At 42.7% G+C, this 288,358-nt stretch overlaps 1 protein-coding gene across 1 annotated transcript; it reads left to right on the top strand.

Annotated features, from left to right (window-relative positions):
* Positions 1–113,385: 113,385 nt before the first annotated feature.
* LOC126268334 (glycine, alanine and asparagine-rich protein-like) lies at positions 113,386–230,444 on the top strand. Its single transcript, XM_049973905.1, has 4 exons — positions 113,386–113,568; positions 121,531–122,044; positions 230,033–230,184; positions 230,352–230,444. The coding sequence occupies exons 1-4, from the start codon at positions 113,386–113,388 to the stop codon at positions 230,442–230,444; spliced, it is 942 nt and encodes a 313-aa protein (XP_049829862.1).
* Positions 230,445–288,358: the final 57,914 nt, after the last annotated feature.

The raw sequence follows: 288,358 nt of genomic DNA, 5'->3' as shown, positions 1-288,358 counted from the left end.
ATGGCAAGCAGTTGTAGTGAAAGGAAGAAGTGCTTAACTGTCTTGATATTAAGTATGCCGTCGTCAGTGCATCATGCACTACTAGCCAGCACCATAGGACCATAGGCGTCGATAGGTCGATAACTCACCCCAGAGATGGCGTATAGCCCAGTGATTACCGCACCAAGAAATCGCTGCAGTGGCGCCGCCAGAGAAGTTACATGCCCCGGCGCCAAGGCAGAGCGGACAGTTCCAAGTCAGCTCCACTACCGAGAAGACCGCCTTCTACTTGTGTACCTTGCACCGCGTCGTCTGCTTCTAGCGAGTCCATACCAGCCCGTCTTCAGTTAAAATTCTAATAGGACAAGAACTATTTACTATGCAGCCTTAGATTCGCAAGACGGTTCTCTGATGCGTGTTACCCAGTTACAGAGTGAGTATATTGACACGTAATCAGCATGGCTTCAGAAAACATCGCTCTTGTGCAACGCAGCTAGCTCTTTATTCGCACGAAGTAATGGCCGCTATCGACAGGGGATCTCAAGTTGATTCCGTATTTCTAGATTTCCGGAAAGCTTTTGACACCGTTCCTCACAAGCGACTTCTAATCAAGCTGCGGAGCTATGGGGTATCGTCTCAGTTGTGCGACTGGATTCGTGATTTCCTGTCAGGAAGGTCACAGTTCGTAGTAATAGACGGCAAATCATCGAGTAAAACTGAAGTGATATCAGGTGTTCCCCAAGGAAGCGTCCTGGGACCTCTACTGTTCCTGATCTATATAAATGACCTGGGTGACAATCTGAGCAGTTCTCTTAGGTTGTTCGCAGATGATGCTGTAATTTACCGTCTAGTAAGGTCATCCGAAGACCAGTATCAGCTGCAAAGCGATTTAGAAAAGATTGCTGTATGGTGTGTCAGGTGGCAGTTGACGCTAAATAACGAAAAGTGTGAGATGATCCACATGAGTTCCAAAAGAAATCCGTTGGAATTCGATTACTCGATAAATAGTACAATTCTCAAGGCTGTCAATTCAACTAAGTACCTGGGTGTTAAAATTACAAACAACTTCAGTTGGAAGGACCACATAGATAATATTGTCGGGAAGGCGAGCCAAAGGTTGCGTTTCATTGGCAGGACACTTAGAAGATGCAACAAGTCCACTAAAGAGACAGCTTACACTACACTCGTTCGTCCTCTGTTAGAATATTGCTGCGCGGTGTGGGATCCTTACCAGGTGGGATTGACGGAGGACATCGAGAGGGTGCAAAGAAGGGCAGCTCGTTTTGTATTATCGCGTTATAGGGGAGAGAGTGTGGCAGATATGATACACGAGTTGGGATGGAAGTCATTACAGCATAGACGTTTTTCGTCGCGGCGAGACCTTTTTACGAAATTTCAGTCACCAACTTTCTCTTCCGAATGCGAAAATATTTTGTTGAGCCCAACCTACATAGGTAGGAATGATCATCAAAATAAAATAAGAGAAATCAGAGCTCGAACAGAAAGGTTTAGGTGTTCGTTTTTCCCGCTCGCTGTTCGGGAGTGGAATAGTAGAGAGATAGTATGATTGTGGTTCGATGAACCCTCTGCCAAGCACTTAAATGTGAATTGCAGAGTAGTCATGTAGATGTATATCCAGCAGTTGCTGCAAGCCGTGACGCAGCAAACACAATAGCAACAGCAGACTCTACTAGCAGCACAGCAGCCTCAGCTGCAGCCTCCATTAGCCATTCGACCATTCCGCAGTTTGAACTAACATCATGAGGAATGGTCGGAATACTTAGCTTAACTGCTGAATCATATTGAGGCACACCACTTGCAAATACGAAGTGAAAGTATTTTTTCTTTCCGTAGGTAGTATTGATGAAGGATCTCGAAAAAAGTTAAGAGAACGTTCCGCATTATCACGAAATAGGAGCGAGAGTTTCTCTAATATTATTCGCGTGTTGAAATGGTAATCATTAAAACACGGACGTTTTTCATTGCGACGATATCTTTAATCATCTGAACCGAAAGTATTTTTTTGACTCTCATCTGCATACGGAGAGATGACCACCGTATTAAAATCGTCCATCTGAGCGAATCTGGAATGTGATGCAGCTAAGGAACGTAGTAAGAAGCTGATATTTGCGTTTCCTCTGTGGTGCTAGTTATTTCTCACACTAAAAAACAGTATTTTTAATCCATCCTGTGTCACATGCTCCCTCGTGATGTAGACAGTGCAACAGGGTTCCGCAACATTTTCACTAGGTTATAGGGTGGGGAAGGGGGGGGGGGGGGGAGAATGATGGTCATATTTAGGGAATGATGTTGAATGGTGCATGGTCACAAGCGCTGTCCATACTGTCCACTTACAACAGATGGTGCGCTGTGTGAGGAATCACTTAAAGTGCTGATTGTGGTCGTAAGAAATGACACAGCTTTCCGATCTATACCAAGGCTTTCCGATCTATAGTGCTTCGCCTTATAGCAGAAATGTTGTCTTTGTTGCTGTCCGCTCTTTTGGAATCAAATCTTTCGCAGAAGCGATTAATTCAACGACACACATGCGTTGGATGCTATGGATACGTCTGTTACTGTGTATGTGCGAGATCAGTCATTGTAGCGGTACTAGTGTTGGTGGAAGACTTAGATTTGCTGCGAGGCGTGGTTTCTCGGAAAGGGAAACGTCCTGTAAGGAATTTAAATCTATGACTCTAGTCTCCAAATGTGAAAGTATTTTATTGACAGCCACCCATATAGGGAGAGATAACCAACGTAATAAAATCAGAGGTAGCACAGAATGGTTTAAGAATGCTTTTTACCAGTGAGCCCATTCATTCTGTTAGGTCACGGTTCTCCCTCATAGAAAATATCATAATATTGTGTGGTCGGTTTCCATTTACGTGTCAGGGTCAAAACTGTATTTCTTTGTGAGTACTGTTTGCTATGTAATTTGACATATGTGTCTGTTGAGTATGAGAGAACTGTTGCAAAGTAATCACCTGCTGTATGGATGTGTAATCCACAGAGCTTATTTCATGTTATTATTTGCAGTGGCGGCGTCACCTCAACCACCAGTTTCTCAATGTCAAATCCTTGCACAGGAGCCACTGTCATTCCTGATGAAGGATGATGGCGACGAAATATACTTTTTTCTACAATAAAAAAGGTATTTTTATCTCCCTCTCTCTCCCCCCACCCTCCTCTTCCCCTTCACCCCGTCTTCCTCACAGCCCCCTCTTCCTCCCTCTCCTAATACCCCCTCTCCTGCCCCACCCCTCCCCTCCCCCCACCCACCTCACCCTGTCCCCTCTTCTCCCTCCACCCCCATCTCCTCTCCTTCCCACCCTCTCCTCCCCTCTCCTCCGCTCTCCTCGCCCCCCCCCCCCCACACAACCTCCCACCCCCCACCCCCGTCCCCTCCTTGTTTAGGATGATGTGCATGTTCAGTCTCTACTTATACATCAGTTATACAAGTAATCCTAAGCAATCTTAACATGCTAATAATCCTAGTTAATCCTGACATGCAAATATATCTAATAAACCTGAACATGTAGATGCACTATTTCGGATGCAAAGAATTTTGTTCGAGATTTCAGGTACACATAAGTCTTGGTCGACAACAGTGTATCACATTTAGTCCACACACATAGATTCTTACACTGATTAATTTGCGAAGCTGAGTACAGTCCCTCAATCTTCCATACCATCATACCTATAATTATCCATTTTCTTCTTCCTTTGCTTCTGGAATATCTGTCTCAATTATTATTCAATGCATCGCTCCCTCTTTGGTCGTCCATTGCTGTATGGAACCTCCCTTCTCCTACATTATATTAACAGATAAAACGAATTAAGAACAGTATAACTTATAAGTTATCAAATGCTGTCGCTGGCTATGGGATAGCTGCTGATTGGTCATCATTTGGAAGCTCTTCATACAGTCATTCTTGGCCATGTTATCCTTCAATCAACTAACAACCTCGCTTGCCATTCCAACATGTTTCTGTATACTTCTAGAAAATAAAAAAGAAACATTGTTCATTTGAAACATACAGTACTCTCAGACGTTCTCTGACATCAAACCAGTATAACGCAAATACGACCTTCGCATCACTAATTGGCTGTACTACAGTTCTCTATAATGGATCTATAGGCATGCTATGAATATGGGGACGCTTGTTACCCTAAGTAAACAAACCAGTCACTTGCAGTAGCCTAATTTAATGACCCTTATGTAAACAAACTGTTCAGTTGGGTGCATAATGTGTTTATTTAGGTCATAATTAATGGGCAATATCTGTCCTGCTAATTACCAAAATTTGTCTATTGGGAAGCGTCCTGGGACCTCTACTGTTCCTGATCTATATACATGACCTGGGTGACAATCTGAGTAGTTCTCTTAGACTGTTCGCAGATGATGCTGTAATTTACCGTCTAGTAAGGTCATCCGAAGACCAGTATCAGTTGCAAAGCGATTTAGAAAAGATTGCTGTATGGAGTGTCAGGTGGCAGTTGACGCTAAATAACGAAAAGTGTGAGATGATCCACATGAGTTCCAAAAGAAATCAGTTGGAATTCGATTACTCGATAAATAGTACAATTCTCAAGGCTGTAAATTCAACTAAGTACCTGGGTGTTAAAATTACGAACAACTTCAGTTGGAAGGACCACATAGATAATATTGTCGGGAAGGCGAGCCAAAGGTTGCGTTTCATTGGCAGGACACTTAGAAGATGCAACAAGTCCACTAAAGAGACAGCTTACACTACACTCGTTCGTCCTCTGTTAGAATATTGCTGCGCGGTGTGGGATCCTTACCAGGTGGGATTGACGGAGGACATCGAAAGGGTGCAAAAAAGGGCAGCTCGTTTTGTATTATCGCGTTATAGGGGAGAGAGTGTGGCAGATATGATACATGAGTTGGGATGGAAGTCATTACAGCATAGACGTTTTTCGTCGCGGCGAGACCTTTTTACGAAATTTCAGTCACCAACTTTCTCTTCCGAATGCGAAAATATTTTGTTGAGCCCAACCTACATAGGTAGGAATGATCATCAAAATAAAATAAGAGAAATCAGAGCTCGAACAGAAAGGATTAGGTGTTCGTTTTTCCCGCTCGCTATTCGGGAGTGGAATTGTAGAGAGATAGTATGATTGTGGTTCGATGAACCCTCTGCCAAGCACTTAAATGTGAATTGCAGAGTAGTCATGTAGATGTAGATGTAGACTGGAAAAATGGCCACATAGTGGTTTCATATTTACACAGGTGTTCAATGCTTTTAGCTTAATGTGATAACTATCATTTCAATGATGGTAATGTGTGACCTAAAAAAATGATGCCCCCATTGTGCTGCTATTGGCCATTCCCCCTGCTCCTTAGCATCCAGTTCGACACTGGACTCGCATTCGGGAGGACGACGGTTCAATTCCGCGTCGGCCATCCTGATTTAGATTTTCCGCGATTTCCCTAAATCACTCCAGGCAAATGCCGGGATGGTTCCTCTGAAAGGGCACGGCCGACTACCTTCCCCATCCTTCCCTAATCCGATGAGACCGATTACCTCGCTGTCTGGTCTCCTTCCCCAAAACCAACCCAACTCAACCCTTAGCATCCAAGAGACTGTTAGAGCATCCAGCAGTATTGGCCTAATTTTTATGAATATTCGGCATCCACGCTATTTTCTGCAACATATGATGCTATTTACAGTTTCTCGGCTACTTTTTAGCAATTTTTAAGAAAATTCTCATTTCATTACTATTTTAATGATTTCCCCCATTTTTAAGAATATACAAATAAATATGGGTTTCGCTGCTATTTTCCCCCACTTTTTAGGAAAATGTCCGCAGCTCGTGGTCTTGCAGTAGCGTTTTCATTTTTCGCGCACGGGGTTCCTGGTTCGATTCCCGGCGGGGTCAGGGATTTCCCCTGCCTCGAGATGACTGGGTGTTGTTGTGTCGTCTTCAGCATCACCATTCATCCCCATTATGGCCGGAGTAAGGCAATGGCAAACCACCTCCGCTAGGACCTTGCCTAGTACAGCGGTGCGGGTCTCTCGCATCGTCCCCTACGCTCCTCGGAGTATGGGACCTCCTCATCATTTTGGAAGATACACTAAATACTCGTTTCAGGACTAATGTTACCGTTTTTTAAGGCTATGCACACAAATATGGGCTTCACTGCTGTTTTATAGATTTTTTGGTAAACACACACAAAAATTCGTAGCTGTAGGTGTTTAATAGTTTTTTACCAGTATTTCACAAATGGTTACTTTTTTCAGAGAGACAAAGGTAAAAATCTCACTCAAACAATTGCCACATCGCGGTAATCTAACAAGTTACATGGATATTCAAGAAGGTGCTTAACAGGCCTAATTTTCACTTAAACAAACTTATACCCCGCACTTTTTGTGTATGACGTAACGATCATGCTCTCTAATCGTGTATGATTGTACTGGGCTTGTAAAAAAAAAATAACGTCTGGAATGCTTCTACAGAGAAATGTATACACTGAGGTGACAAAAATCATTGGATAGCGATATACACATATAAAGATGATGGTAACATTGCATACACAAACTATAAAAGGGCAATGCATTGGCAAAGCTGTCGTTTGTACGCAGGAGGTTCATAACAAAAGGCTTCCGACGTGATTACGGCCGCAGAGCGGCAGTTAACCCATGTCGGAAGTCGTTAGGGAATTCAGTATTCAGAGATCCACGTGTCAAGAGTGTGCCGAGAATACCAGATTACAGGCATTATCTCTCACCACGGAAAACGCCCTCACTTAACGACCGAGAGCAGCGGCACTTGCGTTGAGTTTTCAGTGTTAACAGACAAGCAACATTGAGTGAAACAACCACAGAAATTGATATAGAACATGTAACGAACATACCCGTTAAGACACTGCTCGAAAATTGCTGTCAATCGGCTGTGGTAGCAAACGACTGAAGTGAATGCCTTTGCAGCGCGACATCGCCTGCAGCGCCTCTCCAGGGCTTGTGACCATATTGGTTGGACCCCAGACTACTGGAAAACTGTCTGAGTCACTTGAGTCCTAATTTCAGTTTGTAAGAACTCATGGTAGGGTGGTAGTGTGGTGCAGACCCCACAAAGCTATGGAAACTGAGTGTCAACAAGGCATTGTGCAAGCCGATGGCGGCTCCATAACGGTGTGGGCTGTTTACATGAAACGGCCTGGGTTCTCTCGTGCAACTTAACGGATCATTGAATGGAAATGGTTGTGTCTGGCCACTTGGAGACCATTTGCAGCCATTCGTGGACGTCGTGCACTTAAACAACGATGGAATTTTCATATTTTACAATGCGCCATGTCACCGCACCGCAACTGAACGCAATTGGTTTGGCCACGCAGGTCACCTGATATGAATCCCGTCGAATATTTATGGGACATAATCGAGAGATCAGTCCACGCACAAAATCCTGCACTGGCAATACTTTCGCAGTTATGGATGGCTACAGCATCTATATTTAAGCAAGTACCGGCAGTGCAGCGGTCATACTGAAGAACACACAATCTTCAGCACGCCGCACCGTAGCACCGCACCTCTCGACCCAGTGCGTATGCATGCAACCTGAACAATGGCTGGTGGCAGGAGTAATACTCTTACCCACCCTCCGCACGCCGCTGCTATAACGACAGAGATGCTTAATGTGACCTGTTGTGACTGGTCGCATGCCGATGCCGTCCCGCTCTGTCACTGAATACGCCTCTGTGCGACTCTATGAAAGCCTTCCACACTCATCAGGGTTAAGAAAATTACTTTAACCACGTCCTTTCGTCCTACGTGTTAGAGGAGACAGTATGCCTGAATATGCGGTATGCAGTCTATATTCTATGTGTATGAGCAAGATGTATGAGACACCCTCAGACTTCAAGAAGAACATAATAATTCCAATCCCGAAGAAAGCAGGTGTTAACATGTGTGAAAATTACCGAAGTATCAGTTTAACAAGTCTAGGTTGCAAAATACTAACACAAATTCTTTACAGAAGAATGGAAAAACTGGTAGAAGCCGACCTTGGCGAAGATCAGTTTGTATTCCGTAGAAATGTTGGAACACTCGAGGCAATACTGACCCTACGACTTATCTTAGAAGATAGGAGGTTAAGGAAAGGCAAACCTACGTTTCTAGCATTTGTAGACTTAGTGGAAGCTTTTGACAATGTTGACTGGAATACTCTCTTTCAAATTCTGAAGGTGGCAGGGGTAAAATACAGGGAGCGAAAGGCTATTTACAATTTGTACAGAAACCAGATGGCAGTTATTAGAGTCGAGGGGCATGAAAGGGAAGCAGTGGTTGGGAAAGGAGTGAGACAGGGTTGTAGCCTATCCCCGATGTTATTCAATCTGTATACTGAGCAAGCAGCAAAGCAAACAAAAGAAAAATTTGGAGCGGGAATTAAAATTCATAGAGAAGAAATAAAAACTTTCAGGTTTGCCGACGACATTGTAATTCTGTCAAAGACATTTTGACAACAAAATTCCATCGTTGTCTAAGTGAATGACGTTCACGAATGGCTGCAAATGGTCTCCAAGTGGCCAGACACAACCATTTCCATTCAATGATCCGTTAAGTTGCACGAGAGAACCCAGGCCGTTTCATGTAAACAGCCCACACCGTTATGGAGCCGCCATCGGCTTGCACAATGCCTTGTTGACACTCAGTTTCCATAGCTTTGTGGGGTCTGCACCACACTACCACCCTACCATGAGTTCTTACCAACTGAAATTAGGACTCACGTGACTCAGCCACAGTTTTCCAGTAGTCTGGGGTCCAACAAATATGGTCACAAGCCCTGGAGAGGTGCTGCAGGCGATGTCGCGCTGCAAAGGCATTCACTTCATTCGTTTGCTGCCACAGCCCATTGACAGCAATTTTCGAGCAGTGTCCTAACGGATACGTTCGTTACATGTTCCATATCAATTTCTGTGGTTATTTCACTCAATGTTGCTTGTCTGTTAACACTGGAAGAGAAGTTGAACGGAATGGACAGTGTCTTGAAAGTAGGATATAAGATGAACATCAACAAAAGAAAAACGAGGATAATGGAATGTAGTCGAATTAAATCACGTGATGCTGAGGGTATTAGATTAGGAAAAAGAGACACTAAAACTAGTAAATGAGCTTTGCTATTTGGGGAGAAAAATAACTGATGGTGTTCGAAGTAGAAAATGGTTCAAATGGCTCTGAGCACTATGGGACTTAACATCTGAGGTCATCAGTCCCCTAGAACTTAGAACTACTTAATCCTAACTAACCTAAGGACATAACACACATCCATGCCCGAGGCAGGATCGAGCCTGCGACCGTAGCAGTCGCGCGGTTCCGCATTGAAGCGCCTAGAACCGCTCGGCCACAACGGCCGGCATTCGAAGTAGAGAGGATATAAAATGTAGACTGGCTATGAAAAGGAAAGCGTTTCAGAAGAAGAGAAATTTGTTAACATCGAGTATAGATTTAAGTGTTAGGAAGTCATTCCTGACAGTATTTGTATGGAGTGTAGCCATATATAGAAGTGAAACATGGACAATAAACAGTTAAGACAAGAAGAGAATAGAAGCTTTCGAAGAATGCTGAAGATCAGATGGGTTGATCACGTAACTAATGATGAGGTACTGAAAGAATTGGGGAGAAGAGGAATTTGTGGCACAACTTGATTGTTGGTAGGACACATTCTGAGGCATCAAGAGTCACCAATTTAATCCAGGAGAATAAAAATTATAGTGAGAGAGACGAAGAGATGAATACACTAAGCAGATTCAAAAGAATATAGGTTCCAGTAGTTATTCGGATATGAAGAGGATTGCTCAGGATAGAGTAGCATAGAGAGCTGCATTAAACCAGTCTCTGGACTGAAGACCATAACAACAACATTCTGTAGATTATCTGATCCCAAGTATGCACACACTAACTAGTGGATATTAATACAAGATACAACTATAGATAAAATCGCACGCCATGTTGTAAACGAAAAACAAAAGTCGTGGCAGACTGTAATGTAGCGTAGTTCATCAGTAGCATTTCGACAAGGCTTAAAGTGTTTTGTATTCTAAATAAGGAAAGGTATAAGATAGATTATATAATGGTAAGACAGAGATTTAGGAACCAGGTTTTAAGTTGTAAGACATTTCCAGGGGCAGATGTGGACTCTGCCCACAATCTGTTGGTTATGACCTGTAGATTAAAACTGAAGAAACTGCAAAAAGGTGGGAATTTAAGGAGATGGGACATGGATAAACCAAAAGAACCAGAGGTTGTACGGAGTTTCATGGAGAGCATTAGGGAACAATTGAAAGGGATGGGGGAAAGAAATACAATAGAAGAAGAATGGGTAGCTTTGAGGGATGCAATAGTAAAGGCATCAGAGGATCAAATAGGTAAAAAGACGAGGGCAAGTAGAAACCCTTGGGTAACAGAAGAAATATTGAATTTAATTGATGAAAGGAGAAAATATAAAAATGCAGTAAATGAAGCAGGCAAAAAGGAATACAGACGTCTCAAAAATGAGATCGACAGGAAGTGCAAAATGGCTAAGCAGGCATGGCTAGAGGACAAATGTAAGGATGTAGAGGCTTATCTCACTCGGGGTAAGATAGATACAGCCTACAGGAAAGTTAAAGAGACCTTTTGAGACCGGAGAACCACTTGCATGAGTATGAAGAGCTTTGATGGAAACCCAGTTCTAAGCAAAGAAGGGAAAGCAGAAAGGTGGAAGGAGTATATAGAGGGTCTATACAAGGGCGATGTACTTGAGGACAATATTATGGAGATGGAAGAGGATTTAGATGAAGATGAAATGGGAGATACGATACTGCATGTAGAGTTTGACAAGGCACTGAAGGCCCCGAGTCGAAACAGAAGTAGAGAGGACATAAAATGTAGACTGGCAATGGCAAGGAAAGCGTTTCTGAATAAGAGGAATTTGTTAACATCGATTATAGATTTAAATGTCAGGAAGTCGTTTCTGGAAGTATTTGTATGGAGTGTAGCAATCTATGGAAGTGAAACATGGACGATAAATAGGTTGTACAAGAAGAGAATAGAAGCTTTTGAAATGTGGTGCTACACAAGAATGCTGAAGATTAGATGGCACATAACTAATGAGAAGGTATTGAACAGAATTGGGGAGAAGAGGAGCTTGTGGCACAACTTGACTAGAAGAAGGGATCGGTTGGTAGGACATCGAGGGATCACCAATTTAGTATTGGAGGGCAGCGTGGAGGGTAAAAATCGTAGAGGGAGACCAAGAGATGAATACACTAAGGAGATTCAGAAGGATGTAGGCTGCAGTAGGTACTGGGAGATGAAGAAGCTTGCATAGGATGGAATAGCATGGAGAGCTGCATCAAACCAGTCTCAGGACTGAAGACCACAACAACAGCAACAACATTCTAAATACACAGAAACAAAGGCGATATGATGTAGTTACAGCACGTGGAAGGGCAGGGTGGAGACTGTTATATTCCCACAACACTTGCAAGAGACATTAAACCCATATTAAAAAAACGATTTCCCTATACCACACTTGTTCATCCTTTCTCCCGACTAATTCTGTGCAGTATAGAAGACTGGCGGATGACAGCAAAGAGATTTTGCAGATAAAGGTGCATCATTTTGCGAAATGGACCAGAGGGTGTTTCCCCACATAGACCTTCACACCATTCAGCGATCGATTTGCTTGATTTCACTGATTTGTTTTAGCGAATAAAAAAAAGTACGAAGTTCGCGTCATATTCGTTAATGAAGTTAGAAACGTGCGATTAAAAATGGCTCTAAGGATTATGGGACTTAATATCTGAGGTCATCAGTCCCCTACACTTAGAACTACTTAAACCTAACTAACCTAAGGACATCACACACATACATGCCCGAGGCAGGATTCGAATCTGCGACCATAGCAGCAGCGCGGTTCCGGACTGGAATGTCTAGAAACGCTCAACCATAGCGCCGGCGAACGTGCGATTAGATGAAACTTCAACATGCGCACGAAATCGACGTATTCACCCTTAATGATATCCTGTCAAAAGTACCTGAACACCTATTAATGGATGTTAATATGGGGTACAACTTATACATTCCTAGCTAACGTCACCTCAGTTTTGAAATGTAAATTATCAGCAACATTACGTGAAATCGAATTTTCCAATAATTGCTATATTATTATTCGCATAGCTGTGTCATGTACCCGACAGATGCTTGCGCGTAGACGTAATTTGTAGTACATTGTCGAAATCATGTCGCCACAGTCGCTCAGTTTTCTTTACCAGTCTCTTGTCAGCAGTTTGAATGCATGAGATGTTAACCTGATTGTGCGATAGTTTTCACACCTGTCTGCTCTGGCTACCTTCGAAACTGTGTGGATGATACTGTTCCGAAAGTCTGGTGGTATACCGCCAGGTTCTACGCAACAACTTGTATAGTCGTTTGGTTGCTTCTTCCCCTAACGATTTTAGAAATTCCGATCGAATTTTATCGATCCTATTTATTTTTTTTTGCATCTCAAATCTTCCAGAGCTTTTTAAATTCTGACTCTAATACTGGTGTCCTATATCTTCCTTATCGACTTCAGTTTCTTCTTGTATCACTTTATCAGGCAAGTGCTTCCCCTCCTAGAGTCCTTCAGTGCACACTTTTCATCTATTCGCACAACAGTGGTTTTTCCATTGCACTCTTAACGTTACCACCCTTGCTTTTAATTTAATCAAAGGCTGTTTTGTCCTTCCGATGGTCATTTCTTTTTAGATTTCTTCACATTTTTCGTGCACCCATATGGCCTTGGGTGACCTGCACTTCCTATTTGCTTCATTTCTAAGGTATTTATACAGTCGTATTCGTGTCTTCCCTTAAACATTTTTGTACTTCCTCATTCAGTTATTCAGTCAACTGATGGGAGTCACTTTGCAAGATGTATGTGGGAGGGAGTAATATGTTTGATCACAACACTTACATGAATCCGTAAAGAGATCATTTCTCAGCCTCTCTTTTGCCAGATTATCGTTTACCCCTCACATTCTCATCATTCGCGAATCTTCCAGCCTTTCTACACTCCTGGAAATTGAAATAAGAACACCGTGAATTCATTGTCCCAGGAAGGGGAAACTTTATTGACACATTCCTGGGGTCAGATACATCGCATGATCACACTGACAGAACCACAGGCACATAGACACAGGCAACAGAGCATGCACAATGTCGGCACTAGTACAGTGTACATCCACCTTTCGCAGCAATGCAGGCTGCTATTCTCCCATGGAGACGATCGTAGAGATGCTGGATGTAGTCCTGTGGAACGGCTTGCCATGCCATTTCCACCTGCCGCCTCAGTTGGACCAGCGTTCGTGCTGGACATGCAGACCGCGTGAGACGACGCTTCATCCAGTCCCAAACATGCTCAAAGGGGGACAGATCCGGAGATCTTGCTGGCCAGGGTAGTTGACTTACACCTTCTAGAGCACGTTGGGTGGCACGGGATACATGCGGACGTGCATTGTCCTGTTGGAACAGCAAGTTCCCTTGCCGGTCTAGGAATGGTAGAACGATGGGTTCGATGACGGTTTGGATGTACCGTGCACTATTCAGTGTCCCCTCGACGATTACCAGAGGTGTACGGCCAGTGTAGGAGATCGCTCCCCACACCATGATGCCGGGTGTTGGCCCTGTGTGCCTCGGTCGTATGCAGTCCTGATTGTGGCGCTCACCTGCACGGCGCCAAACACGCATACGACCATCATTGGCACCAAGGCAGAAGCGACTCTCATCGCTGAAGACGACACGTCTCCATTCGTCCCTCCATTCACGCCTGTCGCGACACCACTGGAGGCGGGCTGCACGATGTTGGGGCGTGAGCGGAAGACGGCCTAACGGTGTGCGGGACCGTAGCCCAGCTTCATGGAGACGGTTGCGAATGGTCCTCGCCGATACCGCAGGAGCAACAGTGTCCCTAATTTGCTGGGAAGTGGCGGTGCGGTCCCCTACGGCACTGCGTAGGATCCTACGGTCTTGGCGTGCATCCTTGCGTCGCTGCGGTCCGGTCCCAGGTCGACGGGCACGTGCACCTTCCGCCGACCACTGGCGACAACATCGATGTACTGTGGAGACCTCACGCCCCACGTGTTGAGCAATTCGGCGGTACGTCCACCCGGCCTCCCGCATGCCCACTATACGCCCTCGCTCAAAGTCCGTCAACTGCACATACGGTTCACGTCCACGCTGTCGCGGCATGCTACCAGTGTTACAGACTGCGATGGAGCTCCGTATGCCACGGCAAACTGGCTGACACTGACGGCGGCGGTGCACAAATGCTGCGCAGCTAGCGCCATTCGACGGCCAACACCGCTGTTCCTGGTGTGTCCGCTGTGCCGTGCGTGTGATCATTGCTTGTACAGCCCTCTCGCAGTGTCCAGAGCAAGTATGTTGGGTCTGACACACCGGTGTCAATGTGTTCTTTTTTCCATTTCCAGGAGTGTATATTCAGCTCCAACTTCCACCAATTCTCAATCGTCTGCAAATTGCTATAGCCTACTGGCATTGCAACATGCTGTAGACAATATCCTACCTCTAAATACACATTCCACAGAACCACGCTGTGGATATGTCATAAGAATATTATCGATGTTTTCATTCCTATTCAACTCACACATGCAATCATCGAGTAAAAATGATTTTCTCTCTGCCTCTGTAAGTACCCTTTTCTCCTCTATAACTGTTACATTAGGTAAAGTTTTTTTTTAAAGGTAAGAATATAGGGGAATTGTTCTCCAGTGCAATGACCAAGTAAGCATTACTGTTGCGTATTTAGTATACGAGGACTGCACTGAAACATCCGATATAATGGTGTCATAGTTGAAAGGGTAGCGTTTTGCGAGAGATGTATAGTCTTCTTTCAAATGGAGTATGCTGACGTAATGCAATTCTAACAGTGCTACACAGTCTCCAACACAGACTGTCCATTGAATCACTTACACTGGTACAGTTGCATCACCCGACCACACACAGATCGGAGCTACTGTAAGAGAAGGGGAAGATTCAGGGTTTGATCACAGTAATGTTCATTCCTCCCCCCCCCCCCTCTACCCCGCCCCCCGCCACGTGATATTCGAGAGTGGGTTGACGATGATATCGTATTTCCGCTAGAGAAGTGGACAGTGTGCATGCGTGTAGAGGAACTTATTTTTTCTTTCGAAACAAACACACCAGTACTTACATGTCAGTCCGAGTTGTAATGTTAGTTAGGTGACACGCAAATCGGATTTGCGGTAGCTCGCCTGCCACACGTTAAGTCGGCCTGTCAGTTGTCAGTTTTGGCTTATTTCCCTTAAGATTCTCGCAAATGAGTAATGGGTATGAGCCCGACATATGCATTCTATTTCAGCTCGCTTTTGATGCCTATTCCTAGGCATTTTACAGTAGTTAATACTTCCAATGACAGTGTACGGGATTTCTAGTCCTATTAATGTGCAATAGATTTAGTTACGTTCAGGTCAACTGCCAGTCCCATCACAGGTCTTCCCGCCTTCTTGCAGACAACTCCTATTTCTAAAACAAATACGCCGCATTCCAATGTACAGTGCGGGATGGAGGGTACACCGCACCAATACATCGATTACCATCCCATCCCAATATCACGCATTTATCGAGTAAAGAAATCTTTATCTTTATTCCCCCAAACATACCCTAATCCACCCTTACGTTTCCAGGAAAAACACGTCGTCTATCCCACATTTTTTTCGTTAAATATTCTGAGTATGCCAGCCTATACAATCCTAGCAGCATCCAGCATGATGATTTTGCTTCACAGATCAGCTACGTAATACTAACAGATGTGAACTGATGTGACTGGTAGAGAGTGACTATGTAGTAATGAGCTGTCGAATCGATGTTGCTGTTCAGTAGTGTGTATAATTTAGCTTCAAACGGGTATATTCATGTTAATGTCGGGATAGATGTTGACAATGATATCAAATTTGTAATGTAAACTGAGGATATATGGTGACGTACGAAGTTTGGGGGGTGGGGGTGGCGGGAGGAGGCTCGTTCAAATAGAGGGGGCAAGTTAGGCAAGTTGTGCGGCAAGCTGATATATAACGAAGGGCAGTTGACGGCTAACTATGGCACTTTCTGTCTCGGTGTTCCTGTCTTCGACAGCTGCAGTGTAAGGGCATCAATACCCATTGCAATTGGTGTTGCTACATTAAAGTTAATAGCTGGATAGTCATTGCAGAGCGTATTTCTAAAGCAATCAAGTGTCTTGAACATACATGGTCTGCAGGAAGTGATATGTGCTGCAGTGGAGCGAGAGTAGATCTGTGGTATATGGTCTTGCTTAAGACAGTGAGAGCATTGAAATGGAGATGTGCTCTTTGTGATTTCGGTCACTCAGTCATTCTATGATAAACGAAAGTTCAAAGCAAGATGGTATATCTACTCCAACAAGTTTTGGATGCAATAAACGTGGAATTCAAGGTACAAAAAAAGTCAATTATTTGTGAAATAAAGTTACATAGTTTCCAGATGTCTGTCAGTTCTATTTAATTACAGTAAACCTGTGTGTCTGCGTGTGTTTGGACTCCCCCTCACCATTAACCAATGTTCCATAAAACTACAGACTTCCACACCATGTACATTCAGGTACATTCCATACTGATAGTCGAAATTTCATTTTATTATGGCAAAAAATCAGTCACTCAATCACTTCCACAGTCTTCTATGGCATATAGACTCCATCCTGTTTTCGAAATGTAATTTGCTTTTGAAGACATAGCATAGTTTCTGAATGTCTGTCAGGGATATTTTAGTACAGTGATTCTGTGTGTGGTACTCCCTTCCACCATCAACAAGTATTCCATAAAAACTACAGTCTTCCATGCCATATATGCGCGTATAGACTCGCTCCTAATTTCGAAATGAAATCTACATGCGAAGAATATACCTACACATCAAGCGGAGCAATAAAATCAGATGTGTGTAACATCGTTTCCAAATGTCTGTCAGGGCTGTTTACGTGCAGTAATACTGTGTAGTGTATTCCCTGCCATCATTAGCAAATGTTCCATTAAGAACACAGGCTTCTGTGTCAACCAGTTCTGTTTTAAATGGATTTCACATATTATCGCCGCCTTCATACCAATTTATCGTAATATGTCTCCTGCTCCTGACTGTGGGAAATGGTACAATGTCTACAGAGTGCATAGACACCCCCCGATTAAAGTACTGTTGTATGACATCATCCTTCAGTCCAACGTATAGCGCAAACATTAAGACACCAACCAACTTTCACCTCCAATTCCAGTTACAACTGTTGCTTAATGGTTTTTACTAAAGCAATAAGGCATATGGTTCTTTTCCCTACAATACACCCTAGTATAGAATCTAGTCGCTAATAACTTAGAGGGTGTACATATCGCGAAGCACCTGTTACCGAATCATACGGAACTGTGTAGGACACATCTTAACAAAAGTGCTCCGCTGGGGGACGAAATGAGGTTTTTTAAATCCCATGGAAGACAACACACTTTCACAGAATGGTGGGATTTTCTGTCTCTTCTATAATTCGATATCAAAAGTCACTATTGTTCAACCCAGATCACGAGGAGGAGTTAAGATCACAGCGTAATCATAGCTATGGTATTAAGAGTAGACTTAAGTGTCATTGATCTAGGTAAAATCATTAAATGAAGAAATTTTAATGATAATGCTTTTTTCTTTCACAATGTCTATTAAAGATGTGTAACACACACAACGAATAACAATATCTTTTACAACATCGTTGTCTTCTTTAAAAGGCTCTTACGTACAGCACACGAAGAAAGGGTAGGTCAACATTTAACATAAGAAGCAATAAGGCTGCAGGGAAAGGAAAGTACTCCCATTTCTTCTTGGAAGCAGATTTTACCCGGGCGAGCGTTGTCAGAAGCTTTCAGTGTCACAAGGGCGTTCTGACGCTGCCTTCAGAAGATTTGATGGAGTTTTAATACTAGCTGCATCCTTTATAGTAATTCTTGCCCCTGTATTCTGACATATTATCCACAAACCCTTTACCCTTCGGAAGAAGCACAAACAAGCACTTGGCAAAGCACGCAGCATGTTCAATTCATGGGTCGTCCATTTCATCCCAATATTTAAACACTTCACCACAATGGGAACACACAGTTTAATATTCATCACTGGTATAAAAGAACCCTACTTCACTTTGTCAGGAAGCTGGGCACTGAAGAGAAAGGCCCTGAAATTTTAAGCTATGCAGTAAGTCTGAATCTGCAAACCCCAGAATGCAACTGGAAACACAATATGACATTTAATGTTTAACAGAACAGTTCTCTCTCTCTCTCTTACCACACACACACACACACACACACACACACACACACACACACACACACACACACACACACACGAACATTGACCAATAAGTTTGATTCATTAAAAAACTGAGCGAGAATTGAATAAGTGTTTGCAAGCATCCAGCAGTGCACATGAGGATGTCCCCTCAAACATATAATCATTGACTTCCAACATGGAATAATAAGTGAACCATCAGAATCAGCAGGTAAGTTATGCATACTATTTCGGACCTTGCCGTTGGTGGGGTGGCTTGCATGCCTCAGCGATACAGGTAGCCGTACCGTAGGTGCAACCACAACGGAGGGGTATCTGTTGAGAGGCCAGAAAAACGTGTGGTTCCTGAAGAGGGGCAGCAGCCTTTTCAGTAGTTGCAGGGGCAACAGTCTGGATGATTGACTGACCTGGCCTTGTAACGATAACCAAAACGGCCTTGCTGTGCTGGTACTGCGAACGGCTGAAAGCAAGGGGAAAAACTACGGCCGTAATTTTTCCCGAGGGCATGCAGCTTTACTGTATGATTAAATGATGATGGCGTCCTCTTGGGTAAAATATTCCGGAGGTAAAATAGACCCCCATTCGGATCTCCGGGCAGGGACTACTCAAGAGGATGTCGTTATGAGGAGAAAGAAAACTAGCGTTCTACGGATCGGAGCATGGAATGTCAGATCCCTTAATCGGGCAGGTAGGTTACAAAATTTAAAAAGGGAAATGGATAGGTTAAAGTTAGATACAGTGGGAATTAGTGAAGTTCGGTGGCAGGAGGAACAAGACTTCTGATCAGGTGACTACAGGGTTATAAACACAAAATCAAATAGGGGTAATGCAGGAGTAGGTTTAATAATGAATAGGAAAAAAAAGGAATGCGGGTAAGCTACTACAAACAGCATAGTGAACGCATTATTCTGGCCAAGATAGACACGAAGCCCACACCTACTACAGTTGTACAAGTTTATATGCCAACTAGCTCTGCAGATGACGAAGAAATTGAAGACATGTATGATGAAATAAAAGAAATTATTCAGATAGTGAAGGGAGATGAAAATTTAATAGTCATGGATGACTGGAATTCGGTGGTAGGAAAAGGGAGAGAAGGAAACGTAGTAGGTTAATATGGACTGGGGCAAAGAAATGAAAGAGGAAGCTGCCTGGTAGAATTTTGCACAGGGCAAGGTAACACTTGGTTCAAGAATCATAAAATAAGGCTGTATACATGGAAGAAGCCTGGAGACACTAAAAGGTATCAGATAGATTATATAATGGTACGACAGAGATTTAGGAACCAGGTTTTAAATTGTAAGACATTTCCAGGGGCAGATGTGGACTCTGACCACAATCTATTGGTTATGACCTGTAGATTAAAACTGAAGAAACTGCAAAAAGGTGGGAATTTAAGGAGATGGGACATGGATAAACTAAAAGAACCAGAGGTTGTACAGAGTTTCAGGGAGAGCATTAGGGAGCAATTGACAGGAATGGGGGAAAGAAATACAGTAGAAGAAGAATGGGTAGCTTTGAGGGATGAAGTAGTGAAGGCAGCAGAGGATCAAATAGGTAAAAAGACGAGAGGCAAGTAGAAACCCTTGGGTAACAGAAGAAATATTGAATTTAATTGATGAAAGGAGAAAATATAAAAATGCAGTAAATGAAGCAGGAAAAAAGGAATACAGACGTCTCAAAAATGAGATCGACAGGAAGTGCAAAATGGCTAAGCAGGGATGGTTAGAGGACAAATGTAAAGATGTAGAGGCTTATCTCACTCGGGGTAAGGTAGATACTGCCTACAGGAAAATTAAAGAGACCTTTGGAGAAAAGAGGACCACTTGTATGAATATTAAGAGCTCAGATGGAAACCCAGTTCTAAGCAAAGAAGGGAAAGCAAAAAGCTGGAAGGAGTATATAGAGGGTCTATACAAGGGCGATGTACTTGAGGACAATATGGAAATGGAAGAGGATTTAGATGAAGATGAAATGTGAGATATGACACTGCGTGAAGAGTTTGACAGAGCACTGAAAGACCTGAATCGAAACAAGGCCCCCGGAGTAGACAACATTCCATTAGAACTACTGACAGCCTTGGGAGAGCCAGTCCTGACAAAACTCTACCATCTGGTGAGCAAGATGTATGAGACAGGCGAAATACCCTCAGACTTCAAGAAGAATATAATAATTCCAATACCAAAGAAAGCAGGTGTTGACAGATGTGAAAATTACCGAACTATCAGTTTAATAAGTCACAGCTGCAAAATACTAACACGAATTCTTTACAGACGAATGGAAAAATTGATAGAAGCCGACCTCGGGGAAGATCAGTTTGGATTCCGTAGAAATGTTGGAACACGTGAGGCAATACTGACGACTTATCTTAGAAGCTAGATTAAGGAAGGGGAAACCTACGTTTCTAGCGTTTGTAGACTTAGAGGAAGCTTTTGACAATGTTGACTGGAATACTCTCTTTCAAATTCTGAAGGTGGTAGGGGTAAAATACAGGGAGCGAAAGGCTATTTACAATTTGTACAGAAACCAGATGGCCGTTATAAGAGTCGAGGGACATGAAAGGTAAGCAGTGGTTGGGAAGGGAGTGAGACAGGGTTGTAGTCTCTCCCCGATGTTATTCAATCTGTATATTGAGCAAGCAATAAAGGAAACAAAAGAAAAATTTGGAGTAGGTATTAAAATCCATGGAGGAGAAATAAAAACTTTGAGGTTCGCCGATGACATCGTAATTCTGTCAGAGACAGCAAAGGACTTGGAAGAGCAGTTGAACGGAATGGATAGTGTCTTGAAAAGAGGATATAAGATGAACATCAACAAAAGCAAAACGAGGATAATGGAATGTAGTCGAATTAAGTCGGGTGATGCTGAGGGAATTAGATTAGGAAATGAGACACTTTAAGTAGTAAAGGAGTTTTGCTATTTAAGAAGTAAAATAACTGACGATGGTCGCAGTAGAGAGGATATAAAATGTAGACTGGCTATGGCAAGGAAAGCGTTTCTGAAGAAGAGAAATTTGTTAACATCGAATATAGATTTATGCATCAGGAATTCGTTTCTTAAAGTATTTGTATGGAGTGTAGCCATGTATGGAAGTGAAACTTCGACGATAACTAGTTTGGACAAGAAGAGAATAGAAGCTTTCGAAATGTGGTGCTACAGAAGAATGGTGAAGATTAAATGGGCAGATCACATATCTAGTGAGGAAGTATTGAATAGGATTGGGGAGAAGAGATGTTTGTGCCACAACTTGACCACAAGAAGGGATCGGTTGGTAGGACATGTTCTGAGGCATCAAAGGGATCACCAATTTAGTATTGGAGCGCAGCGTAGAGGGTAAAAATCATAGAGGGAGACTAAGAGATGACTAGACTAAGCAGATTCAGAAGGATGTGGGTTGCAGTGGGTTCTGGGAGATGAAGAAGCTTGCACAGGATAGAGTAGCATGGAGAGCTGTATCAAACCAGTCTCAGGACTGAAGACCACAACAACAACAACATTTCATCTAATATCTCAGTAGGGTGACATATCATTTTGTAGCACATTTAGTATGCAGCAATCCCCACCACAGCAGTTGCTGGCTGACCTTTCTACATCTGAAACCTGATTTCGTGCTCTAACAGCTTATGTCACAGCCAGTGCCAGTGCCATATATGGAACACCAGTAGCCTCGATCAACATCGTGTCGACAGAAGCATCCCACTATTGCGTGCCCATTTCTGCGTCGTCGCACTTCCAAGTGTTGATGACCAGGTACACTGAACAGTCTCCAGGAAGCTTAATGAGTTTCACACACTGTCCTCTGGCAAGAGATCGATAGAAGTCACTGTTCGGGCTCCAGACTTATTCCTGGCCCCACTTAAACACCGCCCTTACTCGATGTCAGCGCTGAGTCTTCCTTCTTTCTTTTAGTGTTCAACCCTGAGTTTGGTTTGCAGCAGAGCGCCATACCTGTCTTCTGTCTGCCTTCCTCTTCATTTCGACGTATGTGTTACATCCAACATCATTCATGATCTGATGCATATATGATATCCTTGGTCGCCCTCGCCGATTCCTTCCCTCAATAGCTTCTTCTGCTATTGTTCCAATGACGTTGTTGTGTCGTAGGATGTGCCGTACAAGTTTATCTCTTCTTGTTTGGGTGTGCCTCCACAGAGATTTGGTTTCCTGTACTCTTCTAAACACCTCTTCATTTGCTACTTTGTCTCTCCAGCTGATCTTCATCGTCCTTCTATAGCACCATATCTCCAGGGCCTCTAGCCGTCTTCTCTCTTCTCTTCCTATTGTCCAAGTTTCACATCCGTATAGGGCCATACTCCAAACGAAACCTTTCATGATACGTTTCCTTATTTTCAGACTGATGTTACTGCTAGTGAGTAAGTTCCTTCTTCGATTAAATGCAGTTTTGGTCTTTTGTATTCTGGTCGCAATTTCTTTCCTGCTTCTACCATCCCTTGTGAGTTTGCTTCCCAGGTAAGTAAATTACTCTATCACTTCCAGCTTCTCTCTTCCAATTCTCATTCTCAGAGGTTCATATTCTCTTCCTGTACTGCATACCATCACTTCAGTCTTTTTCTTGTTTATTCTCATTCCATACAGACTGTATAGAATTTTTTTCCATTGTTCTGAGGACTCCCTCTAGATCCTCTTTTGTCTCTGTGGCTATAGGAATATCGTCTGCATAACGTAGCATGTCTATCTTCTGCCCATTAATTTTGATCCCCAATTTCTCGAACTTGGTCTATAGCTTCCTGGATGTAAGCATTGAATATAAGAGGAGAGAGAGCACATCCTTGCCTTACCCCTTTTCTAATATTTGCTTCTTGTTACTGGTGACAGTTCCTAATCACTGCCACCTCATTCTTATAGAAACTGAGTATCACATGGGTGTCTTTGTACTTTATTCCTCTTTTCCTCAGCACTCTGAACATCTCTTGCCAGATACCGTTATTAAATACCTTTTTCATGTCTACAAAAACAATATAAATGGGTTTCTCTTTCCTTAATTGCATTTCGATAACGAGTCTCAGTGCCAGAATCGTCTCTCTTGTTCCCAATCCCCTTCTGAAACCAAGCTGATCTTCACTTAGCATATCCTCCACCTTCTCTTCAGTTCTCTTCAGAACTATTTTCGTGAGGAGTTTTGATGCATGGGATATTAAGCTTAGAGTTTCGTATTGTTCACATTTTGCGGCTGCTGCCTTCTTTGGTATAGGAACAATGATAAATTTCTGGAAGTCTGTCGGTATTTCTCCTGTGTTGTAGATGAACGTAATAAGTTTAAGCAGCATCATTTCATGCTGTCAACAGCACTCTTTATTAGTTCTGCAGGGATGTCATCAATACCCGTTGCATTGTTGTCCCGTAGTTCTATTAGAGCTCTGTCAAATTCTTCTTGCAGAATGTCACCTCTCATGTCATCTTCGTCTACTTGCTCTTCTCTTCGTATTACTTCCTCCGAAAGAGCTGTTCCGGCATATAACTCCTCTATGTATTCTTTCCATCTCTTCACCATGTTTCACCAAGCAGCATTTTCCACTCTTTGCTCAAATGTGTTTGAAATCTTATGGGACTTAACTGCTAAGGTCATCAGTCCCTAAGCTTACACACTCCCTAACCTAAATTATCCTAAGAACAAACACACACACACCCAGGCCCGAGGGAGGACTTGAACCTCCGCCGGGACCAGCCGCACAGTCCATGACTGCAGCGCCTAAGACCGCTGGGCTAATCCCGCGCGGTTTCCCCTCTATATTTTTATTGTGCCTGAGAGTGTTAAAAATTGATTTGGTGTTCTGTAGGCTAAATCAGTTCTTCCGTTTTGCATATTTTCTTCCACTTCCTTGCACATTTCTTCAAGAAAATTTTCTTTTTCTTTCCTAGCTTCTCTATTAACTAAATTCCTTAGTCTTCGGTATTTAGCTTTTCCTTGTTCATCAGTTGCACTTTTGTATAATTTCCTGTTTTCTATAAGCTCAATACTATCTGCTGTCATCCATTTCCTCTTGTTTTTGGATTCAGTTCTTCCAACTATCTTTTCTGCTGTTTTGTATATACCAGATTTAATTTGATCCCAGTTTTCATTTATTCCTCCATGTTGAAAACTTTTAGCTAGGTTGTCTGTTTCATGAGCTTAGCGCTTTGCCAGTCTCTCAGTTTTTCTAGTTCCCATTTACGTTTTACTGGCTTCTTCTTGGAACGTTTGAATCTCAGTGAACTTTTCATCAGGACCAGGTTATAATCACTGCCTATGTCTGCAGATGGATAGCCCCTGCAATCTTTTATCTTGTTCCTAAAACGTGCTTTCACTAGAATATAATCAATCTGTTGTCTCCTCCGGTCTCCAGGGGCCTTCCATGTGTATCTTCTTCGTTCGTGCCGTTGTAAAAGTGTGTTTGCAACGCCTAATTGGTGCCTTGAACAGAACTCGATTAGTCGATCTTCTCTTTCACTTCTTCTTCCAAGTCCATATTTGCTAACAATTCCTTTCTCCGGTTCTTCACCCACAATCGCGTTCCATTCCCCCATGGCAATCAGGTTTTCATCTCCCTTAACATTTCTCATTGCATTACTTATTTCTTCGTATATTTTGTCAATGACTGCATCTTCTTCTTTAGATGTTGACATTTATATTTATATTATCACAGTGTCCTTTGATTTAGTTTCAAGTTTGACTAGTATTATTCGAGAGCTATATTGCACATATCCCTTGACACGAGAGCCATAGTTTTTCCTCAAAATTATTCCAATTCCTCCCATTCCTGGTCTATCTTGGTCAGTTCCGATGTGAATGACTCATTCCTGTGTCTATCTTGGTCAGTTCCGATGTGAATGACTTGTATTGTCCAGACCAGAAATCACCTGGTTGGAGCCATCTCATCTCCAACTTGCCTAGGATTTCCATTTCCAGTCGTTCCATTTCAAGTTTAAAATTTTCTACCTTGTTACACTGAAGCGTTGTTCTCACATTCCAAGTGGCAATGTTATTGGGATTCTTTTCCTTCAGTTGTCTGTATCTTTTGCAGTCCCCACCACGAGATCCGACTGGGGGACAATTTTATCTGCGGAAAATTTTACAGAAGATACTGACATGGTTTACTGCTGATGCTTGGGATAACCGTAGTTTTTTAATATGGTGGTTTCCCGTTGCCTTCCACATCCTATGCCGTTGACCATCAGCTGGTTCTTTCCAAATGATTTCTCATTTCCAGGGCAAGAGGTGCCCGGTCCAGCAAATGCTGGGGTCATGACTTTTCCCGTCCATTCCTCGGTCCCTGTCTACGTTAGCCATCTGATGAAGAGCCGTTGTCCACACTCTACCGTGTGGAGGTGCAGATCAGGAGTTTCCCTTCATCGGGTCTAGGACCTTAACGGCATTTCCTAGTCCCCTCCAGTACTTTAGAGAGTAGCTGCATTTAAACGGAGGCCCAGCCGAGTACATCATTACTGACACAGCAGAGCCACGCAAGGAACCTGTTGTGTGTCGGTTGTCGCCCAAGATCTACTGCTGGAGCCATGAGGCCACTAACACCGCCGCCAGGCCATGATCCATGCTTGACTGTTCAGCCCGGTCACCGAAGACTCCACCAGCCGCCTGACCCCGTTCTCCAGCAGTCGACTTCGACTGTGGGCAGTGCTACTGCCACACCGCTGGGACGCTGAGCTGAAACAGTGCCTAGTACCGTGTATGTGCCGCCGCCATCGAGACAGCGCAACGAGCCGGCGTACCATTGTGTAAGCAACTTGCGCCCCTGCCCCTCTGGCTGTTCCCATACCTGGCTGTAGAACATCAGTATATTACATAAATATGGAAAAGCACTCGGAAGGCTATACAGGTTGGATGGATAATTTAATGACTTGTTTGTGCTCCTCCTCGTGTCTGCCTGCAAGCAGTTACACGGTGGAGTCAAACTGAATAAATTAATAAAGAAGTTATTATCTCCTCACCAGCACCTCCTTTTGCTGTACACCTGCAACTCATCTTTAGCAGAGGACCATGCCCACAACCCAGCCAACATCTCTCTACCTGTAACAATGCTAAGTGAGAATACTTATATCTAATGCCTTGCAACTGAAAACTTAATTCAGTGAGTGGCCTCCGATCCATCAGAATATTCACGGGCTGTGATTAGACTCAAAAAAAAAAAATGGTTCAGATGGCTCTGAGCACTACGGGACTCAACTTCTGAGGTCATTAGTCCCCTAGAACTTAGAACTAGTTAAACCTAACTAACCTAAGGACATCACACACATCCATGCCCGAGGCAGGATTCGAATCGGCGACCGTAGCGGTCTCGCTGTTCCAGACTGCAGCGCCTAGAACCGCACGGCCACTTCGGCCGGCTAGACTCAACACGTTGAAGCTATATGGCGGCGTTGCAACATGGCACTATATCCTATTCAAGTAACAGAGAAGTGCAAATAACTCACAGGAATGAAGCCAGGTGATGTCGTCGACAACTGTCGGTATTTCGGCAGGAGATCACCCTGTCAATTTCAAATCAACCCTGGAGGAGGAAAGCACTGTGCTAGGAAATTTAAAACTTTGGTTTGCAGAGCAGTTCCGGAAAATTAACACCACACACACACACACACACACACACACACACACACACACACACACACACACACCGTAAACACTAGCGCCACCAGATAACAGTAACGAAACAGACAGCAGGACATGAGTGAAGAAATAGACCACATCAAAACTAACTAGAATAAGAATTATACAAATGTATCCCCTATAATCGACGTATGAAATTCACCGCGTTCTTAATGTGATGCTCACACCGACCAACTAGTGGGCTTAACAGACTAGCAAGGTATTTTGCTACACAAAATGACAGAGCACCAGTGGTAAAAATGGAAAAAAGAGGAACCCCTTCTATGTTGATTTTCTGAACGCTATATAACTTAGGGGGAATTAAGATTCTTGATAGTAAAATTAAAAAGGGAAATGGATAGGTTAAAGTTAGATATAGTGGGAATTAGTGAAGTTCGATGGCAGGAGGAACAAGACTTCTGGTCAGGTGAATACAGGGTTATAAATACAAAATCAAATAGGGGTAATGCAGGAGTAGGTTTAATAATGAATAAAAAAAATAGGAGTACGGGTAAGCTACTACAAACAGCATAGTGAACGCATTATTGTGGCCAAGATAGACACAAAGCCCATGCCTACTACAGTAGTACAAGTTTATATGCCAACTAGCTCTGCACATGATGAAAAACTTGATGAAATGTATGATGAGATAAAAGAAATTATTCAGGTAGTGAAGGGAGACGAAAATTTAATAGTAATGGGTGACTGGAATTCGAGTGTAGGAAAAGGGAGAGAAGGAAACATAGTAGGTGAATATGGGTTGGGGGTAAGAAATGAAAGAGGAAGCCGCCTAGTAGAATTTTGCACTGAGCACAACTTAATCATAGCTAACACTTGGTTTAAGAATCATGAAAGAAGGTTGTATACGTGGAAGAACCCTGGAGATACTAAAAGGTATCAAATAGATTATATAATGGTAAGACAGAGATTTAGGAACCAGGTTTTAAGTTGTAAGACATTTCCAGGGGCAGATGTGGACTCGGACCACAATCTATTGGTTATGACCTGGAGATTAAAACTGAAGAAACTGCAAAAATGTGAGAAATTAAGGAGATGGGACCTGGATAAACTGAAAGAACCAGAGGTTGTACAGAGTTTCAGGGAGAGCATAAGGGGACAATTGACAGGAATAGGGGAAAGAAATACAGTAGAAGAAGAATGGGTAGCTCTGAGGGATGAAGTAGTGAAGGCAGCAGAGGATCAAGTAGGTAAAAAGACGAGGGCTGCTAGAAATACTTGGGTAACAGAAGAAATATTGAATTTAATAGATGAAAGGAGAAAATATAAAAATGCAGTAAATGAAGCAGGAAAAAAGGAATACAGACGTCTCAAAAATGAGATCGACAGGAAGTGCAAAATGGCTAAGCAGGGATGGCTAGAAGACAAATGTAAGGATGTAGAGGCTTATCTCACTAGGGGTAAGGTAGATACTGCCTACAGGAAAATTAAAGAGACCTTTGGAGATAAGAGAACCACTTTCATGAATATCAAGAGCTCAGATGGAAACTCATTTCTAAGCAAAGAAGGGAAAGCAGAAAGTTGGAAGGAGTATATAGAGGGTCTGTAAATGGGCGATGTACTTGAGGACAATATTATGTAAATGGAAGAGGATGTAGATGAAGACGAAATGGAAGGTAAGATACTGCGTGAAGAGTTTGACAGAGCACTGAAAGACCTGAGTCGAAACAAGGCCCCCGGAGTAGACAACATTCCATTGGAACTACTGACGGCCTTGGGAGAGCCAGTCATGACAAAACTCTACCAGCTGGTGAGCAAGATGTATGAGACAGGTGAAATACCCTCAGACTTCAAGAAGAATATAATAATTCCAATCCCAAAGAAAGCAGGTGCTGACAGCTGTGAAAATTACCGAACTATCAGTTTAATAAGTCACAGCTGCAAAATACTAACGCGAATTCTTTAAGGACGAATGGAAAAACTGGTAGATGCGGACCTCGGGGAGGATCAGTTTGGATTCCGTAGAGATGTTGGAACACGCGAGGCAATACTGACCTTACGACTTATCTTAGAAGAAAGATTAAGAAAAGGCAAACCTACGTTTCTAGCAATTGTAGACTTAGAGAAAGCTTTTGACAATGTTGACTGGAATACTCTCTTTCAAATTCTGAAGGTGGCAGGGGTAAAATACAGGGAGCGAAAGGCTATTTACAATTTGTACAGAAACCAGATGGCAGTTATTAGAGTCGAGGGGCATGAAAGGGAAGCAGTGGTTGGGAAAGGAATGAGACAGGGTTGTAGCCTCTCCCCGATGTTATTCAATCTGTATATTGAGCAAGCAGTAAAGGAAACAAAAGAAAAATTTGGAGTAGGTATTAAAATTCACAGAGAAGAAGTAAAAACTTTGAGGTTCGCCGATGACATTGTAATTCTGTCAGAGACGGCAAAGGACTTGGAAGAGCAGTTGAACGGAATGGACAGTGTCTTGAAAAGAGGATATAAGATGAACATCAACAAAAGCAAAACGAGGATAATGGAATGTAGTCAAATTAAATCGGGTGATGCTGAGGGAATTAGAATAGGAAATGAGACACTTAAAGTAGTAAAGGAGTTTTGCTATTTAGGAAGTAAAATAACTGATGATGGTCGAAGTAGAGAGGATATAAAATGTAGACTGGCAATGGCAAGGAAAGCGTTTCTGAAGAAGAGAAATTTGTTAACATCGAATATAGATTTATGTATCAGGAAGTCGTTTCTGAAAGTATTTGTTTGGAGTGTAGCCATGTATGGAAGTGAAACATAGACGATAACTAGTTTGGACAAGAAGAGAATAGAAGCTTTCGAAATGTGGTGCTACAGAAGAATGCTGAAGATTAGATGGGTAGATCACTTAACTAATGAGGAGGTATTGAATCGGATTGCGGAGAAGAGAAGTTTGTGGCACAACTTGACTAGAAGAAGGGATCGGTTGGTAGGACATGTTCTGAGGCATCAAGGGATCACAAATTTAGCATTGGAGGGCAGCGTGGAGGGTAAAAATCATAGACGGAGACCAAGAGTTGAATACACTAAGCAGATTCAGAAGGATGTAGGTTGCAGTAGGTACTGGGAGATGAAGCAGCTTGCACAGGATAGAGTAGCATGGAGAGCTGCATCAAACCAGTCTCAGGACTGAAGACAACAACAACAACAACAGTCTCCTGTGACAAGGTGACATGTGTTACTAGTGGGGTAATGGGGTTGTGGCCCCAAATTTGATATCAAATTGAAGAGCAAAATAGTTAAACTAATCAATTAATTACCCCCACCCCACTCTCACCCCCAGATGACGTCATTGGTTTTCCCCAGTGGGCACATGGGTCCTCATCCCCTCTACCTCCCCTATCTCTCCTCTCCCCACACATCCTCCTTCTCTACCTTCCCCATCTGCCCCATTTGCGAGAATTTCGAATTTTGGCAGAAATTTCGAATTTTGGCAGAAATTTCGAATTTTGGCAGAAATTTCGAATTTTGGCGGGAAATTAAAAACTGGTAGGATTTCAAAAATGGGTACAGTGCTTCACTATTCTAATTGCACATCAAGATTGTCCTGAAAAAAAAAACAGCATTTGTAAACAACAGGTGGTAATGCAAGACATATACTGGGAGTTGACAAAAATAATCGTGATAACACAACTACCCCAAAAACTACCTCAAAAGACCGCAGTAGGAGAGAGGGATTGCAGCCGCATGTGTGTTCTCCTCAATGTGCGGCCACGAACTAATCAGCTTAGAACCAATCTCACCACATCCTTACAACTCCTCATCCCTCCCTCCCTACACCACAGGTATTTTATTCTGTTACTTATGGTCCACAAAGAGATCCATCTGTGATGACAATTATCTCTGTCTACAGCCTGCGGAAATCAGTCACAGGTGCGCAAAAGACTCAATAACAGGACGCTTTCTGCAAGCTGTTAAACATATATCCTGGAAACACTGGACCCCCTCCCCCCTCCTGTAACAACAACGAAATTCTGGCGAACTCTCCAGAACGCTTTTTCAAACGTCCACTGATTGGGAAACAGGCAGCTGCCTCCACCAACTGCCGTAACGGAGAGCACGGTCTTCGGCCTGCCGCCGCACAGCCTGCCCCAGCAAGCAGAGCCTTTGACCAGTATTGTTTTCAAGAGAACAGGCGCAGTCCCTTTTCTTTTGGTTTTATGGGCAAAACCAGTATACCTTGAGAGCATTCCTCGTGTTCAAATTATAAAGTGCCGTGCACTATGGCATTACTGTCATTTCAGGCGATTGAAGTATCAGTACAGAGTGTCATCTACACAGTCATTCTCCTACGTTCAACTCCAAGATACAGTCCGCATCTCTCTCTCAGTTTGCATCTCTCATACCTCTCCCCCCTCCCCCTTGTATCTGATTATTCTGTGACATCCAATGACGTTAAAAGAAAACTACAATGCTACCGTCAGTTACAGATAACAAAACTGCAGAGGTCAGAGTTCTACAGCGATACTTGTGACACATGCATTAACTTATCTCACATCTCCTATACATGTCCACCCTGCGTAAAATCGAAAAAACGTCCACTATTTTGCTGCAAAAACTACCTTAAATAAATTTGTATAGATTGTTTTCATTTAACTGAAAAGAAGAAATACCATAATCATTGTTGTCTGCTGACGTGCGCCGCGGGAAACCTGAGAAGTTCAGTGTTGCCATCATTTGGACGCCCGGTTAATTAAGCTTTTAGGGTACGGACTAAGACTGAAGCGTTCACCCTCAGTGAGATTGTAGAAAACATTTTACGGATTTTTGTTAATGTGGTGTCACCGCCAGACACCACACTTGCTAGGTGGTAGCCTTCAAATCGGCCGCGGTCCGGTGGTATACGTCGGACCCGCGTGTCGCCACTATCAGTGATTGCAGATCGAGCGCCGCCACACGGCAGGTCTAGAGAGACTTCCTAGCACTCGCCTCAGTTGTACAGCCGACTTTGCTAGCGATGGTTCACTGACAAAATACACTCTCATTTGCCGAGACGATAGTTAGCATAGCCTTCAGCTACGTTCTTTGCTACGACCTAGCAAGGCGCCATATTCAGTTACCATTGATATTGTGAATCATGTACTGTCAAGAGAGACGTTCACCGTTAATGGATTAAAGTTAAGTATTCCACCAGCTACGTCCGTTTTTCTGAAGTCTAACTTCCTGGTCCTGTTCCAGACCTCACGCCAGCCTGCGTGAGCTAAAACGCGTGCCTTTCGGCCTCCTCTAGTAACACGGTGTTGGCTCTCCTGCCAACCACAACATTGGCGACGAGAGTAAAAGTGTTCTTATCTAAATTGCCCTGATTTACTTATGTAATGGCTTCGCCACAATCTCCAGACGTACTGTCCGAATTTTATCGCTTACAGAATCAGCAGACGCAGGCCTTACTGGATGCCCTTGGACAGCTCGTCCAGGGTCAACGCGCAATGCAAAACGATGCGGCAGCAGCCGCTTCACCGCTAACGCAGCCACAACATGCTGTTGCACCCACTTTTCGACCTTTTGATGCTGCACTGGAAAGCTGGACGGAGTGGTCACGCCAATTTGGATTCCATCTCACCGCCTACAGAATTCAAGGTAACGAGCGGCAGCCTTTTCTCCTTTCTTCAGTAAGGGTGACTACGTACCGTGTGATAGTCAAATTATTTCCACGACGCGACGTAGCAACTCTGTTCTACGAAGAAATGTTGTCTGCATTAGATGCATATTTCAAAGAATCAGTCAATGTAGTTGCCAAACGGTATACCTTCTTTCGTACAAAACGTACGGCAGGTCAGACTAATCGGGAGTGGATTACAACCTTTCAAAGCCTTACTAGGGATTGTGGTTTTGAGTGTCAATGTGGACTCCCTTATTTAGATACTATGGTACGTGATGCAATTGCACATAACGTTTCTGGTGTTCGTATAAGGGAACAGATTTTGAAACTAGTAAATCCCTGCCTTCACCAAGTGATGGACATATTGAATCGGCAGGAAACACTTGACTATGCTTAGGAATCATTTGAAACTTCGCCAGCTGTGTGTCAGGTTAACCGGCCCGCTGGGCGAGCACCACGGAGCAGTAAACAGCCCTCGCGCCCGGCCGCGCCGCTGCCGCCAGGCTCTCACCCACGTGTGTCGCGCCGACAGGCAAATGCAGTGATCGAATCATGCCCGCGGTGTGCTACTAAACATTCGCGTGAGAATTGCCCATCACGCCAAGCTATTTGCTTTTATTGTAATAAAAAAGGACATGTTCAGAGTGTTTGCCAGAAAAAGCTCAGATCGGAAGCTCAAAACCGTTACAGGCCCTTTGCTTCGCGCCGGAATCGGCATCGAACCAAGGATACTCAGGCTCGCGAAACTTCGCCCAAGGAAATTCATGTAGTTCATTCCACTCCGCCCAGTGCCACTCTCTCTAACAGTGACTGTGTTCGTCCCAAAAATAGTGTGCTTCGACATCGTCGGAACTCCCGTCAAGTTGCCAGTGATTATGTACCAGTGTCAGTTCACGTTGCACGAGACAGTCGCTCTTGTAATCAGCAGGACAATAAACTTTCTGTAGACTTGAACATTAACGGCAAAGTGATACCATTCCGGCTAGATACCGGAGCTGCAGTTTCACTGATCAATCAAGACACTTACAAACTGCTGGGCACACCCCCGTTGCGTGCCGCAAATGTTAAGTTAACTAGCTATTCAGGTCAAGCGATCCCTGTCTTAGGACAGTGCAGCCTTCTTGCAACATACAAAGGGCAAACAAAACTTGTGTCATTTTACGTCCTTCGTTCTTCTTCTGCAGTGAACTTGTTTGGTTTCAATTTATTTCAGTTGTTTAACTTGTCTATAGTAAACCAGATCCTATCAGTGAACCAGACAGTGCCTTCAGACAGTGTTTCTCGTCTATGTGAAGAATTTGCAGACATTTTTGCACCAGACCTCGGTTGCGCTACGAACTACAAAGCACATTTGGAACTGAAAGTAAATGCGCAACCGAAATTTTGTAGAGCGCGCAATGTTCCCCACGCATTGCGTGATGAAGTCGCAAAAACTTTACACGATTTGGAACCACAAGGTGTAATTGAACGTGTGCAGGCTTCTCTCTGGGCATCACCCTTCCTTTGGCCAATCTCAGAACATTATTTCAGGTCTTGCGACAAAATGGTCTTCGCTTGCGGAAGGATAAATGTGTGTTTTTTGCTCGTGACTTGCCATACTTGGGACATGTACTCAATGCCCAAGGCATTCATCCCAGTCCAACGCACCTCCCTGCCATACAAGACTTGCCTTCGCCGCAGAATTTGAAGCAGCTACGATGTGTGCTGGGAAAAATTACGTATTATAACCGCTATGTTCCGCATGCCTCTTCCATTTCAGCTCCGCTTCATCGCTTACGCCGTAAGGGTGTTCCGTTCGTCTGGACGACGGAATGCGAACGTGCCTTTCGCCAGTTGAAATCGGCGTTGCTTTCCAATACTTGCCCTACGCCATTCGATCTCCAGAAGCCTCTCTTGTTGATGGTGGATGCATCGGATTTCGGAATCGGTGCTGTGCTTGCGCACAAAGATGGATCGCACGATCGCCCTATTGCCTTTGCGTCCAAATTCCTCTCGTCGGCTCAAAAAAATTATTCACAGATCGAGAAAGAAGCATTGGCTCTCGTATTTGGTGTTACAAAGTTTCATGATTTCTTGTATGGTCGTCACTTTACCATAATCACAGACCACAAACCTTTGACATCGCTTTTTCATCCGACCAAGCCTGTACCTCCACGTGCAGCGCAGAAATTCATCCGCTGGTCTATTTTCCTCTGGCAGTACCGCTACGATACCTTGTATCGGTCCACTGCTACGCACGGAAACGCCGATGCGTTGTCCCGCTTACCTGTTGCTGAGGATAGGGCATTCGATTCCTCCGAACTTGCTTGCATGTTCATTGATGCGGAAACCGATGACGTGGTCGAATCGTTTCCGATTGATTTTCGTCGTGTAGCTACAGCCACAGCTGCCGACCCTGTCCTTACCCCCGTTCTGCGTTTTGTTGCTACGCAATGGCACTTGACAAAGTCACGGATCGGGGACCCGTTGGTTCGCCGGTTTTTTGCTCACAAGGAGAGACCTTTTGTTCGACGTGGTGTTTTGCTGTTGCGTTCTGATAATGATCAGTCCAGGGTCGTGGTATCACGTTCGTTACAGTCCTCTGTCTTACTGCTTCTCCACCAAGGGCATTGGGGTATAGTGAGAACGAAACAACTTGCTCGTCAGCACTGTACTTCGTTCGGAATCGATGACGCGATTACGGATGTGTGCTCTTCTTGCATGGTGTGTGCCGAGCAACAATCAGCACCACCTCGGAAATTCTTTGCATGGCCAAAAGCCACTTCCCCTTGGCAACGCTTACACATCGATTATGCTGGTCCATTTTCGAATGCTCGATGGTTGGTTGTGGTAGATTCATTCAGTAATTTTCCTTTTGTTGTCCGGATGTCTTCCACGACGCCATCTGCCACCATCAAGCGTTATCTGCTATCTTTTGCATTGAAGGTCTTCCACAGACTATTGTTTCCGACAATGGCCCACAAATCACGTCCGCGGAATTTCAGTCATTCTGCAAGGCCAATGGTATTCAACATCGGACGTCCGCGCCGTTTTCGCCACAGTCAAAACGGTGCCGCTGTGGACTTTCAAGTCACAGATGTTGAAGTTGAAAGAGACGCATTCTCGGGAGGACGCGTTATTGCTCTTTTTGTCCTCGTATCGCTGTCAGCCCCGAGATGGTCGCTCGCCAGCTGAGTTGCTCCACGGTCGCCCTCATCGAATCTTGATGTCTTTGCTACATCCGCCGCACCAGGTTCCTGTGCAGCGGCAGACTCCTGTTTTTGCTCCAGGCGACGTTGTCTACTATCGTCACTACCAAGGTTCACGGCGTTGGCTCGAAGGGCGCATTCTTCGCTGCCCCGGCAGCGCTATGTTTCTGGTTTTGGGGGCCTCTGGTGAGGTGCGCCGGTATCTCAACCAGCTGCGCTTCTGTCGTCGCACGGGATCTGCCGCACGCCGTCTGCTTTCAGCGACGGTGCCGTCCGGTCAGCGCCCCGGGGACCCATCTACTGGCTCGCCTCAGCCCCAGGTGTTACCGACTCTGCCTTCCATTTTGCCCCATGCCGACGCGCCGCCGCCACCGCCGCCGGCTGTTCTCCCGCCGGCGACGCCCGGCGTCGCTGCAACCGCCGGGCGCCTCCCTGGGTCACGCGCCGCCGATCGCTTCCCGTGACCAGTTGTCCTCCGACATGGAACTCTTGCCCGCTCCGGACCATATGTCGTCTTCGCCCGTCGGGTGCCCCGGCCCGATGGAGGTCGACCCTTCGGCCCCTCCTGTCTGTCTACGGGCGCATACACCGCATGTTGGCGTGCACCCTGGAGCAGGTTTTCAGGCGTTTACTAGCTTCCCGCGGTCCGAATGGCAGGGTGCTGGTGGCACGGCCTCTCCTGTTGTTAGGCTCCCCACCTCGTCGCATACTTCAACATCGGTTCCTCCCCACGGCGGGCGGAAGCCTTATGCCACAACCGTATGCCGATTTGCGGGGGATGAATGTGGTGGCACCGCCAGATACCACACTTGCTAGGTGGTAGCCTTTAAATCAGCCGCGGTCCGGTAGTATACGTCGAACCCGCGTGTCGCCACTATCAGTGATTGCAGACCGAGCGCCGCCACACGGCAGGTCTAGAGAGACTTCCTAGCACTCGCCTCAGTTGTACAGCCGACTTTGCTAGCGATGGTTCACTGACAAACACGCTCTCATTTGCCGAAACGATAGTTAGCATAGCCTTCAGCTACGTTCTTTGCTACGACCTAGCAAGGCGCCATATTCAGTTACCATTGATATTGTGAATCATGTACCGTCAAGAGCGACGTTCACCATTAATGGATTAAAGTTAAGTATTCCACCAGTTACGTCCGTTTTTCTGAAGACCTCACGCCAGCCTGCGTGAGCTAAAACGCGTGCCTTTCGGCCTCCTCCAGTAACACGGTGTTGGCTCTCCTGCCAACTACAACTGTTAACACATGTCGGGCCCCTGTAGCCCAAATACTCTGTATAATTGGTACGGCTGATACGGTGGTAGCGACTCTCCTGATTAGGAGATTCTATTGCAAGGCATGCTCTCACGATTGGTTTCTATGTTTCGTAAACATCAGTGCGATAAAGCGTCGCACTGGTAAAATATGACCTACCATAGTGTACCAAGACAACAATATCCTCTTGAATTATAGCTTGTCGTTGCTGAACGTAAAATGATTGTCTTTATTTTTCCGACATGTGAGCAGACCTCCTGAAAGGTTTTATTTCCTAATGTTATTTCACATGTCGGAACCGTTTTTAATACATACGCACTTGACAATTTATTTACAGACACTGGTTTGGAACGCAAGGGATGCTCTCAAACCGTGTAATCTTGCCCATCAAACTGAAAGAAATCTCGTTATATAGATGTTTCGTTAGGCTGTATTTTTTTCCCTTCTTCTTCTACTTCGGAGTTAAATTCTCGCTTTTTCTTTAGTCCAATGAAACTACCATCTGAATGTCTGCGTCAGGTTTCTCCCTGAAATTTGGCTTAAACTGTGTCAAGTCTGGATAGCAGAAAGGGCGGGTTTACATCCAACTGGTTCTTGGTACCCAAACACCCAGAATCGGGTTAACTGACTGGCAGACCTTGAGAAACGACGCCTGAGACCTATGCTGCAGCACTGATGCAGGTCAAGAGCACACCACAGAAAAGAAAAAATATGTAGTGCTTACTGAATGTTCTGTGTAATTTCTACTAAGAAATATAGTGCATCGAAATAAAGACTGAAGAAAAAGGACAATATTGAGAGGACTTTAAGAAAATCTGCTGGTCCACATTCGATTCGTTTGTTTTGTTACTCACAACCTTTTGACAGCCATATCACCATCATGGAAATGCTGATGAATAAATATATTTAGCGTAAGTTTAGTTAAGTTAGGGTAGGAAGTGCTGTTGCATAAGATAGTATAGGGACTTGTTCATTTCGAGTTTTCTGCTATTTTTGTGTATTATTTCGTTTCTGAGGGCGAAGATTGGGTTTGGTGCTACTTACGACACCATGCACTTAGTTTATGGAGTAACAAGTGGGGATAATTGGGAGAGTACAAGCTGTGGCGGCAGTTTATCGCCGCAGAGCTCATGGCTGGCGGTTACTACAAGGCCGTGGTGAGCAGCTAGCGTGTACGTGGCGTTGGAAAAAACCGAGTGGACGCTTGGCTGGGGCGCACATGGCCGTGTTGGCGTGCTTGGAGAAATTTATATGGCAGAGAAAAAGTGATAAAAACAAAACTAAGAGCGACACGGAGGTGCGAGTTGACACTCAAGGGCAGAAAAATATGTAAAACTAAATTATCTAGATGCGCCACAAAAATAAGTAATAGTTTAAAAGTTATTGTTGTCTTAAAAATTGTAAATTTATGAAAGTTCGAAAGATAATACCTCGGCAACGCTTTGGCCGATTAATATAAACAAAGTGTTTACGTATGCGGCTACTAGAGCTGTATCGAGCAATCATAGCCGATTTAGCTACATAAGTACCATTTTTGAATGAGAGGTCTGAATATGGGATTCGGCTGAGAATAATTCTGTTTTTGATAATAAATAAATTTAAAGAGACGAAACTAGTAGCAGCATTCTAATGTTTAAAGAATTAGACGACTAATTAACGTCGTATTTTTATTTGTTTATTTACGTGTAGTGTCAAAAATCCGGGAAAAGCAATATCACGCCGCTAGAACGTTATCTGTGAAAAACGGTGGCAGATACAGAAAATTGGGCCTTTAATAGTTATTGCCAGGAAATTTTCTATATTTTTCAATGTATTATATGTATTTTTGTGTTCAGTTTTTGGAATGTTCGTAATGCTTGTTGTCAAACATTGTTTTGAGTTAGGCAGTCTTTTCAAGGCTGCATAGGGCGTCCATGCTTGAGGACTCTAGTTGGGTTTGGGCGACGCTAAGAGACGGACATGCCGCCCATCTCGGGGTAGTACTGGGTTGATAGTCACAATCGGAGACAAGTATGTATGTAGCGACGTACGAAAACGATTCAACTTGAGCGCAGTGTAGGGGATTAGGACAGCAGACAACAGTGTATTTTGAGTACTGTGAACAGACGGTCGAGTGTCGTAATCGCGACATATGCATTTTATAGTGAACTTTTGTAGCATCAGTTACTTACTAACGGTCGCCCTTACGTAATAGCCTCTCAGACTGCATTTTAAGTGTTTAGCGAATATATTGGAGAAAAATAAACTACTTGTTCAAATTATCAATCAACGGGGTTGACTCAATATTTTAAATCTCATCGCAATACCTGCCTGCATTGTTTTGTTATATTTTATTTGAGCTCAAAAAATTGAGTTTACAACAGGTGTGAGCTGATATCCTCTGACGAAAAACCTTAGCCAAACATTGAGATCAGCCACAACTCTGGGCCACTCAATTAAGCTGGGCGTACCAATATACACTCCTGGAAATGGAAAAAAGAACACATTGACACCGGTGTGTCAGAAACACTATACTTGCTCCGGACACTGCGAGAGGGCTGTACAAGCAATGATCACACGTACGGCACAGTGGACACATCAGGAACCGCGGTGTTGGCCATCGAATGGCGCTAGCTGCGCAGCATTTGTGCACCGCCGCCGTGTCAGCCAGTTTGCCGTGGCATACGGAGCTCCATCGCAGTCTTTAACAATGGTAGCATGCCGCGACAGCGTGGACGTGAACCGTATGTGCAGTTGACGGACTTTGAGCGAGGGCGTATAGTGGGCATGCGAGAGGCCGGGTGGACGTACCGCCGAATTGCTCAACACGTGGGGCGTGAGGTCTCCACAGTACATCGATGTTGTCACCAGTGGTCGGCGGAAGGTGCACGTGCCCGTCGACCTGGGACCGGACCGCAGCGACGCACGGATGCACACCAAGACCGTAGGATCCTACGCAGTGCCGTAGGGGACCGCACCGCCACTTCCCAGCAAATTAGGGACACTGTTGCTCCTGGGGTATCGGCGAGGACGATTCGCAACCGTCTCCATGAAGCTGGGCTACGGTCCCGCACACCGTAGGGCCGTCTTCCGCTCACGCCCCAACATCGTGCAGCCCGCCTCCAGTGGTGTCGCGACAGGCGTTAATGGAGGGACGAATGGAGACGTGTCGTCTTCAGCGATGAGAGTCCCTTCTGCCTTGGTGCCAATGATGGTCGTATGCGTGTTTGGCGCCGTGCAGGTGAGCGCCACAATCAGGACTGCATACGACCGAGGCATACAGGGCCAACACCCGGCATCATGGTGTGGGGAACGATCTCCTACACTGGCCGTACACCTCTGGTGATCGTCGAGGGGACACTGAATAGTGCACGGTACATCCAAACCGTCATCGAACCCATCGTTCTACCATTCCTAGACCGTCAAGGGAACTTGCTGTTCCAACAGGACAATGCACGTCCGCATGTATCCCGTGCCACCCAACGTGCTCTAGAAGGTGTAAGTGAATTACCCTGGCCAGCAAGATCTCCGGATCTGTCCCCCATTGAGCATGTTTGGGACTGGATGAAGCGTCGTCTCACGCGGTCTGCACGTCCAGCACGAACGCTGGTCCAACTGAGGCGCCAGGTGGAAATGGCATGGCAAGCCGTTCCACAGGACTACATCCAGCATGTCTACGATCGTCTCCATGGGAGAATAGCAGCCTGCATTGCTGCGAAAGGTGGATATACACTGTACTAGTGCCGACATTGTGCATGCTGTGTTGCCTGTGTCTATGTGCCTGTGGTTCTGTCAGTGTGATCATGTGATGTATCTGACCCCAGGAATGTGTCAATAAAGTTTCCCCTTCCTGGGACAATGAATTCACGGTGTTCTTATTTCAATTTCCAGGAGTGTATATAGTTTCGTGCCATAGCACGTGGGGGCTCCAGTCAGACTATTCAAACTGCAATGTGTAGTGCCGAGTACCGTCGTAGGGAATACGAAAAACATCATCCGCTAAGTCGCAATATGGACGAAACTGTATGTTGATTGAGGATTGCGACGAAAAATAAGAGGAGATTAGCTGTAAAAGTTTCTGCAGAACTGAATGTCGTACTCGTGAACCCTCTTAACACCAAAACACTACGAAAGGAGCTGCATAAGTATGCAATTGCAGGGTGAGCCGGAATTCCAAAACCAGACTCCAGTGAGGCAAATGTCCGTAACAGGAAAACATGGTACAGAAGCCATAAAACGTTGACTCCGGAGCAATGGAAGGAAATCGTTTGGCTGGATAAGTCTTGTTTCACACTTTTTCCAACTTCTGACTGAGATTACGTCTCACGAATGAAATATGGCGGGTGTTCGGTGACAATTTTGGCAGCCATCTCGTGGTATTCCATGGCTCTCAATGATACTCTGCAACGTCGCATTACTGCCACGGATTATGTGAGTATCCCGTGGTACAGAGTATGTTTCCCGATGGCAAGACCACTAGTCACACAGCTCGCGTGGTCCAGGCTTGAGCACGAGGATTAACTGTCGCATCTCCCCTGACCATCATAGTCACCAAACCTCAGTATTATTGAGTCTTTATGGTTTGCTTTGGAGAGAAGAGTACGTGTCGCTATTCAGCTCCATCATTGTTACCTGAACTTGCCACTACTTTGCAGGAAGCGTGGTAAATATTTCCTGGAAAACCGTACAGGGCCTGTATTTATTCATTCTGAGATGACTGGAAGCTGTTTGAATGTCAACTGATTGGCTAAATTGCATGAGGCGCGATAAAGTGTCCTGTTTTTGGTGTTTCCATATTTTTATACAACCGCTGTAGATAAAGAAGTTAATAAAACTCTGTGCTGGAATCTACAGTTTCATAACTTCTTATGACAGCCACTTAGGGCATAGTCATATTTATGTGACAGTTGCGTCATATCACAAAACATCCTTTTCTATAAAATATCGATTGGTTCACACCGGATAACATTCCCATGAACTTACGTCATCTCATTCTACAGGGTACTGTAGGGATCCTAGGTTTGATGGAAGGGCGTAAGGCAGAATCGAACGTCTCGTCGACGTTGAGACCCTTACTAGACTGAAGGCAAGGACTCAACATCTAAGGTCATCAGTCCCCTGGAACTTAGAACTACTTAAACCTAACTAACCTAAGGGCATAACGCGCATCCATGCCCGAGGCAGGATTCGAACCTGCGACCGTAGCGGTCGCGCGGTTCCAGACTGTAGCTCCTATAACCGCTCGGTCACAGCGTCCCGCAAAAAGAAAGACAGATTATGGTTATCGTCATACGAACGACGAGGTTAACGGGGACGGAACACAAGTTCCAGCTGGGCAACCATGGTACTAGAAAAAAACTTGCCTTATTCGGAACAACTCTCCCGATATTCGGGCCAAATGCTTTACTGAAACTATAGAAAATATATATGTGGATGGCCGGGCAGAAATTTAACTTTAGCATAATGCCAGACCACTCCACTATACCACGTCGCTCGCTGCCAACCGGAACAACGTGGATGAACGAGGTCCTTTTCAGAGGAACCAGCCATAGTAGCGAATATTGTCGTGCACTTAAGGTGTGTACTGTGAAAACAGTAAAGGGCCATTTCTGTTAGAAGTTTTTTAAAAAAAGTGGGCCTTGTTGTTTCAGGGGATAACACCGATCCAAACTAGAAAAATATCTTGTAAGCAGATGTTCTGAAATACTTCTTTAGACATGGGCCAATTTACTTTTGTCGCGGAAGATCAGTATTCAGTGATGCAGACAGTCTTGCTGTTGACGTTCATTTCTCTTTTGCTACTTGTTGTGTTCGTCTCTGTACTGACTCCTGTGAATGTGATACTCTAGCCAGACACATCATTTACAACAGTCTTTTACATCAGCGTTTCCATATGTATTGTTTAGAGGTCGTGCAGTCACCAGAACGAGACTGATTACTCCGTGGAGTATGGACCACGTAAACAGAGTTATGGAGTCTTACGGTTCCACACGGGAAATAACAGACAAGGTATCCCAGTGGTTTACTCACAGCTGTGCACCAACCCTGTTGTCTGCGCCTCGAATAACAGTGTCTAGGAAAAACTTTAACGAGCGATATATTGGTCCAGGAGGTCCAATAGCACCGCCTCCCCGTTTACATGATGTTAATATCTTAGACTTCTGGCTATGGGAATATTTAAAGGCTCTCTTATATTCCACACCCACTGAAAAAGTGCACACGATAGGCAGCCAGATGTGTTCGCACGAGTTAGAGATGTTTCGGGAAGGAGGGCTGAAAGATGTGTAAGAATGAGTGTTAACCACAATGAGAATCTCCTGTAATGGGAACAGACAGATGGCTGCCGTATTTGTTGTGGGTATATGTTCTCATACATATGCAACTACACTCCGAAAGCCAACTGTAGTGTGTGAAGGATATTTCTGGTGAGACTATTACTGCCTCCCCCCCTCCCTTTACAAGAGTTCTTTCTAGTTATGACTAGTACGATGTATGATAATATGGAATTTTTTAAACATCCCGTGTACACATTAAGTATCGTTCAGAGAACTGGAACAGTCTATTGTGCAGAATGGTCTAAACTCAACTGGTCACCATTCAGGATTTGTAAGCATCAGTGCTCAGAATATCATAGGTGACAGGAACCGTGTTTGGTGGATACACACATTATTTTGCCCATCCCTTATAGCAGGCTGTTCCAGCTCGTCGGCTCCTTCGTGAGCCGCGGAGCGCTTCCTGCTCCAGGGAGCCGTGTCGCTCGCTGTGACCATTCAAGTGGGCCGGCACGCTGGCACGTGTCACGGCTGGCTGAGGCAGGCGGCAAGGCAAGCGTTTTGATGGGCCAGCTGCGTCTTACAAGATTGACAACCTCATACTCTTAGCTGCTAAGATGTGGTGACATTCTGCAACAGGAAATACTATGTTCAGGAAATAAATAAGAAACAACTGTTTTGCAAGAAATTGCATACTAAATTTGTTGGGTCTCTGTAGCTTGACATTTTCTTTTCATTACAAGATCGGAAATATCAGGCGTCAAAGTGTTCGCAGGGTTAATGCGGAGGATGGCCTTCATTGTTGCATCCTGAAGAAACGATCGTTCCTTACTTTTTACTTTTTTCGTTGCTGAGAAAAGCTGTTCACAACAATACGTAGATCCAAACATGCACTTGATCTGAGCGGCATTGTTGTGAAGCTTTGGAAATGTTTTTTGCTGTAATGAACGATACCATCATGACAAATCCAACGTGTTGTAGTACCTCTCTTTCAACAAAGTTGAATTTTGCAAATAAATGATCTCCAATTGAAGTGACGATGACAAGTAATCAGGGGAAACTGGAAAAGGAGTGCTGAACACCTTAAGTTCCATTTCCAAACTAGTGACGAGCTGCTTTAACTTTGCTTGGTAATCGCCGAAAGTAGTACCTTCAGGTAGTTTTAAAGAAGCAAGACGATTGAGGAACGTTAAATGTCCATTACTCATCTGACTCTCAAATAAACCTAACTTTTCCATTAACGCTTTGAACTGGTCGTGCATGTCAACAATTGGCTGCCCTTTGCCCTGCAATGACAGATTTCAATTACTCAGACGCGTAGTTATGTCAGCTAGGAACGCCAGGTCTGATATCCATTTTATATCTTTCAGACAACGCATTTCTTCCCCTTTCATTTCGAGAAAATGGGATATTTCCTCACGAATGGCAAAGAAAACATCAAGAACTGTTGCCCAACTCAGCCAACGAACTGTACTGTGGTAAGTTATATCCCCGTACTCCGCTTCCATATCTTTCAAGAATCCTTTGTATTGGCGATGATGCATACCGTGACGCCGCACAAAATTCACACACTTCACGACATCTTTCATTGCACCACCTAGCTCTACTGTTTCAGCACACAGTGCCTGTTGGTGAATAAAACAACGAACAGTCAAAATGTCTTTCCCGAATTCGTCCCTGAGTTTATTTTTCAAACGAGAAGCAAAGCCTTGGTGACGCCCGATCATTTGCGGTGCACCGTCTGTCGCTACAGAATGGAGCTTATCCCACGGGAAATTCATATTGTCCACTGATTCACAAACAGCTTCAAAAATGTCACGTCCTGTTGCGGTGTAATCGAGTGGTACCACTTCCAACAGTTCTTCAGTTACTTGCAACCCCATGTCGACACCAGGCACAAGGACTGCAAGCTGAGCACAGTCCGATATGTGCTTTCGTCAAGTGCTAGCGAAAATGCAACAAAGCTCTCTGCCTTTTTCCTGAGCTACGTCTCTAAATCAGCTGCCATGTCCAGGATACGACGAGACATTGTTTGCTTCGACAGGCAAACCCCTTCAATTGCCTGCACCTCCCTTGGAAACAAACATTCTGCAACTGCTACCATGCACGCTTTTACGAGTGGTCCCACCGGAAACGGCTTGCCACTCTTCGCAATGATGTGAGCGACCCTGTAGCTTGCTCGAATTGCAGATTGAGCAGTGTTTTCTCCGCTCTCATTCACCTGAAAATTATAAACGCATTACAGAACACGAACTATGTTGCATGTTTTAATACCCTCCGTACTACGAAACCGTTTTTAAACTTACGTCTCCTGGTATATCAATCTTAAGCCTGGCTACCAGTTCTCTGCGCGCAACACCTTCTACCTGATCGTAGTGCGCTGCATGAAGACGTGTATAATGTCGACGTATATTGTACCTCTTCGCAGAATTAAATACTTTATGACATACAAGACACTGCGGACGACCATCCCTCTCAATGAATAGAAAGGTATCCTCCAATAGAGGTACAGGGCTCCCGCAGCTAGTCATAGCTGTCATTGATCACGGATTGTTGAGTCAGTTGCAGCTGAATGCGGCCAGGGGGCAGTCAGTTCGCTTTCGCCCTCCACGCGGGCTCCGAGCTGCCGCAGTCAGCGCTCCGGAGCGCTCCGGCTCCCTGGAGCTCGGTTGGAACAGCCTGCCTTACGCAGTCGTGGGCAAAACGAGCGAGACCCCTCGCCTTTTCGTTATGCTGATCCGCACAGCTTTAAAGTCTGCTACACAGCATAAAAGGCAAGGCGACGAAGTGCTACCAAACATACTAAGCAAAGGCATGAAATTGAAAACCATCCCAACTTTGTCAGACGGTTTTCAATCATATGTAAGACTATATTAATGCTGATTAATGTGTTAAACACAACACGTAAATATAAGATATAAATGAAAGAAGAAACGCTAATTAGTATGAACTATACTAATAAAAATGAATTTCAGCTTATCGAGATAACATAACTGTTTTAGTAAGACAAAGTACCCCTGATCATTACGAAATAGTAAAATATTATGGACATTCGGCCGTGAAACGGTGTGTCAACGTTCAGACCAATCATACTGGATTACCATTGCTGACCTACCATGAAAGTGAGCAAATTTAGCAATGCGTGAAGATTCATAACGAAATTCAGTTAAAATCGTGCAGTGCCACACTTAATTCAATTATTGACAGAAGCGGAAAAAGTAGGCCGTAACAAGCATGAAATTCTACAAGAGTTTCATATTGACATCCACAGGACGCAGGTTGAGAATAAAGGCACCAATAAAACGTATTGGGGGCGCGAGAATATCTTAAAATTGCTTTACTGACAGTCTATCTGCCACCATCGACATGAGAACCGAAAACAAACCTGACCTCCCTTGCAGTAGCAAACGCCTTTCACTACGCTAACAGACAACCCAGGCAAACAGCCCTCTATTATTACCCCAGACATGAATAAGATTTAGATCGTTTGATCACGGAACTTTTACGAAGCTGTATTCAAATTTTGTTCGAAGCAGTCTGCAATATCCACTTATAAACACCCTATGAACGTCGTATGTGATATACACTTCTGAAGACGCTGGCAGATACCACAGTACCACAACAAATAGTTAAGAATTTATTGTTATTGGTAGATGCATGACACATTATTTCAGTATCAATTTAATTCACCTAGGTGTTTGTCTATGGCTGAAAATAATGAACAAAAAATAAATAAACAGCAAACAACTTCGATGTTCAAATCAAATGTAACTCACTTGTCGCAATTACATAGTTTCGTTGTTACATATACATGACTACATCTACAGGATTCTTTGCACTTTAGACTTAGATGCCTGGCAGAGGGTTAATCGAACCACCATCGGACTATTTCTCTACTGCCCGATTCTTTAACATCGTGTGGGAAAAAGGACGACTTAAATCTTTCCTAACGAGCCCTGAATTACATTATCACTATGGTCACTTCATACTGTGTAAGAGTTCGTAACGATCTGGGGTATTTTGTCTTACTAAAACAGTTATGTTATCTCGATAAGCTGAAATTCCTTTTCCTTAGTACAGTTCATACTAATTAGCGTTTCTTCTTTCATTTATATCTTATGGTTACGTGTTGTGTTTAACACACTAATCAGCATTAATATAGTCTTACACATGATTGAAAACAGTCTGACAAAGTTCGTATGGTTTTCAATTTCATGCCTTTACATAGTATGTTGGTAGCACTTCGTCGCCTTGCCTTTTATGCTGTGTAGCAGGCTTTGAAGCTGTGTGGATCAGCATAACGAAAAGGCGAGGGGTCTCGCTCGTTTTGTCCACAAGTGTACATAACATTAGCTAAGATTCCTCGGGACAAGTGATTACACGTGCCTCCTTCTCAGTTCTGGTGGAAGCTTTTTTTTTTTTTTCTTTTTTCTAAAAGCGTTCGCACGGGCTGAATGTTTTATTGTATACATGCACAGTATTTTCTGCCCAATGCATTCACGCGGGACGAGACCAGGAGAGAAGAGACAGCATGCAAGTTTGGTGTATTGCAAGAGACTCCGCGAAATACATTTGATTTGCAAGCGCGGTTATTCGGTACTCGTATCGCGTATTTATGCCGGTAATATTTTTAAGACTGCATTACGCTTTGGGGCGAGGAGGCATTCACGAACGGTGTGCGACCGTATCTCGTCATAACAGGGTTGCCCCTCTCCCCATTCCTTTGGCCGCCATGTAAAAGAGCGCCGTCGGGCTTTTCATCGCTCGTTCGCCCCACAATTCGGCCGGCCAGGGGCGGCTGGGGGTGGCTCACCCCGCCCCCACCTCACGCCCTCCCTCCCCACCCCCCCCCTTTTCCCGTTTAGCTTATGGGTCGGTCGTTTAAAGGTCGTGTGGCGACCTGACATTGTCGCGGCCATTGTACCGTGTGTTGGCGAGATAAGCTTATCTCCGCACAACACGTCAGCGAACAATGGCGGCGCCCTCGTTTACAGCGTAAATCCGTCGCCCCGGAGCTCTGGACCCCCGACCCGGGGGTCGTTTCCTGCGGGGACACTCCGCCCAAGAAACACTGGCTCAAAAGAGACGAAAAAGTGGACGGCCGTGCGGCAGCCGTGCCGTATCTGACATTAGAGGGGTGTTCCACGTTTGCGAGATCGGTCACTCACATTTTTAAGCTCACTGTCATAGCGCCCTGTAAATCCTGACGTGCATTCGGATCGTGAAGAACGCTTCCGCTGTAGGCAAACGCGAAACGCTGCAGAACGCCACTGTTGCCTTGAGGGACGAGCGAGCGATGAAGACATTTGTTTTGTATTAAATGAGTCGACGCCGAAATGGCTTTATATGTTCTACAAAAGTGAAAACATTCTCGCATATTTATATAGATGATGTCTTATCGGATTAGCAGCATCTTCTTGATACAGCGCACTGACTAGTTTAACACTTTATTTTCTGAAGACATACAGAAAATCTGTTGATACACCGTGCAAAGACGACGTTATTCACGGCTGATAACTAGGTAAGATTTCGTAAGCATTACACGATGTGAGGTAGAAACATATAGCTAAAATTAATCAATTACAACGTTTTAGATTTCATTGTTTTGCATTGGAACACATTTATCTCCCTACGGCTTGAAAATTGACGCATCCAGTCAGTTATCATGATACTACAGTACAAAGAGTAAGCTGAACCACAGCGCAATGACCTTTTCATGTACACAAAGCATTACAACAGTTTCCTAGAGCGGTTTTACTGTAAAAGTCGCTATTGAAGTCAGTTGCTCTGATCGCCTTGAATTACTTCGGTCAATTTGCGAGTTGTTGGAGTGTATTTCGTACTCGAGGATGACCAGGTAGGCAGCTTGCTTCAAGTCTGAGTGTACGTTGTCTAGAAGCATTGCTTTAATCACACACAAGCGTTAGTGATATTACGTCGGAAAACTAGTGTTCTTGCCCCATCAGTATTTTTCCATATTTATTGGAGTCTGCGGGGAAGGTGGAAACATTGGGATGGGTTTCCAGCTCCCTGTGAACTTACCTGCAACAACGCAGCAGTCATCAGTACGAACTGTTCGTGGCTCCTGCGACGTTACCTAACGGTTACTGCTTATTAGTCCTGTAACGGCGTCACAAAAAAGACCCTTTGCTTGCAAAATATGAGGTCGAAGAATTTACTTTTTATGTTGCGTATATAGTTCAGAGTGTGTTGAATCCAAGTTTTCGACCTCCAAAACGCTCGGGACAACATTTTGTGGCAAAAAAGGCACTTTTTCAGGTTATTGCCTCTTATTCGGAAACGATGCAACCGGCTGAAAATGTTACCCTTAATAAAATGAAAGAGCATTAAGTTTTTCGTCGATTGATCTATTTAAATGTCAAAATCGGTGCAGCCGCTTGGCCCTAATCAGTTGTCAAAGATCGTTCATTTTCACCAATTTGGCTAAAAAGTCGGCTCCAACCCCTGTAGCTCAAAAACGCCAACTCCAAATGAAAAATGTCAAGTCATAAAAGTTGCAGAGCATGAAATTTCATGTTACATAAGCATCTAGTTTTCCAGTTTTAGACACTATTAAGCGTTCATACACTTGAAAGTCAAGTAATTCCACTTTGTTGATTTTTTGTAAGTAAAAAGGAACTTTCAGTAAATGGGAATAAAGTGTTTTGTTTTGTCACGTGCAGTCATTTCTGCAGTAAGGTCAGCCATTTCCATCTTCACTATTGATTCGGCTCAGTACATTCATCTACGAAATATTCGGATCAGCATTTATTGTCGACGCTCTTAGTGGAGTCTGATTCGCAGCTACATACATAGAAGCTTCCCTATTTGAGATGTCCTGGGCTGTACGACCTGGGAATACTAACATAACCATTGAAGGACTCATCCAGCTCATCTCCGATAACGCCAATTTTAACATCTGCATGACTGACTTTCCATTCCATGAGAGGAATCGTGGCAGGCTCTCCCTGCACAGCTCTGGAGCCTGACAAGAACGTGGCCGGGAAAGATGATGTTCAGCTTCTGAACTTTTGTCTACCCAAGTGATAATTCGCGAAAGGGAACAAAGTCTCCTACAAAACCTTGTCGTTTAAAGACACCAAGTTCTTCATCACATATTTTCGATGAAGATACAAACGCCGTCCGCGGTGGCCGAGCGGTTCTATGCGCTTTAGTCTGGAACCGCGCGACTGATACGGTCGCAGGTTCGAATCCTGCCTCGGGAATGGATGTGTGTGATGTCCTTAGGTTAGTTAGGTTTAAGTAGTTCTAAGTTCTAGGGGACTGATGACGTCAGATGTTAAGTCCCATAGGGCTGAGAGCCATACAAACGGTGCAATCGTGCAGGAGAAGTTTCTTGCAAATAAGAGTAACGAAAACCACTTAATTTTTATGTTCATGAGGAAACATGAGGATGGAGGTATTAAACTGCTACAGGCAGAAGAAGACGCATGTGCATTAATTGTGGAAACAGCTATTTCCGAAGTAGCTGAGGCTGACAGTGTGGCAATGGTAAGCGAGGACATTCGCGTGCTTGTTCTCATAACGGGTCGAGGAAACGACTGCAGCAACCTGTACTTCCATTAACCGGGAAGTGAGAAATCAGCAGCAGTATGGTACTCTAGTAATCCTTACAATTTCGATGCTGCATTTGCCTTTTTCAGCTGTGGCTTCAAAGGATGTGATACAATATCCTCTTTTTTTGGCCAAGGAAAAGGGAAATTACTAAACCTTCGGAGCAGCAGCCACACCTCAAAGTGTACGCTGATGAATTTGTTAAACCTTCAGTCTCTCAAGACATAAGAAGAGAATAGCTGACGTTAGCACTGCATGGGAATTCCTACTGCGCGACTTTAAACGAGCTCAGTTACGAGCTTTTTATAAAGTCTGTCCCGAGAAAACCTTTCAAACATGGAAGGCTACCGCTAACATCGGACGCAGCAAGTTGGTACTCATTGCGATCCTATCATCAAGTGCAGTCTTGGGTGGGGGAGAAGACTGATCCGTTCCAGAGAAACTTATCAGGCTTGCTTCCCACGCGGATGATTACAAGATGCGGCGCCACATATGCTACTGAAGATGGTTTCTTGCGCATCCAGAACAGAATGCACAGCTGTGTGTGAACTAAGCTGCTCCTCGACGTGCAATACTATTGCGGCTCATCTTGCGAGAACGCTCCAGAATTTGACCTCAACAAGGATGAGAAAGAGATAGAAGGTATTTTCCAGGACGAGGAATTTAGTGAAGGTGCCGCAGTGGATGCTGAATACCGGGACCTCCTGCAGTGTCTGAAACGAACTCGATAAAATTTGATAAAATGTTAATCTCTGATATTTAAATTTTTTGTTCTAGTGTTCTCATGCCCATTTATTTGTTCATTTGTACAAATTTTATATTACTCATACGTAAATACGTACGGGCGATTATTATGTACTTGGTTTTCATTTTAACAAACCAGGCTTACTAATTAAGAAATGGATAAAAACGAATAAAAATACACATGAATTAAAAATAATATACGTACAGAACACATATGTGCTCATTTTTCCACTGGAAATTTCATTTCAAGAAAATGGTTCAAATTGCTCTGAGCACTATGGGACTTAACATCTGAGGTCATCAGTCCCCTAGAACTTAGAACTACTTAAACCTTACTAACCTACGTAATTCACACATATCCATGCCAGAGGCAGGATTCGAACCAGTGTCCGTAGCGATCGCGCAGTTCCAGACTGAAGCGCCTAGAGCCGCTCCGCCACAGCGGCCGGCAATTTCAGTTAACTGAATAACTTTGACTTAATAGGAAAGCTACAGAAAGGAATTACTTTGGCTTTCAAGTGTATGAATGCATAAAACTGGAAAACTGGATGCTTTTGTAACATGTAATTTCAGGCTCTGCGACATTGATAAAGTCATATTTTTCATTTGGAGTAGCCGTTTATGAGCTACAGACAGGCATTGGAGCCGACTTTTTAGCCAAGTTGGTAAAAATGAGCGATCTTTGGCAGCTGATTAGGGCCAAACGGCTGCACCGATTTTGACATTTAAATAGACTGAATGGTTCAAATGGCTCTGAGTACTACGGGGCTTAACATCTAAGGTCATCAGTGTCCTAGAACTTAGAACTACTTAAACCTAACTAACCTAAGGACATTATACACATCCGTGCCCGAGGCAGGATTCGAACCTGCGACCGTAGCGGTCACGCGGTTTCAGACTGAAGCGCCTAGAACTGCTCGGTCACAGCGTCCCGCATTTAAATAGATCATTCAACGCAAAATTTAATGCTCTTTCATTTTAGTAGGGGTAAGATTTTCAGCAGGCTGCGTTGTTTCTGAGTAAAAGGCGAAAGCCTGAAAGAGGTGCCAAATTTTGTTTTTTGTTTTTTTTTTCTTTGCTACAAAATGTTGTACCGAGAGATTTAGAAGTCAAAAAATTTGGATTCAACATATTCTCAACTATATACACAAGATAAAAAATAATATCTTCTACCTCTTTTTTGTTAGCAAAACGTACCTCCTTACTGGTTTATATGCTCTTCTTAAACAGCAACCTATCCGAGGAAACCAGTTGCGTCTTTACGTATGGTTACCCCTACCTTGGGTACTTGTCCCATGCACGGCTTTATTTTTTAAAAAAAGCCCGCTGTAGTCATATGACCAATCCGCGCACGTCTGCTTTCATACCCTGCAGCTAACTCGCTGCAAATAATAACCTGTAGCTGTGATCCTGCAGCCAAATAGTCTGTGGATTGGCTAAAATTGCAGGTTGATAAAATCAACAGAAATATGAAATAAAAGATATTGAAGAATTTAATAAAAAGGGTTTTATTCAAAGGTCTGTAACTGATGCAGACGATATAGAACTATGTTGATAATGTTTATTCAAGAAAAGGCATGTCTGATGAACGGTAAGTGTCTCTACGATAGCCGGTCAGAAAATATCCTTATAAAATGCAGTAAAGTTACGTTGAGAGCATTCCGAGAATTGTAGCAAATTTACCAAACTAAATAGTCATCAAAGAGTCGCAAAGAGTCCATTTCGTGATCAAAACACACGGAAGATATTCCAGCTCAAAACAGTTCAGAGTTCAAAATTATGACTCACAAATTAACACATGCGTTACGAAGAATAGTAAATCATTCTTTGTCTATCCCCAGTTCCGTAAATCAAGCCGCAGAATTTAGTCTTACTCTGGAGCACATTCAGATCTATCAAATATAAAATTCCTTCAGGCGACGGCCGTTCACCGTCCAGAATGTCACCTCCACAGTCCAATACCACTCGTTACCACAGGTAGGGCTGTCTCTTCCCAGAACTCTCGTAAAAGTGTTCAGAGTCGCTCCCTTCAGCCCTTCATTCGAGCAGTCCCAGTCTCCACTTGACTCCAGCAGTGTTCCGCCACTGACCAACGCTGATCTTGGCTGAAGCCAAACACATCGTTCTCAGATTCTACATACGGGGATTTGATTCATCTTGACCACTTCCCGGACTAAACTAAAATATTACAACAATATTTAAATAAAAAAAGTCAAAAACGTGGCTCTGAGCACTATGGGACTTCTGAGGTCATCAGTCCCCTAGAACTTAGAACTACTTAAAGCTATCTAACCTAAGGACATCACACACATCCATGTCGCGCGGTTCCAGACTGTAGCGCCTAGAATCGCTCGGCCACCTCGACTGGCTAGAAAAGTCATAAGCATTCGATTCCACTATGTCATTTACAATAAGTATAAGTAATATACAACATAGATTCAGATGAGTGGCTTTAAGGGATGATAGGTATCGTGCAATGCTATGACCTCAGATATCGCTTGTTGAAATCGCAGGGCCGGCCGCTGTGACCGAGCGGTTATAGGCGCTTCAGTCCCGAACCGTGCTGCTGCTACGGTCGCAGGTTCGAATCATTCCTCGGGCATGGATGTGTGTGATGTCCTTAGGTTAAGTTTGCGTTGTTCTAAGGGTACTGATGACCTCAGATGTTAAGTTCCATAGTGCTTAGAGACACCTGAAACATTTTTTGAAATCAGAGGAAGCGATTGAAAGTTGTTATTCCGAAGTTCATTGTAAAAACGTTTATTCACTGTGAGATATTAGTCTCTGTAGCTTTAAAAATATTGAAATATAATTGTCATTAGATGTGCCTCATTTTTCTGAGATCGCAGATGCATTCAGATTAGCACTAGTATTTGACTGTGAGCTATTGTCGAATCTCAGAGAGCTGTAACTTAGCCATCTTTAAGATTCTCTGGTACACAGCCATTTCTTGGAGCATCTCCTGCTCAAAGGCCATGCGAGTAACACCCGTCCAAATTCCCAGGGTCGCCATTTGCCCCATTTCATGCGGCTCTGGTAGTCTTTGTACCTGGAATCGCTCGTACCGTCACCGAGTCGGAAGCCGGAACTGTTGCAGCGCTCCCTGAGATCTGTGCCCGCTAGTGTTAAGCCTCACAGTAAATTCATCTCGTTCCAGTACTGGGCAGCCGATTAACTTTCCTAAATACGCGTAACAATACACTCCCTAGCGGAAGAATTAGATAGAACTGATAAGCCTGCCGACCTAATGCGGTGTTTCATATAAATCGGTGTCCCCCATAGGCTACTTTGGATGCTTCCAAGACCGACACTAGCCTAGATGAACTGCGATAAAAAATACAGAATGCAGTGTAAAATCAATAAACCCAAGGTAAGAAAGGGTTCAAGAACTTATCTTGCCAGTAACGTGGACGTGATAGGGACCACGTGCATTGCAACTGCTGATCTTGTAAAAGCGTTTCACAGGTACTCGAGCAGAAGTCAGGGTCAAGGGTCAATTTAAGGTTTTCGTGGAAGGAAAGTACAGGAGCATATAAGAAATTTACTCTACAGCTCACTGTCACCATTCAGGGACGATATTCTTAACGTTTTTCAGGCTAACAAGAACGGATTCTAATTGAACTGAAATCAGCTGCAAGTACCAAGGTGAACGAAAGCGTATGGCAGCCAAAACATTTAGAAAACTATATCCCTACGAATATACGAAGGCGTGCTCGAAAGTTATGCCTCCGCATCTTTTCATCCTGTTCTTAATATCGGTTGCGGTATAACGTGTCACGCATATTATACGGTCAACTTTCCCGCTTCGCTGACGCAAGTTGCTCCACATTATAGCGTGTAACATGGCCGTGTTAACGTTACTACACACACCAAAAAAGGTTTTCCATCACCTCGGTTCCGAGAGTTCCTGAACCTGAATAGAAAATTGGAATAGAGATGAACTCGCAGTCACAAATGGAGTAATTCATCTCAGGGCCAGACAACCTTCTAGACGCGAAAGCTAATGGGCGTCTTATACCTCTATCCTACTGCAACAACACTGCAGAAATACCGGCATTGAAGGCATCAATTTGAACGATAAATATTTTGCCAAAATCCGGGACAGCTAAGACCGGCGGGTTGGTGATAGACGTCTCTATAGCTTCAAAAGCCGCATGTTGTTTCTCACCCCAGACAAATTTCTCTCCGTTGCAACGTAGTTTATTCAGGGAAGCGGCCATCTGGGCAAAATCAAGGACAAAACGGCTAAAATAATTCACCATCCCAATAAAACTGACTATCTCCTTCCTATTGCGAAGCTGAGCAAATTTCTTCAACACCTTCGTTCGTTCCTGGTCAACCCTAATGCCTTCCCCAAAAATTAAATGGCCCATAAAGGACATCTGTTTCCTAGCTAGTGGAATCTTGGACAGCTTAATGGTCAACCCCGCATCCCAAAACTTGGAGAGGACCTGGAGGATATGGGAAATATGATCCTCAAACGACTTACTATTAATGACATCATCAAGGTAATTAAAGTCGCCCAGGTATGATCTAACAAACGGGGCAAAACCGCCGTCCCAGTGGACAAGCCGAACGGCACCCACTTGAACTCATAAGGGTTCCAATGAGTGCAGAACGTGGTTACACGTTTAGGCTCCTAAATAAAAGGAATCCGATAATAAGCTTTGCTGAGATCAAGCACCGTGAACCACTTAGCCCCTGAAAGCCAGGTAAAGCAGTTGTGAAGATCCGGTAAGGAAACAGACTCTAAGATAACCGTTTTATTAAGGAGTCTATAATCAATCACTGGCCTGTAGTCCTGGCCCAAAGATTTATTAACAAGAAAAATCGGTGACGCGTAGGGAGATGTAGATGTCCTAATGTTACAATTTACCGAATCCCCCACACTTACGCAGTGGCAAGTGCAAAGGGCTGTCTTGTCACTAGACGGAAACCTGAAAGAGAAGATGCGGCCCGTAAAGTCGAGAACTAATCCAGTTTTCTGAATAAAATCAGTCCCAAGCACCAAACTGAGCACTAGATCTTTAATTAGTATGAGCGTAAAGGGCAATGAGAAATAACAAATGGACAAATTACCGCGCATCTCGCCGATCAGAGGCAACTCTTGCTCGTTAGCTACACGACATCTCTGAAGGCAGAGGTGCATGGAAGATAATTTATACTAATGCCCAAACTCCATATACCAATTATTATGGCGATACCAGAACCCAACAGCGTGCACAATGGGCTCTTGTCCGAGACGGGCACAGACAAAGGGGACGGCAGATCCGGAGGGAGCTTGAACACGCACGCATCATGGCACGCGCATCCGACGGAAACAATCCCTCTCCCCCCCCCCCCCCCCCCCACCCATCCCCTCCCACACTTCTTCAGCTGGCGGCATTTGTCGGGTTAGGAGCTCGTGCTATGGGACAGGACACACGTGCACCAAGTGATTACGGGTGCCGCATAGGAAACAACCTTTCCCAGAAAATGTGTTCGATGTTTGAGGAGCCCTATCACTTCTCGAAGTGGGCGGAGGAGTTTTCAAGTGCTCATAAAGCCTCCGCTCCTCATAGGAAATGACAAAGATTCAATCGAATCATCCAATTTTTGCAATTCCTGCAAGCTAGTCGGGTGGGAAGGATAGGCCAAACGTGACCTATCCTCAAGACTCATGCCCTCCAAAGTGTTTGATACAGTATTGAGTACCGAAACCGACATACGCAGAGCCAAGATGGATAGGCGCACTTGCTCGACACGCTGACTTGGCAGTTCAAATGATGCCTACACACGCCAGTAATATTTGCGTTCAAGCTCGTTCCGCATCGGCGGCGACAGCTTCCTGTCGACAGTCAGTTCCCTTATTTGTCCTACTGAGCCCTCCCACTTCAGGACTTCAAATATAAAATCACTTAGAGCGAAGGGGTAAAGTAATGCTAATGTCACATGGTGAGGTGTACCCAAAGCATCCACATGAAATTCAAATTGCACCAACAGCCAAAAAAACTGCTGGACACGGCCCAAAGTATCGAGTGAAAGCTCTGAAATAGCGTTGAGTAGGCACTTAACTGGGTTGCGTAGTCTAGCGAAATGATTAGCAGGAGGGGATACCTAAACCTTGGGCCCCAGACGTCTGATCAAAGAACTGATTCATGGGGATAGCTGCTGGTCTTGCTCCCGTTTCCTGATTTTCGAAGCTTGAGGAAGCTGCTTGGACCTAAAAATCCCTCGCTTGATCACTCAACTGCCACACCCTGGTAACTTCAGGCTGGCTAAGTTGCTAGGAGGTAATGTCCCTGAAACGATTCCTGATATGTGCTAGGTGGGCCTGAATTCTATCAATTTGCCTAACAGTAGGTTGACTGCCCTGCAGAAAGGTCAGGTTCCACTGCACCTCATCCAACTGCGCGCAAGCATTATCGAGAGAAACACGTGCCTCCCTAGTGGTGCTCACCGAAACGCAAAGCGGGGTACCCAACACAGCGCACAACCTGGCCGCCAGCTCTGGAACACTACTCTCAGTACTAAGCTCCCGAATTCTAAGTGCATACTGCAAGTGTCCCTTCTTTAGATGCCCGATTCTGAGGTAGTCCCTTGGATTTATAGCAAGCTAGCTCCCAGCGAACCACGGAATAAATTAGTGCAATGCTCGACAGCCAGTAAGAGATCCATACGCACTAAGGAAATGATCACAAGAAATGACAAATGACCAGAGAAAGGGTAGACAATTCTAATCCCCGCCCCCCTGCTAACAGAACGCAACCACCCCAATACCAGTTCAAACCTACAATTATGGATAAAGGCTTGGCTCAAATGGCTCTGAGCACTATGGGACTTAACTGCTGAGGTCATCAGTCCCCTAGAACTTAGAATTACTTAAAGCTAACTAACCTGAGGACGTCACAAACATCCATGCCCGAGGCAAGATTCGAACCTGCGACCGTAGCGGCCACGCGGTTCCAGACTGTAATGTATAAAGGGATATGAGGCAAAGTGTATTATCATGTACTATCATGTGTCATTTCCTGTTACTACTTTATTGACATAAATATCTCTGAAACAGACAGGCCTTTGGCAATCACAAGTTCAGTTACTTACAACATAGATTGAGTAAGATACCAGATCTTAATTATACAGCAATAAAAACAAGTAGGCCTTGATTAATAAGAGTTTCAGCTAATCTAAATTACGAATTAAAAGCAAACAGGAACGCCTTCAATAATAACAACTTCAGTTAAGTAGAATTACCAAACAGAAACCAGGCAGGCCTTCAATAATAACAGCTTCAATTAAGTAAAATTACTAAATATAAAACAGGCAAGCCTTCAATTATAACAGCCAAGACCTCATAATTAAAAACTTAACTGAAGTCCATGAACCGAAGCTGAAGCTTGTCGGTTCCAAAGGGAGCCCAGAATTCAGCACAGCGAAACTGGCTTCAACTCTCTCATCGGTGTTCCTCGTCTCCAAGCTGGCTGGCCAGGCTACGCACAAAGACGGCACTCGATTTCAGCCACGAATTCAAATCGGCCTACAAATATGCCCAGCAATTACTCGCTGGACTCCGTGCCCAAGACGCTTGCGCAAGTGCTCGCCTTACTCGCCGGGCGGACCTCTTATCGTCCTCTTCGCTCAGTTACCTGTCCCCAAGTCGCCACGCCACAACATGCCACGTCGCCATCAACAACCTCAAACGAAGATCTTAGTGGCCTCAATTCAGAAGGACATCACACGACAGATCGAGCTAGTGGCGCCAGGAATTCGAAAGGCGACGCCAGCAATCCCGTCACTGCTCAACGCTGGCAGTGTCGGCGTGTTGTTTTTGTTGTGCAAAGAACGGAGAATATCTTTCGTGTAACAGTAACATCGGTGGCGCGAGTGCGCGCCGTCGAGGAGGTGAAGGCAGAAAAGTAGTTGCTAAACATCTGAGGTGTGGAGCAGCCATATGTATTGGCGCGCAAGTGCCAAGGTTTTTACGTCGAAAATGTTGTAATATGTGGTCAGGCAAATCATAAGTGGGCGAGCAAGCATGTGTGCACAGTATACGGTCGCAAGAAGTTTTTGAAAATAATGAAGAATACTGTGTGGAACAAATTTATTCAAACTGTTCACTAATCAAGAGGAGTAAAGTAAGATCGCAAAGTAAGTTCCAGGCAGTATTTTTGTCGTTGTGTAATGGGCTTACCAGCGTCTTAGTAACATTTTGAAACATTGTACTATGTTTAGTCAAAGAACAAGCTAGTCGAGAGGTACTTCATTAGCCCGAGTCTTTAATCATCACCATATTTTCCGACAAAATCACAAGTGAAAGAAATAGACAAAAGAAGGCTATTCATTAGTATAGAAAAACAGTCGTTGCAAAAAATGAAAGTTTTTACTGTATCTTTTCGAAAAGCAACAGGGTAATAAGTAAAGAATAATAGTTCCAGACACCATTTTCGTAAGTTACGTAACACAGTATAGTTTCTATAAAGTGTTGCTAGCCATGGCTTATTGTAAGTGGTCATTAAAGTATCTAACTTCATTGCATTCCACATTAACGTTTATGTTCACACGTGTCTTTTACATGTATGCTAGGGAGTTCAGATTTTCCAGTTGCTGCTTTGTCTTTCTCATGCGATATTTATGTGATTTCAGAATTATTACAGTCGTTTACCAAAATTCCCTTTTGCTTGCTGGAGGTGGCAACGGTCTTATTCTGCACCTGAATTCAGTCTCACCAATTTCGGAATTCAAAACTGCTTCTAACGACAGTCAACTCTAACATATTATCAGCTTTTACATTTCGATCGTTGTTGTATGTAATAATAAACCTACGTGCGATAGCGAAAGGGTAGTAACTATCATTTTCTGTGTGTAAGCATTGATCTTCATATTAGATGCCTTGTTTCCAGTAACAGCGGTACATTAGGTACACGTGTCACAATAAAACCGTACATGTAGCGTAAAGCGTAGGTACGTCCTCAGCACAGCATTCTTCAACGGATAATCTTTACATAAATATGAACATGTGACTTATCTGCCGTAGTGCCAAAACGACTGTTAAAGCGACCCAGGAAAAAACACCATGTCGGTCCGCAAACTGTGATGCGAAGGTGGGAAGACCTTATCGTTTTCATCGCGAGCGACACACAATTTTGAGTTAAGCAGCCGCGTACAAGGTTTCGCTTCTACGTGATTTAAGTTTAAAGTTTGTTCCTGTTTCTACAGTTTGTGACTGGCTGCTATTACGCGAAGGAACTAAGATTAAGGTTTAACGTCCCGTCGATAGCGAGGTCATTAGAGACTGATGGGTAGGAACGGAAATTGATAACTTTTTTTCAAACGAAACATCCTGTCGTTTTTAGGGAAACCATGAAAATCCTAAGACTGGATGGTCAAACGGGGATCTGAACAAATCCGAATCGAAGTAAAATAAAGAGGAAACAATTATACTCTACTCTTTCGTATTTGGTGGACTCCTTTTTTCATTGCAACACAGGTCTAATGAAGCGTTTGAGTGCTTTTCCCAAAACGACGTGCACGAAAGTCATGTTTATTAGCAAAAACAAGGTACAAGATTTTCGTTTCTTTGAAAGAGATTAGTTTGCTGTTGACGATAAGTGTGTTATGGATATTAGTGGATCCACTGCGAGAACTGTTAACGATAGTGAGGAATCGATTCAGAAAAGAGTTCAAATGGCTCTGAGCACTATGGGACTTAACATCTATGGTCATCAGTCCCCTAGAACTTAGAACTACTTAAACCTAACTAACCTAAGGACATCACACAACACCCAGCCATCACGAGGCAGAGAAAATCCCTGACCCCGCCGGGAATCGAACCCGGAACCCTGGGCGTGGGAAGCGAGAACGCTACCGCACGATCACGAGACGCGGGCTCAGAAAAGAGTGCTCAGTGTAATGATAGTGACTAAGTCTCGTCGGAGGCTACGAAAGAACTAAAAAATATTAAGCTCTTGGATTCTACACAACAGAAGCCAGCATATATGTCTCTTTCTGGAGTTGCAAATTACGCCATAATTAAGAGAGCATTTGTAGATCTCAATAAAAAACAGGGCAATCTGTCACATTTCCCTCGTATTTCGTATTGGTTCTATCGTTTAAAGCTGGGGTGTACACTGCGGGTGACAAACCCCTCACTGTGATTACGTAAGGTCCACAAGCAAAATAAAAAAGTAGATAACTAGTTGACATAATTTGTTTCACAAATATTCGCTTGATTTAACAAATGTAAACTGACGGAAAAAGTCACACACCAAAAGTGATTAATTTAGAGTAACGAAATTTCGGGAATACGTTTGTCTAGGTAAAATAGGTAAGTGACTGGCATTGCAAGATCACAGGCTAATGTAAGTGCGAGATGAGCCACTGCAAATATGTAATTCGGACACATTAGTAAGCGATGTAACGGCCAGAATGTTGAATGCAAGCATGCGAGCGTGCATACATTATGTTGTTCAGGTGCCGTGTGTCAGATTGTGGGATGGAGTTCCATGCCTGTTGCCCTTGGTCGGTCAATAGAAGGACGGTTAATGCTGTTTGTGGATTACGATGGAGTTGTCGTCTGACGATATCCCATATGTGCTCAATTGGAGACAGATCTGGTGATCGAGCAGGTTAAGGCAACATGTCGACACTCTGACGGGATACAACAGCGGTATGAGGGAGAACGTTATTCTGTTGGAAAACACCCCCTGGAATGCTGTTCATGAATGGCAGCACAACAGGTCGCATCACCAGACTGACGCACGAATTTGCAACCAGGATGCGTGGGATAACCACGAGAGTGATCCTGATGACATACGAAATCGCATCCTATATCATAACTACTGATGTAGATTCAGTGTGTCTAGCACGCAGGCGGGTTGGTTGCAGGCCCTCAACTGGCCTCCTCCTAACCAACATACGGCCATCACTGGCACCGAGGCATAACTACCTGTGGTTAGAAGACACAACAGCCCGTCACCCTGCTCATCAATGAGCTGTCGCTTGACACCACCGAAGTCACAAATGATGATACACACTGCGGGCGTCTGGCTCGGAGTTGTTCTCGAAGTAACCGATTTGTAACAGATTGTTGTGTCAAAGTGGTGCCAACCGTTGCTGCAGATGCAATACGATGCGCCAGAGCCATACGCCGAACACGGTGGTCTTCCTTCCCGGTGGTGCCACATGACCGTCCGGATCCCGGTCTTTTTACTACCGTACTTTTTTGTTAACACCGCTGCCAGTAGCTACATTGATGTCAAGTCTTTCTGCGATATCGCAGAACGAGCATGCAGTTTCTCGTAGCCCTATTACACGACCTCGCTCAAATGCGGTGTGGTGTTGGTAATGGCGTCTTTCTCGCTTTAAAGGCATTCTTGACTGTCATCAGCTCACCACGTCCAATCTCAAACGTAACTAACGTTCACGGCCCTTACAGCGTGTCTCTAAAGAAAACTGGATTCGCCCCCTCATAGTGGCGCTGGCAGGACCACTCGTATGCGACTGGTGCGCAGTCTGAATAGACATTGTCTTTCAGATGTATAAAGACGGCTTTGAAGTTTCGTTTATATTGCACCACTCCTCCTCAGTTGCAAATTTTCTTCCGTCACTGTACTTTCAACAACTTATCGCAAAAGGACTAAGCTCTATGAGCGCTGCCCTCTGCATTCTGCAGGGAATAAAATATCAGGAAAAAGGATACGGTGAGGTGCGCGCCGCCATCAGGTCAAGGGAGGACCACATGCGGCCCGCAGGCCGCAGTCTGTTCATCCATGATTTAAAGCACCGGTTTGCCTTCCATAATGTAAAACTCATTTACTAGGCTGCCACAGCAAAAGACCTCAAATCTTTGAAGAATTTAATCAAGACTGAAATAAATTGTCATAGAAAGAATTACGCACTAGGATATCTAACCTGGACGAAACGGATTTACACTGTCCGGTCACATTAATACCACCATATGCCAAAAACCTGTGAGGCGCCGACAGGGATGTGGAGCCACGCCGACTCCAGTGCCGTGCTAGTTTTCACGACTGAGGGTTCGTGGGACGGACACCACGATCGAGGTTATCCCACAGACTCTCGATTGGATTGGATTTGAATATCTGAAAAATCAAATGCCACGCACAACGGAAACGTTATTTGATAAGCTTCTGAACTCATCAGAGGCCTCGTCAATTGTTTATCGTTGGAGGGCCTGGGCATTTCAGTTGAATAATATAATGATTGCTGAATGATGGTATGATTTGGTAAAATATCTATTTATTCAAACAATGTACAAAATTATAAAACAATTTGAGAATTAAAGTAGAAAAATGGCAAGAAAATGAATGGTTATTAGGGTCGCCACCAGCATGATGCTGGATAGTTACGGTTGAGATGTTGCCGAGACACATAAACGACATGAATTACGTTTTCAAGTGTGACTATAAAAGTATATAACTACATAAAAAAGCAGTACGAATCCGAACAGAGAACACAACAGATCAGTGAAAGAAGGAAGAATCAGAAAGAATCATCTCCAGACGGGTGAATTCCAACGAATGAGTTTCGATAACGAAACAAAACATGAGTGGCTACAGATCGGCCACAGAAAAGATCCCTTGTGAGGCAAGAATCAGACTGCAGAAAAACATGCATACTAGTGCTTGAAGTGCGTAGATCAAGTTATGAAAAGTAAAAATAGGAATATATCGCGAGAGTGGGGCATTGGAAATGCGGTCGTACAGTGATTGCCGTCGAGGTGGAACGAACTACAGCCGCTGCAAACTGTTATTGGGGTAAGCCGACTTGATGTGATTGCGAAACGGCGATCTCATCATCCTCCGGAGTCAAGAAAAAAGGTAGAATGCTAAGTGAAATACCAAAGTAGAAGTGCCTCTTTAAATTTTGATAGCCTCCCTTCAGACCTCGAAAAGGTGTATCTTTCTAGTCAGTCTCAGAAAGCGCTTAAGTGCTTCTCCAACGAGGGATCTGGAAAGATTAGTTCACACCAATAAGGTAAAGATCTGATCGCTAATGAGATATGTGCGTGTGTGTATGGAAACGGAGAACAAGTGTCGTCACGTTCCCACGTTCAGACTTGTTTCTAGAACGTCCTGGAAATTTTGTTGAAATTTGCACAGCGTTCCGTTCTATGGAGTTTCGGGGTTGCAGCCGGAACATGTTGACATCTTGCCACTTTCGGACACACACGTCAAAATTGCTCGACGGTTGCCAGGCGAAATGCAGTGGCAAGAATTCAGCATGACCCGGCTGCAATCCCGATGCGTCATAGAATATTTAGTACGCCGAGAAAACTTCAAGAATCACATCAAGTAAGAACCGAATCGGAAAATAAATGAAGCAAGACAATTTCGTAAGCAAATTCAATATGGAACTAGCATAAAATGAAAGGAGAAGTCCTGAAAAATTTGTCGCTTAAATCTGGTATCGCAGGACAGAGCGGATCAGGTTGTTGAAAGGGGCTGAGATCAGTTACTGTTAGTTGCACAAGAACACACAACTTTATTCCTCGAAAACACAATGCCCAGTTTTCTCTTTAAAACTACAAGGATCAATGGTTTCAAATGGCTCTGAGCACTATGGGACTCAACTTCTGAGGTCATCAGTCCCGTAGAACTTAGAACTACTTAAACCTAACTAACCTAAGGACATCACACACATCCATTCCCGAGGCAGTATTAGAACCTGCGACCGTAGCACTCGCGCGGTTCCAGACTGTAGCGCCTAGAACTGGTCGGCCACCAACAAGGATCAATTCACGGCTGAGGGCCGAAGTAACTTCTCAATAATAAGGTTTAAATAATTCCTTTTAAAACACAAGGATTAATAAAAATGGCTGAATGTCTTAATTAAGCAAAATTAAAATATCTTATCGGCTAAAGACCGGAATAATATTTCAGAACAACAAAGGAAATTCTTTAAAAGGCAGACGTTTTACCAATGTCGCCTAAAAGTCATATTAAGGAAAAATTGAATTAATTCCTCGGCTGAAAGCCCAATAATATTTCAACATAATAAAAGGCAACCTTTAAAGACAAGCATTTACACAATACTACAAAAAACACTGTTAAGAAAACTTGAAATATCTTATCGGATGAAGGCCCAAACAATTATTTGAAACAATTAAAGACAAACCTTAAGATAAGCATTTACACAGTACAGCTGAAGGCCATTTTAAGAATTCAAGATAATTAACGAGAAACCTTACAGGCAGGATTTTACACATTGCAGCTGAAAGCTACAAATTTTAAAACAAATGAGGCTGAAGGCCTAAATACAGTGCAAACACGAATTTTAAATAGAACACGACTGAAGACCTAATCTTAAAATACTTCTCATAAGGTTCGGCTGAAGGCCATATGCTGAACATAGAACAGAGGAGATTAATACACAGCTGAAGGCCTTGCACAGTACTTGCGACAAAAGAAAATCACAATCACAAACAACAAAACAGTGGTGTTCAGAAATGTTCCAAGGGTCGGCTTGGGAAGGAAATTCTAACAACAGTTTAAGTGAGACAGGCAGCCAAGCATAACACTAAATAATCGGGGAGCAGCACGATCAAGGGATGGCTGAAAAACCAACTAACAACCTAATCAATTCTCTTCCACCCAATCAACGACATGACAGCCAAAATATCAGCGATGAAGAGGATTGCAGCAGGGCTATGTCTTAAAAATTGGCGTCTAAACACAGTCAAGGCACAAAAACCACTCAAAGAAAAAGAGAGAACATCATCAAACTGTCGAACTACACGCTATGCCGGACAGCATCAACACGGTGAGGAAAGCACACTGGCCGGCCGGAGTGACCGAGCGGTTCTAGGCGCTACAGTCCGGAACCGCGCGACCGCTACGGTCGCAGGTTCGAATCCTGCCTCGGGCATGGATGCGTGTGATGTCCTTAGGTTGGTTAGGTGTAAGTAGTTCTAAGTTCTAGGGGACAGATGACCTTAGGTGTTAAGTCCCATAGTGCTCAGAGCCATTTGAACGATTTGAAAGCACACTGCCAGAAAACTAGGCCAACGACCAGGGCAGGTAATCGGAACGTTAACGGCCACAAGGCAGAAGATAACACTGGTGCACTTCACTAATAAATTATAATCATTACAAAAGTTAAACATCATACAGGAAGATGGGTGCAAAATTTTACCGACTCCAGTACATCATCACGTTGCTGCTTGCGGGAACAGCCCAGGAAGCAACAACCAGCAACCAACGAAGAGATGTCACAGCAGCTGAGATTTCATAACAGGTTCACTGATTACTCAATTCCAGTATGCATGTTCGTTGGGCGACGAACTTCGCATCTCTCGCAGCTAGTGCCACACAGCTCCGGCCACAAGTGCATGCCGCTAGCGGCCCCGTCCTGACCTCACGCCGTGCAGACTTCCTCGCTGCTCCGTCGCAGCCGACCAGCTGCCCCACACACACCGCGACACGGAAATATAATGGGCACACCAAAGAATGTACAGGAGTATTAGTATCGATAAACGCTGCTGCTGCCACTGACGGAGGCAAGTAAGCAACTCGTTCAGGTAGTAACCGAGGGAGCAATAAGACGCTACTCACTGGTTAAAAAAAAAAAGAAAAAGAAGAAGAACCGGAATTAGCGCGAGCCGACCACGGCTTAGTCGCCTCACAAAACTTGGCCTCTTCGTGGGTACAACTTCAAGATAAGTAGAGTGAGTGTTGAAACTGTTTTCTGAATAAATTTCGAAGTCGCAAAACACTTCCACGTGAGATTATTTCAAGTCAATTTCCAATCCTTACCTTTTGTCATAAGGGTCATAACATTACAGCCAGATCTAAACTCCCTCTCACATAGGCCAACCGGCTAATTCCCTGCTCTACATCTACATTTATACTCCGTAAGCCACCCAACGGTGTGTGGCGGAGGGCACTTTACGTGCCACTGTCATTACCTCCCTTTTCTGTTCGAGTCGCGTATGGTTCGCGGGAAGAACGACTGTCTGAAAGCCTCTGTGCGCGCTCGAATCTCTCTAATTTTTCATTCGTGATCTCCTCAGGAGGTATAAGTAGGGGGAAGCAATATATTCGATACCTCATCCAGAAACGCACCCTCTCGAAACCTGGCGAGCAAGCTACACCGCGATGCAGAACGCCTCTCTTGCAGAGTCAGCCACTTGAGTTTGCTAAACATCTCCGTAACGCTATCACGGTTACCAAATAACCCTGTGACGAAACGCGCCGCTCTTCTTTGGATCTTCTCTATCTCCTCCGTCAACCCGATCTGGTACGGATCCCACACTGATGAGCAATACTCAGGCGTAGGTCGAACGAGTGTTTTGTAAGCCACCTTCTTTGTTGATGGAGTACATTTTCTAAGGACTCTCCCAATGAATCTCAACCTGGTACCCGCCTTACCAACAATTAATTGTATGTGATCATTCCACTTCAAACCGTTCCGCACGCATATTCCCAGATATTTTACAGAAGTAACTGCTAAGAGTGTTTGTTTCGCTATCATATAATCATACAATAAAGGATCCTTCTTTCTATGTATTCGCAATACATTACATTTGTCTATGTTAAGGGTCAGTTGCCACTCCCTGCACCAAGTGCCTATCCGCTGCAGATCTTCCTGCATTTCGCCACAAATTTCTAATGCTTCAACTTCTCTGTATACTACAGCATCAGCCGCGAAAAGCCGCATGGAACTTTCAACGCTATCTACTAGGTCATTTATATATATTGTGAAAATATTCTCACGAATAGTGTTGCCCAGTCTCAGGCAATAGTCACACTTGAGACGCGTCAGTGTGGTGATGGTCAAATTACAGTATTAATAATAATAGTAATAATAGCAATAAAAGCAGCAAGTCAGAATGACCTGTTCCCAGATTATGTTTTGTTTCCTGTTTTCATGCATATCTCCGACAGTCAGCTGCACCGGCTGGTCTCAGATATCACGGATTAGCCGTAGCCTGACTACGACAAGCGGCGTGTTTCCTTCCTCGTGAGCGACACGGCGTAGCGGGCCGGGCCGCAGCCGCGCGCCCGTCCGTCCTTTGAAAGGAAAGCGGCGACGCAACTTTGGAGCCGCCGCGCCGCCGCGAGGAGCCCTGCTGCGCCGCCCGCCTCGGCTCGCGGCCGCTCGTTTAATCTCCAGCCAAAGTCAACAATAAGCGATATTCTCCGGCGGGCCGGCACTCAAACTTTTCACATTTTTACACTTTCGGAACGTGCCATAAACGCGAGCTTTCCAGAAACTTGCTGGAGTACTCTTTCCAAAGGGAAAAGAATGATTCATCTTTTAAATGCCAACATTCTGAGCAGCTTCTCCTTTTGAATCAGCCCGCGCAGAAAAGCGTTTTCAGGACCTGATCGTAAGTACTTAGACGTCTCGTTTGGGAATCAGCATCTCTAAAACGAAGGTACGTTAGAATTTTGTCGACACGGCGATCATTGGAGACGAAACGCAGCTTAAGGTGAGAAAGAGTAACAGGGACAAATACGGCCATGACTGTTTTGAAGGAGGCACCATCGCATTCGAGAGAACAGGTTTGGGAAATTGTACAACATTGCAGTCAAGATACCCTGACAGGTATCTGAACACCCCCCCCCCCCTCCCCCCGGTTCAAATTGTGATCCATTGTCACTACTAAAGCGTCCGCCCCCGGTAGCTGAGTGATCAGCGCGACAGACTGTCAATCCAAAGAGCCCGGGTTCGATTCCTGGCTGGGTAGGAGATTTTTCTCCGCGCAGGTACTGGGTGTTGTGTTGTCCTAATCATCATCACTTCATCCCCATCGTCGCGGAAGTGGCGTCAAATCGAAAGACTTGCACCAGGCGAGCGGCCTACCCGACGGGAGGCCCTCGTCACATGACATTATTATTATTACTAAAGCGAAGTCTTGTCTTTGTCTTTCTATACTTAGGGGGCTAGACTCAAGTGGGTATCTTGTTGCACATTCTAATGTTCCTCACAATGTATGCCTAGACAAACCTACGTGGAGAGTGCAAACATCGAGACATACACCAGGAAAAAAATATTAGTGAGTGCCTTAAAAGAGCGCACTGACCAGTTTGGAAGGCTACAGAGGATGAAGAACTGGTACTCGACGTCATGTTACCCTTCACAGTTGACGTGAGTCGCGGCAGTTAAGTGGTGAGTATTTGTCAGTTAGTTGTATGGTATCAGTATGGTGGTGTCGATCGACACAGAGACATAACACAATTGGAAAAGGAGTTATCATGTCCAGATGTGGCGTGATCACACCGTGAATGAGGTTGCTCTATGTATTGGTGTATCAGAGTCGCCGGACCAAGAAGTCTACAAGGAAAGTTGAGCTCTTGACAACCACGTAAAGCGGTGTAATCACACTGGTCGTAGAAATGATGTTAACAGAAAGTAACTGGTGTCGAGTTTTTACGCCTTGTCGATCGGTTTCAGACAAGAATAGTTGCTGTCAGTGAATGTAGACTCATCTCAACCAGTTTCCGCTTGAACAATGTGAAGGGGACTACGCGCAATAATTGTACAGCTAGGGTGCTTCGGAAAAGGGCACCGTTCACAGTGGCAAATGAAGATGCACATATTAATTGATTCAACTTGACCTTTTGGTGAAAAACTGTATTAATTAAACGAAACACTTTTTTCCCTTGTTTCGCAAACTTCATTCTTATTGGTATTGTATGCCCTAGATTTCGACCTGGAATCTCATTGACGGGAGTAGAATTGTCCTCACTGTTGAGTTCCGCTTCGAACTGAGCCCAGATGACCAGTAGAGACGTGCCTGAAGACTCCCCAGACAGTCGCTGTAAGCCAACCTGACTGTCTGCCGGCAACCATGCAGCCCGACAACCGGGACCCATTTGATCGTCATCCACGGCGCCCTTACAACACAGCAGTACGTAGACCGTATTCTATGCCCTATTATGTTGCCCTTAATGGCAAGCCATCCTGGGGTTACATTTTAGCAAGATAATGTCCGCCCGCAGAGAGCGATAATTTCTACTGCTTGTCTTCGTGCTTGTCAAACAGTACGTTGGTCAGCAAGGCCGCCCAACCTCTCCTCATCTGAGAAAGTCTAGAACATTATGGACACGGCCCTCCAACCAGTTCGGGACTTTGACGATCTGACGGTAAAGTTGGCCAGAATTTGGCACGATATAGCACAGGAGGACATTCAACAACTCTGTCAATCGTTGCCAAATAACTGCCTGCATAAACGACAGAGGTGGACCACGACGTTATTGAATTGCTCAATTTGTGAAGCTCCTTCTCTTGAATAAAACATCCAATTTTTCTGAAATTGTAATCATTTGTTTATCTATACATGTACATCAAATCTACTAGTTTCCGTCCCATTCGGATAATTCCTTCCTGGTGCGCCGATTTTTGTTTTTTGTGTTATAGTGTAACTGAACTGAGTTTGCTCATTCAATAGTAACACATTTGCTTGTTTTTTTTTTTTTTCAGTCCGAATGTTTCTCATTGATGGAGATTTGTACGCTTTGCCTTTGGGTGTAGGAATTCTTCATCTGTTACTTATCTGTGGTAGAAAGGAGATTGTGGATGATGACACATTCATCCCAGTTTCCTGCCAAAGTCCAACAGCATACAAACGATCAGTATTTCACCACATGATCCACCACCTCCTTTTTTATGCTTCTCTCGCAAGAAGACTATGACCAGGAGCTTAATAAAAACAGTAGCTACAAATAATGAATCTGAGTACAAAACATTTGACAACATTCTCAAAAAAAACTGAAGAGGTAAGCCACATCTCTACAGTACCCAATGAACAACGTAGATGATCGAAAACGAAATGGTGTAGTTTACTTTTTATAACTAAAAACTCTAATAGGATAAGCAAAATTTTAAAGGTAACTTGTTTCTCTCTGTTTTTATATATGACATAGACATTAGGAAGGTGTTTCTTTAATACAAAAGATAAATAGTCGGCCATCTGTCAAGAGTGTCAGTCCTGCTGTATTGGACAGACTGGGAGGTCAGTATGAAGTACGTTCAAAGAACCCCATTGAAGCCAGGGACAAAAGAAGCTAGATTCACCTTTTTCCAATCATTGCTTGGACCTAAATCACAAATACGTAATAGATTTAGAAGTCCTACACACAGTGGGAAAAGGTACAAAGCACACTCAATTACAACTACTGGGATTTAAAAAAAGGACATATCTGGGAGTTAACGAGCGAACTTAGTTCAGTTATCCGCCTCTTTTAATCAACGATACAACCTCTTCAAAGGAGAAGATATTTCGTGCCTTCATTCATAACTAGATAATGACGCGAATTCCAAATATTTGTTCAAATGTGCGTGAAATCGTATGGGACTCAACTACTAAGGTCATCAGTCCCTAAGCTTACACACTGATGATGATGATGAGTCCCATACTCCGTTTACCGAGCGTAGGGGAGCGACGCGGGAGACCCGCGCCGCCATACTAGGCAAGGTCCTAGTGGAGGTGGTTTGCCATTGCCTTCCTCCGACCGTAATGGGGATGATTGATGATGATGATGAAGACGACACAAACACCCAGTCATCACGAGGCAGGTGAAAAATCCCTGACCCCGCCGGGAATCGAACCCGGGACCCCGTGCTCGGGAAGCGAGAACGCTACCGCGAGACCACGAGCTGCGGACAAGCTTACACACTACTTAACCTAAATTATCCAAACAAACACCTACACACTACTTAACCTAAATTATCCAAACAAACACCCACGCCCGAGGGAAGACTCGAACCTCCGCTGGGACCAGCTGCTCCAAATGTCAGAAACGGCTCTAAGCACTATGGGACATGACATTTGAGGTCATCAGTCCCCTAGACTTAGAACTACTTAAACCTAACTAACCTAAGGACATCAAATACATCCATGCCCGAGGCAGGATTCAAATCTGTGACCGTAGCAGGCGCGTGGTTCCGGACTGAAGCGCCTAGAACCGCTCGACCACAGCGGCCGGCGAGCAAATTCCAGTTCCTGTGCACATAGTTCTACTGGAGTGTATGTTTATTCATACTTAATGTAAATTATGTCCTAATGACTGTTGCAGGATGAGATGTGTGCCAAAACTTTCAACAGTCGTAACTTTTATACACAGTCCACTCACAGTAGTGTGTTCGACGCCAACATGCAATAACCACTCGCAGACGGCAGGTAGCACCACAAGCAGTGGAAGATACATAAAGCGTGCCCAGGGGACGCAGAAAGCGGCGGAGTCGTCGTAATACAGTAACAGAGCGATTTATCTGACGTCCCAAAGGGCATGATCATTAGCTTTCGGGCCACCACTGGAAGCATTTCCGAAAAGATTAAACTTGTAAACTGTTCGTCTGCCGTCATGGTTAAAAAATATACTGTGCATGCTTAAATGGTGCTATCGAAAAAATGTCCTAAAGCAAACACCTGTAACCACCTACGGAAGGGTCCAGGCTGGTCGGAATTCCTTGGGTGATCTCGTCATTCTGGAAGGCACAATGGATCAACACAAGCATGCATCTATCCTTGGGAACTATGTCCACCCATACATGCAATCTGCCTTTCCTTAGCACGATGGCGGGGACCAGCAGGACAATTCAAAGTGTCACACAGATCGCAGTGTACGAGCGTGGTTCGGAGAACACCAGGAAGAGTTTACTTCACTTCTCTGGCCACCAAACTCCCTGGATTAAAACCGTATCGAGAATCTGTGGGACCACCTGGATCGTTCTGCTCGAATCATGGATTCTCAGCCGAGAGACTTGGCGCAGCTGCATGGCTCTACATCCCTATTGCGATTTCCAGGACCTCACTGACTCTCTCCCTGCACATCTTGTGTCAATGAGCGCTGCAAAAGGTGATTATTCAGGCTTTTGACGGGTGGTCACATTGTTGTCACCCTTTATTCCAAATATTCATGAGGAGCTTGCTGTCGACACTAACGCTTCCGATAAGAGAACAGCTGTGTTCAAAGGACTGCACGCTTATATTCCTGATCTGATGAGGACGCTGCCATCCTATCGCACCTCGAATGACCCACTAAATAATCCGTCTTAATCCCATAGAAAATGTGTGGGTCTTCCTGGAACAGCGGATGAAACCTAGCAGCTAGCATCCCTGAAACGTGGTGGCTCTATGGGTTCTAACCATCAGTGACTCCCTGCTTTGCGTCACGGCCATTATCAAAGCTAGACGGGCTGCTGCACTGTACATGTGTGATGTCTACTGGGAGTGACATTTGTTTGTCTAGTGTGCTAATGTATCACAATTAGTTTAGTGATAAATGCCATTACAGGACTCTACGTATATTTTTACTTTGAATATTCACTGTGGTGACACCTCCATGAGCTGGTACGGAGACTCTAAACGTCTTAGCATTGTTCATTGAGAAGATCTGTCCCTTGAATCCACAAAGGACCAACAGCAGATTCTATTAACCTTTTTTAAAGCACCTTAAATGGTTGTATGTCTTATCTGTTTTATTTTAAATTGACAAAATAAGCAGTTGACTTCATTGGAGACACAGTGGCACGTATCAAGGCAAAAGTAGGCGTCACTGAGTACTTGAAAATTAGTTCCACTGTGTCACAGAGCTGGTAGTGACCACTTAAATCTCTCCACAGTGGCACGGGCCAAAGTGCAGTGTTAGCGGTTGTCTCGAGAGCGGTGGCGTATGGTGACAACCTCTGCTCTGTCGACATTGTGTGTAACTTGCAGGTGTGGCTTTAAAGTCCTGTCGATGTCTCTTATTTCTTCTTTCAGTAACCTCTTTGTGTACGTGAATAATGTATGTATACATGAAGAGATACATTATTTCGTTGATAAGCTTGTGTGTGTTCTTGTGAGCTCCGGCGTGCGCCTGTGTGTGTGTGTGTGTGTGTGTGTGTGTGTGTGTGTGTGTGTGTGTGTGAGAACAGTTGCGCGCCATAGTGTGTATGTGTTGCGTGGTTATGTGTGTGGATCTGTGTTTTACATGCATTTGGATGTGTAGTAGCATTCCCCTTACATGGTAGTGTATTTGCGTGTGTCATTGAGTCTGTGGAGACAAATATGAGAATGCCCGTTTGTGTGTGAAAGAGGTAAATTGTTGCTTGATTTTTGTGGCTCTCTGGCTGATACAGAAAAGGTGACATGGTGACCAAACGTGTGTATGTAACTCCTCATAAACAAAGTTAGCAACCCACGACTGACCTAAAAAAGGTGAAAATTAAGCTAAGAAAATGCACATAGGCTAAACGATGAAACACGATCTTAAACACGAGGCTAGGTAAGAGTACCACTTGAGAAACTGGTTACTCGACAAAAACATTCCTGTAATGGACTGGTCTGCACAATGTCCTGACCTGAATGCTATAGAACACCTTTGGGATGTTTTGGAACGCCGCCTTTATGACTTCAAATGGCTCTGAGCACTATGCGACTTAACTTCTGAGGTCATCAGTCGCCTATAAATTAGAACTAATTAAACCTAACTAACCTAAGGACATCACACACATCCAGGCAGGAGACGAACCTGCGATCGCAGCGGTCGCTCGGTTCCAGACTGCAGCGCCCAGAACCGCACGCCTTTATGCCAGGCCTCACCGACCGACGTCGATACCTCTCCTCAGTGCAGCACTCCGTGAAGAATGGGCTACCATTCCCCAATAAACCTTGCAGCACTTGATTGAACATATGCCTGCGTTAGTGGAAGCTGCCATCAAGGCTAAGGGTGCACCAACACAGTGTTGAACTCCAGCATTACCGATGGAGGGCGCCACGAACTTGTAAGTCATTTTCAGCCAGGTGTCCCGATACTTTTGATCACCTAATGTAGGACATCATCGGACGGCAAGTCCACTGTCATCTACAAACAGCATTAACCCTGTTTTGTATTGACTGACCAAGTGTAACAGAAATGGACCTTCAGCCAACAAAGTGACATAAGTGACATCCGCCATCTGTACAACACAACGCATATTCGTTTCCGTGCTTGCAAGGAGCATTACACCGGTTATTAATGTATCAGCATTTCGCACTTGTATGGCTTATTTGCGTTCACATTAACCTGTGAACTTGCAATGTTACTCACGTACAATGTTACCTAGAAAATGTATTCCCTATGTTTCATTATCCTCCATTAATTATTATTTGGTTTGCGATTTTTTCCATCACTGTATTTGTGAGTGTCGTCATGCTTTTGCATTGCCCACTCATAGAAAGTTACACCTTTGTGTTCATCTGCATAGCACTGACGTACAGCACCATAATGCTCTCTTTTTTCAGTGAGGATGTATATAGTATTACTGAGGTTAGTGATTTTTTTACTGCATATCTGCAAAGAATTTCCGGGAGCCACTCTTGACCGAGTCATCGGTGCATGCAAATTGGCGGTATGATACTGTAGTCTTCGCTATGCAAAGGCCCAAAAGAAAATGGGAAGGCGGGGAACTGATATTTATCGCTTCGATAAGCTGCATTTGAGTGTTGTATCCTTACTGGAATTTTCATTAACAGGAACTACGGCTATAATACCGTCAGCAAATTATTTCTGAGCAAAAATTTATCTGCCCACATCTGATAATGGTTGCTGACTATATAATGATAAATATTACACTTCTTTATGTGCAGAGAACTGTTTTCCACCAAATGGAAGTGACCACCCATGACTGGTACAAGAGTAGCGCGTGGAGAGCTGAAGCTGTGTGCTGTCGCATCTGTTTGCTGTTCTTCGTTATTGCGATCTGCAGAAGCCTATTTGTGCACCTGTATCACTGCTATGAAAATTTTACAGCCAAGTGTGTTACTATCAGCGGAACCCGCGATGATGACCGCGTGTGCTGCCACTTAAATTAATAATATGGCTCCACGCTTTACGATGGCTGTCGTATAACCCAAAGGGTGTAAAACCTGTGCAGACCGCAGCGGACAGTCGGTTGAGTGATCTGACCGTCATCGAATGAGTGGGGTGATTTAGCTGTATGTAATTCACTTACACTCTGTGAAACAAATGAGACGACTCCGTACTCACTGACAACACTAATCGCCTGCAAGAAGGAGGCACGAGGACGGCCAGTCAATAAACAAATTCCAGGAAATGTCAGAGGTTCACTGTGGTTAAAACATAATCACCATACTTTCTGTAAAATTCAGATAACTTCTATAGAACCATACAGGTTTTAAGGTACGGATTTGGAATGAGATACTATGGGAATTTACACTATCATGTAGAAAAATATAGTTACATAATTACTTTTTTTGTTGGTATATACATGTCTGCAAACCTAGTAGGGAAGATAGGGGTACATATACGCGGATTTCTTTTCCAGATTTTTTAATTTTTTTGGCTAGATTTATCGCTTTTGACATTGTTTAGTTTTATAGTATGGTTTTTAAAGTATAACTTGATATATACACTTTTACATTGACATTATACTTAAGACTGCAAAATAACTTCATATAAGTAGAAAAAAATCTCCTAAACATGCCCCGAATATGCGACAGATTTACGCACCTAAGGCAACACGTTTACACATGTCATAGAATACGAAAATGAGTAAAAAAACAGTAATGATCAACGGCATGAGGATGCAGAAGGCAGTGGAAACCATCGCATGAAAGACACATTATGTGTGTCCTCAGGACATCTGGCCCATAGTTGATAGAAGTGTCGTGAGGATCTTACCACTGGCTAAAGGTTTCGGATTAGTTCCCCATTCAGATCTCCGTGAGGGGATTGCCGAGGGTGACGAAAAGATTGAATAACCAATGAAAGGGTAACGTTCTACGAGTTAGAGAGTGAAATTTCAGAAATTTGAACGTGGCAGGGGAGCTACGAAATCTGAAAAGGGAAATGCGGACGTTCAATATGTATACAGGATGTTACGAAAAGGTACGGCCAAACTTTCAGGAAACATTCCTCACACACAAAGAAAGAAAATATGTTATGTGGACATGTGTCCGGAAACGCTTACTTTCCATGTTAGAGCTCATTTTATTACTTCTCTTCGAATCACATTAATCATGGAATGGAAACACACAGAAACAGAACATACCAGCGTGACTTCAAACACTTTGTTACAGGAAATGTTCAAAATGTCCTCCGTTAGCGAGGATACATGCATCCACCCTCCATCGCATGGAATCCCTGATGCGCTGATGCAGCCCTGGAGAATGGAGTATTGTATTACAGCCGTCCACAATACGAGCACGAAGAGTCTCTACGTTTGGTATCGGGGTTGCGTAGACAAGAGCTTTTAAATGCCCCCATAAATGAAAGTCAAGAGGGTTGAGGTCAGGGGAGCGTGGAGGCCATGGAATTGGTCCGCCTCTACCAATCCATCGGTCACCGAATCTGTTGTTGAGAAGCGCACGAACACTTCGACTGAAATGTGCAGGAGCTCCATCGTGCATTAACCACATGTTGTGTCGTACTTGTAAAGGCACATGTTCTAGCAGCACAGGTACTGTGTCCCGTATGAAATCATGGCGGTGAATCTAGGAAGTACAGTACATACTGACGAAACTAAAATGAGGTCTAACATGGAAATTAAGCGTTTCCGGACACATGTCTACTTAACATCTTTTCTTTATTTGTGTGTGAGGAATGTTTCCTGAATGTTTGGCTCTACCTTTTTGTAACACCTGTGAGGTGAGGTGAAACGGAAAAAAGACAAAAATTCCTGGTCAGACGAGTATAGGGTAATATCAAGAGCAACAGAAACTGCTATAACGGCAGGAGGATTCGTTATGGATAGGAAAGCAGGGCAGAGAGTTACTGTGAACATTTCAGTGATAGAGTTGTTTTCATGAGAATCGACGGGAAATTATCACCGACAACAATAGTCAGTTAGGCATGGCGACGTCGCAAGCAGAGGATGAAGAGACAGAGAAAGTATGTGAGGATCTTGTATGGGCAGTTCAGTGCATAAAGGGAGATGAAAATCTAATAGTCATGGGAAATTAGAATGCAGTTGAAGAGGAGGGAGTAGAACACAGTGTTACGGGAGAATGTGGACTTGGTAGTAGGAACGAGAGAAGAGAAAGACGAAGTGAATTCTACAATAAATAACTGTCGGTAATAGAGAATACTCTGCTCAAGAATCACAAGACGAGGAGGTATACTTGGAAAAGCCCGGGAGATACGGGAAGATTTCAGTTGGATTATATCATGGCCAGAAAGAGATTCCGAAACCAGATACTGGATTGTAACGCTTACCCCGGAGCAGATACGGATTCAGATAACAATTTAGTAATGATGAAAAGTAGGCTGAAGATTAAGGGACTAGGCAGGAAGAATCAATGCACAAGGAAGCGAGATACTGAAATGCAGGAAGAATCAATGCACAAGGAAGCGGGATACTGAAATACTAAGGAATGAAGAGATACGCTTGAAGTTCTCTGACGCTACAGATACTGCGATAAGGAATAGCTCAGTAAGCAGATCACTTGAAGAGGAATGAATATTTTAAAAAGGCACGGAAAGAAAACCGCAGGTAAAGAAAGATAACTGTATATAAACCGTGGATGACAGAAGAAATACTTCAGTTGGTCGACGAAAGAAGAAAGTACTAAAATGTATAGGGAAATTCAGGAATACAGAAATAAAAGCCACTTAGGAACGAAATAGATAGGAAGTGCAGCGAAGCTAAGGCAATACGGCTGCACGAAGAAGTGAAGAAATCGAAAAAGAAACGATTGTGTCGGAAGGAGGGATTCAGCATATAGAAAAGTCAAAACAATCTTCGGTGAAATCAAAAGCAAGAACAATGGCGAAACAAGCGCTGTATCATTTGAGCGAGTGTGCTGGGACTTGCCACAGTTCACTGCTACTGCGCTACGTCATGATAACGCGCCTGTGCGTAGCATACAAAGTATTGCTTCATGATCCAAGGGTGAAGTTAAAATATTAAAGTAACCTTTCCAAACTTTCGCAACATATGCTTCAGTATATTAATGTTTAAGTTGTTAAATCTCAGAACGATCACATGAATATGTTTCCGCAAATACATCTTTTGTAATAAAAAACAAGTGGTGGTAAATACTAAAGCTAAGGAGGTCAAAAACTGTTCACGATGTGTAAGTGTACGTCAAAATCAACTGTTATTAGTTTCAACTTGACCAGAATAATATTTGGGTCAAAATGAGCATTTTTTACAAACTGAAGGTGCTGAATATTAGACGTAGAAAGATGAAAATTAGTACGAAGCTTCAGTTTGATATAAAAACATTAACTATGTGACTCCATTAAGCTACCCCTAATGGTTTTCAAGTGATTGACTAAAAACTAAATCTGAAACAAGAACGTCCTCATTTGTAATAGAATAAGTATCATTTATATTAATGATAGAAAGTTCTGATTACAGTACTTGATTACATCCATTGAATAATGAAGCCATAAGTAGCTTCAAGACTTTGATGTAAATACCAATGAATACAAGGTCTCTTAAAGATGTGGTTCAGAGGTCACGTTCTACTGTTGGTTCCATTCTAAAAATTCTAGCCGGCGAAATTTAAATGCATTCGAGCTAAACTTTTTTCTGTAATTAAAGCCAACTTAACTCCATTGACATAAAAATTAGGAAGATTGTAAATTGATTCATGACCGAATTGTTAAATAATACATGTCGGAGAAAGCGGCCATTTAGATAGCACTACCCGGGCATAGAGCAGATGACGGCAGATGTTCCGTTCGGCCGTCCGCTGAGCCCATATATAAATATGGCCTGAGAGGCAGCAGGAAGACACACTTCGCACCGAGCTGTCACTCTGTCCACTTCAGTCAAACGCGTGCTTGCGCGCTGCCTCGGATGACGTCACAGCCAAGCTGCTGCTAAACGCATGTTTTCGGTACAAATAGGAAGTGAACTGGCGAGGACTGTTTAGATTTCACGGAAGTAACTGCCTGTGTGGCGCTCGTAATGTTAATAAAACAGCATGACTAGTGGTGAGATTGTTTTCCACTTTTGTTGCGATCAATCAACTTTGATGATTAGAAGTCAGGGCGAAAGATCATTTAATTGGAACTTATCGTAGAGGTCTCCTCTGAACTGCTTGTAGTGCTGTTTATGATTGAGAAATTATTATAATGTATTATTATCAGGATATAACTATGTTTGGCGCGTGAACGTTTATTGAATATATGAATCAGTTAAAACCCAAAACTTTTATTTATAATCATAGTTCCTGATTCCGCTGAGTAAACAGAAAGTAGAAATATTTCTTTCAGTCAGCACAAGAAGAATGTGGACTTACAGACTGAAAACTATGGTCGGTATGTTCTCCATCGCTTATGGCTAACAGCAAACATAGTTTTCAGGCTCTTGTAAAAGACGGTGAGGGAACAATAAATTCTTCTTCTTCTTAAAAATTAACCCGCCGCTCCACAGAGTGTAACATCGAGAGTGCCATGGGAATTCCGCTATAAAATGCAGAGGAGAGAGTGGATAGATGGAAAGAGTACACCGAGGGCATGTATTAGAGGTTATCTGATAACGTTGTGGGAGAGGAAACAGGAGTCGTCAGGGAAGAGATAAGCGGTGCAGCATTTGAATCAGATTTTAAATGAGCTCTGGAGGACTTAAGATCAAACAAGACAGAACGGGTAGGTAACATTCCATCGGAATCTCTAAAATAATTAGGGGAAGTCGATACAAACCGGCTATTCAATTAGGCGTGCAGAATGTATGAGACTGGCGATATATCTTCATACTGTTAGATTAGATTATATTTAGTTTCATTCCAATTGATTGTAGTGAAGAGGTCCTCCAGGATGTAGAACACGTCAGAAAAATAACAATACATGACGAATATTTATAACTAAAACAAATAAGCTAATGTACCATTCCACAGGTCCCAAGTGGAATGATCGTCGTTTTTTAATGAACACTATATGAAAGAGTCATTTTACAGATACTAATGCACTGACTTAAAAATAAAAAAGTTTATTTATTTATGTATAAGGTAAAAAACGTGTAATACAACTACTATAATACTTATTTACAATGAACACATTACTGCACTGAAATGGTGCAGAAGTTAGATTATATATATCAGTTGGTTTTACTGAGAAATTCATCAATGGAGTAGGAATTGGGCACCAATAAATCCTTTAGGCTTCTCTTAAACTGAATGTCATTGACTGTTAAACTTTTTATGGATGATGGCAAGTTATAGAAAATGTGTGTTCCTGAATAATGCACACCTTTTTGTACAAGACTAAGTGACTATACATCCTTGTGAAGATTATTCTTATTTCTAGTATTGATTCCATTAATTGAGCTATAGGAAAAACATTACTCACACAATTCCGAAGATAGCAAGAGCCGATAAGTGCGAGAATTATCTCACAATCAGCTTAACATCTCATGAATTCTAGTTTCTGACAAGAGTAATATACGGAAGAATGGAAAAGAAAGTTGAGGATTTGTTAGACGACGATCAGTTTGGGTTTAGAAAAGGTAAAGGCGCCAGAGACACACTTCTGACGTTGCAGCTGATAATGGGAACAAGACTGAAGGAAAGTCAAGGCACGTTCATTGGATTTGTCGAGATGGAAAAAAAGATTAAAGAATACAAAATGGTGCATAATTTTCGAATATCTGAGAAAAATAGGGGTAAGGTATAGGGGAAGACGGGTAATATACAATTTGTATAAGAACCAAGAGGGATACGGTCGCAGGTTCGAATCCTGCCTCGGGCATGGATGTGTGTGATGTCCTTAGGTTAGTTAGGTTTAAGTGGTTCTAAGTTCTAGGGGACTGATGATCTCAGAAATTAAGTCCCATAGATTGGACTATATACAGCAAGTAATTGACGACGTTGGTTGTAATTACAACTCTGAGATTCTTGATTTCTTTTTGCCTACTTGCGTCGTTTCAAGAAGCATATACAAAGGCGGGTTTCATCCTATTCATCAGATAGCTGTAGGAAATCAGAGGAAGGAAGAAGAACTGCTGAGGCCATTCGTTGAGACATGAGTGCTTGGTAACAGACACTATGGAAGGACTAGTTTGTCAGAGGAGATTGAGAGGAAGGAGGATACAGAAGATGACAGACGACAGTAAGTGATGCGGAAATTACTCAGACCTGACTAAGACGGCGAAAGACAGAAGAGAGTGGGGAATTACCATGTGACCTGCCTTTGGACAACACACGACTAACGGTATTAAAAGTACACCTATCCACATTTGCCCTTGTTATTGCTTTTAACAATTTCTTGTCCTTATCAGTCCTGGTTTTCAAGAGTTAAGTCTTCCTGTTTGCTATTCATTCGTTAAAATAGCTTTTTACCATTTTCTATCTTTTATTATTCTGTGCCTTCATGTGTTTAGATTGCGTTTGGAACAGCTGTTTTCTTAAGATTTCCTTGACTGGCCTATCAGAATGGCAATGAAAAATAGTGCATAAACGGGCACCAAAACAGAAGTGCATAAACGTGCTCCATCGCCATATCTGAATTAGTTTCGAAGCTACGGCAGTAGCTTTCACGCTTATAAATTACGTGAATGTACCTCTTGAAATAGAACAATATCCTGTAAGCGAAAATAATATTTATCTATTATCGATTCTAAAAGTTATATTCCCCAGGAGCTTCGATATTTAAGTAACAAAGTTTACTCACCTTGCACAAAAACACAAGTATGTCACCTGCGCTAAGACTTTTCACTGAACTTGTGCCATGAAATTCGTGAGAGCTCTCGGTACATGGCAGTACTAGGTTTTCATTGTCGGTAGCGCTCTAGCGAAAATGGTTGCGGAGAGAAGTGGTCTGCGTAAACGTGCCCCATGAGTAAATGTGCCCCGGTCTCTCCTACACACTGAAATCCTCGAGCCATCGTACCGTAGCACACCACTAAACAGAGGAAGCAAAATAAAATGGCGGACGCCATTAATGAAGTGGTTCTGCATGGTTATTCGTTTTCCACATTTTAAGTGGAATAACAGTGCAGCAATACATGGTAATTTGGTGAGGTGTACACCAACATTGCCCCGTTATGTGACAGTGTGACAAAGTAGTGCACATGCTTACACTGTGGTAAAACAAGTTTGAGTGACGAAATACAAAGTGGCAGGTCATCTCTCTGTAAAGAATAGAGAATTGCAAGAGAAGTCGAGGGACTGGTGATCGAATGACGGCTCACAAAATTCGAGGCGAAAGCGGAAAAACTGAAAAACAGTCGTAGATCAATTTGCAGCATCTTGGAGGACATACTGAACACCACAGAATGTTGGGTTAGACGACTGTAAATGTATAAGCAAGGCTACGTTTACACTCGTGGAACTTAGTGTGCGATGCTGTTGAGTATGTCCTACAAGATGTTGGATACAGATCCATGACTGCTGAAACCAGTACCCAAAGCACGCAGAGCCGAAATATCGTCGGATATGTTGTGAAAGGACAATCCACATGACTTACTTAGCAATCAGTGTAGATGTGTGTCAGGCGTATGACTATGACCCTGAGACAAGGAAACAAGTAAAGCTGTGGAAACATGTGGTGGTCATCACAGTCGAAAAAGGCACAGACGAAACCATTATCTGGCAAGGTTATGCTGAGTGTTATTCTGCGACTGCCTTGGTGTTGTGCTGACAGATTATCCCTGAAACGGACAAACCGTGTAGCAGCACGGTACCAAAATCTCCTGACGAGATTATGGGAGGCTGTGAAGGAGAAACGTCATGGGAAGCTGTCTAAGTGAGCGTTTTTGCTCCACTACAATACCCAAGCTTGATGTGCACATGACACAGTCACAGATGCTACTTCTTTGGGCCTAACCCTGTGTTCTCCTGGTATGGGAACCAGCGACTTTCTCATTCTTCCTTGGATGAAGAAACCACTGCATGACAGGCATTTGTTGAATGACGAGGAGGTGAATGTTTTCTGAGCAGCCAAAATACAGAATTCAACAACTAAGGTCTCCATCAAGCCATCCATCACTGTGAAAAGTGTGTCGCACTGAAGGGTGAACATGTAAAGGAGGACTGACACTATCGCCAAATTTCGTGGTCGCAGTTAGCTGTTATCAAGGTTTTAGTGAAATCTTTACGATTACTTATGGTAAGCAGAGCGCATTTTTGTATGGTTTTTATTAAACAATTACACTAACCCCTCTCCTCACGTTCGGTCTGTGGAATCGGTTCCTCAGTATTTGATGTGGTTTACGAAATATATCCAGTGGTAACGTTAGGTGACTCACCCTGTATAATATGAATATAAGGCCATTTTTGCTGAATAAAATTTTCTAATCTTTTCAAAACTATATTGGCCAAACAGAATTATAATAGTTTCTCCATTATAATATAATTTTGTATCTTTTGAAGTAATGTTTTGGGTTAAAAAAAGCTGTATAAAACAAGCTATTGCTACATTCTTATAACTATCCTTTATGGGAGCAGATAATCGCTTTTGAGAACTTATGAATTACATTTTAATTGAAATAATGGCTTCTTTTAATATTAATAAAAATTATATAATTAAATGAATTCCGATTGATTACCAGAAATAAGAATTCAAGAGAAGAAATAAAAAAATAAACATTGTAAATTTTTACAAAATTCTATTTGCTGTGATACAATTGGTCCAAGAGGTTGTCGTAAGAGAACGTTAATGACTCAAGAAAGGTTACATTGAGATAAAATTAATGACTTACATATTTATGTAAGGAATTTAGATTAACCAAAAAGAACTTATAAACATGTGTAAAACAATGTTAAAGTCAAATATAGATGGCGTCTTTGACTTTGTTACTTTAATTAAAAATAATGAAGAATGTAAGGCTAATTCAGTTGTTTTATTTGATGATTTTAATCTTGAAAATTAAGATATGCTTAAAGAATATTTTAATAGAGAATTAGTTAGGGATAATCTACATTTTTAAAATATTTTTATATGTAAATTTATATTTAAATCATATGTACAGTGAGTGCATTGGTGGTGATTTAAAATCTGATGAGTTTGAACAAAAGTGTGGTAAATGTTAGAATGATGATAAATCTGCTTTTCTTATAATGAATGTGACAAGAAAATTTAATGAAGGATTATATCGAAACAAAATTAAACTTTTTTTAACGATATTAAACCAAAAACATAAAAATGTATAATTGTAGAAATATGAAACAAATTATAAAATATAAAATTATAAAAAAACATAAAAAGAATAAAATTATAAAAATACATAAAACATAAATAATGAATTTATAAAAGCATAAAACATAATATAAAACATTAAGAAATTATTAATTTTTTATATTTATCAATTGTTTGTTTTGTATGACTGAAGTTGTTAAAGAAACTGAATAAAATAGAAAGATAAAGGTCCAATTAAAAGAAGAAATTAAAAATAGATATAACATCCTAGTACAGAACATGAAAAATGTAAAAGAGGTCAACCTGTTATTGATGAGATAGAAAGAGTTAACACGGAAATCAAGGTCTAGGCGAAAGGTATTGAATTCAACTGAAGTAAATAGAGAGAATCACTATTCTCTTAAATATTTAATGATATTAAAACAATTAAACACTATGATAGTAGTGTTAGATATTTTACACTAAGTAAACCAGAATACAAGATGCATTCAAGAAATATTAAGAAATGTTTAAAAAAGAAGGAAGTTAAAAAATAAAGAACAAAATGTAAAGAAAATAAACACAAGTGAAAGAATGTGACATTATATTAACCATAGTGAAGATCAAGTTATTCGATTAAGGATTCTTGGCGTATAGAAATTTGTTGGCAAATTACCGGTAAAATTTGACGGAGATATATTAATAGCTGTTGAAAGGACACATGAGGGTACTGATAGTTTAATGAATCTTAACACATCACAATGGATGATATTTTTACAGTATTTGAAGTTGTATTGTTTGGTTCTAGAACTTTATATTCCGAAAAGACACTAAATCAAATCAAGTATAGGTACTAAATATAATAAGTTATTGAAAGTAATTGTTGATGCTTATTTCCTAAAATTATCAGCAGATTTAAACTCAAGTATAGATGAGACAATAGGTGGAGGATTAATTCGGAAACTCTATAGAAAGGCCAGTTGAATATGATTGGATGAGTGATGCAGAGATTTAATCTATAAGTTGGAAACAATTCATGGTGAAGAATTGGCAGGAAATAAAAAATATTATAAATATTAAATTTGAAATTACACTAATGTTAATAAATAATTTTAATGATTTTATTATTAATAATTTAAAAGAAATACCTTATTTATATAGATTTGTGACTAATATGGCAAAGGTTTAGTAAATATTTTAATTAACAAATTATCTTTCAAAATGCATCATACTGGTTGCAATTATTGCGATTCATGAACAAAATTTGAAAGATTACCTAGAGGTGCTCAAGGAATAAATAAATTATAGTAGGCTTGTAAAAAGCATGATATTATTTACAAAGCTAATAAAGAATTATAAAAAGGTATGTAGCTGGAAAAGAACACCAAAAAATACAAAAAATAATGTATTCTGAAGATTCAAATTTAGAAGAAAAATGGGCAACAACAGCAGTAAGAGGAATAATATTTGGTAAAAGGAAATTAGTAATGGGAATTATTGAAAATGGTTGGGAGCTATATGTTGTTAAACTAGATAATTTTAAATAAAATAATTTTATAAACTTCCAATCAATATTCATTTAATTAAATCTTCATAAAATTGGAGTCTATATAAAAGGATAATTTTAGTGTCAGATATTCTTTCTCACTTAGTGATAAAACTAAACTTAAGGTAATTAATATTAAACTTCAGTTAAATAGACTAGATAATTTTTCACTCACACACAAAGTAGAAAGGAAGATTAAAAAATGTTGGAAATTTAACTATAACCCTAGGTACACCTGTTGTGAAAAAAATTATTGAATGTTTAACAAAAAAGAAACATGAAAGTGAATCTTAACCAATGTTACTATCAGCAGTAGGAGAATATGGTTTTTTAGCTGGTGGAGCAGCTGCTGTTGAAAAATTGTTTCACAATACACTACAATATGATGCAGAAGAAGAACAAAAAGGCATAGACTAGCAAGAGAGAAGAAAGGACCTGGAGTAAAAGAAAAATTGGGAACAAAACATTTCCAGAACATATTTAGAAAATATAATTAACCTTTATCAAAGTTTGATATAGAATATTTTGCTCAGCAATTAAAAATTAATCTTTTAGATGCATTTTATGATTAATGAATTATCCATTAAACAAAAAGTTTTGAGTATGAGCAGTTAATTTAGATGTTTCTCAGAACAATGATATTTATTGGAGATGCTATTATAACAATAATGTTAAAAATATTGTGTTTGATTCATTAGGTGAAAATCTATACAACAATTAGTAAATTATTTTGTGCAAAATAATCTATATTATAATGTTGAGAGAATACCAAATTTTTAAGACGTTATTTGTGTTCATTTATGTATATTTATGTTAAAAGTATTGTTATATTAATATAAATTTAATAATGTAATATATATGAAGAATCATAAGAAATGAAAAATTATTTATGACAAATTGGGTGAGATTTTCACAGTTAGTAAGAGTTTTGTTAGTCTTGATGGAAGTATGCTAGATGCATAAAAAGTTGTACTAGAGGCTATGATACAGTTACAAAACAATATTTATAAAGTGAATTAAAAAATCTTATTATCAGATCTGAACACAGGTGTATTCACATGCAATTCAGTAACTATGTCACCAAAGAATGACTACAAAAACTCTTGTTAGAAGAGATGAATACACCAATATCTTCTCACATTTCAATAAAGGAAATGCAATTTATGATGATACCGCAGTGGATTACCATAAAAAGATAAATAATGTGTCAACTACCTCTAATTATGGACTAGATAGGATTAATATGATAGAGATGAAGACACGTGCTAAATAAGTCTTTTAATCTACAATTATGACAGAAATGACAAAAAATGCCGTTTTGAGTTCACATTTACCTGTAAAAACTTGTTGTTATTGGCCAGAATGTAAATAAAAATTTAAAATTATCGATTCTGGTATCTCAATAAATGTCTTTGATAATATTTACAATATAACTCCTGCCATCTGACCAGTATAAATACCAAATAGAACAAATTTTAATTATGAGGATAAAGAAATTCTATTAAAACTATTCCAGTGGGTCTAAAAATAAATGTATTTGATGGAATTTAATCTTCTGTAAACAGATGAACAAATTAGTGTCTGAAGTGTCAAAAATTTAGTGAGCTTATCACTCTCAATAGGTAACAACAAAAAGTGGAATATAGAAGAACTGAATGTCTTTGCACATTTTAAAAAAATATAAAAAATTTAATAGAATTTTGTATCCGATGGTTTACAGCCTAATATTCATGAAGAAAGTGTCAATGAATTACATTAACCGGTGAGAAAAAAAATTAAAGGAAGAAATGTTATTTCTTTTGGTATAGATGGTTTATGGCAAGCAAATTTAGTAGAGATGGATTCTTGGAAATTGAGAGCTATCTCAAAAATAAAGTGTGGATATAAATATTTATTAACTACAATTGATGTTTTTTTTCAAAATTTGTATGGTTTATTCCAGTTAGAGATAATACCAGTAAAAATATTTCAGAAGCTTTTGAAAAGAAAAATTGAAGCTAAGAGCAGGAAGAAAACGACAAACAGATAGTGGCTACGAGTTTTGTAATAAATATTTTCAAGAAGTTATTAAAAACATAAAATTAATCACTACTCAACTATTTCAGAATTAAAAGCTTCTGCTGTTGAACGATTTAATAGAACATAAACACGTAAAATGTGGAAAAAATGTTGTTCAAGATAATTATAAATGGATTGCTTTAGTTATAAAGTAATTGGTTAATACAATAATACAAAAAATTGTATAATAAAAACGATGGCAATAGAAGTGAAAGGATTATAAACTAACTGAAGTTATATGTAATAATAAATCAAAAGAGATTGTGGGCTCATATGTTACCAGGTATAGAAAATTTTAAATTAAAAAAAAAAATAACTTTGATCATAATTTTTAGTCAATCAGTTGATTTAAATATCAGTTTTATATTTCTGTTCCTTTGTCTCACCACTTTAATAATAATATCAACTTCTTCTTTTGCTCTCATATTTCCTCCTATCATTCGTTTTCCATCTGAAATCGTTGTTCATTTGTTTTTAATTAATTTTGTGTTTTAAGTTCATTTCAATTTATTTTGTTTTATCTTTCTGCTTTTTCATCCACATTAATGTGTTAATTGTATCTCTTTCTCATTTTACATAAATTACATTATACTTATAAACCCTTCTTCATGTAAATGTTCATCTGAGTTATTTTTCCATAGTTCCTTAGATATTCAGGTTATGTTTTAAATGTCTGTATGATGATTACCATTCAAAACACATTGCATATCTGGTAAATATACATTTTTCACATGGCTACACATCCATATAAATAGATTATTTGATTTTTAACTGATAGATAGGAATTTTCAAATAATTGAATACTGTAGTAGGTAAATATAATCAAAATAATATTTACAATGATTCAAATTGGAAAATGAATGAAAAATGAACCAAATAAAAAAGTTCATACAGTGATTAAAATCATATAATGAAGGAAAGGAAATAAAAATTACATTTAAACAAATAAATTGAATAAAAATAATGATCAAAGTAATTTCCATAACGTAAAAATATTATCGCATATCGCATCATTCGAACCCACTAACTCCTGCATGTTAAGTTACTACCCTATTCATTACGTATGCAACCAAACAATTTAAAGAAACTTTTTTTAATGCTACTGAGTGTCACAGAAAATTCCGAAATTTTATCGTCAGTTACTCGCAAATGAGGGCTCACCAGTGTGAATGGCTGCAGGGTGTGATACCTGGGATCTTAAGCTACATAACCATACATTTGGTTTCAAAATGTAGGTCCCACTACCTGGGTGCTATCCTTGTCATAAGCTTACCAGACAAAATATAAATCACTTGATCTGAAACTTCCTCAAAAATTAAAAAATGTTTGTAAGAGCTGTACTTTAACTTGAGATCTTTACCTTTTGTAGGCATGTGTTTTCCTGCAATTTGGTAGCTGTGCATCATCTAATCATCAATTAGAGTCTTCAGCTGGATATGGCACTAGGATACAAGCCACATTTATGGTGTCAAATCGAAAAGTTCACACCAGGCTGATAGTCACAATTTTATTTATCTGTATATGCATGAAGTGCAACTACTATCCTCTTCTTGAAGAGGCTGAAATCAGTAGGATGTATTCCAATCTCTTTTTTGTGCAGTTTTTGTCCTCTACGACTTCCTACAGCACCGTGGAATTTACCCTTTGTGCCTAACGTCCTATCCCTTTTTGCGGTTAACATTTTCCACATATACAGGGCGTAAAAAAGCTATGCATTCAAAATTTTGGAGAGTTTATTATAGACAAAAGAAAACACTTTTTATGTAACAAAAAAGTCTGAGCTGCACTTTATATGTAACAAAAAGGTCACAAAGGTGCATCGTTTTCCCTCTATAAATCTACAAGGGGGTTTAACGCTGTTCCAAAACGATGTTCATACTCGTGTGTGATGAATATTATTTCAGAGATGTTACTGAGAATTTCGTTCATTTACATTAACACGCAACTGCCATCTGCTTGGTAATGATTGTCTAATATAGTGGTCCCCAACGTTTTCTGACTTGCAAACCCCTTGTACAAAGATCTGAGTCAGGTGAATTGGTGACTTTTAAATATATGAACAGTAGATATGCATAAAATTTAATTTCAAGCAGAAGATATAATAACCTTAAATTAACATACTCCTTAATGGTTAAAACCTAAAGTTACTCTATTTTCCAGCTTAAAACTTACACAACATGTAGGCCTATTTGCAATAGTTAATACAAGCAGTTATTATAATTACTCACCACTTCCTTGGAATTCAGTGTGCAGTTTTTACCTTTTTTTCCCAGTCACAGAGCTTTGAAGCCAGGAGGCTTAATATTTAAAATTACTTTCACCACGTAGTCTGTTTCTGTATTTATTTTTTAAATAGGCATATGAAGAAAACGGCTTTGTGGATGAAAGGGGTAACAAAGCCATTATGACTTTATTTACTAACACTGGGAACTCCTAGAACTTTTCTGTAATGGAAAATCAGTGGAAATTTGAAGAAGCTTCTCTTTTTCGTTCGCCCTTAATATGAATTCTGAAGTTATTAACTCTTCAAATTGACAGCGAATCTATTTGTTATTGTTGGACATAAGAGGATAATATTCTCTGAAATTTTTTGCAAGTCCCTTCAAATGTTCTTTAACTAAGTTCTTAAAATTTTCGTCCAAAGAAAGATGATTTTCCACCAGGTAGTCACGAAGGGTAAAGACTTCTACTGAAGCACATTTCCCCAAAATAAAATTTTTTAATGAAAATTTGAGCTGTTAATTTTTGGCTGCCAAATGAGCTTACGTCTGAAGCCCGATTTCATCTTTCATGGACTTTGCTTTTTGAAAGGCATGGCTGATGACAAAAACGTAAACTTTGTTTTTAAGCTCATACAGTGTGGAAATAGTTCTACCTCGAGATAGACACCTAACTTCAGAGTGAGATAATGAACACTCATAATGCTTCCCATTTTCTCACAAAGCACTGCAAAGATGTTGGAATTTGTAGGGCGAGCCTTATTAAAATTATTTTTACTGCATCGTCAAGCACAGATATCAATCCATCGGGCCTGTGTTTAGAAACAAGAGCCTGTCTATGAATACAACAATGTATCCAACTAGTGTTTGGCGCTACGAATTTTACTTTGGCAACAAGTCCAGCATAACACTCTGTCATAGATTCCGAAACATTTCAATAAATGCCTGCACACCGAGTCCAGTCTATTCAATTTTCGTGAAAGTATTCATCAGTTAATTTAAAGACATCTCCTCCAATAGTTCTCTCTTTTAATAGATTATAGACGTCTTCTAGAGACTCCCTATTAATGTAAGGGACGAAAAGTAACAAAGTGACTAAACTGGCAACATCATTTGATTCGTCATGTTGCATCGCAAAAGGACTGGCACGAACTCTTTCCAAAATTTCTTTTTCGAGGTAATTTGATATATTTTCAATCCAGTAGTTGATTGTATTTTCGGACAGAGGTACCACATCAACTTTTTCTGGGATAGGTTCTGTACTACGTCATTTATACATTGCACACTAAATCTTCAGCTACAGAATGAGGTTTTGCAGTTTTACCATTTCTATAACTATCGCAATAAGATCTTTCAAGGGTGTTCTCATTATCATTGTTTGCAGCAGATACATTTTTCCATTCATCAGCTTTTCTTGTAAAAGGTCAGTAGATTTGTTTATGTGGGTGGATGTTTAGTTTATAAAAGGCGTTTAAGTAGAGAAGGTTTCACATTACTGGTAGCATTTCTTTACACAAGGTGCACTTTTGTCGGATTGAAACACATCAGTAGAAGCTGAATGACCTGTTGACACAACACCAACTTGCGATATAGTTAAAATCTGTTTCCATTTCAGACTGCTGCTTTTCACCCAGTTACCCATTTTACAATTCTGATTCACAACTGACAAATTACTGCATGTGCCACAACAAAAGAAGTCGGCTATTGCTGAAAAATCAAAGCCCTAACTCCCATGTAACCGTTACTCAGTGGGGCCACGGTAGTGTTGTTAGGACTGTTAAAACACAAAAAATCTGGCAGACTAAATTTACATTGCATGCATTCCTAATGTTGGAAATAATATGAAAAATTTCCGATGTTACATATATATAACAAGGGACGCAATAGAGTTAATTCGATTTTTAAACACTAATAATAATTACTATTATTACTGCTATTGTGACAACACTGCAGAAACTAAGGAAACAGTAATGTGCCTAAACTCGAAACTAACCATTATGGAAAAGAGTTTTGGCGAACCCTTGAAATATTTTGCGAAACCTCTGGGGATTCGCGAGCCATAGGTTGGGAAACGATGGTCTAATATGCTCAAAGCAATCAAGTGTTTCACTAATAACGGTTGCACCTTCAAACGAACTGGCAACCAGCTCTTCAGGATTTCTTATCTGTGTATTGTACACCAAATGCTTCCTCTCCCCCCCCTCCCCCCCAGAGAAAGAAGCCCACAGAAGATCTGCAACATCTCTAAAACAGTATTCATCATACCGCAGTTTGAACTCTATCTCACAACATCACAAGCGTCAAAGTCTTCATTGATCTGTAGCGGGGAAACAGTGCTCGACTGTGATATGTTTGACACATAAGAAAAGTTCATCTTTATATTACATCTAAACCCTATAAAATTTGGGATATGTAGTTTCTTACACCCCATATATCTGTTCACTGACTGTGTAGGGAATCACCTCTTTTCTTACCTTAGCAGTCCACTTGATTTCGGTGTCCTTCTGTAACAACGCATATCAAATGCTTCGATTCTCTTCTGTCCCAGTTCTCCCATATTTCATCATTAACATCCATACAGTGCTGTGCTCCAGACGTTATACACAGAAATTTATTCGCCAAATGGACTGCTACGTTTCATAATAGTAGACATCTTTATCAGTGTTAGCTTACTTTCCATCTCTTCCTTCATTCGTCGATCTTGCTTGATTTTGCTTTTACCTTATCAGAACTCCCCCACTTCCATTATAAAGTGCGCGAAAATTTTGATTCTGAGTTCATCTTTAATCTTATTTCAGTTACTCATTACTGTTGTCTTTCTTCGATTTTCTGTCACTACATTTTCTATGCACATTAGACTGTACTTCCGTTCACAAAGTCCTGTAACTGTGTCTCAGTTTCACTGGGGATAACGATGTCATCGTATCATTGATAATCTTTGACCCAGAATTTTGATCACGCTGCGAAACATTTATTTCATTTCTTCGTGTCTTCTTCGAGGTACAGATTGAACAGTAGAAGCGAAAGACTGCGAATGTCTTGTCCCCTCGTTAATACGAACACTTTTCTTCTGGCCTTAATGTTCCATCTTGATATGTGCATGTGTTGTACATTATCAAACTTTTCCTGTAGCATAGGACTATTTTTCAGAGAATTTCAAACACATTGCAATATATTTTATGTTGACGACCGCTTGTTCCAGGTTGAAAAATTCAATGAAGGTGTCATAATTTTTCTATGGTGATGCTACCATTATTGAGTGCAACGTTAGATGTTCTTGGGTGATGCCTTTAGGCTTCCGAAAGTCAAACTGGTCGTCATCTGTAAGATCCTCAATTTTCATTTCCATTCCTTTATTAATTATTTCTTACAGTAACTTGGACCCTTGAACTGTTACGTTGACTGTGCTATAAATCTAGCACTATCTTTTCGAGACTGAGTGTATGATATTGTTCCTAACGACCAATAGCATGTCTCCAGTCTCATAGATTCTGCACACAAACTTGAATAACTATTTGGTTTGCACCTCTCTCAGTGGATTAAAAAACTGCAGAGGAGTGTGATCTATTCCTTCTGCCTTACTGTTTGCTCTATCAAGTTTTGACTCTAATATTGGATCCTCTGTGTCTTCCCAATCGACAGCGATGTCTTTTTCTATTGCGTCACGTATAGCCAAGAGAAATGTACAAATGTCAAATGGTTCAAATGGCTCTGAGCACTATGGGACTTAACATCTGAGGTCATTAGTCCCCTAGAACTTAGAACTACTTAAACCTAACTAACCTAAGGACACACATCCATACCCGAGGCAGGATTCGAACCTGCGACAGTAGCAGTCGCGCGGTTCTAGACTGAAGCGGCTAGAACCGCTCGGCCACAACGGCCGGCTACAAATGTCAAACAGGCCTTAATTTGAGGAAGAAATTTCTGATTATGTACGTTTGGACCACAGAATTGTATGTTAGTGAAACATGGACTGTGAAAAAACCGGAACGAAAGGAAATCGCAGCGTTTGAGATGTGGCGCTACAGAAGAATGTTGAGGACTATATGGACTAGTAAGGGATTAGAGGAATGAGAATGACCGAATTGATATGACATGTGTTAAGATATCAGGGAATAACTTTCATGGTACTAGAGGGAGCTGTAAGACTGGAATATATCTGGCAAATAACTGAGGGAAAGTATTACTCTGAGGTGAAAGGGTTGTCGCAGAAGAGGAATTCGACAGGAGTCGTATTAAACCAGTCAGAAGCCTTATATATGTACCGACATCAGACAGTGCTTCTCTAACGCCTAACGTAAAGGTTCTCAGTATACTTTCCAACCCATCCGGTCTGCTCTCTCTTCAGCTTTTAACATTGGGATTTCTTTTGTACCCTTGATGTTGTCGCATTTACTTTAATTTCACCGTAAGTTATTTTGACTTTTATATATGCCGAATATGTCCTCGCGCCTAACATTTCCTTTCCGATTACTTCATGTATTTTATCTGCAGCCATTTTGGTTCTGCGTTAATCTTAATTAACGAATATCCATGTGAATTTGGTGTCCCTATGTGAGTTTGCAGCAAACTAGGGGTCGATGTCGGCAGATACAAAGGCATTAGATGCAGTGACGGAACACATCATTAGGGCAATCTCACTTGCAAATAGTCTCGTAAGTATGGAAATAGAGTCGGGCACACATGCAGTGTGAGCTTGTAATTAATGCCGTGGCGACATTTACATCTCCAGACAGGTAGCTTGGTAAAGGCTGAAGACAACTTAGCATCGAAGCTATACGCAGGAACTGGAAATGGTGCGAACTTACGGTTCCCTGATTTTCTCTTACTGTGTTCTTGGCAACTGCCAAAAACCTTACAGCGTTCCTCTCGATTACGATCAATTTAACACCACTGTCCTTCACAAAATTATGAGGTAATGTGATGAGATTTTTTTAAGCGTCCAGTAATATTGTAGAAAAGAGTCCACAGGAAAAAGTTCCCAATACTGTAGAAGGAAGGTTGGAGTTCATCGTCACATCAATGCCCAGATCATGGGATACACAGAACACTAGCTCACCTGGATAATGGTGTTTAAGAGAATCCACTAGAGAGAGAACGTGGTGCGAGGAGAGGGGATTCCAATCTGTGTCCCACCGTTCAGCTTTATGTTTCCCGTAGATACCCTAAATCATTTCAGGTGAATACCAGGCTGTTTATAGTTTCCTCCCCCGTCCATTACCAGCTGTAACTTTTCTTCGTAGATCGATGTCTACGGGACTCTGCCCTTCTCCATTCTAAAGCCCCTAGTGGACATGCCTAACACTGTCGGTGTTCCATCCACGCACACCTTGTCACTCTACCCTGAATTGAATGTACCATTTATTAACATTTTCGTGCTTTCCTCGTGATGTTGAAGTTTAAACGAACAGCTTGTGCATCTAAGGATAATGCACCAAGTTAAAAAAAATCGCTCTGGACACTTGTCGACTTAACTTCTGAGGTCATTAGTCGCCTAGAACTTAGAACTAATTAAACCTAACTAACCTAAGGACATCACACACATCCATGCCAAGGCAAGATTTGAACCTGCGACCGTAGCGGAATGCACCAAGTCTCAGTCAGGAATCCTTATGAATGAGTAGCATGACACGTTCATATTTTATGTGTATTGTTATTGCCTGAAAAATGGAAGTAGACAGAGTGGTCGTCACGCATATTTAAAATAATATATGGACATACCAAATTAAAATTAATCCAGTGGGGGAATGAAAATAAATTCGTGAAAATGGCAAAAAAACAACGAAAGTCTAAATCTCTGCAATATGGAAAGTGTGTTTTGGTTAAAATCAACTTAATGTCCGAGACAAGCTTTAATTTTTAGGAATGACTGCCTATCGAACGCGCCGGCCCCCAGCGATGTATATCGAACTTGCGACTCGATGTCGACCAAACGACTCTGGTGTCGCGAGCTATGGATACTGTTTACAGCGTTGACTAGAGCAAAGACAAAGACGAATGTTTGCTAAGTTACAATTAATTACAAATGTAAATAGTAACTTTACTTACTTTACTTCCCAGCCAGTTCTTCTTCACACACTATTCTTTATGTATTTGTTCCCAAAACTTAATAAAGTCTGTGAAGAAGAACAAGAATTTAGTAGGGGGTGATACTGTGTATCGTCGCCCACAAAGTGATAAGTTACCCAGCCAAATTACAACGAGGCTCTTCTTTACAAACTAGGAGCCTCCTTACAGAATTAGACATATACCACAAGAACCGTAAGTGGGAGATCCTCCGCCTGCCCTCTGTCAAGGAGTACTGTCCACTCAGAAGGTAAGTGACAAGAAATCAGCCTCGTCTCAGTGGTGGGAGGATCCAAACCAGATAACCGGTTTCAGCAGCTGCAGCTTCATGACCTTCACTTCCAACCACTTATATTGTCAATGGGGCATGACCCTGAGCTTTAATAGCGAGGTGAATGAGGGAGACCGGAATGTTGTGTTACACAACGTCTTTTCCATCCCACTGTGGATACTGCAATAGACAGTCGTTGCTCTGGATACCTGTACTCGCTGTTACCCAACAAAACAGCGCTCCCTTTCCTACCGTCTGAAGGTAGAGGATGGAGTCCTGGATGTTCTGGTTGCTTTCTCTTTTGGATACATACACTGAATGACGTGACTGCATTTAGCTGGAGCAAAAAAGGAATTTCGGAGCAGACAAGGAATTTCCGAGCAGACCAGGAATTTCGTAGTACGAATACGTCTCATTCACACCACGGTCCTCAAGATCTATTTTACACATTGAAGTAGTTCGGTAAATGCATCTTGTCGAGACGATCGGGCTGTTGGTACTATATTCTGCTTCGACACTGGGAAGCTATTAACTCTATTTCTCCAAATATAAATACACTCTAAGAAAAAAAATCGTACGACGCACCACCAAAGAATTATCTGAATGCGCTATGGAAATCGTTACATGTGATGTACATGTACAGGCAAACAAATGATTACAGTTTCAGAAAAAAAGGATGATTTCTTAAAGAGAAAGAGCTTCACAATTTAACAAGTCAACAACGGTCTCGTAAACCTCTGCTCCTATACGAGCAGTTATTCGGCTTAGAACTGTTTGATAGAGTTGTTGTAGGGCCTCCTGAGGAACATCGTACCAATATTCTTTAGCAGGAGCCCTTTAGTTATCATCCACAGCACCCTTACAGCATAGCGGTAAGTCGACGATATTCTACGCCCCATTTTGTTGTCATCTTGGACTTCCATTTCAGCAAGATAGCGTCCGTCCACAGAGGGCGAAAGTTTTTACTACTTCTCTTCCTGCTTACCCAAACCTGCCTTGGCCAGTAAGTTCGCCGGATCTCTCCACAATTGAGAACATTTGGGGTAGAGATTCCAACCAGGTCCGGATTTTGCATGATATCTCTCAGGAGGACAACCAACAACTCTATCAGTCAATGCCAAAACGAATAACTGCTTGCATAATGGTCAGAGGTGGACCACCGCGTTATTGACTTGCTAAATTTGTGAAGCTCTGTCTCTTGAAGAAATCATCCAATTTATCCGTTCCATTCCGATAATTCTTTCATGGTGTTTTATTTTTGGGTTTTAGAGTGCATTGAAACAGATTTAATTTTTCCTGTTGAGGGTGTATTTTGTATTGAATCAGGGACCTAGAAACTATGAGGAGGCTTCGTTCCTCCGTAGCCCTCAGTGGTTCACAACTTCACAACAGACTACACCAGCCCACCCAACCCACCGCCGCCGCACACCGGTTCAAATGGCTCAGAGCACTATGGGACTTAACATATGAGGTCATCAGTCCCCTAGAACTTAGAACTACTTAAACCTAACTAACCTATGGACATTACACACATCCATGACCGAGGTAGGATTGGAACTTGCGACCGTAGCGGTCGCGCGGTTCCAGACTGAAGCGCCTAGAACCGCTCGGCCACATTGGCCGGCGCCCCACACCGAGCCAAGGGTTATTGTGCGGTTCGGCCCCCAGTGGCCCCCCTGGGAACCTCTCATACCAGATGAGTGTAACCCCAAATGTTTGCGTGGTAGCGTAATTATGATTTACGCGTATGTGGAGACACTTTTTGAGCAGCAATCGCCGACATAGTGTAACTGAGGTGGAATAAGGGGAGCCAGCCAGCATTCGCCGAGGCAGATGGAAAACCGTCTTAAAAACCATCCACAGGCTGGACGGCGCACCGGACCACGACACTAATCCGCTGGGCGGATTTGTGCCAGGGACCGGCACGCCTTCCCGCTCGGGTTCAAATGGTTAAAATGGCTCTTAAGGACTATGGAACTTAACATCTGAGATCATCAGTCCCCTAGACTTAGAACTACTTAAACCTAAGTAACCTAAGGACATAACACACATCCATGTCCGACACAGGATTTGAACCTGCGACTGTAGCAGGCGCGCGGTTCGGGATTGAAGCGTGCAGAACCGCTCGGCCACAGCGGCCGACTCCCGCTCGGGAAGCAGAGCGTTAGACGGCGCGGCTAGCCGGTCGGGCTTCTGTTCAGGGTAATCACATGTATTTTAATAGATTTCTTGTTTATTCTTCAGTCAGTTGAAATTTTTTAAATACATAACGTCTTTTGATCTCTATGCATCATTTTAATAGCTACGTGGTCCATCAGCAACCCGTCTGTGTCAAAACCTCACACCTGAGCATTGCCAAATTATTTTTTTCTTCCAGCACCTCCTCCAGCTGTTAGCTCTCCCATAGTCTCATAAAGCTCGTGAGTCTGAATGAAAAGCTGCTTCAATGAATAAGCAGTGACTTTGGCGTTCAAGGTTTTTACGTGCTGTAAAATTGAAATTTTTGTGTCACGCTGAGAGATGCAGGACGTTTGTATCTTTCACGATTTTTAGAAAACCTGGGTAGTGTAGAGCGAACAGGTTCCATAACTGAATCGATTTCCTGCAGAATTCGAATAGAGTATGCTAATGCTAGCTTAGCGCCCGCTGCTTCGCTTGCATAGACTATATGGCCTCCAGATATGCAGATTTTTTTATTTAATAGAATTTTTACGTTGTTTACAAATTGCAACACCTTCTAAGCTTTTCACGCTAATTGGGGCCATGTAATCATGATATTTCACCGAATGTACTTCTGACCAAATAGAGATTCTGGTAGCTGGATTCCGTTCAGTCTTTTGGGGGATTGAGTTTCCAGAAACACTGAAACATGTATATTTTCATTTCTGTCTGAGAACCAAATACAAGTTTCCGTAGTTCTAGCTTCAAAATTCCATTAATAGCGATGTACTTTCAAAAAGCCTTTCACCCTCCTATTTCATCCCCTTAGGATTGGAATTTCAAAAAAATCCCTTCGCAAGGGACGCCTACAGTGTAAGATCCACACCTTCTCGAAATTTAAAGCTTCTGTCCATACGGTTTGGACTGGGAAATGATGAGTCAGTCAGTCAGGCAATCAGTCCATTGACTTTTATGAATAAGGATTTTGTCTCTTGTTTCAGTCATAGGGCGTCAGATTAAAGATGTGATTCGCACAATGTTGTACATAGAACGCATGTAAGCTGGACCTCTGTGGTTATACTACTAGCTAGCTGCTCCTCCCTTAGGCGTTTTTCCGCCGACTCCGGCCCGGTATTGGCGCTCCAACTCTGCCTGCCCCACGGACTCGTTACACGGCCAGATGCACCGCCGACTTCCAGCGGCCGGGGAGTTTGCCGGCGCTTTGAGCCGCGCTGCTGCGGCCACAACTCACGCTGTTAAAATTTTAAAACTGTGTGCCGAGTTTTGCAGGCGCTCCTTTGAACTCGGATTGCGGATAAGGCATTAGATTATCAGGCAACGCAGCCAGCTCTAATACCCACAGCCATGCTCTGCAATGGCGGGAACGCTGCTGTCGCTTCCGCTTGCCTCCTCGTGACGTACGTATTGCTTTTGTTCTACTCGGTAAACTTGACAGACGATCACGGTACATGGGCAGTTTTAGAATGACGTGCTGCTGTGGTCTCCAAAGTATAATACTATTCGCTATTGTGTGTCCAGAGTGTGGAACGTACCTACAGAGTAAAACTGAGTGTGAGCTAAAGAAGATAAGAGGCATGTGATTAAAACGGGTGCCTAGGACAAGAATTCGTGTACGTATTTTCTATACATCTTTCCCAAAAATTAACTGAGCACTTACGTATAGACCCGACTAATAGACCCGAACTTTTTGTATTAGATACCTGCAGCGAAAACATCAGTAACTGTAAGGTCATCATAGAGTTAGAGGCTAAAGTATAAAGAGAATGATAAGACGTGTAGGAAGAATATATTTATGTTGAAGTATGCCAGGAAACAGACTGAAGACCGTCTGGGTATTCAACACCAAGCCATCATCTTTGTGGACAAAGATATGGATTACCGATTCGAGTAATTAAATTCAGAAATACGACCAGATTAAAGCTAGAATTGATATCACTTTCTGCTGGACAATGCTCAAGCACGTACAGTGCAATCTGTTACCGATTTGTTTGACTGATGGGGCTGCTAAGTGCTACACCACCTACTGCACTCCCCTGACTTAAGCCCTTGTGAGTTTAAATCGATTTATAAACTGAAGGAAACACTTCACAGCATCGCTTCAGATCTGCTACAAATTTGTCGGGCAATAGACCGCGCCGCTCGAACTGTCAACACAACTGCTAAAAGTATCCTACGACTTCCACATCGCTGGCAACAGGTTATACACAATGCTGGTGACTATTCTGAGGGTCAGTAAAACTTTCAAACACATATTTATTTTATACGAACTGTAAATAAATAGTTGCCACTATTTAATTTTTTCAGGGGCACATTTGAATGGTAATGGGAATTGTCGTACTCCTGTGTCTTAACGTCTTTTTTCAATTCTTCCATAAACGTAATTTTTGATTTTGCTCTTGTTGTCTTTTCATAGTACTCGTATTCCAGAGACAGAATATTGGACTAAGCTGTCGCAAGCATTTTTGAAACTGACAAACCTGATGACAAACACTTCGTTCGTTGCGCTGAGAAAATATTTCATTAAATTCTTCAAGTTAAGAATTTGTTCTTTGCGCAATGGCTTTTTTACGCCCTAGTATTCGCCGAGTTGAAGATATAATTTCGTTTTTCTTGATTCAGGAGGGCTTTGGAAAGAATTTTGTAGGGAAGTGAAACTAATGAAAACCCATGATATTTGTTCTGGTCTATCTAACTTCCTTTTTGTGTAGTGGATATGTGATTGCCATAAAGGATTTCAGAGACTTTCACCGTTCACTAGATTTTGTCTAAAACTTCTGTCAGTTTCGTAGTAATATTCTTTCCTGCAACTTTCCATAGTCCTGCAGTGACTTGTTTCCACACCAACATCTTCATTATATTTCAGAGACTGGATTATGATGTGTAACCGCTGAATACTCACTCGATGGTTCTTAATCTGGATCGTTCTAGGTAGGTATGAAATTGAGTTTATTTTGTGGATTTACACGTTTAAATGACATAGAAATGCATTAACTAGGATATTACAGATTTTAATACTGGTGTTGCTAATTTCTCCACTCCTGTACTTGAACTGTAGTAATGATGGGAAGTATTTAGACAGTTTATTTTTTAAATGTTCTTTAGTTATTTCTTAAATTATTTCAGCTAAATTATTTTTCTGTTTACTGTAATTTTGCATCGTAGCTTCGTTTGTGGTTTTTTTATGCCTGTTGTAACAGTTTTCGTAAAATGTTCGAAATCTTGTATAATTTTTTATTTCTGTTTCCTAGTTTAAATTATTATCTATAAAATTTCTTGTTGCGTAAAATTTAGTGGTTATCGCATCCCCAGAGACACAACAGTTCCGGCCATGATCTTCATATATATAGGAAAAAGAAAATAATTTTATTTAATAACTGATATTTTATTTCGTAAACGTTGTTTCGTTATGACAGGCCATAAATTCTATTTAAAACTACTATTTCGCTCTTGTTGTGTTACGATCCTTTTTTTAGATCTCTTCCAACAATAAAGAAAACATTATTAAGTGGTCACTCAATAGGACTTGACAATTACACATTTAATTTTAATAAAACTCAGCCAACCGTTGGAAAGTTTCCTGATCTGACCTGCACTTACAACGACATTAACGGTGTAAAACAAGCATTTGATGACTAGAGAAAAACTCCAGAAAACAATTAATTTTCAGAATTATTTGTTGAAAACGTAATGTTAGTTGTGACAGCTCCAAGTATAGTGTTCTTCCCTCTTGAGATGCCATTAAGAAGTTTAAAAATCGATTAGACATTACAAATAGGAATTTCATCTAACAAACGTGTTATCATTCACACAATTCATTGTTGACATGACATTTCCTAAAAAAAAGATCTACAAATGTAAGCTAATGATATGTTAAATTTTGAGTAATTTTTTCTCATATGTTACACGTGAAAAGGACAAATTCATAGAAATAGAAAAAAAACCTCTCAGTGTTTGTGCGGCGAAAACTGTATACTAAGTGTGGGTCTCTTACTAATGTACTGGTGTTCACTATCTGTGATTAATGCACTTAGAAATTCCTGTCGCCACAGATGTAGTTAAAGTTTTCATTAAAACAGTTCTGGGTATGTAAGGACATGTTCTGCGAGCAGACACAGGGGTTTATTTCAATAAAAATAAATAGATTAATAAGATAAGTGCTCTAATAAAATATTTGAAGGTATTTGTTTTTAACTGAAAGGCTTTAAATCCTGTTTTGAAACTGTCTTTTATGTACACTCCTGGAAACTGAAATAAGAACACCGTGAATTCATTGTCCCAGGAAGGGGAAACTTTATTGACACATTCCTGGGGTCAGATACATCACATGATCACACTGACAGAACCACAGGCACATAGACACAGGCAACAGAGCATGCACAATGTCGGCACTAGTACAGTGTATATCCACCTTTCGCAGCAATGCAGGCTGCTATTCTCCCATGGAGACGATCGTAGAGATGCTGGATGTAGTCCTGTGGAACGGCTTGCCATGCCATTTCCACCTGGCGCCTCAGTTGGACCAGAGTTCGTGCTGGACGTGCAGACCGCGTGAGACGACGCTTCATCCAGTCCCAAACATGCTCAATGGGGGACAGATCCGGAGATCTTGCTGGCCAGGGTAGTTGACTTACACCTTCTAGAGCACGTTGGGTGGCACGGGATACATGCCGACGTGCATTGTCCTGTTGGAACAGCAAGTTCCCTTGCCGGTCTAGGAATGGTAGAACGATGGGTTCGATGACGGTTTGGATGTACCGTGCACTATTCAGTGTCCCCTCGACGATCACCAGAGGTGTACGGCCAGTGTAGGAGATCGCTCCCTACACCATGATGCCGGGTGTTGGCCCTGTGTGCCTCAGTCGTATGCAGTCCTGATTGTGGCGCTCACCTGCACGGCGCCAAACACGCATACGACCATCATTGGCACCAAGGCAGAAGCGACTCTCATCGCTGAAGACGACACGTCTCCATTCGTCCCTCCATTCACGCCTGTCGCGACACCACTGGAGGCGGGCTGCACGATGTTGGGGCGTGAGCGGAAGACGGCCTAACGGTGTGCGGGACCGTAGCCCAGCTTCATGGAGACGGTTGCGAATGGTCCTCGCCGATACCGCAGGAGCAACAGTGTCCCTAATTTGCTGGGAAGTGGCGGTGCGGTCCCCTACGGCACTGCGTAGGATCCTACGGTCTTGGCGTGCATCCGTGCGTCGCTGCGGTTCGGTCCCAGGTCGACGGGCACGTGCACCTTCCGCCGACCACTGGCGACAACATCGATGTACTGTGGAGACCTCACGCCCCACGTGTTGAGCAATTCGGCGGTACGTCCACCCGGCCTCCCGCATGCCCACTATACGCCCTCGCTCAAAGTCCGTCAACTGCACATACGGTTCACGTCCACGCTGTCGCGGCATGCTACCAGTGTTAAAGACTGCGATGGAGCTCCGTATGCGACGGCAAACTGGCTGACACTGACGGCGGCGGTGCACAAATGCTGCGCAGCTAGCGGCATTCGACGGCCAACACCGCGGTTCCTGGTGTGTCCGCTGTGCCGTGCGTGTGATCATTGCTTGTACAGCCCTCTCGCAGTGTCCGGAGCAAGTATGGTGGGTCTGACACACCGGTGTCAATGTGTTCTTTTTTCCATTTCCAGGAGTGTATACAGTTACTACTGTTATTTCCTGATTAAGGGGAACCAATGGAACATTAATCGTTAAATCGTAGGCTTCCAGGAAAATTCATAAGATTCCTCATGCACATTTACATCTGCATCTACATGGATACTCTGCAAATCACATTTAAGTGCCTGGCAGGGGGTTCATCGAACCACCTTCACAATTCTCTATTATTCCAATCTCGTATCTTTCCGTACGAGCTCTGATTTCCCTTATTTTATCTTGGTGATCGTTCCTCCCTATGCAAGTCCGTGTCAACGAAATATTTTCGTATTCGTATGAGAAAGTTGATGATTGAAGTTTCGTGAGAAGATTCCGTCGCAACGAATAACGCCTTTTATTTAATGATGTCTATCCCAAATCCTGTATCATTTCTGTGACACTCTCTTCTATACTTCGCGATAATACAAAACGTGCCGCCTTTCTTTGAACTTTTTTGATGTACTCCGTCAGTCCTAACTGGTAAGGATCCCACATCGCGCAGCAGTATTCTAAAAGTGGACGGACAAGCGTAGCGTAGGCAGTTTCCTTAGTAGGTCTGTTACATTTCATAAGTGTCCTGCCAAGAAAATGCATCTTTGGATAGCCTACCCCACAACATTTTCTGTGTGTTCCTTCCAATTTAAATTGTTCGTAATTGTAATTGTTAGGTATTTAGTTGAATTTACGGCTTTTTGATTAGACTGATTTATCGTGTAACCGAAGTTTAACGCGTTCCTTTTAGCACTCATGTGGATGACCTCTCACTTTTCGTTATTTAAGGTCAACTGCCACTTTTCACACCATTCCGATATTTCTTCTAAAACGTTTTGCAGTTTGTTTTGATCATCTGATGACTTTATTAATCGATAAACGACAGCGTCATCTGCAAACAACCGAAGACGGCTGCTCAGATTGTCTCCCAAATCGTTTATATACCGGGTGATCAAAAGGTCAGTATAAATTTGAAACCTTGATAAACCATGGAATAATGTAGATAGAGAAGTAAAAATTGACACACATGCTTGGAATGACATGGGGTTTTATTAGAACCAAAAAAAGAAAAGTACTGCTAGATTCGTGAAAGATCTCTTGCGCGCGTCGTTTGGTGATGATCCTACGCTCAGCCGTCACTTTCGTCATGCTTGGCGTCCCATGTCCCCAGACCTCAGTCCGTGCGGTTATTAGCTTTGGGTTTACCTGAAGTCGCAAGTGTATCGTGATCGACCGACATCTCTAGGGATGCTGAAAGATGCTCACCATAACTCCGGACATGCTTTACAGTGCTGTTCACAGCATTATTCCTCGACTACAGCTATTGTTAAGGAATGATGGTGGACATATTGAGCATTTCCTGTAAAGAACATCATCTTTGTTTTGTCTTACATTGTTATGCTAATTATTGCTATTCTGATCACATGAAGCGCCATTTGTAGGACATTATTTAAACGTTTGTATTTTTTTGGTTCTAATATAACCCCGTGTCATTCCAAGCATGTGTGTCAATTTGTGCTTCTCTATCTACATTATTCCGTGATTCATTCAGTTTTCAAATTTATACTGACTTTTTGATCACCTGATAGATAAGGAACAGCAAATGGCCTATAACACTACCTTGGGGAACGCCAGAAATCACTTCCGTTTTACTCGATGACTTTCCGCCAGTTATAACGAACTGTGACCTCTGTGACAGGAAATCACAGATCCAGTCACATACCCGAGACGATATTCCATAAGCACGCAATTTCACTACGAGCCGCTTGTGTGGTATAGTGTCAAAAGCCTTCTGGAAATCCAGAAATACGGAATGGTACTGAAATCCCTTGTCAATAGCACTCAGCATTCAATGTGAATAAAGAGCTAGTTGTGTTTCACAGGAACAATGTTTCTAAAGCCATGTTGACTGTGTGTCAATAGACCATTTTCTTCGAGGTAATACGTTGTAATAGCACAATAAAATGTATTATCGCCTCGACAAAATGAAGTTACGTGTTTACTTTTAATTTGTTGGCAGATATATGTCCACAGCGCTGATACACATACATGTCCCAACGCCGCAGTACCGTAGTTTAGCCCGTAGTTAGTAACGAGTACCGTTTTGTGCATCTGAAGAATGATCAACGCTGCAACAATATGTTGAGTTGGTGGAAGAATGCGTCAACAGTGCGCCGCCATATGCGGTGCCGCTTTAAAATACAAGCGACTGAAGCGGTCGCTTAGAGCGCTAAGCTGAGAGCCGCGCCAGAGGCGTCCAGGAGCAAAATTTGAGAACAGGATCTGTCACAGTTAGTAGCGAAAACTGACGCGGGTAAACGTATACTATGATAAAAGTTTAGAACCGCCCAGAAAACGTCAGTACGCAAACGAGCCATTTCCGAGATAATTGAGAGTGTGTGGTTATGAGCAGCGACTGACATCACTAACAAATATTAGTGTAGTTAGTATAAATTTGTTTCAGATTTAAATGTCTCGATTAAGTCCCCGTTTAATCCGCAGCCTTACCACAGCACATTATATTGGGTGATTATACACTCCTGGAAATGGAAAAAAGAACACATTGACACCGGTGTGTCAGACCCACCATACTTGCTCCGGACACTGCGAGAGGGCTGTACAAGCAATGATCACACGCACGGCACAGCGGACACACCAGGAACCGCGGTGTTGGCCGTCGAATGGCGCTAGCTGCGCAGCATTTGTGCACCGCCGCCGTCAGTGTCAGCCAGTTTGCCGTGGCATACGGAGCTCCATCGCAGTCTTTAACACTGGTAGCATGCCGCGACAGCGTGGACGTGAACCGTATGTGCAGTTGACGGACTTTGAGCGAGGGCGTATAGTGGGCATGCGGGAGGCCGGGTGGACGTACCGCCGAATTGCTCAACACGTGGGGCGTGAGGTCTCCACAGTACATCGATGTTGTCGCCAGTGGTCGGCGGAAGGTGAACGTGCCCGTCGACCTGGGACCGGACCGCAGCGACGAACGGATGCACGCCAAGACCGTAGGATCCTACGCAGTGCCGTAGGGGACCGCACCGCCACTTCCCAGCAAATTAGGGACACTGTTGCTCCTGCGGTATCGGCGAGGACCATTCGCAACCGTCTCCATGAAGCTGGGCTACGGTCCCGCACACCGTTAGGCCGTCTTCCGCTCACGCCCCAACATCGTGCAGCCCGCCTCCAGTGGTGTCACGACAGGCGTGAATGGAGGAACGAATGGAGACGTGTCGTCTTCAGCGATGAGAGTCGCTTCTGCCTTGGTGCCAATGATGGTCGTATGCGTGTTTGGCGCCGTGCAGGTGAGCGCCACAATCAGGACTGCATACGACCGAGGCACACAGGGCCAACACCCGGCATCATGGTGTGGGGAGCGATCTCCTACACCGGCCGTGCACCTCTGGTGATCGTCGAGGGGACACTGAATAGTGCACGGTACATCCAAACCGTCATAGAACCCATCGCTCTAGTATTCCTAGACCGGCAAGGGAACTTGCTGTTCCAACAGGACAATGCACGTCCGCATGTATCCCGTGCCACCCAACGTGCTCTAGAAGGTGTAAGTCAACTACCCTGGCCAGCAAGATCTCCGGATCTGTCCCCCATTGAGCATGTTTGGGACTGGATGAAGCGTCGTCTCACGCGGTCTGCACGTCCAGCACGAACTCTGGTCCAACTGAGGCGCCAGGTGGAAATGGCATGGCAAGCCGTTCCACAGGACTACATCCAGCATCTCTACGATCGTCTCCATGGGAGAATAGCAGCCTGCATTGCTGCGAAAGGTGGATATACACTGTACTAGTGCCGACATTGTGCATGCTCTGTTGCCTGTGTCTATGTGCCTGTGGTTCCGTCAGTGTGATCATGTGATGTATCTGACCCCAGGAATGTGTCAATAAAGTTTCCCCTTCCTGGGACAATGAATTCACGGTGTTCTTATTTCAATTTGCAGGAGTGTAATTACACTTACACTTTCAAACCGCCGTAGAAATAACACCACTGGTCAGAATGACGTAAAACTGCAACGGAATATTATCGGAGAAGGGGGAAGACGTATGGCAGAAGAAAAAAGTAGTGCTAAAATTGATCAATAGATGGTGCTGTATGTTTCAGAATACTTACATGAAAACACCTGTTATGCGCAAAACTGAGTGAAGTTGGTACAAACACGCTGGGTACACGGCTTTTCCTCCTTTCGCGTCTGCGACGTTCGCCGTGATTGTCTCAATGCAGGATCGCGCTCTGCTTGTAAAACTATATTACAAGACTGATGACTGTGCACACGTCGCTCTGCAGAAGTTGCGGACATTGAAGGGTATGATGACTGCCGTGGGTCTGGAGAAAATGATTCGGAAATTCGAAAGGACCGGTTCTTTTGGTGTACATTCTGGTAGAGGGAGGAAACGAATTGATTCGATGTTAGTGGAAGCAGTGGCCACAGCAATGCGGGAGGAGACGAGTGGTGGTGTGCAAACGTGTGGTGCACGGAGTATTGCCCGAACATTGGACATACTCGCCAGCACGGTGTGTAAAATCCTACGAAACATCCTTCTTTGTAATCCATTCAAAATTACCCATGTGCACGAGTTGCTTCCTGTCGACCTGGCAGCAAGAGAGACCTTTGCTTTGGAATTTCTTGCTCGCACGAAAGTGGACCATGATTGGCCGTGGAAGATTTTGTGGACAGACGAAGCCCACAGAATTGTCGAATATGGGCAAAGGAAAATCCGCACGCAAATCAACCAATACTACTTCATCCTAAAAAGGCACTGTGTGGTGCGGGTTTACGGTATCATTTATCATAGGGCCATATTTTTTTTCGAAGAAACAGGTGCTTCCGGTCCCGTTATCTGGAGCGTCACTGGTGAGCGCTATGAGTGTCTTTCGCGCTCTCCAACAGCATAGGTGTCTGGAAGGGATCATTTTTATGCAAGATGGCGCACCTCTGCACATTGCAAATCCAGTTAAGCAGCTGCTGAAGCGCCATTTAGGAAATGCTAGAATTATCAGCCGCATTTTCTCTACAGCGAGACTGTCCGTTGTGAAAGATGTTCTCTTCAGTGTTCCGACTGCAATTTAGCTGCATTGAAGGCACGCATTACGCAACATATTCTGAACATGACCTAGGAAACACTTTCAGCAGTTGTGGAACATGCTGTTTCTCAATTTAGACTTGTTGCAGAAAACGGTGGAACATTTTTTGCGCCTGTCACATGGATATTAATAACCCTGTTTGATTTTGAATGATGTTTTTTATGCGGTTTTTGCCTCAGGACAATTAAAAACCGACGTGAGTGATGCTTTTTATGCGGTTTTTGTCCTCAGGACAACTGAAAACCGATTTTTCACATCAGATGTGATAGACCTTGCCGTAGTGGATGGTCGTATGTAACTAACAGTATCACACTTGTACACACATGCACACTTAATAGTACAGTTTGTTTATCGTCAAACGTACACCTTGGGCATTGTTGTATGATTCATTTCTCATTGGTAGTCGACCACTATTAAATTATGGTGCTTACAGCGCCATCTATTGCTACGTTTTGTAACTATTTGTCTTTTGCCATAAGTTTTCCCCTTCTCCGATAATATTCCGTTTCATTTTTGCGTCATTCTGACTAGTGGTGTTATTCCTACTGCGGTTTGAGAATTTAATTTTAATTATAATCACCTTGTATATTAATATTTACACTCACACCTACGTGTTAAAGAAGGTGTTTCCTGTGTCGCCCTCGTATCTGAAGGCAGTACTGCGTCGTTGTCTGCAGTGTATTACGAATCCTTTCGAATATACACGAATAAGCTCGTAAATATTGACAAGACTGTAGAGAAGAAATGCTATAGGGCTTCTGGAACAGTCTGCACTTAAACGCGCTATTGATATGAATGACGTCACAATAGAAGATGGCGGACACTTGACCCTAAAAAGCGCGAGTGTTAGTGTGCCAGGACAATGACGTCATCTTACATAGGAGTAAATTTAAAAGTTGAAGGTGACTGATTGGGAAAATTTTTATAAATTAATGATGATGGGTGGTGATAAATTAAAAAAAAAAGCATAGCTAAAGGAGGTAAATTTTTACAGGGAATCACAATGCAGAATGTATTTTTTACGACGTGTCATAAGGAACTGTCGACATGGTATTGTCACGACAGGAAAGAGGAAGAAACAATATGTAGCGTCAGATTTAGGATAAGCAAGACATACACTACTGGCCATTAAAATTGCTACACCACGAAGGTGACATGCTACAGACGCGAAATTTGACCGACAGTAAGAGGATGCTGTGATATGCAAATGATTAGCTTTTCAGAGCATTCACACAAGGTTGGCGCCGATGGAAACACCTACAACGTGCTTACTTGAGGAAAGATTCCAACCGATTTCTCATACACAAACAGCAGTTGACCGCCGTTGCCTGGCGAAACGTTGTTGTGATGCCTCTGCCTCGTGTAAGGAGTAGAAATGCGTACCATCACGTTTCCGACTTCGATAAAGGTCGGATTGTAGCCTATCGCGATTGCGGTTTATCGTATCGCGACATTGCTGCTCGCGTTGGTCGAGATCCAATGACTGTTAGCAAAGTACGGAATCGGTGAGTTCAAGAGGGTACTACGGAACGCCGTGCTGGATCCCAACGGACTCGTATTACTAACAGTCGAGATGAAGGCGTCTTGTCTGCTTGGCTGTAACTGATCGTGCAGCCACCTCTCGATCCCTGAGTCAACAGATGGGGACGTTTGCAAGACAGCAACCATCTGCATGAACAGTTCGACGACGTTTGCACCAGCATGGACTATCAGCTCGTAGACCTTGGCTGCGGTTACCGTTGGCGTTGCATCACAGACAGGAGCGCCTGCGATGGTGTACTCAACGACGAACCTGGGTGTACGAAAGGAAAAACGTCATTTTTTCGGATGAATCCAGGTTCTGTTTACAGCATCATGATGGTCACATCCGTGTTTGGCGACATCGTGGTGAACGCACATTGAAAGCGTGTATTCGTCATCGCCATACTGGCGTATCACCCGGCATGATGCTATGGGGTGCCATTGGTTACACGTGTCGGTCACCTCTTGTTCGTATTGACGGCACTTTGAACAGTGCACGCTACATTTCAGATTTGTTACCACCCGTGACTCTACCCTCCATTCGATCTCTGCGAAACCCTACCTTTCAGCAGGATAATGCACGACCGTATGTTGCAGGTCCTGCACGGGCCTTTCAGGATGCAGAAAATGTTCGATTGCTGCCTTGACCAGCACATTCTCCAGATTTCTCACCAACTGAAAACTTCTGATGGTGGCCGAGCAACTGGCTCGTCACAATACACAAGTCACTACTCTTGATGAACTGTGGTATCGTGTTGAAGGTGCATGGGCAGCTGTACCTGTACACGCCATCCAAGCTCTGTTCGACTCAATGCCCAGGCGTATCAAGGCCGTTATTACGGCCATAGGTGGTTGTTCTGGGTACTGATTTCTCAGGATCTATGCACGCAAATTGCGTGAAAATGTAATCACATGTCAGTTCTAGTATAATATATTTGTCCAATAAATACCCGTTTATCGTATACCTTTCCTCTTGGTGTAGCAATTTTAACGGTCAGTAGTATATAACATAAAATATTGCAGCGAAAGTTGCTAACAGTAGCTTTGAATGTGGAAACATACACAGATACTGCAGATTTACGAATAGGCAAACACACAAAATGGGTTCAGTGCTGCCGGCCTGATAGCGACTGACACCGCACCCCTCTCCTCTAAAAGTGGAATGTAGGGGGGAGGCCTGGGCCGTGGATAGTGATGAAGCCGGTTGCTCGACTGGGGGCAAAGCTGACCAACCCGCGTTCCGACATGACGTCTTGCGAGCGCCAGGGAAACTTCCCCGTAAAACCAGGTTCAGGACGCACCGACGGCACAGGTAGGAGCATGGAGGGTGATGCAGAGGTTGTCGGCGACTGTTCGACGGTGACGGCGTCGATGTCCAGGGGAGAGGCGACCTGCGGCGTTGGCGGCAACGGCGTCGCAGGTGGCCAGGTGAGGACTTCCATCGGTGAGACGACCTCGCGTGGAGACACCCGCTAGGTAAACTACGTAGGACGCTGCGTTGAGGCGGATGGGTGTGGCTGCGTCACGGCGGCCGGTCGTCGTGCAGAGAAGAAATCTGAAACAGTTTGATCAAAGGCAGGGTCACTGAATTCACGGAGCTGTAGCTGATGTTACTTATAATCCGTCTTGATTGCAAAATGTTTATTCATATGACCGGTTTCGGTTCCTGCTGTGACGCAGAATGTGAAAGTTGCTGTGTTTGGACGGGTTACTCCTATAACCGAAATATCCGGTCTGAAGATGGTTCTAGAGGAACCGAAACCGGTCATATGAATAAACATTTTGCAATCAAGACGGCTTATAGGTAACATTGTAAAATCGCTGATTGCGGCTATCCTATCAGACATTATGTCTGTTTTCGCAATGCTGTAGCTAATCTTTGTGGCGCTGATGCGTTCCTGCGATGCAGTGCATAGTACACTGCGCTCTGGCAGCTGATATGAGAGCAACGGTAAGGACAAAGCAAATGTAACAAGCTCCGATGGAATGTCCCATGCAAACGTTCCGTCGGCAAAACGTCACGAGCAGGCTAAGTACGATATGAATTCAGAAACATCAATAAGGTGTCTTCACGTGAACGTGAAGCTCGAAGTTTTGACATTTTCGTCTCGAACGTTCGAAAGAAACGTGCGGCCTCGTCATTAGACTGTGGCGAGAATGGTCCTGACATGTTCTATTCCACAGAGATTGCAAAATTACGCAAAATCTGTAAGGTGTCAGGCAAATCCAACACCTTCCATGAAAAGCCTGACATAATAAGCAAATCTACTAGTATGTCACATAGCTCCGAATAAATCGTGACATTAAATTAACCAAAGTAATACAAGTAACGAGTGAGTAAATGGAATGCCACAGACTAACACAAGAATGCCTAAAAGCATGTCGTACCTTCCCACCGTGAGGCAGACGCAGTTCCGAGGGGACAAACGAGGACAGAAGCCGAGAGCAGAACCATGTTAAGCTAGAAGGCCCTACGATAAGGGACGGACTGGACACCCACGTCGCCAGCTAACCACTAGGACAACGCCAGCTGCAAGTTTTAGCGTGAGACTTTTTCGCGTCTCTGTTACGTCAAGGACCACCCCCCAGCCCATGTTAAAAGCTAGAGCCCTCCAGAAGAACAGTATAGATCTTACGATAACGCTAAAAGGACGACACCACCCGCACGTTTTAGCGTAAGACTTTTTCGCGTCTCAGGTACGTCAAGGACCACCCCCCCCCCCCCCCCCAGCCCAAGTTAAAAGATAGAGCCCTCCAGAAGAACAGTATAGATCTTACGATAACGCTAAAAGGACCACACCACCCGCACGTTTTAGCGTGAGACTTTTAGCGTCTCTGTTACATTGCAAACCACGAAAAGTATGACGTTTCTCATTGGATAGACAGAATTTTTGTAGGTGGAGCTTAAGGTTAACATTGAGACCCTGATTGGTCAGACGAAAACATAGCCAGATAGTTTTTTAACTAACTTGGATGAAATTGCAGTAAGGAGAAGTTAGAGGAGAGTTAGTTCCGAGACGGCGAGCTGGATGGCTGGTGCGCCGGCCGCTGTCGCCCTGACGCTGCCTAAACACCGACAAGGTAATGAACGCACGCGATGCCGCATTTTTGAGCGGATAAGGCTTCACTCAGAACTGCAGAAGACTCATCTGTAACACCCCTTTTTTGCGTAATACTAGTGTCGATCGTTAATTAAAACTCATGGTGTTCACATTTGCCACTTGAAGTAAAAATCTGAAACGCGATAATTTTTCTATTTTTAGTTATTGAGAAGCCACATCAGCCACTGTAATTTACGACAAGTTAAATAAGTAATTAAAGATAATTGAGGGTCACTGTAGACCATTTTTATACTTGTAGACCATTTTGATAGTTTTCTCTTTTGTGAAACTTAAATTAAACCGAGATTATAGATGTGATATGGCATAGGTCATCCTTCGATCGATTGTAGAACTTGGAAACCCATTTAGGGAATATTCGTTCACGTTTTTGTTGAACGCAGTTGGTTTTTACCATCCTGTATTAAAACATTTGCTTTTATCAATAGTGCAATTTATAAACGATGTTTTGTGAGTAGAATAAAATTTCCAATGGTAAACTTAACTGCTTTTTCGACGTTATTTTACCAGCTAACTAAAAATAGGAAAGCCTTGAACCCTTTCCACTAAATTTAGTTAGTATTAAGATTCTTTTACAGGGAGTGCAGTGGAGCTGACGCTGAGATCATTAAGTATTTGGTTATATCATCGATAGTCTCACTGAACTCTTCTGAATTCTACATGTCATGTGTGGTCTGGCGTCTCCTTACCAGCAACAGGTCCCAGGTTCAAACTAGTTAATTCCCTAAGAAACACGCTCAGAGCGTCGTTGCGCGAAATTGGTAGGGAGACACGATATAGAACAAACAGACACCACCATGAATGTTTAGAAATCCTTGACAGAAAAAGAGGGTCCATTGTCAGAAATAATTGTTTGTGGTAAGCTCAAATGGCTCTGAGCACTATGCGACTTAACTTCTGAGGTCATCAGTCGCCTAGAACTTAGAACTAAATTAAATCTAACTAACCTAAGGACATCACACACATCCATGCCCGAGGCAGGATTCGAACCTGCGACCGTAACGGTTGCTCGGTTCCAGACTGTAGCGCCTAGAACCGCACGGCCACACTGGCCGGCATGTGGTAAGCCTTCGAGACAAAATACGGAATCAAGCTCCATGATAGTGCTGGCAGCGTTAGTCGAATGCGTTGGGGTTGGCATCGCCGATAAGCAACCAACGCTTTTGACAAAAGAGGCCTGCAAATAATTGCATTGCCAAGGAGTATCGGCATTGGCCACGACATAAATTCCTGGCGTGGAGGTGTCGACTGTCCGTGTAAGCGCGACATTATGCCGTCACACTTGTGTCTGTTAATTAAGCATGTGAAGCAGAATCACATCATTCAGAAGAGATAAATTGTTGCAATGCGCAAAGTATCTTCACACTAAGCGACCAGGAATACATTCCTGAGAGTGCCGCCAGTATTTGCGAATGTAGCTTTTTAGCATTCGTAGTGACTGGTCACGCTCCGTGGCTTGTGAGATACGCCGTGAATCAATAGGAAAAGAATCCACTGCTTGCGAATCAGAAGAGTCAATATGTAAACAAGAAGCTTCCGGTGCGTCGAATGCTGCTTCTGTGCCTACAGGTAAACGAGACAATACGTCGGCGTTAGCATGTTGCGCCGTTGGACGATACAGAGTTTCATATTGATAATTTGAGAATAATAGCGACCAACGTTGTAGCTCATGTGCCATGTGGTCAGGAACTAGTTTCGGTAGATGAATCAGTGCAGTCAAAAGCTTATGATCCACGACCAGGAAAAATTTTCTGTCGTACAGGTAATAATGCAATTTGGTGGCACCACATGTTACGGTAAGGGCTTCCTTCTCCAGCTGACTACAATTATTCCGAGCATTGTTCAAAGTTTTGGAAGTAAAGGCGATGAGACGTTCTGTTTTACCAATTTAGTTCGATAAAACCTCTCCGATGCCATGGAACGAGGAATCGACTGCAGGCACAATTATTTTGAGCGGATCGTACTACAGAAGGCAATGTCAATGAAGCAATGCATTTTTCAGTATTTGGAAAACATGGCCACAGTTTTTTGTTTAATAAAACGGAGCATTTTTATGTCTATGGCAGTTCAGAGGTGCGGCATTTTGTGCCGCATTAGAAATGAACTTGATGTAGTAAGTCAGTTTTCCAAGAACAGTTTGCAGTTCACGTAAATTCTTAGAAGATGACAATTGTTAAATTGCTGCAAGTGTTTCGTTTGAGGATGAACGTGTATGGTGTCGATGATATGTCCTAAGTATTCACTCGTTGTGTGGAAAGAAGAACATCTCTATAAGTTACTTTCGAAGCCCTCCTTATTTAAAACTTGAAAAAGACAGTCCAAATTTTTAAGGTTATGTTCCGGCGTTTGTCCAGAGATGATTATGTTGTCAAGATAACTAAAACAAGAAGGCATCTTGGACGTTACTTCTTCTAGAATTTTTGAGACAAAGCATGTGCCAACCACTTCAAAAAGGTAGGCATTGATATTCAGACATGCTGAAATGAGTATTCTCAACAAAAATGTTCCTTGTCTCTTCGTCCAATGGTAATTGAAGGTGGTGTTCTGCAAGATCAATTTTTGAGAAGAACTGTCGTCCCGACAGGCGATCCAAAATTTCCTCTTTATGCGGGAGGGGGTAGGAATCAATAATTGTCTGTGAATTTACCGTGCGTTTGAAATCCGCGCAGTGACGAATCTTCCCATATGGCTTACGAATGACGACTAATTGTGAAGCTCACTGACATGCTCAAACAGGTTTTAAAGCACCAACGAATTCCAGTCTCTGAATTTCTGTAGCCACGTCGTCGCGTAATGCATGCAGCACAGGGCGAGCGTGGCAAAATTTGGGTTGAGTATTAGTTTTCAGCGTAATGTGAGTGTGAGAATCTATTCCTAGAGTACCGTCGAACAAATGTTGATACGTGTCATGAGGTAACTTAACAGTGATATGTGAAGCATTTGTGTCAAGGGCATGCACATTGTTCTGTATCTCTCATCCGAAAGAATCAGACGCATCCATGCCGAAAATATTTGGGCTTGTACGTGGGTGACTACAGTGACAGGGTGTTTTTGTATTTTGCAGGTAAGCGGCACGTTCCAAGCGCTGAAACGCTGTCACAGCTAGGGGCGATGCGATGTTACTCACCCTGTGTGCCAGATCACTTATGTGTATAGAAAATAACAGCGGTTTTATCACACTTCCCTGGCGATACTCTTGTCTCTAATGAACACTCGCCTTCGTCGACAACATGCTGGGTTGTATTACCTACGAAATCTTCGAGCTACTCACGTATTCGGGAACCTATTCGTAGGCTCGTGCCTTCGTTAACAGTCTGTAGTGGGATACTGTGTCACTGCTTTTCGAAGAGTCACCTGCGCCTTTTTCCAGTCGTTTGGGACTTTGCGCTGGGCGAGAGATACGTGATAAATACAAGGTAAGTAAGGGACAGTGTTGTGGAATACTCTTTATACAACCGGAATGGGATTCCATGCAAACCTAGCGACTTATCCGCGACCAAGTTTCACGTTATGTTTTCGTGTGTCCATTCATATGAACCAAGATTATATTCCATAACTACAACAGTCTGTCTACTTACTAAATGTTTACACTCTTAATTCAATGGTAAAATTATTTGTTTATATCTAAAAGTAATAAATCAAATTGTTATAGTGAATGCTAGTTTCTTCTTGCAGTTAGATGAGTCCTTCATGAATATGTTCGTGATTTGTGTAGCACCTGTGCTTTCATGCTTAACAGGCCCGCCTAGTAGCTTTTCTTCCTTTGCTTGCAGCTTAGGGGAGTGGTAAACAGCTCAACCGATAGCTCACAATATTGATATATAAACGACAATTTCATCACGATTCAATAAAGATATTTCGATTAAGACGAATGTAGTACTATGATTACCATTATTATTATTGTTGTTGCTTTCCAAAGAAAGATGATTTGTTATAACAATACTATGGTTTGCTAAAAGATCAGAAAAAATAAAATGACGTGAGTGAAATGCAATATGTGTAGAGCTAGTCTACCGCCTAAGGAATTTTGCTGCCGCTGCCGCTAGGTGGATGCCACTTTCGTTGGTATTCAACAAGAACGGAAAACTTTGAACCTCGAAAATGCTCGAAAAGTACGTCATAATAGAGCAGTATCCGTTCCAGCTGAGTATGTACTACGTACAAGAGAAGTACACTAGTATCAAGCACAGCTCTTACTTTGAGGAGAAAATTATTGAGGATGTAGGTTTGGAGCACAGCGTTGTATGGTAGTGAAACATGGACTATGGGAAGACTGGAACACAAGAGGATCGAAGAATTTGAGATTCGATGCTACAGAAGAATGTTGAAAATTAGATGGGATGATAAGGTAAGGAATGAAGAGGTTCTCCGCAGACTCTGCGAGGAAAGAAACATATGGAAATCACTAAGAAGAAGAAGGGACAAGATTGTAGGATATCTGTTAAGACGGCAGGGAAAACTTCCTTAGTACTAGAGGGAGCTGTAGAGGTTAAAAACTGTAGGGGAAGAAGGAGATTGGAATATACCCAGCAAATAGTAATTGAGCACGTAGATTGCAATTGGTACTCTGAGATGGAAAGGTTGGCACAGGAAAGGAATTTGTGCTGGCTTCATCAAACCAGTCAGAATATTAAAATGAAATTTTCACTCTACAGTGGAGTGTGCGCTGATATGAAACTTCCTGGCAGATTAAAACCGTGTGCCGGACCGAGACTCGAATTCGGGACCTTTGCCTTTCGCGGGTAAGTGCTCTACCAACTTAGCTACCCAAGCACGACTCACGCCCCGTTCTCACAGCTTTAGTTCCGCCAGTACCTCGTCTCCTAGCTGCCAAACTTCACAGAAGCTCTCCTGCGAACCTTATCCCTTTTTCCAGGAGTGCTAGTTCTGGAAGGTTCGCAGGAGAGCTTCTGTGAAGTTTGGAAGGTAGGAGATGAGGTACTGGGGGAACTAAAGCTGTGAGGACGGGGCGTGAGTCGTGCTTGGATAGCTAAGTTGGTAGAGCACTTACTCGCGGAAGGCAAAGGTCCCGAGTTCGAATCTCGGTCCGGCACAAAGTTTTAATCTGCCAGGAAGTTTCAGTGAGAAGATTGATTACCAATATTCGTTAATACGTCGGGTGTTTGGTACCCTCGCCGGTTGGGCTGAAACTTGACAGATGAACTATGACTTGCCAGAGCCAACGAATGTGATTTAAGGAAAATAACTATAATCATCGTTATGGAATTGGATTCCTGCCACTGGTTTACATCCGCACTTTCATAACATCGTGAGCGACTGTAGATGGATGGTAGTAGCAGTTTCAATGTTTTCCTATTATGGTACAGTTCCTTGTAGGTGACTTTTAAACTGACTCACAAGAAAGAGGACCTGGCCAGATAACCATGCGTGTTAAAGCGCCGCTTCTGGCTCGGGGAATTGTGCCGGTCCCGGATGGAATCCGTCCGGCTAATTAACGACGCTACATACAGACAATTGGGGTACAGACATTCGGACAGAAGCACAAGAAAAAGTAGAAGAAGAAAACGCTAAATAACGAAAAGTGTCTGGTGATTCACATGAGTTCCAAAAGAAATCCGTTAGAATTCGATTACTAGATAAATAGTACAATTCTCAAGGCTGTCAATTCAACTAAGTACCTAGGCGTTAAAATTACGAACAACTTCAGTTGGAAAGAGCACATAGATAATACTGTGGGGAAGGCGAGCCAAAGGTTACGTTTCATTGGCAGGACACTTAGGAGATGCAACAAGTCCACTAAAGAGACAGCTTACACTATATTCGTTCGTCCTCTGTTAGAATATTGCTGCGCGGTGTGGGATCCTTACCAGGCGGGATTGACGGAGGACATCGAAAGGGTGCAAAAAAAGGGCAGCTCGTTTTGTATTATCACGTAATAGGGGAGAGAGTCTGGCAGATATGATACGCGAGTTGGGATGGAGGTCATTAAAGCAAAGACGTTTTTCGTCGCGGAGAGATCTATTTACGAAATTTCAGTCACCAACTTTCTCTTCCGAATGTGAAAATATTTTGTTGAGCCCAACCTAAATAGAAAGGAATGATCATCAAAATAAAATAAGAGAAATCAGAGCTCGAACAGAAAGGATTAGGTGTTCGTTTTTGCCGCGCGCTGTTCGGGAGTGGAATGGTAGAGAGATAGTATGATTGTGGTTCGATGAACCCTCTGCCAAGCACTTAAATGTGAATTGCATAGTAATCATGTAGATGTAGATGTAGAAGTAAGCTATCCTGCATTTCAAAATAACTACAGCGCAGCATACAGTGTGGACGATACGGTGCTCTGCAAACGCCGGCGCGCGCTCGGAGTCAGAGCGAGAGGGGCAGCAGCGGCAACCCGGCGGACAGCGGGTCCGGCGGCTGCGGTCGCACTGACCGCACTCCGTGCCGCGCGGGCAGCGAGCAGCGAGGGGCGCGCCGGCCCGACACTAATGAGACGAGAGCCGGCCGGCTGTCAGTTGTTTCGCGATCGGCGGCGCCGGCGCCACGTCACGTCGCGCGATGCTCATTAGCCGGGCAGAGTCGCGGCGAGGCGCGGGAGGGCGCAACTCTCCGGGCGCGCGCGGCCCCTGTTGGAAAGTTGCGACGTGCCTGCTCACCGCTCACCGCCCAGCGCCCGCTGCGTGTCTGCGGCGGCTGCGGCTGCGGTCGAGCTGACGGCAGGCTCGCCGGCACTGGCGCTGCAGCCCGACGAGAAAAACTCACCCCTCCGTGTCAGCGCGCAATAGAAACTCGGCAGCTGCAACTAGGCAGGGAAATTAAAGCCGGTTGTTATCTGCATTTCGCACACTGTTAAGCCTCGTAATACACTGCTGGCCATTAAACATCAGGAAGGACAGCAAATAAAAGAAATATCGGTCAGCATGCGACAGCGTGCGCTACCTAATATATTCCAAAATGCTGCGCATAGCAACGAGATTTTTCCCGGCCTCGTACCTCGGGTTCTTTAGGCGATAGCTTCGTTTTACCTTTATCAGAACTTTTAAAAATATTCCTAGAAATTTCAGTATGCAAACACATTCGCTCTTTTTTTGTGCTGCGGCAGTGGCAGTGGAAAAGAGACGGAAAAGTTATAAACACTGGAAAGGAGTTAATTGTCGTTGTGATATCGAAAGATAGCAGACAATAGCAGTGTGAGAGAAAGAGAGAAACGCAGTGGCACTAGAACATAACTGACAGTGACAAAACAGTGCTAAGAAAAGAGCTTTGGACACAGCGCCAAAGGGGGAGGAACAAAGAGAAAGAGAAAGAGAAAGTGGAAGTGGGTGAGAACCAATGACAGTGAGATTCGAAAATGGCAACGAGGAAGTTAGAGGTAGTGACAGTGAGAAGAGAAAAAAAATTAAAATGTGTGTGAAATCTTATGGGACTTAACTGCCAAGGTCATCAGCCCTTAAGCTTACACACTACTTAACGTAAATTATCCTAAGGACAAACACACACACCCATGCCCGAGGGAGGACTCGAACCTCCGCCGGGACCACTGTGAGAAGAGACAGCAGCAGTGGAAAGGAATGAATGAGATAGCAGCAGCAAGAGAGGGCAAAATGTAGTTAGCGACAGTGAGAAGAGACAGTAATAGTTGAACGAAGGAGACTATAGCTATGTGACAGGAGAGAGTGACAGTTAGACAAAAAAAAAGAAAAGATAATGGTAAGGAGCTGCGCTCAATGATTGAGTGAGAGTTGGCATTGGGAGTGGATGGTTATGAGCGACTTACAGGGATGGAATAGAGTGTGTGAACGACTTATTGTCATGGGAGCATAGAGGAGTGAGAGGTGAGTTGCATGTTAAAAAGATCCCGAATATGTTTAACATGCCCAAATTTTTAGGAATACTTTTAATGGTGCTGAGGAATGTAGACTGGAGGCAGCTCGTGTCCAAACTTCCAGTCAGAGTCTTTTAATAAACAGGAAAATATTCGCCTTTTTGTGCTCGGATAAGATCATTTTTCCTCTTGTTACTTGCTCTCTGTATATCGTATAGTAGGGACAATACATGATTAAATTAGTCGGGTGTGAAACTTAGTACGAAGTGTTGCAATAACGTCATTAAGAAGCATCTACATCGAATTGGCCAGAGCTTCCGGGACAGATACGAGTGCGTCATTCCATGGCAGAATCTATCTACTGTAGTTGCTGACGAGAGGGGATCTGCTGGTGTCTCGCAACCAATCACCAGAGCCTTCATATCAGTAATACATATGGAGAACGTGCTGGTCAGGGCAGCAGTCGAACACCGTATGCATTGAGGTGGATCAGCACAGCACAAGTAACATGTGGTATTGTATTATCTTGTTGAAAAACTACGTCGTACAGACCTTGATAATAGGAAGAGTCACCGGTCTTAACACATCGGAAATATAACGTCTGCTGCCTAAATTATTGGCTACGCGAACGAGGAGATGATCATGTGGAGTACGAAATGGTACCTCATACTATCTCACCAGACGCTGCGTCAATATGACAGTTATGAGTGCAGTCTGACAACTTTAGAACTTCTTTGAGCGTCTACACATCATCCATCGTATAGCCTATCTCCAAACTGAAGAATGAGTAAGCGGGACCCCACTCTCTCTACCCACGACTTCTCAAGACTGTTTCACAAATTATGCCGATTATTTCTGAGCTTTCTTTTTAAATTAGTGGCGAAGCAGTGCACAGACACGTTAGGATGGTATTTTCCAAAAAGTCTGTTAAAAACACTTAATATAGAAATAACAACCAATATAACCAATGGAAGAAACGCAAACGCATAGAATGTACGTAAATTACCTTACGCTGCACTACACTGCTGGACAAAAAACTGATTCTTAGTCATTCTGCACGGCACCTGCAGCGTTCTTCCAGAAAAAGAGCGGAGCGAGATGGCGCAGTGGTTCGCACGCTGGGCTCGCACTCGGTAGGCCGGCGGTTCAGCCCCGTGTCCGACCATCCTCACTTAGCTTCTCCCTGATTTCCCTAAATCGCTTCAGGAAAATGCCGGGATGGTTCCTTCGAAAGAGCACGGCCGACTTCCTTCCCTAAACTGACGGGACCGATGATCTCGCTGTTTGGTCACCTCCCCCGAATCAACCAACCAGATAAAAGACATATCCACCCATCACAGACGTATTTCACTCTTCAGTTTATTGACGAACTAATAATGCTGTACACAGAACTGGGTTCGTGTGAAAAGATCGATGTTGTCGTCGGGCACACCACTATTGTACTGCCTCATTCTGCTCCCATGTCAAGAAAGCTTCAACGAAGGTAGGCGTAACGAAAGTGCACATGCTACAGAAGTCGTCGCACTGTCCGTGTGATTACTTGACTGATTGGAAACATGAGCATTTTATGACTCAAGATTCGTGATCTGGCTGTGTGCTAAGCGAAAAATGACTCGGTGCTCTCAGATACAGATCGTGTGGGGACGTCGAGACTAAGCGTGTAGTTGGGCGTGGACCTCCTCAGCCCATCGATTCCATATTCGCATGACAGTCAGGGAACCCGACCAACACCGTCATCAATATTGTGGAAGTTTTTCATTCTGCAGGCAGTAATGGTGCTCAGCTTAGAGGTAAAAATTGGTTGCAACGTTCTAGACCGCAACCATGCCCCGCCAATGAGTATGTACATTTACTGAACAACGTCCTCTATTTCAGCGGCGTCACATTTTGGGCCTGCAAGACACTGGACAGGCGTATCAACGGATCGCCGTACCCAGGGTTGGACACAATGTGTCGGTGTCGTTGATTTTGACCCTCCTTTCAGCACTGGTTTGTGGAACAATCCCTCATCCATAGGTCAGGTCCTGGACGTCCCTCTATTACATACGTACGTCAATTTCGATGCATTGTGCGAGTAGTAGTGGCCGACCGAACATATTCCAGCGACTAAATCCGGCCATATCTTTCACCTTCTGTGTCGAGATCCATTGGGAACTGTCTGTTCGCAGGAGAACTCAGATCTCGCGTACCTCTGGCCATGCTATCAAAGACATCACGACACCACCAAGCGAGGCTACCCTGTTGTCGTGAAAGGGTCGACAGGCAAGTGCAATGGTGTTCTGTTGTCTTTAGCGATGAGAGTGGGTTCTGATTGTACGCGAGTGATGGACGTGCACATGTACGGCTTGGACCTGGTGAGCGTCCTATTCCGGAGTGTATTCGCCTGCGACACCTATATCCTAACCCATGGGTCTTGGTGTGGGATGACATCACTTACACCTCCAGCAGGAGAACGCACCACTACATAGGGCTGCTGCGACGCTACGTGCTCTTCGTGGTGTACAACGGCTGTCCTGTCCAGCAAGACCGTCAGGTTTCTCGCCAATTCAGCATGTACGTGACATGGTGAAGCCTGCAAGAACCATTGCCTAATTACAACACAAGGTGCAAGATGCTTGGTACAGCCTGTCGTAGGAACCGTTCAGCAACTTTATGATCGTCTGCATGCGAGAATGGACGCCCGCATTGCCGCCAGTGGTGTTGTACACTGTGTGTTGATGTGACTGTTTGGGGACCTTCCCTGTGACATGTGTATTTCATTTTCCCTTAATTTATAATCACATACTTTAATGCTAATGGCCGGCCGCGGTGGTCTAGCGATTCTAGGCGCTCAGTCGGTTCGAATCCTGCCTCGAGCATGGATGTGTGTGATGTCCTTAGGTGAGTTAGGTTTAAGTAGTTCTAAGTTCTAGGGGACTGATGACCACAGATGTTAAGTCCCATAGTGCTCAGAGCCATTTGAACCATTTTTTTTCTATGCTACTGTACTATTTATTCATTACTTGTAGGTAAAATGACCTTGTCCTTGAGGGTTCCCGACAGTGTATAAGCCGCATTCTCAGTTGGTCACAGTCCTGCCGCTGCACAATACCGACACGTGTTGGTAGTCGTTACTCATCTTACGCAAAGCATAACACAGTCCTCTCACAAAAAACAAACATTCGAGTGCGAATACTGTATGAGAATCCTGCTGCGTATTCTTTCCATAGAAACAGAATGTATATTGCTTTACTCCTATCTACTTCGTGTGGTTATTCTGAACTGATAATCATTCGTGAAACCAAACCTGTCAGTTTGACATTTGTTACATGCCGCTTTCACAGTGTTGCAGTTTTAATGAGCAGCGTTTTATGATGCAACATACTACTTCCAAAATGAAGTTCCACCCTGTAGTGGACTCTGGGGAGATTAGAAACTTCCTGCCACTTAAAAATTAATTCCGGACATGACCCGAACCTGGGACCTTGGCCTTTGCTTTCATACTTCCCTTGTGTTCTCCACAATCACCTTCTTCGGTGGCAGCCGTAAGTAAAATGAACATTTTCTCTAGAAATCTATTTTTTCTGTCATTGAGTGAAAAATTGATAAAATTTCCTTAACAACTAAACATGTAAGAAATTTAACCGTTATTGTGCAATAAAAATATCTCAGGGTTAATGGATAAATCATAGCGTCACCGACTATGACGAGAGAAATGTAGATATAAAATTCCTTATTGGAGATGGAAATAAAGGAATGAGTAACATATACAAAGACTTCAAAGGAATAACTCTCCTGGTTCACGTATAGCTGAAATAAAGAAATGAGGGAAATTAATCTCATCCTTGGCTATGTTAATCTAGTTAACTTCGTATTTCGGTAAATCTTCAGAGCATCTTTCACAGTGGTTTCAGTCTGCATACTCCTAGTTTTAATAATATGTTTCAATGGAACACAGCACACAAATACGGAGGCGGCTCGTTTACTACCAAGTAGTGTGGTTATGCTGAAAAAAGACGTGATGGTGAATGGCGGAGAGGAAAGTGATGTAACAGTCTTGCCGAGGGTGGAACATGACACGTCGGATTTCACCGATGGGGGGGCTGCCTTGCGCTACTGAAAAATACTGGAATCCGACAAAAAGCAGAATAACGAATCACAGCCCTGAATTTGAAGTGTGTATGTCCTATCCACTATAAAAACTACTTCTTCCGTTCAAGACGTGTTGACAAAGGGTGTCAATCTCACGCCAAATCATCTGGGAAGATTAGTAGCTTTTTCGAAACAGCAGTTTCTATAAAATGACTTATAAGATAAAGTAGAGCAGAGAGAGGTACGGCCCCTGACTGGCTCGCACATACATTTGTTGTGCGAGACAGTCAGGGGCCGTACCTCTCTCTGCTCTACTTTATCTTATAAGTCATTTTATAGAAACTGCTGTCGTGGGCTTATCGACAATAGTGGGCTGGCAGATAGGTTTGATGATAGTGGTGCACAAGGCTAGTGAGACGTTGTGTGCTAGTCACCTCGTTCCTTGGTGTTGGTTTTCCCTATCCAGGAACAATTTGTAGCTTAGCCATTTTAATGGAAATAATAGCGTAAGATATAAAGTTGATTCCAAAAAGTAAAGCCATAATGTATTGTACTTGTAGATTGGGTCTGATTATTATAATAAAAGAACAGTCTTATCCTGACTTAGTTTTGTTTATTGCGGGTTGGAAACCTAGGCGTTTCTATTAGTTCCTGCTAATATTGCACACGCTGTTTTCAGAGTGCTGGATATATTCGTTGTGTGACAGGACACAGAGATGAAGATATTAGTGGGTGTCGGTTTCGCTTGGGCAGTACAAAGCGAATCTCGATCTGCTGGACTGCTCAGGTTACGGAACCAGCAAGCACAGGCACAATACAACAACAGAATTTCAAACATTCAGTGACACACACTTATACCACTGCAACGTTTATCTGTTTATATAATTTATTTGCCATCTAGTGGTTATGGCACCAAGAACTGGCGAGAGCCCCACTCCTTGTCCTAGCACGATGACTTCATCAAGAACTTCATTTAGTTATGTAAAAAGTTTCTGCAGTTGCCTCTGATTTTCTGCTTGAGGTCCCAGAATGAAGCCAGAGCTGTTCTAAGCAATCGCATATAGTTGCCCTTATGAAAATAATCACATAAATCGTCGGATCTGCCCCGAGACAGACATAAACATAGTGCCTGGTGGTGGGGAAAAGTGTCCAGTTTGAGCGGAAGATGTGATCTATGCTGATGGTGTGTGGCGTGATAAAGACTTAGCAGTTCTCTGATCCATTCCTAGTCGTGATAACCTGTGTTATGGTCTTCAGTCCGAAGACTGACTTGATCCAGTTCTCCGTGCTACTCTGTCCTGTGGAAGCCTCTTCAGCTCTGAATTACTGCAGGCTTCATCCTTCTGAATCTGCTTACTGTATTCATCTCGTGATCTCCCTCTTAGATTTTTACCCCTACTTCCCCCACCTCTCCTGCACTAAATTAGTGATCCCTTAATGTCTCAGAATGTGTCCTATCAACTGATTCCTTCTTTTAGTACAGTTGTCCCACAACTTTCTTGTCTCCTCCGTTCTATTCAATTACTCCTCATTAGTTATTTGATCTACCCATCTAATCTTCCGTACTCTTCTGTAACATCACATTTCGAAAGCTTCTGCTCTCTCCTTATCTATACTGTTTGTCGTCTTTGTTTCACTGTCACACGTGGCTATACGCCAGCCAAATACCTTCAGAAAAGCCTCCATAACACATAATTCTATATTCGGTGTTAACAAACTTCTGTTTTTCTGAAACCGCCTGATTTAATTCGACTGCATTCCATCAGCCTTGTTTTGCTGTTATTGATGTTCATCTTATATCCTTTCAAGACACTTCCATTCCACTCTCAACTGCTCTTCCAAGTCCTTTGGTGTTTCTAAGAGAATTACAATGTCATCTGCAAACCTCAAAGTTTTTATTTCTTCTCCCTGGACTTCAATTCCTACGCCAGATTATTCATTATTTTCTCTTTACTGCTTTCTGAGTATGCAAATACAATAACATCAGGGGAAAGCTACAGCCCCGTCTAAATCCCTTCTCAGCCACTGCTTCCCTTTCATGTCCCTCGACTCTTATTACTGGCGTCTTGTTTCTAAACGGGTTATAAATAGCCTTTCTCCCACTGTATTTTACCCCTGATACCTTCAGAATTTGAGAGACGGTATTCGAGTCAAAACTGTCAAAAGCTTTCTCTAAGTCTAGAAGTATCAAATGCAGGTTTGTCTTGCCGTCATTTATATTCTTAGATAAGTTGTATGGTCAGTATTGCCTTGCGTGCTCCTACATTTCTCCGAAATCCAAACTGATCTTCCCAGAAGCCGGTTTCTACCAGTTCTTCCATTCTTCTGTAAGGAAGCCCGCCTCCAGTGGTGTCGCAGCATTTGTTTCGCTACCATGACTTATAAAACCTGATAGTTGCAACTTCACATATGTCAGCACATGCTGTCTTTAGAATTGGAATAACACTTTCTTCGTGAAGTCTGAGGTTATTTTAAGTATTTAATACGTCTCACAAGACAGATGGAAGATTTTTGTCGTGGCTGGCTCTGCCGTAGCTATCAGCAGCATTTGTGCACCGCCGCCGTCAGTGTCAGCCAGTTTGCCGTGGCATACGGAGCTCCATCGCAGTCTTTAACACTGGTAGCATGCCGCGACAGCGTGGACGTGAACCGTATGTGCAGTTTGACGGACTTTGAGCGAGGGCATATAGTGGGCATGCGGGAGGCCGGGTGGACGTACCGCCGAATTGCTCAACACATGGGGCGTGAGGTCTCCACAGTACATCGATGTTGTCGCCAGTGGTCGGCGGAAGGTGCACGTGCCCGTCGACCTGGGACTGGACCGCAGCGACGCACGGATGCACGCCAAGACCGTAGGATCCTACGCAGTGCCGTAGGGGACCGCACCGCCACTTCCCAGCAAATTAGGGACACTGTTGCCCCTGGGGTATCGGCGAGGACCATTCGCAACCGTCTCCATGAAGCTGGGCTACGGTCCCGCACACCGTTAGGCCGTCTTCCGCTCACGCCCCAACATCGTTCAGCCCGCCTCCAGTGGTGTCGCAACAGGCGTGAATGGAGGAACGAATGGAGACGTGTCGTCTTCAGCGATGAGAGTCGCTTCTGCCTTGGTGCCAATGATGGTTGTATGCGTGTCTGGCGCCGTGCAGGTGAGCGCCACAATCAGGACTGCATACGACCGAGGCACACAGGGCCAACACCCGGCATCATGGTGTGGGGAGCGATCTCCTACACTGGCCGTACACCTCTGGTGATCGTCGAGGGGACACTGAATAGTGCACGGTACATCCAAACCGTCATCGAACCCATCGTTCTACCATTCCTAGACCGGCAAGGGAACTTGCTGTTCCAACAGGATAATGCACGTCCGCATATATCCCGTGCCATCCAACGTGCTCTAGAAGGTGTAAGTCAACTACCCTGGCCAGCAAGATCTCCGGATCTGTCCCCCATTGAGCATGTTTGGGACTGGTTGAAGCGTCGTCTCACGTGGTCTGCACGTCCAGCACGAACGCTGGTCCAACTGAGGCGCCAGGTGGAAATGGCATGGCAAGCCGTTCCACAGGACTACATCCAGCATCTCTACGATCGTCTCCATGGGAGAATAGCAGCCTGCATTGCTGCGAAAGGTGGATATACATTGTACTAGTGCCGACATTGTGCATGCTCTGTTGCCTGTGTCTATGTGCCTGTGGTTCTGTCAGTGTGATCATGTGATGTATCTGACCGCAGGAATGTGTCAATAAAGTTTCCCCTTCCTGGGACAATGAATTCACGGTGTTCTTATTTCAATTTCCAGGAGTGTATATCCTTCCTCATATTCACCGGTGTCGTCTTCCGTTTCTATAATATTCCCTTCATGTTCATCTTCCTGGTATAGGCCCGCTATATACTCCTTCCACATTCAACCTTTCCCTATTCTTTGCTTTGGTTTTCCATCTGAGCTCTTCGTATCCATACAGCTGCTTCTATTTTTTCCAGATACCTCTTTAATTTTCCTGTAGACGGGGATATATCTTTCCCTAGTGAAATATGCTTATAAATCCTTACATCTGTCCTCTAGCCACTTCTAGTTAGCTATTTTGCACTTCGTGCCAGTCTCATTTCCTAGACGTTGGTATTTCCTGACGCCTACATCATTTGTTGGATTTTTGTATTTTCATGAGTTAAAGTCAATATCTCCTTTGTTATACAAGGATTTCTACTAGGCTTTGTATTTTCACCTATTTGATCCTCTGCTGCCTTCAATATATCATCTCTCAAAGCTTCACATTCGTTGCTACTGTATTCCTTTGCCCTGTTCTAGTCAACTAGTCAATCGTTGCCTATCGCTCCATCTAAAACTATCAGTAACCTATGGTTCTTTCAACTTATCTAACTCCCATCTTCTTAATTCCCTACCTTTTTTGCAATTTATTCAGTTTTAATCTACAGTTCTTAATCAATAAATTGTGGTCAGAGTCCACGTCTGCCCCTGGGAATGTTTCACAGTTTGACACCTTGTTCCGAAATCTCTGTCTTACTGTTATACAGCCAATATGAAATCATCCGGTGTTTCCAGGTCTCCCCTGCGCAAAATCCTACCAGACGACTTCCTCTTTCATTCCTTTCCCCCCAGTCTATATTCACCTACTATTTTACTTTCTCTTCCTCTTCCTACTAGCGAATCACAGCCCCTTCACAGTTAAGTTTTCGCCTCCCTTAACTATCTGTATAATTTCTTTCCTCTCATCATACATTCTTTCGATCTCTTCATCATCTGCGGAGATAGCTGGCATATAAACTTGCACTGCTGTCATGGGTGTTGCCTTTGTGTCTCTCTTAATTACGGTAATGCGTTCATTGTGCTCTTCATATTAGCTTACAGCATTCCTATTTTCTTATTCACTATTAGATATGGTCCTGCATTACTTCATTTGTTTTTGTATTTATAATATTGTATTCACGTGACCAGAACTCCTGTTCTTCCTGCCACCGAACTTCACTAATCCCACCAAACCTAGCTACAAGCTATCCGTTTTTCTTTTTACATTTTCTAACCTGCCTACCAGATTAGGAGATCTAACATTCCACGCTCCGATCCGTAGAATGCCTGTTTTGTTTCTCCTGATGATGACATCCTCTTGATGACATCCTCATGAGTAGCCCCTGCCCGGAGATCGAATTCCCGGGACTATTTTACCTCCGGAATATTTTACCCAAGAAGATCATCACTTAACCATACGGTAGAGTTGCATGTCCTCTGTAAAAATGACGACTGTAGTTTTTCCTTGCTTTCAGCCTTTCGCAATACCAGGACAACAAGGCCGTTTGGTTGATGCTACAAGGCCAGATACTGGTATAAAAACGTATGGACTATGGCTTCCGTCCAATTGCTTTTACCACAAATCGAAGTCGGTCTGAGATTTATTCTGTGTTTCTTTTTCAAAGACGGAAGCGTTTCGATGACAAAATATAACCAGATCGACGTCACGTTATGGGCAGGAACCTGGAACGAATGTTGCACCATATTTGGCTCCACTTTGCTTCCTGAAATTTGACAATCAAGGGATGTCGTGGAACATCCGATAAAGACGAAATGATACAGGTGGGCTATCGGCTATTTCAGGATCTTTGGATCAATGTAACCAAAAACCAAATAATAAAAGTTTAATACAAATTTGATCGGTCCGCGTCGAGGTTTATAGGTGGTTTGGCACTTATAGGGCGACATGTGTTGAACCAGCTTTTTGTTTTGCTGCCTTGGTTGTTTGTAAGAAATCTGTGAGTTTGTTTCAGCTGTACTGCGCAAGCCAAGCCTACTACTAAAGCAGGGGTGACGGCAGTAATAAAGGGTAATTTAAAAGGATTTGAAGTCCACACGCACTATGCCGTTGATGTCAGGATTTGACTTGCATAACTATATGCGTAAGATGCATAAGATGACTGCAATGTGCCTTAGATGTTCAAGGAAGTGGGTATTTACATAATAAGCCTTTTGTAATCCGTCCGAGTTGCGCAGATGTTGTTCCGTTAATGAAACCTCAAGTTATCAGACTTTTCCTCTTCGGTTTTGTTGTATCACGTCTCGTGATTTGGCTGTAATGACCGTAACCAACTGACGTCTAGAGTCTACTGCATTCAGCCATTTTCCATGTGAATGTTGAACTGTCGGAACTAGAGTGACAGGGCGTCTCTTTTTTTTTTTATTTCTTTGTTTAGCAGCGCGCGACTTATATTCTGGTATTCGTCTACGATTTGTTCTACTAGTGTTTCATCGTGTTGTCTGCTCATTACATTGCTGAGATCATCAGAATAAACATGCACGACGGTTTTTTCACTAAAAACTTAGGAACTCTTCTTGTGGAAACTTCAGCAGCGTCTCTGTAGCTCTAGCGTATACTGAGGCGGCTCGGGGAGAGCTTTGTCTCAGACTTCGACGGAGTTCGAAATGCGATTGGAAGATGTCATTGATTTTAAACTGTAGTTCTAGGATTTGCACACAATTGCTTTTTGCAGGAGTAAAAGCTCTGTCAAAACCAATGTTATCCACAAACGTAGTCGAATTAGCGTGTATTGTACACTTCCATTAGTCTAAAAACGCAGTCGCTAGGGACATATGAGCTTTCCGTGTGAGGTGATCAGGATCGCAATATTCTCTTACAATGTACGTAGTTACGCGTCCTGAGATAGCTGCCTTTTCAAACAGTCTCAAGTTTTACTGCAACACCATTTTTAATAGGAAATTTGTCATTATTGTAATTAATTTGAAGTCAGCGTTAAGTAGGGCGATGGGTCTCATATTTCAGGGGTAAACGTTTTTGGCTTTCTTCAGAATTAAAACTGTGGTCACGTCGGTGAACTCAGACGGCGTAATTTATCCTTTGCACAATAGCTTCACACGTGGGCTCCATTATCTCAGCCAGTAAATGCCGTAATTGTCCGCCCCCGGTAGCTTAATGGTCAGCGTGACGGATTGTCAATGCTCTGCGCCCAGGTTCGATTCCCGACGGGGTTTTGGTGTTGTGCTGTCCTCATCTTCATCCTATCATCCTCATCGACTGCAAGTCGCCGAAGTGGCGTCAAATTGAAAGACCGGCACCCGGCGAACGGTCTGGCCGACGGGGGGCCCTAGCCATACGAATAAATAAATAAAAATGCCATAATTTACAGTAAAACTCTACACGCTGGCCATAGATTGCTGGTCATTTAATCCGTGGGACCGATTTAAGGACACAGAGTAAGTCTGTTTTTGAGAACAGCCATGAGTTTGGTAATCTGCACCGCTGTAATAGCACTCACTGCGTCAAAACCGTACCAGATTCCCTACATTGACCTTCATATAGAGACAGAAAAACGTGGTGGGGGTCTTAAATTTCGTAACATGTATAGGTGTACAGATGCAGATTGAATGGAGACGATGAGCCGGAATTCATCTATGTGTGTAACCTGAGAGCCAAAGGTTCTGAGACATAAATTCTATCAATGCGACTCACTGCTGTATTTGTTACAAATGAACATGCAACCCTTTCAAGATATTTTTGTACCCGGGTGTCTGTTAATCGAAACTCTTGCACTAATACTTGCAATTCACAGCTGTAATTATAACGAGGTGTCTGCTTTAACTGCTGCAGTCCAGAACTGAAGTCGCCGGCAACGATAGTTGGACACCGTAGGATGGGGATCAGTTCCGCCATTCCAGTTGTAAGGAATTCTCACCTATCTTGTTTAGCGTTGCCTCCAGAGGGCGCGTAAATGTTAATGAATTGTATGCCGAGATACGTAAATGAAATGCCTCGCCCGGATTCCAGTAAAGCAATCGGAGCCTTTGTTATTTTGGTTACAGAGTGAATTTTGTTTATACTAACTGTGGTCATGTTATGACATTGTTGTATGTAGAGTGTGCTTTCAGGCGTCTATATCTCCTACCTAACTAGTGTTCTGCATTGTCATGGGTGCCTGGCATATGTCCATCAATTCATCTTCCACGCGAGATTCGTCGTGTGAGACGCGAGTCGCTAAGGTTTGAGAGTTTTTCGTTTCCAACTCCTCTTCGTCATCCTCTTGTTTACTATTACCTTTCATTGGATTTTCTGTGCACATTGATTTACGTTCACGTTCTTTATCCTCCGTATCCTCTCGTAGTTTGAGCGATCGTTTAGGTCTGCTTATTCTCTGCTCAGCGGGTTCTGAGAGGAAGCTACTTTTTCCTGCGACTGTACACGTAGCAGTCTTTGTTCATGGGTGAGAAGGACATTCACATCAGACGAATTAGGTAGATTTCCAGTTGTATATGCCTGACGATTCTCTCAAAAACAATAATTTTGTATTCATTCAAAGGAGTTTTTACTACCATTGGTTCGCATTTTCTTCCATCATTGCAGTTTCAATGTGGTTCGAAATTTCAGGTTCATTTTTAGTTTCTTCTCCAAGCCACTACTTTCCACTCAGTAAGTCGTTACTCTCCTGGATGGCTGTGAGGGATTAGTTGCTGTTGAATGTCTGTGAGGACAAAACACATGCGTGTGAGGAAATTGCTACATTGATCCAATGATATTTGCGCACAGATCAGGACCCTTATTAGTTTCCGTATGATTTTCCGTTGTGTCAGTATGAACCTGGGACCTGCGGTCACTGGGCTCGCAGGTGTCTCGTTAGTCCGCAAATCGCGTACGTGCGCAGCTGCCCTTCGTACATTAATAGCGCCTTTCACCGTAGGATGTCCAAATGCGAAGGGACGTGCTTTTGTATACTCACACGTACAATTCGAAACACATTATCTGCGTTGAAATACACCCTAGAAGACACACTCTTTGAGTGTATCTATTTGTTTTCCTTTTATCGTCTGAAATGTATGGAATAGTACCATATTCGCCTAACGGTGTCTGAAGAGCATTGTTATTTATCCCAAAGAGGAGATTACGTGCATAATGCACACACTTTGACCTGCTTGGGTGACGGAAACCCAGCTTATTTCTCCTGAACTAGTTTCCCTTGCATTCTCTGACAACCAGCGCAGGCACTTCTTTGGATAGTACTTTAACGTCCGTCTGTGGCTGCCGACGACACCTATCTGAGCCTCCAAGTACGATTCATGATTCCTTCTCTCAGCTTCACTTGCTTTACCTCTGTTAGTACTTCGTAACATATAATTCCAGGGCTATACCCATATGCTAGAGAGTGGAGGAGGAGATCAGTGTTTAACGTCCCGTCGACAACGAGGTCATAAGAGACGGAACACAAGCTTGGATTAGGGAAAGATGGGGAATGAAAATGGCCGTCCCCTTTCAAAGGAACCATCCCGGCATTTGCCTGAAACGATTTAGGGAAATCACGGAGAACCTAGATCAGAATGGCCGGAGACGGGTTTGGACCGTCATCCTTCCGAATGCGAGTCCAGTATGCTAACCTCTGCGCCACCTTGCTCGGTGCTAGAGAGTGTAATAGACTCGTTCAGGAGAGAGAGCGTCGTAGATTGAGCGAGTCAAAAAAGCGTTGGCTCCCTCTGGCCCTTATGTAAGCAGTTATTCGACTTGGCGAGAGTTGTTGGATGTCCTTCTGAGCGATAACGTGCTAAATGCTGTAAAATAGGAGCGTCAGATCGTCAAAATCCCGAGGTGGTTGGTGGGCTGATATCTGGTCCGAAGATTCACCGTGAACCACTAAACATTTCTTCCAATACAGAAAGCGGAGGAAGTGCGTTTTCCTTGCGCAGGTGAGAAGTGCTCTCAAGTTTTCTGGTTTTTGTAAGCGAGAATGTTGTTTAGGGTAGTGCGAACGAGCTTGGTACGCGGACGCCTGATATTAGAGATCGCAGCTAGAATCCAGCTCGTGGTAATTTGGATAAAAATGATTTTACCAGGTTTAATTGAACCCAGGAAAATTACCTTTTTTCATTGAAACAAAGTGTGTGATTTTTCTATATTTGTCATCTTTTTCCAATTGACTTTGAAGTGTCTTCCTGTTTTTTTCTTTTTTCTTATTTTTTTTAAAGTGTTGATTATCGCCAGAATTCACTAAGAGCCAATTTGAAGATGTGCATCAACTTTCTTCGGTGTGAACACGTTGGGTCAGAGTCTCTGTAGAACTTCTAGGATTAGAGAGAAATTCATTCGTCTCTTGTGGATCAAAACGAGGCCAGCGACGACTATTTTAGACTGATTTCAATAGTGCAAAAGTACAGAGAGTGGACGGACTTTCACAGAGATTTGAAAGGTAATTGAGGTAACAGATCGAGTAAATCATAATTACGTTATTACTCTCCAGCTAGGCACCGGAAACATCAGATCCGTCATACCAAAATATTCATAAAATGTCCCTAAAAAGTCGTGGATACTTTGTCGGTGGATTTCGGGTTCATCCTGTAGAGAAAAAGTTACTCCAAGATTTTATGCAACGAAGGAATGACAGCAACCAGTTCCTTGAAGAAACTTTGTATCATTGTTCCACAAGTGCATTCGAGTATTTCATGTTCGCCTTCAGATGGTTTGCACTCAATGAGGGTGCTTCACGGCGATGGTACACACTCGATTAATCCGTTAATACGAAACCCCACATGGCAGATTGGTGGCATTTTAACTACGATGAAGTTCTGAACGATAATAATAACGGTAATTTTCCACGGCTTTGTTTGTGTTCGTTGTTATCCCGACATTCAGTTCAAGTGACTGATGGCAATTTCGTTGAGACTAAACCAGGATTGCTGTACCGAAATCTGCACTCATGCTCTTCTGAAGCACGAGCCACAATTACAGTATTTCGTCACCTCGGTTGGAACGATGTTGCGGAGCAGTTGCGGCACCTCACCTGAGTGCAGAATTCACAATCCGCAGAGAAGCAGGCAAGCGAGCTACCTATGAAATCCTGTTTCCGGGGCTGGAATATCGCTGGCTCAACTTGGCATAAGACCTCAGTCTGCCGCAGTGGCGACTTGAATTTTCTCATGTCGTGGTCCATTACTGCACTGCCTTTGTTACCTATGTGAGCCTGTGTCAGCAAAGGTCGACATAGGCACTACAAATACTGACCCTTCACTCTGTAGCAGCACCTTGTCTTCGACTGCTACCGACGCCGAGATATATTCCACGCCAGCCACCTGTCTCTTGTGGGCCAGTCAGTTCTGTCTACGTCTAATCACACTATCCTCTAGTTGCTGGCCTCTGAGCTTTTGTTAGACCTGATGGTTCTGGGGCTAGAGCCGGAGTCACGAAGAGGGGACCAGCTCCAGGGTGACTTCATCCGGTGTCTCGGCGTCTCCACGGCGTCCTGGATGCGATGCCTGTGCGCCTCCTCCACTGCCGGAGCGGCTGGTAGTCCTTCACATGTGCCTGCCTCCAGCCAGACGCCTACTGTTAGTCTTGCGTCTTCAACGCCACAGCCACCGCTGCTAATCTACTGAGACAGCACTTCGCCCATCCAGATTTAGATTTTCTGAGAGTTTCTTAAATCGCTCCAGGCAAATGCTGGGATGGTCCCCTTAGAAAGGACATGGCTGATTTCCTTCCCCATCACTGAAACATTTCGAGATTGTGCTCCGTTTCCAATGACCTTGACGTCAACGGGATGTTAGATCCTAATCTTTCTGCCTTCGCTTTGGTTTATGTTGTTGCTCAAGTGCGAGTTTGCCTCATACCATTTACGTTTCAGCTCGCGTTTTGTTTTGTATAATGATGTGAAAACAAGAAAGACAGTATGCATATGATATTGCAGTTTATCTGAGGGTAGATCTTCTCTAGCTGATTCTTTTTTGCTGCTCTTTGTTAAAAAGGCGCTGATCCGTTTGTTTGTGAAGATATCTGGCGGGATGTGGTTCGTGTTTCTCCAACTGAGCTGTAAAAGATATGACCTAATATGCTTTAAAGCTCTTGGTGTCGTCGTTATATCGAACGGTGGCTCGATACTGACTGCCTCCCATCTGTTAGTTACTCTTTATAACACTATGCCCTGTTTCCTGTCGATACTGACTGCCTCCCATCTGTTAGTTACTCTTTATAACACTATGCCCTGTTTCCTGTAGCTTTGTGCATGCAGTTGATCAGAAGGGATTTGCGTTTTTGCCTCACGTCCGTGAGATTTAGACCACCTCTCGTGGTTGGTGGCAGTATTAAGGTGACGTACCGCTCTTTAAAAACGTTCCATTCATAATAAACCAACATAGCACTTGTCGAATACTTTTTGCAACGGCAAAAAGCGCTTTAAATATTTATGTCAAATATTTCAGTTTATTACGAATATTAGCCAGCTACCTTGCTCTTTAAATGTTTTTTTTATATTATCATCATTCACGTTGAACCCATTTTGGCATATTGCCATCACCCCAGGTGCTCTTTAAATACATAAATAAACTATGGTCTTACTATAGTGGTCTGTAACTATGATCAGAAAAGCTATATTACATCGTTAGGTGTTTTTACCTTACATGTAATATCGTAGCTTCCATGTCCTGTCTGTTTTTAGGATTATTACTGTCTCCTTGGATGTACACTGGAGATGGACATATGATTTTCTTTGTTTTTATGTATGCTATTTTTCTTGCCAGCTTGGAGGACAGTGGATCAGGGATTTACATGTTTACATAATTACCATTATAAATAGGTAATGTATGTAAATTCGGTTATTTTTTATTGTTCTTGTTGGTTCTAATTATGTTTTTGTCTGGATTTTTGTTTTAGTTTTACTTGAGACTTTTATTTTGTATTTTTATGTTTTAGTAATAATTTTGTTATTGTCTACGATTTATATTGCTGTTATGCCTCTGTTTCATACTCTTCACATTGTTAGTATGGCTAGGTGCTACTTATCGTCTCTGATCTATTGCTTTACCATTTTTTTAATTTCTGATGTGAATAAAGTTTTCTATGTACTTTTTGTGCTTTAAGCCGGTTCTCTTCGTTGGGTAAATTTGTAAGGTTGCTGTACGCATTTGAATATGTTTTTGTATTTTCTCAAGGGTGTTCATGAATGCTCCCTTCTGCGTAATATGGAGGATTTCTAGTGCTTCGTTTATATGTTGTACGTCTTGTTTATCTATTTGTAAATATTGAAGAAATTTGGATGGGTTGTTTTCACTTTCTCTGGTGTGATCTTTATACCTAATTTGGCAGCTCCTACCGGTTCATCCTATGTGGAATTTGTGGCATGTGTTACATGAAATTTCCTAAATGCGAGGGTCGTTGTGTAGGGGAGTTTTCGAGCTGCCTTTGTGGATTTTGTGTTTGAGGCTGTGTGTGTTTTGATATGCAAAGACGATGTCGGTTTTGTTGAGTAATTTGTTAACTTTACTTCATAAATAAGCACGTATGTTGTTTTCTTCTTTTTCGTAATGTATGTGTTACAGAATTTCATTTAATACTTCCCAAAAATTCTAGACGCCTTATTGAAGAAATCATACTGTAGCCCAAGGACGTCTTCATCAAGAAGCAGTTGTTCACGCAACCACACATCAAAATCGTAGACCCTTTGACAAGAAACTGTAAAACTTACGTAGATTTACAAACATGTTCTCCTCATTGTTCTCCTCATATCGGATAACAAACATTACTAGAAATAAGTGTTCGTTGCTGCCTGACGGAAAGAAAATTCGAAATACTATCTCAAACAAGTAAAATTACATAGAGTGATTGAGGATACCATTTATGTTTACGTTGCCATGACAACGATGAAAGGCGAATATCTGACGACGACAGCCACTCGATCTGACAAAACGTCAGAAAAACGATTAAATGACCGTCGGCCAATCCCAAGATGAACATCAACAGGCAGATTAAGAAATGGCTGCAATTATTTGTGTTTATTCTGCTTGTAGAGTTGTAACGCGCAATACACAGCTTAATTCTTGTGTTTCCACATTTGATTGCTTCTCATTTTGGCCACAGATGTTTTAAGATATATAGTAAGTACTAAATAACTCTGCTCATTTGAAAAGTGCATAAATCTATTTATTAATTAATTGCATTGTGACCTCATTAAAGTGAATCTGAACAAACTAATTACTGATTTTCAGAAAGGATAACGGTCATAAGTGATTATAAGCCAATGTATTCAGTTTCAAACACTTAATTTCGTATGTTCAGCAGAACGCTGTACAGGCATAGTAGATGTTTGGTATGGACGAGGATATGGATGTCGGAAAGGAGTTTGAAATAAAATTGTTAAATAAACTGAATTTTATTATGTTGTGAGAGTCTGAATTACATTAGAGCTCGTCTGGGCCGGACTGTGAGTCCGTCCACTTTTCTAAAATGGTTCAAATGGCTCTGAGCACTATGGGACTCAACTACTGTGGTCATTAGTCCCCTAGAACTTAGAACTACTTAAACCTAACTAACCTAAGGACATCACACACATCCATGCCCGAGGCAGGATTCGAACCTGCGACCGGAGCGGTCGCGCGGTTCCGGACTGCGCGCCTAGAACCGCCACTTTTCTAGGTGATCGCAGTCGATAGAAGAACAGGAAGAGAGAAGATATGATTTTCTGAATTAACTAGTGGCAGATCAAGAAGATGCAGAGCCAGAGATAGACGGCCTAAGCCATCCGTCCTGCAACGCAGGTGGAACAGAAGAGAGTAACCAGATTGTACTCCTCGCTCCAAGAAAATAAGTGCGATGCTTCTGTGTATATCGGTGAAAAAGATGTGACATAGAATTGGTCCTGTCTGAATATATAAGCGTAAACTGCCCTTCGCCAGCAGAAGGAAAAAGTATAGGACAGTGTCAATGGTGTGGCACAGAGCAAACAGACAGGAGGAGGCCAACAAATGAACTTGATAGTGGCTGATTCCAGTCGCCCACCGATATTAAATTGCAGTGCAGATCGGCAGCACAGGCAATTGCTGTCCCACTCTTCGGTAGTGTGAAAAAACTGTACCAATGAATGTAGCGTTTCTGAACAATCAGGAATCACTGCAGTACGAAGTAGTTTCACTTCCACTAATAGACGTGTGTAGACCAATGAGTCTACCGATTCTCCTTATTATGTAGTATTAACTAATTCATGGAATAAATGTATTTAACTGGATTGGCTGCATAGCAATAAGTTGGTAGCACTGTGTTATCCATTGTCATTGTCATCTACTTGCAGCGAATGGGTCAAGAATTCTAAGTTCCTTAATGTTTATTTGTACCTCACCTACTAACATGGTAACCGTGCCACGTACTAATTAAGGCAGGGTAGGCCATACTGATAGTAATTACTAGTGCAAATAGACAAAAGGTATTTCAGCAAAAGTGGTGAAAATCAATATCTAATGTTATTTTCACTATTGACAGGAAAACGACACACTTATGAGTGATGCTAGGAAACTGCAAGGTGTAATCGTGATCTGGGATTCATTCAAATATTCGTTCAGGTTACCATTTTATTTTCCGTTGCGTAATGAAAGCATACTCCTGAATATTTCAGCTGTACAGGATCCGCTAGCATTAGTAATTCCTCTTGGGTAAAATTTTCGTACAACAGAGGAATCTTTTCAAGGCATTTTTACTGAATTCACATACTTAGGCCAATAAAAAGAGCAAGAGGCTTCCAGAATAAACAGAGTTTAATAAAGTCACACAAAATGATGCAGAATACACTAAAAATCTAAATTATGCCACTTACATCTAATGTATCATTACCTTCTACACATGCATTGAATTGTTGCGGAGTTTACTTGGTGTAGCGAGGTCCTAATTTGTGAATGGCTTCGCTTCTTTTGCATAACGTCCTGATTATAGTATGAATCCGCTACTTACACTAATTATGGTTAAATCTCATTGCTAATCATTTCTGCAATTTTCTATGTTAAGTTTACTTATTCTAATGTTGCACTGCTGCTCTTTTCTTCATCATGTGAGCGTGTGTGCTTGGTGATCGTCGCATCTGGGTGTCAAAAGTCATATTCTAACACTAGTCAATCATGCTTGCATTTTTGCTGTATATTTTAACATGTCTAACATTATGTTATTAATTATGTGCAGTGACACTCGCAGTTGCCTTAATAACGTCCGACTCACGCGTCACTCTTTAATTAAAAGTGGCTCTGTAAGCATGGTATGGCATGTAAAATCGTAGTTATCATCAAAATTTGTGCTGCAATTCATACTGTGAATCTTTGTACAGTACGAATACAAATGTTAATAATAATACATAATTCAGTTAAAGTGCACATGAGGTCTTAGTCCGGCTGAACTAGTCTCGATGAAGCGATGAAATCGACGTGCTTGTTAAGCTTGTTGTTCATATTTTTAGCATGCAGAAGTAATTTTATAACTCTCGATCAGCGCCGTTCGCTGCGGAAGTGAGTGAGTGACTTTAGTGTCTGTCTGCGAGACTTCCTAATCTCTTAAACGCCACTCTCCCCCACACGTATCATCCCACACCAATGGCCATTGTGCTAGCCCGGACTGACAACATCCATGCTGACTAACAGCTGTCGACTTATGAAAACATTCGGTATCATGTTAGCACTGACGAGTGTAAGGTCGTAATCTGCCATAGGATAACATTTTTGTATTAGCTATTGTAGCTATGGCTATCAGTTCGGGTCTGAACAGAAATTCTCTGTTGGTTGTTGGGTTGCACTCGAGTCTCTTCTTTTCACTGTGATTGGTACTTGCCGCTCTTCTCTATGTTCTGAACAGAAGAGCATATTAACATTTGATATGAAGTATGCTGTAATGATCTGTGTTCATTTTGTGACGCCTAAAATACCAATTTGGAAATTACCATTTTCACTTTGCTTTCATAGGACCATCATTATCATATTCGATATGTAAAATTACGATGTACTCTTCTGCTTTTGTCACTCGTTCTGGTACAATTGAGGGTCATTAGCCAGTTTTAGTTAGTAACCACGTTTACTCACTCGGAGAAAACAAGATGCCCATCAAAAAGCGTTTATTTAATTGATTTTTGTTACATAAATGTGCAAGAAAATAAATATTTTTGGAGAAATTGAAAATTTTCATCAGAGCTCTACAGCATAAATAGATCGGGAAAAGTGATTCAAATATACATTCATATTTATTATAAAAGCATTCATATTTTTCATGATTATAAGGTAATAATTCCGACTTTTTTGCCTTAGATAATTTTTATTTTGTCCTCCTTGTTAAGTTACCTAACATTGTTCCCTAGAAAACGGAGTGATTTAACGTCTTTTATTTGTTAACAATCTCGACTATTCGCTATCAATTTTCGTTGCTATTCTGTGTTTTATTATTCGCCTTTTTATCTTTAGCCCCTCTCCTAGAGATTGATTGAGTCAAGTATACACTGTATGCATGTAAAATAATGATTACTACTTCTCTTTCAACAAGCAGAAAGTGAAGCTGAGCTGAAATGAAATAAACTGAAATTTGCCGCTTTCTACATGCACATATTTCTCGTAAATAGGTGCCAACTAATATCGTTCACATTAGTAATGTCTTCTGTCGTTCATTCGAAGTACGGTTTCAAACGTAAATATACACTCCTGGAAATGGAAAAAAGAACACATTGATACCGGTGTGTCAGACCCACCATACTTGCTCCGGACACTGCGAGAGGGCTGTACAAGCAATGATCACACGCACGGCACAGCGGACACACCAGGAACCGCTGTGTTGGCCGTCGAATGCCGCTAGCTGCGCAGCATTTGTGCACCGGCGCCGTCAGTGTCAGCCAGTTTGCCGTGGCATACGGAGCTCCATCGCAGTCTTTAACACTGGTAGCATGCCGCGACAGCGTGGACGTGAACCGTATGTGCAGTTGACGGACTTTGAGCGAGGGCGTATAGTGGGCATGCGGGAGGCCGGGTGGACGTACCGCCGAATTGCTCAACACGTGGGGCGTGAGGTCTCCACAGTACATCGATGTTGTCGCCAGTGGTCGGCGGAAGGTGCACGTGCCCGTCGACCTGGGACCGGACCGCAGCGACGCACGGATGCACGCCAAGACCGTAGGATCCTACGCAGTGCCGTAGGGGACCGCACCGCCACTTCCCAACAAATTAGGGACACTGTTGCTCCTGGGGTATCGGCGAGGACCATTCGCAACCGTCTCCATGAAGCTGGGCTACGGTACCGCACACCGTTAGGCCGTCTTCCGCTCACGCCCCAACATCGTGCAGCCCGCCTCCAGTGGTGTCGCGACAGGCGTGAATGGAGGGACGAATGGAGACGTGTCGTCTTCAGCGATGAGAGTCCCTTCTGCCTTGGTGCCAATGATGGTCGTATGCGTGTTTGGTGCCGTGCAGGTGAGCGCCACAATCAGGACTGCATACGACCGAGGCACACAGGGCCAACACCCGGCATCATGGTGTGGGGAGCGATCTCCTACACTGGCCGTACACCTCTGGTGATTGTCGAGGTGACACTGAATAGTGGACGGTACATCCAAACCGTCATCGAACCCATCGTTCTACCATTCCTAGACCGGCAAGGGAACTTGCTGTTCCAACAGGACAATGCACGTCGGCATGTATCCCGTGCCACCCAACGTGCTCTAGAAGGTGTAAGTAACTACCCTGGCCAGCAAGATCTCCGGATCTGTCCCCCATTGAGCATGTTTGGGACTGGATGAAGCGTCGTCTCACGCGGTCTGCACGTCTAGCACGAACGCTGGTCCAACTGAGGCGCCAGGTGGAAATGGCATGGCAAGCCGTTCCACAGGACTACATCCAGCATCTCTACGATCGTCTCCATGGGAGAATAGCAGCCTGCATTGCTGCGAAAGGTGGATATACACTGTACTAGTGCCGACATTGTGCATGCTCTGTTGCCTGTGTCTATGTGCCTGTGGTTCTGTCAGTGTGATCATGTGATGTATCTGACCCCAGGAATGTGTCAATAAAGTTTCCCCTTCCTGGGACAATGAATTCACGGTGTTCTTATTTCAATTTCCAGGAGTGTATAAAATTTTCTGCTGTTCTTTATGTTGATTTTGGACTTTACTCTTTATGACATGTCATTTCACTACTGTCGTCACGGAAAGTAACTGACAGGAAAGAATATGAGACAGGTTTGTAGAGAAGAATACTACAGTACTCTGTTGTAAATCACAAAGCAGTAAGGGGTGAACAGTTATTAAAAATAAGGGATTGTTTACGGAATGTTTGTGTATTCCAACTGTACACAGAAGATACTGCAGATTAGTTGTAGTTCAAGAATATCGATATGAATGTATATTGCATGTAATTAGTGAAGTGAATCAAACGTACAAATGTATAACAGATAACCAGTATTCATCAGGAAAAATGCTGGACTTTTTTATGTCACAACCTTGTATGCAGTTGCTATTGAAACTAGATATTAACATCGTACAGTAAAAGTCTTCGAAAAACTCCTGTTTTTAATATTTGTAAAGACAAATCAATAGTTTTGAGCAGAAATAAAAATAGAATTGCTAGAAAGAGAGACATTTGGCTAACAGTACTTCATAAGCAGGCCAGTAAATAAGGTGAAACAGGAGCTCTATCAGGGAGAAAATAATAACAATTGTAAAGGTAAGATATGACAAGACTGCATTTGCTAATGACTTCGCCTACAGATAATGCCATAAATTACGATGTCGGAACGTACAAGTAAAACTTGTACTGCTCTGTACGTAGAACCGTTATTAACAGTATATAAAAGCAAAATTGACTGTCCATGTCTACTGCCTTATGTAAAAGGAGTAATCCGAATTTGCAGACTTAAATACACAGACTGTTAATAATTAAATTAACGTTGTTCCAGAAAACAAGCAGAAAATATTAGAATAACTACCTCGTAGAAATATAACATATGCTTTTAAACGCTCTGATAATCTTTGAGGAAAGTAATGAAAACGATGTTGACTATGTTGAAAAGATAATGATACCGAAATATTCAGATGTCCGAGCACGGTATTGTTTCAGGCAACGTATTTCTAGACAAAAGGCACAGTCTTTTGCATCTGTAATAACGGCATTTAAAATAACTTTCCACTTTTTTCTGTGAAACCATAAGCAGACGTACAAGGCACTATTGTAGACGTCGGGAATATCTACCTATTTCTTCTTTTATCTCACTCAAAAATGGAAAAGGTTCTCATTGTGGTTACTCATAAGATGACTGATATCACAAGAGCAGGGAATGCATAAAATAATAATTTGGTGTAGTATTAAACAGGAAACCCAGTACTATCACAAATTTTTGATACCTGTTTTGATAATAATCTAAATTACTATTAATTCCGCAGTCTTTCCAAACATTATGCAGTAACAAAAATAATGTTGTAAATCTATTCTTCTTTAATGCTGAAACAGTCATGAAATAAGAAATGATTTATGGTTGAAAAATTAATGACGTTGTTTAATAGGTCTCGCTCATGAACATTTGTTGTTCAAAATACACATGTGAGCAAGAAGGATATCAGACTTTTCTGGAAGTATTTATTAAATTTACAAATCTAAAAATTGATATTGTCAATAAAGAGTGATCAACAAAAATGTTGATCAAAAGAATAACCTTAATATTACTTAATGAAAAGATTTGTCTGCGCCGAAATGACATTGCTTATTCTGCTGCTTTCCCTTCTTAACGACTTGTCATGTGGTGATGGTTTCTGACGAACAATTTTTTGTTGGTATGCAGGGAAAAGAAGTGCAGCTGCATTACACGTTACTACACAAATGTGCCGATTGAATATTTGCTACCGTTAATATGATGTGATGGGACAAGAAATGAATCTACTGTTAACACCAATTTATTTATTTAACAGGTTCCGTGGTACCACGCGAGCTAAAGATAGGTGGCCACGGAATAATTCAGTGCATAATTTACAGAATGATAATCACAACACTAAGCAAAAGAAACTAAATAATTTAAAAAATACGAAAAAACTGAAAATACGAATAAAGAATGCGTTATGAGGAAAAATTCTGAACTACTGAGAGAAACGCATATACAAAATAGAGGGGGAACGTCGGAAGAAAACTTTTCAGCTTGGATTTGAAGAATTGGGGCTTATCACCTTTTTTTTCAGTTCTGCTAGAAATCTATTAAAAAGAATGCTGCTGGATAGTACACACCTTTCTCTACAATGCTTGCGGAAATATTATTCAACTGAAACTCCTTTTCTTATGTAATGTCCAGCACGAAAGGAGTTCAAACGCCAGCGATAACTCTTTATAAGACGTGAACGTATTGATAACTTTGACTGAATGTAGCACCACCTATCAGGAAAACAGGAGCAGAGCCTATTCACACAGAGGGTGGCCACTTGCAGGTGGGAATGGACCTTACAGAAAAGCTACAGGCTTCATCCAGTCAATACGAACTATATATAACGTAGTACTATTATTGTGATAGCACGATTTTATGCTGAGGCTTTGATAATTCCCTGACTAGCAGCTGTGCCTTAGACAAACATCAGTAGACAGCTCGAAGTCCCAGATTTAAACACATTTCAGCTACAACACCATTTTGTGGCAGCTGCTGTACCAGTTGTGGCCGTCAGACCGAAGACCGGTTTGATACAGTTCGCCATACTAGTCTGTATTGTGCAGGCGTCTTCAACTCTGTATAATTACTGCAACCAACATTGTTGATCCTGTTTGCTGGTGTGCTGTGATGAAGGCTTGGTCTCCTTCTGTTATGCCCCCCTCCACCCCCCCCCCCCTTCAAATCCCAAATATATATTTTACTCCATTACCAAACAAGCAATTCCTAGAATGCCTTAAATGTATTCTTTACTCAAGTTATAACCTCCTTTTCTTTTCTTTCCGATTCGATTCCGTACCTTCTCATTAATTATCTGATGTATCCATCTAATGTTCAGCACTACTTGTTGCACCACACTTTGGAAGCTTCTTTTTCCCCCTTGATCGAACTTTTTGCTGTACAATTTTCATTTCCGTATGTCGCTACACTCCAGAGATATACCTTCAGAAAAGAATTCTGAACAACTACTGTTTAACTTTTATTGATTTTCATCTTATAATTTCTCTTTCAAAGACACCATACACTCTATTCAATTGATCTTCCAAGTACTTTTCCGATTGTACAGCTATGTATTTAGCATAAGCCAGTTGGGCTGTATCAGTAGAAAATAGCTATTACAATATGTTTTCATATGTTTTGTTCTACATACAGAATAATAGTATGCTAATTATGTTATAGATTTTTGATCTGTTTTCTCGCGGGTAGTTTACTCTGATTTCACCTTTTCGCTATAAAGATATACCTGCATTTAGCCGAACGAGTGACCGCATTAGTTGCGCACTGGACTCGCACTCGGAAAAGGCAGGGATCAATACCACGTTCATCCATCACAGTCCATCACAGTTGGTTTTTCCGTGGTTTCCCTAAATCGAATAAGGAAAACGTTAGGACGCTTTCTTTTTAAAGGAAACTGTAGAAACCTTTCTGTATCTTTGTCCAGTCCGAGCTTATGCTCCTTCTGTCATGTCTTTGTCGTCGACAAACGTTAGAACCTAATCATTCTTCTCCCTCCCTACGTAGAGTTTCTTACCCTTTAGTTGAAACTTCCGTTGTGATACACCATTAAAACTGCAATATCAGGAATCATAGAAGGACAGCAAATAACGAAATATTTCACTTGTTGTGTGTATACAGCACAGTAGGAAGAACACGTGATTAAGTCTGTAGCTATTTTGGGGTATGCAAGGCGCAATATTTTATATATTGTACTGATACCTCTTTCTGCAACCATTTAGGCATCTTCTGTAACTGAGCTCAGAATGAGGTAAGGTGTACGTCAATGTTGCTTTCCTCTGTGTCAGATGGCATCAATTGTAGTGGCTGACGAGTATTGACGTGGCAGTCTCTGGGCACGTTATGGCCAGATGTTTTGAATGGGTGGGAGATCTGTAGTACGTGCTGCTCAGGGCATGAGTAGAGCACCCTTTGTATCGACGTATGTCAATCTAGTACAGGCAATACATGATCTTGTGTTATTTTGCTGAAAGATAATATCACGAATTCTTTAAGACAGGGCACAACCACCAGCCGAAATGCTGTGGTAATGGAAGGGATGCTGTTCAAATTGCCAGCTATGTGAACCTGTCGGCCTGCAGGAATTGAAATCTTCCCACAATATGATGTGAATTTACAGGAAACAAAGCCTTATTAGGCGAAAATCACTACTGGAGACCTATTAAGCATGAAGAAATGCAGCCTTGGCACAGGTGAGTGCACACATAAAAGAACGATATAAAACTACACTGAAGGAAAAAATCGCAACACCAAAAATAATTAATGTAGTGTAACGAAGTTTCGGAAATACATTTGTCTAGGTAATACATTTAAGTAATTAACATTGCAAGATCACAGGTTAATGTAAGCGTGAGATAAGCCATTGCAAATGTGAAATGATGGTACATTAACAACCGGGATAACCTCAAAAATTGTGAATGCAAGCATGTGAGGTGCCGATTGTCATTTTGTGGGATGCCGGTTGCACTTGGTAGGTCAATACAGGGACGGTTAATGATGGTTGTGGATGACGCTTTAGTTGTCGTCCGATGATGTTTCGTATGTGCTCTATTGGAGATAGATCTGGCAACGAGGCAAGCCAAGGCAATGCGTCGACACCCTGTAGAGTATGTTGGGTTACAACAGCAGAATGTGGGCGAGCGTTATCTTGTTGGATACCCCCTAGAATGCTGTTCATGAATGCTGGCACAATAGGCTTAACTTTGCAGTTAGTGTGCATGGGAAAACCACGACTCCTGCTGTTATACGATATCACAACCCAGACCGTAACTCCAGGTGTAGGTCCAGTGTGTCTAGGACACAGAAAGATTGGTTGCAACTCCTCACCTGGCCTTCTCCTAACCACCACAAGCATAATTATCACCGTGGCAGAATCAGATTTATCAGAAAACGCAAGAGAACTCCACTCTACACTCCAACTAGCTCTCATTAACACCACTGAGTCACAAACAGCGGTGGTCTGAGTCAATGAAATACACGCTACAGGGAATCTGACTCGGAGCAGTCCTTGATGTAATCGATTTGTAACTGTTCGCTGTGTCACTATGATGCCAACTGCTGCTCAGATTGCTGCTGCAGATGCAGTGCGATGCGCCGGGGCAGCAACCGATCACGATGGTCTCCCTTTTGGCGGTGCCACGTGGCCGTCTGGTGCCCGGACTTCTCCCGACCGTACATTCTCTTTACCACCGCTACCAGCAATCATGTACAGTGGCTTCATTTCTGCAAAGTCTTTCATCAGTATAGGAGAAGGAACATCCATCTTCTAGTAGCCCCATTACACGACCTCGTTCAAACTCAATGAGTTGTTGGTAACGGCGTCTTTGTCGCGTTAAAGGCATTCTTGACTAGTATCAACTCTTCACGTCCAGTCTCAAAGGTAACCTATAGTCACCACAGTTACAGCGTGTATTTAAAGCAAACCTGATTTTCGCCCTCATAGTGACGCTGCTAACGGCAATCTTCTGCAATTGACGCGCAATTTAAATAGATATCATCTTTCAGATGTGGAAACACGCTTAGCAATTTCCCTTTATGCCACACAATTCCTTCTTTGAGCTGCGATTCTTTTGCCTCAGTGTACGTCACGAATACAGTCAATGATTGTGAAAAAGGTTAGCGATTTAAAGAAATGTTCCCGAAAAAGCATGAACGAATACCGACACTCTCGCCTAAGTGCATCATGAGTGGAACTAGCTGGCTGTGAAAACTGGGCCTGCGAAATGAAACCATGATTCAAGTTGACTGACTTAGTGCTCTCCTCATCTCAGGGCTGTTACAATGGCCGATACTTACCATTCTTAAGGTGTCCGAGGGTAGAGTACAGGTCCAGAAGTGGGTGGAAGTTCAGTTTGCTCTTTCTGTTCTTCTGTAAGTTTGAGACATCTCATTCAGCAGCACCTGAGACCAATGTACTGCCTCAAGTCTTGTAACGAGTGTCGTCTGCTGTACCCCTGAGGCCGGTTGTTCTCACTTTTCTCAATAAAACTTATCTAGTTCTGCCACCATCAGAATACCACAGGTCAATTGCATCAGACCTTGCGGGTTCTGTTTGTTGATAGTTTCATATCCAAATTTAACAATAGTTTTTTAACAGAGCGGGGAAGCAGGCAAGAAAACTCTCCCACTAGATAACAGAGTCTCAATCATGTCCAACTAATCGATATGCATATATGCATTCATGGGTATTCTCCCCCCAGTTCCGAAAAGATTACTATGAGCCAACCACAGAACCCCTTACTAAAATATGAACAAGCTTTATAGCAGCCTGTGCTTGGGGTTTATAGCTGCTCTCACGCTTTCTAGGATGTTTCCATCTTTGTTTGAGATTCTTATCTTAGTTAAAAAAGATTTCCATTCTTTACTTGCACAATGCAGTTTTATGGCACACTGCCTGTCCAAATTAGATGTTCAGGCTGTGCTGTGATGGCCAACTGTCCTCCGCACCACTCTACGAGCATGGAGAATGTCTTTCAGCAGAAAACAACCTTATGAATACTGCTTTCCCCTAAGTGAAACTTTCTTTTCATGAGTCAGGTAAACGCCCCAAGGCTGTGGAAATAACAAGACTCCCCCACATTACCAAGAAGCAAGGAAATACAGAAATAATTAGAAATGCAATCATTGGGTAATAGTGAATATTGCTTACAGTTTTCAATCATCGTAAGTAATTTGTCTTGACTGAATATTGGAATCCGCGTATTAAGTTACAAAACAGGCTATGGAATAGTATGGGAATAAACTGACAAGTAACAGTATTACCAGCACTCCACCTGTTGAACCTTTATGATCATGACAAATGCAACTAGACAATATCTGTTGTCCTTGTAGTCCCCATACATGAGGACGTACGTGGTGACGTACACAGAATCGGGACTCCAGAGTCCAGTGTTTTCGTTGCACGTCTTTCTGTTGCTTCTCCAAAGGAAGCACTAGCAGCGGTCGCCAAGTTGACTGTCGATGGTGGCCGTGCTGTCCATGTGGATAGTTGTGTTGCTGCAAACAACCTGATTTCGTGACAAGATGCGTCACCGGACTGGATGATGTTGTGCAGTCGAGCGAACAACAATCTGTTCCCATCAGCGCAAACCGTATGGGGCCGTTATCTCTTGCGTGACACTGAACAGTAGTCTTCTGACCTCATAAATGTTATACTTGCAGGTGTGTCTTGGAAATCCTACTAGTGCAGCTGCGAACTGTAAATGTCTAGATCGCTATCCTCACGCTGTCGAATTTCAACAGGTGCTGGTAGACGTTATATTTCCTGCCCGAGATGTAACACGAACTTCTCACAAACAAGCGAAATTCAAATGGGATTTATGAATCACAAACTCGTCCGTAATCATTCCTTATATACAGGATGGAAATTTCGTTGCACCAATCTCCACTGGAGCGCCAAAGAAATTGATATAGGCATATGTATTGAAATACAGAGATTTGTAAATACGCAGAATACGGCGCTTGCGGTCGGCACCGCCTATATAAGACTACAAGTGTCTGGCGCAGTTGTTAGATCGGATACTGCTGCTGAAATGGCAGGTTATAAAGTGTTAAGTGGGTTTGCCCCACCCACCCACCCATCCCCCCCACCCCATGAACCATGGACCTTGCCGTTGGTGGGGAGGCTTGCGTGCCTTTGCGATACAGACGGCCGTACCGTAGGTGCAACCACAACGGAGGGGTATATGTTGAGAGGCCAGACAAACGTGTGGTTTCTGAAGAGGGGCAGCAGCCTTTTCAGTAGTTGCAGGGACAACAGTCTGGATGATTGACTGATCTAGCCTTGTAACACTAACCAAAACGGCCTTGCAGTGCTGGTACTGCGGACAGCTGAAAGCAAGGGGAAACTACAGCCGTAATTTTTCCCGAGGGCATGCAGCTTTACTGTACGGTTAAATGATGATGGCATCCTCTTGGGTAAAATATTCCGGAGGTAAAATAGTCCCCCAGTCGGATCTCCGGGCGGGGACTACTCAAGAGGACGTCGTTATCAGTAGAAAGAAAACTGGCATTCTACGGATCGGAGCGTGGAATGTCAGATCCCTTAATCGGTCAGGTAGGTTAGAAAATTTAAAAAGGGAAATGGATAGGTTAGATATAGTGGGAATTAGTGAAGTTGGGTGGTAGGAGGAACAAGACTTTTGGTCAGGTGATACAGGGTTATAAATACAAAATCAAATAGGGGTAATGCAGGAGTAGGTTTAATAATGAATAAAAAATGGGAGTACGGGTAAGCTACTACAAACAGCATAGTGAACGCATTATTGTGGCCAAGATAGACACGAGGCCAACGCCCACTACAGCAGTACACGTTTATATGCCAAATAGTTCGGCAGATGATGAAGAAATTGATGAAATGTGTGATAAGATAAAAGAAATTATTCAAGTGGTGAAGGGGGACGAAAATTTAATAGTCATGGGTGACTGGAATTCGAGAGTAGGAAAAGGGAGAGAAGGCAACATAGTAGGTGAATATGGATTGGGAGTAAGAAATGAAAGAGGAAGCCGCCTGGTAGAATTTTCCACAGAGCATAACTTAATCATAGCTAACACTTGGTTCAAGAATCGTAAAAGAAGGTTGTATACATGGAAGAATCTTGGAGATACTAAAAGGTATCAGTAGATTACATAATGGTAAGACAGAGATTTAGGAGGCAGGTTTTAAATTGTAAGACATTTCCAGGGGCAGATGTGGTCTCTGACCACAATCTATTGGTTATGAACTGTAGATTAAAACTGAAGAAACTGCAAAAAGGTGGGAATTTAAGGAGATGGGACCTGGATAAACTGACTAAACTAGAGGTTGTACAGAGTTTCAGGGAGAGCATAAGGGAACAATTGACAGCAATGAGGGAAAGAAATGCAGTAGAAGACGAATGGGTAGCTCTGAGGGATGAAGTAGTGAAGGCAGCACAGGATCAAGTATGTAAAAAGACGAGGGCTAGTAGAAATTCTTGGGTAACAGAAGAAATATTGAATTTAATTGATGAAAGGAGAAAATATAAAAATGCAGAAAATGAAGCAGGCAAAAAGGAATACAAACGTCTCAAAAATGAGATCAACAGGAAGTGCAAAATGGCTAAGCAGGTATGGCTAGAGGACAAATGTAAGGATGTAGAGGCTTATCTCACTAGGGATAAGATAGATACTGCCTACAGGACCTTTGGAGAAAAGAGAACCACTTGTATGAATATCAAGAGCTCAGATGGAAACCCAGTTCTAACCAAAGAAGGGAAAGCAGAAAGGACTATACGACGGTCTATACAAGGGCGATGTACTTGAGGACAATATTATGGAAATGGAAAAGAATGTAGATGAAGATGAAATGGGAGATACGATACTGCGTGAGGAGTTTGACAGAGCACTGAAAGACCAGAGCCGAAAAAAGGCCGCGGGAGTAGACAACATTCCATTAGGCTACTGACGGCCTTGGGAAAGAAAGTCCTAACAAAACTCTACCATCTGGTGAGCAAGTTGTATGAGACAGGCGAAATTCCCTCAGACTTCAAGAAGAACATAATAATACCAATCCCAAAGAAAGCAAGTTTTGACTGATATGAAAATTACCGAACTATCAGTTTATTAATACACAGCTGCAAAATACTAACACGAATACTTTACAGACGAATGGAAGAACTGGTAGAAGCCGACCTCGGGGAAAATCTGTTAGGATTTCGTAGAAATATTGGAATACGTGAGGCAATACTGACCTTACGACTTATTTTTGAAAAAAGGTTAAGGAAAGGCAAACCTACGTTTCTAGCATTTGTAGACTTGGAGAAAGCTTTTTACATTGTTGACTGGAATACTCTCTTTCAAATTCTAAAGGTGGCAGGGGTAAAATACAGGGATCTAAAGGCTATTTAAAATTTTTACAGAAACCAGATGGCAGTTATAAGAGCCGAGGGGCATGAAAGAGAAGCAGTGGTTGGGAAGTGAGTGAGACGGGGTTCTAGCCTCTCCCCAATGTTATTCAATCTGTATGTTGAGCAAGCAGTAAGGGAAACAAAAGGAAAATTCAGAGTAGGTATTAAAATCCATGGAGAAGAACTAAAAAGTTTGAGGTTCGCCGATGACATTGTAATTCTGTCAGAGACAGCAAAGTACTTGGAAGAGCAGTTGAATGGAATGGACAGTGTCTTGAAAGGAGGATATAAGATGAACACCAACAAAAGCAAAACGAGGATAATGGAATGTAGTCGAATTAAGTCGGGTGATGCTGAGCGAGTTAGACTAGGAAATGAGGCACTTAAAGTAGTAAAGGAGTTTTGCTATTTGGGGAGCAAAATAACTGATGATGGTCGAAGTAGAGAAGATATAAAATGTAGACTATCCTTGGCAAGGAAAGTGTTTCTGAAGAAGAGAAATTTGTTAGTATCGGGTATAGATTTAAGTGTCAGGAAGTCGTTTCTGAAAGTATTTGTATGGAATGTAAACATGGGCGATAAATAGTTTGGACAGGAAGAGAATAGAAGCTTTCGAAATGTGGTGCTACGGAAGAATGGTGGGGATTAGATGGGTAGATCACATAACTAATGAGGAGGTATTGAATAGAATTGGGGAGAAGAGGAGTTTATGGCACAACTTGACAAGAAGAAGGGACCGGTTGGTAGGATATGTTCTGAGGCATCAAGGGATCACAAATTTAGCACTGGAGGGCAGCGTGGAGGGTAAAAATCGTAGAGGGAGACCAAGAGATGAATATGCTAAGCAGATTCAGAAGGATGTAGGTTGCAGTAGGTACTGGGAGATGAAGAAACTTGCACAGGATAGGGTAGCAAGGAGAGCTGCATCAAACCAGCCTCAGGACTGAAGACCACAACAACAACAGTCCGCACCTTGTGGTCGTGTGGTAGCGTTCTCGCTTTCCGCTCCCGAGTTCCCGGGTTCGATTCCCGGCTGGATTTTCTCTGCCTCGTGATGCCTGGGTGTTATGTAATGTCCTAAGTTCAGTTAGGTTTAAGTAGTTCTAAGTTATATGGGACTGATGACCATAGATTTTAAGTCCCATAGTGCTCAGAGCCATTTTTGAATCACAACAAGAACAACAAGTGGGTTTGAACGTGGTGTTATAGTCGGCGCATAAGCGATGTGACATAGCATCCCTGATTTATTGGGGATTTTCCCATACGACCGTTTTACGGGTGCACCGTGAATATCAGGAATCCGGCAAAACATCAAATCTCCGACGTCGCTGCGGCCGGAAAAGATCCTGTAAGAACGGGACAAACGACGACTGAAGAGAATCGTTCACCTTGACAGAAGTGCTACTCGTCCGCAAATTGCTGCAGATTTCAATGCTGGGCCATCAACAAGTGTCACTCTTCTGAGTTTAAGCAGTTCCGCTAGCAACCAAACTCCCCAGACATGAATATTATTGAGCATATCTGGGATACCTTACAACGTACTCTTCACAAGAGATCTCCACCCCCTCCTACTCTAACGGATTTATGGATTGCCCTGCAGAGTTCATGGTGTCAGTTCCCCGAACACTACTTCGGACATTAGTCGAGTCAATGCCACGTCGTGTTCGGGGGGGGGGGGGGGGCTACACGATATTAGGCAGGTGTATCAGTTTCTTTGGCTCTTTAGTGTACTTCGTGCCTCTGTGCTGAAATAGGAATCATTTGCTTATCGAACGATGTAGTACACTCCATGAGATTTGGAAGTTTCTTACGTACCATCTTTTGTGTTGTTGTAGTTTCAATAGTCAGTAGTGGAACTCCTCTTTAAAACTATGTGACACTTCTTCAGTAGGAGAAATAAATTTGTTTATAGTGTTCATGACGCACTATTCTCAGATGCGTTAAAGGGCGGTTCAGACTGTAGCACATCAAATAGAAATTAATTTAAAAAAAAAAGAAAGAACCAGATGGAACAGAGTCGTCACTGTGCTGCTGGGTGAGTGTAGGGCGCGCTTTCAGAGGATATGTGCCGGCGGAGCGGACTCCCTGGCCTTAATGTATGACGTCTCGCGGCTGTAATCGCCGGCCTGTGGCGGACGGCTGCCTGCTCGCCGCGGTCTTCCCCGGCAGCGCCGCGGCTCGCGGCACGGCAGGCGCCGTTAAGTGAAAGCATTAAGTGCGAGAAGAATGTGCGAACAACCACCTGCCGCGGACGGAGAGCGATGAGCGGGGCTTACGGGAGAAATACCGCGCCCCTTGGCTTGCGGTCCGCGCCTCGCCGGCGACGACTGTAAATCGAGGGGATCGCCCGAGCGGCGCGCTCTTCGCAGTGCCGGCGCGGTGCTCCGTTATTTGTGCACTCTCTGGTCCGGCAGGGGAGTCGTAGAAAAGTAGAAAATGCTAATATCGCCCTCAGGACGTCGTCTATTTCACCAACGACGGAGCGCTTATAGCGATGTTCTCAGTGCGTTAACAAACCTGATATAAGGTCTGCATTTGAACCGATGTGTATTATAAAAATGGATGTACGTATGCTATATGTATATTGTACGTTTCTTCTTAAACTACTGGACCGATATCAACCACACTTGGCACACATATCATTTACTATCTGGAAAGATTCCCTGTGGGGATAACAGCCACCTGATCATCAAAGGGGTGGGGCTGGTGAGAGAAAGCAGCGTAGCCCACTACTTACTTTAGTCATCCAGCATTTGAAAATGAGAGTATTTAATGACTTACACAAACTTTCAACACATTGTCAAAACTCTACGAAACTTTTTCTCGGTAACAACGTCCGCAAAACGATGAAAGGAAAACATTGTCGCTTATTACATTTTCGCTACTTATCCAGTAAAACTTCCACATCAAGCATGAAATTTTAATTTATTACTTCTCTACTAACTATATTCGCGACACGTTTTGCGGTCAGTATTCAGATATACTACTGAGTGTAGTATGTAATTGTAAGACACATTGTTCAGGACACATGGCGTCATAATCATTGGGATGCGTGGTAAACTGCTGCACCATGCATGATGTTTTAATTTATTGTATCTTTACTACTAAATATATTGACTAAAAAAAATGGCGCAGACAGCATTCGCTTTACCTGTTGTTCGTGGATAATGTATTTCATTACTAATCAAAACGTCTTCGGTCCTGGGAACCAAACCCACCATCGACTAAATTATGATTAATAATCAGCAATGGCGGCTGAAGACTTCCGGTGTAGGAAGTCACCCTCATTCTGCCAACGGCCTAGCCAAAGAGGACGGAGCAGCGGACAGAGGTTCAGGGCACTCTCTTGTCATTGGAGTGGGAAAATGTACCTAAAGGGGCAAGAATCAGCAATGATCACAGCATGAGGATGCAGAAGGCAATGGAAACCACAGCGTTAAAGACACATAACGTTTATACACAGGAAATGTGGACTGTTATTAAAAAAGTGTCATGATGATCTCTCCATTGGCAGAAGCTTCCTATGTAGTCCCCCATCCGGATCTCCAGGAGGGGACTGCCAAGGGGCAGGTGACCGTGAGAAAAAGATTGAATAACCAACGAATGGTTAACGTTCTTCGAGTCGGGGAGGGGGGGGGGGGGCATGTCAGAAGCTTGAAAGGGGTAGCGAAGCTACAAAATCTGAAAAGGGAACTGTAGAGATTCAGTCTAGATATAATAGGGGTCAGTGAAGTGAAATGGAAAGAAGACAAGGATTTATGATCAGATGAGTATAGGATAATATCAACAGCAGCAAAAATTGGCGTAATGGGAGTAGGATTCTTTATGAATAGGAAGGTAGGACAAGGATCGTGTTACTATTAACTGTTCAGTGATAGGGTTGTTCTTATTAGAATCGACAGCAAATCAGCACCGACAACGATAGTTCAGGTGTACATGCCGACGTCTCAAGCTAAAAATGAAGAGATAGAGAAAGTATATGAGGATATTGAAAAGATAATACAGTTCATAAATGAGAATGAAAATCTAATAGTCATGGGGGACTGGAATGCAGTTGTAGGAGACGGAGTAGAAGAAACGGTTACAGGAAAATATGGCTTGGACAGGGAATGAGAGAGGAGAAAAACTAATAGAGTTCTGTAATAAATTTCAGCTAGTAATGGCGAATACTCCGTTCAAGAATCACAAGAGGAGGAGGTATACTTGGAAAAGGCCGCGTGATACGGAAGGATTTCAGTTAGATTACATCATGGTCAGAAAGAGATTCCGAATCCAGATAGTTGATTGCAAAGCGTACCCAGCAGCAGATACAGGCTTAGATCACAATTTAGTAGTGATGAAGAGTAGGCTGAAGTTTAAGAGATTAGTGAGGAAGAATCAATACGCAAAGAAGCGGGATACGGAAGTACTAAGGAATAACGAGAAACGCTTGAAGTTCTCTGATGCTATAGATAGAGCAATAAGGAATAGCTCAGTAGGCAGTACAATTGAGGAGCAATTGACATCTCTGAAACGGGCAACCACAGAAGCTGGAAAGAAAAACATATGTACAAAGGACTTAACTGCGAAGAAACCATGGGTAACAGAAGAAATACTTCAGTTGATCATTGAAAGAAGGAAGCACAAAAATGTTCATGGAAATTCAGGAATACAGAAATACAACTCTCTGAGGAATTAAATAAATAGAAAGTGCAGGGAAGCTAAGACGAAATGGCTGCAACAAGAATGTGAAGAAATCGAAAAAGAATTGACTGTCGGAAGGACAGACTCAGCATATAGGATAGTCAAAACAACGCTCAGTGAAATTAAAAGCATGGATGGTAACATTAAGAATGCAACGGGAATTTCGCTGTTAAACGCAGAGGAGATAGCGGATAGGTGTAAAGAGTACATTGAATGCATCTGTGAGGGAGAAAATTTGTCTGATGTGATATAAGAAGAAACATTAGTGCATTTAAAAGAGATAGAGGATTCAGTATTAGAATTTAAAAGAGCTTTGGAGGACTTAAGATCAAATAAGGCATAAGCGATATAAAACATTCCATCAGAATTTCTAAAATCATTGGCAACAAAACGGCTATTCACTTTGGTGTGGAGAATGTATGAGTTTGGCGACATACCATCTGATTTTCGGAAAAAATATCATCCACACAGTTCCGAAGACTGCAAGAGCTGACAAATGCGAGAATTATCGCACATCAGCTTAATAGCTCATGCATCCAAGTTGCTGACAAGAGTAACAAACAGAAGATTGGAAAAGAAAACTGAGAATGTGTTTCATAACGTTAGTTTCGCTTTAGGAAAGGTAAAGACGCCAGAGAGGCAATTGCGACGTTGTGCTTGATGGAGGCAATACTAAAGAAAATCAAGACACGTTTATAAAATTTGTCGACTTGGAAAAAGCGTTCGACACTGTAAAATGGTGCAAGATGCTTGAAATTCTGATGAAAGTAAGGGTACGCTTTAGGGAGAGGCGGGTATTGTCCAATAAGTAGAAGAGCCAAGAGGTAATAATAAGATTAAAAAGGATGTAAGACAGGTATATAGTCTTTCGCCCCTATTGTCCAATTCGTACATCGAAGAAGCAATGATGGAAATAAGAGAAAGGGTCAGGAGTGGGATTATAATTCAAGGTGAAAGGATATCAATAATACGATTCGCTGATAACACTGCTTTCTTGAGTGAATGTGAAGAAGAATTACGTGATCAGCTGAATGGAATGATCGATCTAATGAGTACAGAATATGGAATGAGGGTAAATCGAAGGAAGACGAAAGTAATGAGATGTAGTAGAAATGAGGACAGAGAAATCCTTAACATCAGAATTGGTGGTCACCAAGTACTCGTTGAAGTTAAGGAATTCTGCTACCTAGGCAGCAAAATAACCGTTGATGGACGGAGCAAGGGAGACACCAAAAGCAGACTAGGACTGGAAAAAAGGGAATTCTTGGCCAAGAGAAGTCTACTAGTATCAAACATAGGCCTTAATCTGAGGAAGAAATTTCTGAGGATGTACGTCCGGGGCACAGCACTGTATGGTAGTGAAACATAGACTGTGGGAAAACCGGAATAGAAGAGAATCGAAGCATTTGAGTTGTGGTGCTACAGAAGAATGCTGAAAATTAGGAGGACTGATAAGGTTAGAAATGAGGACGTTCTGCGCAGAATCGTAGAGGAAAGGAGTATGTGGAAAACACTGACAAGGAGAAGGAACAGGGTGACAGGACATCTGTTAAGAGATCAGGAAATGACTTCCGTAGTACTAGACGAAGCTGAAGAGAGCAAAAGCTGTTGGGGAAGACAGACTGGAACAGATCCGGCAAATAGAATGTAGGTTGGAAGTGGCACTCTGAGATGAAGAGGTTGGCACACGAGAGGAATTCCTCGTGGATCACATCAAACCAGTCAGAAGACTGGTGACTCAATAAATAAATAAATAAATATATAAAAGTATTCACATATAATTCTGCATGTACCTGCAAAATTGGGCCAGTGTAACGGACAGTTCAGGAGATACGTCATTAACATTGAGCTGCATGAAAATGAAAACTGCAGGGCGAAATTCGCTAGAGATACAGGTGAAATATGTTTACAAAAACGTGTGAAATATGTTAAATACATGTGAAATATATTTTACTTATGAGTATGCGGGCAAAGCCATGGGTAAAAAGCTCATCCTAAATCTTTGGAGACATTTCATCCGAATCTGGTACGTATATTAGTTACAGTCTCGAAAGAAATATTCTAGTGGTAAGAACCAACAGCCCTCTATTGGGACGAGAGTGATAACGTGGAGAGGGAATGGGAGTACGAGATGGATAGATATAGAGGGAGTAAGAGAACATGGGCACAGATATGGGAGGGGCGGGGGGTTACAAGAGTATGAACAGAGAGAGCGGAAGATGTAAATGGACAGAGAGAGGATAGAGGAGGAGATGGACAGAGAAAGGAAAGAGGAGATGGACAGACAGATGAAGAAGAAACAGGCAGAGGGTGGGGAAGGAAGAGATGAAGAGAGAGAGATACAGGAGGAAATGGACAGAAAAAGTGAAGAGGAGAAGATAGAAAGAGAAAGGAAAGACGAGGAGGTGGCCAGGGAAAAGGAAGGAGGAGTTGGACAGAGAGTGGGGAGGGGGAGGGGGATGTGGACAAGAGGAGGGGAAGGTGGTGATGCAGTTAGAGGGTGGAGGAGGAGATGGAGGGAGGAGGAGCGATGAGATGGACAAAGGGAAGAGGAACAGGTGGAAGAGTGAGGTGGCTAGAAGGGGATGATAGAGAGATAGAGAGGAGGTGATGGAAAGAGAGTGCAGATGGAGGAGGTGGACATAGAGTGAGGGAAGAAGAACATGGACAGAGACTAGACAAAGGAGGTGATGGACAGAGAGAGGTAGAAGAAGAAGAAGATGGACTAATAAAAGATTGGAATGTATACATACCTGGGTAATGGCAGGTACTCTGCTAGTATTGAAATAATTTAGTACATTTACCAGCTGTACTAACAATATATATACCATGCTATTGCAACGCAATTATTGTGGTAGTAATTTCATTCATCTATGGATCACCTTTGCAAGATAGTAGGTATGTCGTGGTATTATAGTTTAGATATAGCTGTAATCAACCGGAAGGTTGGTTTGATCAGGTAACAGCAGCGGTATAGCAGGTATGGCACTATTGGAGATGGTGTGCCGTTGCCTTCCATCTACCACTATATGTACACTCCTGGAAATGGAAAAAAGAACACATTGACACCGGTGTGTCAGACCCACCATACTTGCTCCGGACACTGCGAGAGGGCTGTACAAGCAATGATCACACGCACGGCACAGCGGACACACCAGGAACCGCGGTGTTGGCCGTCGAATGGCGCTAGATGCGCAGCATTTGTGCACCACCGCCGTCAGTGTTAGCCAGTTTGCTGTGGCATACGGAGCTCCATCGCAGTCTTTAACACGGGTAGCATGCCGCGACAGTGTGGACGTGAACCGTATGTGTAGTTGACGGACATTGAGCGAGGGCGTATAGTGGGCATGCGGGAGGCCGGGTGGACGTACCGCCGAATTGCTCAACACGTGGGGCGTGAGGTCTCCACAGTACATCGATGTTGTGGCCAGTGGTCGGCGGAAGGTGCACGTGCCCGTCGACCTGGGACCGGACCGCAGCGACGCATGGATGCACGCCAAGACCGTAGGATCCTACGCAGTGCTGTTGGGGACCGCACCGCCACTTCCCAGCAAATTAGGGACACTGTTGCTCCTGGGGTCTCGGCGAGTACCATTCGCAACCGTCTCCATGAAGCTGGGCTACGGTCCCGCACACCGTTAGGCCGTCTTCCGCTCACGCCCCAACATCGTGCAGCCCGCCTCCAGTGGTGTCGCGACAGGCGTGAATGGAGGGACGAATGGAGACGTGTCGTCTTCAGCGATGAGAGTCGCTTCTGCCTTGGTGCCAATGATGGTTGTATGCGTGTTTGGCGCCGTGCAGGTGAGCGCCACAATCAGGACTGCATACGACCGAGGCACACAGGGCCAACACCCGGCATCATGGTGTGGGGAGCGATCTCCTACACTGACAGTACACCTCTGGTGATCGTCGAGGGGACACTGAATAGTGCATGGTACATCCAAACCGTCATCGAACCCATCGTTCTACCATTCCTAGACCGGCAAGGGAACTTGCTGTTCCAACAGGACAATGCACGTCGGCATGTATCCCGAGCCACCCAACGTGCTCTAGAAGGTGTAAGTCAACTACCCTGGCCAGCAAGATCTCCGGATCTGTCCCCTATTGAGCATGTTTGGGACTGGATGAAGCGTCGTCTCACGCGGTCTGCACGTCCAGCACGAACGCTGGTCCAACTGAGGCGCCAGGTGGAAATGGCATGGCAAGCCGTTCCACAGGACTACATCCAGCATCTCTACGATCGTCTCCATGCGAGAACAGCAGCCTGCATTGCTGCGAAAGGTGGATATACACTGTACTAGTGTCGACATTGTGCATGCTCTGTTGCCTGTGTCTATGTGCCTGTGGTTCTGTCAGTGTGATCATGTGATGTATCTGATCCCATGAATGTGTCAATAAAGTTTCTCCTTCCTGGGACAATGAATTCACGGTGTTCTTATTTCAATTTCCAGGAGTGTATATTCCGCAAGGCACCTTACGGTGTGTGGCTTTTATATCATAATCTGGTCGCCCGCTTCCTAATCCCACTCAAGGACGCAGAATGGAATGAATCATTGTCTGTAAAGCTCAGTTTGGACACTAATTCCTCAGATTTACTAGCGTACCCATTTCGCCAAATTTATTTGGAAGCAAGTAACTTTGACTCTTCCCGGAGTGTGTTATCTTTGAATTTTAGTGCTGCACCTCTCCTCATGCACAACGTTGCTCTTGTGGTTGACCATCTCCGTAATGCTCTCACACCGAGTAGACAGTCCTGTGACTAAACCAGCCCCCCCTCCCCCACCTTTTTCTGGATGTTGTCTGTCTCTTCTATTAATCCATCTTGATAAGAGGCCCAGACGAAAGATGGAAGAGGAATGCTCAAGAATTGGTAGAACAAATGTCTTGTAAGCCATTTCTTTTGTGGATGTATTATATTTCCTAAAGATTCTTCCAATGCATCTCAACCTGCTTCTACTTTTAGGACAATTAGTGTTATGTAGTAATTCCACTTTATATCGTTCCGGATGGTTACTCCTAGATATTTTACGAGAGGTACTGTTTCCAAAAGTGTAATCGTACAGTAGTCGATTTCTTTGCCTTTTCGTATGCGCTGCCTTTGACCTCTGAACTAACTTACCTAGCCATTTATAGGGAGACGTACAGTTTAGCGTGAACTCTGCACCACAGGATAATTCAGCATTTTTCACATCCACAAGCAATGATAAAGGTGAAAGAAACGTTAAGTGAATGATCAAAGTCTTAAGTTGGATCAGGGACTGTACACGAGACCTTTGGATATGTAGTCCCACATTTTACGACTGAGCCTTCCTGCTAAAGTTCATCAGTTAATAACAGAAACCGTGATTCATATACATATATATAATCGCCCCTGTCCTCGTAGTATGAACCATCAAAACATTTGCCTCAAATAATTTAGGAAAATAATGGGAAACCTACATCAGGATGACCGGACGGAAACTGGAGCCTCCATCCACCCGAATACAAGACTAATCTTTTTGAAACAGCGAAACATCATTCGGTTTATCTCTACTGTTCAATACTGTCCTAAATAATGTATTAAGCTATAGCTACACCTTTCATTCATTTATCAGTACCGATCACCGCACACAGTAAACAGGCATTACTTCATGATGTAACACTACACACACTTAGTTTCTCCATGTCTGGAGAGCGTTGCTGCTCCGCAACTGTGTAATGAATTGAGTTTGTTACATATGACAAACGGGAAGGAATTTTAAAACATGATACGAGAAACACACAGAAATAAAAAGGATCGCTTCGTACAAGACAGTCACGAGGCCCACAGTATTGAAAACAATCTCGTAACTATTCACACAATGTGGAAGGGATACATTATTGACATAAATGAATAGAAACTGAAATTTATGCCCACCTGCTCAGATCCTGGAATGGACGCTTACCAAGCTGTGCACGCTGAGAGAAACCAATTACATGGATATGCGCTGCACTATTGTTGATATATATTTCTTTAAAGGCACACGACAATTTCGTAGTTCCGTTTTAATGTAGATAAACCTGTTCTCTTCTTGTAAGCAGTCCACGTAGCAGTTCCCGTGGTCTAACTCCAGCTTGACTTGGAGGCATCATCGACTGCAACTAGTTTAGAATTTCATTAAATCTAAACAACTACCTTTCAGCTTTCCAATGGTAAAGCATGAAATTTAAAATTCGAACATGCCGAATTTAAATTTCTTTTAAAGTTAAAACACGCCAATGTTTTCAATGTATGAAAACTTACAGTTTCCAGAATCATGAGATGCTTATTTTTCCTATGGTGTTACTGGGCACATCATTTTTAAATCAACCTAACTTTTACTTTCGTAAGCATTTTACATTACTTCATCACAGTACATCGAAAACTATATTTTTCTTTTTTCAGAACTTATACTGAACACGTGTAAATTTCCAGTTTCTTTACGTGGAAACTCGTTCATTCCTGTTATGTAAAGTATTTAATGTTGTTGAAATCTTCGTGTACAACGTTTGGTTTCATTTACAATGTCTGTTTCACAAACCACCAGAAACGTGGCTTCAATATGAAAGCAGCACCTCGTCATGCTGCAAAATAATGAACGTTTTAGCAACTGGAGCGGTTATTCATCAGTCCACTTCACACACTCAACTCACATGAGGACCAAGACGACGGTATTTTGTTTCTATTTTGTGTAATGAAACTTCCCATTTGCTTCCATAAAAACTCTGCAGCATTCCTCCATAATGAATGGCATATTAAGTTCAGAAAGAAGATAAGATGTTAGTGCAATCCATTTCAGAGTTTTGGAGTAATGGTTTCCAAAAATGAAAACAGAAAATATTATAGTGTAGAATTGTGTTATGAAAAGACAGATGATCTATTATTATCTACTCGTGTTATATTTGCTTATCAAAGCTATACTTCGCATTACCTAATTAATTATTCAGTATGTATAATTTATTGCTCAACATGTAATCTTTGACTGGCTTTTAAACAACTTTGATTTCCTAGTATCTTTAATCATGTTTGGAAATTTATTGCACAAATCTATTATTTGATGGAAAATTCTCCTTTGAGTTTATTTACTATATGTTGGTAAATGAAAGTTCAGTTTAGATCTTGTTCCATGATCGCGGACAGAGCTGTTTGAGCTGCAGTTATCAGGATTATTTTTGTTGTGCATAATTCATACTATATCTGCAAATGGTTCAAATGACTCTGAGCACTATGGGACTTAACATCTGAGGTCAGTCCCCTAGAACTTAGAACTACTTAAACCTAACTAACCTAAGGACGTCACACACATCCTTTCCCAAGGCAGGATTCTAACCTGCGACCATAGCGGTCGCGCGGTTCCAGACTGAAGCGCCTAGAACCGCTAGGACACACCGGCCGGCTTCTACATCTGCACCTACATCTACGTGGCTACTATGCACATGACACTTAAGTTCCTGGCAGAGGGTTCATCGAACTACTTGCACAATAAGTCTCTATTATACCACTCTCGAACAGCACGCGGAAAAAAACGAACGCCTGTACCTTTCCGTGTGATCTCTGATATGCCTTATGTTATTATGATAATCGCTTCTCACTATGTAGTTTGGCGACAGCAAAATATTCTCGCGTTCGAAGGAAAATTTTGGTGACTGAACTTTCGTGAGAAGATCCCACGGCATCGAAAAACGCCTTTGTTTTAATGATTTCCATCCCAAATCCCGAATCATGTCCGTGACCCTCTCTCCACCATTTATAGGTAGTATGAAGCGTGCTGCCCTTCACTGAACTTTCTACATGAACTCTGTTAATCCTATCTGGCAAGAATCCCAAACCGCGCAGCAGTACTCCAAAAGTGGACGGACAAGCGTAGTTTAGGCGGTCTCTATAGTAAACCTGTTGCATTTTCTAAGCGTCTGCCGATAAAACGCAATCTTTGGTTTGACTTCCACACATTTTCTATGCTTCCTTTTCAATTTAAGTTGTTTGTAATTGTAATTCCTAGGTATCTAGCTCTGATCTGATTCATTTAACGTGTAACTGAAGTTTAAGGGATTCCTATCAGCACTCATGAGCATGACCTATACTTTTCATTAATTAGGGTCAATTGCCAATTTTCGCATCATACAGATGTTGTTTCCAAATCGTTTTTCAATTTGTTTTCAGCTTCTGATAACTTTACTTTACGATACAGGACAGCATCATCTGCAAACAACCTAAGACGACTGATGAAATTGTCTCCTAAATCGTTTATATAGATAAGGAACAGCAGAGGACCTATAACATTACCTAGGGGAGCTCCAAAAATGACTTCTGTCTTACGCGATGACTTTCCGTCAGTTACTAAGAACTGCGACCTCTCTGACAGCAAATTACGAATCCAGTCGCATAACTGAGGCTATATTCCGTAATCATGCAATTTAATTACATGCCGCTTTTGAGATACGTTGTCAAAAGCCTTCTGGAACTCTATAAATACGGAATCAATTTGCAATCCCTTGTTAATAGCACTCAATACTTCGTGTGAGTAAACAACTAGTAGTGTTTAACAAGAACTATGTTTTCTAAATCCGTGTTCATTATGTGTCAGTAGACTGCTAAAGGTACTGCTAAATGTACCCATGGCGTGGCTAAAATCGTCATTTTTTGAACAGACATTTTCAGTGAGCCTGATTACTATTTTCAGTTATTATTTGACAGCTCTTTTGTTCAGATTGAAAATTGTGTTCATATTTGGGGTATTTCTTCCCCATAAAATACGTGCATAGCTACGAACTCAGTGTACAATGTATGAATGGTATGCAATTAAAAGGCCATGTCTGGTACACACTGATGACAGGATTTTAAGGGCACAAAGTAGTCATGATATTCTGTTTACAAATATCTTTGTATACTCAAAAGTTTCTTCTTCTATTTTTCCAAACAGACGGTTTGAATACAAAAGTATTTCTTACATAATGTCGTCATTTTAGTGAGACAATCCCAATCAGTTATTCCATAACATAACGAAGAAGATCTTTACTTATGGAAAATGGCCTAAAGTGAGACGTCAGGTCTTTTCAGATGTTGGTTAAAGACTACCAATGGAATTAATCACGGAAGAACATTTCTGTTTAGTTGGAGGTGGGAGTGAGGTGTCGCACATTCGAACAAGTCCATACCTAATGACATCTACGTCAACAGAGAGCTAAACTCATTATTATAAAACTAGGCCACCTGCCGAGAGCTTGTCCCAGTTTCGGCTCTGCTAAGTACGACCACCCGAGATGGATTTACAAAAAAACGCAGCATTCGTTGTCGTGTTCTGGGGCGTAAGGTAAAGAGAGGTGACTCGTAAAAAAATTGTTCAAATGCCTCTGAGCACTATGGGACTTAACATCTGTGGTCATCAGTCCCCTAGACTTAGAACTACTTAAACCTAACTAACCTAAGAACATCACACACATCTATGCCCGAGGCAGGATTCGAACCTGCGACCGTAGCGACTCGTAAAAAACTTTCCTTGATGCGTAGTAATGATGAGGTTGGCGGTTGGACTCTCGGTTTGAGCATCGGTGTATGTCCTGCTACGTGTGTGTCCTACATAGCTATAGAATTCAAAATAAATGAAAGAAATCATTATCAACTAGAGAAGCATAAAGGCGCCTCCTTCTTTCGTGGGTATCATTGTGAGCACTAACATGAAGGTTTCAAATTTCATTTTCGTGATCATCATCCGATTTTTCGGTGCTGGATGTGTCCGAAAAGGGGCCAACCTAGTCCTATGAGGCCGAATGAGAACCTACTCGCGTAAAATAAGGAGAGCGAAATCGACAATCAAGCCGCAAAAAACAAACATGTAAGAATGAAAGGGAAATGTGTCAGACGACATTGTTACTGCGACTCGTAAACCAGTGGAGCGAGTGCAAATGAAGCTGTAGGTACCATGACATGACCGCCTACGTCTAACGTAGTCTCATACTCCGAGGATGCGTAATTCTCGTTGTATACATAACAGCGTAACAGATGATCTCTGAGAATGTCCAATCGACATGTGAAAAGTTATCAGTATTGCTCTGCATACCGAATGACTGCAATTGTAATCGTTTACTGATGTCATCCCGTGAGGCCAAATGAGAAGCCATTTGATAAAATAAAGAGCGAATTTAAAACGCATTCAAACGAAGCGACATCAAATGGGGAAGGCTCCCACCAGGCTAAGAGTCACACGACATTTGTTTATTTACGTATTGAAAAAAATGACAGGCAAAATCAAAGATTGTTGAAATATTCCAGTTATGCTGGTTCAAAATGGTGAGCTGCTTTTAAGAATACAGAACTATCATACTCTCACATTTAAAAATGAAAATGGTTCTGCAATCACGGTGAACTGATGACCTTCAGTTTTTTACGTGACCGGCCCTCCTCTTTCTCCCAGTCCTTCCGCTCACCCTCCTCTGCTGGTTGAAGTCGTTATAAGACTCATGATACCTTTTCACAACCCACCTACTGTGGAGTATGCGAAATAAAGCTCCAGAACATGATAATTCTTAAGGTTTGAAGGGTGGAAATCTACAGGGAAAGCTGAGGAGCGAAGGGAAATAGGTTATCAGTTGTTGAGGATATCATAAAGTCATGATTTTTCCTGACCAAAAACTACTTAAATATCATAGATTTTCGGTTTTCTTCGATATGAGTGCGTAAAAATGTTGAGAAATACAGATTTATCAATTTATGATTTAGAGTCAAATGGTAGTGTATAGAACGTAGTTATCAAATGAGAAAGTCGGAGAACCAATTTGTAGAGGAAGCTCTAGACAACGGTCCATTAATTCATAAACTAATGGTGAGCATGAACGTCGTGATTCATCGTCTCAGGATAACGAAGAGATTAGCTAGCTGCCCGTTTTGCGTGTACATTTATGCATGCGCCGCCAGATCTTTCCGTTGTCGGTAACACTAACCCCTTACTAGGTATGCAGCCAGGAGGTACCGTCAGACTCGAGTCACGAATGATGGTAGTCAAGTGTAGGTTTTTCTGAGCGATCAAGTAACGCACTCTCAGACAGCCAATGAGTGTTCAGTAGTTTCCTGAGGCTCTGTTGCGAATGTCGTAGCTAATGCGAGCATTAATAGTTAGCGTAGCGAGCTATTCAGTGAATCTTTATTCGATTTGTTGCGAGATGTTATCGTTGACTGTGGTGGTAAGCGACAAATTCTACACAAGCAGGCGAGAGATATAATTTGCAGAATACACGCTTTCTTGAAACACAAAGTACGTGTATGCGCAGTTGTCTCTTGGAACCAGCATCACTACAGTCTTCTCCGTGCGTCGCCTTCGTAAACCACCAACGTTCGTGATTCAGACTGCAGTGTAACTTTTATAACCAGCGAGAGATTACGCGACTGCGAAACTGTTGGTCACTCGTCAAGATTACGCTCATATGTACGATACATTACACTACAACACCCTATTGAAGAAAGTAAAATGGTTCCAACATAATAAATTTATGTCGAGTATTACATACACATTGTGGTAGCCAAGCGGTTCTAGGCGCTACAGTCTGGAACCGCGCGACCGCTACGGTCGCAGGTTCGAATCCTGCCTCGGGCTTGGTGTTTGTGATGTCCTTAGGTTAGTTAGGTTTAGATAGTTCTAAGTTCTAGGGGACTGATGACCTCAGACGTTAAGTCCCATACTGCTCAGAGCCATTTGAACAATTTTTTTTATTACATACACATTAACACAAAAAATATAATTTTTTATCTATTAAAAAGATCTCTCTATGTGATGCCCATTTTACGACTTCTGTTTCATTAGTTCGTGACCAAGGTGACTCATCAGACTAAAATCACTGTACCAACTAGTTTATTTGCATTCCTGAAATTTGTAAGATGCGTTTGAACATTTATGAAAATAGATAACTGCCCAAAGTGCAGATACTATTTTACACCGGTGCACATAGATACTGTACAGACGTCGTGATTGTTGGACATATTAGAACCCCTAAAAACAGATTTACACTACAAACTGTATTGCCCAGTATTAGACTCCCATTAATTCGGAAAACAATAGAATGTGATACACACGTCTAGACCGCCTCTCTAATTCAGGTGCGAATCTAGGACGGATTATTTTTTCGCAGCTTTGTTACTTTCGTACCTTTTTGTAATGACACAGGACCAAGAGGCGGAGGATTGGTCGTGAGTAGAGGGGGGAGACGTGAACGTGTGAGCGAGTGGGGAAGTCGAAAGGGGAGAGGAAATAGTTCAGCTATTCATGATTCCCCAAGGCCAGTCCCTCTGTGTATGCTTATGTGGAATGAGCGTGAAATAGAGATGTCGAGACGGGAACTCATTCAAAACGCCATCGAGACGTGCAGATTTCTGGCATTATGGTTCAACTCTTGAACAGTGTTTCTACTCTTTACTTAATGATCTAAATTGCTCAAAAAGATACACAGACTTTTGGCACGGCTCTAAGGGAACACTGTAACCAACCTGTAAACGAAATTTTTGCATTATATATGCCAGCCTAGAGTTGTATCGACGCTATCACCGATCGTACTATTTGTAAAATACAGCGTTCTCGATCGTTTTATATTTTGCGAATTGTTGGTCGCACCTGCATAGCAGCGTGACATTACCACTACTTTGGCCATCTTTCGTAACGTATTATTTCGATTCACAACTAAACAGTGATATAAACATTTTATAAACTACTTTTCCATACCTGCACCATCCTATCTCGACGCTCCCACTGACATTGTAGAAAAGGTTTTTACATAATGGGACGACCAGGGAAAAGGTTTGCCCCCCCCCCCCCTCTCAGGCCTAACGGCTGCCACAGAATACTAGGAATTGCGTAATATTAATGTACAATACCATTAGAATGACCTCAGACGATTTAAATTTCTCGTTCTTTTGTATACTTATGGCTATAACAGTAGAAAAATTCACAATAACATCTTCTCGAGGTGTTGATTACATCTCATTGTACATGAGAATGATTAAATATTCATAAACGAATCAAATTATATTTCAATAACACACTACGAGCAATGTGAAGTAACACAGTTCCATTGTAAGGGCACACAAACGGTACCATTATTGGTTTACATATCAGATGTTGTGTTGTTGTGTTGTTGTCTTTAGTCCTGAGACTGGTTTGATGCAGCTCTCCATGCTACTCTATCCTGTGCAAGCTTCTTCATCTCCCAGTACCAACTGCAACCTACATCCTTCTGAATCTGCTTAGTGTATTCATCTCTTGATCTCCCTCTACGATTTTTACCTTCCACGCTGCCCTTATCTTCAGTATTCTTTTGTAGCACCACATTTCGAAAGCTTCTATTTTCTTCTTGTCCAAACTAGTTATCGTCCATGTTTCACTTCCATACATGGCTACACTCCATACAAATACTTTCAGAAACGACTTCCTGATACATAAATCTATATTCGATGTTAACAAATTTCTCTTCTTCAGAAACGCTTTCCTTGCTATAGCCAGTCTACATTTTATATCCTCTCTACTGCGACCATCATCAGTTATTTTACTTCCTAAATAGCAAAACTCCTTTACTACTTTAAGTGTCTCATTTCCTAATCTAATTCTCTCAGCATCACCCGATTTAATTTGACTACATTCCATTATCCTCGTTTTGCTTTTGTTGATGTTCATCTTATATCCTCCTTTCAAGACGCTGTCCATTCCGTCCAACTGCTCTTCCAGGTCCTTTGCTGTCTCTGACAGAATTACAATGTCATCGGCGAACCTCAAATTTTTTACTTCTTCACCGTGAATTTTAATACCTACTCCGAATTTTCCTTTTGTTTCCTTTACTGCTTGCTCAATATACAGATTGAATAACATCGGAGAGAGGCTACAACCCTGTCTCACTCCTTTCCCAACCACTGCTCCCTTTCATGCCCCCCGACTCTTATGACTGCCATCTGGTTTCTGTACAAATTGTAAATAGCCTTTCGATCCCTGTATTTTACCCCTGCCACCTTTAGAATTTGAAAGAGAGTATTCCAGTCAACATTGTCAAAAGCTTTCTCTAAGTCTACAAATGCTAGAAACGTAGGTTTGCCTTTTCTTAATCTTTCTTCTAAGATAAGTCGTAAGGTCAGTATTGCCTCACGTGTTCCAACATTTCTACGGAATCCAAACTGATCCTCCCCGAGGTCCGCATCTACCAGTTTTTCCATTCGTCTGTAAAGAATTCGCGTTAGTATTTTGCAGCTGTGATTTATTAAACTGATAGTTCGGTAATTTTCACATCTGTCAGCATCTGCTTTCTTTGGGATTGGAATTATTATATTCTTCTTGAAGTCTGAGGGTATTTCGCCTGTTTCATATATCTTGCTCACCAGCTGGTAGAGTTTTGTCATGACTGGCTCTCCCAAGGCCGTCAGTAGTTGTAATGGAATGTTGTCTACTCCGGGGGCCTTGTTTCGACTCAGATCTTTCAGTGCTCTGTCAAACTCCTCACGCAGTATCGTATCGCCCATTTCGTCTTCATCTACATCCTCTTCCATTTCCATAATATTGTCCTCAAGTACATCGCCCTTGTATAAACCTTCTATATACTCCTTCCACCTTTCTGCCTTCCCTTCTTTGCTTAGAACTGGGTTGCCATCTGAGCTCTTGATATTCATACACGTGGTTCTCTTCTCTCCAAAGGTCTCTCTAATTTTCCTGTAGGCAGTATCTATCGTACCCCTAGTGAGATAAGCTTCTACATCCTTACATTTGTCCTCTAGCCATCCCTGCTTAGCCATTTTGCACTTCCTGTCGATCTCATTTTCCAGACGTTTGTATTCTTTTTTGTCTGCTTCATTTACTGAATTTTTATATTTTCTGCTTTCATCAATTAAATTCAATATTTCTTCTGTTACCCAAGGATTTCTACTAGCCCTCGTCTTTTTTCCTACTTTATCCTCTGCTGCCTTCACTACTTCATCCCTCAGAGCTACCCATTCTTCTTCTACTGTATTTCTTTCCCCTATTCCTGTCAATTGTTCCCTTATGCTCTCCCTGAAACTCTGTACAACCTCTGGTTCTTTCAGTTTATCCAGGTCTCATCACCGTAAATTCCCACCTTTTTGCAGTTTCTTCAGTTTTAATCTACAGGTCATAACCAATAGATTGTGGTCAGAGTCCACATCTGCCCCTAGAAATGTCTTACAACTTAAAACCTGGTTCCTAAATCTCTGTCCTACCATTATATAATCTATCTGATACAAAAAAATGCGATAGTAAAACACTAGGAAACCAAATTAAAAATGAAACCAATTTCTGTACGCAACTATAAGTACTTGCATATATTATGTGGCAACTCGCCAGTTGAACTGGCCCAGAGAAGGGACTCGCAGTGTGAAGATACATACACTCTGATTGTTGAAACCAATGGTTACAGTTAATTGTGTAGTAGAACAAAGCTGGTAAATACTAAATTGCATATATAATAATAAAAATGCTTGCAAAGTGCGAGCCAAAGGAAAAAAAGCAAACAAAAGAAATTAATTTTATCCATAATGGATGCTGTAGAACTCCGTGACTGTTCCTTTATAGGGGATTAGAAAAATTTCCGCTACCAGTCAAAATAAAAAGTTATTTGTATGTCACATGGCCGGTATCGGGCTGGTGCCTATCTTCAGGTGTTTATATATTCATGTACATGTTTATGTTGTTGGAGATCTCTGCACAAATACAAAAAAAAAATATTTGCTGGTGATTAGACAGATGCAAGTGGGACAATTGAAAGTGGCAAGGCAGCATTTGTCGAAAATACATCTGTACTTATATAAAGATGAAGAATCATTATTATAGTACGCTATGGTGACAGTTTTCCACTTAGTTGCACACTTGTTATAATATGAAACTAAGTGGAAAAACTGTCACCATAGCGTGACTATAATAATGATGCTTCAGCTTCATGTAAGTACAGACATGTTTTCGACAAATGCTGCCTTACCGATTTCAATTGTCCCACTTGTATCTGTTTAGTTACCAGCAAGTAATTTTTTTGTATTTGTACAGTGATCTTCAGCAATATAAACAAATACATGAATGTACAAACACCTGAAGATTGGCACATGTCCGAAACCGGTCGTGTGACAAATAAATAACCTTTTATTGTGACTGGTAGCGGAAATTTTTCTACACCCTATAAACAAAAGAAAGGCAATAAAGGAAGAAGAGACATCATAAATAGAGGTATTCTATGATACAGCAAAGGATAAGGTAAAAAGAAATAATAATAATAAATAAAACTGTAAGAAATTCTAACAGCTGCATTATCATTTCCAGCAAACCAGAAAACGTTTCGCACCGACAGAGACAAAAATTCAGGGAGCGATCGAGTTCATGATGCTATTATTCAATATCAGACACTATAACAGTCAGGTAGAAAATTTGGGTAACGGTAAGGATTTCAGAAGAAGAGAAAACAGCGTTAACCACCTGCTACATAAAAGGGAGACAAACAAAATGTTAAAAATTGCAGAAGAGTGTCTCTTTCACTAGTGATATACAAAGTATAAGGGCCAGTCAAATGAAAACGGGACGTAAAAAAGTAAGTAAGCTGTTCATTGTTTAAAAAATAATCTCCATAATTGTTAATATATTTATCCGATTGTGGGAATAGACGCTAAATGGTTTCACGGAAAAAAATGTGAATTGTATGGGGAGAGATCGGGAATGTGTGGGGAATGTGTAAGGATTTCCAAGCGAAACTTCCACAACGTGTGGACGGGCTCTGAAGAAAGTCATTCTTGCCCGATTTGCTTCGGACGAAGTGGTGCACGCCTGGGTGTAATCACTTTCCGTAGACAGCCGCAAATATTTTTCCAGGCAGTCAGTGACAGCCTGGTCTCCCAGTGGGATGAATATCTTAACAGTTACGGCTATTGCTTACAGTTTTCTTACTTTTATCCATCAGTCCCGTTTTCATTTATATTATCAAAATTCTCATGAATCGATTTGAAGGTACTTTAAACAAACAGCTGGGAGGGTACCAGGAATATTGTCGAAGGGGAAGATTCTGCACACAACAAATTTTTAAAGGAGAGCTTCTGTAAAATTTTAAAGTGGGAGACGAGGTTATGTAGAAACTGTAACTCGTTCAATCTGAGTATGCCTGGTTAGGTGTAAGAGAGGGCCTGAAGGCCCTAATCTTGCCAGGTAAAATAAATGCATAAATAAATAAATAAATACTGGCAGAAGTGAAGGTGTGAGGAAGGGACGTGAGTCGTTCTTGGGTGGCTGAAATGGTACTTCACTTGCCTGCGAAGTGCAAAGGCCCCGAGTTCGAGTCTCGCTCTGGCACACAGTTTTCATCTGCCAGGAAGTTTCATATCGGCGCACACTCCGCTGCAGAGTGAAAATCTCATTCTGGGAACAAATTTTTAAGTTATAACCAATAATCCGCTACAGACTGTTAACCAGCAAACCTATAACAAAATCAGTTATTGATTTAAAGAATGCATTTCATTCTGTAGGGAGAGTAAAAATAAATAATGACGTTAAAGGAAATTTAAAGAACATTCTTGAACCTCTAACAAATACAATATCTAAAGTTAAATTCGTAGGAGAGATATCTCAGGCATTTGAAATAAAAACTGGTTTTAGACTAGGGGATGACTCAGAACCTTTACAGTTCAAAAACCATTTATAAAATAGTCTGAGATTCTGGAAACTGGAGTTACAAAATGAAAAAACTGAACAAATAGTTCTGGGAAAGAAATCAAATGAAATTGAGATAAACTGTGGGGCTTTTGTAGACGATTTTGCTATAGTTTCTGAAAATCTCACAGAAGGAGATACTCAATAATTCTTCCAGAAAAATTATCAAACAGAAATGGGCTCAAATTTTACCTGAAGAAACACAGTAGAGAAAGTTATTAAATTTAAATATCTTGGATAAACTGTACAGCAGAATATACTAGAAAAATTTGGAGTAGATTAAGAATTAATAACATGGAAAGAGTATGTGGTTAGAGAAAAAATATATGAGACTAGATGCACATATAAAGAAGTAAGCTAAAATACCATACCACAGTGACAGGACCAGAATATTTACTTGCATATAGAAACTTAACGATGAGCTATAAACCGACCAGTACAGAGATGCTTGGAAGAATTACTACGAGGAAAATAATGGGTGCAAAACGAACCACAGATCGAACCTAACAAAATATATAGAAAAAAATCAAAAGTTATGGCAAAGTGAAAACTAATTTTCTCTGGATACCACTACCGAATGGATAAGAATAGGCTGGCGAAACAAATATTCCTCTATTTCTGGAAAAAGAAATCGACAGTAGCGTGCTTTACAGAAATAAGGAAATAAATAGAAAGACACAACCTCTTTGCAGAAAGAACCTTTTCCAAAAATAAAATACTAATTTTAGAAAACTTTTAAATCAGAAAAATAAGATATTGTGAATAATATGGACAGAAGAAAGAAAAAGACAATATGGCGTGAAGATGAAGGAGTACTGGAAAAATGGGAAAGAAGAAGAGGGACTGAAGTTGTTACGCGATCGTAGTTGGTCAACACGAATATTAAAAAAATGATAGGAGGAAGGGACACCATAACAGACCATAAATACTTCAACTATGATGATTCACCTTCTTGTCTTTTAATCTTTTGTATTTTGGCCTTTCCTTTGTACGGGTTGTTTTTCCCGTCGGCTCGAATTTGTCGAATATTTTTAATCTTAGATTTGAATTTAAGCCTTAGGTTTTCGCAATTTATCAAAAAAATATATTTCATCGACTGTGGGCTCAGGTTCAAGAAGAGCAGGGAATCAATAAATGAGCCTAATTTATTTTAAGAAAAGGTTAATTTATTGTGAAGTAAAACAAAACAGCATCCAAATTGAAGGCAATCTATCTGAAAATGAACAGTTGTGAAATCAATCTGCCGCTGCTAACATTCATTTCTGCGTAGCTGCGTCCCGTGGATAGAACAGTTTTTAATACTGCTTGATGGGCCGTCGGCGAGGCGATGGGGTCGATGCTGCTCAAATCGGTCCCACTCTTAACTGGTCGCCTTCCTGCGATCATCCACTGCATAAAGAGCGTTCCCACATCGATACACTCCTAGTGTCCACTGGTTAGAAGCGTGCTGAATCTGGTTCATGTCAGCAGATACTCCAGGTCACTCAGTAGTTTTAATTACGATGTGAGCAAACTACTTCGCGCAACCGTTTGGAGCCCTGATTGATTCTTAAACACTTTGCTCAGCACTTTCAACTGAAAACTTTCTAATCGTCCTTTAATTACACTTCTGCACATTAAAGCCACACAATACCAACGTTTCGTAATTACTTCAGTATTCAATTTAAATCTTTGTCGCCCAATTTCCGCGCTCACAAACCACACGTAACTAGACTACAACAAATGATTCTAATTCTCTACATATGGCTGCCAAATAGATAACTCAAAGCTAGACATTTCCCACGCCTTCAGTTGTTTGGATAATGTGAATACAAGGAAGATATCTCAACGTACATGTTCTTCAAGATTGCACATGTAAAACTAAAACTTTACTAACAAGCAAACCGAATGAAGTGCGTAACAGAATCACACAGTGCATACGGTTCCGCACATTAGCAAATACAATGTGCTGATACGAGAAGTAATCATAATTTTTTAATTCTCACCTCGTAAAAGTGAAAATTTTGATTGATTATCTGTATGCACATGTCTGTAGTCCTTACAGATATCGAGATTCTCGCTCCACAGTACCGTTACACGACGCTAGAATAGTAAAAAAAATTACGCACCAGATTTTAAAGTAAAGGATTGGGCGGTAATTCTGCATCTGAAGGGAAACAACGATGCAACAATTCGTGCTGAGTTGCAGGAAGTGTACGGCATCAGAGCACCGTAATATGACTGAAGCAGACGGTTACCGTGTCGTTAATAGAATATGAACGACAAGGAACGAAATGGCAGACCATCTGTCTGTGGAGAACCAGGAATAGAAAGAGTAGTCGAGGTCCAGGTGCTCTAACTGGGCCACAGTGGTGAAAGCCAAAGTCAACCTTGGATCAGTGTACAACATTTGGCATGCCCCCTGGGTTCCACGACTGCGCGCACACATTCAAAAAGTCCATCGAAGCGATACAGGAGCGGAAATATTGTAGTTATCAGGCCAATCATGATGTCTTTTCTATCCAACCCATCACCATGGAGGGCTGGAGGCTGTATCAATATGACCTTGAGACAAAGGAGCTCATCAAGCAGTGGAAACCAGTTGACTCATCGTCCCCGAAGAAGGTTATGCTGATTGTTTTCTACGACTGCCACGACGTGATACTAACAGATTGTGCTCGTAAGGGGCCACAAGAACATACTATCGAAATTTTTTGATGTTACCGGAGTCTGTCGAGTCGAATCCTCACGGGAAGCTGTCCTATGGAGCGTTGTTTGCTCCAGGACAATGCCCCAGATCATTCAGCATAGGACGCAGTCTCACATGATACTGGTTGCGGCTATCAATTTTGCCACAGCCCCCGTGTTCTCCTGATATGGTACCCAGTAGTAACTGCTTCTCTTCCCTCAGATGAAGAAACCACTGCATATCAGACATTTCCAGAAGGATGACTATAAAACGAGAGCGTTTCCTGAACAGCCAAATGCAGACTCCCACAACGAAGATCTCCTCCGAGCCATCAATCGTCGAGAAAATGCAATCCATTGAAGGGAGCATTGAGAGAAGCATTGAAAACATCACGAAGTTTCGTGATCATATCCTGATATTTGGAGGTGATAACTAAAATTTTATTACCACTCCACGCACTGTGATCCCAAGGGAATTACAGAGACATGTCTACGTGTTGGCGCTCTTCAGAAGATACGTTCGTGAATAGTAAGAGCGCTTCCAGATATGCGTACCTACTGCAAGCAAATGATAACGAACATTATATACAAGGATTGGACAAAAATACAGAAACACCGCGAGAAATGCCTGCTTCAGCATAAGCAGAGATACTAGCTAAGCCTGCAGTTGCGCTGTTGTAACTGACCACTACAGACTCCTGTACAATGTCCTCAATACGTTACAAGCGTCACTCTCGGTCAGAACAGTGTCCTGTGTAGTTGCCAGTGCATTATGTCGGAGATATGGGAACTCGAATGTGGGCAAACTGTTAGTGTTTCCGTAACCAAGTGAGATGAAGTGGTGCGTGTTTCAAGAGGCACGTTATAGAAAACTTATGCTGCTTACAGACAAAGCGGAGAAACATCATCCGCTAAGTCACAACGCAGATGAAAGTGTATGTTGAGTGACAGTCATTGAAGCGGATATTAACGAAAAATAACTGGGCAACAGCGGCAAAAATCAGAGAGAAACTGAGTGCTACACTAGCGGTTCATATCAGCCTCAGAACAACACGAAGTGAGTTCCATGAGCTGGGAGTTACAGGGAGAAGTGGAATTTCAAACCATACACCATTGATGTAAATGCCCGCAACAGGAAAACGTAGTGCGGAGCCGTAAAACCTGTACTATGGAGAAATGGAAGACAGTACATTGGTCTAATGAGTATTGTTGCACACTGTTTCCAACATCTGGTCCAGTTTACGTCCCAAGAGTGAAACGCGGCAAAGGTTGGGTGATGATTTGAGCAGCCGTATCATGGTACTCCATGAGCGCCATGTGTGCTCTGAAAGTCACGTTACTGTCAAGGATTTTAGACTGTTTTGGTTTATCAGGTCCATTCCATGGTAAAATATTTGTCCCCCATTACTGTTGCTATGTTCCAAGATGACAGGATCCCTGTTCACACAGTTCGATCGTCCAGGACTGTTTTTGTGAGCACGGAAATCAATTGTCACATCAATTGTCATCAATTGTCAGATCTCAATACTATAGAGCCTTTGTGGTCTTCTTTGGAAAGGAGGGTGCGTGATCGAAGTCTAATCGATCGCTAACCCCCTCCATTATTGCTACCTGACCTTACCACTATTTAGCAGGGAGAATGGTATAAGACTCCCTTGAAAACCAGATATGGCCTGCATTTATCCATTCCGAGACTACTGGAAGCTGTTTTGACTGCGAACGGTTTTACTAAACCACACTGGGCATGGTAATGTCTTGTAGTTTTAGTGTTTCCATATTTTTGTTCAACCCCTGTTCATACAATTTATTGCTTGGCTTGGTATACGGTTGCTGTGACTGTGATACAAAATACATTGAGATATAGGAGGAAACATGACCGTGTGCCAGGAGCAAGAAACAACAGTAAAGGATACGACAATTTGTTTGTTTGTTTTGGCGAGCTAGACACCTAGGTTATGAACACGGTGATGGCAAGTGTTCGAGTTTTTTAATAGCTGACGCATTATACAGGATGAGTCATAAATGAGAAAAAAATATGTCGAGGACCGCATGCTGCTATACGTAACACATGACGCACCGTTGTTAATTCCATTCTTTTCGGTGTACTGTGTACGTTAAACAAAAACACTTATTAACCATTGAACGGGAACTTTAGAATCACACGTTGCCGGCAGTAAGTGAGTGTACAGTCCCATGTTTGGGAATGTGTGTCCTGTAATCGGGAAGAGTGGTCAACGGTGGAAGTAAAACCGCAGCGTGCATGATATGTTTACAACACCTCTGCGCTGCTCACTCTGCCAGATATCGCTGTGTCGACAGCTGCTAGCGACCGCGTCGCAGTCTTACTACAGTACCATGGCAAGATTCACAAACGAGGAATACGCCGACATCCATCTCACCTACGGGCTTGCAGATGGAAGAGCTGAAGTTGCAAGGCAACTGTATCACGAGAGGTTTCCTAGACGGCGCAAAAACGTTTTACTCTTTGGACAGGCGCTTGAGGGAGTACGGTGCATATGTAGTACATCCATGATTTATTGGTCGTGGCCGACCGTCGACGTACAGTGCGGATGGCGAAGAAAAAGTGTTACAAACTGTTGCGGAGGACCGAACAATAAGAACCAGATCTCTCACCACTGCGGTCGGAATGTCACAATCTACTGTTATGCGAGTACTCCATCGAAACCATTACCATCCCTTTCGCATGCAGAAGGTACAGCTATAATTGCCAGAAGACTACCAGAGGAGGCTGGACTTCTGAAACTTTATCCTATGGTGTCAGGCCCGCGACCAGCATTTTTCACGAACAATGCTGTTAACCGCCCAAGCCTATTTCACGAAGGAGGGTGTAGTGAATTCACATAATTGGCAGGAGTGGGGGGAAGAAAACCCTCACAGCACAGTGAAACGAGGGTACCAACAACGATGCAGTGTCAACATCTGTTGTGGTATTATTGATCACCATCTCATAGGGCCACATGTGCTACCACAAAGGTTTACAGGAGAGCGGTACCTGTGTTTCCTGTACGCTACATTACCGGAATTGTTGGAAGACGTTAGTTTGGCCTCTCGTATGAATCTGTGGTACATACATGATGGAGCCGCCGCTCACTTCAGCGGCACAATGCGACGATACCTGGAGAATGCCTTCCCTTCGAAATGGATCGGTCGTGGAGGCCCTGTAGCATGGCCAGCAAGATCGCCAGACCTGAATCCACTGGATTTCTTTTTGTGGGGCCATCTGAAATCTGTGATTTATGAAGGAGGGGATATTGATGTCAGCACCATTCGACGCAGAATACAACATGTCTGTGATATTACGCGAAGAGATACAGACATGGTGGATCGTGTTCAGCAATCCTTCCTGCGAAGAGTTCAACTTTGTCACACACATCGTGACCGTCATTTCGAACAGTACTTATAAACCGCCATTGAAGATTCTGGTCATGAGTTTCTGTTAGTTTCGGTTTGTACATCTGTATTGTATTCGTTTGTATTAACTGCCACATACCTGTGCAGTTGTATTTTGTGTTCTGCATCTATGTACTCGTTTCTTAAAACTAAGTCTAGGACACAGAAACCAAATTATAAAACATGCATGTACAGTAGTGCAGCCCCTCTTCACGTTCCTTTCCCTACGCCAACTAGCCACGATACGTAATACCGGCCAGCGTAACCGGTACGAGACAGATGTGGGCGCAGTCATTGCTCGCAATGGCACGCAGGCCGTCGCTTGACGCCGCATGCCTCGCCTTCTTGTGAGTGGCTAGACTACCTACAACACTCGCATGTTGTGCCGTGTTGCCGATCTGCCCCCTTGGCCAATGTCGACGCACAGTAACACCCAACAGCCCACTTCATATTCCCAGATTTTTACCATTCAATTGCATTGTCATTTATTGACATAGGAACATGCTGAAAACAAATTTATGTTTGTAGCTCAGTGTGTGACAATTTGCACGACATATTTTTCCTCGTTTATGACTCACCGTGTATAAGATAATGAGGCTGGAAGGAATGAAAGAGGTAACGGGGATAAGGAAACTAATGCATAATTTTGAAGACGATATCAATTTGAAAGCAGATTAAGACGAGAGCGAAAGCAACACTACTGAATAGTTGGTGCTAAAACCGCCTTTGGAGACCGAAAATGTGTGTGGATTTAAGGAGCCCAGACACTTACCAGATTTTAGAAAACAAAGTAATTGAAACCTAATATCCATACACCTGCAAATTCATACTGCATACGAGGTAGCATAATTTCTTGTAAATGCAAGGAATGCAAGTCTATTGGAGTCTTAAATTCACGGTGAGTGGTTTTGAATGAATGTTAAAGAGCGTCTTTTAAAAGCTACGGACTTTCTAAAGAGTTTGTCCGTCTGACCATTAAAAAAGGTACTAAAAAGCTGCACCTTAATGCCAAACTAAGTAAAGCGTTTTATTTGGATCAAGGCACAAAATTATCCCAAATCACTGAAGAATTTGTTGAAGTAAATATCGCTCCAAAGAAGCTTGAAAACAGTGATTGTGTCATTCTTACTGCAACGAGAGGTTTGCTGAACTGTAAGCTATAAACGGTAAATATATATAAAATATCACGTGGCACTTTCTTGTTGACATATGCGTTAGTCATTTGCTACATTCAACCACATTATAATTCTAGTTCGTATTCCGATCAAGCTCCTTTGGATTCATCATTCAATGCAGCCTATTACGAATACTGCGTACTATGATGTACACGCAGAATTTAAGTTGGACATAGGCAGTATGAAGTGGATTATGAAGCAACTATATCAAATTCCTCAGATAGAGAATGGACATGAATGTAGAAGAAGAATCAATGTTTCAATAATTAGTAATAGATGAAATAGAATAGAGTTTGGAGAGATGCAATGAGAAGTCAATGTGCCTGGAAATGTAAGTCCTCGATGGGTGGGGCGCGTCGACAGAAAACCGAAAAAGGGCTTACGAATGTAGACAACATACAAAAACACAGCTTGAACCACAATGTAACTAAAGATGACCGAAATCAGACGCTATCTGTAGTGAAACATTAACCAACAACTGATGAACGAAGAGCGCTAAGTATGTTCCTATCTTACATGATCAGGGAGAGAGCAGGATACAAACCAGAATTTAGGCAGAAAAGGTTTCTGTTTATAAGCTCACTTGCTAGTTCAATCTTAGCAGCTTCTTAATAATCCTATCCCAGTAACTGGAATCACACTCCAGAGTCTCTGTGTTGTTGTAGTTGTAGGATATTACGAAATCAGTATTCTGTAGTCGCAGACTCTTCTGGCTCTTGTAAGCAAGTGTATGTAACGCTTACGCTCTATACATCGGTCCTCCACTGTTTTTATGGTCAATCGACATATGGAGTGCCACAACTACACAACCACCTTACGCAAACCAATACCGTCCTTTACAGATCCTAAAAGAGCGCTAACCGTAAATGAATGTTGAAAAACACACTTCGCACACTCTTTCTTCAGAATACCATAAATCCTATTGGAAACAATCCCAGTATAAGGCAAAAAACCTGCAGGAACCACCTTGTTTTACTTTTAACAAAAATTTGTGAGGGCAAATAAATCAATATTTACATACAGCAAATAAGGCAATGTTTGTATAGTAGGGCTGGGCAAACAATACATTCGAACGAGCTCGGAATTTTTCGATACAGATCAGTGGTCGATACGATATCGAGCGCTGTTCGAGCAATTACGTGACATTTGACTTGCGCAGTGACACAGAGAGAACAAACCAGCCACAACAACAAGCTTTAGCTCTCTTAAAAATTAACAATTGCTTGACAAATATAGGTAAATTTCCTGAGGTTCTACAATTGTAGAACTCATATTGCATTTAAACAAATCTTCAGCTATAATTCGCATGCTGCACGGATGAATATATAAATCTGTTACGTGATTTTTAGGTAAAGCTAAAAAATGTAAAAACTTTCTCCTTCAGAAAATATTACTTGAACATGTTACCAGCTGTTATTCTACTTGAAAACACAGTGGTAACTTTCAAGAAGAAAGAAAATTAATTGAGCATTAAATGCATAATAAACGAAATAATGATATTAAACAAACTGTAGTTGTGTCTAGGAGAATAAATTACAACGACAAGACCTATCGTGGAGACAGTATCAACAGAAATCGTTAGATAGTAGGGTGATTGAAATTTCGAGCAGAACCCGAGATTTCTGGGACTATTCGAGTGGTGCTCAAGCAGCGCTATTATATAATACATCAGGTTCTACGATATTGGTTCCCTTTGTGTGCTAGAACCTTTGGTTAGCTTTAAATGTCAAAGCGATGTCTTCCGCCAGTGACTGTAAGTCAAAAAGTCGGCGGCGTCGATACACGGCAGACCAAATACTGTATCTTCCTGTTTTCTTGTTACGCAGCATCTGTCTTACAGGTACCCTAGGCTTGCTAGAGCTCCGTAAACAGGCAAGAAACTTCAGTATGACTTCAGGAAGCTTTCACTATAACAGAGCTTTCAGTTCGTATACTACGACAAAAGGACTGTAGGAAGGTTTACACGCGGTTACAAGAATACACAGTAAGTCTCACGCGCAGGTGAGCTGCAAGCGGTGATGTCTGCACAGACTCTCTCGTCTCACTGCAACGCATAGAAGCTTATAGGCACATGTGTTTAACTCGTACGTAACTGTGAATACAGTTAGAATTTTTCATGTTATACTGCATTATTATTATTAACTTATATATCAGTTAAATTAAGAAACAAATTTGTCTTTATTCAGAACTTGGCCTCCACACAAAACTTTGCTTAAGAAATACCTAAAAGACGGTTGTTTTCTAAAATCTAGCTATACTGTTGTTCATATTCTTAAATTTTTGTCTTTGTTCGCTTATTGCTTATTTCTCACCTTGAGTGGTTTTCATCCTTTACTAAATACTGAAACGTTGATTTTTCTTCTACGTTCATCTCCATTCTCAGTCTGAGCAATCTGATCTACTTGTTTCGTAATACACTTCATACAATTATTGCCTTTCAATCTGATGAAAGTACGGGCCGTTACAAAACAAATCACATTGAAGTCTGCCATTCCTGGATATTTCGCGTTTATTATTAATATCATTAGTTTATTATTAATATTACTAGTTATTAATATTACAATAACTTACGTGATTCCGCCACTGGAATTACTGTGAAACCGTCAAAGTTCTCTTTCTATTTCAAAATGAATTCCATAATCCGTTCAGTTGATTTAAGTAAAGACGCTCTTGTACTTGTTTGAAGCTAGTTCCTTACTGAAAAATGTACTTCTTTCGTACTCTGCAGCGGTCAGTACAGCTTGTGATCGTACAGGTAACCATTACTTTTCGCTGAAAACAATACAAGACGTTCAGAAGCGCTTAATGTACATATGGACTAACTGCAGCGTATCTCTAGTCTCAGTCGTCAGTTGCAGATGGGAATACACTCTCTCATATTCACTCAAAAACAGAATGGCAACGCAACAAGTTATAGCCGGCTACTTGGATACGAGCTTTTAACTGAGACCACACTCAATGATCCTAAAACATTACATATGTTGCTATGGGAAATATACGTATTATGCACTCGGATACGTGTATGTGGTTGTACATTTATTTCGATAATCGTAGTTTTTCTTTTTTTATCTTACGAAGTAACCTAAATTGTCAGAATAATAACTATATTATGCCGAGGCCAGAGACTATAATTAACGAGCCACACCATTGTAAGTATCGAGATGCCGTGCTATTAACTTTTTTAACATACGAAATTAGCAGTCTTCCCGTTTTTCTTCCGTTTATCTGCGCTTTTCTCTATCTCAAGTCGAGCTGTGGACAATAAGTAGAATATCCTGTCCTGTGTCGAAGTAGATTATATTGTAATTTTTATGCAAATTAGAGTTCCTTGAAATCATCTTACCTTCCTCGCTTCCTGTGCAATGAATATAACTTTGTATAAATTTCTCTACTGTTTCGGTGGACATATCGAAAAGATTGACGGCGGATATTTCTGTAATATTGACAGCACACTTCACGTGCTCTTTCTTATTTCTTATTACAAAGCAGAACCACCCTAACATTTATTTGCCGGAGGTTTCCTCATTCTCGCGTGCATTTTCAAGTAAGAGCTTTGTTACCCTGTTCCGTTAGACAACCTTTTATTCATCGTCATTGGACCTTTCTCTTCCTCGTCTCTGCTTTCAAGTTACCTAAAATTTCTTAGTATTCATAGTCTGTTCATATCGTGACTTACTGAGAATTTTTTAAACATCGCAGCAACGCTTCAGTTCCTACCGTGTATTCTGATAATCGTGGGTTCAACTACAGAATGAAATAACTAGAGAGAGAGAAAGTAAAATGTTGCACTGCCTACAAAGCCGTAATTTCACCCTCTTTCGGAGGAGCCTGTCGTTTTGAGGGTCTCTCGCGCTGTGCCCAGAATCTCCCCGGACGGAGAGCGGGGCAGCTCCTGCAAGGCCCTTAAAAATAATCGCCAGTTTGCGCCGACGCTCGGCGCCTATCACGGTCGCCACAATAGCAGCTTATCTGCGCCGCCTTTATCGCGCCGCGGGCGCAGTCGCAGTCGCAGGCGCCTGCAAGTGCCGCAGCCCGCAACCCGCCTGCCGCCAGCTTCCGCGCGACTCCTCGCCACACGGCGCACTGCACCGCTCTCATTCCGCCTCCACGTGTTATGCCCACTCTTCTTGCAAGCAAACCCGTTCACCACGTAGTCTGCAAATCAGGATGACGATACTCTCTTGCTTTCTATTCTGTTCAAAGTAAGTATTGCACCGCATATGCGGGGTGAACCCGAACAATACAGGCAAAATTTCCGAGGTTGTTTAGGATATAAATGAGTAATTTAGTGTGGAAGAGTCGCTGTCTGTTTGATTTCTTACCTCCATTTATCTATGTATCTAGCCCAGATAGGAGTGCGTGTTAAAGTGCCACTTCTAGGGTGGAGAGATGCACCGGCCCCGGATCGAATCCGCCCGGCGAATTGACGACGAAGGTCAGTGCGCCGGCCAGTCTGGAAGTTGTTTTTAGGCGGTTTCTCACATCCCACTACGTGAATACCGAGATGGTACTCAAGTCCTGCGTCCCTTTCTCGATTCAAAACATTTAGAAAACTTTCGCTCACTTTCGCATGACTTATACAGGGACACATATTCTATTGGATCTCAGTGGCAAGGGGGAGGGGGGGGGGGGTCAACAGGAAGGGCATCTGGCTACCCCTCAAATTAACCCTGCCGAATCCGTTAAGAATCATGCCAGCCCTACGCAGATGCGGGACAATGGCAGATACACCGGCATTGTATCTATCCGCCGGATAGCCGTGCACGTTAAATGCTCCTTTCCAGGATTGGAAGCCGCGCCGGACTCTGTTTTAATCAGCCCGGCAGATTAATAACGAGGGCTGGTGTGGTTTTTAAGGTGGTTTCCCACATTCCACTGGATGTATACGGACTTGGTATCCACGTCCACCTCAGATACATGTAGAAAACTTCCTCATACTTGCACATAGAATTTACTCTAGACACTGGCAGATGATGTTCACTATCCATCTTACATCCATAGTCTCCTTAGACCGATAATCATCAAAAACAGCAGCTACACTGTAGTGCATCAAACATGAAAGTTGCTGTTGACATCACTAATGTTCATTTAATTATCCCTCTAAGGCTTGCATTCGGTACTGGTCGGTTTATTTTCAAAGCAGTCATTACACAACAGTAAGGACAGGTGTGCGGATGATTAGGTTCCGATGGAAAGGTACTGTGATGTGGTTGCCGCAGTTGTGTGAAGAGCTCAGCACAGGGTCGCTGTCTCCCTCTTCCACTGCACTGGACGAACTCGTACATGACGTGGATATAGGGCAAATCCTCATCAGTCTGTTGAATGCCGTCTTCACGAGGTCGCAGTTTTAGTGACTAGCAATCTGTTAACTGTTGCACTTTTTCATTTTGCGTCAATTCTTTGCTGTGTAGATTAAATTAAAAGTGTTACATCTTACTATCCCACATGCAGGTGATTGTCGTATCATTATTTGTCAAAGTAATTTTATATTTCGAAGTAAATGACTAATGGCATGTAATTCTACCTTTTGCGCCATTTCACATGCTCTGTGGACATTTAATGTTTTATATGCTTTTATTTTGAGTTTCTCAGTCTGAACTGTAGATAACACTTTGAATTACTGATTATCTCGGAAGAGGAACCGTTATGTTCCTCCGTTCTCGACTATTAACATGTGTCGTCTCATTTTACATCTTACGCGGTGAAATCATTGTACGGCATGATTACTGTTTATCTTTGAAGAGAAAGTGTATCTTCCTCTGTTCACGACGACTGGTATTTGTCAACTCACTGTAAGCCAAACTTGATGAAACCATTATACGCCATGATTAAATTACTTTATTCTCTTTATAAGAAACAACATCCTATGAGGAGAATGTTCGTGTGAATGAAGAACAATCTTCTGCAGCTTTCTGTTCAATTGGGATTTCTTGGTTCTGCAGGGACCTTTATTTTAATACGCAGTTACTTCTGTTCAAAACAATAAATGGTATGAAAATAGTAAGTACCCATAGTGCACTGTAATCAACGCACCTTGACATTAGTTGAATGCATCACATTGGTTCACAAACAGAGTGTATTGAAAGGTTAGTCAACAGTGAATTCACAATAATCTCTACTGAGTAATTAAAATCGCAATTATTCTGATACCAAAAGCGTCTGAAGTATAATGTTGTTCAGTAGTTCTTCTGAGGAAACAGTAGGGATTCATAAATGGCTGAAGAACATGTCTGAGTCACCTTTCTGTTGTTGATAAAAAATTTGTAGTTTTTTTTTGTTTCACGTAACCATTGTTTTATTTTCCTTCTCTTCTTTTGTGCTTGACGAATACCAGAAAGCGACCACTTGCAGCTGGCCCGTATGAAACACAGTGACAACAGGCACTTGTGGTCGTCTGTTGGTGGAAGTGGCTTGGGATCGGAAGTCGCCCGGCTGTGTAGCAGACCTTTTCAGTGTCTTGTCGACAGCAACAAGTTAGTTAATCCCGCGTGAAAGAAAACAGCCTAACAATGTTCCGTAGAACTGTTGGGATTTCGCGGCAGCTCATGACGTGCTCCTTGTTGATTCTCGTCTCGCAATCTGCTGCCGATGGTCGTTAGTGGATTCTCTGATGTTACTGCAGCACGAATGTTTACCATTGAGAGATTCGGTCTCCATTATGGTGGTGAGCTGAAATAGCTCACCGCGCTAACGCCCTGGTCGTTATTGCTGTTGTTCGTCCATTGTTGCCTGCAACGGTCGTTCGTTGAACAACGGGAATCCAAGCTACGTTTAGTGGGAGGGTTTCTTTTTTCTTATCAAAGTCGTTATGTTTATGAATGTCAGAGGTTTCCGAGACAAAAAGGGCGCCCACAGCTCTTTTTTGGCAGCGACAACCTACGTGTCGGCAAAATTAATTACGTTATTTATCTCAAACAGTACATGTTTCACTACGGGCAATTTTTGCGCCTGTTCAAACCTGCAATACTGTTCTTGTTGGATGATCCTGGTCTTAATGAGTCGATGGATCATTCCAATATTGACTTTTCCACATGTACACGGTATGTGGTACATCACTGATATTGCGACCTGAGATACTCTATGCTCTTCTTGGTGGCCCTGTAAATAGTCTCTATGCCCCGTCTGTGCAATATTCAGTGGAGTCTGTCTCTCACATTTGGGACGTACGCCAGAAATGCCGTGCTCAACCCTTCTTCATTTGATGTGTCGGGTTCAAATGGCTCTGAGCACTATGGGACTTAACATCTGAGGTCTTCAGTCCCCTAGACTTAGAACTACTTAAACCTAACTAACATAAGGACAGCACACGCATCCATCTCCGAGGTAGGATTCGAACCTGCGACCGTAGCAGCAGCGCGGTTCCGGACTGAAGCGACTGGAACCGTTCGGCATCTGATGTGTCTCTATGGTGGTGTTGGGTTTTGTAACACTTCTCATATCGCTGGTGTTGTAGAGACTGCTCTTAGGAGGCACTCTATGTGCCACCTCTCGCGCATCTGAGACACTGTAGCTCGCGTACCCATCGCACTTACGTTACGAGGCTACTAACCATTCTTATTTCTGAACTGGGTGATGAGCTGAAACTCATACACCGAATGGTCCGAGGTGGCCACGATTCCCGGTAACTGGCGCATCCAAAAATGGTAGTTGTTGATCCTTTTCCTCTTCCATAGTCAATTTAATGCTGGCATGGAGACTGTTCAGGTTTCTTAGGAAGTCGTGGAGCCGTTCCTAACCACAGCTCCACATCACGAAAGTGTCAACGTCATCTGTATCACAATTTACAATGTACCTTAAGTCGGTGACAGTCTTTCGAAAGGAAGTCGCTGGCAAGCACCACACTAAATGGACTACACATGTTGTCGACTTCAGGTGTTGGCGTAAATCGCCATTCTACATGAAGCAGCTCGTGGTAAGCCAAACATGAATCACCTTGGTGATGACCCGTTGGAAAAAGGAACCAATATGCCTAAGAGAGGTTTGTTTTGCTGTATCTACGGCTGCGTTAACACTAACACAGTTCATCACACCCGCCGGTTTAGGAAGAAGTTGGCGCTGCAAGAACACATCTACTTCAGTCTGGGACAAGTATATTTATATTTCGTCTCTATACCTCATTTTTACGCCGGCACGAAACCTCGAAGGGAGTGGGCAAAGTACGTGTGTTTGTCTAAGAGGCGAAATTTCCCGCAGCACCGATGGAGGAAGGAAGGAAGGAAGGAGGGACGGAGGCAGGGAGGAATGCGACGTTTCCGATCGGGCTACGCGCGCGGAATAACAGAGCGCCAGCTAGCTGGCATTTTGTGCATTTCCCGGCAAAGGCGGAGACAAAGTTGGGCGGCCCTGTAATTTCATCAATATTAAATTTCCGACAAGTTCCCAGCCGATCGGCGCTGCTCTCTTTCGTATCGCGCGGCGCGCCCCTGCTGCTGGTCGGGAGGCGGCGCGGCCGTTCCTTCTTATTCCGCAAATGGATAAAGCGGTAACTGCGCCGGCCATTTGTCATAGTTAAGCCCACCGGGCGGCCTCATCTCGCGGCCTCGCCGCTGTGTATTACGGCCGGCTTATCAAGCTTTATGCCGCGGTTCGCTCCTTTCCGACCTGAGCGAGCGGGCGTGCCGCGTGCGTCGGCGGCCGCCGCTTCCCCCCGTGCCTGCGCTCTCTCCCGCGCTCTGTTGCCACGGCAACGAGAGTGCTCGATTTACTGCCGCATACCTTACGGGACGTTTGTTATACTGCCGCATGTGGCGCATATCCTTGAAGGAGCATTCTCTCGGTTGAAAGCGAATCCACACCGTATTAGGATGTTCTTACTTGACCCTAGCTACAGAAGCTATGAAAGTTAATTATGGAAATTACGAACTGACAAATATAGGCCCAGCTATGGGATTCTATTCAGACATTCATTGGGAACAGAGCACAACATGTCGTTGTTGTGTTCAAATGTGTGTGACATCTTATGGGTCTTAACTGCTAAGGTCATCAGTTCCTAAGCTTACACACTACTTAACCTAAATTATCCTAAGGACAAACACACACACCCATGCCCGAGGGAGGACTCGAACCTCCGCCGGGACCAGCCGCACTGTCCATGACTGCAGCGCCCCTGACCTCTCAGCTAATCCCGCGTGGCTGTCGTCGTTAACAGAGATAAATCTTCAGACCTAAAAGCAGCTTCGGAAGCACACCGAGGGAGTGTTACAGGACCATTACTGGTCACAATACGCACACATGACCTTCTGGATAACAGCGCGGGATTAGCCGAGCGGTCTAGGGCGCTGCAGTTCTGGACTGTGCAGCTGGTCCCGGCGGAGGTTCGAGTCCTCCCTGGGGCATGGGTGTGTGTTTGTTTTTGTCCTTAGGATAATTTAGGTTAAGTAGTGTGTCAGCTCAGCGACTGTTGACCTTAGCAGTTAAGCCCCATAAGATTTCACACACATTTGAACATTTGAACCTCGTGGATAACGTCTGATGTTTCGTGTGGCTGTTCCTAGATTATGTAGTTGAATACGAAAGGAGCAACAAGATTAAATGATTGCTTTGTCTTAAGCCCGTAACTGTTTTCCATTTCGACGTGTAAGTTTTAAATTTGGTTCAAGGGTACCTACAACATTCCTCTATAATGAGCCAAAAGCGTGGCGCCCTGTGACGTCACTCATGGCTGCGCAAACCGCTCTTAAATGTGTCGAAAGGGTTGCCTAGCCCTCAGGTGCTAAAGCAACAGCGAGCTCAACAAAGGCGCGTGGATGGCACCAAGGGTGTTGCCGAACTGGGGGGGGGGGGGGGGGGGGAGGGGTGTCTTAGACGGACACTTTGACTTTTTATTTGGCCACAAGTTGATCACGACACAAGAGGACGCCAAAAAGGAAGGATGAAAAGTTATAAAGACGCTTTTATGCATCGGGTCTGTTTCAGATTAAATCGAATGGTTTTGAAGGAATCCTAATTGCTCCACACTGAATATCAGTGCAAAAATTGAGGTCTCACTACACTCCAAAGGGATCGTCACGTTTAATGGGGTTGCAGCCCCATGATGTCCTAAGAGTAGGGTAGAAACGCCCAGGGGTTGGTAGAAGAGCCGAATGTTGTTAAGAACGTCGTACTGTTGGTAATCGCATTGAGAACTGTCGTTTTAAACCAAGAAATGTATGAGAATGAGATTTCTACTCTGCAGTGGAGTGTGCTCTGATGTGAAACTTCCTGGCAGATTAAAACTGTGTACCGGACCGAGACTCGAACTCGGGACCTTTGCCTTTCGCGGGAAAGTGCTCTACCAACTGAGCTACCAAAGCGCTTGGGCTGCTCAGTTGGTAGAGCACTTGCCCGCGAAAGGCAAGGGTCCCGAGTTCGAGTCTCGGTCCGGCACACAGTTTTAATCTGCCAGGAAGTTTCAAGAAATGTATGTAATCAACGACCCAAGAGCAGAAGAGGTTTCATTAACATCCTTTAGGGCGCCCCCACATCAAGTCGATTTTGGACAGCGGTGTGTCTGTGATGTTTCCTTCACACACTCATAAGATATCATCGTGATTTCAACGTCCACTCTGGCGTTGGGCAGAATTTTGGTAAAATCTGGTGCCAATGTGATTTTAGTAACTCGTGTTATTGCTCACATGAACTTTTGGACTGTGGCCTTTTTTTCATATTTATCGACACCTCGGTGTTTGGAGCGTCACCGAGTCTGAGGGTGACGTCACAGGGCACCTCTATTTTGCACAGTTGCAGAGGAGATTATAGGCACCTTTGAGCCAAATTTCAAAGATGCGTAGGAATGGAAGACAGTTAAGGAGTTTCGAAAAAGTGATATTTTTAATTTTGTTCCACAGTGTCGTGAAATCACAATGCGAGTAAGTTGTAGCGAAAAGATCGGCGCTTTATGTACGGATTGCAAGCTGACCATCAACATAAACAATTTGAACGTTTTTCGCGTAAATAAGAGGAAATTGTTGTACGATTAGATGAATGTGGTTCAAATGGCTCTGAGCACTATGGGACTTAACATCTATGGTCATCTGTCCCCTAGAACTTAGAACTACTTAAACCTAACTAACCTAAGGACATCGCACAACACCCAGTTATCACGAGGCAGAGAAAATCCCTGACCCCGCCTGGAATCGAACCCAGGAACCCGGGCGCTTGAAGCGAGAACGCTACCGCACGACCACGAGCAGCGGACGATTAGATGAATTCCGAACAGTCAGTGGAAGTAGTCTCATCAATTAAATATCTGAGCTTATACGTATAGAACAAGTGAAATGGGAACGACCACATGAAATAATTAATCGCAGGAAAGGGAGACGCCCAGCTGAGTTTCATTAGAATAATCCTCAGCTGGCGTAGTCCACCCACAGAGAAGATACTCTGCAAAATTCTTAGTCGACTCATACTTTATTGCTCGTCACTCTGAAACCCTTACCAGATACGACTTATAAAGGAAACAGAGAAGTTGCAAAGAAGGGTAGCGCGTTCCGTTGCAGGTTCGTATCATAAGCGCGGAAGAGTCACGAATATGCTTAGCCAACTCCAGTAGCAGACGCTGCAAGAGAGGCCTTCTGCGTTACAATGCGGTTTACTTTAAAAGCTCCCGAAAGTGTCCGTTCTTAGAAGAGTAAACTAGTATATGACCATGGAGGTAAAATTAGAGGAACTCGAGCTCATCCTGCGGCTTATCAAAAATCATACTTTGCACGCACCGTTAGAGATAAGGCAGAAGTGATAGCAGTCTGTGCCACTTACCACAAGGGGGCTTGCCGAGTGCAGATGTAGAGATCCAAGGTCTACTGCTGCCGAAGTAAACGAACGGAAAAAAAAAACGTTCATAGCACCCTCATGGATTGCTTTAACTGTACCATCTTCTTTTAAAATCAGAAACCCCCTTCTCAGTACTCAGTTAACCAAGGCAAACCGCTATGTAGAGACACCTGTGTAAAGGAGATAAGACTAACATCGCATTCAAAGTGCAGGTTCAGAAGAGTTCTCTGTGTCTCCAATTGCGAGTCGGAAAGTGCGGCTTGTATATGCTCTTCAATCTATCAACACGTCTTCAAGAGAGATGTCAAGCTTGCATCATTTCCCCTACGATTATCGGCCATTTCGTTTGAGGTGTGCTGACTTTTTGTACACTTTCTTCAATAGTACTACCTGCTACTGAAAATGTCTGGATTAATGTGCTTCTTTGTTAACCTACTCAACAATGACAAAAATATCCTATTTACTATCTTACTCTCCCCAATACTTGCCCTAAATATTACTCCACACACCTTAACTGTAACGACCCTATTACACCAGATTTCGTCACACTCAATTTTTACACTCCATAAGCGGGTATAAATGCAGATATTTTTATGCGTGGTACCTTAATAGGTACACTATCAATGAGTTAGTTGTTTCATCTCTGCGTCTTACAGTCTTCCCAGAAACATGCAAAAAATTTTACGACCTGATGTTTCTGCACGGTCATACTTCACCAATAAGCAGACTACCCCTGTCAGTATAGACTCATGGTTTTGTGTCCATGTGACCACACTTCAGCATCTGACTCGCTGCCCAGGGGAAAATAAGCACTAACGGCTTGCTCTTGCCATATGTTCTTGAAGGTACTAGCCAACCTAAAACCATTCAACTTGTTATGGCTATAATTATTAGTCTGTAAATGACGTAAGTATTGATGTTCAGTTCAACGTCATTCGTGACCAATAGAAACAACTGCACTGATACCTGATTGTTGGAACGACTGACTCAGCATATAGAAAAATCAAAACAACGTTTGGTGAAACTAAAAGCAGGGCCGTAACATTAAGGGTGCAATAGGGATTCCACTGTTAAATGCAGAGGAGAGACCAGATGTGTGGAAAGAGTGCATTGAAGGTCTCTATACGGGAGAGGAGTTGCCTGATGACGTGGAAACAGGAGACAGGGGACCCAGTATTAGAATCAGGCTTTAAAAGAGCTTTGGAAGACTTAAGACTGAATGAGGCACAAGGGGTAGATAACATTCCATCGCCCTAAAATCAGTGGGGAAAGTGGCAACAAAATTGTCTCATTGGTGTGCAGAATGTATGAGTCTGGTAATATACCAACTGACTTTCGAAAAAAATCATCCACACAATTCCCAAGACTGCAAGAGACAAGTGCGAGAATTACCGCACTATCTTTCGCCACTGCTGTTCAATCAGTACATTGAAGAAGCAATGATAGGAATGAAAGAAAGACTCAAGAGTGAATTAAAATTCAAAGTGAAAGGATATCAATGATAAGATTCACCGATGACAATGCTATTCTCAATGAAAGAGCAATTTCAGGAGCTGCTGAATGGAATGAGCAGTCTAATGAGTACAGAATATGGACTGACAGTAAATCGAAGGAAGATGAAAGGAATATGAAGAAGCTGAGTGAGAAACTGAACGTTAGGATTTGAGCACGAAGTAGATGAAGTTAAGGAATTCTGATAACTAAAGCAACAAAATAATCAGTAACGGACTGTGTAAGGAGGACATAAAAAGAGGAACAGCACTGGCAGAAAGGGCGTTCCTGGCCAAGAGAACTCTACTAGTATCAAAGACAGGCTTTAACTTCAGGAAGAAATTTTTGAGAATGTGTGTTTTGAGCACACAGTTGTATGGTAGTAATATATGGAGTATGGAGCGTGGGAAAACCTGAAAAGAAGAGATTCGAAACATTTGGGATGTAGTGCTACAGACGAAAGTTGAAAATTAGGTGGACTGATAAGCTAAGGAATGAGGAGGTACTCCAAAGAATCGTCGAAGAAAGGAATATGTGGAAAACACTGACAAGAAGAAGGGACAGGATGGTAGGAAATCTGTTAAGACATGACGAAATAGCTTCGATGGTACTGTAAAGGGGGACAGGGAGACAGAAACTGTAATACATCTAGCAAATAATTGAGGACGTAGGTTGCAAGTGCTACTCTAAGTTGAAGAGATTGGCACAGGAGAGGAAATCATGGCAGGCCGCATCAAACGAGTCAGAAGACTGATGACTTTTTTAAAAAAATACTTGTTATATAAATATGTTATAACATTACACCAATTATAAATACTCGCTTACAGCACTCCGTCTTCAGGCCACACGTGGCCTACCAGGACCATCCGACCGCCCTGTCATCCTCAGTTGAGGATGCGGATAGGAGGGGCGTGGGGTCAGCACACCGCTCTCCCGGTCGTTACGATGGTATTCTTGGCCTCGCTTACAGCAGTGATTTCAATTATTCGCCTACAGCACTTGCGATACTTATTCAGTCGGTTTCTGCAGTTGATGGCTGCTGAACGGTGTGACGTTGCATCTGGTTCAATACATGTTCTTCATTGTGGGTTTTGACCTCTATTTCTCCCTGCTTTCTTGTTTGTTACAGCGACTGAATCTAGAGATTTTATACAGTGAATAGTAGTAATGGTATCATTTACACAATTAACTGGCTTGGACCAAGAAAGTGCTATGCCACACTTTCCTCTTAACTGAGTTATTGCCTCGTGGAGTGGCTGCGCGGCTTGAGGCGCGATGTCTCGGACTGCGCGGCCCCTCGAGCCAGAGGTTCGAGTCCTCCTTCGGGCATGGGTGAATGTGTTGTTCTTAGCGTAAGTTAGTTTAAGCTAGCTTCCTTAGCGTATAAGTCTAGAGACCGATGACCTCAGTAGTTTGGTCCCTTAGGAATTGACAAACAAACTGAGTTAGTAGTTTCTTCATAGTCGCTAGGTGCAGCACTATCCAATATCTTCGTTTCTTTCTCATATTTAGCTACAGATAGCAGCACAGGAACTCAAGATTCTTATTGCTTGAATATTACAGCAAGAGTAAGCAAAGCCACACAGTTTCACAAGATGACGTCCCCTAATTGTAGCAGTGAGAAGATATCAGTATGAAAAAAGCTGCTGAATTCTTCAAAGAATCATCGAAGAAAGGAATATATGGAAAACACTGACAAGAAGGAACATCTAGTGATTCGGAAGCTGTTCCCTTAGATTCTGAAGATGATTGTATTCCTCGCACATCTGAAGAACAATCTTCTGAGAAAGAGTCGTCCGTGGTATGTATTACATTTTCTTTGATATTGTGGTATAGAACTGCATTGCAGAAATACTTGCCCAGTTAATGTTGCATTATGTGCTATAAACAAAATAATTTATCTCACCTTTATGGAACGTGTAGGTAATATGTTCAGTACATTAGGAGGTGCATGTTTGTATATTAGGCTTATAGAGCATACTAGATTAAACATAGACCTTGTAATTCTTGAATAAGTAGCGTAGTATTCTGCAGTGGGCATAGCACTATATTGCCGAATTTTTTCTTATGTATTTATAGTTTCTCTAAATCAAGACATAATTGGTATGCAACAATAATAACCACATCTAGATTGTTGACACTTATTAAGTAAACTGACACAAAATCTTTATGAAATACAGTACAATTTAAAACTGTTATTCTGTACCGTTTAACCTATATTTTTGTGGCCTTTTCTATAGAGGATGAAACTACTATTAGACCAACCATCACGACACCAATGAAGATTAAGAAAGCTCTTTGGAGAAACAGAAATCCAAATAGTACCCAAAAAATTAAGAGGCAAATAAGAAGAAACAAAGGTTCTCCCACGTCATAGTGCAGATAAACTTTACTGGGTTAAGAAAGCTCTTTGGAGAAACAGAAATCCAAATAGTACCCAAAAAATTAAGAGGCAAATAAGAAGAAACAAAGATTCCTCCACGTCAGTGACAGTACAAAAAGAGTTACTCGGCAAAGGAGCTGGGACCTAACTGTAAATGCAAAAAACAGTGATGGATATTAACAGAAGATAAAGCTTCCACAATTTTTTATTCTGTTTGGAATGTGTCTGATTTCAACACACAAAATGCGTACTTGTTTTCTTGCATTAAGGCAAACGCAATTACAAGGAAGAACGTAAAAAGTGTAAACATGCCTATGAATCTAGAAGAACCTTTACATGTTCGTATTCAGTAAATATTTCAGGAAAATATGTGGATATTTGTCTTGATTGGTTTTTGTCTTTTCATGAGCTACACAAAACAGAGCACGTCTTCGAAATATTCGGAAAATGGTAATAACACGTTCTGTGCAAACAGATGGTAGAGGAAAGCATTCAGACAGGTCAAACCAGTACTCTAACAAGCGTGTGAAGAATGTTAGGACACACATTCGCCTTATTCCGAAATACCAGTCACTGAATTCAAGAAGCCAAAAACCCAGTAAAGTTTATCTGCACTATGACTTAGCCATACAGTCTTTTTACATAGGCTATTATGTACCATGGTGCAATGAAACTGTCAATGCCGACATATACGGACGTATATTTTGTGCAGAGTTGAACACTGGATTTAAGATTCCCCAATCGGATACGTGTGATAAATTAACCATACAAAAAGAAAATGCCAGTACTACATTGAACTTCTAATGCTCGAAGCACATTTACGCAGAGCAGAGGGAATGAAGAATCTCCTACAATAGCGAGCTGAAGAAGCGAAGGAAAACACTGACTTCCAGGTGATAACCCAGGACCTTCAGCAAGCGCTTCCTACTCCTATATTGACAACTGGATCAGCGTTTTACAAACGCACACAGTGGACTTTTAGTTTCGGTGTCCATGATTGTGCTAAATAGGAGTGGTACATGTTCTTATGAACTGAGAAGGTGGCAAAGCGAGGTAGTGACAAAATTGTTAGCTGTACTGTGAAGTACTTACAAATCAGAAATGCTAACACAAAAAATCTTGTTGTGTTCTCAGAAAACTGCGCGAGGTAGAATAAGAATTGGCACCACCTAGTAACCTGTGGTCAATTTGATTCTGTGGAGCACAGCTTTCTTATCTCTAGGCACACTTTTCTTCCTACAGACGGGTATTTTTATAGAATCGGGAAGTTCAAGAGAGCTCACCACGGAAATGTGAATACCACTAATGAGTGGAAAGATATTATTTCGAAAAGCTGCAAGAAGAAACCATTCAAAGTCACCACTATGGAAAAGATGTTTTTAATGCAACTGGCTACATTTTGAACAAAATATGGAAGAGGACAACTGCCTCTTACGTTCGCCAACGTTCAAAGTTTCAGATTCCTGAGTATAACACCGGAACAATGTATGTGAAATGTACTTAGCTTGGCAAAGCAGCTCCAATCACAACTACGAATCGAGGACGGTCAGCAGATGTTCGGCCCATTAAGAAATGCAGGCAACCAATTCCAGTTGTCTCAAAAAATTTCAAAGATTTGCAATCTCTACTGCAATTCATCTCGCCGGTGTACCTTTCATTTTATAATAGTATTAAGTGCAAAGAGATAGGAGGCGAAGAAAGTGGTGATGATTATGACTGTCCTCCTAATGTTGACTGAACAGTTTGTGCTTATCATTGAGAAAGAATATTTTTCATTTGCTCGATATTTGTTTCATATATCACATTACAATACGCTTTTATTATATATTGCCAAATATTTAGTATGTAATAGATAGTAATTAACAAATATCGTTATTTATTGACATATCCTGTCAAGTTTTGAGGCAAGAAAGTGCTAAGCCCCCATTATTCGTGCATGCCTCCATTTAATTGCAATTTACGTAAAGTTTTTCAGATATACATGCCGTTATACAAACTGAAAACATGCACTATGTGACATAAAGCAACACAAGTAAACGTACTTAGAGTAAAATACAAAAATCTGATTAATAGAATTTTTTGAAAGTTTAAACAGCATTTTTCTCAGAAAGATAAAAGTGTGCCATAGCAATATTTTGCTTCCTTTCTCATTTTGTTCCTTATAAGCTGATACTAGTACTTTGACTTCTGTGTCGCGGTCTTATCCAAACACTGAAATAGCTGAGTCGTTTTTCAACACCTGTACTTGTCACACGAAGATGCTAAACTTTTCAGTCCTGTTAAGTGGCAACAAATGTAAGTCTCCCACAGCACTGGCCGTTTAAGATAGCTTGCCTGTGAAAGCCTGGAAAAATGGTAGCACTAACAAAAACAAAACAAAAAACTGTTTCTTGGATGAAAATTGTAGTACTATAGGAGTGTTTCTAGTTGAACATTTTAATATACAGTTAGCCACATTAGTTCTCATATTAACGTTTTTAGAATTTCTTGCGAAAATCTGAAAATTGTATGTTCCATTTGCCGCTCAATACATCGAATCTATTCACTGACTAACTATCTTACTTAGATGTTCGAAATTTACGTATACATTAACAACATTTACATCTAAAAAGTGACAAGCTTTTATTCTAGATACAGTTACATCTGATAATCAAAATTAAGGTTTCTTGACTGTAAGTAATCAGTCTGTATACTTTTCCTGTTGGTAGTACGTTAGCATCTGCAGTCTAATTTTCTCCAAATAGTATCCTAAAACGTCCCAAAAATTTTCAAACCTCTAGCTCAACTAGATTTTTTGTGCATAAAATAACCACATCAGAAAAATTAATTCTCAGGAAATTCAATTCAGAGTTATATTTGATCTATCTCTGTTGTTCCTAATACATTTTAGCTACATAATCTTGTTGGTTTACATGTTTCCCGTTTTTTCTGTTTTTTCTTTGTTTCTCCTTGTTATTCTGGCCTCTTTAGTTGCTTCAAGGACACACTTGTCTGCTTTGGCCGCCCTCATGGACTCAGTTGCTCCAGTGATTGCCTCATATTGGACCTAGAATATATTTATAGCAAATCTAGAACTTCACACCAATACCAAAACACTTTTTTGGTGGCATAATAATTTTCGAGAATGTCAAAATAACAAATACAAATGTTTATAAGCAAAACAACGCTCCAAAACCAAAGACACGCAAGGAAAAACATAAGACCGTCACAAAGCGTATCTTTAACAGGGCTGCAGCTCGAGAAACGGTTGTATAGTGTGTCTTCCTAGAATGGGAGTGTAATGAGATCTGACGTATGAAACAACGGTGTGACCGTACACCGAGAGAAACTGGTTTATAAATAACATCTCAATGACTAATTCAATTCTTTTAACATAAAATTCTAAGCATAAATTTAAGAATAATTTTAAAGCATATTCACAAGCAAGTGATATTAAAGTTTGTACCTCATTAGTTTCCTGTCCGACTTGTTGGGCATCGAACCGACTAGCTAATGGCAGCACTGGAGGACAGACTTGCGCCTAACACGCTTCACAGTATTAAAGTCACTAACCGTCCACCTAGTGACACGTGCCAGTCAAAATACCTACAGCTCCTGCATACCATTCCCTAAAAATAAAAATGCTGCAAAGGTCTCTTGAAATTATCCGCAGTTTAAATGAACAGCGATTTTATTGCGTTGCAAGAAAAATGTCCCTTCACTGCCTAATTAGAATTCATTTCACAGTTGCACGCATATGGTTTTGCAGTTCTCTTTGAATTAGCTGTTGCTCTTACGTTCGATACAGTTGCCATCATACACTCAATATTCTTGCATCAAATCTGAAATTAGTTTTAATCCACAATTATTAAATTTTCGTGGTCGATTCTGAACTTCCCGCTTGAATCCAGTCCATTCCGTAAGCTGATTCAGGCTTTCTCGCCGCAGTTAATACAAAAATGACATTAATCCGTAAATATAAACGTTCTCACAAAACTCTCTCACGGTGTACCGCAGGCTTTCTCAGACGCGGTTGATTCATTCACACGCACCAAAGTCGACAGGCACCAAAACGGCAGCTCTTTCGATATATGAGACATCCCTGTGCCATTTGTGCTGCCCCGCCCTGACAGGGCTAAGTAAGGGTAGATTCAGTGTGTTACGTACGGGATTAACATCTGTACCCTTACACGTGACCGCCGATCGAACGACGAATGTAGATAAATTGCGGGATGAGTGGTGGCCTCAGTATTTCCCGAGGTCAGAGCTTGTAAAGCTTAGTGCAGTGTTCAGAAGACACAATGGTGGCCAAAGTGGTTGAAATGAAATGTGAATATTAAAATATTTTCAACTAAAATAAGTTACAGACCCTACAGATATGAGAAAGAAAAACCAAGTGCACACGAGAAATCGCAGCGGTAGGTAAAGCTCATTGCAACTTTAAGCAAGATTCCAGAATGAACACTGGAAGAGTGGAAATCATTTTTAATTTTATAGATTACAAAATTATAACAACTAAGCCGCTGAAGCATTATGATCATCTGAAGAATAAAATAAAAGATGACAACATCAGAGAACATTATAAAAGACACTTCCCTTACCACGTATGTATTTAAGAACATTGTATAAGATACTTCCCTAATCACGGAGACGTATAAAGAACTACAAATAAGTTGATTAAAATATTATAAATCTGTACACTTGTATGTAATGCGAAGGCAGCGCGAGTTTCCGTAGTTCCATACGTAATCATCCTAGAGGATGAGTAGACGCAATTTACTATTTGACACGTGTATCTAATTTTACGTAAGACTGCCCCGTTGCAAAAGCGGATGTAGGCGTGCTCCGTGAAAATCGTTAGTAACTTGTTTAATACTGTGTCGTTAATTTAACAGTAAGTCGCAGGTTTTGTAGTATGTTATATCTCTGTGCAATTAGCTTTAAATCTGAGTGGTATTCACTATTTAAGTATCTAACTTGGATTCAGTAGTGTGTCGTCACAGATAGTATTTAAAGGCGAGCGAAGGGTCTTTTGTTAATGTCTTTTGCGCGTTTGTTGGTCGTTATTGGCGAGTCTGTCGTTTGGCCATGCAGCCGAGCAGCCCAGCAGCCACTTGAGTTACATACTCTGACTTTTCGCTGGATTTGGAATGATTTTGTGACTGCGACTTTTTTCTCACTTTTCAATGGATTTGAAATAATTATGTGAGCGTGAATGATCGATCCCTTAACACCCCTCCAGTTACTATGTCCGCTAGCTGGGGCTATTGCAGCCTTCCTGCAGGCACCTAGGTTCCATTACGAGTTGCCTCTGTGCATGTACATTTTAAAGTGTCAACAAACATGGGCGAGCAGCACCGAAGAAGTTGCCAATCTGGGTGGAACCATTTGTCGTTTCATTCACTCGTGTGTCAATGTCGCACTCCCTTGCGGTAACGCCACAGCAGGGTACAAAAGGGAAAGGATGAAAAAGCATTAAACGTTTTTCTTCTTCAGTTTACATTTGTATATATCGAATGGTTTTGAACGCTCCCTAGCAGTTCCACCCTGTATCCCACAACAACAGTTACTGTCATAAAACGCTGCAAAGGGGTGAGATAAAGTTCAATGGGTTTGCAGCAACGTGACTTTCTTAGAAAAGCGTTGAATGGGCCAGGGTTGTCAGCGGTGACGAAATTTTTCAACAAGGTCGCCCTGTTGGTCATTGCACTGCAAGCTGTCGTTTTCGACAGCGAAATGTGTGGCATTCAACGCCTGAAGGAAATGGGTGGTTTCATTGACACCCTTTATGCCACTCTCTGAGGCCTTTCCGCGTCGATTCTGAGCGGCAGTGTCGCTGAAATGTTTTCCTCGGTCACCCATAAGAAAACTGTGAGATCTGAACGCTGGGCTTCGCGGTTATAATCTCCATCACAGAGGTGCCAAGAGAAGGGCGAAACGTGGGTAAGAGGGAGTGTGCTGACCCCCCAGTCGTGTAACACTCCGTGGTGGCGTTGGCTAGCTTACACTTCACATGAACTTCTGTGTTCTGACTTTTATTTCCTTTGCGTTTCCGAACCCGATCGCGAGGTCGCACGTCGCCACGCTCATCTACCATAACAGAGCAAGTTTTTGGCGTATTTGTTCCAAATTTATAACTTCTATGTCGCAATCGGACTCTAAAAACGCAACTTTAACTATGTTGCAAAGTGTAGTTTCTATCCCGAGATCTGAAGGAACAGGCAGAAACACAAAATTGTTTAGATGAGACAGACTCAGTACTATACATATTTCAAGGTAAAGTAACGAACAAAAAGTAATGACATGCCAATCACAGTAAAGACATGGAGTCAACGTATAACCTGCGATAAGGTTCGACCACATCGTTTCATATCATATAAGGTACAAAACTCAACTATTAGATGAACGTCAATCACAATCAGTTTAATGACGTTACACAAACAGAGAAGTAATAAACATGAAAGACATACCATTCTCATATTAGAAACAACTTCAATAAAGCGCTGACTATACCAACGAGATAAAAACAGTGATTCTAAACGTATAGGCGTGAAAGAGAAGAAACAATTTCAATGAAAATAATAAAACAGCATAAAAATTTGGAAATTTGTGGTAACGTCCTGTGGGACCAAACTGCTGAGATCATCGGTCCCTTAGCTTACACACTACTTAATCCAACTTAAACTAACTTACGCCAAGGATAACACACACACCCATGCCCGAGGGAGGACTCGAACCTCCGACTAGGGTAGCCGCGCGGACCGTGACAAGGCGCCTTAGACCGCACGACTAACCTGCGCGGCAAACAGCCTAAAAGTCATATGTTGTGATAAGCAGACCCTATCAATAATAGTAAATAAAGAAACAAACCGTACATGTAAAACTGACCTGGAGTACAAAAGTTGCTTAAACTTCATCGTTACAATGCGTAACTTGTTAAAGGCGTGAAGAAAACATGCACGTATGTGAAGTAGGTCAAACTCGTATATGACCTATTCGAATCCATAAATAGACTAACAGTTGTATGTGATCGCGAAGGCTCATCAAGAGTTCCGGAATAAGTCCGAAGGTGGCGCGCAGTTACGCAAAGCTACAAAACTTATTACATAAAAGAAATATAATCGTAATAATAAAAACTAAAAGTAAAGGTTAAGTACAAAAAGAAAACGAAAACATTTCTGATTATCTAATGTCGAAATCGCAGTGATGAATTCATGACCATTTAAGAGAGAACAGTTGCTAACAGAAGGCGATATATTTAACTGATATTAAAAGGCAAAGACGACAATATGAATGCTAACGTATGAGTACAGAACAAAAGACATTAAGTACAAGCAGCCAAGCAAACAGAACAAACAGAAGTTGGAAGACTGCCAACGTGGTTGAAGCGCCATCCCTCAGCATGTGAACACAGCGGAGACCGACGTAGAGGGCGTGTGAGCAGACGGATGCAGGAAGACCGTGGTGTAGCTCATATTCGTCAGGGAGCACATATTATAAACATATCTCCAGTACAAGCTAACCACATACAATTAAAGAAGTTCATCGAAAATATTGCAGAAACAGTCCTGATTAAACTCTCATTCTTCTTGTAATGGATGTTCAGGATTTTTTCCCTCCAGCAAATCCTTTGGGCGCTCTGCATCACCTGCATGCCATGCCCAATATCCTGCACTGTATGCCTTCCGCTGCAGCGATGTGTACGCCAATGTCCGTTTTATTCTGAGCATATATTCCCCAAAACGAGTATCAAAAGAATGACGTATCTGACCAATATAAAAATGAACACAGTCATTTTATTTCATTTTATACACTCCTCATTTATCAAACTTATTTCGTTTATGACCAATTCGGTGCTGAACACGAACTTTTTGTGTGTCAGTTGTTCGGTAACCAAGGCTAACGTTAGTTTTACAGAAACACTGTTCAGTCTAATGTGAGACTCGATCGTTTTAGTCCATGGCTACAGATTTAATTTTAAGCATGTGCGCAAAACGCTATTGGCATTGGATGAAAGATTTTAATGATTATTGGTAAATATTGGTAACATTGGTTGTGTTATACACTCGATTTCGTCTTGTAAACGCAGCCGTAAAAGGCGATGGATGATGGAATTAAAAAAGAGGCTTTTGTTATAACAATGTGAATGAAACAAATATACTATCATAACAACGTGAATAAAACAAATATACATTAATTATAACATCACTTGTTGGTTTCCTAAAAATCCCGAACATATGCTGTTATTTTCTCTAGCAATATCCAGATCTATGGAATTAAAAGAACTATACTGTTCTTAATCCAAAGAGGAACTAATTTTGGGTGCATTATTAATGCCTCATCCATTACCAGAATCAGAATGTCATCCACAAAATGTGTGTAGTAAACAGTTTTGAGTTCTAGTGTTTTATATTTTAGGAAAAATTCGCTCTTTACTACATTGTTAACATATATTTCTGCTAAGGTATCCGCTAGGCTGTTACCCCTGACTATCCCATTTATTGGTGATAAATTTTCCCCTAAAATTCAAAGCAGTTGTATGTTAGCGACAAGTGGAGTAGCTCTATCAGTTTATTGACTTCACCTGTGCTAAGATTTCTATGTGACAGCATGTTATTCTTAATAATTTGTGTACATTATTTTGTAGTGATATTGGTGTACAAATTGGCAATGTCTAGGCATGCTAACTTTACATAACCCAGTATTTTAATGTCAGTCAAAGTTTTTGTAAGTTCATAACTGCTATTTACACTGAAATAATGCTGAAAGATATAGACTTCTTTTACTTGCTTATTCAGCACTTCGTTCAGATCATAATTTGGAAAAATAATGTTATTAACAATTGGCTTGATTGAATTTTCTTTTTTATGTATTTTAATTTTGGATCTGAACTGTGGGACGCTGGGACATATCATTACGACACGTTTCTTTTCGTTGTCTCTAAAAGGAAAGTGGTGTTACCAGTTTTTCTTTTCAGCGTATTACGAAACAATTTGTTACGATCCGTTTCAATCATAACGATGCAATATAAGCTAAGAGGGACTGTTTTCTTAATGTAGTCTTCATCACGGCACTGGCATTGGCGTTATCTTCCCCAGCTACGAAAGCTTTCTCTGTCTCAAGTTTTTCATTAAAGTTCTTATTGTTTGAATGTCTTTACTAAGTGATGTATGTTAAATAGTTAAACATTTTTGAGTTTCAACAGCAGTATTTATAGAATTAAATTTATCCATCTTAGCTACTTCAATAGCAGTGTTTGTTTTGCTAGTTATTTCTTTGATTATGTTCGGTTTATACTAGGGACAGCTATTAAACTGTAGACTGTTATTTAAAATTTCATGTTCTTCATCAGTAAAAAGGAGTGTATTTTCTGGGTTTCTTTTTCACTCGTTTCCTCTCGTTCCTTGCCAAAATCAGAAATCTTCGTCTCATCCTATTTGTGAATGGGTTCAAAATGCCTAGTCAAGTGCCACTTACTGATGTGTTTGACACAGTTATACTGAGTAGGTGACCACATTTTAACTAAATGGGACTATTTCACAGCCTTTCTAAGGAGCAAATCTTTCACTTCATATGACTCACATACCTGCAGTTTCAAACACAGCGACTCACTTTTAAGTACAACATATTGAAATGATGAGGTTTTTGGCGCTCCTAATTCCAGCGTACTGTAGGATAATGCCTATCCATAAACTTCTGATTGAAAATAATTTTTGAATGTTCTTTTGTTGTTCTGTGCTGTTTTTGAAGGGTTTAGTCACATATCCATTTTCCTGACAAGGCAATGTCTGACACTGTCAGGTACAATCCAGAAAATTTTCAGATTCTTCAAAGTTTATAGAAAATCTTTTAATTTATAGACTGCAAAGAATATACAACATTAAATTTGATGAGTAATTTCGGTCATTTATACAATCATTCTCAGATATGAAAGAAGCAGAAACAGAAAATTGCTTTAGATAACATTGACTTAAATAGACTTCGGGAATGTACATATTTCATGGTATGTTATCTTATTTCCTATAGGGTATAAGTTGATTCAACTACTTTTCTATAACTGGTATGTACGTTACATTATGCTGAAATATGTATTTTCCTGATGTCTGTTTAAGTCAATGTCACATAACACAATTTTATTTTTCTGCAATTGAGGATAGCTGTATGAACACATAAAACTAGTTATTAAATTTAATGTTGTATGTTGTTAGCGATATTGATATTTTTTTAAAAAATAGTAGAAAGTTTTTTAAAAAAACTTACTGAAAGTTTTAAAATTGCTTTCTCCATTTTATCATAATGTATGGTACTACTGGAGACAGGAAATGTTGCTGAATGTTTACTAGATCACTTGAGATGGCTACTACTTGTAGTTTCTCCATACTGTTCTTCCAAAAGTTCTGGAGGATGTTAAAAGCATCGTACCTGATGGACACTAAACCCTATCCTTCGTTCCTGGAGGATATTCCACTGGCACGGCTACAGAACGTGTGATCGTCGTTGATGGAACTTCTGCACAGTAACACAAGTACGTCATATCTAAATATCCTACTGGTTGCTGTGAAATCGGATTTAACATATATCATTAGCAATTTTGTTTCTCATGTCAGATAGTATGGTTGTTGGATATGGCAGGTCGCTAAAGAGTCTTCTAAAAGTAAGGTAATAATAGCACACCTCTTACACTGACATGCACTTTCACTGTTCTTTCCTCTGCGACTACAACTCGTCATTTGGTGCAATTGGGTTAACAGCGTGCGATGGCTCGCTCTTTGAATACACGTTATCACAGGCGACCGACTAGACGCAACGGACTGGTTGCATAGCCAGCACGATTTCCGCATATCACGCCAGTGGAATTCCAGCTGCGGGACAGGTGTAAGGGCCAGTGTGCTCCCAACGGTATAATAACGGGGAACATCTGTAGTACGCATTAGTGTCTGCAGCTATTACGACCCCGTGACATGCCATACATTTTCCAATGGATGCGACAGTCTCGGTGTCGAAAAACTGTACTGTTTGAATATATGGTCCTCACACTGAAAATTTGCGGGACACATTAAACGCTAAACGTCTAGAAGAGAACGGAAAACGACATCTCGTACCAGAGAGTCAGCATATTACTGTTTACAATTAGCACAAATGATTCGGCACTGGCTACATACTGTAAATCCCGGACGCCGGCTATACACGCTTGATAGGACTGATGCGGTTCTTACGTTCCCGATGAAACTCCATACGGGAAGGCACAGCGTGGATTTGCATAGTTAAAAGGCACTGAATAACTCAAGCATAAGAGAAAACGACTACGCTGTTGGATCATAGGAGCAAGTTTGGGAAGCAAATGAAACGTTTTGGGCACAATCCAAGACAAGTAAAAATTCACTCCTGGAAATGGAAAAAAAGAACACATTGAGACCGGTGTGTCAGACCCACCATACTTGCTCCGGACAATGCGAGAGGGCTGTACAAGCAATGATCACACGCACGGCACAGCGGACACACCAGGAACCGCGGTGTTGGCCGTCGAATGGCGCTAGCTGCGCAGCATTTGTGCACCGCCGCCGTCAGTGTCAGCCAGTTTGCCGTGGCATACGGAGCTCCATCGCAGTCTTTAACACTGGTAGCATGCCGCGACAGCGTGGACGTGAACCGTATGTGCAGTTGACGGACTTTGAGCGAGGGCGTATAGTGGGCATGCCGGAGGCCGGGTGGACGTACCGCCGAATTGCTCAACACGTGGGGCGTGAGGTCTCCACAGTACATCGATGTTGTCGCCAGTGGTCGGCGGAAGGTGCACGTGCCCGTCGACCTGGGACCGGACCGCAGCGACGCACGGATGCACGCCAATACCGTAGGATCCTACGCAGTGCCGTAGGGGACCGCACCGCCACTTCCCAGCAAATTAGTGACACTGTTGCTCCTGGGGTCTCGGCGAGTACCATTCGCAACCGTCTCCATGAAGCTGGGCTACGGTCCCGCACACCGTTAGGCCGTCTTCCGCTCACGCTCCAACATCGTGCTGCCCGCCTCCAGTGGTGCCGCGACAGACGTGAATGGAGGGACGAATGGAGACGTGTCGTCTTCAGCGATGAGAGTCGCTTCTGCCTTGGTGCCAATGATGGTCGTATGCGTGTTTGGCGCCGTGCAGGTGAGCGCCACAATCAGGACTGCATACGACCGAGGCACACAGGGCCAACACCCGGCATCATGGTGTGGGGAGCGATCTCCTACACTGGCCGTACACCTCTGGTGATCGTCGAGGGGACACTGAATAGTGCACAGTACATCCAAACCGTCATCGAACCCATAGTTCTACCATTCCTAGACCGGCAAGGGAACTTGCTGTTAGAACAGGACAATGCACGTCCGCATGTATCCCGTGCCACCCAACGTGCTCTAGAAGGTATAAGTCAACTACCCTGGCCAGCAAGATCTTCGGATCTGTCCCCCATTGAGCATGTTTGGGACTGGATGAAGCGTCGTCTCACGCGGTCTGCACGTCCAGCACGAAGGCTGGTCCAACTGAGGCGCCAGGTGGAAATGGCATGGCAAGCCGTTCCACAGGACTACATCCAGCATCTCTACGATCGTCTCCATGGGAGAATAGCAGCCTGCATTGCTGCGAAAGGTGGATATACACTGTACTAGTGCCGACATTGTGCATGCTCTGTTGCCTGTGTCTATGTGCCTGTGGTTCTGTCAGTGTGACCATGTGATGTATCTGACCCCAGGAATGTGTCAATAAAGTTTCCCCTTCCTGGGACAATGAATTCACGGTGTTCTTATTTCAATTTCCAGGAGTGTATTTTTAAAAGGACGGATTCTCTACCTGAGACTGTGCAAAGTGCTGCTACAAGTGCCGCATGTACGATCGATGAAGTGACCCAGCAAGTCTCGTCGCCTAAAATACAATGTCCTGTCGGCACAGTGCTTGGGTTCGGAGGCAGAAATCAAAAGAATGAGAGAACACGACCGCTGAGAGAAATATTGTGTTATACTCAACTGTGGTACAGAGAGCCCTTGTCGAAATCCGTATACAAGCAATTGACAAACCTGGAATAAGTTGAACATTTTAAGATTTCACTACATAGACATAAGCCCGTCTTGAGAGCGGTTCTGAAGTACTACTTTCGTAGAAAAAGTTGGGACTCTACTTTGACGATCCTCTACTGCTGCTAACCGAGCTACTCGACTAGTGGGGAAGAATTATTTAGAGCTACAGTCGGGCGCTCTCTTATCCTCAATTTCACGTAAACCGTTGCGCCGATGGCGCCTCAGCTCAGGAGGCGAGGCGCACGTGAGACCAGTGTTTGGCCGGCGCCGGTCACTGTCTCTGCCGCTGTCGGATAACAGCGGAGACATTTGCGCCAAACTCTGACGTGGAACTATTACCGCCTGTGCGCTATCCACTGGCTTTTTTACTTTTTTTGGTCATCAGTCTTCTGACTGGTTTGATGCGGCCCGCCACGAATTCCTCTCCTGTGCTACCTCTTCACCTCAGAGTAGCATTTGCAACCTACTTCCTTAATTATTTGCTGGATGTAATCCAATCTCTGTCTTCCTCTACAATTTTTGCCCTTTACAGCACCCTTTGGTACCATTTAAGTCATTACCTCATGTCTTAACAGAAGTCCTATCATCCTGTCCCTTCTCCTTATCAGTATTTTCCACATATTCCTTTCCTCTCCGATCCTGCGCAGAACCTCCTTATTCCTTACCTTATCAGTCCACCTAATTTTCAACATTCGTCTGTAGCACCACATCTCAATTTCTTCGATTCTCTTCTGTTCCGGTTTTCCCATAGTCCATGTTTCACTGTACTCCAGACGTACATTCTCAGAAATTTCTTCCCCAAATTAAGACCGATATATTTTATTAGTAGACTTCTCTTGGCCAGGAATGCCCTTTTTGCTAGTCTGTTTTTGATGTACTCCTTGCTCCGACCATCATTGGGTATTTTACTGTCTATATAGCAGAATTCCTTAACTTCATCTACTTCGTGACCATCAATCCTGATGTTAAGTTTCTCGCTGTTCTCATTTCTACTACTTCTCATTACCTTTGCCTTTCTTCAATTTACTCTCAGTCCATACTCTGTACTTATTAGACTGTTCATTCCGTTCAGCAGATCACGTAATTCTTCTTCACTTTCACTCAGGATAGCAATGTCATAAGCGAATCGCATCATTGATATCCTTACTCCTTGAATATTAATCCCAGTCCTGAAACTTTATTTTATTTCCATTAGAGCTTCCTCGATGTACAGATTGAACAGTAGGGGCGAAAGGCTACATCCACAACGTCAGAACTGAATTGTCCCTCTCGTGTCTTTACTTTTCCTAAAGCCATACTGATCGCCGTCTAGCGCATCCTCAATTTTCTTTTTCATTCTTCTGTATTCTTATAAGTAACTTGGATGCATGAGCTGCTAAGCTGATTGTGCGATATTTCTCGCACTTGTCAGCTCTTATTCTACACACCAACGCGAATAGTCGTTTTGTTGCCACTTCCCCCAATGATTTTAGAAATTCTGATGGAATGTTATGTATCCCTTCTGCCTTATTTGATCTTAAGTCCTCCAAAGCTCTTTTAAATTCTGATTCTATTATTGGATCCCCTATCTCTTCTATATCGACTCTTGTTTCTTCTTCTATCACATTGAAACGTCCTCTTAGAACAATTATACAAGATTGTGCTTAAACTGACACACAATATTTTTAGCGCAACGCAATCTGACTTCCAAAAATCCCTACGAAAGAATGGCCCTGACTAACATTAACCTATACGTTTCACAAATCACTTACCTCACAAAAATCTTCGTTACTCAAGCTACTGCAATACAGCGAGCGCCACTACTGCCAGCTAAATAAAAGATTCAAACTACGGAAGTCACTAACTACTGAGGCACAGTTAGCTAATGAAAGATTTTAATAGAGAACAAACAATGTATTTACCTTAATAGTCATAATACATATATCAGTTCATGACACCAATTCTTACAAATTTCAAAACTCCGCCATCTCTCTCCCCACGTCCACCACTGCTGGCGGCTCACCTCCAACTGCCCAACGCTACGCGCTGTTAACATCCAGCTGCCGCTGCCCAACACTACAATGGCAGACAACAATGCAAATCAGCCACAGACTGCACACGGCACAGCCAGTGATTGTCATACAGAGCACTACGTGGTGGCGGCGTTACCAATAAAAAAACCTAAACAGCCTACTTACAACATCAGACAGATCTTCCCCCTCATAGAGGCTTTCAATGTATTCTTTCCACCAATCCGCTCTCTCCTCTGCATTTAGCAAGTGGAATTCTCGTTGAATTCTTAATGTTACCACCGTTGCTTTTAATGTCACCGAAGGTTGTTTTGTCTTTCCTGTATGCTGAGTCTGTCCTTCCAAAAATCATTTCTTTTTCGATGTCTTCACATTTTTCCTGCAGGCATTTCGTCTTAGCTTCCTTGGACTTTCTATTTATTTCATTCCTCAACGACTTGTATTTCTCTACTCTTGAGTTTCCCGGAACATTTTTGTACTTGCTCCTGTTATAGAGCAATGGAAGTATTTCTTCTGTTACCCATGGTTTCTTAGCAGTCACCTTCTTTGTACCTATGTTTTCCTTCCCAACTTCTGTGATGGCCCTTTTTAAAGATGTTCATCCTTCTTCAACTGTACTGCATACTGAGCTATTCCTTATCGCTGTATCTATGTCTTTGAGAACTTCGACTGTATATCATCAGTCCTTAGTACTTCTGTATCTCACTTCATTGCGCATTGATTCTTCCTGACTAATTACCTAAACTTCAGCCTGCTCTACATCACATCTCTATCGTGATCTGAGTCTATAATTGCTCTTGGGTACGCCTTGCAATACAGTATCTGATTTCGGAATCTCTGTCGGACCATGATATAATCTAACTTGCTCCTGTTATAGAGCAATGGAAGTATTTCTTCTGTTACCCATGGTTTCTTAGCAGTCACCTTCTTTGTACCTATGTTTTCCTTCCCAACTTCTGTGATGGCCCTTTTTAAAGATGTTCATCCTTCTTCAACTGTACTGCATACTGAGCTATTCCTTACCGCTGTATCTATGTCTTTGAGAACTTCGACTGTATATCATCAGTCCTTAGTACTTCTGTATCTCACTTCATTGCGCATTGATTCTTCCTGACTAATTACCTAAACTTCAGCCTGCTCTACATCACATCTCTATCGTGATCTGAGTCTATAATTGCTCTTGGGTACGCCTTGCAATACAGTATCTGATTTCGGAATCTCTGTCGGACCATGATATAATCTAACTGAAAACTTGCCGTATCACCCGGCCATTTCCAAGTATACCTCCTCCACTTGTGATTCTTGAACAGCGTATTGGATATTACTAGCTCAAACTTGGTACAAAACTCAATTAGTCTTTCTCTTCTTATTCCTTGTCTCAATCCCATATTCTCCTGTAACCTTTTCTTCTACTCCTTTCTATACAACTGTATTCCAGCCCCCATGACTATTACATTTTGATCCCCTTTTACATACTGCATTACCCTTTCGATATCCTCATACACTTTCTCTATGTCTTCATCTTCAGCTTGCGACGTCGGCATGTGTAGCTGAAGTGTCGTTGTCGGTATTGGTTTGCTGTCGATTATGATAAGAACAATCCTGCCACTGAACTGTTTACAGTAACACACTCTCTGCTCTACCTTCCCATTCATAACAAATCCTACTCCCGTTATACCATTTTCTGTTGCTGTTGATATTAGCCTATACTCATCTGACCAGAAATCCTTGTCTTCTTTCCACTTCACTTCACTGACCGCTACTATATCTAGATTGAGCCTTTGCATTACCCTTTCCACATTTTCTAGTTTCCCTACCACGTTCAAGCTTCTGACATTCCACGTCCAGACTTGTAGAACATTATCTTTCCATTGATTATTCAATCTTTTTTCTCATGGTAACCTCCCCCTTGGCAGTCCTCTCTCGGAAATTTTTTGCCAATGGAGACATCATCATGACACGTCTTCAATTACAAGTGACTTATCCTGTGGGTACACGTTACGTGTCTTTAATGCAGTGGTTTCCATTGTCTTCTGCATCCTCATGCCGTTGATCATTGCTGATTCTTCCGTCTTTAGGGACAGTTTCCTACCCATAGGACAAGAGAGTGCCCTGAACCTCTGTCCTCTCCTCCGCTCTCTTTGAAGAGGCCGTTGGCAGAATGAGGGTGACTTCTAATTCCAGAAGTCTTCTGCGGGTTTCGAAGCTCAGGCCGAAAACCTTCTGATTAGGAATCGAAGATGCTACCCAACCTTTCTTTCTTTCTTTCTTTTTTTGGTTCGTTGTTGACCGTTGTGTTTGGTTGTTGCGGACATCACATGACATCCAACAAAGTTCGTTTGTTGATCCTTCCACTCAGTTTTTTATTACAGAGGCCAACCAGCTCTCTGACCGAACACGCTGAGCTACCGTGTCGGCGTTAAACTGTAACCAACCAATGCCGAATCCACTGTACTCACGGAACGCGTGGGAATGAAACAACCGCGTTGTCAAAAACTGTAGTGTTCTACAGATCGTTATTAGAACAGCCAAGTTCACAAGCAGTACAACGGTAGTGACGGAGCACCAAAATTATACAGGAACGTGAGAATATTACCAGAAGAATTTCAGTCCAGTCCGAGTCCGATAATACACAACGTTCGTCATACAAAATCACAGGATAGCCCTAGTCGGTAAGCAGAACCTACACTGGGCATGACGTTGGCGCTGGTAGCGAGTGAAACAGACTCTCTCGTTTCGACCTCACGCCGGTGGCACCGAAAACGAATTCTGCGGTCGTGGTGGCTGCGTACGTGGGGACGCCGCGCATCAAGATACCGTCAAATGGTTCCCACTACGGGTCACGTCACGTCACGTCTCGCGTTGCTCAAGCAAAGTTTTATTTCCCCACAACTTTAATCGTTTTTACTCAAAATGTGCTGGCGTTACGGCTTGGACAGGGGCGTATTATGTCCTCCCTGTTCTTAAACATTGGTATACAGTTCATAAGTGCTAAAGTATTACATTCCTAGCACATTAGATTCTTCCTGCACTCCTAAGCTTTTCAGCTTAGCACAGTCACAAAATGACAGCACCTATTCGTCATAAAAGCATCTGCCAACTTTGATCATGTTTATCCGTCACAGGAACCAACGACGGCTGACATCGCTCTTGTACCAGTCGAGCACTTCCTTATTCACTTCTCCTCGTGAACTGAGGTGTCTCTTTAGACTTGTTTGTCGCCTCCCTCTGATCTGAGGCATGCTTAGCGATGAGAGGAAAGGAACACAGTACACCCTGGCTGAATGTTGCTCGCCTATTTACAGAAGCCGTGAGAGAGTATTGCGTTGAGCGGGGCAGTGGGCTCAGTAGGCGAGGCCGCTTCCGCATTTCTATATGGCGCCCCGTGCTGCGCGGGCCGCCAGCGGCTGCACCGTGTTTACCTCCCCCGGCCTGCAAAGTTGCGCGCTCCGCTGTTTTATTGCGTCTGCATCCCGGCCCTTATTGCGTCATCCGGCTCCGCCGCGCCGCAGCGCAGCCTGTATCGGATACGGAAACGTCCCACAAGGCCTGAAGCCGCTCCGGTCGGCATTCAGGCTGGATATGAAAGCAGGTGCTTGTATCCCGCAGCTGCCTAGTTCTGTGCCTCTCACAAGCGTACTTTCCCAGTGCCTAGGAAATTTTGAATTACGATGTATACTTTCTGATCTGTGGGTCGCCAATGATATCATAGTCAGATAATCCAATCGAACATATCCTGAACTGTTAAGTAGCGTTATTCTTCTAATTTCCTGCACCTCGACATTTCGCTTCGGCACATGATACATTCTGGATGAGCACTGTCCTGATAAAGCGTCTCAACCGGCCGGAGCAGCAACAGCGCCTAGAACCGCACGGCTGCATCGGCCGGCCATGTTGCTTCGGCAAAGGTTGACGTACCGGTTATTATGTAGATGCTCATGATGTTCTGGCTAATCAGTGTAAATTCATCTTCATTTTCATGAAGTTTTCTTTGTGTGCACCACTGCCATGGTAAATTTTAAAAAAATCATCATTTCCACCAGGATGTTTCCTTACAATAAATACTTCAGCAAACGCTACTGGCTATTTTCGACTCTTAGCTAGGCGGCCGGTGTGGCCGTGCGGTTCTAGGCGCTTCAGCCTGGAACCACGTGACCGCTACACTCGCAGGTTCGAATCCTTCCTCGGGCATGGCTGTGTATGATGTCCTTAGGTTAGTTAGGTTTAAGCAGTTCTAAGTTCTAGGGGACGGATGACCACACATGTTGAGTCCCATAGTGCTCAGAGCCATTTGAACCATTTTGATTTGACTCTTAGCTTATTTTCTACTGCAACGCATAGAACACAATACAGGTAAAAATATAATAGTTGCTATAACCGAAATGGATGTAGGGATTTAACAAATACACTCTAAGAAAAAAGCAGTGACGTACCCGAACGAATTGTACGAAAGAGACGGAAATCAGTAAATGTAGCGTACACGTACAGGCCTACAAATAATCACAAATTCTGAAAAATCTGATTTATTCAAGAGAGCCGGCTGGAGTGGCCGAGCGGTTCTAGGCGCTACAGTCTGGAACCGCGCGACCGCTACGGTCGCAGGTTCGAATCCTGCCTCGGGCATGGATGCGTATGATGGATGTCCTTAGGTTAGTTAGGTTTAAATAGTTCTAGGTTCTAGGGGATTGATGACCTTCGAAGTTAAGTCCCATAGTGCTCAGAGCCATTTGAACCATTTGAAAGAGTCTCTGTTTTACAATGACGTGACAAAAGTCATGCGATACCTGCTAATATCGTGTCGGACCTAATTTTGCCCGGCGTAGTGCAGCCACTCCATGTGTCATGGAATCAACAAGTCGATGTATGTCCACTGCAGAAATATTGACCCATACAGGCTCTATGGCCGTCAATAATTGCTAAAATGTCGCAGGTGCAGGATTTTGTACGCCAACTGCCCTCTGAATTATGTCCCACAAATGTTCGGTGAGATTCATGTCGGGCGATTTGGCTGGCCAAATCATTCGCTCGAACTGTCGAGAATGTTCTTCTATTTTCAAAATGGAATGTCTCTTTCGTCTAGCTCCAACTACCATACCGCGTTCAAAATCTGTTAATTCCCGTCGTACGGCCATAATCAACTTTTTCACATGAATCACCTGAGTAAAAATGACAGCTCCTCCAATGCATATTTTATAACTCGTGTCCTCGATACTACCGCTATCTGTATATATGCATATCGCTATCCCATGACGTTTGTCACCTAATTATATAAGTTAAAGTATTTCACCTACCAGTGATCTGGACGATGTATCGTTTCTTGCCTGTCCATTGAACAATTCCTTGATAACCATCCACGAGCAACAAGACTTTTTGAGATTCATGCAAAGAGTTTTATTTCAGAAATAGGTGAGGTGAATATTACTGTTTCACGCCGCCAATTTTAAAAGGAAGCGCTTGTAATGACACGACTAAATAAAGTCAGTAACACACATTTAAATATACTTACTTTTAAAACGTGAAGAGACAACATAAATTTTATTCGTATATCTGTAAATTTCAGTTCTTAGTGGATTCTGAGATATTTGAAACTAGACGCCGATATTTTGTTAATGTAACAAGTAACTTCATCTGTTAGAAGCGTAAAGAAATATTTGTATAACTGTTTTCATTTTCCTGCATGATGAAAGTCGTGATTAATTCATTAAAACGATTAATAATGTAGACATTATTAAATATGCAGTGAAAGCAAATGGATGCACAAGGGAAATTTACCTGGAACATGTCAATGTATGGGAATATTAAAAGGAGAGGGTTACTATGGAATCCCTGATGTGGCACTGGCATAAAATGAACAATGAAGGGCATGACGGTTATCTGGCACTAAAATACAACAACAACGACAAGTGGCCCTATCCTTTGTAAAGAGCAGATTCCCAAACAATAAGAATATTTTTATTATTATCAATTTAGGCTCTGTCGTACATTAAAATCAGTAAAATGGACCTGTGTATTTCACTATTTTTCCAACCCACTTTCACCAAACATTTGGCAATGAATGAAAGACTACAAACTAGCTTGTCATAGCAGTAAACTGACAGAATCAAAACTGCACTGTATTCCTCGTACAAATGACTGCTTGCATAATTAGTATTTTAGTTATACAGTGCTGGCCATTAAAACTACTACCCCAAGAAGAAATGCAGATAATAAACGGGTATTCGTTTGACAAATATATTTTACTAGAACTGACAAGTGATTACACTTTCACGTAATCTGGATGCATAGATCCTGAGAAATCAGTTCCCAGAACAACCACCTCTGGCCGTAATAACGACCTCGATACGCCTGTGGATTGAGTCAAACAGAGCTTGGATGGCGTGTACAGGTACAGCTGCCCATGCAACTTCAACACGGTACCACAGTTCATCAAGAGTATTGGCTGGCGTATTGTGAGAAGCCAGTTGCTCGGCCACCATTGAACAGACATTTTCTGTTGGTGAGAGATCTGGAGAATGTGGTGGCCAGGGCAGCAGTCGAACATTTTCTGTATCCAGAAAGGCCCGAACAGGACCTGCGACATGCGGTCGTGCTTTGTCCTGCTGAAATGTATGGCGAATGAAGGGTAGAGCCATGGGTCGTAACACATCTGAAATGTAAAGTTCACTGTTCAAAGTGCCGTCAATGCGAACAACAGGTGACTGAGACGTGTAACCAATGGTACCTCATACCATCACGCCGGGTGATACACCAGTATGGCGATGACGAATACACGCTTCCAATGTGCGTTCACCGCGATGTAGCCAAACACCGATGCCACCATCATGATGCTCTAAACAGAACCTGGATTCATCCGAAAAAAATGACGTTTTACCATTCGTGCACCCAGGTTCGTCGTTGAGTACACCATCGCAGGCGGTCCTGCCTGTGATGCAGCTTCAAGTGTGACCGCAGCCATAGTCTCCAAGCTGATAGTCCATGCTGCTGCAAACGTCGTTGAACTGTTCGTGCAGATGGTTGTTGTCTTGCAAAGGTCCCCATCTGTTGACTCAGAGATCGAGACGTGGCTGCACGATTCGTTACAGCCATGCGGATAAGATGCCTGTCATATCGACTGCTAGTGATAGGAGGCCGTTCGGATCCAGCACGGCGTTCCGTATTACGCTCCTGAAACCACCGATTCCATATTCTGCTAACAGTCATTGGATCTCGACCAAAGAGAGCAGTAATGTCACGATACGATAAACCGCAATCGTGATAGGCTACAATCTTTATCAAAGTCTGAAACGTGATGGGACGCATTTCTCCTCCTTACACGTGGCATCACAACAACGTTTCACCAGGCATCGCCGGTCATCTGCTGTTTGTCTATTACAAATCGGTTGGAAACTTTCTTCATGTCAGCGCGTTGTAGATGTCGCCACCGGCGCCAACATTGTATGAATGCTCTGAAAAACTAATCATTTGCATATCACAGCATCTTCTTCCTGTCGGTTAAATTTCGCGTCTGTAGAACGTCATCTTCGTGGTGTAGCAATTTTAGTGGCCATTAGTGTATGTGTGACAGTGTGAGTGATAATTATGTGTACTGTGATTGTAAGTTACTCTGTAATCCATTGCAGCATATGCAACACTGTTTGGAGATTTTCGCCAACACTCCAGTGTTTTCGAAGTTTTGTTTCTTACTGATATCAAAATTGTCAGTACATGCGCAAGAAACAGTATTTTTTCGTGTACTTGAAATTTAGTTATAGCACGTTGACGGGTAGTTCGATATCTGCGGTCACATTATTGCATAAGTAGGTCCTACTGAATTACGAAATCCCGACAGCCGCATTATACGCTGCAAACATAATATTTAAATCCTTGTTCTATAATATCTTACGACTCAAGTTTTCGTATCATATATACCGGGTAGGTTAGAAAATTTAAAAAGGGAAATGGATAGGTTAAAGTTAGATATCGTGGGAATCAGTGAAGTTCGGTGGCAGGAGGAACAAGACTTCTGGTCAGGTGACTACAGGGTTATAAACACAAAATCAAATAGGGGTAATGCAGGAGTAGGTCTAATAATGAATAGCTACTACAAAAAACATAGCGAACGCGTTATTGTGGCCAAGATAGATACGAAGCCCACACCTACTACAGTAGTACAAGTTTATATGCCAACTAGCTCTGCAGATGACGAAGAAATTGAAGAAATGTATGATCAAATAAAAGAAATTATTCAGATAGTGAAGGGTGGTGAAAATTTAATAGTGATGGGTGACTGGAATTCGGTAGTAGGAGAAGGGAGAGAAGGAAACGTGGTAGGTGAATACGGACTGGGGCAAAGAAATGAAAGAGGAAGCCACCTGGTAGAATTTTGCACGGAGCACAACTTAATCATAACTAACACTTGGTTCAAGAATCATAAAAGAAGACTGTATACATGGAAGAAGTCTGGAGATACTGACAGGTTTCAGATAGATTATGTAATCGTACGACAGAGATTTAGGAACCAGGTTTTAAATTGTAAGACATTTCCAGTTGCAGATGCGGACTCTGATCACAATCTATTGGTTATGACCTGTAGATTAAAACTGAAGAAATTGCAAAAAGGTGAGAATTTAAGGAGATGGGACCTGGATAAACTAAAAGAACCAGAGGTTGTACAGAGTTTCAAGGAGAGCATAAGGGAGAAATTGACAGGAATGGGGGAAAGAAATACAATAGAAGAAGAATGGGTAGCTTTGAGGAATGAAGTAGTGAAGGCAGAAGAGGATCAAGTAGGTAAAAAGACGAGGGCTAGTAGATATTCTTGGGTAACAGAAGAAATATTGCATTTAATTGATGAAAGGAGAAAATATAAAAATGCAGTAAATGAAGCAGACAAAAAGGAATACAAACGTCTGGAAAATGAGATCGACAGGAAGTGCAAAATGGCTAAGCAGGGATGGCTAGAGGACAAATGTAAGGATGTAGAGGCTTATCTCACTAGGGGTAAGATAGATACTGCCTACAGGAAAATTAAAGAGACCTTTGGAGAAAAGAGAACCACTTTCATGAGTATCAAGAGCTCAGATGGAAACCCAGTTCTAAGCAAAGAAGGGAAAGCAGAAAGGCGGAAAGTGTATATAGAGGGTCTACACAAGGGCGATGTACTTGAGGACAATATTATGGAAATGGAAGAAGATGTAGATGAAATGGGAGATATGATACTGTGTGAAGAGTTTGACAGAGCGCTGATAGACATGAGTGGAAACAAGGCCCCCGGAGTAGACAACATTCCATTGGAACTACTGACGGCCTTGGGAGAGCCAGTCCTGACAAAACTCTACCATCTGGTGAGCTAGATGTAAGAGACACGCGAAATACCCTCAGACTTCAAGAAGGATATAATAATTCCAATCCCAAAGAAAGCAGGTGTTGACAGATGTGAAAATTACCGAACTATCAGTTTAATAAGTCACAGCTGCAAAATACTAACGCGAATTCTTTACAGACCTATGGAAAAACTAGTAGAAGCTGACATCGGGGAAGATCAGTTTGGATTCCGTAGAAATGTTGGAACACGTGAGGCAATACTGACCCTACGACTTACCTTAGAAGCTAGATTAAGGAAGGGCAAACCTACGTTTCTAGCATTTGTAGACTTAGAGAAAGCTTTTGACAATGTTGACTGAAATACTCTCTTTCAAATTCTTAAGGTGGCTGGGGTAAAATACATGGAGCGAAAGGCTATTTACAATTTGTACAGAAACCAGATGGCAGTTATAAGAGTCGAGGGACATGAAAGAGAACCAGTGGTTGGGTAGGGAGTGAGACAGGGCTTTAGTCTATCCCCGATGTTATTCAATCTGTATATTGAGCAAGCAGTGAAGGAAACAAAAGAAAAATTCGGAGTAGGCATTAAAATCCATAAAGAAGAAATAAAAACTTTGAAGTTCGCCGACGACATTGTAATTCTGTCAGAGACAGCAAAGGACTTGGAAGAGCAGTTGAACGGAATGGATAGTGTCTTGAAAGGAGGATATAAGATGATCATCAACAAAAGCAAAACGAGGATAATGGAATGAAGTCGAATTAAGTCGGGTGATGCTGAGGGAATTAGATTAGGAAGTGAGACACTTAAAGTAGTAAACGAGTTTTGCTATTTGGGGAGCAAAATAACTGATGATGGTCGAAGTAGAGAGGGTATAAAATGTAGACTGGCGGCAATGACAAGGAAAGCGTTTCTGAAGAAGAGAAATTTGTTAACATCGACTATAGATTTAAGTGTCAGGAAGTCTTTTCTGAAAGTACTTGTATGGAGTGTAGCCATGTATGGAAGTGAATCATGGACGAATAGTTTGGACAAGAAGAGAATAGAAGCTTTTGAAATGTGGTGCTACAAAAGAATGCTGAAGATTAGATGGGTAGATCACATAACTAATGAGGAAGTATTGAATAGGATTAGGGAAAAGAGAAGTTTGTGGCACAACTTGACCAGAAGAAGGGATCGGTTGGTAGGACATGTTCTGAAGCATCAAGGGATCACCAATTTCGTATTGGAGGGCAGCGTGGAGGGTAATAATTGTAGAGGGAGACCACGAGACGAATACACTAAGCAGATTCAGAAGGATGTAGGTTGCAGTAGGTACTGGGAGATGAAGAAGCTTGCACAGGATAGAGTAGCATGGAGAGCTGCATCAAACCAGTCTCAGGACTGAAGACCACAACAACAACAACAACATATACCGATCGGTTGAATTAGGAAAATTCCCTTAGGTGGTTAGTATTTCTATGTCCTCAGTATCTGTCTACCAAATACTATCACTGTGCGCAACTCCTTATTATGTGCTATTCCGAAGACACTGAATAAGATTAGGAATGGATAAGTTATCCCGTTGGCGCTCTGAATGCCTTCAGCAAATAGACATCAAATAGACCCGGCAGATAAAATTGTACGAAACTTTACCTACTCCCTGCTAACGGTATTAAAAGAAAGGGAAGAAGGTAGTGTTCTTCCGGGAACCGGAGCGCACGGTGTGAAGTTGCAATATACAAGTTAATTAGAATCCAATGAAGGCTGTGTTACGTAGCTGAAGATTAAAAATTATAATTCCACAACGGATTGGAATTCAATTTTGAGGTAGAAGCTGATGCACCAGTGGGAGGAAGAACGACTGAAGGTAGGGGCCGGAGATGGTGAAAACAAAAATCTGGTTATGCTTATCCTCTTTACAGAGACATGATGAAGTCGCACTAATCCACTCAGGTTTTGTTCTCCAGCAGGAAGACGCAGTGTGCTGCATGTGTCTTTGTAAGATGCCACATTTTAATTAAGAGAATTATTTTTTTTAAGGGGGCGATAGTAACATTAATAAATATCAAAGTTCGGTGACATTTCGTAATCCTGATTTCACTAGATTTGTGCGAGCGTTACTTCGTTACTTTTCCCTTGTGAGACTCACTAGAAGTTAGGTTTATTCGACTGGAGGAATATCACTCGATGAGTAAAAACAATATGAAATTGGTAGCACAACATCTTAGATGTCACAGCAAGCAAATAAGAAGCTCAATAACAGATTAACGATATAAACACAGAAGAAGACGTCATCTACATAGCAAGTGAGTTGGCTCACTGATTACGACATTGGATTCCTATTGTGCAGGACTGGGGCTCAACTCACCTTCCAGCCATACATGTATACTGATCGGATATTTTTACTTGGCCCCTGAGCGAAGATATTGGGAGCGGATGCTTACGATTGCACATTGTTTATCGTCTGCTGAGATAACCCCCGCCTCTTTGTCCCAGAAAACCGAACGTGCGTTAATGTATCAAAGAACTGACACGAAAGGTGATACCCAATCGGTTGAAGGACCAGGTGCAGCTTCATCGCAAATTTTTGTAAATAAACAATAACTAGGCGCAACACCGTACATGGCTGGACATTGTTTTCATAACGACTACTTACTGTTACGGCCCGAAATACTGTTACATACCTAATGTTGGCGGCGACCTTGAACATTCCGGAGCGGCACAAAATCAACCGACTTCCATCCACCACCAGCAGCCAGGAAAATCTGTGTGAACTGTACGTTTCAGTAAATAGCTTCTACATCTAAATCTACATCTACATGATTACTCTGCAATTCACATTTAAGTGCCTGGCAGAGGGTTCATCGAACCACGATCATACTATCTCTCTACCATTCCACTCCCGAACAGCGCGCGGGAAAAACGAACACTTAAACCTTTCTGTTCGAGCTCTGATTTCTCTTATTTTATGTTGATGATCGTTCCTACATATGTAGGTTGGGCTCAACAAAATATTTTCGCATTCGGAAGAGAAAGTTGGTGACTGAAATTTCGTAAATAGATCTCGCCGCGACGAAAAACGTCTTTGCTTTAATGACTTCCATCCCAACTCGCTTATCATATCTGCCAGACTCTCTCCCCTATTACGTGATAATACAAAACGAGCTGCCCTTTTTGCACCCTTTTTATGTCCTCCGTCAGTCCCACCTGGTAAGGATCCCACACCGCGCAGCTATATTCCGACAGAGGACGAACTAGTGTAGTGTAAGCTGTCTCTTTAGTGGGTTTGTTGCATCTTCTAAATGTCCTGCCAATGAAACGCAACCTTTGGCTCGCCTTCCCCACAATATTATCTATGTGGTCTTTCCAACTGAAGTTGTTCTTAATTTTAACACCCAGGTACTTAGTTGAATTGACAGCCTTGAGAATTGTACTATTTATTGAGTAATCGAATTCCAACGGATTTCTTTTGGAACTCATGTGGATCACCTTACACTTTTCGTTATTTAGCGTCAACTGCCACCTGCCACACCACACAGCAATCTTTTCTAAATCGCTTTGCAACTGATGTCTTCGGATGACCTTACTAGACGGTAAATTACCGCATCATCTGCGAACAACCTAAGAGAACTGCTCAGATTGTCACCCAAGTCATTTATATAGATCAGGAACAGCAGAGGTCCCAGGACGCTTCCCTGGGGAACACCTGATATCACTTCAGTTTTACTCGATGATTTGCCGTCTATTACTACGAACTGCGACCTTCCTGACAGGAAATCACGAACCCAAGCGCACAACTGAGACGATACCCCAAATAAAGCAAATACCGTGATTTTTTGAAGAACACATATAATTTCGTTATTTCATATTTCCTAATCCGACCACATGCTTCGTCTCTAAAGGTCTCATTTTCGGCAAGACGTTAATTCCTAATCTCCCAGCTGTAGAACGTAATTGCCAAATTGTATTGACTCGTATCACCATTCCTTAACCGTTCTAATGGTTCCCTTTCGGTCAATAAAGTGTACTGTATTTGTTTTTTTATATTTGTAGGAGATTTCTCAATAGTTTTTTGTGTGTTTTTGTTACCTTGTATCAATTTTTTCTAATCGCTCCCTCGGCACTCCGAAGTGGTCAAAAGAAAATTATTACGAGGAAATAGCGGAATGATGGAATCCAACTATCGCATTTCTTAGCACAAACTCGCTTTGATCTTGGGAGACTGCGGCGTGAAGGGGACAATTACATGCCGATCGCAGTACTCACGCTACGGACTCCTTTGTGTGGGCGAAACAATACCTGCGCGGACCGACAATAACATGATCGGGTAGGGGCTTAATGCTCACTTCCGGACGCCGCTGCCGCCGCCGCCGCCGCCGCAGCGAGATCAAAGGCGGCCATTGTTTCGCCGCCGTCCAGGGACTCAGAACATCCTCCCGGTACGAGGCGGCCGCAATTAAAGGGGAGGCGAAATTAACGGTGGAGATCACGCCGCGGCCCGGCGATTCCTTTATTATGCTCCGCCGTGGTGTTCTTTCATTTGCGCCCCTCCTCTTGTTCGCGTTTTGTTTTTGTATTTTATTTACAGCTGTAGCCTCGCAGCCCGGCGCGCGGAAAAAGGCTACACGGTTCCGGCAGTACAGTAGCGGCAACGGCGGCAGCAGCGGCGGCGGCGGCGGCGGCGGCGGCGGCAGGCAGGGGCCGTGGTGCGGGGAGCAGCGCCGAAACAACTTCGCGGAAGTTGGCGGTTCATTATACTTTTTGTGGCTAGTGCCGCTTCGCGTTTCAGCTCATTGCAATCCCCGCATAATATTAAACGCGGCCAGCAGAGAGGAGTAGCTAGCAGAGAGGGGCGCGCTCTGCGCCGAGGTGGGCGGTGCGTGCGGTGACTGCACTGCGTGTGACAGCACGGGCCGCCGCGCGACCTGCTCCGCTGCCGCGTAACGAGCCGCTGTGCCGAGAGAGACAAAGCAGAGGGCACAGCCATACGGCAGCAGTAACCGAGACTGCTATGATTTTCGTGCAGCAATAAACAGTGTACATCTAACACAATTTGACAAATGAGTCTTGCACTATTACTCGGCGAAACGAACAGTACATCCGACAGAAGAATGATTTAACGTGGTCCTGTGACTATGGTCCGACTTAAATCAGCTTGCATTTCTCAGCGAGCGCGCTGTATTGCTCCCGGGAACCATACGCCAAATCACCTACTGTGGCCCATTAAAAAAAATGGTTCAAATGGCTCTGAGCACTATGGGACTTAACATCTTAGATCATCAGTCCCCTAGAACTTAGAACTACTTAAACCTAACTAACCTAAGGACATCACACACATCCATGCCCGAGGCAGGATTCGAACCTGCGACCGTAGCAGTCCCGCGGTTCCAGAAGCGCCTAGAAGCGTACGGCTACCGCGGCCGGCCTGGCCCTTTCGACTGTCACTTTTTTGCCATTTCCACTGCCCAAAGCATTGTGACTGACAGTTATCAAATATAAAACTCTTGCGAATGTGAATTCTCGAGTGTCCCGGAGAAAAAACATAGCTCTGGCACGAATCGAAATTTAGAATCTTTTTTATACATGCTTAGAGATGCTATAGACGTCAGTACCATATGTGAATTTAATAACTAAGAGTCGAGGGGAATGAAAGGGAAGCAGTGGTTGCGAAGGGAGTGAGACAGGGTTGTAGTCTCTCCCCGATGCTATTCAATCTGTATATTGAGCAAGCAATAAAGGAAACAAAAGAAAATTTCGGAGTAGGTATTAAAATCCGTGGCGAAGAAATAAAAACTTTGAGGTTCGTCGATGACATTGTCATTCTGTCAGAGACAGCAAAGGACTTGGAAGAACAGTTGACCGGAACGGACAGTGTCTTGAAAGGAGAATATAAGATGAACATCAACAAAAGCAAAACGAGGATAATGGAATGTAGTCAGTTAAGTCGGGTGATGCTGAGGGAATTAGATTAGGAAATGAGACACTTAAAGTAGTAAACGAGTTTTGCTATTTGGGGATCAAAATAACTGATGATGGTCGAAGTAGAGAGGATATAAAATGTAGACTGACAATGCCAAGCAAAGCGTTTCTGAAGAAGGGAAATTTGTTAACATCGACTATAGATTTAAGTGTCAGGAAGTCGTTTCTGAAAGTATTTGTTTGGAGTGTAGCCATGTATGGAAGTGAAACATGAACGATAAATAGTTTAGACAAGAAGAGAATAGAAGCTTTCGAAATGTTGTGCTACAGAAGAATGCTGAAGATTAGATGGGTAGATCACATAACTAATGAGGAGGTATTGAATAGGATTGGGGAGAAGAGGAGTTTGTGGCACAACTTGACCAGAAGAAGGGATCGGTTGGTAGGACATGTTCTGAGGCATCAAGGGATCACCAATTTCGTATTGGAGGGCAGTGTGGAGGGTAAAAATCGTAGAGGGAGACCACGAGATGAATACACTACGCAGATTCAGAAGGATGTAGGCTGCAGCAGGTATTGGGAGATGAAGAAGCTTGCACAGCATAGAGTAGCATGGAGAGCTGCATCAAACCAGCCTCAGGATTGAAGACCACAACAACAACAACAACAACAACATGTATTTTCTTTGATGCAAAGACTTAAAACTTTTTACTTGTTGCGAATTAAATATTGACGGAATTGTGAAAATTATGATTAGTGTTGCATCTAGAGGATATTGTCTCTAGGAACACATTATGTGTTTCATTAGTACTTTAGTGTAGTGACTGCTTTTGGACTTATGAAGGAATACATACCAGAGACGTCCATAACAGTTAACGACATTTCTACAGTTTTTGTTGTTATTACACATGAGGTTCTGTTCTACACACTTAAGTACTATACACAGGTTCGACCATTTTAATCTATAATGGGGGATAATTCGGATGGAGATGAGATACAGCAAAATGTTTTAGATAGAAGCTGTAGGTGACAAAGAGGATCACGCATTGCTACTAATGACGTAACCATGAACGTGATTTTCAAGTGATTAGGAGGTTGAAGCAAGTTTTCAAATAGGAACTCTAATATTTGATTCAAGATTTGAAAAGTGTAGTAAATGTTTCGTGTGAAATGATACGTTACTGAAGGACATGACTGACTCAGTGAAGATCAAGTAAGCAAGTACATGTTTTAATTCTAGTAGGCATAACTTACAATAGAGGACGGATGCAGAAAAATACAATGTTAGATACAAATTAGAAGGGGCATCCCGCGGAATAAGAGGCTAGAGGACTCATTCAACGACTTGTAAATCAATGATCTACGTTTTATTTATGTTTTTTCGGTCTTGTATGCCGCAATAACATTTATACGTTGCGACGTATTTATTTTTTCCAATAAACACGTTAATTAAAACTTAAAGTTCAATTATCTGGCTTTTCTTTCCAAATCCGACGTCATAAATAGGGTTTTCCATGAAATCATGGTTATTGGTAATGTTACATGACTTATGTGTGCCCTTATGCCTCTTCCAGTCTGCATCTAACGTTGTATTTTGCTGCATATCTACTCTGTTCGGAGATAATCCCTACTAGAACTAAAAATGTATTTGCTTATTAGGTCTTGACTGAACCTTGCCATGACCTTGAATAATGCATCATTTTATACATCAAACTTGCCGCTCATTTCAAATCATGAATTAAATATTAGGGTTCTCCTTTAATCTCCAAATCACCTTCAAAATCATGTTCAAGGTGACGGCAATTAGTAGCAATGCGTCACCCTCTTTGTCACCTACAACTTATATCTGAAACATTTTTTTCCCACTGTGGACTAAAATCGTTCACCTTGTATGTTAAAAGTATTTGGATCTATTTTTAATACTACAGCTACAGAATTTTATGGTGAGTAGAATGCTATGAATTTTAGAACTATTTGTGTAAGATGTGGACAGTTACACCTTATTTCGTCGGTCGTCCACCATCCAGTACCTAGAAACAGAAGTAGATATTTTACGACAGAGCATATCATATTAGCAAGGCACCCGATTTTCATTAATGTTTAATTTTACCTGCTCTGAAAATGGAAATTTGTGTTCGTTTCCAATACATTCATTTTAAGAGTGTTCTTTATTTGCAACGTTTATCATAATACTTGCGCTTATTTTGATTTCACTTTCTGGCTATTAATGTTTAATAGCCAGAAACAGATAGAAGACTGACGACTAAATACTATAACTGATACGATGTTCTCCACTCCCATTCCGTCACATTTCAGTGGAATTCGTTGTACCTTGGAATATGTTGTTACATTTGGAGAAACCTTAATCTTCCAGAGTAATTTTTGTAATTTCAGAGAAAGGCAACACATGAAAATTGAATGCTTTCATTTAAAAATGGTATAAGACAACATATTAAACTTTTGTTACAGCGCTAGTTAGAGGCGAAAGTATGACAAGTGTTCCAAGGTGCAATACTCTTCCTTATTGTTTTCCGAAGCTTGTACGTAGCAAACACGTCACGATACACAACTTTGGAAATACGCACAGCTGAGCGAGGGTAACATTTCAGCAGTTTCAAAAAGGTTATTGATACACTAAGAGACACTATAGTAATTTACACTAAACGTGAATACTAGGACTTAACGTCTTGTCGACAATGAAACCATTAGAGACGAAGCACGTGGTCAGATTTTGTGTTTGTAGCAAATAGGTCATTAAAACGATTTTCTATCGCCTGGGAAAGCGTAGAGCCGTGGCGCCTGCCTGTACACAGTACTTGTTACGATTCTCACCTCTGGTCCAGTTAAAATAATGGCCAGCATACAATATTTGACACAACGACCTCTTAGATCATCTGTGACATCACGTGTGAAAGTCAGTGCCCTAATATAACATCTTGAGTCATATCTTTTATCTGTAACATCACCTGCTTCAAATCCAAAGTTCCAACCCCTTTCCTATGATATTACAAGTCAAGCCCCCTTATCTATGATATCACACGTCATGCTCACATATCTATGACATCACAAGCCAAATCCGCCATTTATACTATTTTAGGAACTATTAAAATGAAACTTGTGGTGTCACCGCCAGACACCACACTTGCTAGGTGGTAGCCTTTAAATCGGCCGTGGTCCAGTAGTATACGTCGGACTCGCGACTCGCCACTACCAGTGATTGCAGACCGAGCGCCGCCACACGGTAGGTATTGAGAGACTTCCTAGCACTCGCCCCAGTTGTACAGCCGACTTTGCTAGCAATGGTTCACTGACGAAATACGCTCTCATTTGCCGAGACGATAGTTAGCATATCCTTCCGCTACGTTATTTGCTACGACCTAGCAAGTCGCCATGATCAGTTTCTATTGATATTGTAAATCATGTACCGTCAAGAGCGACGTTCGTCATTAATGGATTAAAGTTAAGTATTCCACCAGCTACGCCCGTTTTTCTCAGTTCTAATTTCCTTGTCATGTTCCAGACCTCACGCCAGCCTGCGTGAGCTAAATTGCGTGCCTTTCGGCCTTCTCTAGTAACACGGTGTTGGCTCTCCTGCCAACCATAACATTGGCGACGAGAGTAAAAGTGTTCTTATCGATATTGCCCTGATTTACTTGTGTAATGGCTTCGCCACAATCTTCAGATGTACTGTCCGAATTTTATCGCTTACAGAATCAGCAGACACAGGCCTTACTTGATGCCCTTGGACAGCTCGTCCAGGGTCAACGTGCAATGCAAAACGATGCGGCAGCAGCCGCTTCACCGCTAACGCAGCCACAACAAGCTGTTGCACCCACTTTTCGACCTTTTGATGCTGCACTGGAAAGCTGGACGGAGTGGTCACGCAAATTTTGAATCCATCTCGCCGCCTACAGAATTTAAGGTAACGAGCGGCAGCCTTTCTTGTTGTCCTCAGTAGGCGTGACCACGTACCGTGTGATAGTCAAATTATTTCCCCGACGCGACGTAGCAACTCCGTCCTACGAAGAAATTTTGTCTGCATTAGATGCATATTTCAAAGAATCAGTCAATGTAGTTGCCAAACGGTATACCTTCTTTCGTACAAAACGTACGGCAGGTCAGACTAATTGGGAGTGGATTACAACCTTGCAAAGCCTTACTAGGGATTGTACTTTTGAGTGTCAATGTGTACTCCCTTATTCAGATACTATGGTACGTGATGCAATTGCACAGAACGTTTCTGATGTTCGTATAAGGGAACAGATTTTGAAACTAGTAAATCCCTCCCTTCACCAAGTGATGGACATATTGGATCGGCAGGACACACTTGACTATGCTCAGGAATCATTTGAAACTCCGCCAGCTGTGTGTCAGGTTAACCGGCCCGCCGGGCGAGCTGCACGGAGCAGTAAACAGCCCTCGCGCCTGGCCGCGCCGCTGCCGCCGGGCTCTCAGCCACGTGTGCCGCGCCGGCAAGCTAATGCAGAGATCAAATCATGCCCGCGGTGTGCTACTAAACATTCGCGTGAGAATTGCCCGTCACGCCAATCTATTTGCTTTTATTGTAATAAAATCAGTGTGTTTGCCAGAAAAAGCTCAGATCGGAAGTTCAAAACCGTTCCACGCCCTTTGCTTCGCGCCGGGATCGGAATCGACCCAAGGATACTCAGGCTCGCGAAACTTCGCCCTTGGAAATTCATGTAGTTCATTCCACTCGGCCCAGTGCCTCTCTGTCTAACAGTGACTGTGTTCGTCCCAAAAATAGTGTGCGTCGACATCGCCGGATCTCCCGTCAAGTCGCACGTGATTATGTACCAGTGTCAGTTCACGTTGCACGAGACAGTCGCTCTTGTCGTCTGCAGGACAATAAACTTTTTGTAGGCTTGGACATTAATGGCAAAGTGATACCATTCCAGCTCGATACCGGAGCTGCAGTTTCACTGATCAACCAAGACACTTACAAACTGCTGGGCACACCTCTGTTGTGTGCCGCAAATGTTAAGTTACATAGCTATTCAGGTCAAAACATCACTCTGTTAGGACAGTGCAGGCTTCTTGCAACATACAAAGGTCAAACAAAACTTGTGTCATTTTACGTCCTTCGTTCTTCTTCTGCAGTGAACTTGTTTGGTTTCGATTTATTTCAGTTGTTTAACTTGTCTATAGTAAACCAGGTCCTATCAGTGAACCAGACAGTGCCTTCAGACAGTGTTTCTCGTCTATGTGAAGATGAAACGTCCCCTTAGAACAACTGTACACGACTATGCTTAAGCTGACACACAATATTCTTAGCGCAACGCAATCTGACTTCCAAAAATCCCTACGAAAGAAAGGCCCTGACTAACATTAACCTATACGTTTCACAAATCACTTGCCTCACAAAAATCTTCGTTACTCAAGCTACTGCAATACAGCGAGCGCCACTACTTCCAGCTAAATAAAAGATTCAAACTACGGAAGTCACTAACTACTGATAGGCACAGTTAGCAAATGAAAGATTTTAATAGAGAACAAACAATGTATTTACCTTAATAGTCATAATATATATATCAGTTCATGACACCAATTCTTACAAATTTCAAAACTCCGCCATCTCTCTCCCCACGTCCACCACTGCTGGCGGCTCACCTCCAACTGCGCAACGCTACGCGCTGTTAACATCCAGCTGCCGCTGCCCAACACTACAATGGCAGACAACAATGCAAACTAGCCACAGACTGCGCAGAGCACAGCCAGTGATTTTTCATACAGAGCGCTACGTGGTGGCGGCGTTACCAATTAAAAAAAACCTAAACATCCTACTTACATAGCCCCCATGCTCCCCACAAAAAAATTTACAAATTGTTTTGGGCAGTGGCCAATACGGATTTGAAAAATTTTTTCATAATTACAATAACAAAGAACTGAAATGCACACACTTATCGATACAATGTTGGTCAAAAGCTAAAATTTTCTCACAGTCCATAAAGACAGTCCTGATCATTCATCAAAGTAAAATTGCAGTGTTTTTCTCAAAGTCTGAGTAGTAAAAGAAAATGCACTTGGAAGTAGTGGATTTCTAAGCAGTCTTGAAGAAGTAGTGTTGTCCTTCCAACGGACAGACAGTGCTGACTCTTGACATGCAGACAGGTAATGGGCCACATCAGAGTCAGTCAACGTTGAAGATTATCGGTAGGTAGGTCATCACAGAGCAGACCCACTGTAGTCCTGGTAGAGATTACTATTGGTGGGCCACCAGAGGTGCAGACCCACTGCAGTCCTTGTAGAAATAATGGTATTGGTGGGTCATCAAAGGTGAAGACCCACTGTAGTCCTTGTAGAGATGGCCAGCAGCCATCTGTTTGACTGTGCAGGCGCACAATCACCATTGAAGAGTCTTGCGGATAATGTAGCAAGTCCATAACCACCACTTGTGCACTCAGAAAAATTGTTTTTGAAATGTCCTTAGAACCAGCAATGCTGTTATCCAGTCCCTTACTGAGTAATTAACACACGTGCAAACACTATCAGTCCCTACTTCTCACATATTGTCCATATACTATGACCAACAGAAACGTGTGCAGTGAAATGTAATTTACAAGTTACTTAATTTGATGAACTGGTGTCAATTACAATTTTATAACATAAGAATGCAATAACAAAGGTACAAAATACATCTTTAAATAACATAACAATACAGATAACATTTGCAGTAGTATAGGCTTTACAAAAGAATCGAAATAGCAAATACATCACTGTTACAAAAATTACGACATAAGTACATACATAAAAGATCAGAATAACTTTTGGAACATCAACTTCACACATGAGCATTAAAACAAAACACAATAAATAATGTCTGAATATATTTACAAAGAAAATAACATAGTATTTGAATAATTCTACAACATAAATCTTATTAGCTAAACACATAAAGACAGGAAAAAGACAAATACACAAGGGTACATAAACACATACAGGGATAATACGAAAGGAAAGGACAGGGTTTGTTTTACTGCAGTATTTTGCATAGAGATCTCCCTTAGTTCATCATTATTCCCAAAAAGTCCTATGTAAACCTGCTTTCTGTATTCTGTTCACACCCTCTTTCAAAAATAGTTTTTCTCCACTGTACACTACTTTTTTTGGCCAAATCATTTTCATATAGCTTCTCAATGCATTTCTTCCTATTCATCATAGTTAGTTTCTTGTATAGTCTACCCCCTCTTAAACTAACTTAAACCTAATGAGCTCAAATGCTAAACTAAGGGACGAGGCAATGCAGCAGCACAAAACAATTAATACAAACAGCAATAACAAAAAAAAAACAATGGAAAATGGCAAAGCAAGCAGCAGTAAATGTAATAACTTATATCTAAACATGACAAAGCTGAAGCAGAAAAAATATTACAGTAAAAATGTGTAATACCTATGTCACACCTTAACACTAGAGTGATACATTACTAGAACATACGCTAGCAGATAAGTTACCAAATCGTAAAAAAATTATTTTTGTAAGTCCTGTGAAGGGAAATGTCTATTTGTGCTCTCTTTTCTAAGGAGGTACATCATAAAATGATTCTATACTGGGTCTGTAGACAGAAAGTAGTTATATTAGTACATGTATTAAATTTTAATTTAAACAATGCTGCGTTGCAACAAGAAACTAGATATTAAACAAAATAGGCAAAGCAAGGCGTGAAACGTCATTCGCTAGCCATAAGGCATTTCGTAATGCAGTAAACAATCTTCCAGCTAGCAAGACAATAGACATGAAACAATTCTCATCATTTCATTTCAGTAAATATCATAAATTAAGAACTCTACAGTGTAATCATGTTTTCAAGTTTGAGGGTGTCGTATTTACAATGCTTTCTACAAAGGAATGTCAATAGCGAGGATAATGGCCTCTTTTTTTTTTCTCCACCTGTGCCTCTGACAGGCACACACTAATGGCTTTTTTTTTCCAGGCGCCAGTCGCGCAGCTGGGTGCCCACGACGCATTACGTGCAGGTGGTCACTTACCTTTCTTACTGAAAAATTTACGACGTCAGTTTCCGCTACAGTGACAGTCACATATAAAAATATTTTCACAGGTTGAGAATTTGCGTTACAAATCTGTAGAAACAAAATCCTTTAAATATAATAGTGTCCAAAAAATTTTCATCGGCATTGCAATACATTCACGCATTTAAATACATTTCATAACTCTTAATGTACGATTCTTGGTTTCCAACAACCTTTTGCACAAACCAGAGTCCCTAACCACTGATCATTATTCCTTGCTTTATTACACATATACATATTTGTCGACACTTCTTCAATATTTAATCATAAGAAATACATAGCATAATCAAATTCCTCACATAGCATCAGCCTATTGATCATAAACATACCACAACAGCGTAATACACATCGTCATCATAACATCATAAAACCTCAACCAAATCTCAAAATCGTCGTGGCTTCCTATTTCAAAACCTAAAAAAAAAATCTGTGCTCATGTCAAAAGGGTCATCTACCTCAAACGTACTTTAAAAATCATGACCCCATACCAAATACATCATTCAAAGCTCTCATAGTATCACAATGGTTCTGAAAAAATATGAACAGTTCACAAAGTACAGACAAAATACAACTTCGTAAGTGTGAAGTTATCCAATGGTTTAATTACGTAAACATCTGTCACTGATGTAGTAAAGTAAATGTTTGTCTCTCTCAGTTAAATGATCAGATAGCTGTGTAATTTATGTGTTAGAGAAATATGGTACCGATGTGTAAAGTTGTATAAACAAATACCATATTAGCTAGGGCTCCTTATGCTTGCCAAACACATGGTACACAAAGTAAGCTTGTACCCCCATGAGGAATAATGTAATTATATCCTCAGGTGTTACAGATTACAGCAATGGAATGAAATGTATCACGGAAAACTTTCTTTTTAATTCAACTATCTTGATAAATAAATGGTTTAAGTACCAAATTAATCACTCAAATGCTTGACCTGTAATGCTAAATGTGCGTTTTGCTGTAAGATAATTCTGTGGAACTGTCGTAGTTATCTTCCTCTGTAAGCAAAGTTCTGCTGAAGTCAATGTACTTACCTCATCATAAACGAAAGTGAAATGCTTTCCGTATAGATATCGTAGTTATTACGTACCTTACCGTGATCAAGAAAGTACTATAATGTAACGTATTGTTGTGCTACGACAAAGGCTGTCTCATTGTAGCTATACCACAAAAGTTACTACTAAAACATGTTTTACTTTCCAGAATAATTCAGAAAAACTGTGCAGATATAAAACAGATACACCGCAAAAGCAACATTGTAAATTGTCACTCATTAGTAGCGTCGTGATAAAATCGTGTAGCTGTCACATAAACTAACCACTGTGTCATCTGGTATTTCACAGAAAGTACTTTAAATCCAGAATGTATTTTCAAGTAAACCAAAATGTTGCATTAAAATCTCATTAGCAATATATGTTCTAAGTATGTAAGCCTTATAGTCGTTACGTAATCGTGCAACTAACAAGCAAGAATGTACAAATAACAACACTGTGTCGTCTGTTCACTATAACAATACATTCGTAATTTCTGTTTAAAAATGTTCCCTAGGTTCTAGACTGGATAGTTAACTTCAAAACATTGTTGCATGTCAACAGTTTCTCAGTGTGACAAAGCATACTAGAAATGTGAAGTGAAATGTTTTGTGGCAAAGACAAAGTTAAAAAGCAGATTATCTCTCAATAAACGGTTTTACATGTGAAATATGGTGCAATCCTTTACTCTTCATAGTACTCAGAGTTGAACGCAATTATCATGCGGTAAACGTCGGTAAAGAATACTGGAGTTTTTCTCAAGGTTAGCGCCTATGTTATTTTTCTCTGAGCCAGCTGGCGCACGTGGCTGCCTGCGGTACGTGTCATTGTCTGTCTCTTTGTTGGCGCGCGTCGTTATTGGGATTAGGAGACGTAACTTCTACAAATTCACCTTGACGAGAGGGCCCAGCTCTGTTTCGACCCCGCCAGTTCTGATGAAATTCCGGTCTGTCGTTATAATTATATCGTCTGTCGTCATGTCGGTAGTTCCTGTAGTTTCTTTCTTGTCGGTTAAGTGGTGGAGAATTTCTCCCTGAATTATCACTGCACGGTGGACCGTTGCCTCTGAAATTATTCTGTCTCCCGTGACAATAATTGTTTTGGTTCCCATATTGTCTGTTTCTCTGATTGTCTCTGTGATAGTCATTACTACGGAAATGCGATCTTTCTCTGTAACTATTATTACTCCGCCAGTGGTTGTCATATGGGTGGTGTCTGTTTTGGTCACGATTTGCGTTATAAGAATAGACTTGTCGTGTACAGTTATTGTTTCTGTCGTCACGGAATTGTGACGGATGTGAACTGTAGTGATTTTTTTTCTGCTTTCGCATCCCGCGACTGTCTGTGTCAATTTCTAATTCTTGTAAGAGTCCCTGAAAAGCTTCAATGTCGTCTTTGCAACACCCTGCCAAAATAATATTCCTTAAATGTTCAGGCAATTTCATTATGCAAATGCGGATGAGTTCTGAAGGGCTATATGGGTTTGAAAGATATTGATTCTTATGCAACATGTCTTCAAAATATTTGACGAGACTGGAAAATTCAGATTGTTCAAAGCGTTTCATCATCATGATGCTATGTTTTACTCGGTCTTGTGTAGCTTGAGACCAATATGCGGAGAGGAAGGCATGATAAAATTCTCCTTCACTGTGACAATCGTGAATGACCGATCGCATTCTTACCGCTGGCTCATTCTCCAAGTAGCCACACATCAATTCTAATCTGTGCTCTAATGACCAGTTGGGAGGAAAACAATGAGAGAATTGATGGAGCCACGCTTGTGGATGAATGTCGTTGCCAGAATTCTTAAATGTTTTGAATTTACGTGCAGTAATGAACAGCTTATAGTCAAAATCATCGTGTCGGCGAGTAGCATATCGATCATTGTTACGTCGTGTCGGCGGTTCCATCTCAAAATTCGGTGCACCTTGCCAGTTTCTTTCATGATTTTCTAAATGCCCTGTGTTACTATTTTGTGGCTTTTCCGTATTTCTAAGTTCCTCTTCCCGTGTTGGAGCGCGAGTGTCCTCTGAAATATGTAATTTTTGTATTACCTGTGTCAACTGATCTTGTACTTTTCGGATTTCTCTTTGGTGTTGCGTATTAATTTGATTCTGATTTTGTTTGAATTTCCTAATTTGTTCGAACTCTCTGTGTCATTAAAGACTACCGGTTTTGTGTCATTCAGATTATCATCTACCTTCGTTGATAAATTATTTAGCTGATCCGAAAGTTCAACTACTTTCTCTGATACTGAACTAATGTCCTCCATGTGTCTTTCTGAACCAATTTTCAGAGTATCTACTGTGTCCTTTAAGTTTTCTTGAGTTTTTGCAAGTTGCGTAACCGAATCGTTAGATGCAACTGAGTCAATTTTAGCTTGCAAGGTCTCATGATTTTCATGAACAATTGTTTGCAGTTCTTTTATGGCTGCTTCGTGATTCTGTAATGCATTTTCATGCCTCGAAAAAATAGGTTGGAAATGCTCACAAATTTGTGCTTTTACGTCATTACAGACTTTTTGACATTGCGATTCGATTTTATGTAATTCAGTAGTTAAATCTTCACGTGTTTGTTCAAGCGTATGTTCCACTGAGTCTAACTTTTGAAGCTTTTGCTCCATTGCGTCTAACTTTTGCTGTGTTTGTCTCTGATTTTGTTCCATTGTGTCTAACTTTTGAAGCTTTTGCTGTGTTTGTCTCTGATTTTGTTCCATTGTGTCTAACTTTTGAAGATTTTGTTCCATTGTGTCTAACTTTTGAAGCTTTTGTCCCATTTGTTGCATTAATTGTAATAACAATGCACTGGTGTCTGAAACATGTTCCTTAGTGCTATTCGGCAATGCATTTGAACCGGCAATATTCGCAGTTTGAAAAACACAGAAAATGTGTCTTGACTTATTTGAGAAAGCGGTGAGGACGCAAAACCTGAATCTACAGTATTTGCAAGAATGTGTCCTGTAATTTCGGAATCCTGAGGCGAGCTGTTGCCGACTGATCGATCGATAATTGTTCCCTGTTCACTACTTATTTCACTGTCTACACCATTGTTTGCAGCCCGCTCCATTTCCCTATGTACAATTACCAAATTACTACTTTGAACATTAGTTAATTCATTACTCGGTGGCGCTAACACATTGCTTTCGTCTTCACTGTCATTTCTCAGTTTACTTTGGAGCCTAGTATTACGTTTTTCACACGCCATTATTGTCACAATATTTCACACGACAACACAGAAAAAAAACAATTTGAAGGGCAAAAATAAGAGAATACATTAACATAGAAAATAATGTCTAGTTAATTGCAAGCGCAGCTGCGAAATACTTGGTGCAACTCTACATGCATGCTACAACTGTTGTACTGTACAACAATGAAAGACTACAGCTACAAAGGAGATTCTCTCTACAATTACGCGCTAGCAATAAACAAAATCTACATTAATTACACAAACTACAAGAAAAAATCAGAAGATTCCAGTGAGGTATCCTTGGCTAAGGGTCGACATATGAAACATCCCCTTAGAAAAATTTATGCAAGACTGTGCTTAAACTGACTCACAATATTTTTAGCGCAACGCAATCTGACTTCCAAAAATCCCGACTAAAGAAAGGCCCTGACTGACATTAACCTATACGTTTCACAAATCACTTACCTCACAAAAATCTTCGTTACTCAAGCTACTGCAATACAGCGAGCGCCACTACTTCCAGCTAAATAAAATATTCAAACTACGGAAGTCACTAACTACTGATAGGCACAGTTAGCAAATGAAAGATTTTAATAGAGAACAAACAATGTATTTACGTTAATAGTCATAATATATATATATATATATATATATATATATATATATATATATATATATATATATCAGTTCATGACACCAATTGTTACAAATTTAAAAACTCCGCCATCTCTCTCCCCACGTCCATCACTGCTGGCGGCTCACCTCCAACAGCGCAACGCTACGCGCTGTTAACATCCAGCTGCCGCTGCCCAACACTACAATGGCAGACAACAATGCAAACTAGCCACAGACTGCGCACAGCACAGCCAGTGATTTTTCATACAGAGCGCTACGTGGTGGCGGCGTTACCAATTTAAAAAAACCTAAACATCCTACTTACAAAGAATTTGCAGACATTTTTGCACCAGACCTCGGTTGCGCTACGAACTATAAAGCACATTTGGAAATGAAAGTAAACGCGCAACCTAAATTTTTTAGAGTGCGCAATGTTCCCCACGCATTGCGTGATGAGGTCGCAAAACCGTTACACGATTTGGAATCACAAGGTGTAATTGAACGTGTGCAGGCTTCTCTCTGGGCATCACCCTTAGTAATTTTGCCCAAACCTTCGGGAAAATTGAGACTTTGTGTGGACTTCAAGGCAACAGTCAACCCACAACTAGTGATTGCAACTTTTTCTTTACCCCACCCGGAAGATCTTTTTGACAAACTGTGCCCAGATAAATATTTTTTGAAGTTGGACCTCGCAGATGCGTACTGGCAAATACCGGTGGACGAAGAATCCCAGCGCGTTTTGGTGGTTAACACGAATCTTGGTTTGTATCGATGCAAACGACTGCCATTTGGGTGTGCATCCGCCTCTGCATTGTTTCAGCAATATCTACAAACTGTTTGTGCGTGGTCCCTACTGCAGAAAATTATCTGGACGATATTGTGATCTCCGGAAAGACGGAAGCAGAACATTTGGCCAATCTCAGAAGATTATTTCAAGTCTTGCGACAAAATGGTCTTCGCTTGCGGAAGGACAAATGTGTGTTTTTTGCTCGGGACTTGCCATACTTGGGACATGTACTCAATGCCCAAGGCATACATCCCAGTCCCACGCACCTTCGTGCCATACAAGACTTGCCGTCGCCGCAGAATTTGAAGCAGCTACAGAGTGTGCTGGGAAAAATTACGTATTATAACAGATATATTCCGCATGCCTCTTCCATTTCAGCTCCGTTTCATTGCTTACGCCGTAAAGGTGTTCCGTTCGTCTGGACGACGGAATGCGAACACGCCTTTCGCCAGTTGAAATCGGCGTTGCTTTCCAATACTTGCCTTACGCCATTCGATCCCCGGAAGCCCCTTTTGTTGATGGTGGATGCATCTGATTTCGGGATCGGTGCTGTGCTTGTGCACAAAAATGGATCGCACGATCGCCCTATTGCCTTTGCGTCCAAATCCCTCTCGTCGGCTCAAAGAAATTATTCACAGATCGAGAAAGAAGCATTGGCTCTCGTATTTGGTGTTACAAAGTTTCATGATTTCTTGTATGGTCGTCACTTTACCATAATCACAGACCACAAACCTTTGACATCGCTTTTTCAACCGACCAAGCCTGTACCTCCACGTACAGCGCAGAAATTCATCCGCTGGTCTATTTTCCTCTGGCACTACCGCTACGATACCTTGTATCGGTCCACTGCTACGCACGGAAACGCCGATGCGTTGTCCCGCTTACCTGTTGCTGAGGATAGGGCATTCGATTCCTCCGAACTTGCTTGCATGTTCATTGATGCGGAAACCGATGACGTGGTCGAATCGTTTCCGATTGATTTTCGTCGTGTAGCTACAGCCACAGCTGCCGACCCTGTCCTTACCCCCGTTCTGCGTTTTGTTGCTACGCAATGGCACTTGTCAAAGTCACGGATCGGGGACCCGTTGGTTAGCCTGTTTTTTGCTCACAAGGAGAGACTTTTTGTACGACGTGGTGTTTTGCTTTTGCGATCTGATAATGATCAGTCCAGGGTCGTGGTACCACGTTCGTTACAGTCCTCTGTCTTACAGCTTCTCCACCAAGGACATTGGGGTATAGCGAGAACGAAACAACTTGCTCGTCAGCACTGTACTTGATTCGGAATCGTTGCCGCGATTACGAATATGTGCTCTTCTTGCATGGTGTGTACCGAACAACAATCAGCACCACCGCGGAAATTCTTTGCATGGCCAAAAGCCACTTTCCCTTGGCAACGCTTACACATCGATTTTGCTGGTCCATTCTGGAATCCTCGATGGTTGCTTGTGGTAGATTCATTCAGTAATTTTCCTTTTGTCGTCCGGATGTCTTCCACGACGTCATCTGCCACCATCCAAGCGTTATCTGCTATATTTTGCATTGAAGGTCTTCCACAGACTATTGTTTCCGACAATGGCCCACAATTCATGTCCGCAGAATTTCAGTCATTCTGCAAGGCCAATGGTATTCAACATCTGACGTCCGCGCCGTTTTCGCCACAGGCAAACGATGCCGCTGAACGATTGGTCAGGACTTTCAAGTCACAGATGTTGAAGTTAAAAGAGTCGCATTCTTGGGAGGACGCGTTATTGCTCTTTTCGTCCTCGTATCGCTCTCAGCCCCGAGGTGGTCGCTCGCCGGCTGAGTTGCTCCACGGTCGTCCTCATCGAACCTTGATGTCTTTGCTACATCCGCCGCATCAGGTTCCTGCGCAGCGGCAGACATATGCTTTTGCACCAGGCGACGTTGTCTACTATCGCCACTACCGAGGTTCACGGCGTTGGCTCGCAGGGCGCATTCTTCGCTGCCCCAGCAGCGCTATGTATCTGGTTTTGGCGGCCTCTGGTGAGGTGCGTCGGCATCTCAATCAGCTGCGCCTCTGTCGTCGCACGGGATCTGCCGCACGCCGTCTGCTTTCAGCGACGGTGCCGTCCGGTCAGCGCCCCGGGGACCCATCTACTGGCTCTCTTCAGCCCTAGGTGTTACCGACGCTGCCTTCCATTTTGCCCCATGGCGACGCGCCGCCGCCACCGCCGCCGCCGCCGCCGCCGCCTGTTCTCCCGCCGGCGACGCCCGCAGTGGACGCGTCGCTGCAACCGTCGGGCGCCTCCCTGGGTCACGCGTCGCCGATCGCTTCCCGTGACCAGTTGTCCGACATGGAACTCTTGCCCGCTCCGGACCATATGTCGTCTTCGCCCGTCGGGTGCCCCGGCCCGATTGAGGTCGACCCTTCGGCCACTCCTGTCTCTCTATGGGCGCATACACCGCATGTTGGCGTGCACCCTGGAGCAGGTTTTCAGGCGTTTTCTAGATCCCCGCGGTCCGAATGGCAGGGTGCAGGTGGCACAGCCTCGCCTGTTGTTAGGCTCCCCACCTCGTCGTATACGTCAACATGGGGTCCTCCCCACGGCGGGCGGAAGCCTTATGCCACAACCGTACGCCGATTTGCGGGGGAGGAATGTGGTGTCACCGCCAGACACCATACTTGCTAGGTGGTAGCCTTTAAATCAGCCGCGGTCCGGTAGTATACGTCGAACCCGCGTGTCGCCACTATCAGTGATTGCAGACCGAGCGCCGCCACACGGCAGGTCTAGAGAGACTTCCTAGCACTCGCCTCAGTTGTACAGCCGACTTTGCTAGCGATGGTTCACTGACGAAATACGCTCTCATTTGCCGAGACGATAGTTAGCATAGCCTTCCGCTACGTTATTTGCTACGACTTAGCAGGGCGCCATGATCAGTTTCTATTGATATTGTAAATCATGTACCGTCAAGAGCGACTTTCGTCATTAATGGATTAAAGTTAAGTATTCCACGAGCTACGCCCGTTTTTCTCAATTCTAATTCCCTTGTCATGTTCCAGACCTCACGCCAGCCTGCGTGAGCTGAGACGCGTGCATTTCAGCCTCCTTTAGCAATACGGTGTTGGCTCTCCTGCCAACCACAACAAAACTTTACTGGTCATTTAAAAGTAAGAGCCAGTCAGGACGTCACCCCTGAGCTGCGATCGATTCCATGTTCAAAGGTATGGAAACGCTCTGAATATTGCGCCTTGTTCGAAAGCATTCCATTATTTTTCAGTAATACAAAAAAAAAAATGGTTCAAATGGGTCTGGGCGCTATGGGACTTAACTTCTTTAGTCGTCAGTCCCCTAGAACTTAGAACTACTTAAACCTAACTAACCTAAGGACGTCACACACATCCATGCCCGAGGCAGGATTCGAATCTGCGACCGTAGCGGTCGCGCTGTTACAGACTGTAGCGCCTAGAACCTCTCGGCCACTGCGGCCGGCTTCAATAATACAGAAAGAAATTGAAAATATAGGTGTAACTTAGCTCTAGTAATCTAACTTACAGGTTAGGTAGCACTGTCAGTGAGCGTAGTTCGATCAGTGTACTGTACTTGATGTAAGGCACAAGGAACACTCAAATTAAATCCAGCACGCACGCACGCACGCACACACACACACACACACACATGCAGAAACGCATTCATAAATGGATGTTTTTACACTACACAGAAGTGTTTAAGTGTGATGCTTTTACTGCCTCGTCAGTAAATTTCATCACATTCTGTGATAGACCTTATTTAAAAAAGTTTTATATCAAATTTTGTACCACCTCGTCTACAAATCTAATGTTATATGCATGCCTACAGCAACAAAAATATGATATGCTTGCTCGGGGCTAGGCTGGCGCACCAGCAGACGCGCGCTCCTATAATGGCTAGAGCGCGCGTACGCTGTATTTCTCCGTCGCTGGTGCGCGCGGCATCTATGTTTCCACCTGTGTATTATTTATGCCTATCAAAAATTCTGCTTCTTCAGTGACTCTGCTAAAACAACATGCTAAGCACGCTAAAATTTTAATCTAGGATTACATGAGAGTATGCACAAAAGTCAATCTTACCAAGCATCATTTCACAGGGGAAGAAGTATTTAACACGCACACAATGTTTATGTCAAGCATCACAAAATTATTTTAACATATAAAATGTCCAATAAAAATACCTAAATTATGTAACTTACAGTATTACTATGTTTAAAATTTATGTAAGAGATAGATCAGCAACACACACAATCTTTATGTCGATTGTCAAAATCGAGTCCTTTCATCACAACGAAAATATGGTACAGAATATGTATAGAGGGTTGGTATTTCTGTCATAAGCCTAATTGAAGTTATGTTATTGCTGGTACACTGATTCAGCTATCATCGTCTGCAGTGTGGGGCGGTAGGAGAATATAATGCACACTATTTCCTGTCTTCTAACATTTTGGGTGGTGTCTGTTCTATATCGTGTCTCCCTACCACTTTCACGCAACGACGCTCTGAGCGTGTTTTTTAGGGAATTGACTAGTTTGAACCTGGGACCTGTTGCTGGTAAGGAGACGCCACACCACACATGACATGTAGAATTCAGAAGAGTTCAGTGAGACTAGCGATGATATAACCAAATACTTAATGATTTCAGCGTCAGCTCCACTGCACTCCCTGTAAAAGAATCTTAATACTAACTAAATTTAGTGGAAGGGGTTCAAGGCTTTCCTATTTTTAGTTAGCTGGTAAAATAACGTCGAAAAAGCAGTTACGTTTACCATTGGAAATTTTATTCTACTCACAAAACATCGTTTATAAATTGCACTATTGATAAAAGGAAATGTTTTAATATAGGATGGTAAAAACCAACTGCGTTCAACAAAAATGTGAACGAATATTCCCTTAATTGGGTTACTAGCTCTACAATGGATAGAAGGATGACCTATGCCATATTACATCAATAATCTAGGTTTAAATTAAGTTTCACAAAAGAGAAAACTATAAAAATAGTCTACAGTGACCCTCAATTATCTTTGATTACTTATCTAACTTATCGTAAATTACAGTGGCTGATGTGGCTTCTCAATAACTATATAACAGAAAAATTATCGCGTTTCAGATTTTTACTTCAAGTGGCAAATATGAACACCATGAGCTTTAATTTACGATCGACACTAGTATTACGCAAAAAGGGGTGTAACAGATGAGACTTCTGCAGTTCTGAGTGAAGCTTTATGCGCTGCCATGCGGCATCGCGTGCGTTCATTACCTTGCTGCTGTTCGTCAGGGGTCGGCGGTCGGCGCAGGAGCCATTCAGCTCGCCGTCTCGGAACTAACTAACCTCTCCTTACTTCTCCTTACTACCATTTACCGAAGTTAGTTTAAAAAAAACTATCTGTCTGTGTTTTCATCTGACCAACAGTGTCTCAATGTTAACCTTAAGCTCCGCCTACAAAAATTCTATCTATCCAATGAAAAACGTTATACTTTTCGTGGTGGGGCAATGTTTTTAAAGTTTGCAACGTAACAGAGACGCGAAAAAGTCTCACGCTAAAACTTGCAGCTGGTATGGTCCTTTTAGCGTTATCGTAAGATCTATACTGTTCTTCTGGAGGGCTCTATCTTTTAACATGGGCTGGGGGTTGGTCCTAACGTAACAGACGCGAAAAAGTCTCACGCTAAAACTTGCGGGTGGTGTGGCCCTTTTTGTGTTATCGTAAGATCTATACCGTTTTTCTGGAGGGCTCTAGCTTTTAACATGGGCTGGGGGGTGGTCCTTGACGTAACAGAGACGCGAAAAAGTCTCACGCTAAAACTTGCAGCTGGCGTTGTCCTAGTGGTTAGCTGGCGACGTGGGTGTCCAGTCCGTCCCTTATCGTAGGGCCTTCTAGCTTAACATGGTTCTGCTCTCGGCTTCTGTTCTCGTTTCTCCCCTCGGAACTGCGTCTGTCTCACAGTGGGAAGGTATGACATGCATTTAGGCGTTCAATTTAATGTCACGATTTATTCGGAGCTATGTGACATACTACTGGATTTGCTTATCATGTCAGGGTTTTCATGGAAGGTGTTGGATTTGCCTGACACCTTACAGTCTAATATTGATTATTTATTACATTTTATCTGGGAAATTCCTGTGGTAGCATTTTTATTCTCTGGTGTTACTTTTTCTTACACTTTAGCTCAACGAATCTGGTCACGAAAACTGACAACGGCGGGGAGATGGGTATGCTGATCACACACCCCACCACATATGTCCAGTTACACCTTTAATCTGAGGATGACACGGCGGTCCGGCAGTACCGTTGGGTCTTGCGAGACCTGTTCGGATGGAGTTTAGTTTAGTTTTAGCAAAACAAACCATACTAAAATGATGTGTTTTGAGATGTTTAATACGTGTTGTACCTTTTAAATTACAGATGATTCAAATGGCTCTGAACGCTATGGTACTTAATATCTGAGGTCATCAGTCCCGTAGAACTTAGAACTACTTAAACCTAAGTAACCTAAGGACATCACACACATCCATGCCCGAGGTAGGATTCGAACCTGCGACCGTAGCTGTCGCGCGATTCCAGACTGAAGCGCCTAGAATCGCTCGGCCACCATGGCCGGCTTTAAATTACATATTTATGTTATATGCAAGAAGAACTATACTAAAATAATCATAAGAATATGATATGTTTTGAGAAGGCTTTTAATTTACTGTAACTTTTAAGTTACATATTTTTGTAAGACACAAGAACTTTGTAATGTGTGAAATAAGAAACGAAAAAAACAGTCAAAGATAATGCTAGAACGAACTTGCACACATAGAGAGGAAAGTTCTTTTTGAAAATACTATCTTTGCACTGAAACAAAATTATTTATTTAAAAAGAAGCCGTTTGCTTACCATAATAGACAAGTATAATTGTAGATCTCTGATTACAAACGAAAATGCGATCTTGCACCAAAATAAAATTATTTATCGAAATCTATAAGTGTGTGAGCTCAAAACACATGACACTACCGTTGCAACCTAAACGTTCTGTAACATTAGAAAAAACCGCACATGGCTTGCATAATAGGATTGATATTGAGACTTGCAGGTTAAGCTGCGCTTGTCACTGATCTAAATTTGATCCACTATATACATTTGCAGAAAACATAATTGTCTGTATGATTTATCAAAATACATAAAAATACACTCCTGGAAATTGAAATAAGAACACCGTGAATTCATTGTCCCAGGAAGGGGAAACTTTATTGACACATTCCTGGGGTCAGATACATCACATGATCACACTGACAGAACCACAGGCACATAGACACAGGCAACAGAGCATGCACAATGTCGGCACTAGTACAGTGTATATCCACCTTTCGCAACAATGCAAGCTGCTATTCTCCCATGGAGACGATCGTAGAGATGCTGGATGTAGTCCTTTGGAACGGCTTGCCATGCCATTTCCACCTGCCGCCTCAGTTGGACCAGCGTTCGTGCTGGACGTGCAGACCGCGTGAGACGACGCTTCATCCAGTCCCAAACATGCTCAATGGGGGACAGATCCGGAGATCTTCCTGGCCAGGGTAGTTGACTTACACCTTCTAGAGCACGTTGGGTGGCACAGGATACATGCGGACGTGCATTGTCCTGTTGGAACAGCAAGTTCCCTTGCCGGTCTAGGAATGGTAGAACGATGGGTTCGATGACGGTTTGGATGTACCGTGCACTATTCAGTGTCCCCTCGACGATCACCAGAGGTGTACGGCCAGTGTAGGAGATCGCTCCCCACACCATGATGCCGGGTGTTGGCCCTGTGTGCCTCGGTCGTATGCAGTCCTGATTGTGGCGCTCACCTGCACGGCGCCAAACACACATACGACCATCATTGGCACCAAGGCAGAAGCGACTCTCATCGCTGAAGAAGACACGTCTCCATTCGTCCCTCCATTCACGCCTGTCGCGACACCACTGGAGGTGGGCTGCACGATGTTGGGACGTGAGCGGAAGACGGCCTAACAGTGTGCGGGACCGTAGCCCAGCTTCATGGAGACGGTTGCGAATGGTCTTCGCCGATACCCCAGGAGCAACAGTGTCCCTAATTTGCTGGGAAGTGGCGGTGCGGTCCCCTACGGCACTGTGTAGGATCCTACGGTCTTGGAGTGCATCCGTTCGTTGCTGCGGTCCGGTCCCAGGTCGACGGGCACGTGCACCTTCCGCCGACCACTGGCGACAACATCGATGTACTGTGGAGACCTCACGCCCCACGTGTTGAGCAATTCGGCGGTACGTCCACCCGGCCTCCCGCATGCCCACTATACGCCCTCGCTCAAAGTCCGTCAACTGCACATACGGTTCACGTCCACGCTGTCGCGGCATGCTACCAGTGTTAAAGACTGCAATGGAGCTCCGTATGCCACGGCAAACTGGCTGACACTGACTGCGGCGGTGCACAAATGCTGCGCAGCTAGCGCCATTCGACGGCCAACACCGCGGTTCCTGGTGTGTCCGCTGTGCCGTGCGTGTGATCATTGCTTGTACAGCCCTCTCGCAGTGTCCGGAGCAAGTATGGTGGGTCTGACACACCGGTGTCTATGTGTTCTTTTTTCCATTTCCAGGAGTGTATGTTCTGTATCATTACAAAACATACATGGCACTACCACTGATCTTATTTGCAACTGGAAGAGCACTTGCCATTGAGAAAACTTTAATATTTGTACCAACATGAACACTCTTATTTGCACATCGAATTGCCTGTATTATGTGTCAAAAAACATGTCTCATTGTACGTTTAGGTTCTCGAACAGGGAGACTCGTGGGGCAGCTGATGTCCTTGTCCTTACAGTAGCTTACTGAAATGAAATGAAATGATATTATGAACTGTTGACCGGGAGTTCCCATTCGGGTTCGGCCGCCAAGTGCAAGTCTTATTTCAGTCGGGGCCACACTGGGCGACTTGCGGCCTACGATGAGGATGAAATGATGATGAGGTCAACACAACACCCAGTCAACGAGCGGAGAAAATCTCCAACCAGGCCGGGAATCGAACGCGGGCCCATTGCATGGGAGGCAAAAAGCTAACTAACTCACCACCACTCATCATAACAGCACTACTGCTACGCAAGTGCAGCTATTGGTAAAAAGTAGTTTATACATAAAATTTCATACTGTCGGGTAAACTGATTCACATTTTACATTTGTGTTAACAAAAATCGGTAAATACACTACTGGCCATTAAAATTGCTACACCACGAAGATGACGTGCTACAGAGAAAAAATTTAACCGACCGGAAGAAGATGCTGTGATATGCAAATGATAAGTTTTTCAGAGCATTCACACAAGGTTGGTGCCGGTGGCGACACCTACACCGTGCTGACATGAGAAAAGTTTCCAACCGATTTGTCAAACACAAACAGCAATTGACCGGCGTTGCCTGGTGAAACGTTGTTGTGGTGCCTCGTGTTGGAGGAGAAATGCGTAACATCATGTTTCCGATTTTGATAAAGGTCGGATTGTAGCCTATTGCAATTGCGGTTTATCGTATCGCGACATTGCTGCTCGCGTTGGTCGAGATCCAATGACTGATAGCAGAATATGGAATCGGTGGGTTCAGTAGGGTAACACGGAACGCCGTGCTGCATGCCAACGGCCTCCTATCACTAGCAGTCAAGATGACAGGCATCTTATCCGCATGGCTGTAACGGATCGTGCAGCCAAGTCTCCATCCCTGAGTCAACAGATGGGGTCGTTTACAAGCAACAACCATCTACACGAACAGTTCGACGACGTTTGCAGCAGCATGGACTATCAGCTCGGAGACCATGGCTGCTGTTACCCTTGACGCTGCATCACAGACAGGAGCGCCTGTGATGGTGTACTCAACAACGAAACTGGGCGCAAGAATCGCAAAACGTCATTTTTTCGGATGAATCCAGGTTCTGTTTACAGCATCATGATGGTCACATCCGTGTTTGGCTACATCGCGGTGAACGCACATTGGAAGCGTGTATTCGTCATCGCCATACTGGCGTATCACTGGGCGTGATGGTCTGGGGTGCCATTGGTTACACGTCTCGGTCACCCCTTGTTCGTATTGTAAGCAGGCTTGTTTAGGTTTTCTTATTGGTAACGCCACGTAGCGCTCTGTATGAAAATCACTGGCTGTGCTGTGTGCAGTCTGTGGCTAGTTTGCATTGTTGTATGCCATTGTAGTGTTGGGCAGCTGGATGTTAACAGCGCATAGCATTCTACAGTTGGAGGTGAGCCGCCAGCAGTGGTGGATGTTGGGAGAGAGATGGCGGAGTTTTGAAACTTCTAAGAATGGATGTCATGAACTGATATATATATTATGACTATTAAGGTAAATACATTGTTTGTTCTCTATTAAAATCTTTCATTTGCTTACTATACCTATCAGTAGTTAGTGCCTTCCGTAGTTTGAATCTTTCATTTACCTGGCAGTAGTGGTGCTCGCTGTATTGCAGTAGTTCGAGTAACGAAGATTTTTGGTGAGATAAGTGATTTGTGCAAGGTATAGGTTAATGTTAGTCAGGGCCATTCTATTGTAGAGACTTTTGAAAGTCAGATTGCGTTGCGCTAAAAATACTGTGTGTCAGTTTGAGCACAGTCATGTACGATTTTTCTAATGGACGTTTCAGTATTGATGGCACTTTGAACAGTGAACGTTACACTTCAGATGTGTTACGACCGTGACTCTACCCTTCATTCGATCCCTGCGAAACCCTACGTTTCAGCAGCATAATGCACGACCACATGTTGCAGGTCCTGTACGGGCCTTTCTGGATACAGAAAATGTTCGGCTGCTGCCCTCGCCTGCACATTCTCCAGATCTCTCACCAACTGAAAACGTCTAGTCGATGGTGAACGAGCAACTGGCTCGTCACAATACGCCAGTCATTACTCTTGATGAACAGTGGTATCGCGATGAAGCTGCATGGGCAGCTGTACTTATGAACGAGCAACTGGCTCGTCACAATACGTCAGTCATTACTCTTGATGAACAGTGGTATCGTGATGAAGCTGCATGGGCAGCTGTACTTGTACACGCCATTCAAGCCATGTTTTACTCAATGCCCAGTCGTATCAAGGCCGTTATTATGGCCAGAGGTAGTTGTTCTGGGTACTGATTTCTCAGGATCTATGCATCCAAATTGCGTGAAAATGTAATCACATGTCAGTTATAGTATAATATATATGTCCAATGAATACCCGTTTATCATCTACATTTCTTCTTGATGAAGCAATTTTAATGGCCAGTAATGTACATATTCTATAACTCTACGTTGGAGCCAAAGACAGTTAACAAAGCATAATGTTGTCACATTAACACATAGAAATAACGTAAGACGAAAATCTCCGTCGTTGCAACATGGACGGTTCTCGCAAAAAGCGTGTTTTCTTTGTTAACGACTTTTTACCCACATTTCTGAGTTTCTATCTTTTTTTATCACAACTGTTGTGGGAAATACTTTCCATGTATAATTGAGATATGCCGCTCATCGAGGTAAAGTAACCTCTCTATTTTAGGAAACAACACAAAAAAACCTGGAGCATGTATTCCATATGCAAAAAAAAAAGTATTTGTGTTTGATTGGAACATCTCTAGAATTCTATTTTCGGGTAAAATTTACGTAATATTGTCTTTAGATGTGTCTCCAAGAAAAAGCAAAGAACTGACAATATAAAAAACGAAAAATACCCTAGCCTGTTTTACACTGTCGAAGACCGAAGGACGTATCCTGTTTTTCCCAGTTTTAACAGTACAGAACGAGGCATTGTTCCAACAAGGTCACAAAAATACTTTCACAAAGAAATCATACATCTGACAAGGTGAAATTCAAGAGCCTGTGAAAATGGTGATTACGTATGAAGTAGGGTGTAGACGAAAGGCGCACCACTGTTCTTATACCAGAAGTAATTTTACTTCGGCATCGGTGCTGTAGCACGCGGCAGTACGTCATACAAAGAGCAGCTGGGAGAAAAGGCCTGTGCGCAGATCGGCAGCATAGCCTGCGGAATGGATGTACGTACGAGCCCTTCCATACGGCATTCTTTAATCGAATTGGCGCCGGTAATGTAAAAATCAGATATAAGAGCGAATTGACGTCACACGCGCGCTCTCGGGCTAAGTGCGACATCCCGTTACGAGTTCAATAATGCCATAAAGGAGGCGTAGGGTGGGGGTACCGTGTGACAAGTGCTGCCTGTCGGCACGGGGGTTGCAGCCGCGTGCACACGAGGCGGCTGCTGTCAAAGAGGTCGCATTGCCAGAGGCCATCTATTAGGGCTTTCTGTCCCAGCGATAACGGCACACTAACAGACAGAACATTGCCTCAGATGTATAAAGGCCGCGACGGGAAACAGGAAAGTGTCAGGTCGGTTAGCTGCGGTAGTGTACCTGATGCAGCTTTTATTTTATTGGGCCGTGGATAAGTGCATTGTGAAGCCTTCGCTTTTCGTTATTCAGTCGCTTTTCTTCAGTTTGCATTTTGATTGACGCCAAAAGAAGATTAGGTCACTTTCAGGGTTAATCAGTATGGAGTGTCAAACAGAGAAAAATGAACACTTCCAACATATTTTTCTGATCGAGTTTAATCGACGATCTAGTGCTGTAGAAGTCACGAGAAGAATTAGTGGTCTATGAGACAGGGAGGATGGCGCGAATATGGTTTCTCGTGTCCTGCTAGGAATATTCGATTCGTATGATGAACCACATTTGGGAAGGCATCATTTTGATGAAAACCACCTAAATCCGTTAGTTCACGATAATCCTCGTCAAACAACGCACAAATTGCGTGGAATGCGATCACACAACCATTGTGCGTCATTTACGTTCATTCGGCAAGATCTAAAACTTGGGTACATGGGTACCATACGTGCTAAGCGTCACCAACAAAAATGGGAGCGAATGACCATATGTCCATATGTTCGTCTTTGCTTGCTCGTTCGGCTTGTCGTAGGCACAAACCATTTCTTGGGAATGTTGTTGCAAGTGATGAGAATTGTTTGTGTGAGAACTTAAAGGAATGGGAAATTATGGCTGCACCCATCGAAAAAACAACACCGCGAGCAAAGGATGGAGACCCAAAACAACACCACGTTGTGCGTTTAGTGGTTCTAAACTCGCATTCTTCATTGTGACTTATTACAAAAGAAATGAAACGGATAAAAGCTGCTGCTTACACTAAACAGCTAAGACGAAACGTTGTTACTATTGCAAAAAAGTCGTAAACTTGTTACTTCACGATAATGCACGTTCGCAATCGGCCAGAATCACCACAAATACTATTGCTGAAATTGGTTGGCAATCAGCTCATCAGACTTAGCCTCTTCGGATTATCATCTTTCCCTATCTCTCTCTAAAAACATTCAGGTACAAGTCTTCCGTGTTGCAACTTCTCGTAGGAACTACCTAATAGGTTTCTTGAACTCGAAACCGCATCGTTTGTACAGGAGACCCACAGAACTCCGACCTGAACGTCTGCAGGTGGTTATTGACAAACATGGTGATTACATCAGCGGATGAATGCATCAGTCTTGTTATTGTGTACCATATTATAATGTAAAGTAGTGTATTTTATATTAACAAAATAAGATCATGGCACAGTAAACATGGCACCAACTTATGTATCGACCCAATAAAACAGTCACTTCCAGCTACAAGTCAGAAAGCTGCACACAGCTATAGGAAAACTTTAGGACAGGTTTCCATGCCGATAAACCGATATTCATTTCTCCGTTCTCAATATATTATGCTAAACAGGATTTGTGTGGTTCATGAATATGGAATAGCCAGCTTTTCACATGCAAGTCCGTTGCCCTGCTGCTACAGGGATTCCACAGCAGACACTAAGAATATACACGAGACAATGAGTGGCTCCCCCGACAAGAGCCCTTATCTATGGAATAATTTAGGAGGAGCTAAGGGTTGCACTTGTATAAACTTTTTGCAATCAATTTAAATTGACAGGTCAATCGTTACGGTATGTGTTATACCATTTGAAGGTATGCTGTGTTTGACGCGTATGTTGCTGCTAGTTGCAAAGCAGGGCACGAGTGTAGACACCGTAGCTAAGCGTCCTTATATTGACAATGTGTTTTGAACATAAAGGGCGCCAATATGACAATTTGTCCTCTTACTACAACACTAGGCTATGGTACTCGTGCTCTATAAGAAAAGAAATACAGGCCAGTGAAAGAAAAGCACCTGCCGACACCGTATTTTTCCTTTCCCTGAGAACTGGACAGAGGGGTGGGAAGGGGGGGGGGGGTGTATCACCGTACTCTTGCCACCATCCAAGGGCGTCTATGGTGAACATAGCACCACGTTGCAAGTTAACCGACTTTTTACGTGGGTCGATAATCGGTGCAAGACGCCTGGGTTCTATCAGACTGGAGATTACACAAGAATTGGGCTGTCAGGTGTAAACAGTGGCTAGTGCATATCTTCGACATCGCAATGAGAGCAAGAGTTCGACGAACAGATATTACGTCACTGTCACATTGCCATAAGGAGCGCTGGACGGTCTACTTACATTCAAATCGCCGCCCATTTCGATGTGGGGTGTCAGAACGTATCTATACCAGGATTCCATGGAGAGAAATGCAACGAATATGTTGGAGCTGCTGACAACCCGAATCACACTCAGCACCTTCCCATGACTTTTGCCTTCACGGAGTAGGGCAACTCTGTCAACAAACTGGTTGGTTTAGAAACTGCTTTGGTTCTCAGTTTCAATAGTCAAAGTTAGCAAAGAGTGCTAGGAAGGATAGAGGAATACCGCATCTCTGTTCTGAGAAAAATCTTAGTGCACGTGGTTTGACATTATCTTGCGCCAACCTTTCACGGAGTGTCATGTGTGTACTTCACCGTGTGGTTACTGACATGAGTGTCCGCCCGTGGTAGCTGTGTGGTCAGCGAGGCAGAATGTCAATCCTAAGAGTCCGGGTTCGATTCCCAGACGGTTCGGAGATTTACTCCGCTCAGGAACTGGTTGTTGTGTTATACTAATCATCATCATTTCATCCACATCGACTCGCAAGTCGCCGAAGAGGCGTCAGATCGAAAGACTTGCACCAGGCGAAGAGTCTACCCGACGGGAGGCCCTAGGCACACTACATATTCTGATATGAGTGCGTGTCAAGAGCGGTGATGCATTTCTGCTGTTATGAATGGTTATATAAATAATAACTGCTTGTGGCTCAATGGCCGGGTGCAAGTCTTCCTATTCGACGTCACTTCGCCGATTGGAGTATCCCTCATCTACCCAAGTTATCTAGTCTACAATCTGACGTGGAGTACAAACCACTTTTCGTTCCTGCGACTCCACACATCGTTGATAGGCGCTGGCTAGATTAAATGCAGACCGAAAATTTCCGTGATCCGACTGGAATCCGATCCGGCGGCCAATCAGCTTTAAGGCACGAACTTTACCACAACACTACTGCAACCAACATTTCGGAAATGAAATGAAAGCAGAGGATAAAGAAACCCTGCCCTAGCTCTTAACCTAATCCTATCGAACAGCACCAAGTGTCTCGTTGACTTCATCACATTTTTCTGACAGACGAGTGGCACAGCAACGTCCCGCTTCACGAGACACTGACCAAGACACAAGGCCCAGTATATGTGACTGCTGACACTTACCCATTGATCAGAGAGGAAGGCTTAGCGCCCCCCTCGGCACTAATCGAGATGAGTAGCCTATATGTCGGAACACATGTTCTTTACCCTCTGCCTTCTATAATATATAACTCTGGACAAGCACCCATTTTACAAGGGAAGCATACATGAGCCAAAACATTATGACCAACTGTTTAATAGTTTGTTTGTCCATCTTTGGAACGAAATCCATCACTGCTTCTGCGTATCACGGATCCGACAATTTGTTGATAGGTTTGTGGAGGTATGTAAGTAACGGCCCGCTGACTTGGGTACGCGGCGACGGCGCCCGATAGCAATGCAGATGGGTTCCATAGCATTTACATCACGTAAATTTGGTCGCCGAGACAACAACATGAGTTCCCTATAATGCTCCACAAACCACTGTAAAACGGTTCTGGCTTCGAGACACTGACAGTTATACTGTTGATCGATGACATCGCCGTCAGGGAAGCCATCAAGTATGAAAGAGTGTGAAACCTTCCCGTCTAATATTGGATGAACGTTTGCTTGCTGACTGAACGCTGCGTCTCTTAAAATCTTTTAACTGCTGCTCTGTCAAGACTACCTGCTGATTATTACGACGAAACATAAAATGTGTTGTCGCCGTGGCCCTCAGTCGTTACCTGAAATTATTAAGACTGATTCTTACCTTTAATTATTTATACTGGATCGCCATCTGACTGCTACAGCAAACTGTGGAATGAATATACTTACTTCTCTTTAACATAATTATAAGTTGCTGGTGGAGTTTCATAATACTTTGTGACTGGAATTCTTTAAGTTGAAGTTAATTTAGATTTGATAAAAGCTGAAGCTCAGTTTAGACTTTTCTTTTAAGATAACAATAAATTCCGTAAAGCATTTACGTGAATGATTTTGGGATAGAAAATTCTTAATGCATTTAATCTGGTAGAAGTTAACTATATTCTGAGAACGATCTTGACAAACAATTACAAGGGGTATAGTTCTTTACAAAAATTCTTAAAAAGTAGCGTTGCGCTACATACCTAATTTTCCATCAAAATTACATAACTATATTCTGAGAACGATCTTGACAAACAATTACAAGGGGCATAGTTCTTTACAAAAATTCTTAAAAACTAGCATTGCGCTACATATAGCGAGTGGCTGGCGAGCACACCGCTTCTTTCAAAGTGTTAATTCATACCTCGCTTACAGCGACCTCCTCTCATGTCTCGCTAGCTACGACTGCCTCGTCTCACATCTTACTCGTAACTGCTCGCTTCCAACGCTCAATGCTACAAAAATGCGGTCTCGCCGCCAACAATGGTTTTTGGTGCAGACAATCCCTGCTACCATTACAGATGTATTACTGCGCGCTGTTTCCCGCTCTTTCTCAAAATGTATCTATGCGCGGTTTCCCGCTCTTTCTCAATAATACACAATGCAATTTAATTAACAAAACAATATAAATAAGAAACAGTTCAGATAATTACATGCTAAAACAGTTTAAATACGCCTATTACATAATTACAAGTGCAGGCGGTTTGCAGCTGTCAGCGCACCTTCGATTACTACCACAGGTCCCATTCAAGCGTAGGAGAATGTGTCCCATAGCATAATACTGCTGCTGCACGTTTCGAGCCGTCGTTCACCTCGATGACGGCGTTTGTGGAGACGACTCTCGACCTAGTGTAGCAAAAATGTGATTCTCCCGAAGAGTCGACTCTTTGCCACTGATCGACTGTCGAATCCTGATGGGTTTATGGCGTCCGCGACCTGATGAGCGAGATTCTAGTTCTTCACATACGACCACGCATGGCTGACTTACCGCCATAGCAGACTGATGAGTGTCTGCACCAGCACTGGTGATAGATGGGCGTTGATGTTTGCATAGGGGATGAAACATCCCATTAGAAAAATTTATGAATGACTGTGCTGGTAAACCTCTACAATATTTTTTGCGCAACGCAATCTGACGTTCCATAATCCCTATAAAAGAATGACCCTGACTAACAATAACCTATACCTTTCATGAATCACTTACCTCACAAAAATCTTCATTACTCGAAATACTGCAATACAGCGAGCGCCAATACTGCCAGCTAAATATAAGATTCTAACTGCTGAAGTCACTCACTACTAATTGGCATAGTTAGCAAATAAAATATTTTGATAAAGAACAAACAATGTACTTACCTTAATAGTGTTCAAAAATCATAATATATATATATATATATATATATAAGTTCATGACATCCAGTCTTACAAGTTAACTGTCTCTGATGGACACAAGTCCAGATCATCCACTCTCAAAACTCCGCCATCTCTCTCCCCACATCCACCACTGCTGGTGGCTCACCTCCAACTGCGCAGCGCTACACGCTGTTAACATCCAACTGCCCAACAATACAACAGCAATATTCCAACAATGCAAATCAGCCACAGACTGCACACAGCACAGTCAGTGATTTTCGTACAGAGCGCTATGTGGCGATACCAACACAAAAACTTAAACAGACTACTTACATAGCCCCCATGCTCCCCCACAAAAATTTTTACAAATTGTTTTGGGCAGTGGCCAATAATGATTTGATAAAATTTTTCATAATAGTAACAAAGATATCAAATGCACACACTTATTGGTACATTGTTGGTCAAAAGCAAAGATTTTCTCACAGCCCATAAAGACAGTCCTGATCGTTCATCACAGTAAAATTGCAGTGTTTTGTCAAAGTCTGAGCAGTAAAAGAAAATGCACATGGAAGTAGTGGATTTCCATGCAGTCTTGAAGAAGTAGCGTTGTCCTTCCAACAGAAAGATAATGCTGGCTCTTGACATGCAGACAGGTAATGGTCCACAACAGAGCAAACCCACAGCAGAGTCAGTCGAAGTTTTGAAGAATATTGGTAGGTAGGTCATCACAGAGCAGACCCACTGTAGTCCTGGTAGAGATGGCCAGCAGCCATCTGTTGCGACTGTGCAGGTGCCTAATCAACATCAAAGAGTCTTGTGGACAATATAGCAAGTCCATAAACCACCACTTCTCATTATTCATATACATGTAAACTAGTAATCATATTCCTCATATACGGTAGCATCATCTTATTGATCATAAACATACCTCAACGGCATAATACACATCGTAATTGTAACAATAACATCATAAAACCTCAGCCAAATCTAAAAAACGTCGTAGCTTTCTGCGATAATTTCAAAACCTATAAACAATTCTCTGTGATTTCAATAGTGTCATCTACCTCAAACGTACTTTAAAAATCATGATTCCATACCAAATACATCATTCTAGTAGTATCAGTATCGTAGTATCAGAATGGTTCCAAAGTACAGACAAAATACCAATTTCATAAGTGTGAAGCTGTCCAACTGTAGAATTGCGTAAACGTGTGTCACTGACAAAGTAAAAAAAAAAAAATGCTTGTCTCTCTCAGTTAAATGATCAGATAGCTGTGTAATTATGTGTTAGGGAAATATGGTACCGATGTGTAAAATTGTATAAGCAAATACCATATTAAATAGGGCTCCTTTGTGCTTGCCAAACACATGGTACACTAAATAAGCATGTACCCCCGTGAGGGTTAATGTAATTATACCCTCAGGTGTTACAGATTACAGCAATGGAATGAAATATATCACAGAAAACCTTAGTATCTTTGTGATTCAAAAATCTTTAAAAAATAAATGTTTTGAGTACAAAATTAATCACTCAAATACGTGTACTGCTGCGCTAAACTGTTCACCTTGTTGTAAGATAATCTCTGTCATTACTTAACGGCAAAAATGTGCCAAGAGTCGTTATTATATTCGTCGTCCATAAGCAAAGTTCTGTAAAAGTCAATGTACTTACCTCGTAATAAACAAATGTGAAATGCTGTGCCTTTTGATATCGTAGTTATTATGTACAGTACCGTGATCAAGAAAATACTATACTGTAATGTATTGTTGTGGTACGAAAAAGGCCGTCTCACTGTAGCTATACCACAAAAGTTACTACTAAAACATGTTTTACTTTCCAGAAGAATTCAGAAAAACTGTGCAGATATGAAACAGATACAGCGCAAAAGCAATCATATAAATTGTGTCACTCATTACTAACGTCGTGATATAATCGTGTAGCTGTCAAATAAACTAACCACTGTGTCATCTGGTATCTCTCAGAAAGTACTTTAAATGCAGAATGTATTTTCAAGTAAACCAAAATGTTGGATTGAAATCTTATTAGCAGTGCCGGTATATGTTCTAAGTATGTAACCCTTATAGTCGTTGCGTAATCGTGCAACTAACAAGCAAGAATGTACACACACAATAATACTGTGTCGTCTGTTCACTATAAAAATGTATTCGTAATTACTGTCTAAATATATTCCCTAGGTTCTAGACTGGATAGTTAACTTCAAAACATTCCTGCAAGTTAACAGTTTCTAAGTGTGTCAAAGCGTAGTAGTAATGTGATTTGAAAAAATTTATAGCAAAGACTAAGTTAAAAAGCAGATTATCTTTCAATAAACGGTTTTACATGTGAAATGTGGTGCAATCCTTTACCCTCTCTAGTGCGCAGATTTTCAACTTCAAATTAATTATCATGTTGTGTACGTTGGTAAGGAATACTGGGATTTTTCTCAAGGTTAGCTTATGTTATTTTTCTCAAGCCCAGCCGGCGCACGTGGCTGCCTGCAGTGGGAGTCATTGTCTGTTACCTTTGTTGTCGCACGTCGTTACTGGGATTTGGAGCTCTAACTTCTACAAATTCGCCTTGTCGAGAGGGCCCTGACCTGTTTGATACCCGCCAGTTCTGATTAAATTCTGGTCTGTTGTTACGATTATGTCGGTTGTCGTCATGTCGAAAGATTCCATAATTTTTTTCTTGTTGCTCACATGGTGGAGAATGTCTCCCTGAATCGTAACTGCGCTCTGAACTGTAGCGTCTGAAGTTATTCTGTCTCCCATGATAATAATTGTTTTGGTTCCCATATTGTCTGTTTCTGTGGTTATCTCTGTGATATTCATTACTACGGAAATGCGATCTTTCTCTGCAATTATTACTACTTTGCCAACAGTGGGCATACGGGTGGTGTCTATTTCGGTCACGATTTATGTTGTAGGAATAGTCTTGTCGTGATGAGTTATTATTTTGTCATCGTGGAATTGTGACGGATGTGACCTGTAATTATTGTGTTGCTTTTTACGCGTCCCGCGATTATCAGTGTCAATTTCCAATTCTTGTAAGAGTCCTGGAAAGCTTCAATGTCGTCTTTGCAACGTCCTGCCAAAATAATATGTCGTAAATGTTTAGGCTATTTGATTCAGCAAATGTAGATGAGTTCTGAGGGGCTGTATGGGTTTGAAAGATACTTATTCTTATGCAACATGTCTTCAAAATATTTCACAAGACTGGAAAGCGCAGATTGTTCAAAGTGTTTCATCTTCATGATGCTATGTTTTACGCGATCTTGAGTAGCTTGAGACCAATATGCTGAGAGGAAGTCATGATAAAATTCTCCTCGACTGTGACAGTAGTGAATGACCGATGGCATTCTTTTGGCTGGTTCATTCTCTAAGTAGCCACACATAAACTCTAATCTGTGCTCCAATGACCATTTGGGAGGAAAACAACGAGAGAATTGATGAAGCCACGATTGTGGATGAATGTCGTTGCCGGAATTCTGAAATGTTTTGAATTTACGTATAGACTAAATCATCATGTCGGCGAGTCGCATGTCGCTCATTGGTACATCGTTTCAGCGGTTCAAAAATGGTTCAAATGGCCCTGAGCACTATGGGACTTAACATCTATGGTCATCAGTCCCCTAGAACTTAGAACTACTTAAACCTAACTAACCTAAGGACATCACAAAACATCCAGTCATCACGAGGCAGAGAAAATCCCTGACCCCGCCGGGAATCGAATCCGGGCGCGGGAAGCGAGAACGCTACCGCACGACCACGAGCTGCGGACGTCGGCGGTTCCATCTCAAAATTCGGTGTACCTTGCCAATTTCTTTCATAATTCCCAAAGTGCCCTGTGTTATTATTTTGTGGCTATTCCGTATTTCTAAGTCCCTCTTCCCGTATTGGAGCGCGAGTGTCCTCTGAAATAGGTAGTTCTTGTATTACCTGTGTCAACTGATCTTGTACTTCCCGGATTTCTCTTTTGTACTGCGTATTGATTTGATTCTGCTTTTGTTTGAGTTTTCTAATTTGTTCATACGCTTCTGTGTCATTGAAGACTACCGGTCTTGTGTCATTCAGAGTATCATCTACCTTCTTTGATAAATTATTTAGCTGATCCGAAAGTTCGATTACTTTCTCTGATAATGAACTAATTTCCTCCATGTGTCTTTCTGAACCAATTTTCAGAGGGTCTACTGTGTCCTTTTAAGTTTTCCTGAATTTTTGCAAGTTGCGTAACCGAATCGGTAGATGCAACTGAGTCAATTTTAGACTGCAAGGTGTAATGTTCATGAACAATAGTTTTCAGTTCTTTTATGTCTGCTTCGTGATTCTGTAAAGCATTTTCATGACGCGAATAAATAGGTTGAAAATGTTCCCAAATTTGTGTTTTTATGTCATTACAGACTTTTTGACATTTCGATTCGATTTTAAGTAACTCAGCAGTTAAACCTTCGCGTGTTTGTTCAAGCGTTTGCGCCATTGAGTCTAACTTTTGAAATGTTGCTGTGTTTGTCTCTGATTTTGTTTCATTGTGTCTAACTTTTGAAGATTTTGTCACATTTGTTTCTGATTTTGTTCAAGCGCTGTGTCTAACTTTTGTAGCCTTTGTCCCATTTCCTACATTAACTGTAATAACAATGCACTGGTGTCTGAAAAATGTTACTCAGTGCTATACGGCAGTGCATTTGAACCGGCAATATTGGCGTTTTGAAAAGCAGAAAATGTGCCTTGACGTGTTTGAGAAAACGGTGAGGAAGCAAAACCTGAATCTGCAGTATTTGCAAGATTGTGTCCAGTCATTTCGGATTCCTGAGGCGAGCTGTTGCCGACCGATCGTTCGATAATGCTACCCTGTTCACTAATTGTTTCACTGTCTACACCATTATTTGTGCCCGCTCCATTTCCCTAAGCACAATTACCAAATTACTACTTTGAACATTAGTTAATTCATTACACGGTGGCGCTAACACACTACTTTCGTCTTCACTGTCATTTCTCAGTTTACTTTTGAGCCTAGTATTACGTTTTTCACACGCCATTATTGTCACAATATTTCACATGATAACACAGAAAAGCACAATTTGAAGAGCAAACTAAGAATACACATTAACATAGCAGTGAAAATAATATCTCATTAATTGCAAGCGCAGTTGCGAAATACTTGGTGCAAATCTACATGCATGCCACAACTGTTTTACTGTACAACAATGAAAAACTACAACTACAAAGGAAATTCTCTCTATAATTACGCACTAGCAATAAACAATAGCTACACTAATTATACAAACTACAAGAAAAAATCAGAAGACTCCAGTGAGGTATCCTCGGCTAAGGGTCGACATGTGATAAATGGAAAGTGTGCACCCTGTAGTAAAAAAGACATCTGTGAGCCAATGGTTTGTGAACGATAACATTCCTGAAATGGACTGCCCTACAAAGAGTCCGCAGCTGAAACCGACGGAATACCTTTGGGTTGGGTGAAAATAACGACTTGGCTCCAGACCCCAGCGTCCAACATAACTACCTTGTTTGGCTTCGCTCTTGCGGAAAAACGGGCTGCCATTCGTCCATAGACGTTCAGACACCTGATGGAAAGTGTCCCCAACAAAATTCAAGCCCTCGTAAAGGCGAAGGAAGGACACTCTAAAATGTGCACGGGCGCTTTTGATCAGATAGTGTATTTAGTTGTAGATGTAGATATTCATGCTCGTAGTATATGTCCCCTTCTCATTCGCTTTTTTTATCGTTTCTAAAATTTACTTTTCTGAAGATAATCCGACAGAAAATAGATAAAAATAAAGACATAGCTTTGGAGTCCGACAGAAAATATACACAAATAAAGACAGAGCTTTGGAGTCTCATAATTATCATGTTAGGTGTAGCTGAGGACAGATCATTACAACAAAGTAATCTCTTTTCGCCTGAATAATGAAGTTGTGTACTCTTTAGTTTTTTGCACAACTAGCCATGGCTAGTAACGTGGGAGGGTGTACAAACTTTTCCACAAACAACTTTCCTCAATCACTAACAAAATTAGTCATTTAGCCTGATCCTTTCAGATTTCCATAAATGTTAATTAAAATGCCAATAGCAGAATATTTAATCTCACTTTGTACTGATGTAATGTCTGCATTAAGAAGAAATCTAAGAATTCCTATAGTAAGAGGAATGCTGTAAAAGTCATTTTCTCTTGCTATTAGACTGTCACTCAAAATCACATTGTACCCACAAGTAATAGCAAGGTATATTTTTTTGTGTTCTTCCCTTTGAGGCATCGATGTATCTCTCCTACTGAAAACACGTCCTTACTTGCTGCTCAGATATGATGTACACCAAAGTCTTTTTAAAATGTTGATTAGCCGTTTTAACATATAACATTATAAGCGTGTTTATCCGTTTCTTTTTGAGTAGGAACTCTTCCTGTAACTGCAAAATCCGATAGTTTTGACAGTAAACTGATCTCAGTACTGTATCTTTACAGTTCTTTCGTTTTTTCGCTTAAGCTTGATATCTAAAGAAATACGCAATTGTTTTTATGTAAATGTATTTATCTCATAACGCTTACTTCGATTCGTCTTACTTAGCTCGTCACATTTATTTCGATTTCTCTTGCGGAATTTATTGGTGAGGTGTTGCTAGGGTCAAGTTTGGTTATCAGTATATAGTGAGAAATTGGTGCACTACCAAATGATCATTTAATCCCGATTAAATATGGTGGCTAACAACTTAACAGGACGATTTATAATGTGTGTTCACGTGTTATTCAGTACATGAGAAACGACACCCGTATAGCACGGGCGTACATGGGGCGCTGTTGTATTTGGGATTAATTATAACCCGTGTAACACAATCTCACGAGTATAAAAACTGATTTTCAGCAAAATATGAATAATTTACAGCGAGTTGTAAGGTATTTGTTTTTCCTTTTTGATTTGTTTAAAACAGAATGGACATTCCATTTAGTGCCGACCGAGCGAATCGGAAAGAGCAGAGTCGAATCCCGAAAACAATTACTGCACAATGGATGGAGCAGGGGCGTCATCGGCTGAAAGCTGATTACACGCGTCCGTATCGCATCGCGGCCTACGCCGCCATTGTTATTTAAATACGGGGCCGAGGCGGGAGCCTCCCGCGCGCCATCTGAGAGCGCTCTGGCGAACTGTGATGTCTGAAGCTGCCTGTCCGCGCTAACGGTCGCTATATATATATTACAGCTCTCTGAATAACTAGGTTACCTAAATTTGTCACGACCAAACTGCGTCTGAAACGTTGTCGTAAGCCAAATGCGTAGAAGGGCAGGACTAACTTTGCCCTGTAGTAATTCAAGCAGCAGCGCCCGTGTAACTTGGCATTGCCATTCTAGATTCTCACCACCTGCGAGAGATATATATGGAGACACGTATCACCCCTTGTGTGTGGGCCGTCGTGTTGGTGCTTCAGTGTTTCACCGCCAACGCTCTATCGTTCACGTGTGTCATTTCAATCATCAGTGTTCGTGTACAAGTGTTGACGTTTTTTTATTTTTACTACACCTGTGAACAGCTGAATGTTTTTTTTACTCATGTGTCTACTGTTTTTTGTCCGCCATTATGTTTTATTATTCTGTGTCTTCCGCGTTTCTATTTGTACTTTCTGTGCGTACTATTGCCGCTGCCGGCCCACCTTTGTATAAGGTGTTAAAATAACAATACAGAAAAAAAAGTCACCCCTTCCTCGCTCTCTCTTCCACCTCCTCATCAGTGTGTTTGTGAGTGCTTCGCCGATGATCGTCACCAGTGTTTTCGTGCGTCAGTGTTTCTTCGTTGTGTGCTACAGTCTTTTCATCAGTGTTCTTCTACTTTCGGTCTCCACCTGGATGTCTTTGTCTATTCAATTGGTGACACCCTTTATGTACAGTGCCTTTCGTCGAACGACTCCTAATATATTGTGCAATGTTCATCATGTATTTCCCATGCTTTTTATATTTCTCTGTCTTCTATGTCTATATGTTGTCTCTCTTGGCCGAAGAGCGGCGTATGTAGGTCGCTGCCGGCCCGCCTCAGCTGAGGCATGAAATGACAATAAAGGAAAAAAAATCCCTCCTTGACGTATCAAATTAACCAATAATTTCCGCAAAGCCAATGTTTCCTATCAACTAGAGCCAGCGGTTCCCAAACTTTGAGACAATTACTCCTAAGCGCAATCAGGTACTAGGTAGTACCCTCTATGCTCCCACCCCAACCCTAATCAGCATTGCCCCTCTTTAGAACCAGATATAAGCTAATACGCTCTCCCATACCCTCTTAAAATGGAATAAGGTAATCGATATTTAGTTTTTTGGGTGTTTTATTAAACCACGAACCTCTGGGCCAATGAAATAGTCGGTATCGCTCATTTCTAAAAGGATTTTTCTAGACTTAAGGAATTATAAGTGACGACTGTTACCTAAAACTACTCCTCAGAAAAAGAAGTTAAGTTATCACATTTAGGATAGAGAGTTGTTACAAAATGTGCTTCCCCTGCATCACTCCACTTCCCAGCGACACTTGCTGCATCCATAACCTGCATCACACTTAAAATTAAACAAGTTAAAATGTCTGAATTATACTAAGGGTTCTCACCAACGGGAGCTGCAGAGAAGAGTCTACGGAACAAGCCAGTACCTGCCGCATACCAATATTGTCAACTGCTGAAGAAGTATGGAGGTGGAGGCATTACTTTTCAGTAAACCTCGTACTATTTATTTGTCTGTACGCGTACATCAGATCTGCCGATTTCCGTCTCATTCGGATAATTCCTGTGTCATGAGTCACTTTTTTTTCTTAGGATATATTACGTACTTATATCTAACAAATGCTGCTCTAGTACTGTGTGCTTCTCAAACGTTTTCGAGAAATCGAGATTCAAAGTTTAACGAGTCCGATGAATTCAGTACGAGAGTGCCCGTCGTCGAGTAAGGGCGTTCGCGGAGACTACTACGGCGCCAGACTACAAATCCGCCCATCCTACGCTCCAGTTTCGTTAAAATATTTTTCTAATCTTTCACCCAAAATTCGAGCGATGACTGATTAAACGCTGTCGAAGGTCCTCTTCCATATCAAAAAACAGTAAACGTTTCTTTGCATACACAGTAATGAACCAGCATCCTAGAGGCTATGAGCTGTTCATTACCTACTCGATCACTTCAAAGAACCCGTCTGAAACGCAGCAGGTAAGAAAGCAGGAAACGTCGGCCCATGCCACGAGTAAGAGACACAGCTGCTTTTTACTGCTCTTTTAAAACAGAGGTGGCCACGATTTCGGTTCGCGGACCTTGCCCGGTCACGCTGGCCAGAGCACTCCACCTCGCGCACGTTTGCCCCACCGCGACTCTACGCTGTCTGAGCGTAAAGAGGGAGAAGAGAGGAAAACTGCTGACGCGTGGCGTTTAAATGGCAGTGTACTAGCACTGCAGGGACTTTGTTTTATATTTCACTGTTCTCGACAGTACAGATCACAAACAAAACGAATTTTCTGCGTTATTGAATTACGAATCCCCCCATGAACCATGGACCTTGCTGTTGGTGGGGAGGCTTGCGTGTCTCAGCGACACAGATAGCCATACCGTAGGAGCAACCACGACGGAGGGGTATCTGTTGAGAGGCCAGACAAACGTGTGGTTCCTGAAGAGGGGCAGCAGCCTTTTCAGTAGTTGCAGGGGCAACAGTCTGGATGATTGACTGATCTGGCCTTGTAACACTAACCAAAACGGCCTTGCTGTGCTGGTACTGCGAACGGCTGAAAGCAAGGGGAAACTACGGCCGTAATCTTTCCCGAGGGCATGCAGCTTTACTGTATGATTAAATGATGATGGCGTCCTCTTGGGTAAAATATTCTGGAGGTAAATTAGTCCCCCATTCGGATCTCCGGGCGGGGACTACTCAAGAGGATGTCGTTATCCGGAGAAAGAAAACTGGCGTTCTACGGATCGGAGCGTGGAATGTCAGATCCCTTAATCGGGCAGGTAGGTTAGAAAATTTAAAAAGGGAAATGGATAGGTTAAAGTTAGATATAGTGGGAATTAGTGAAGTTCGGTGGCAGGAGGAACAAGACTTCTGGTCAGGTGACTACAGGGTTATAAACATAAAATCAAATAGGGGTAATGCAGGAGTAGGTTTAATAATGAATAGGAAAATAGGAATGCGGGTAAGCTACTACAAACAGCATAGTGAACGCATTATTGTGGCCAGGATAGATACGAAGCCCACACCTACTACAGTAGTACAAGTTTATATGCCAACTAGTTCTGCAGATGACGAAGAAATTGAAGAAATGTATGATCAAATAAAAGAAATTATTCAGATAGTGAAGGGAGATGAAAATTTAATAGTCAAGGGTGACTGGAATTCGGTAGTAGGGAAAGGGAGAGAAGGAAACGTAGTAGGTGAATATGGACTGGAGCAAAGAAATGAAAGAGGAAGCCGCCTGGTAGAATTTTGCACAGAGCACAACTTAATCATAGGTAACACTTGGAATCGTATACATGGAAGAAGCCTGGCGATACTAAAAGGTATCAGATAGATTATATAATGGTAAGACAGAGATTTAGGAACCAGGTTTTAAATTGTAAGACATTTCCATTGGCACATGTGGCCTCTGACCACAATCTATTGGTTATGACCTGTAGATTAAAAATGAAGAAAGTACAAAAAGGTGTGAATTTAAGGAGATGGGACCTGGATAAACTGAAAGAACCAGAGGTTGTACAGAGTTTCAGGGAGAGCATAAGGGAACAATTGACAGGAATGGGGGCAAGAAATACAGTAGAAGAAGAATGGGTAGCTTTGAGGGGTGAAATAGTGAAGGCAGCAGAGGATCAAGTAGGTAAAAAGACGAGGGCTAGTAGAAATCCTTGGGTGACAGAAGAAATATTGAATTTAATTGATGAAAGGAGAAAATATAAAATGCAGTAAATGAAGCAGGCAAAAAGGAATACAGACGTCTCAAAAATGAGATCGACAGGAAGTGCAAAGTGGTCACAGCTGCATAATACTAACACGAATACTTTACAGACGAATGGAAAAACTAGTAGAAGCTGAGCTCGGGGAAGATCAGTTTGGCTTCCCGAGAAATGTTGGAACACGTGAGGCAATACTGACCCTACGACTTATCTTAGAAGAAAGCATTTGTAGACTTAGAGAAAGCTTTTGACAATGTTGACTGGAATACTCTCTTTCAAATTCTGAAGGTGGCAGGGTGAAATACAGGGAGCGAAAGGCTATTTACAATTTGTACAGAAACCAGATGGCAGTTATAAGAGTCGAGGGACATGAAAGGGAAGCAGTGGTTGGGAAGGGAGTGAGACAGGGTTGTAGTCTCTCCCCGATGTTATTCAATCTGTATATTGAGCAAGCAGTAAAGGAAACAAAAGGAAAATTTGGAGTAGGTATTAAAATCCATGGAGAAGAAACAAAAACTTTGAGGTTCGCCGATGACATCGTGATTCTGTCAGAGACAGCAAAGGACTTGGAAGAGCAGTTGAACGGAATGGATAGTGTCTTGAAAAGAGGATATAATATGAACATCAACAAAAGCAAAACGAGGATAATGGAATGTAGTCGAATTAAGTCGGGTGATGCTGAGGGAATTAGATTAGGAAATGAGACACTTTAAGTAGTAAAGGAGTTTTGCTATTTGGGGAGAAAAATAACTGTTGATGGTCGAAGTAGAGAGGATATAAAATGTAGACTGGCAATGGCAAGGAAAGCGTTTCTGAAAAAGAGAAATTTGTTAACATCGAGTATAGATTTAAGTGTCAGGAAGTCATTTCTGAAAGTATTTGTATGGAGTGTAGCCATGTATGGAAGTGAAACATGGACGATAAATAGTTTGGGCAAGAGGAGAATAGAAGCTTTCGAAATGTGGTGCTAGATCACATAACTAATGAGGAAGTATTGTATAGGATTGGGGAGAAGAGAAGTTTGTGGCACAATTTGACCAGAAGAAGGGATCGGTTGGTAGGACATGTTCTGAGGTATCAAGGGATCACCAATTTAGTATTGAAGGGCACCGTGGAGGGTAAAAATCGTAGAGGGAGACCAAGAGATGAATACAGTAAGCAGATTCAGAAGGACGTAGGTTGCAGTAGGTACTGGGAGATGAAGAAGCTTGCACAGGATAGAGTAGCATGGAGAGTTGCATCAAACCAGTCTCAGGACTGAAAACCACAACAACAACAACATTGAATTACGATTGGCGCACTGAAGGCATAATTTTTGTCTGGTACAAACTGTCGGGATATGAACGGACGTGAATAATTTCACAGAGTAGTTGTGCCGACCTAAAAACGCTGCACCTCAATGCTCAACAAAGTGTCGCGGCGTTCCGGGTACTTCCGAGAAGGACTGATCAAAGCCGAGTGACAGGGTCGCACACGCTACACGCGTGAAGTTCGGCACCCCATAGCCGGACGTGCTCTAAAAACAAAAGAAATATTGTGTACATTTTTCGAAGCAGCTGTAGTACGGTACGATTTTCCAACTGAGGATATTCGGAGAGTTATGAGCAGAGCACTCCAACCAGCTCAGGATTTTGATGGTCTAACAAGCCAATTTGGGAGATTTCGGGATAATATCCCTAAGAATGATATCCAACAACTGTAGAAAGCCGAAAACGGTTTGCATAAGAGGCGTTTGTGAAGCTCTTTCTCTTCAATAAATCAGATTTTTCAGAATTTGTAATTATTTGTAGGTCTGTACATGTACGCTGCATTTACTGATTTCCGTCTCTTTCGGATAATTCTTTTCGGTACGTCACTGTTTTTTTCTTAGAACGTATTTGTTAAATCCCTACATCCAATTCGGTTATAGAGACTTTTATTTTTTTACCTGTATTGTGTTCTAGGCGTTGCAGTAGAAAATAAGCTAAGAGTCGAAAAGGGCCAGTAGCGGTAACTAAATTACTTATTGTAAGGAAACATCCTGGTGGAAATGATGTCTTTCTTTAAATTTACCATGGCAGTGGTGCACACAAACAAAACCGATTTTATACATTCATAAAAATGAAGATGAATTTACACTGATTAGCCAGAACATCATGACAACCTACATAATAACCTGTACGTCAACCTTTGCCGAAGCAACATGGCCGGCCGCTGTCGCCGAGCGGTTCTAGGCGCTTCAGTCCGGAACCGCACTGCTGCTGCGGTCGCCGGTTCGAATCCTACCTCGGGCATGGATGTGTGTGATGTTCTTAGGTCAGTTAGGTTAAAGTAGTTCTCAGTTTAGGGGACTGATGACCTCAGACCTTGTTAAGTCCCATAGTGCTTAGGGCCATTTGACCCATTTTGATGGAAAAAAATGGTTCAAATGGCTCTGAGCACTATGGGACTCAACTGCTGTGGTCATCAGTCCCCTAGAACTTAGAACTACTTAAACCTAACTAACCTAAGGACATCACACACATCCATGCTCGAGGCAGGATTCGAACCTGCGACCGTAGCAGTCGCACGGTTCCGGACTGCGCACCTAGAACCGCGAGACCACCGCGGCCGGCATTTTGATGGAACGTGGCATGGCAGCAATTAGGCCTGGAGGAAGCTGACACCTCATCTGCACACACAACTGCTCTGACGCCTTGTTCAAATGGTTCAAATGGTTCTGAGCACTATCGGACTCAACTGCTGTGGTCATCAGTCCCCTAGAGCTTAGAACTACTTAAACCTAACTAACCTAAGGACATCACACACAGCCATGCCCGAGGCAGGATTCGAACCTGCGACCGTAGCAGTCTCACGGTTCCGGACTGCATGCCTAGAACCGCGAGACCACCGCGGACGGCACGCCTTGTTCAATCACGTCCCAGATGTGTTCAATCGGATCCATATCTGGCATGTAGGGGCGGCAGCACATCAAGTGGAACTCTCCAATGCATTCCTCAAACCACTCCATCATACTCCTGGCCTCGTGATATGGCGTACTATCGTGCTGAAAAACGCCACTGCCATCGGGTAACATAGTCGCCAGGAAGTGGTGTACGTGGTCTCAAACACATGGACCATGGATGCCAAGTGAATGTTCCCGCTGGCCACTGTGGCCGAGCTGTTCTAGGCGCTTTAGTCTGGAACCGCTCCACCGCTACGGTCGCAGGTTCGAATCCTGCCTCGGTCATGCATGTGTGTGATGTCCTTAGGTTAGTTAGGTTTAAGTAGTTCTAAGTTCTAGGGGACTGATGACCTCAGATGTTAAGTCCCATAGTGCTCAGAGCCAAGTTTCAAGGAGCTGCCCCCTGAAAGACGATGGATTAGCGCCCTCCCATGTATCGGGTTTCATCAGACCATACAACACTCAGTTACTGCGCCAACGTCCAGTGCCGATGGCGACGTGTCCATTTCAATCGTCGCTGCCGATGTCGTGGTGTAAACATTGGCACATGCGTGGGTCATCGGCTGCGGGGGTCCATTGTTAGGAGTGTTCGGCTCACTGGTGTTTAAACACACTTGAACTCTTGCCAGCCTTGAAGTCTCACGTTAGTTCCACCACGGTTCGCTGTCTGTCTTGTTTTACCAGTCTGCCCAGTCTACGACGTCTGACATTTATAATGAGGGATGGTCGCCCAACCCCACAACCTCTGGACGTGGTTCCATCTTAGTTTCGCGACGTGCTAAAGACACTTACCACAGCACTCCCCGAGTACCAGACAAGTCGTGCAGTTTCCGAAATGCTCGTGCCGAGCCTCTGGATCATCATAATCTGCTCTCGGTCAAATTGAGATAAATTGCGCTGCTCTCCTGTTCTACACACTCACTGGTACTAAATTCAACTTGCGTGTGTCTGACTAGCGGTCATTCCTCGCCACGTAACGCTGCTATCTCCTGGACATGATTATATCGACAGTAGGCCGGTCGTCATAATGTTATGGCTGATTAATGTATACGCTTATATGCAAAAAGCCCAGTGATAGGTCTGTGGTGGTAATATGCTAAATAAATGAGAATTAAATATCAGGGAAATGTTCATAATTCGTATGAATAGATTGCAGAGAAATAGCGAGTTGCAAAAGACATCGTTTTATTGTTTTTGTTTACTCAAATACGTTCAGCTCTTTCTGTGGTATCTTCAGAATGTTTTTATTTCGGATTTGACGTGATGCGTTTTTCAGAGGCAGTGATTTTGGATTCACGTGTTACAAATGAGGGAAGCAAGACCACTACATGAAAAAAACCTCGACAAGCTGAAGAATGCTTGATAGATATAAACTACTAACGTATTACATCATTGCTAAACTTACATGAGGAACAAGATGAATAAAAATCCTCTGAAAATGACACAATAGCAAAATTAATCAGACTGTGTCCTCTTCAATTTTTTCTTAGCAAGTAAAGGAGATAACAAACGTTACAGGCTCCAAAAAAGGTGATTATTTTTGTAGATGTTAATAGAAAAAATGATTGTTGTCAGTAAGCTATTTTACAACTATTTTAGGTGTTACGAAAGTAGCTGTAGACGGAACGCGTAGGTAGACAGGCAGAGGGAGTGAGGCAGCAGTGAGCTGCGGGCGCACAACTCCACGAGCTCGCTTCGCCCATTGCGCTCTGCTAGTGGCGGCTGGCCGCTAGCAACACGGCGGCAGCAAACGTTGTTAGTCGGCAGTGGCGCTGCGTGACAGGCGGGCCGCAGTGCAGGGGCCAGAGCACATTTTTAAAATGCAGTTATAATTCTGGGAACACACACACACGCACCCACACGAGCGCGGCGACACGAGGGGCATCGCGCGAGTGCAAACTTCATTTCGCGGTGATTTATAGCGGCCGGAGAGCGCAGAACGCGGTCGGATTCCGGGCGCCATAACTCACGCGGCCGGCTGACTGACGCCCCGATAGCAATATTTACGTTCGGCATCAGTTTTACGTCCTCAGCCGACAGCGCGGACGGCAGACCAGTCTTGGCGCGACAGGCGGCGGCTGGGGGGCGCATGCTTGCCGCTCTGCCGCAGCCTCAAACAGCCGGACCTGCGTGCGCTGGCGCCCATTCGAGATGTAGCTGCCCTTGTTGGAAATGGGCGCGGGAAACGTAAACACAGCCGTAGTTAAGTGGGATGTGCAGGCCCTCAAACATTTTGACAGCAAATTCCACTGATGGAGACTGAAGAGCTGACACACGATGTGGTTGCAGCTCATTGGGTCCCCCGTATTAAAAAAAGAAGGTTCCATTAGATTAAAACCGTTTGCTGTACCGGGACTCGACCTGGAACCTTTCATCTACATCTACATCTACATATACACTCCTGGAAATGGAAAAAAGAACACATTGACACCGGTGTGTCAGACCCACCATCTTGCTCCGGACACTGCGAGACGGCTGTACAAGCAATGAGCACACGCACGGCACAGCGGACACACCAGGAACCGCGGTGTTGGCCGTCGAATGGCGCTAGCTGCGCAGCATTTGTGCACCGCCGCAGTCAGTGTCAGCCAGTTTGCCGTGGCATACGGAGCTCCATTGCAGTCTTTAACACTGGTAGCATGCCGCGACAGCGTGGACGTGAACCGTATGTACAGTTGACGGTCTTTGAGCGAGGGCGTATAGTGGGCATGCGGGAGGCCGGGTGGACGTACCGCCGAATTGCTCAACACGTGGGGCGTGAGGTCTCCACAGTACATCGATGTTGTCGCCAGTGGTCGGCGGAAGGTGCAGGTGCCCGTCGACCTGGGACCGGACCGCAGCGACGCACGGATGCACGCCAAGACCGTAGGATCCTACGCAGTGCCGTAGGGGACCGCACCGCCACTTCCCAGAAAATTAGGGACACTGTTGCTCCTGGGGTATCGGCGAGGACCATTCGCAACCGTCTCCATGAAGCTGGGCTACGGTCCCGCACACCGTTTGGCCATCTTCCGCTCACGCCCCAACATCGTGCAGCCCGCCTTCAGTGGTGTCGCGACAGGCGTGAATGGAGGGACGAATGGAGACGTGTCGTCTTCTGCGATGAGAGTCGCTTCTGCCTTGGTGCCAATGATGGTCGTATGCGTGTTTGGCGCCGTGCAGGTGAGCGCCACAATCAGGAATGCATACGACCGAGGCACACAGGGCCAACACCCGGCATCCTACACTGGCCGTACACCTCTGGTGATCGTCGAGGGGACACTGAATAGTGCACGGTACATCCAAACCGTCATCGAACCCATCGTTCTACCATTCCTAGACCGGCAAGGGACTTGCTGTTCCAACAGGACAATGCACGTCTGCATGTATCCCGTGCCACCCAACGTGCTCTAGAAGGTGTACGTCAACTACCCTGGCCAGAAAGATCTCCGGATCTGTCCCCCATTGAGCATGTTTGGGACTGGATGAAGCGTCGTCTCACGCGGTCTGCACGTCCAGCACGAACGCTGGTCCAACTGAGGCGCCAGGTGGAAATGGCATGGCAAGCCGTTCCACAGGACTACATCCAGCATCTCTACGATCGTCTCCATGGGAGAATAGCAGTTTGCATTGCTGCGAAAGGTGGATATACACTGTACTAGTGCCGACATTGTGCATGCTCTGTTGCCTGTGTCTATGTGCCTGTGGTTCTGTCAGTGTGATCATGTGATGTATCTGACCCCAGGAATGTGTCAATAAAGTTTCCCCTTCCTTGGACAATGAATTCACGGTGTTCTTATTTCAATTTCCAGGAGTGTACATACATACTCCGCAATCCACCAACGGTGCGTGACGGAGGGTACCTCGTACCACAACTAGCATCTTCTCCCTGTTCCACTCCCAAAGAGAACAAGGGAAAAATGACTGCCCATATGCCTCTGTACGAGCCCTAATCTCTCTTATCCTATCTTTGTGTTCTTTCCGCGAAATGTAAGTTGGTGGCAGTAAAATTATACTGCAGTCAGCCTCAAATGCTGGTTCTCTAAATTTCCTCAGTAGCGATTCACGAAAAGAACCCCTCCTTTCCTCAAGAGACTCCCATCCGAGTTCCTGAAGCATTTCCGTAACGCTCGCGTAATGATCAAACCTACCAGTAACAAATCTAGCAGCCCAGCTCTGAATTGCTTCTATGTTATCCCTCAATCCGTCATGATAGGGATCCCAAACGCTCGAGCAGTACTCAAGAATAAATCGTATTAGTGTTTTTTAAGTGGTCTCCTGTACAGATGAACAACATCTTCCCAAAATTCTACCAATGAACCGAAGAAGACTATCCGCCTTCCCCACAACTGCCATTACATGCTAGTCCCACTTCATATCGCTCTGCAATGTTACGCCCAAATATTTAATCGACGTGACTGTGTCAAGCGCTACACTACTAATGGAGTATTTAAACATTACAGGATTCTTTTTCCTACTCATCTGCATTAATTTACATTTATCTATATTTAGAGCTAGCTGCCATTCTTTATAACAGTCACAAATCCTATCCAAGTCATCTTGTATCCTCCTACTGTCACTCAACGACGACACCTTCCCGTACACCAGAACATCATCAGCAAGCAGCCGGACATTGCTATCCACCCTATCCAAAAGATCATTTATGTAGATAGAAAACAACAGCGGGCCTACTACACTTCCGTGGGGCACTCCAGATGATACCCTCACCTCCGATGAACACTTACCATCGAGGACAACGTACTGGGTTCTATTACGTAATAAGTCTTAGAGCTAGTCACGTACTTGGAAAACAGTCCCATATGACCGTACCTTAGTTAGGAGTCTGCAATGGGGCAGACCTTTAGCTAACACCTACTAATTGTACTATCAAGGAACGACCCACGCACTGCCCTCCGACATTTACTTGCCCCTCTCCCCTACCTTGCTGTGAAGGCTGGTCTTCAGTCATGCCAACTTACATTTCGCGGAAAGACCACAAAGATAAGATAAGAGAGATTAGGGCTCGTACAGAGGCATATAGGCAGTCATTTTTTCCCTCGTTTTGTTTGGGAGTGGAACAGGGAGAGAAGATGATAGTTGTTGTACCCTCCGCCACGCACCTTATGGTGGATTGCGGAGTATGTATGTAGATGTAGATGTAGGTAACTCACTTGGTAGGGTACTTTTTGGCAAAAGGAAAAGGTTCCGAGAACGAGTCCCAGACCAGCACGTGGTTTTAATATGCCAAAAATTTCAGATCAGTGCACACAATGTTTTAGAGAGTTCATAGATAGTGTTGTCCGAGCAAAGGGACAAGCTATGTTGACATACTATTCCCGGACAACACACTGTGCATCAGTGTAGTGGCTTACACCTTAGCGTCTCTGCAAGGCTGTGCCGAGTGTGAGCTTGTGACAACGTTTGTAGCGGTCCATCTGTCGATCGAACTGGATCATCAGTGTCTGCTGATGGTCCCTAAGCTTGAAGAGAGTACCATGCTACAGGGAGGAGAAAAAAGGGGTTTTCCACTTCACTAGCCCCTTATACCCAAGTGCTATATGTGCGTGCAGGGCGAACACGTGAGAAGAACTGGGCAGGAACGATGAAAGGTGGCAAGACCGCCCGCGGACGGGACACAAACCCACGCCGGAGTCGAGCAACACGACTGACCCAAAGGCGGATCCGGCACAAGAGCAACCTATACAACAAAGAAGTGCAGCGAACTTTCGACAAAACGCTGTCAAGAGGTCAAGTACGAGTCACAGTCCAAATCGACACCAAACAGGAAAACCAATTCCAAATGAAGTCGTCGAAAAGTAGTCAGTAGTACAGTGAAGATAGTAACGAACGCTATCAGAAGAAGTACATGATTGACTGGGCGTTTGTTTCTATGGAAGGTTGACGTACGGCGTCACCGGTGGAGATCAGTCTTAATCTCCTGGTGTAAGGGTAAAGTTGTTCTGTCCTACAATGATGTCATTCTAATAACATCATTGGAGTGCACGTTGAAGGTGTGGCTGCGGAACTTGAAGTCCCATACTATCTCCCGCCATGGAAGTTCAAGATAGCAGGCAATAGATATCACAAATACATAGGTACTGGTATTAGACTGAGCGCTAGAGGTCCGACGGTATTTATGCCGGCCCCGAGGGACACAACTGGCCGGTGTTTTCACGTGGCAAGACAGTGACGCACTCACTAGGCGAGTGCAGCGCTGCGGCGACATTGCCCTCTATCGTCCATCAAAGTCATTCAACTTTTGCGCATCCCGATATCAGGCTAAGGAAGAAATCGATTTGAGGCCTGGCTTTCTTATGAAATTTAAGACAAGGTAAAAGAAACCTTAGGATCAATACTTGGCTTGTAATCGTGCCTCTGTTTATCAAACGCCACCTCAAACTTCATACCCTGCATAAAAGGCTGTCGCTCACAAACAAAACTATTCGTGGAGGAGCAGTTTATTGTAATTGTGACTGTATATACCCGTACAAGGCACCTGAGAGATTATTATGGCGCTCCCTGTATCCTGAGCAGAGGCAGACCTATCTTTGAAACTTGTAACGCCGGGAATGCATTATATATAATTGGTTTCTTTTGTAAATATTATTTGTATTCTTACGCTGAGTCTGGCATAGGGAAAACTATGCTATCGAACGATTACATCGATAGGTCGTGTGGAGAACCAAAGTGTTTAGGATCTTTAGTAGTGTTAACTCTGCCGCATGGAGCGCGGGCAGAGGAGAGTATGGCTCGAGTAGGGCGGTGAAGCAGGTGTGTTGTGTGACGCTCTCGCGAGTTGCCGCGCTTTCGGGGTTTGGTAGCATGTAATTTCGCTCGACTTGCTGTGATAGTTTCTGACACGGTGTCGCGGACGGGAAGCATTAGCTGGCGCACATCAAGAGCCCGTTTCGCCTGGTGACCGTGTCGAGAAGAAGGGGCGCCAACATCCAGTTTCTGCAACAGCGACAGCCGACAATGAGTGACTGTCGCCACCTCCCCGATCGATGACTGCAAACCTTCAATCAACCAACAAGGAAGACTAAAAGCACGTAAAGTTTTAGAACTGTACGGCAGACCTCAGCTTTTCAAACTGTTGCATCACCAAAATACAGCAACTTAGCATGAATCTTTGTTGCTCATTGTCCCAATTGCATTACCAAGCAGGGTCCCTTCCTTTTCTGGAATGAACCTGAGTGTCGTTGAAATTCACACGCCAGCATTAAAGTAATATCATTCCATTTCACTGCTTTAATTTCAAAGTTCAGTTGAAGTATTCATAGCTGGTTGCAATATTTAGATTACACAAGCAGAAATTAAGAGTGTGAGTTTTGTTACCATATTTTAGCTTACCTGTGACTGCAGCTCAGCTTGGTACGCTGTAAATTTTACTATTGTTAATTGTTGAGAATCATTTAATACAAGTTCAAAGTTAAATCTCTTATTTCTAAATTGCGTAGATTCATGTAACTTTTGAAATGGTTGTTGAGGTAGCCCAAGACTAACCTTATTATATTGAATTTCGTAGTGCTTCAGAAACAAAGTTAACTATTAATTTCACTCACTAAATTAACTTTCAGTTTTCCGGTTTTATTAATTCTTTTGCTAAATTAAGTCAGAGTGTAGCGAAATTTATTACTTCTGACATACATTCAGTTTTCACACAGCACGTGTCAACCTTCAGTTGCCACGTTTTTACTGCTAATTATATGTGCATTAATCTTTCATTTTCAGTTATTATAGTAGTTGTCCATAAGACTGGCGACTGTAATTTTCCCCAAATCTCAAATATCTAATTAACGCCAATTAATTGTTAACGTAACGACCACACATTTACTTTCTTTATTAATTTTACCCTTTCTCAAAATTAACTTTCACGAATTTCATTTGTATTTTTCCTTTCATTTAGATGTAACCCTTTCCTCCCTCTTTACCGACAAATTAACTTCGGTGACGATTACTTTTCCCAAATTTCAATTAGATGCACGCGGTTTAATTTTTCATTGTCATAAGTTCGATAAGTGAGGGGGACGTTACAAACTTCCTGGCAGATTAAAACTGTGCGCCGAGCCGAGACTCGAACTCAGGACCTTTGCCTATCGCGGGCAAGTGCTCTACCAACTGAGCTACCCAAGCACGACTCACGCCCCGTCCTCACAGCTTTACTTCTGCCGGTACCTCGTCTCCTACTTCCCAAACTTTGCAGAAGCTCTCCTGAGAACCTTGCAGAACTAGCACTTCTGAAAGAAAGGACATTGCGGAGACATGGCTTAACCACAGCCTGGGGGATGTTTCCAGAATGGGATTTTCTCTCTGCAGCGGAGTGTGCGCTGATATAAAACTTCCAGGAACTTGCAGTCTCCAGTGACAGACTCTCACCTGAAGATGGCCGAAATATCGTAGCAAGAAGTCGACATGATCCGGCTGCAATCCCGAAACCTCATCTAACATTTAGTACGCCGGGAAAACTTCAAGAAACATATCGGTGATGTTCCGTTGAACGGTTAGCACACTAACACTTGTTGATGACCCAGCACTGAAATCTGGAGCAATTAGCGGAAGGGTTGTACTTTTGTCAGGTTGAACGATTCTCTTCAGTCGTCGTTGGTCCCTTTCTTCCAGGATCTTTTTCCGGCCTCAGCGATGTCAGAGGTCTGATGTTTTACCGGATTCCTGATATTCATGGTACACTCGTCAAATGGTGGTACGGGGAAGTCCCCACTTCACCACTACTTTAGAGATGCTGTGCCCCATCGTTCGTGCGCTGTGCGCCGATTACAAAAGCAGTAAGCTATGTAACAACTGCGGCGGACACTTGTTGTCTTATATAGGCGTGCCGACCGCAGCGCCGTATTCTGATTTTTTACATATCTCTGTATTTGAATACTCGTGCCTATACCAGTTTTTTCGGGGCTACAGTGTATGTATACCATAGTATATCAGACAGTGTCCTGCCTATGTTTAGCACTATGAACGTAATGCGTAATTTACGATTACGATTGCCCATCTTTCCCTATGCAGATGAGAGTCACAGAGTACTTTCGCATTCTTGGGATACAGTTAGAGACTGGAAAATCTTCTCGCTTTGTCTTTGACCGACGATCCCTGTAATACTGTCACCGATTTAATCAGCAGCTGACCAGAAGTAGACTGCTACAGTCTACACTTCGTGAAGAAATAGAGTGAACCGAGTCCATAACTGCTGTCCTGCACCCATCTAGAAGCACAAGATATCTCCAGATGCACCCCTTATCGGTGTTTAGTAGATGATGATGGTGATGATGATGTTTGGTTTGTGGGGCACTCTAATCCTCAGTTATCAGCGCCTGTACAAATTCCCAACCTTTGCCCAGTCCAAACTCGCCACTTTCATGAATGATGATGAAATGATGAGAACAACACAAACAGCCAGTCATTTCGATGCCGGTGAAAATCCCTGACGCCGCTGGGAATCGAACCTGGGACCCCATGCTCGGGGTGTATTGTAGATATGCGTGTGTTTTGATGATATAATAGACGGTTAAAAACAAGAATCGGGTGGTTTGTATGCATGATGGAGCTCCAGACGGGCGAAGTTTGAAGCATTTTACATAAATAAAGTGCGCTATCAACTCCTGAGGCTCATGGCTCTGCACTTAAAACTCACTATAATGTTAGACCATTGCTGTTTCCAACCTATTAGTCATGTGGAATGCAACGCTGTTACTATCCCAAAGTAAGAGATATATTTCCAGCGCATTCCATACATTCTCGTTGCAGGTTTCTCTACGACAAACTATGGTGACAAACTGTAAAATGAAAAAACTACTTCCTTAAAACATCGATTCTTTGTGATACATGCACAATATAGCTTTGCAGAGGTGCATAGCGCCCACTGTTCGCATCTAATCATGATTCAGAAGCTATACTATGCTGGCAACAGTCCTGTATAAAATGATCATTAATAACTGAGAATGCCTCTACAAAGAAAGAGACAAATGCATAGCAGCGGTGTTTGACATGTGAAATTACATGTTATGCTGCCACTAACTCCATAAACAGGACATCTGTCAATCAGATGTATTCATGGGGATTGCAGTACCTCAAAAACACCTGTCGCTAACTTGGAATCACAATAGTGAAGAGTTAATTTTATGTCTAAGATGCACCAGGGGAATTGAGTACGTTGCATAAATCTTCGTTTGTCTAGAGGAATGTGTTGAAACAGGATTTATATGTTTCATCACACACGAGATGGAAGTCTTCTGATGACAGAGGGTTGCTGTTAGTGATTGCAAGTGGATACACACAGAACACGCAGTTGTATACGAGTTGAACGCAGGTTATGTCATACAACAGTTGCATCCCGACAGGGCAATGGAAAAAACAGTCAAATGACCTGCAGCAACATCTCCCTCTCTCTCTAGAATGCATCACCAGTTAGCCATGAAATCATACCTCATTACAACTTCATCTTGACCGATCACTCCAACCACTCTCTGTCATCCTACAAGGCAGATGCAAGTAAGTTTAGAGGCAGAGGGTTCTCTTTTTCCCACCAAAGTGTCAAAGACGGCAGTCAACTCGTGTGTATCGCTATTCCCTCAGTAGACATACAGTAGGGAGGAAGGGGGGTTTAGGGGTGGGGGAATTTAGGGGTGGGGGAACAATAGTGTAAGGATCTGTCAGTCAAAAGGAAGGATTATCCCCATTGGGTCTTCATCCAGTTAGCAGAACAACAGGTTAAGGACCTCTCAATCAGAATAGAACAATGGGTTTTCTACTGAATGTATACTTGCCCCAGAATGTAGGCAACCTGCACTAGCAAATGCTCCTTCCTCAGTCTTGTCCCACTACTTCCACAAACTCCTATTCTCTTCTGGTCTGAACTGCTTATCATCCACATTCCATTACCTTACAAGGATACACTTCAAAGAAATGTCTTCAGAAAAGATTTCCTAGCCGTTAAATTTACTTTTGATGTAACAAATTTCTCTTTTTCAAAAATATTTTTTTTTGTCATTACCATTCTACATTTTATAACCTCTCTACATCAGCCATCATAAGTTATTTTACTGACCAAATAACAAAACGCTTCTACTACTTTTATTGTGCCTTTTCCTAATCTATTTCTCTGAATATCACATGATTTAATTCGACTTCATTCCATTTCCCATGTTTCGATTTTGTTACCTTTCACCTTACTGTAGAGTGCATTGAACTTCTCTTCCAAGTCCTTTACTATCCCTAGCAGAATTACAAAGTCATTTGAAAACCTCAAAAATTTTTTTCTTCTCTATGAACTTCAATTTCGTCTCCAGATTTCTCCTTGCTTTCCTTCACAGCTTGCTCAGTGTACTGATTCATTGATATTGGGGATAGGCTACAAGTCTGTCTCTGTGATAACAAAGATTTCTCTTTTTACCTATTTGATCCTCTGTTGCCTTCACTATTTCATCTCTCAAAGCTACCTATTCACTAACATTACATTTCTTTCCCCTGTTGTAGCCAGTCGTTGCCTAATGCTCCCTTTGAAATTCTCAACCACATCTGGTTATTTCAACTTATCGAGGCCCCATCCACCTTTTTGCAATTTTTTTCATTTTTAACCTACAATTGATAAGTTATAAGTTAGAGTCCACACACGTCCCTGGAAATGTCTTACACTTTAAAAGCTGTTTCCGTAATATCTGTCTTACCATTATGTTATCAATCTGAAACCTTACAAAG

The sequence above is a fragment of the Schistocerca gregaria genome, chromosome 1 (assembly GCF_023897955.1).
Source record: "Schistocerca gregaria isolate iqSchGreg1 chromosome 1, iqSchGreg1.2, whole genome shotgun sequence".
NCBI classification, from domain to species: Eukaryota; Metazoa; Arthropoda; class Insecta; order Orthoptera; family Acrididae; genus Schistocerca; species Schistocerca gregaria.
This window is presented reverse-complemented; position numbering and strand designations above follow the sequence as displayed.

Bases quoted from the DNA above. Each gene is read 5' to 3' on its own strand.
- LOC126268334 (XM_049973905.1), top strand. From the start codon at position 113,386: ATGACGTCTTGCGAGCGCCAGGGAAACTTCCCCGTAAAACCAGGTTCA. The intron at 113,569-121,530 runs GTGAGGACTTCC...AAATAACTACAG, and splicing joins ACGGCGTCGCAGGTGGCCAG to CGCAGCATACAGTGTGGACG. The intron at 230,185-230,351 runs GTTGGCGGTTCA...TGCGTGTGACAG, and splicing joins GCCGAAACAACTTCGCGGAA to CACGGGCCGCCGCGCGACCT.